This window comes from Paroedura picta, chromosome 3 (assembly GCF_049243985.1).
Source record: "Paroedura picta isolate Pp20150507F chromosome 3, Ppicta_v3.0, whole genome shotgun sequence".
Classification (NCBI taxonomy): Eukaryota; Metazoa; Chordata; class Lepidosauria; order Squamata; family Gekkonidae; genus Paroedura; species Paroedura picta.
Genome location: NC_135371.1, coordinates 174,595,218 through 174,872,157, shown reverse-complemented (window position 1 = coordinate 174,872,157; position 276,940 = coordinate 174,595,218). Strand labels below are relative to the sequence as shown.

Genomic DNA, 276,940 nt, shown 5'->3' with positions numbered 1-276,940 from the left:
TCCGGCCCCTCCCCACGAAAGCAGGAGGAGAAGGCAATTTATGTTTGTCTAAGACAGGGGTAGTCAAACTGCGGCCCTCCAGATGTCCATGGACTACAATTCCCAGGAGCCCCTGCCAGCGAACGCTGGCAGGGGCTCATGGGAATTGTAGTCCATGGACATCTGGAGGGCCGCAGTTTGACTACCCCTGGTCTAAGATATATTTGCAAAGCCCTTTCAATCCCGACGGCGTTTGCACTAGCCTTTCAAAAGAAAAGCCTATGTCGGTTTTAAAAAGCCACGCAATGTTCACACCCAACGTAGGACGCTAGCCCAGCCATAAAACGATCAAACCGAAACACCAAATTAACGGCACAGACAAAGCCAATAAGGCAGTCATACGGAGCTGCAGTGAGGCCAAACGGGACAGAATGCAGGAAATGGGCCAATCAGACAAAGTGACACACACGCATTAAAAGGTCAGGAGAAGACACACCTGGAGGGCTTTTACTTTCTTCGTATCTTGCCTATCTGATTAAATCCTTCCCCCTCTCCTCCTTTTTATCATCACAACAACCCTGTGAGGTAGGTTAGGCTGAGCGGACGGCTTCGGGTCATGCCGTGAGCTTCTGTGGCAGCGTGGGGATTGGCCACTGGAGATGTGGAACTGCCCAGCCAATCACATCTCCCGTGGCCAATCAGGAGCCTTTCTAGACAAAAGCCCCGCCCATTTTCTGAAAACGCCAGGCAGGCATGAGGAAAAGGGGTCTGTCTTTTAGGGGGTCCTGGAAGGCAGTAAAATGTGGAGCCAGTTTTGAAAATTCAGAAGTGAGGTCTGATGGCTGACCCTGGATTCCCTGACCTGCAGGAAGAAGAAGAAGAAGAAGAAGAGTTGTTTCTTATATGCTGCTTTTCCCTACCCGAAGGAGTCTCAAAGGGGCTTGCAGTCGCCTTCCCTTTCCTCTCCCCACAACAGACACCCTGTGGGGTGGGTGAGGCTGAGAGAGCTCTGATATCGCTGCCCGGTCAGAACAGTTCTATCAGTGCTGTGACTAGCCCAAGGTCACCCAGCTGGCTGCATGTGGGGGAGCGCAGAATCGAACCTGGCATGCCAGATTAGAAGTCCGCACTCCTAACCACTCCACCAAACTGGCTCTCTCAGGAAACTGCCCTCCCCTCCAGCCACCCTTTCCCCTCTGCACATGAGAACGAACCCTCCTTCTTAAGAAGCTCCAGAGAGGCATGAAATCCCACCCCCCTGCTGCCAGCCGTGATCGCGTGCCACGACAGATGCAGAGGACCGCTTTCATCTTGCCAGCAGGAAGCCCCGGTGGTGCCCTCTCCCCCCTTCTGCCACCACCCGCTGCTGCACCCTAGAAACTGCCACCACCCACCCTTCTAGGGCAGTTCTGCATTGAGGGGAAGAGCTCTCCTTAGCTTCTCACCCCTACAGTGGGGAAGCTGGGGGCTTGGCAGAAAGTCCCCGGCAGTGACAAGGTCTCGGGGGGCAGTGCCACTCTCCCTTTGCGATCCAAAGAGAGCAAACTCCTCTTGCGGGCACCGTCCCAGTGAACCAGGAACAACACAACTGAAACTGGAGCACCGACAACAAAACACTAGCAAAAAAGCGCAATTTCGGGAGACGAGATCATCAGGTAAGAATCACACCGAGAGAAAGAGACGGGCATCACCACACATCTCCCCCCACCCCCCTTCCTTGTGCATGGAGCTGGAGCCTGCGAATGGGAGGAGAGGGGTAGGTTGCCACTTCCTGGTTGGAAAATACCTGGAGCTTTCGGGGGGGGGGGAAACCTGAGGGTGGCGGGGTTTGGGTCACAATGCCAGATAGTTGCCATGTTCTCCTGGAGAACTGGTCTCCGTTGCCTGGAGGTGAGCTGCAAGAGCCAGAGTCCTCCAGCCACCACCTCAAAGCCACTCCAGAGAGGCTTTGAGGGCCTGGTAGTGGGAGGAAGTCCCTTTCTACAAGGACCCGTCTTTTGTGCTTTCCTGCCTGTCCGCTTCAGAAACCTGAACTACGGCGTGACGCTGAGGAGTCAGCAGGAAGCGAATGCGATCCGCGGGAGAAGGCAAACATGAGCGATGTCTCCTCAGGAGTCGGCAGCGCACGATTAGGCGTGTGCGTGTGTGAATGCACACCCAGGGGGTGAGTCAGGCCCAGATCCAGCAGCAACGGTGGCAGGAAAGGGAGGAGGAGGCGGAGGAGGAGGAGAGCAACCTACGAGGAAAAACCGCTCGCCTCAAAATCAGCGGAAAAAGAGAAGTCGGAGGGGGGGGGGGAGAAGTAAACTCGAAAATGATGTATAATTCACAGCGTAATTCATAAAATGTATAATTTACAAATGCACGCTAGCACAAAAAAGCACCCCTTTAAATAATAATAATGATGATTTCAGAACCACCCACGCCACATTCGGCTTTATTGCAACGGTGCGATTTTCTTGGCAATGCCCCCCTTCAGCCCCGAGGGGGAAAGGGGGAAGGAAAACAACCCAGTATTGCAGCTACGGGGCAGCGAACGGACCGGTCCCCAAGCCACTTCAGCTCTCCTTTGGGTGACGTGGAACGCAAGGGGCCTCCGTGAAGCCACGATGCTGCTGGGGGTCCTTCTCCGGCGCTCCTAAGAAATGCCGCCTGTTTTTCCTCTTCTCGGTCAACAAGGAGAGTTGGACGGATCCTGCAGGCTCTCAAAAGGACAAACAAATTTGTTCTAGATGCAATCCAGCCCGCACTCTCCCTAGCAGCTGAAAGGACTCAATGGAGTCTGTTGTATTTTGGTGACAGGGAAAGACAAGAGTCCCTGGGAAAGGCAAGAACGCCGGGAAAAGCGAAAAGCAGCAGGAAACGAAGAAGAAGTAGCAGCTGTTTTTTCCTACCCTGTTTCCACTACGTGAAGGAGTCTCAAAGCAGTTTACTTCCTCTCCCCACAACAGACATCCTGTGAGGGAGGTAGGGCTGAGAGAGCTCTGAGAGAACTGCTCTGCAAGAACAGCTCTGGGAGAACTGTGATTGGACCAAGGTCACCCTGCTGGCTGCATGTGGAGGAGGAGGCAGGAATCAAAGCGGGCTAGATGCTCTTAACCAATACACCACAAGGGCTCTGACAGACTCCAGCTGCCTTGCTAGGGCGGATAGTCCAACAGGAGAAGGATGGAGCCCGACCAGGAACTTGCAAGACCTGAGTAAGGCTGTTAAAAGGTTGTTTTCGCAGGACATTAATTCAGACGGTTGCTACAAATTGGAATCCCCAGGCCGGAACACAACGCCCTCACCTTTATCGATGATCCATTTGTTTGTCACCATCGACCGTGTGGGCCGGCAACCTTATTGGGGTAGGATATATATCTAAATATAATAATAATAATAATAATAATAATAATAATAATAATAATAATAATGCTGATGATAACAAAATATACTAATACTAATAAAATATATGGAGACGGGAGACAGGGGACGAAGAAGAAGAAGAAGAAGAAGAAGAAGAAGAAGAAGAAGAAGAAGAAGAAGAAGAAGAAGAAGAAGAAGAAGAAGAAGAAGAAGAGTTGGTTCTTAGATGCCGCTTTTCTCTACCTGAAAGAGGCTCAAAGTGGCTTCCAATCGCCTTCCCTTTCCTCTCCCCACAACAGACACCCTGTGAGGTAGGTGAGGCTGAGAGAGCCCTGAGATTACTGAAGAAGAAGAAGAAGAAGAAGAAGAAGAAGAAGAAATTTTTGAAAATATTGCTTGGGCCACCACCAACCACCCCACCAAGAGGTCCTTGTGGTCTTGAAGGTAAGCTGTGGCAGCTACTTTGCGGCTGGCTCCGCCTCCTGCAGCCGCCATTTTGTGCAGCTGCCTTCTGACCGGGCCCGCCATGCTGCGTCAGAATCCCAAAGAGGCCTGCGGGCTCCAAACGGCTGGGAGCCCCTGCCGAGGACGGAGGGGCCCTTTCTTCTCCCCTGGCGCAGATCCGGCCAGAAGGCGATTCCCATTCTGAGGCCCCCGAAGGTAGGGGGCGGATCGGGGCAGGCCCAGCTCTGAGCAAGGTTCAGACTCCGCACAGATTACGCGCTGTTTAAATACAGCTCTTCGGAGCGGGTGGAGGTCCGGATCCGGGGCCTTTGAGGCTGCTTTGCTCTTTACCGACGTTGTGCCATTTGATCCACCGCAAATAGAAATCCGAGGAGGTGGGGAGAGGTGCTGAGAGAGAGGCTAGGAGCGCTGACTGTACACAAGCTCACAATGGGACAGGTTGACAGATATCGTATGAGGATTCCTTCCCCATCGTAATCTGGGTGGGCTGCTAGCGCCCAGTGACGCCTAAGAGGCAGCATAAACACACATCACACATACACACACCCCTGGCAAAAGGCCAGTTCCACAGGTCACAGAATGCACCTGGGACAGAAAGAGGTCATGCCTTTTCTGGAAGGGTCGCCCGCATCCAGGTGAGGCCTGGAGTTCTCCCAGAATTACAACTGATTGCCAAGCTGCAGAAATAAGACCCTAAGAGAGTACAGGCTTCATAAGAACATCAGTCTAGCCCAGCCTCCCATCTCACACAATCGCCAACCCGGTCTTCTGGAAGGTCAGCCAAAGTGCATAGAAGCTGAGGCCTTCATAAGTACATCAGGAGAGCCCTGCTGGATCAGATCAATATTCTATCTAGTCCAGCCTCCTGTCTCACCCAGGGGCCAACCTATGGAGGGCCAGCCACAGGGCAGAGAGGCCGAGGCCTTCCCCTGAGAAGACCCTCACAAGAGCCCTGCTGGGTCAAACCAGTGAAGGTCCACCTAGTCCAGTATCCTGGCCTCACACCAGGGGCCAACTAGTTCTTCTGGAGGACCAACAGTGAGGCACAGGGACAAAGGCCTTCGCCTGGGAAGCATATCAGAAGAACATTAGAAAAGAGGGAGGCCTCGGCCTCCTTAGCCTGTGGCTGGCCCTCCAGAGGCCCTGGTTGCTCACTGTGTGAGATCGGATGCTGGACTAGATGGACTATTGGTCCGATCCAGCAGGGCTCTTCTGAGGTTCTCATGAAGGTATTAGTCGCTTTGCCCCATTGTTGGTTGTCCAGAGGAACTGGTTGGCCACTGTTTGAGATGGGATGCTGGACTAGATGGACCTCCCCTGGTTGGATCCAGCAGGGGTCCCATCTTCTGATGAAGGCCTCGGCCTCTCTGCCCTGTTCTTGATCCTCCAGAGGGACTGGTTGGCCACACCGTGAGACGGGAGGCTGGACTTGACTGAAAGGGTGACACACGGCCACTCCCTTGCAGTTCTCATGCACTTCCTGGGACATGCAAGGGAGCCTGCCATGGGACTCCGTCAGTCCCTCCAAAATCCTCCCGTCCCCCTTGCCTCATCCTAAACCCAAACGGCTCCCTTCGAGCCAGGGCCCTGCAGAGCCAGCCGATTAACAGCAATTATCACAGCAGGCCCCAACCCGGACTTTCTCTCCAGTGCTCGGCTATTCTTTTTAATTAGAAAATGTAATTAAATGGCAGAGGAACCTGGAGAAACAAATTAAATGCAAGGCGCTCATTAGGAGGAGATGCGGCAGAGGAGGGAGGCTGGGGAGGCAGCGCCCTCTGCTGCCCCAGCCCAGAACTGCACCGTCCCAGGGAATTGCCACAAAGAAAGGAAATAAAGAGAAATTTTAAAGAGTAGAAAAACACGGCTTGGTTCCTGGGGGGCGGGGGGGGGAGTGAGGCTGTGGCCTCACCAGGGTTCCCAACCCCCATGCCGTGGCTGAGACCTGTTCCAATGGAGAAAACGAGAGATTTGCAAAGTTGCTTGCAGGGGGGGGGGGGATTCTGCACAGTGCCCATTGATTGGCCCCAAAAGGCCCACAGAGCACCTTCTGCAGAACCGCCCACGAATGTCAGCCTTACACAGGCTTCTCTGCAAAAGGTGACATCTCACAGAAATTTCTTCTGGCCTCCCTCATATTTCCTCATGGGGTTGTGCTGGGTTGGGAAATACCTACAGAATCCCCCTCCCAAGCAGCCCTTTCCTCCAGGGGAACTGATCTCTGCCGTCTGGAGAGGAGCTGGAATTCCAGGGGATCCCCAGGCCCCACCTGGAGGCTGGCATCCCTGACCCTCAGTGGGGTCCAGGGCCACAGAGTCCCCCCTCCCAAGCAGCCCTTTCCTCCAGGGGAACTGATCTCTGCAGTCTGGAGAGGAGCTGGAATTCCAGGGGATCCCCAGGCCCCACCTGGAGGCTGGCATCCCTGACCCTCAGTGGGGTCCAAGGCCCCAGAGTCCCCCCTCCCAAGCAGCCCTTTTCTCCAGGGGAACTGATCTCTGCAGTCTGGAGAGGAGCTGGAATTCCAGGGAATCCCCAGGCCCCACCTGGAGGCTGGCATCCCTGACCCTCAGTGGGGTCCAAGGCCACAGAATCCCCCTCCCAAGCAGCCCTTTTCTCCAGGGGAACTGATCTCTGCAGTCTGGAGAGGAGCTGGAATTCCAGGGGATCTCCAGGCCTCACCTGGAGGCTGGCATCCCTGACCCTCAGTGGGGTCCAAGGCCACAGAGTCCCCCCTCCCAAGCAGCCCTTTCCTCCAGGGGAACTGATCTCTGCAGTCTGGAGAGGAGCTGGAATTCCAGGGGATCCCCAGGCCCCACCTGGAGGCTGGCATCCCTGACCATCCCCAGGAAGGTGGTAACCCTACACCCCAACTTCATCAGGGGTGCTGTTTCCGAGGCACAAGATTCGGCTGCATCTCTGTTTTGACCGGTGAAAAAAGCCAGCCCCAGATTAGCTCCTCCAAGAGACAGAAGGACCTTCTGGAGTACTGACACATTGGCCTGGTGAGTCACGGCGGGATGAGTAAACATGTCATATCGCTTTCTCTGCTCCCTCCCATTTTTAGAACGATAATTATATTTTTCTGTCGAATGCTCGAGGGCGGGAGGGGGGGGAGGGAATCCAGTGGGGAATCAGATGGAGGGGACAAATTGAACTTAAAAATTGTTGCCCCATAAAACTGTCTTTTGTCAAATTACAATGCTAAAAATAAGAACCGGGAGGCAGAAATAATTGTGCGGCTGGGAAAGAAATCAGTCGAAACTGCTCTTTATTTTAACGTGTGACGGAGAGGACGAAGGGGCCTGAAAGTCAATGTCACCTGCAGCCATGCAGAGTGCCACATTCCACAGAGATAATGATGCTCCAAGGAGAAAATATAACTTTAAGCCAGTGAAGAGTAACAGGAGGTATCTTAAAACCAGAAGAAGAAAAAGGAGGAGAAGGAGGGGGAGGAGGGGAGCTGTTTTTTTCTACCCTACGTTTGACTACCTAACGGAGTCCCAAAGCGGTTTCAAAACACCTTTCCCTTCCTCTCCTCCCTGCAGGTTGATGGGGCTGAGAGAGCTCTGAGAGAACTGTGACTGGCCCAAGGTCACCCACCTGGAGAGGAAGGGAATCAAACCCGGTTCTTCAGATTAGAGGCTGCTGCCCTTAACCAACACACCAAGCTGGCTCTCAGTTCCAGAAGGAACTGGCGATTACATCTTTCACTGCAAAAGGAACTTACCTCCAGCCTTATCAAAAACCTTATTTGCAGTCCTAGCTTTGAAACAGTCACCACTCCAGCTGGTACCTACCCATCTCCCCCCGCCAGTCTATCTGTCTGGACCTTCACCCTGGTCTCTCCCTTCACCACCCAGATTGTATTTCTTCCTCTCTTTCCGCATGTGTAGATTTTTAAGCAAGCAAATTAAGATAAAGGAATTCTAGCTCTTGTGATTGTAAAGTTTGTGCCTTTAATGCATTATATCTTATCTTATCTTATCTACCTATGTATGTATGTATGTATGTATGTATGTATGTATGTATGTATGTATGTATGTATGTATGTTTGTATGTATGTATGTATGTATGTATGTATGTATGTATGTATGTATGTTTGTATGTATGTATGTATGTATGTATGTATGTATGTATGTATGTCTGCTGCCCTGCTGGGTCAGCCCTGCTGTATGTATGCATGTATGTGCTGAGCGTCAAAGAATTGAGGCTTTTGAACTCTGGTGCTGGAGAAGACTCTTGCGAGTCCCTTGGACTGCAAGGCGAACAAACCGGTCAGTCCTAGAGGAGATCAGCCCTGACTGCTCTTTAGAAGGCCAGATCCTGAAGATGAAACTCAAATACTTTGGCCACCTCATGAGAAGGAAGGACTCCCTGGAGAAGAGCCTAATGCTGGGAGCGATCGAGGGCAAAAGAAGAAGGGGACGACAGAGAATGAGGCGGCTGGATGGAGTCACTGAAGCAGTCGGTGCAAACTTAAATGGACTCCGGGGAATGGTAGAGGACAGGAAGGCCTGGAGGACATCCAGTTGTCTGTCCATGCGGTCGCGATGGGTCAGACGCAACTTCGCAACTAACAACAACATGAATGAATAAGAAAACAAGAGCATACGAAGAGCCCTGCTAAATCCCTGGGTCCCTCCAGTCCAGCCTCCTGTCTCACACAGACCCCAATCCGTTCTTCTGGAGGTCTAGCAACAGGGCATCCCTGGGCGCTAAGAGCCCACCCGGATTACGATGGGGAAGGAATCCACATACAATATATGTCAACCTGTCCCAAGGTGAGCTTGTGTACAGTCAGCGCTCCTAGCCTCTCTCTCTGCAGCTCACTGTGGCTCTCTAGCTTCACCACGACACAACCTCAGACAACGAAATTGTAGCTCCGTAGCAGGAAGCAAGTCTCTCCTGGAAACTCCTGGCCTGCCTGTTAATCTGAGCAATTTATCACTCAGACTGAAAGAGAGGTCGGAAATTGCCTCCTTGCTTCCTGCTGGAAAATGCTACTCTCCCTCCAGGTAGTATTATTAAAAACACTTCCATGGAGATAGTTGCAAAGCGATCTCAAAGATAGAATTCTTTTTCTCTCTGCAGAGGGGGGTAGAATGCACTGCGTTCAATTCTATGCTGAAGACAGTATCATTACAGGGCCAAGCTACACGGTACAAGAACATAAGACCCTCAGAAGAGCCCTGCTGGGTCAGGCCAGGGAGGGTCCTTGCAGTCCAGCCTCCCGTCTCACCCAGGGGCCAGCCAGTTCCTCTGCAGGGCCAGCCACAGGGCAGAGAGGCCGAGGCCTTCCCCTGAGAAGACCCTCAGAAGAGCCCTGCTGGGTCAGGCCAGGGGGGGTCCCTCCAGTCCAGCCTCCCGTCTCACCCAGGGGCCAGCCAGTTCCTCTGCAGGGCCAGCCACAGGGCAGAGAGGCCGAGGCCTTCCCCTGAGAAGACCCTCAGAAGAGCCCTGCTGGGTCAGGCCAGGGAGGGTCCCTGCAGTCCAGCCTCCCGTCTCACCCAGGGGCCAGCCAGTTCCTCTGCAGGGCCAGCCACAGGGCAGAGAGGCCGAGGCCTTCCCCTGAGAAGACCCTCAGAAGAGCCCTGCTGGGTCAGGCCAGGGAGGGTCCCTCCAGTCCAGCCTCCCGTCTCACCCAGGGGCCAGCCAGTTCCTCTGCAGGGCCAGCCACAGGGCAGAGAGGCCAAGGCCTTCCCCTGAGAAGACCCTCAGAAGAGCCCTGCTGGGTCAGGCCAGGGAGGGTCCCTCCAGTCCAGCCTCCCGTCTCACCCAGGGGCCAGCCAGTTCCTCTGCAGGGCCAGCCACAGGGCAGAGAGGCCGAGGCCTTCCCCTGAGAAGACCCTCAGAAGAGCCCTGCTGGGTCAGGCCAGGGAGGGTCCCTCGTCCAGCCTCCCGTCTCACCCAGGGGCCAGCCAGTTCCTCTGCAGGGCCAGCCACAGGGCAGAGAGGCCGAGGCCTTCCCCTGAGAAGACCCTCAGAAGAGCCCTGCTGGGTCAGGCCAGGGAGGGTCCCTCCAGTCCAGCCTCCCGTCTCACCCAGGGGCCAGCCAGTTCCTCTGCAGGACCAGCCACAGGGCAGAGAGGCCGAGGCCTTCCCCTGAGAAGACCCTCAGAAGAGCCCTGCTGGGTCAGGCCAGGGAGGGTCCCTCCAGTCCAGCCTCCCGTCTCACCCAGGGGCCAGCCAGTTCCTCTGCAGGACCAGCCACAGGACAGAGAGGCCGAGGCCTTCTCCTGAGAAGACCCTCAGAAGAGCCCTGCTGGGTCAGACCAAGGAGGCCTTCTCCTGATAAGAATATTGGAATACCTCTGGAGCCCCTCCCAAGTCCTCTCCTCTCTGGTTCTCACCACCCTTGGTGGGCTCCCTTCCAGGGACTGACCATGCTTATCTTCCAACTTATGGTGACCCCACCAAAAGGTCTTCAAGGCATCAGAGAAGGAGACGTGGCCTGTCCTTGCCTCCCTCTGCAGAGCCTTCCTTGGTGGTCCTCATCCAAGTACTGATCTTGTGGGTTGGCGACTGCCTTCTTCTGCAGAACCTCCCTGGCTGGTCTCCCCTCCAAGCCCAGACCCTGCTTAGCTTCCAACTTCCGGTGACCCCAGCCAGGGGCTTTCAAGGTCAGTAAGAAGCAGAGGTGGTTTGCCATCATGGCCTTCCTCTGCAGAGCCATCCTTGGTGGTCTCCCTTCCCTGTACTGATCTTGCTTAGCTTCCATCATCCACCGTACTGCCTCCTCCCTTTACTCATAAACAAAAGCCTTTTGCTTACAGTTGGGATGAAAAGCATGTGTGTGCATGGACGGGGGGTGGGGGGTGTAGCTTCATTTGATTTTGCATTTCTCCCAGGAAGCCAGCCAGCAACAGAGAACACCTTGAGCTGTATTCTGGTTGGTCTTAAAGGTGCTACAGGACTCTGCTTTTCTTGAGCTGTTCCGTCACTGATGCACAAAGGAGGCGATGTACCCCGGAAAACCCCCTACGGAGACTTCCAGTTGCCTGTGAGATCCACGAAGTTGGTTAGGGAAGCCGCCCCCCCCCCCTCCTTGAGCACGGTTCCTTCCTGTTATGCACCAGGTGCTAACTGGGCGCTCACAGCAATCTCTCAGGGGAAGGCGATCAGGGCCTCATTAATGTAGCCCAACCTGGGCTTAACAGGATTAGTGGCACACATCAGGGTGTGATCGCACATCCGCCCTCCCTGTCTCTCTCTCTCTCTCTCACACACACACACACACAAATACAAACACACACACCATTTACTGTCAGGCAGCTACTCGGGTAGAAGATGCAGAGCCAGACAAAGTGGGCCGGTCTCCGTGAGACGGGCTGACGGTGAGAAAGACGTCCCTTGGAGACCTTCCACTGTGGAGAATACTCTGTAGCTACACCACAGGCTGCTCCAAGGAATTTGGGGGTCTTCATATGTGCGGCCTGGTAAATTCCATGTGAAGCACTATGAGAAGGTTCCCCAATATGCCGCCCACAGGTCAGAGAAGCACAGAATCCTAGAGTGGGGAGGTTCCTCCTGGGTCATCTAGTCCAGCCCCCTGCACTGTGCAGGACACTCACAACCCTCTTGCTCATCCACTGTCACCTGCCACCCCCTTGAGCTTTCACAGAATCATAAAATCACAGAATCCTAGAGTGGGGAGGTTCCTCCTGGCTCATCTAGTCCAGCCCCCTGCACTGTGCAGGACACTCACAACCCTCTTGCTCATCCACTGTCACCTGCCACCCCCTTGAGCTTTCACAGAATCATAAAATCACAGAATCCTAGAGTGGGGAGGTTCCTCCTGGGTCATCTAGTCCAGCCCCCTGCACTGTGCAGGACACTCACAACCCTCTTGCTCATCCACTGTCACCTGCCACCCCCTTGAGCTTTCACAGAATCATAAAATCACAGAATCCTAGAGTGGGGAGGTTCCTCCTGGCTCATCTAGTCCAGCCCCCTGCACTGTGCAGGACACTCACAACCCTCTTGCTCATCCACTGTCACCTGCCACCCCCTTGAGCTTTCACAGAATCATAAAATCACAGAATCATAGAATGGGAAGGGGCCTCCTGGGTCATCTAGTCCAGCCCCCTGCACTGTGCAGGACACTCACAACCCTCTTGCTCATCCACTGTCACCTGCCACCCCCTTGAGCCTTCACAGAATCATAAAATCACAGAATCCTAGAGTGGGGAGGTTCCTCCTGGGTCATCTAGTCCAGCCCCCTGCACTGTGCAGGACACTCACAACCCTCTTGCTCATCCACTGTCACCTGCCACCCCCTTGAGCCTTCACAGAATCATAAAATCACAGAATCCTAGAGTGGGGAGGTTCCTCCTGGCTCATCTAGTCCAGCCCCCTGCACTGTGCAGGACACTCACAACCCTCTTGCTCATCCACTGTCACCTGCCACCCCCTTGAGCTTTCACAGAATCATAAAATCACAGAATCCTAGAGTGGGGAGGTTCCTCCTGGGTCATCTAGTCCAGCCCCCTGCACTGTGCAGGACACTCACAACCCTCTTGCTCATCCACTGTCACCTGCCACCCCCTTGAGCCTTCACAGAATCATAAAATCACAGAATCCTAGAGTGGGGAGGTTCCTCCTGGGTCATCTAGTCCAGCCCCCTGCACTGTGCAGGACACTCACAACCCTCTTGCTCATCCACTGTCACCTGCCACCCCCTTGAGCTTTCACAGAATCATAAAATCACAGAATCATAGAATGGGAAGGGGCCTCCTGGGTCATCTAGTCCAACCCCCTGCACTGTGCAGGACACTCACAACCCTCTTGCTCATCCACTGTCACCTGCCACCCCCTTGAGCTTTCACAGAATCATAAAATCACAGAATCATAGAATTGGAAGGGGCCTCCTGGGTCATCTAGTCCAACCCCCTGCACCATGCAGGACACTCCCAACCCTCTCGCTCATCCACTGTCACCTGCCACCCCCTTGAGCCTTCTCAGAATCAGCCTCTCCGTCAGATGGCTCTCCAGCCTCTGTTTTAAAATCGCCAAAGATGGAGAACCCACCGCCTCCCGAGGAAGCCTATTCCACTGAGGAACCACTCTGACTGTCAGGAACTTCTTCCGGATGTTAAGATGTACCACAGACTTTATTGGAGAAATTCCAGAGATTCCTAGAGAGATGCCCTCCCCCCAGGTGTCCTGCTTCATAAGGAAGAAAGGTGGCTAGTAGATATTTTGTGGCTGGGGAGGAGCTTTCAAGAGTACCCTTCAACAGGTACCAAAGATCCAGATTCGAGGAGCACCTGCTGGGTCAGGCCAGGGAGGGTCCCTCCAGCCCAGCCTCCTGCCCCACACTGTGACAAAATCCAAATATTAGGAGCTATGCCATGCCACATAATGACACTATAGTGGAGAGGCAAACCATTCCCCAAACTGGCTGTTCCATGATTCCAGTTGGACAATGGTCTCCTCGGTGTCCCTGTCATGGACCCCCAGGGTGCTGCGAATGCTGATAAGAGAAGGCATCCCAAATTACAAACACTCAAAAAACGAAGTTCCAGATAAGAGTCACTCCTGAGACATATTTGCCAGTCTGCCAATTTTCCTATCCAGTGATTTCCTTCCAAAGAAGTATTTCAAGCTTTGTTACTAACTGGAATGCAAAAAAACGCCACCCATCATGAGAACAGAGACACAAAGCTGTGAACAGCTGGAATTATCCTAACTAAAAGTGCTGTTACCTTAGTGGGGTTATAATAGGAGGACTCCTGCTCTTCTAGCTAGGCTGAGCCACCTCCTCAGGGTCAGAACCACAGACTGGGTTGCTAGTTGTGTGCTGTCAATTGTTCACAGCTGTGCCTAGTGTGAAACCCACCTTAAAGGCACGGAAGTTAATCTGAGACCTCCATGCAGTTAGAAGAGATCATGAGCCATTTCCAGCCAATATGAAATTAAACTGCACAGCTGACGTCTTCACATTATCCTGTTATTATAATATTATAATTATAATACTATAATGACATCTCTTAGCAACATTTCCAGCACCCGAATGTTACGGAAGAGAAGCACTGAAGGGGAGATGTCCCAATTGAAATCAGGTGATGTACAGTTTGGGGGATGTTTTACATCTCTCTGGCATGGTATAGCTCCTAATATAAAGGAAACTGGATTGTGTCTAACACAGTTGGTGCACTCTGCTTTTGCATTTTGCACAGGGGCCAACCAGTTCCTCTGGAGGTCCAACAACGGGACAGAGAGGCCGAGGCCTTTCCCCTGAAGAACACCAGAAGAGCCCTGCTAGATCAGACCAGGGGTCCATCCAGGCCAGCATCCTGTCTCGCAGGGTGGCCAGCCAGTTCCTCTCGAGAGCCAAGAACAGGGCATGGTGGTTGAGGCCTTCCTAAGACCCTCAGAAGAGCCCTGCTGGGTCAGACCAGTGAAGGTCCATCTAGTCCAGCCTCCTGTCTTCTCACACAGTGGCCAACCAGTTCCTCTCGAGAACCAACACCGGGGCAGAGAGGCGGAGGCCTTCCCCTGATGTCGCCTCTGGGATTCCGAGATTTAGTGCCTCTGTGTGTAGAGCCCGATTGGGTCAATCAGGGAAGTCTCAGGGGATGCAAGACCTGAGCAAGGCCATCGACGACTGGACATTTTGGAAGTTGCTAATGCACAGAGTGGCTATTGGTTGTGAGCAAATTCATAGCTCTTAACTATATGGTACCCTTTCCAAAGGAGGGAGAAAAGATCCTACAAAGGGACGCCTTTTAAAGGCCAACAGGCAAACTAGCTTAACAAAGAGAAATCCCCCCCCCCGCCCCCTTTTAAGCTCAAAAATTCTACTGAACGAAGGATGCCCTTAACACAGGGGGCAAATGGTCTGGCCAAGCTGCCTGCCTTCTTCTTCCTTGCCACTAGGTGTCAGCAAAACTGCATCGGCAGAGACACGCTGACACGGCAATTCCTGGATTCAGGTAAAGATGCACCTTATCTCCATCCTTGCGTCTGTTTAACACCTTTATTAATCTGTATATGTCAATTTGCCGCTCACCCTCTTCTTATCTGGAGGGACTGACCACTTCCGTTTCAGTGGATCTGAAGAAATCATCATCATCATCATCATCATCATTATTAATTTGATTTATGATCTGCTGCTATCAAACAAGTTCTCCAGTGGCAGGTCCCAGCACAGGTGAGCTGATGCCTGGAATAAAGGTTGATTGGTCTTTAAAGGTGCCCCTGCACTCCAACCGCGTTCTCCTGCCATTCCTAGATCCTTTCAGCATCCTGATGCCGGACAGTAGTTTGCAGGCCCTGCAAATTTGTGAGAGTTCAGACAGGGCCCTGATCTCTCCAGGGAGCTCCTTCCCCCAGGTGGGGGCCAGGACGGAGAAGGCTCTGGAACTGGTTGAGGTCTGAGGTGTTGACTGTCCGGAGGAACTGGCTGGCCCCTGGGAGAGACAGGATGCTGGACTAGAAGAACCCTCAACTGATCAGACCCAGCAAGGTCCCTCTAATTGAACTGGGGGCCTTCTGCCTGCCAAACAGAGGCCCTGCCACTGAATCAAAGCCTTCCCTCAGTGGTTACACATGAAGCAGCCTTCAACTGAATGCAAGCAATGGCCCATCAATTGCCCACCCTGACTGGCAGCTGCTTTCCCATCACCTCCTGCTTGTTGCTTCTTAAAGGGAGATGCATTCTAGCAGCTCTTTGCAATATGGCCCACCTGGGACTAAGCATGCATACAAGGTGTGATTCCAAGAACCCGCTCACCTCATCCTCTGCCACGGCCAGGACGCTGCGGCTCTTCCTCATGCCCCCCTCCAGGTTGGCAGCCGTTGGCAGTCCTCCTCCGGCAGAAATTCTCTTTCGAGCTCACCAGCGGCCAGCCATTGGGCCTGCAGGACGGCCAAGCAGAGGGACCGAGGGTGGGAGGGACACGCTGACTCCTGGAGCCTGAAAGACGGAAGAGCAGAGGGGTCAGCAGGCTCCGACACTGTGCATTGTCCCCTCCCCAGCACATGAAGCTGATGTATGGAATCAGACCATCAATCCATCACTGTCAGTATTGTCTTCTCAGATTGGCAGCCACTCAGTGAGGGGACATGGCTCAGTGGCAGAGCCTTTGCTTGGTAGGCAGAAGGTCCCAGGTTCAATCCCCAGCATCTCCAGTTAAAAGGACCAGGCAGGAGGGGATGGGGAAGACCTTGGCCTGAGACCCTGGCTCAGTGGCAGAGCCTCTGCTTGGCAGGCAGAAGGTCCCAGGTTCAATCCCCGGCATCTCCAGTTAGAAGGACCAGGCAGGAGGGGATGAGAAAGACCTTGATCTGGGACCCTGGCTCAGTGGCAGAGCCTCTCCTTGGCAGGCAGAAGGTCCCAGGTTCAATCCCCGGCATCTCCAGTTAGAAGGACCAGGCAGGAGGGGATGGGAAAGACCTTGGCCTGAGACCCTGGCTCAGTGGCAGAGCCTCTGCTTGGCAGGCAGAAGGTCCCAGGTTCAATCCCCAGCATCTCCAGTTAAAAGGACCAGGCAGGAGGGGATGGGGAAGACCTTGGCCTGCCTCTGCTTGGCAGGCAGAAGGTCCCAGGTTCAATCCCTGGCATCTCCAGTTAAAAGGACCAGGCAGGAGGGGATGGGAAAGGCCTTGGCCTGAGACCCTGGCTCAGTGGCAGAGCCTCTGCTTGGCCTGCAGAAGATCCCAGGTTCAATCCCCGGCATCTCCAGTTAAAAGGACCAGGCAGGAGGGGATGGGAAAGGCCTTGGCCTGAGACCCTGGCTCAGTGGCAGAGCCTCTGCTTGGCAGGCAGAAGGTCCCAGGTTCAATCCCCAGCATCTACAGTGAGAAGGACCAGGCAGGAGGGGATGGGAAAGGCCTTGGCCTGAGACCTTGGCTCAGTGGCAGAGCCTCTGCTTGGCCTGCAGAAGATCCCAGGTTCAATCCCCGGCATCTCCAGTTAAAAGGACCAGGCAGGAGGGGATGGGAAAGGCCTTGGCCTGAGACCCTGGCTCAGTGGCAGAGCCTCTGCTTGGCAGGCAGAAGGTCCCAGGTTCAATCCCCGGCATCTCCAGTTAGAAGGACCGGCAGGAGGGGATGGGAAAGACCTTGGCCTGAGACACTGGCTCAGTGACAGAGCCTCTGCTTGGCAGGCAGAAGGTCCCAGGTTCAATCCCCAGCAGCATCTCCAGTGAAAAGGACCAGGCAGGAGGGGATGGGAAAGACCTTGACCTGAGACCCTGGCTCAGTGGCAGAGCCTCTGCTTGGCAGGAAGAAGGTCCCAGGTTCAATCCCCGGCATCTCCAGTTAGAAGGACCAGGCAGGAGGGGATGGGAAAGACCTTGGCCTGAGACCCTGGCTCAGTGGTAGAGCCTCTGCTTGGCAGGCAGAAGGTCCCAGGTTCAATCCCTGAAAGACATCTATAATCCAAGAGTCTATGAGAATCCCACCAGTCAGAGTAGACAATTCTCTCAGTGACAGACCGAAATTCCAATTCAGGACCAGGCTCTTTTCTGCATGGGTTCGTTTCCCTCCCTTTTGTTCTATCGTGTTTCTATCTCTTCCTTTCTATTTATTGCTCTTGGCTGATTGCTCAGAAGTAGGTCAAAGCACAGAGGCAGACATCCAGGTAATAAAGAGGGCCATTTCACTCTCAGACAGACGCGAGAACTCAAACGTTTATGCTGGTCGTGGTCCGGAAAGCCACCTGTGCTGGGAACACAACAAACATAGAGATCGTGGCTGACTGTGACAGTTGCCCAAAAAGGCCATCATCTGAGGAGGGTCAAGAGGAGGCTCTCGGTATTCCCACCAATGTTTACGGGAACTGCTCCCTTAGAGAAACTCAAAATAAATCACTTGCATGTTAAGCTGAAAAGTCTTTTATTAAGGGGAATTAACGGGTACAACTCAACCACAAAATGCCCTGAAAAACCCACACAAGGCTGACTAAGAAAATAAGCGAGGAAAGGAAAGAGTATTTGGGGGAAAGTCACGACAACAAGGGGTCCACGGATTCAGCCGCGAAATGACCAGCTTTCTACGGAAGAAAGGAAGACCACATGCAAGGAGGGGTCCATGTGTGACATCGAGAACACACACACACAAGACAGGGCTGGGTTGCCTATTGATAGAAGACAAAATGCTTCATGAAGCTATGCGGACGTATATGCCCCTAAAACAATGCCATGACAGAGTTCAATGGCGACTGGGGAGGTAGCAGGAGTGGGACTGGAGGTGCTGAGGACCCTCTGAGTACTGGAAGGGAAAGCTACCGAGTTTGAGAAAGGTGTTAAATATTGCTGGGAAAGGGCAAATTAACACAAGGGAGGTGAAACTGAGAGACTATTTCTGGCTGGCGTTTGATTTCCAATGGGACAGACAACGTATTGAGACTATGATCTGGCCGCCCCCTAATTCTGTGTCATTTTCCTCGGTGGTGCACTTAATATTTGAAATGCTATTAAAGGAATGTTGTTTATGACTTTCTATGTCTAGACTGCTCCTCAATGGGGGGAGGGGGAGGAGGAAAAGGAGGGGGAAGGAGAGGGGTTATGCCCCACTTTTAACTGCAGGAAGGAGCCTCAAAGCACCTTATGAATGCAGTCCCTTTTTCTCCCCACAGCACAAACCCTGTGAGATCGGTAGGGCTGAGAGAGCTCCGAGAGAACTGTGACCGGCCCAAGGTCACCCAGGTGGATTCATGTGGAGGAGTGGGGAATCAAATCTCGGTTAGAAGCTGCTACTCTTAACCACTACACCATGCTGGCTCTCAAAGAGGCATCGGTCCGCTAGTAAAGGGCCTGCAGAAAATCACAACAGAAAGCACATATGAAAGTAAAAGAAAGGTCCAACAGAAGAAGAGTGGGTTTTTGTACCCCTCTTTACACGTCCCAAAGGAGTCTCAGAGCAGCTTACAGTATCCTTCCCTTCCTCTCCCCACAACAGACACCCTGTGAGGTAGGTGGGGCCGAGAGAGCTCTGTAAGGACAGCACCATCAGGGCTATGATGAGCCTAAGGTCACCCAGCTGGCTGCATGTGGAGTGGGGAATCGAACCAGGCTTTCTAGGTTAGAAGCTGCTGCTCTTAATCACGACGCTGCACATCCGTGATGCCCACTCGCCAGCGGCCACCCCCTACGGAGTGCTTGCTTGTTTAAGGGTGATGTGCAGAGGAGGAGCAGAAGTCGACTGCAGCGTGTCAAGGAACGGGAGGCAGAGGCCCCAAAAGCCTCCGCAGACAGCTGTGCAGAGCAGACACCTACACAAATGAAGCCAGCAAGGAGGGAGGGAGATGTAAGAAGAGACAAGGTATGCCAAGAGAGCACCAAGCAGAGAGAGCCGGATGCAGAGGAGAGACACACGCATGACGCAGGGTGGTGTGGGGCCATCTGCAGGGACCCACAGCCACACTGCAACCGAAGTGGCGTTCCAGCCACACATTCAACCAGAGTTCGGTTCAGGCTCCCCTCAAACCAGCTCAGTTTACACATATCGCCTAACCCAGCCTTTTCCAACCTTTTGACTGTGGAGGAACTGTGATATCTTTTTCCAGGCTCTAAGGAGCCCTGGAAGTGATGCCAGCTGGCCACACCTCCTTGCCACGCCCCCAGGAAGTGAGGCGTCGCCGGAAGTGACATCACTGCCTGCGCTAACAGGCAGGCTCAAAGAGGGGGAGAGTGGAGTAGGCCTGCAGGCTCCGCCCCCTCCCGCAACCCGTGAGAGAACTCGCTCATGCTCGGAAGAGGCTGGTCCCCTAACTTGTGCCCGAATCCCTTAAGGATGCGACCCCCTCTGGACGTCCCACGGACCCCTGGTTGGGAACCCTCGATCTAACCAGAGCCTGGGTTTATTTTTGTTTAAATGCCTACGAGAGAAGCCGAAGGTAGCTACGAGCCAGGCCGTGCAGGATGGGATGTGAGCATGAGACCGGGGCTGTAAGCCACAGGGCAGGAGAAAAACAACCTTGAAGTGGAAGTCCTCGTCCTTTTGGAAGTGCCCCTGGGCACTTTATGCTGCGATAGGCAAGATCTGTAGCATGCCTGATTCGACAACATTTGAAGAGTGTCCCGCACGGGGCATGAGGAGATGTTTGATCTTTTCCACAGCATATCCTCCTGTGTCCTCATTGGTACACTTCCTGCTCCTTTGAGCACCCTTCTTCCCTGCTTGCCCTCACAGCAGATTGAAGGAATGCAGAACAGTTAGGCAGTTAGTTAGGACTCTCTCTCTCTCTCTCTCTCTCCTTTTTCTGTACAAAGTTGCTTCTCTTCTAAATAGAACAATTTCCTTCTTTTGAACAGCCTGGTGCCCTGTGCCTCTTTGCTTCGTTAAACTCTGCCAACATTTGGGGGATTTTGAGAAAGGGTGGTGGGTGCCACTGTAAACGGGCTCCTGCGAGGGCAGCCACAGAGAGGCACCCAACTCCTCAGGCAGGATAGAACCTTCCCAAGCTGAGCTCAAAACTTTTCTCGCTGGTCAGCTAGCAGGGAGCTAAGGAACATATCCGGTGGTCGTTGTCTTCCCAATTCAAGACCTTTCAGGTTTTTTTCTGAAGAACCAAGAAGCAAGTAGATACCAGGAAGCACACCGGCACGACACCAGGGAGCACCAGATGATACAGGAAGCACGCCGGCACTACTAGAAGCCCTGGGTTCAAATTATGGGAAAGGAGATTCCACTTAAATTTAATTGTTAAGGGTGAGGACTGTTTGCACGTGGAATATGCTGCCTCGGAAGATGGTGGAGGTTTTTAGGAGGAGATTGGATGAGCACCTGTCAGGACGGTGTGATTCTTATATCCCTGAAAGGGGGGGGCTGGACTAGATGGCCCCTGGTGCTATCTTCCAGCTCGCTGTGTGATTCTTTGAGAAATCACACTGCTGTTCTCTCTGCTGCCTCCGTGGTTGAGCACGTGTGGCTCTGCCTTCTGCAGCTGCCGTTGTGTGGGTGCGCCCACCACCCTGAGTCAGAATTTGCAAGGCATAGGCTCGAAAAGGTAGGGGACCCCTCACCTGGAGGACAAGGAATGCAACCTTGAATGTAGTTCAGAAGTGGAATAGGCTGCCTCAGGAGGTGGTGAGCTCCCCCTCACTGGCAGTCTTCAAGCAAAGGTTGGATACACACTTTTCTTGGATGCTTTAGGATGCTTTGGGCTGATCCTGCGTTGAGCAGGGGGTTGGACTAGATGGCCTGTGTAGCCCCTTCCCACTCTATGATTCTGTGATTCTATGATCCTGCGTTGAGCAGGGGGTTGGACTAGATGGCCTGTATGGCCCCTTCTAACTCTATGATTCTAGGATTCTATAACCCCCTCCAAACTTCCCCCTTCTTCTAAGTCCCTTTTAAAAACACAGGGGGAAACAAATCTAAGCAGGAATTGAAATGCAGCACCAGGGACCACGCTGCCCAAGCACTCCCATGCAGCCCCAACTGCAGCCCACTTCTGAGGGTCTCTTTCTGGAGAGTCCGGTCCTTTGGACAAGAAGAAGGAGAAGGAGAAGGAGTAGGAGAAGGACAAGAACAGGAACAAGAACAGGAACAAGAACAAGAGTTGGTTCTTATATGCTGCTTTGCTCTACCCAAAGGAGTCTCAAAGGGGCTTCCATTCGCCTTCCCTTCCTCTCCCTACAACAGACCCCCCGTGAGGGAGGGGAGGCAGAGAGAGCCCTGAGATTACTGAAGAAGAAGAAGAGCTGGTTCTTATATGCCGCTTTTCTCTACACAAAGGAGGCTCAAAGTGGCTTACAGTCGCCTTCCCTTTCCTCTCCCCACAACAGACATCCTGTGAGGTGGGTGAGGCTGAGAGAGCCCTGAGAATCCTGCTCGGTCAGAACAGTTTTATCAGTGCTGTGACTACCCCAAGATCACCCAGCTGGCTGCATGTGGGGAAGAGGGGAATTGAACCCGGCATGCCAGATCAGAGGTCCGCACTCCTGACCACTCCACCAACTGGCTCTATTCCTAGTCAAACCCAGTTCCCGTTCCAGCGGGGCTCAATTATCTCCTGAACCGACATTCTTTCTGCACCGCCTCAATATTGTGAATCCAGCACAAACCTTTTTGCAGCTCTGGGCAGAAACTCTCTCCCAACTGCCCGCCCACTCCCCCGCCTCCAGCTTTCAGGATGCATTTTACAAACTGTTGTATGTAGGTGTTGAATGGATGGAGGGTGGGTGGGTGATCCTGGGCATGTTGTTCGCTGGATGAGCATGACAGGAGTGTGTTGGCTTATCCTTTGCTCTCCGTCTCTCACAGGACTGGTGGATGCAAGGAAAAGGGGGCCGTCAGGGGCTGCTGGCTGTGGTGAATCAAAGCGAGGTCTGCATTCAGAATCCGGAAACACTGCAAGACCCCAAGGCTAGGAGGCGACACAGGGGGGAAGGCCTCGGCCTCTCTGCCCTGTGGCTGGCCCTGCAGAGGGACTGGCTGGCCCCTGGGTGAGACGGGAGGCTGGACTGGAGGGACCCTCCCTGGCCTGACCCAGCAGGGCTCTTCTGAGGGTCTTCTCAGGGGAAGGCCTCGGCCTCTCTGCCCTGTGGCTGGCCCTGCAGAGGAACTGGCTGGCCCCTGGGAGAGACGGGAGGCTGGACTGGAGGGACCCTCCCTGGCCTGACCCAGCAGGGCTCTTCTGAGGGTCTTCTCAGGGGAAGGCCTCGGCCTCTCTGCCCTGTGGCTGGCCCTGCAGAGGAACTGGCTGGCCCCTGGGTGAGACGGGAGGCTGGACTGGAGGGACCCTCCTTGGCCTGACCCAGCAGGGCTCTTCTGAGGGTCTTCTCAGGGGAAGGCCTCGGCCGCTCTGCCCTGTGGCTGGCCCTGCAGAGGAACTGGCTGGCCCCTGGGAGAGACGGGAGGCTGGACTGGAGGGACCCTCCCTGGCCTGACCCATCAGGGCTCTTCTGATGATCTTCTCAGGGGAAGACCTCGGCCTCTCTGCCCTGTGGCTGGCCCTGCAGAGGAACTGGCTGGCCCCTGGGAGAGACGGGAGGCTGGACTGGAGGGACCCTCCCTGGCCTGACCCAGCAGGGCTCTTCTGAGGGTCTTCTCAGGGGAAGGCCTCGGCCGCTCTGCCCTGTGGCTGGCCCTGCAGAGGAACTGGCTGGCCCCTGGGTGAGACGGGAGGCTGGACTGCAGGGACCCTCCCTGGCCTGACCCATCAGGGCTCTTCTGATGATCTTCTCAGGGGAAGACCTCGGCCTCTCTGCCCTGTGGCTGGCCCTGCAGAGGAACTGGCTGGCCCCTGGGAGAGACGGGAGGCTGGACTGGAGGGACCCTCCCTGGCCTGACCCAGCAGGGCTCTTCTGAGGGTCTTCTCCGGGGAAGGCCTCGGCCGCTCTGCCCTGTGGCTGGCCCTGCAGAGGGACTGGCTGGCCCCTGGGTGAGACGGGAGGCTGGACTGGAGGGACCCTCCCTGGCCTGACCCAGCAGGGCTCTTCTGAGGGTCTTCTCAGGGGAAGGCCTCGGCCTCTCTGCCCTGTGGCTGGCCCTGCAGAGGGACTGGCTGGCCCCTGGGTGAGACGGGAGGCTGGACTGGAGGGACCCTCCCTGGCCTGACCCAGCAGGGCTCTTCTGAGGGTCTTCTCAGGGGAAGGCCTCGGCCGCTCTGCCCTGTGGCTGGCCCTGCAGAGGGACTGGCTGGCCCCTGGGTGAGATGGGAGGCTGGACTGGAGGGACCCTCCCTGGCCTGACCCAGCAGGGCTCTTCTGAGGGTCTTCTCAGGGGAAGGCCTCGGCCGCTCTGCCCTGTGGCTGGCCCTGCAGAGGGACTGGCTGGCCCCTGGGTGAGACGGGAGGCTGGACTGGAGGGACCCTCCCTGGCCTGACCCAGCAGGGCTCTTCTGAGGGTCTTCTCAGGGGAAGGCCTCGGCCGCTCTGCCCTGTGGCTGGCCCTGCAGAGGAACTGGCTGGCCCCTGGGGGAGACGGGAGGCTGGACTGGAGGGACCTCCCTGGCCTGACCCAGCAGGGCTCTTCTGAGGGTCTTCTCAGGGGAAGGCCTCGGCCTCTCTGCCCTGTGGCTGGCCCTGCAGAGGGACTGGCTGGCCCCTGGGTGAGACGGGAGGCTGGACTGGAGGGACACTCCCTGGCCTGACCCAGCAGGGCTCTTCTGAGGGTCTTCTCAGGGGAAGGCCTCGGCCTCTCTGCCCTGTGGCTGGCCCTGCAGAGGGACTGGCTGGCCCCTGGGTGAGACGGGAGGCTGGACTGGAGGGGCCCTCCCTGGCCTGACCCAGCAGGGCTCTTCTGAGGGTCTTCACAGGGGAAGGCCTCGGCCGCTCTGCCCTGTGGCTGGCCCTGCAGAGGGACTGGCTGGCCCCTGGGTGAGACGGGAGGCTGGACTGGAGGGACCCTCCCTGGCCTGACCCAGCAGGGCTCTTCTGATGGTCTTCTCAGGGGAAGGCCTCGGCCTCCCTGCCCTGTGGCTGGCCCTGCAGAGGAACAGGTTGACCACAGGATGCTGGACTAGATGAATTCTCCCTGGTCTGATCCAGTGGGGCTCATCTGCTGTTCTTTTCAGCCCTGATTACATGAGCTTCCTGTTCCCACCACAATTTCTTTCTTTAATTATTCACAGATCAATCATTCCCTTTGATGTAGAGTGAGTGAGAGAGAGGAGCACCCCTCTGGGACCCAGGCTCCTTCTCCGCCGCATCATCCCTTCCTTAATCCATGCGGAAATGCTACAGCTTAGACTTGGACAGCACCCAGACAAAGGAAGAGCAGTCCTCTGAACGAAATTTTGGCCTTTTTTAGTGAGTCTGACATGTGCTGTCGAGCTGCAACCAGCCTCTGGCCACCAGCAAGGGGGTCCCAAGGCAAGGCAGGAGCAGAGGTGGGTTTGCCATCGCCTTCCTCCACAGAGCCTTCCTTGGTGGCTTCCCATCCCAGGACTGACCCTGTTTAGCTGGCAAGAGCCAAATGGGCAGAAGGTCCCAGGTTCAATCCCTGGCATCTCCAGTTAGAAGGACCAGGCAGGAGGGGATGGGAAAGACCTTGGCCTGAGACCCTGGCTCAGTGGCAGAGCCTCTGCTTGGCATGCAGAAGGTCCCAGGTTCAATCCCTGGCATCTCCAGTTGAAAGGACCAGGCAGGAGGGGATGGGAAAGACCTTGGCCTGAGACCCTGGCTCAGTGGCAGAGCCTGTGCTTGGCAGGCAGAAGGTCCCAGGTTCAATCCCTGCATCTCCAGTTAGAAGAACCAGGCAGGAGGGGATGGGAAAGACCTTGGCCTGAGACCCTGGCTCAGTGGCAGAGGCTCTGCTTGGCAGGCAGGAGGTCCCAGGTTCAATCCCTGGCATCTCCAGTTAGAAGGACCAGGCAGGAGGGGATGGGAAAGCCACAGGCCTGAGACCCTGGCTCAGTGGCAGAGGCTCTGCTTGGCAGGCAGGAGGTCCCAGGTTCAATCCCTGGCATCTCCAGTTAGAAGGACCAGGCAGGAGGGGATGGGAAAGCCACAGGCCTGAGACCCTGGCTCAGTGGCAGAGGCTCTGCTTGGCAGGCAGGAGGTCCCAGGTTCAATCCTCAGCATCTCCAGTTAGAAGGACCAGGCAGGAGGGGATGGGAAAGCCACAGGCCTGAGACCCTGGCTCAGTGGCAGAGCCTCTGTTTGGCAGGCAGGAGGTCCCAGGTTCAATCCCTGGCATCTCCAGTTAGAAGGACCAGGCAGGAGGGGATGGGAAAGCCACAGGCCTGAGACCCTGGCTCAGTGGCAGAGCCTCTGCTTGGCAGGCAGGAGGTCCCAGGTTCAATCCTCAGCATCTCCAGTTAGAAGGACCAGGCAGGAGGGGATGGGAAAGACCTTGGCCTGAGACCCTGGCTCAGTGGCAGAGCCTCTGCTTGGCAGGCAGGAGGCCCCAGGTTCAATCCCCGGCATCTCCAGTTAAAAGGACCAGGCAGGAGGGGATGGGAAAGCCACAGGCCTGAGACCCTGGCTCAGTGGCAGAGCCTCTGCTTGGCAGGCAGGAGGTCCCAGGTTCAATCCCCGACATCTCCAGTTAGAAGGACCAGGCAGGAGGGGATGGGAAAGATCTTGACCTGAGACCCTGGCTCAGTGGCAGAGCCTCTGCTTGGCCTGCAGAAGGTCCCAGGTTCAATCCCCGGCATCTCCAGTTAAAAGGACCAGGCAGGAGGGGATGGGAAAGCCACAGGCCTGAGACCCTGGCTCAGTGGCAGAGCCTCTGCTTGGCAGGCAGAAGGTCCCAGGTTCAATCCCCAGCATCTCCAGTTAGAAGGACCAGGCAGGAGGGGATGGGAAAGCCACAGGCCTGAGACCCTGTCTCAGTGGCAGAGGCTCTGCTTGGCAGGCAGGAGGCCCCAGGTTCAATCCCCGGCATCTCCAGTTAAAAGGACCAGGCAGGAGGGGATGGGAAAGCCACAGGCCTGAGACCCTGGCTCAGTGGCAGAGCCTCTGCTTGGCAGGCAGGAGGTCCCAGGTTCAATCCCCGACATCTCCAGTTAGAAGGACCAGGCAGGAGGGGATGGGAAAGATCTTGACCTGAGACCCTGGCTCAGTGGCAGAGCCTCTGCTTGGCCTGCAGAAGGTCCCAGGTTCAATCCCCGGCATCTCCAGTTAAAAGGACCAGGCAGGAGGGGATGGGAAAGCCACAGGCCTGAGACCCTGGCTCAGTGGCAGAGCCTCTGCTTGGCAGACAGGAGGTCCCAGGTTCAATCCCCGGCATCTCCAGTTAGAAGGACCAGGCAGGAGGGGATGGGAAAGATCTTGACCTGAGACCCTGGCTCAGTCGCAGAGCCTCTCCTTGGGGGCAGAAGGTCCCAGTTAAATCCTCGGCATCTCCAATTAGAAGGACCAGGCAGGAGGGGATGGGAGAGACCTTGGCCTGAGACCCTAGAGGGCAGCTGCCAGTCTGAGTTGACAATATTGACCTTGCTGGACTCAGGGTTTCTTTGGATGGAAGGACATCCTTCAGAGACAGCATGTTTCAGAGTTCAAGTGGTAATGTAGAAATTAGGTGCAGATCTGGCTTTAAGTATGCAGGATAACGAGGTGCCGAAATGTGGGGTAGAAAATCAACCACGGGGGCGGGGGGGGGGGATTCAGTCTGTGCTTTATTTTTCATTGTTTTCTCAAGCTAACCACAACGAACAGATGTCAAAGCCAAGAGTGTATTCGTCAGGCTTGGCAGAAAATTGGGATGACTCTTCCTCAGCTGACTGTCCCTCGGAATTGGGCAGCGAGAACCCTTTTGGTGTGCTTTTCAAATGTTGCTTCGGCAGCAGCAAACAGAACCATGCAAGAATACATCCTCCCCCCCAAAAAAACAACAACAACAACAACAACTCTTAAGTGATTGATTCGTGTAACGGGCAGCACAGGACAAATCAAAACCCAAGCAAATATTCTTATTTATATATCACCTATCACATAAGAGACGTTTTAATCCGCAATCCAAATGCGGGACCAATTGAGGTTGTCTTGTGCTGAAGCTGATCTTTTGGTCCCTTGAGATCAGAAATGCCTACTCCGACAGGCAGCAGCTCTTCCAGAGCCTCAAGTGGATGTTTTTCAAATCACCTACCACCTGGTCCCTTTCACTGATTGAACCTGGGGCCTTCTGCCTGCCAAGCAAAGACTCTGGAACTGAGCCAGGGTCTCAGGGCAAGGTCTTTCCCATCCCTTCCTGCCGGGTCCTTTTAACTGGAAATGCCAGGGATTGAACCAGGGACCTCCTGCCTGCCAACCAGAGGCTCTGCCACTGAGCCAGGGTCTCAGGCCAAGGTCTTTCCCATCCCCTCCTGCCTGGGCCTTCTAACTGGAGATGCTGCCGGGGATTGAACCTGGGACCTCCTGCCTGCCAAGCAGAGGCTCTGCCACTGAGCCAGGGTCTCAGGCCAAGGTCTATCCTTCCTTCCTCCCTCCCTCCCTCCCTCCCTCCCTCCCTTCCCAGTCTACACCCTATACCTCCTTTTTCTAAGCCAATCCACTTGGTGAAATTCCATTTCATGTCTCTGTGAGTTGATTCTGCCAGCTGCCCCTTCCCTTTTTCAAAACCCCATCCCGCTCAAGTTTGCCAGTCTCTTTATTTGGGGCAGAGTGCTTCAAAGATCTTCCCAGCCCCCGTGCTTTTAGCAAACAACCTTAAAAAAAATCTTACTCTTCATAAATTATTCAGAGGAGTGCAGCACAGTTTGAAGACATCCGGGAATCAGCAAGGGAGACCTGCACGAGGATCTGAGTCAGCTGGACCAACCAGGGTCTGCCACGCTGAGCTTCAGCAGTCGGACAGGATCGGGCCAGCCTGGGTCACCCAGGTCAAGACAAGAGACAAACAGAGGCGGTTCGCCATGGCCTGCCTCTGCAGAGCAACCCTGGCCTTGCTTGGTGGTCTTCCAATCCAAATCCTTACAGCAATCCTATGGAGTCTTCAAGCCCGTTCAGAAGTGGCTAGCCATTGCTGGCCTCTGTGTGACCACCCTGGGCTTCCTTGTGGGTCTCCCATCCAAGTCATAACCAGGGTTGACCCTGCTTAGCTTCCGAGATCGGGCTGGCCTGGCCCAGGGCAGAGGGATATTTCCAGTATTTATTGTTGGAAGACGTAAGATCTGCAGTGTGCATAATTCTGCAGAATATAAAGGGTGTCCTGCAGGGGGCATCAGAGAAGACGTATATTTAGCATAGTTAGATTAGGAACTTCCTGCTGATTTTCAAATTACCTCCTCCTGCATCCTGATTTGGTTCAAGAGGAGACGTCCTGTTTGTTCGAGCACGCTTCCTCCCTGCTTGCCTCCAGAACAGCAGTTGAGCAACTTACAGCTGCAGATAACAGCTGTAGCTCTCTCTCTCTCTCTCTCTCTCTCTCTCTCTCTCTCTCTCTCTCTGTCTCCCCCTTTCTGTACAGAGCTGTTTCTCTCCTGAATAAAAACTATTTTATTCTTTAAGCAGACTGGCCCTTTCCTCCCCCTGCATCTCCAAACTCGGCCAACATTTATATCCCTCCCTTATCTTCTCTGCCTCAAGACAGCTCACAGCGCAGTGATTAGGGGAAAACAAGATAACACAATTGAAAGGGCGCATCTAAAACACGGACGCTCTCTCTGACAGCCGCATGCCGAAAACACAATTTCTCATCTGGCAACAGCTGCCTGTTGAGCACACACTTGGTCGCCATCCCAGGTTCCTGCGCTACGTCATGTTTGGACTGGCCCCGAGGAGAGAGCGCTGCTCCTTGGCCATACAGACAACATCTCCTCCGGCAAACCTCTGGAAAGGATCACCCTGGCGGCTGCCTTGCTATTGTGTTTGCTCTGCAACAGAAAGCTCTCTGGCCGCCCTGGGGGGGAATCTGATTAGCAGGTAACCTTGGCAGACTCTCGGTGAGGAGAAAGCTCAGGGCTTTGTTATTGCAAAGCGGGGAATTGTGCGGCTCCAGGCTAGAAAGCGTGCCATCCCACCAATGGGCCCCGTGTGGAAAAGCCGCTCAGCTGACTCAACAGGGATAAACAGCTGGGAAGGAAAACGTCCAAGGTTAAGCCCTCCACTTCAGATCGGAACTAGAGGGCTGAAATGAAAACAAAAGGGGGGAGGGCATGGCTCAGGGGCAGAGCCTCTGCTTGGCAGGCAGGAGGTCCCAGGTTCAATCCCCGGCATCTCCAGTTAGAAGGACCAGGCAGGAGGGGATGGGAAAGGCCTTGACCTGAGATCCTGGCTCAGGGGCAGAGCCTCTGCTTGGCCTGCAGAAGGTCCCTGGTTCAATCCCCGGCATCTCTAGTGAGAAGGACCAGTCAGGAGGGGATGGGAAAGGCCTTGACCTGAGATCCTGGCTCAGGGGCAGAGCCTCTGCTTGGCCTGCAGAAGGTCCCTGGTTCAATCCCCGGCATCTCTAGTGAGAAGGACCAGTCAGGAGGGGATGGGAAAGACCTTGGCCTGAGACCCTGGCTCAGTGGCAGAGCCTCTGCTTGGCCTGCAGAAGGTCCCAGGTTCAATCCCCAGCATCTCCAGTGAAAAGAACCAGGCAGAGGGGATGGGGAAGACCTTGGCCTGAGATCCTGGCTCAGTGGCAGAGCCTCTGCTTGGCAGGCAGAAGGTCCCAGGTTCAATCCCCGGCATCTCCAGATAGAAGGACCAGGCAAAAGGGGATGGGAAAGACCTTGGCCTGATACCCTGGCTCAGGGGCAGAGCCTCTGCTTGGCAGGCAGAAGGTCCCAGGTTCAATCCCCAGCATCTCCAGTTAAGAGGACCAGGCAGGAGGGGGTGGGAAAGACCTTGGCCTGAGACCCTGGCTCAGTGGCAGAGCCTCTGCTTGGCAGGCAGGAGGTCCCAGGTTCAATCCCCAGCATCTCCAGTTAGAAGGACCAGGCAGGAGGGGATGGGAAAGACCTTGGCCTGAGACCCTGGCTCAGTGGCAGAGCCTCTGCTTGCCAGGCAGGAGGTCCCAGGTTCAATCCCCGGCAACTCCAGGTAAAAGGACCAGGCAGGAGGGGATGGGAAAGACCTTGGCCTGAGACCCTGGCTCAGTGGCAGAGCCTCTGCTTGGCCTGCAGAAGGTCCCAGGTTCAATCCCTGGCATCTCCAGTTAAGAGGACCAGGCAGGAGGGGGTGGGAAAGACCTTGGCCTGAGACCCTGGCTCAGTGGCAGAGCCTCTGCTTGGCAGGCAGGAGGTCCCAGGTTCAATCCCCGGCATCTCCAGTTAGAAGGACCACGCAGGAGGGGATGGGAAAGGCCTTGACCTGAGATCCTGGCTCAGGGGCAGAGCCTCTGCTTGGCCTGCAGAAGGTCCCTGGTTCAATCCCCGGCATCTCCAGTGAGAAGGACCAGGCAGGAGGGGATGGGAAAGACCTTGGCCTGAGACCCTGGCTCAGTGGCAGAGCCTCTGCTTGGCAGGCAGAAGGTCCCAGGTTCAATCCCCGGCATCTCCAGTTAGAAGGACCAGGCAGGAGGGGATGGGAAAGACCTTGGCCTGAGACCCTGGCTCAGTGGCAGAGCCTCTGCTTGGCAGGCAGAAGGTCCCAGGTTCAATCCCCGACATCTCCAGTTAAAAGGACCAGGCAGGAGGGGAGGGGAAAGACCTTGGCCTGAGACCCTGGCTCAGTGGCAGAGCCTCTGCTTGGCAGGCAGAAGGTCCCAGGTTCAATCCCCGGCATCTCCAGTGAGAAGGACCAGGCAGGAGGGGATGGGAAAGACCTTGGCCTGAGACTCTGGCTCAGTGGCAGAGCCTCTGCTGGGCAGGCAGAAGGTCCCAGGTTCAATCCCTGGCATCTCCAGTGAGAAGGACCAGGCAGGAGGGGATGGGAAAGACCTTGGCCTGAGACTCTGGCTCAGTGGCAGAGCCTCTGCTTGGCAGGCAGAAGGTCCCAGGTTCAATCCCCGGCATCTCCAGTGAAAAGGACCAGGCAGGAGGGGATGTGAAAGACCTTGGCCTGAGACCCTGGCTCAGTGGCAGAGCCTCTGCTTGGCAGGCAGAAGGTCCCAGGTTCAATCCCCGGCATCTCCAGTTAAAGGACCAGGCAGACCAATGAGAGGCCTGCAGGATTTTACTTGCCACATAAGGTGTGGGAGAGTTCTCAGGGAATACCAACAGGCTGTGGCAGTTGTGCAGACCTGCTGTATGCCGGGTCCCAAATGCAATTGCGGTGCAGCCCGCCAAACTAATTCCCATCTCTCATGGGAATGCGAGCATTGTGTTTCCCAAGTAGATGTGAAGGAGCTCTTTGGACTCTCCTCTGCAAGTGGACTGGAATCTTAGATATTAGTCTTCAGGGCAGGGGTCGCCAAACTGTGGTTCTCCAGATGTTCATGGACTACATTTCCCATGTGCCCCTGATTTAGGGGGAATTGATCAGCAGAGCTGTGGTGCCTTCTTGGCTACCTATTTTGATGATATTTCCTGCTTGTAACTCCGTCACAATAAAATGATAATAAAGACAGAAATAGTCTGGTGTTTTCTCGGCGGGGGGGGGGGGGGAGGGAGAGGTTCCGTCCAGCTGCAGCCTTTTAGTCTTTTAGTTCTCTATCTGTACCAATAAGGGCCTTAATAGTCAATCGGGGACTTGTGATTGGGTTTAAGAGGGTTTTGGCGATAGATTTACCATCTGTTCCTCGGAAAGGTAATTTTGATGAGGTCTGTTGCCTGGGAGGAGGGCCTGGGAAAGTAGGATGTAGAATGCATGGTGTGTGGGGGGGTAAAGCATCGGAATAGAATTAGGGTGAGGGGAATAGAGATTTGAGCAACCACTTAGTAACAGTCTGGCGTCTGACCCCATCCCCCAAGCTGCCCACTTGGATGTTCCTGGTTTCATCTTGTACTTTATAGAACCCAAAATCATAGAGCTGGAAGGTATCTGCATCTAGTCCAATCCCCTGCACTATGCAGGAACGCACAACTATCTGCCTACCTACAGTTGCCCCAATTTCATGCCCAAGGGGTCCCCACCACCACCAAAAATCTCAAGAATCCAGCCTGGCCTGGAGAAAATTCACCTACCATCCCACAGTGGCAATTACCAATCGCCTGGGTATCTGCAGTCTGGAGAGGAGCTGGAATTCCAGGGGATCCCCAGGCCCCACCTGGAGGCTGGCATCCCTGACCCTCAGTGGGGTCCAGGGACCCAGAGTCCCCCCTCCCAAGTCCGAACTTTAGAGGGGGGATTCTCAGGCCTTGGACCCCACTGAGGGTCAGGGATGCCAGCCTCCAGTTGGGGCCTGGGGATCCCCTGGAATTCCAGCTCCTCTCCAGACTGCAGAGGTCAGTTCCCCTGGAGGAAAGGGCTGCTTGGGAGGGGGGGACTCTGTGGCCTTGGACCCCACTGAGGGTCAGGGATGCCAGCCTCCAGGTGGGGCCTGGGGATCCCCTGGAATTCCAGCTCCTCTCCAGACTGCAGAGATCAGTTCCCCTGGAGGAAAGGGCTGCTTGGGAGGGGGGATTCTGTGGCCTTGGACACCACTGAGGGTCAGGGATGCCAGCCTCCAGGTGGGGCCTGGGGATCCCCTGGAATTCCAGCTCCTCTCCAGATGGCAGAGATCAGTTCCCCTGGAGGAAAGGGCTGCTTGGGAGGGGGGACTCTGTGGCCTTGGACCCCACTGAGGGTCAGGGATGCCAGCCTCCAGGTGGGGCCTGGGGATCCCCTGGAATGCCAGCTCCTCTCCAGACGGCAGAGATCAGTTCCCCTGGAGAAGAGGGCTGCTTGGGAGGGGGGACCTTGGACCCCATTGAGATTCCTGTCCTCCCCAAGCTCCATCCCCCAATCTCCAAGAGCTTCCCAGCCAAACAGATTGCAGGGTGGAAGACTGTTGTGGGTGGATGGCGTAAACAGGAGTCCTTGAGCCTTTTGCAGAGTAGTCTCAGAGTCTCAGAGTCCAGGCCGACCAGAAGGCTCCTCTGGGAACTGCTCGGAATAGAAAGGTTAGGATTCACGGTCCAGGCTGCAGCTTTCCCCAACCTGCACTTAGTGGTGAGAGTCTTTCCCTTTACCACCTGCCTGCAGGCAAGGGAGGACGGAGAAAGAAAGGGGTTGCCCTGGAATTCACACCTGGCCAGCCCCACCGAACCCATCCCTCTAAGTGGCCAAGCAGAAATGCCCCCTGACTGGGAGGGAGGGCAGAATTTGGCCCCCTTTTCATTCCTGGGCGGGAAAGAAAGCAACCGGCCCTCTCGACTCTCAGGCGGCAAAAAATAAGGGCTGCTGTGGCTTGCCAACTCCGGGCTGGGAAACTCACAGCAATTTGGGGAGGACAGTGTATAATATGGAGAGGACCTCAGCAGAGTTTTTCACAACCTAGAGCTGACAACCATACACAGCCAGGGTCTCAGGTCAGGGGCTTTCCCATCCCCTCCTGCCTGGTCCTTCTAACTGGAGATGTCAGGGATTGAACCTGGGACCTTCTGCCTGCCAAGCAGAGGCTCTGCCACTGAGCCAGGGTCTCAGGCCAAGGTCTTCCCCATCCCTCCTGCCTGGTCCTCTTAACTGGAGATGCCGGGGATTGAACCTGGGACCTTCTGCAGGCCAAGCAGAGGCTCTGCCACTGAGCCAGGGTTTCAGGCCAAGGTCTTTCCCATCCCCTCCTGCCTGGTCCTTCTAACTGGAGATGCCGGGGATTGAACTGGGGACCTCCTGCCTGCCCAGCAGAGGCTCTGCCACTGAGCAGTAGCACTCCAGAACCACAACTTCTGAGCTCATGGCTCCTCACAGATCAAGCCAGTGACTCTTTCCCCAGCATCTCCGTGTTCAGGAGATGGACCCCACAGAACATCCAGCATCAAACCTTCCCGTCATGATTTCCAAAGCCCCGAGAGTCCCTGAGCAGTGCCAGGAGAAGAGACGTTCCGTCAGGTCTTGCACAGAAGTCGGATGACATCTTGTTATTTTTAAAAGATGAACCTGATGAGATCAGCGCTTGGCACTCTTCCCGGGGACCGGACTGGACCTCGGCCAGGCTGAGCTCCCCCCCCCCTTCCCTGCCTGCCGAGCGAGGCGGCCGGCCTCAGTGTGACACGTCCCGTTCCAGCAGATTGACAGCAGGTGAGCCAAGCTGGCCTTGGCAAGAAATCGCTCGTTCTGCAGGGATCTTTTGGGCTGCGCCAGCTGCCTCCTCCAACACGCGTGTGACGGGCCTCTTCACTCCCTTGCAATTCCCACACGCCGTGCCACAACAAACAAAACACCACAACCGCACATCTCGCCCTTGGGCAAGCGGAGTCGCTCAGGGGCCTAGGGGCCCTCGCGGGGGAAATGGGCACCTCATCGCCGTCAGGAGCGGGCGCAGAACAAGACGCCTCTTGCTGGCAAGAGATGGAACCGACATGCGGAAATGGCCAAGAGCAGAGGTAGTCAACCTGTGGTCCTCCAGATGTCCATGGACTACAATTCCCATGAGCCCCTGCCAGCAAATGCTGGCAGGACCACAGGTTGACTACCCCTGGCCAAGAGGATCCAAATCCAGAAGTTGAACGTGATGCTTCCAGCTACAGCACCCTCCAGAGCGCCAGGAGGAATGCCTGGCAGTTCAACCTGGACCTTGAGTATGGCAGAATATCTGACTTGGCCTGCAAAAGTGTTGGAACAGACAATGTCTGGTGTACAGAGATTTTTAAAAAAGATAAAACGATAAGAAGACCCTGAAGGGGGCAGCAAGAAGACTGTTAGATAGGTCAGAGAGTTCAGGACCTTTCTCTCCTGTTAAGTGTGCTTTCTTGTCTGTCCCTAGATTGCTACTCTAAGGGCAATGTCCTCCTTCTTCTCAGAAGCTTCTCTCTCTCTCTTCATAGGTCGTCATGTAGACAGATGCCTGTCCCTATCTCTCCTCTGCACTATCACAGTATAAAGGTAAAGGTAAAGGTATCCCCTGTGCAAGCACCAGGTCATGTCTGACCCTTGGGGTGACGCCCTCATGGCAGACTCAATGCGGGGTGGTTTGCCAGTGCCTTCCCCGGTCATTACCGTTTGCCCCCCAGCCGACCTCGGAAGGATGGAAGGCTGAGTCAACCTTGAGCCGGCTGCTGGGATCGAAATCCCAGCCTCATGGGCAGAGATTCAGACAGCATGTCGCTGCTTTACCACTCTGCGCCACAAGAGGCTCTTTTTTTATCACATTATGTCGTGCCATAAATAAATCCTTTTATCTCCTTTATCCTAAAATACAGTGTGTGCATATCTATGACTTATTTATCCTGCTAACAAAAGGTCCCAGGTTTGATCCCCTCAGACCTCTGCCTGAGATCCTGGAGAACTCTGAGCCAGGGTCACAAGTCAAGGTCCTTCTGATCACCTGCTGCCTGGCCCTCTTACCTGGAGAGTGAACTGGGGGACCTTCTGCCTGCCAAGCAGAGGCTCTGCCACTGAGCCAGGGTCTCCGGTCAAGCATCTTTACTGGTCTGACCCAGCAGGGCTCTTCTGATGTCCTTATGAATGCCCTCACCTCCCTGCCCTGTGGTTGCCCCTCCAGAGGAAATGGTTGGCCACCGTGTGAGCCAGAATACTGGATTGTATACTGGAATACCCCTGGATACTGGAGGGGACATGATAGCCCTCTTTAAATATTTGAAAGGTTGTCACTTGGAGGAGGGCAGGATGCTGTTTATGCTGGCTGCAGAGGAGAGGACACGCAGTAATGGGTTTAAACTTCAAGTACAACGATATAGGCTAGATATCAGGAAAAAGTTTTTCACAGTCAGAGTAGTTCAGCAGTGGAATAGGCTGCCTAGGGAGGTGGTGAGCTCCCCCTCACTGGCAGTCTTCAGGCAAAGGTTGGATACACACTTTTCTCGGATGCTTTAGGATGCTTCGGGCTGATCCTGCGTTGAGCAGGGGGTTGGACTAGATGACCTTCATGGCCCCTTCCCACGCTAGGATTCTATGATTGGATGGAGCCTCCCTGGTCTGATCCAGCAGGGCCCTTCTGATGTCCTTTGGTTCCCGTCAGAAACCTCCTCCCGATAAGAGCATCACTCTCTCCCAGCAGCATCATGTCCCCCCCCCCGCCTTTAAAGGGAGAGGCAGCAGCCGGCAGGCCAGCAGAAACCACCCCTCCGCCTCTTCGGCGAGCAGCCGCAGTATCTCCGGCTCCAGCGCACCGCCTTGGAAGGCAGCCAGGCCCGGGGAGTCCCCGAGTGACGCACAAGAGCCGGAGCCAGAGAAAAGCGGCGACCGGGGCAGGGAGGACGGAGATGCCAAGAAGGGAATGCACTTTAGGCGCTTCTCAGGAGTCTGGCTGGGAGAGCTGCAGTGTTCACAGCAACCCACTCACAGCCCGGTTAACGAAGCCGAGATGCAGGGGGCTGGGGTTGCACAGCCTCACCATTGCGTTAGTTTTCAGTTCATTATTTTAAGGCTCCCTTTCTGCCAGGGAGTGAAAGCGGATTGCACGGTGGGAGTCAGGACGACTGACCAATGGGGACAGCCAGTCTTCGGGGCACGCAGACTGCAGCCCTCCGGAACCCCCGGAAAGAACAGAAGTGGAGCAGAAGCATTCACACAACACCTGAAGTGGTGCAGAGATTACGTAACGGGATCTGCCTAACAAGTAGTGGTACGGAGTCCTGTTTGGCTCCAGGGCTTTACCCTTTCTCCGAAACCAGTTTGCAAAACCGTTCTGCAGAGCACGACCCTGGACAGAGAAGCCCACTTGAAAAAAATTCAGTTTGGCAGGAGAAAGTCTGAGTCCAGGGGCAGCTTGGAGACAACTGAAGTTTTATTCATGGTGTAAGCTTTCACTCAGAGCTGTCCCCACCCAATCCCGCCCCCCCCCTCCGGCAACAAAAATCTGGCTTCTTCCGTGAACTTGGTGGGCTAAGAATTCACAGGCTGCCATCAGCCACGTGAGAATAACTGGGTTATTTTTCAACAGTTGGTTTAAAAGAATACGGAGTGTAGGGTAATCGCCAGGCAATTCATTGCCTAAGGCGGGGGGGGGGGGGGCAAATTGTGGCTCTCCAGATGTCTGTGGACTACAATTCCCATGAGCACCTATTTAGATGGAATTCAGGATCATACAATCATAGAATCCTAGAGTTGGAAGGGACCTCCTGGGTCATCTAGTCCAACGCCCTGCACTATGCAGGACACTCACAACCCTCTCACTCGTTCAGTGTGACCTGCCACCCCCTTGAGCCTTCCCAGAATCAGCCTCTCCGTCAGATGGCTCTCCAGCCTCTGCTTAAAAATCTCCAAAGATGGAGAACCCACCACCTCCTGAGCAAGCCTATTCCACTGAGGAACCGCTCTGACTGTCAGGAACTTCTTCCGGAGGTTTAGTGGGAATTTCTTTTGAATTTATTTCCATACATAGTTGTTTCCGTTCCTAATAAAAACCATTTTAGTATTTAAGCAGCCCGGTGCTTCACCCTCTCTGACACTCTGCTAAATCCCCCCCCCCCCGAATACCCGGGCACCAAATGAAATCAGCACTTAAAGCCCTGTAGAAACTATTAGCTTCAGTTAGTTGCATTTTGTCAGAGTCACGCAAAACCCGGGATGTAGGTAAACATTGCAATCCTTCCACGGCGTGAGCCTAACAAGCCAGGATCCCTCGGCTGTGCATTTCAAACAACCCATTTATCTATTTATTTCAGATGTTTCCAGCCGGCTTCCCCACAAAAGGTCCCCGAGGGGGTTAGTAGCAAGATAAGCGGCACAAATCGCAAGCCGAAGAGCAAGATGAGGAAAAGTCCGTGTAAAACCAACAGGCAGGGAATCAGAGGAATAACGGCTACGCTAAGAACCGGAGAGGAGATTTAAAACCAGCAAAAATAGGAGTTTTTTTACACCCGGCTGACTTAAAAACCAACGACTGCCAAAATGCCTGCGGAAACCAAGACAATGGACTGGATCGGGACTAGAACCTCTGGAGGCGGAAGGGAATTCTTGCCTCTCCCTCCACCTCTGGCAGCCAACAAAAGGAGAGCCAGTTTGGTGGAGTGGTTAGGAGTGCGGACTTCTAATCTGGCATGCCAGGTTCGATTCTGCACTCCCCCACATGCAGCCAGCTGGGTGACCTTGGGCTAGTCACAGCACTGATAAAACTGTTCTGACTGAGCAGGAATCTCAGGGCTCTCTCAGCCTCCCCTCCCTCACAGGGTGTCTGTTGTGGGGAGAGGAAAGGGAAGGCGACTGGAAGCCACTTTGAGACTCCTTCTGGGAGAGAAAAGCGGCATATAAGAACCAACTCTTCTTCTTCTTCAGTAATCTCAGGGCTCTCTCAGCCTCCCCTCCCTCACAGGGTGTCTGTTGTGGGGAGAGGAAAGGGAAGGCGAATGGAAGCCGCTTTGAGCCTCCTTCGGGTAGAGAAAAGTGGCATCTAAGAACCAACTCTTCTTCTTCTTCAGTAATCTCAGGGCTCTCTCAGCCTCCCCTCCCTCACAGGGTGTCTGTTGTGGGGAGAGGAAAGGGAAGGCGAATGGAAGCCGCTTTGAGCCTCCTTCGGGTAGAGAAAAGTAGCATCTAAGAACCAACTCTTCTTCTTCTTCAGTAACCTCAGGGCTCTCTCAGCCTCCCCTCCCTCACAGGGTGTCTGTTGTGGGGAGAGGAAAGGGAAGGCGACTGTAAGCCACTTTGAGCCTCCTTTGGGTAGCGAAAAGTGGCATATAAGAACCAACTCTTCTTCTTCTTCTTCTTCTTCTTCTTCTTCTTCTTCTTCTTCTTCTTCTTCTTCTTCTTCTTCTTCTTCTTCTTCTTCTTCTTCTTCTTCTTCTTCTTCTTCTTCTTCTTCTTCTTCTTCTTCTTCTTCTTCTTCTTCTTCTTCTTCTTCTTCTTCTTCTTCTTCTTCTTCTTCTTCTTCTTCTTCTTCTTCTTCTTCTTCTTCTTCTTCTTCTTCTTCTTCTTCTTCTTCTTCTTCTTCTTCTTCTTCTTCTTCTTCTTCTTCTTCTTCTTCTTCTTCTTCTTCTTCTTCTTCTTCTTCTTCTTCTTCTTCTTCTTCTTCTTGTGTCTTAAGCATGGTCAATTCGCCTCTGACTTCTCCGGAGCTGCTCGGAGTCTGCCCTTCTTCCTTCCTTCCCAGCACCTCCCAGAAACACAGCTGAGGCCTTCCCTTCCAGCGCCCCTGGAGAGGTAAACCTACACAGATGTGTTTGCTCGCCATCCCCTCCCCCCTGAGCTTCTCTCGGGCTTTTCCTCCAGCTGTTGAAACTTAGAATTGTAAGCCCAGCCCTGGATCTTGTCAGATCTCAGACACTGAGCACTTGAATGAGAGGCCACCAAGGAGGCCCAGGGTGGCTACGCAGAGGCAGGCAAGGGCAGGCCACCTCTGTCTATCTCTTGCCCTGACCTGGATGGTCCAAGGCAGCCCAACCATGTCAGACCAGGGAAGCTAACCAAGGTCGGCCCTGGTTAATCCTTGGATGGGGGACCACTGAGGAAGTCCAGGGTTGCTACGCAGAGGCAGGCAAGGGAAGACCACCTGTGCTTGTCTCTTCCCTCGAAGCCCCACGAGGGTTCACCCTCTTAGCAACCTGACAACCCTTCCCACCAGCATTGTCGAACAAGGAATTGGCAGTCATACATCTTTAGAGGAGAAGTCTTGGAAGACAGCACGGGCTGTGGAGGGTTCCGGAACTTGGAGCCCCCGGGAAAGAATGCAGATGGGTGGGGCTGGACTGGGTGGCCCTTTGGGGTGTCTTTCAACTCTGTGGGGTTCTGAAAGGGAAGGCCGAGTTTATGGGGCAGATCCTTTCCAAATATCGTCAGGAAATCCCCTTTCACGCACCCCAAAGGAAGAACAACAGGAGCCGGGGAGCTCCTTTTGTTCACGGGAGCCTTCAAGGAGCCCCTGGGCAAGCAGGAGCCAAACGCGAGGGGGAGGGGACATCCCCACTGAAGCCCAACCCGTGAACCTCATTGCCTGTTTTCGACAGGCGGAAATCCGCTTGGGGAAGCTGCAGTTTTGAACTAGAAAGTGACCATCGGGGAGCTGCAGCCCGTCGCAAGCTGCTGCCCCTGTTTCCTCTGACTTGTTCTTCGACCCACCGGGGAGTTTCTGCCGAACGTTTCTTCACAGGGCACAAGAGATCAGAGGCAGCAGCGCCCAAGGCCCCTCTCACCCCCCCACCATCTTGCCTCCTCTCTGGGCCCCACCATTTCCTTCTGCTTTTGAAAAGGTTTTAGCTGCAGCCGCTGCGACCGCAGGGGGCCACAGACCCCCTCCCGGCGTTCCCGGCACTTCCCTTTGCCCACGGCGAGGCTGAAGAGGACGTGACGGAGCATTTACAGATGCCAAACCACGTTCACCGTTCCGAAATGTTCGAAAGAAGCATCCTCTCTCTCCCCCCCCCCTTTATTAGGCTATTTATTTATTCATTCATTCATTCATTCATTCATTCATTTATTTACTTACTTATTTACTTACTTATTTATTTATTATATTTATATGCCGCCCTCCCCGAAGGAAGAAGAAGAAGAAGAAGAGTTGGTTCTTATATGCCGCTTTTCCCTCCCCAAAGGAGGCTCAAAGTGGCTTCCAGTCGCCTTCCCTTTCCTCTCCCCACAACAGACACCCTGTGAGGGAGGGGAGGCCGAGAGAGCCCTGAGATTACTGAAGAAGAAGAAGAGCTGGTTCTTATATGCTGCTTTTCTCTACCCGAAGGAGGCTCAAAGCGGCTTCCAATCACCTTCCCTTCCTCTCCCCACAACAGACACCCTGTGGGGTGGGTGAGGCAGAGAGAGCCCTGATATCACTGCCCGGTCAGAACAGTTTTATCAGTGCTGTGATGAGCCCAAGGTCACCCAGCTGGTTGCATGTGGGGGAGCGCAGAATCGAACCTGGCATGCCAGATTAGAAGTCCGCACTCCTAACCACTACACCAAACTGGCTCAGGGATGCCCAAACTGTGGTTCTCCAGATGCTCATAGACTACAATTACCATGAGCGCCTGTCAGCCAGGCCATGGACATCCGGAGAGCCACACTTCGGCCACTCCGAGGGTATAAACCTGGCAGTAAAGTGATGCTCCACAGCAGTTGTTGGTTTTGAAAAAGAATTATACATGATCAGCGGCACAGAGGTGAAGAGTCTTGGGCTAAGGTCTTGGAGAACCCGAGTTCAAATCCCCGTTTGGGCCACAGAATCTCACTGGGTAACCCTCCTTCCGGCCATGCTCTCTCGGTCTAACTGAAAAGCGGGCAAGGAGAAAGCCACAGGTAGTTGCCTAGCAACACCGCATCAGCAAGCAAGCTCACAATTTCAATGGAGGAGGAGGAGGAGGGAAGAAGAGGAGACGCTGGGGGTTTATATACCCACTTCTCACTACCTGAAGGAGCCCCAGAGCAACTTACAAATAGCTTTCCTTTCCCCACAACAGACACCCTGAGATGTAGGTGGGGCTGAGAGAGCCCTGAGAGAACTGCTCTGCGAGAACAGCTCTAAGAGAACTGTGGTTGGCGCAAGTTCTCCTGGCTGGCTGGCTGCAGCAGTGGAGGGAATCAAACCCAGTTCTCCAGATTAGAAGTCGCTGCTCTTTAGCCACCATACCACACTGACTAGCCCCTGCCCCAAGATTTCACAAGTTGGATAGGAAGCAGAATCACAGAATCCTAGAGTTGGAAGGGGCCATGCAGGCCATCTAGTCCAACCCCCTGCTCAACGCAGGATCAGCCCTGAGCATCCTAAAGCATCCAAGAAAAGTGTGTATCCAACCTTTGCTTGAAGACTTCCAGTGAGGGGGAGCTCACCACCTCCTTAGGCAGCCTATTCCACTGCTGAACTACTCTGACTGTGAAATTTTTTTCCTGATATCTAGCCTATATCGTTGGCTAGATATCAGGAAAAAAAATTTCACAGTCAGAGTAGTTCAGCAGTGGCACAACATTTTTCTAAACCATTTGCCAGGCAGAAACTCACACTCAGCGTCCCTGCGTTTCCTGCATCTCCACGGGTCACAAAGCAGCACCTGTTGAATTGGCACAAAGGGGGCAGACCCTGCCTTGGAGCTGCCTTCTCTCTGGCTTGCCAGTGCTTGTGCCAACATTGGAACCGCCTATCTTGAGGGTCCCCAGCCTTTATGAGCCCCTGGGCACCTTTGGGATTTGGGATTCGGACCTGGGGTGGGCCCAGCCACAAAATGGCTGCCCCAAGAGGCGGAGCCAGCCCCAAAATGGCTGCCCCAGCTTCGCAGTGACGATTCTTGTGGCGTGATGGCAGCCAGTTAAATCTCCAGCGGCTACTCTGAAGGCTTGCTAGGCAAAACCCCACCTGGCCCCACCCACTTTATGGGCATCAGGAAAGGCATCAGCAGACCCTGTGGCGCCCATGGGCACCATGTTGGGGACCCCAGGCCTAATTAAACAGCAACAAGCAGACAAGATTCGGGGCCCGTCGCTGTGCTCAACAACCAAGAATCCTGAAGGAAGAACAGCCCTTGCTGGAAACTGCAGTTTGCACAGACGTCGGGCACGATCCAAGGGAGGCCGATTTCTCCGTGCAAACGACACTTTTATCGCAGAGCCGCCGTCAATCCTGCAAACGGTTCCCACCCCCGGTTTTATTGCCTGTACAGAAGAGCGGCAATAACCGAAGCCCTCCAGCAGACACATTAGAAAAGCCGTCCTTGCTCCAGAGAGGCCTTCTGGGGCTACTTGTCAGGCAGGCAGGCAGGCTGGCGGCAGGCACCCTCTCCTGTAGACTCGGTTTTTGGTGGCGAAGCTGCAAGAACTTGTTTGGAAACTCTTCCTCTTTGCCTGCTGGCCTCGGATGGGGAAAGCAGGGCCGCTGGTCTCTGTCAGGCTGCCAAGGGGAAATGCATCCCTCTTATTGATTTAGATTTAAGCACATCGTGATCTGGGACGATGGACCCATCTGCAGGGCTGATGGAGGTTCCTGGAGGTCAGGGCCAAGTTCCCAGGGAGTCCTCGATTGGAGCTCCGTAGGTAACCCAGAAGGGACATTTCGTGCCCACGCGGAAAACCAGAAGGCGGGCTGGACTTCTCCTACGGCATCCCTTCAGCCTGTGCAGAGACGCAGCAATCTCAATTCAGCCACTAAACTTGTAGATCTGGGAGAGGAGGGGTGCCTCAACCGGGCGCCCAAAGGGTCCCCAACCAGGTGCCCACCGAAACGTTCGGGAGCCCACCAAGTGCTTTAAGAAAGTACCCCCTTTCTCTGCAGTCTGGAGAGGAGCTGGAATTCCAGGGGATCCCCAGGCCCCACCTGGAGGCTGGCATCCCTGACCGTCAGTGGGGTCCAAGGCCACAGAGTCCCCCCTCCCAAGCAGCCCTTTCCTCCAGGGGAACTGATCTCTGCAGTCTGGAGAGGAGCTGGAATTCCAGGGGATCCCCAGGCCCCATCTGGAGGCTGGCATCCCTGACCGTCAGTGGGGTCCAAGGCCACAGAGTCCCCCCTCCCAAGCAGCCCTTTCCTCCAGGGGAACTGATCTCTGCAGTCTGGAGAGGAGCTGGAATTCCAGGGGATCCCCAGGCCCCACCTGGAGGCTGGCATCCCTGACCCTCAGTGGGGTCCAAGGCCACAGAGGCCCCCTCCCAAGCAGCCCTTTTCTCCAGGGGAACTGATCTCTGCAGTCTGGAGAGGAGCTGGAATTCCAGGGGATCCCCAGGCCCCACCTGGAGGCTGGCATCCCTGACCCTCAGTGGGGTCCAAGGCCACAGAGTCCCCCTCCCAAGCAGCCCTTTCCTCCAGGGGAACTGATCTCTGCAGTCTGGAGGGGAGCTGGAATTCCAGGGGATCCCCAGGCCCCACCTGGAGGCTGGCATCCCTGACCCTCCGTGGGGTCCAAGGCCACAGAGTCCCCCCTCCCAAGCAGCCCTTTCCTCCAGGGAAACTGATCTCTGCAGTCTGGAGAGGAGCTGGGATTCCAGGGGATCCCCAGGCCCCACCTGGAGGCTGGCATCCCTGACCCTCAGTGGGGTCCAAGGCCACAGAGTCCCCCCTCCCAAGCAGCCCTCTTCTCCAGGGGAACTGATCTCTGCAGTCTGGATAAGAGCTGGAATTCCAGGGGATCCCCAGGCCCCACCTGGAGGCTGGCATCCCTGACCCTCAGTGGGGTCCAAGGCCACAGAGTCCCCCCTCCCAAGCAGCCCTTTTCTCCAGGGGAACTGATCTCTGCAGTCTGGAGAGGAGCTGGAATTCCAGGGGATCCCCAGGCCCCACCTGGAGGCTGGCATCCCTGACCCTCAGTGGGGTCCAAGGCCACAGAGTCCCCCCTCCCAAGCAGCCCTTTTCTCCAGGGGAACTGAGCTCTGCAGTCTGGAGAGGAGCTGGAATTCCGGGGGATCCCCAGGCCCCACCTGGAGGCTGGCATCCCTGACCCTCAGTGGGGTCCACGGCCTCAGAGTCCCCCCTCCCAAGCAGCCCTTTTCTCCAGGGGAACTGATCTCTGCAGTCTGGAGAGGAGCTGGAATTCCAGGGGGTCCCCAGGCCCCACCTGGAGGCTGGCATCCCTGACCCTCAGTGGGGTCCAAGGCCACAGAGTCTCCCCTCCTGGAAGCTGGCATCCCTGACCCTCAGTGGGCTCCAAGGCCACAGAGTCCCCCCTCCCAAGCAGCCCTTTTCTCCAGGGAACTGATCTCTGCAGTCTGGAGAGGAGCTGGAATTCCAGGGGATCCCCAGGCCCCACCTGGAGGCTGGCATCCCTGACCCTCAGTGGGGTCCAAGGCCACAGAGTCCCCCCTCCCAAGCAGCCCTTTTCTCCAGGGGAACTGAGCTCTGCAGTCTGGAGAGGAGCTGGAATTCCGGGGGATCCCCAGGCCCCACCTGGAGGCTGGCATCCCTGACCCTCAGTGGGGTCCACGGCCTCAGAGTCCCCCCTCCCAAGCAGCCCTTTTCTCCAGGGGAACTGATCTCTGCAGTCTGGAGAGGAGCTGGAATTCCAGGGGATCCCCAGGCCCCACCTGGAGGCTGGCATCCCTGACCCTCAGTGGGGTCCAAGGCCACAGAGTCCCCCCTCCCAAGCAGCCCTTTTCTCCAGGGGAACTGATCTCTGCAGTCTGGAGAGGAGCTGGAATTCCAGGGGATCCCCAGGCCCCACCTGGAGGCTGGCATCCCTGACCCTCAGTGGGGTCCAAGGCCACAGAGTCCCCCCTCCCAAGCAGCCCTTTTCTCCAGGGGAACTGATCTCTGCAGTCTGGAGAGGAGCTGGAATTCCAGGGGATCCCCAGGCCCCACCTGGAGGCTGGCATCCCTGACCCTCAGTGGGGTCCAAGGCCACAGAGTCCCCCCTCCCAAGCAGCCCTTTTCTCCAGGGGAACTGATCTCTGCAGTCTGGAGAGGAGCTGGAATTCCAGGGGATCCCCAGGCCCCACCTGGAGGCTGGCATCCCTGACCCTCAGTGGGGTCCAAGGCCACAGAGTTCCCCCTCCCAAGCAGCCCTTTCCTCCAGGGGAACTGATCTCTGCAGTCTGGAGAGGAGCTGGAATTCCAGGGGATCCCCAGGCCCCACCTGGAGGCTGGCATCCCTGACCCTCAGTGGGGTCCAAGGCCACAGAGGCCCCCTCCCAAGCAGCCCTTTTCTCCAGGGGAACTGATCTCTGCAGTCTGGAGAGGAGCTGGAATTCCGGGGGATCCCAGGCCCCACCTGGAGGCTGGCATCCCTGACCCTCAGGGGGGTCCAAGGCCACAGAGTCCCCCCTCCCAAGCAGCCCTTTTCTCCAGGGGAACTGATCTCTGCAGTCTGGAGAGGAGCTGGAATTCCGGGGGATCCCAGGCCTCACCTGGAGGCTGGCATCCCTGACCCTCAGGGGGGTCCAAGGCCACAGAGTCCCCCCTCCCAAGCAGCCCTTTTCTCCAGGGGAACTGATCTCTGCAGTCTGGAGAGGAGCTGGAATTCCAGGCGATCCCCAGGCCCACCCATCTAATTCCTCTCTTCCTGTGTATTTCTTTTATATTATTTTCTTGTTTTTAAGTAAATATTATATTATTATAGTACAATAAAATATTATTATATTATATTGTTATATTATTATTATTATTACTATTACTGTTTTTTAAGGATGAAAAACCTGCCCAGATCAGATTCAAGCTAATTTATGGATCCTGAATTGAGGTTCCACCAAACAGAACGGGTTGTTTTTGTAATCGGGGACTGGCGGTTTTCGTCTGTTCTCTGTTTCCCAATCCATGCGCTTGCTTCTGGAGAGAGCTATGTGCGTTGAATTTGTAGTGCTTGTCCTTCCGGCAGGAAACTGAAAACAACTGTAACCAGCTATTTATAAAATACACGAGGAGCTCCCGACACAATTGGCTAAGTGTCTGGCTCACCTGCTCCGGCTTCTAAAGTCTTGGGCATTTCATTTGGCAAACCCCAATTAGGCAGCCACGGGCGGGGGAGGGGGAATACTCAACTCTTGCCAAAACAGCTGTGCCACGATGTATTTTGTTTTGCAAAATATATTTCCAGCGTTTCTGCCATCCCACGGGCTGCTAACAAATCCAAGCGGGCCTAGTAAAATCACATTTTAAAACCATTTAAAACCACCCCCTTTCACACATCACCACATCATCAAAACAATTAAAAATAGCTCTTTGCCACTGGAATTTACCATGTAAAAAAGTCAGCTTTGCAAAGACTCTCAAAAGTGCATTGAAAAGGGATTTAAAGTGTATTATTCAATGTGTGGGTGGGGGGGAAATGCTTACATACACCCCGAATGCTGCACTTTCAACCCGCTTTCGATGCACTTTCGAGAGCGTGCATGAGTGGATGTCACATTTTACACAGTACTGTTGTAAAGTGCACTGAAAGGGGATTGAAAGTGCATTATTTCAAATTGCACTGAGAGGGGATTGAAAAGTACATTATTGTAAAGTGCACTGAAAGAGCATTTAAAGTGCATTATTTCATTATTATTTCAAATTGCACTGAGAGGGGATTGAAAAGTACATTATTGTAAAGTGCACTGAAAGGGCATTGAAAGTGCATTATTTCATTATTATTTCAAATTGCACTGAGAGGGGATTGAAAAGTACATTATTGTAAAGTGCACTGAAAGGGCATTGAAAGTGCATTATTTCATTATTATTTCAAATTGCACTGAGAGGGGATTGAAAAGTACATTATTGTAAAGTGCACTGAAAGAGCATTGAAAGTGCATTATTTCATTATAATTTCAAATTGCACTGCGAGGGGATTGAAAAGTACATTATTGCAAAGTGCACTGAAAGAGCATTGAAAGTGCATTATTTCATTATTATTTCAAATTGCACTGAGAGGGGATTGAAAAGTACATTATTGTAAAGTGCACTGAAAGGGCATTTAAAGTGCATTATTTCATTATTATTTCAAATTGCACTGAGAGGGGATTCAAAAGTACATTATTGTAAAGTGCACTGAAAGAGCATTTAAAGTGCATTATTTCATTATAATTTCAAATTGCACTGAGAGGGGATTGAAAAGTACATTATTGTAAAGTGCACTGAAAGGGCATTGAAAGTGAATTATCTCAATATGTGTGCAAGCACCAATGAACCAAGTGTTAAGACACTGGCCACAGGCCCTGTGCATGAGGGAAAGACCGCCTTGAGGCCTATAGGCCTTGGGTTTGGGACCCACGGAAACCTGAGCTCGCTTGCCTAGAAGATTATTCTACGGATCACAAACTTCTTGGTCAGAAAACATAACAATAACAACAGTTGCCCTTGGTGTTTTGCCATGTGCTAGGGTGGTCAAGTGAGCTGTGGCACCGGCAGAAGAGTCAGGGAGGTGGCAGGCAGCGTAACGGCCACTGTGCCCATGCCATTGTGTCCCTCCCGGCACAATCCAAGGAGTGACATCATCGCTCTGCGGCCAACACCCTGGGATTCCACTGCTGTCAGTAGAATCCTAGAGCATCTCCCAATATCATGACATCACTTCTGGGTTCATGCCAGCAGTGACATAACGGTTTAGGCGCACCACAATCGTTTTCTTTATTTTTTTTCTCTGACTGCCCTAACAAGCAGCAGAAGAAGGTCAGGAGTTGCCAGGGGGTCCTCCTGCTAGACTTCCCCAATGTACCGTGCGCAAATGCACTGATCATCCCTAGATGTCCATTTGCAATTTACCCTGTTTGGCAACTGAACAACATTCATCTTAGTCCATGCAACACTAAACCGTGCCTTCCCAACTCACACACAGACAGCAAAACGCACATGAGCAAAATACACATGTGCGCACCCAATGATCATCAAATGTCACCACTTCTTTCCCCAAACGATATTTCCCACGAGTTTTCTAGCCCATACAAACTAAAGAAAGCCCAAGCCGATCCAATGGAGAGACAACTCTCCACAGATTGGCTGTTTGTCAGAAGACCCAAGCCCACAATCATCCAAAATATTTTTGTGTGGATATCCCTAGTTTTGACTGGGCAGGGAAATTTCTTCTCTTACTAGAAGATCAATCCCCTGGTGTTGCCCTGAATGGGTGTCTGATCCTAACTACCCACTCCTTTGGCCAACCTCCCCCAGTTCTCAGTCTGGGAGGCAGCCCGTCACTCAAAGCTCTCTTTTTCTCACAGTATATTACCTTTCATAAACAACACTCGAAAGTGTTTAAAGTGCAGTCTGTCACAATTGTCTTGAATATACAACCCAGCCCCAGAGCCCTGCGGGACAAAACACTTGGTAGGTGCCAGGAACAGTCTTGGTCGGCGCCATGTTGGGAATCCCTGGTCGGAAATCCCCATGGCCACGGAAGTTTGCAGTGTTCACAGTCTAACCTACCTCACAAAGATTGTGACGTGAGGATAAAGTGAAGGGTGGAAGGACGTTCACCTGGGGTGAAAAGTAAGGTAAAGGTAAAGGTAAAGGTATCCCCTGTGCAAGCACCGAGTCATGCCTGACCATTGGGGTGACGCCCTCCAGCGTTTTCATGGCAGACTCAATACGGGGTGGTTTGCCAGTGCCTTCCCCAGTCATGACCGTTTACCCCCCAGCAAGCAAGCTGATTACTCATTTTACCGACCTCGGAAGGATGGAAGGCTGAGTCAACCTTGAGCCGGCTGCTGGGATTGAACTCCCAGCCTCACGGGCAGAGCTTTCAGACTGCATGTCTGCTGCCTTGCCACTTTGCGCCACAAGAGGCTCTGGGGTGAAAAGTATTAATATCCAAATAAGGAATGGGGGGGGGATCTGCCATTTGTCCCATTTTACAGGCATTGTAACAAACTGCAGTTTGTTTCTGAACCAGGGTTGTGACCGAAGACTAGATCAGGACCCTGGTTTTCTCAGCAGGGAACACCCTGCAACAAAGTCCCTCATTTGGACTTCACATACGACACTGGATTTCAAAACAGGAATTCTCCAAACTCATCTGCCTGCACAAGGGAAGGAGAGAGTGGAAAAGAATGTTGCTTTTTTTCTGATTGTCTGAATGCTGCTGACCGTTCTGTACCTGTCATGCCGGTCTTTTCTTTGCGCCAACAACTAGCCAGAATTCTCTGTCCTAGAAGCTCCTCACTTACAGAAAGTCCTACTGGTTTCAATGCAGAAAATAATATATATTTTAAAACGTATTGGTTTGAAATTTGAAAATTTCATCGCTCTCCTGAAAGACTTTTCCCAGGTCTGCATGCCGATTTCTGGGAAAGAAAATACCGGTTGCCAAGATTGTTAGCAGGCTGAAAATGTCTCTCTCTTTTTGTCTTGTAAAGACAAGGAGAAAAATCCTTTTGAGAATTTCAAGAACTGTAAGGGAAAAAAAATTCCGCACCAGATTTTTACGCTGAGCGGTATTTGAAATTAGAGACTCTGCAGTTAACGCCACCTGGACTTTTCCAGACTCCATTAGGCCTCAAGAATTCCGAACTTCCGATGTGTTACAAAACTCCAGGAGTTATTTGAGCTACAAAAGAAAAAGAAAAAAGGAAAAAGAAACGCTCTCCAATATGCAATATTAAGAATGTAGCCTCTGCCTTTCTGGATGAGATTGTCCAGCTTGGCACATATTCTCGCTGGGACTCAACTGGCAGGGTGACAAAACTGTGACATCATCAGATTACACCCCATGACATCATCAAGACCAGCCCTGGGACAGGGGTAGTCAAACTGCGGCCCTCCAGAGGTCCATGGACTACAATTCCCATGAGCCCCTGCCAGCAAATGCTGGCAGGGGCTCGTGGGAATTGTAGTCCATGGACCTCTGGAGGGCCGCAGTTTGACTGCCCCTACATTAAAGCTTTGAGACACTATACAGATTCAACATTAATTAAGGCTTGAGAGAGGAGGACAAAGAAGAAGGTGGATTTTTTATACCCTGCTTTTCACTACCCAAAAGCATCCCAAAGCAGCTTATAAACCTTCCCTTCCTCTCCCCACAAGAGACACCCAGTAAGGGAGGTAGGGCTGAGAGAGCTCTAAGAGAACTGTTTTCAATGCCATTGAGAAGCAGAGGGGTTGTCCATCACCTTTCCACAGCGCCTTCCTTGGTGGTCCCCCTTCCAAATACCTGCTTAGCTTCTCCCAACCTCCCAGAACTCTCTCACCAGGGAAGGGCTTCTGTCCCCGCTATTTAGGATCGTCTTTGGTTAAATTCAACAGCAGCCCTGAGCACCGATTTAAAATTCTGGGTTTCCTGCTTTTAATGCATTTCATTCTCTGTGCTTTTATCGGCTTTGTCAGCCACCTGGAGCTCTGTAGGGGAGAAAGGCGGCTAATAAATCTTTCAAATAAATGCATAAAACAATACTGGGATGAGATCCATCTAGCCCATCTATTTGGGCTCCTACAACCTCAGAGGCACCTAAATAGGCTGGACAATCCATCTACAGACAGCCGACTTTCCCTCTTCCTTGGAAGCAGCCCGGAGCAATTTGACTTTCCCCAGAAACATAGTGCATGCCATGTGGCAATTCCACACCAGAGACTCTAGAGGCACAAGACTCAAGATTTCCTGTAGCATTGGGGGGAAGGCGGGGGGGGGGGAGGACTGCAAAGACCTCCGGACACCATGCAGGGTAGAGATAGAAAACCGCCGGGGACAGGATGGAAAAAGATCCATGAGACTAGACCTCTCCCATTGGGAGAGCAGTTGGATCTGGAAGAAGAAGGAAGAAGGAAGAAGAAGAGTTGGTTCTTATATGCCGCTTTTCTCTACCCGAAGTAGTCTCAAAGGAGCTTCCATTCACCTTCCCTTTCCTCTCCCCACAACAGACACCCTGTGAGGCAGGTGAGGCTGAGAGAGCCCTGAGATTCCTGAAGAAGAGTTGGTTCATATATGCCGCTTTTCTCTGCCTGAAGGAGGCTCAAAGTGGCTTCCAATTGCCTTCCCTTCCTCTCCCCACAACAGACATCCTGTGAGGGAGGTGAGGCTGAGAGAGCTCAGAGAGAACTGCTGTGTAAAAACAGCATGATCAGGATTGTGACTAGCCCAAGGGCACCCAGCTGCCTGCATGTGGAGGAGGAGCAGGGAATCAAACCCGGCTCGCCAGATTAGAAGCCACTGCTCTTAATCACGACACCCCGCTGGCTGGTTTAGGACTATCCGGTTTCCACTATGGGGCAATGGGCACGTGTGTGTGGGAATCCAACAGAGGGTAGCCATGTCGGTCTGGAGTAGAAGACCAAGATTCGAACCCTGTAGCGCTTTAGAGAGCAACAAGACACGACCTGGAATGGTGATCTTGAAGCCCTTCTCTCTTTGCATCTGAAGGCGGGAGGTAGGAGAGGAGAGCCACAAAAGGAGTGAAGAGGCAGAGGTAATTCCGTCTTGCACGGTGCCCCTGCACCCTTCTTTGTAACACCCCTCCCACCTTCACACTTAGATATAAGGACCCAGGGAACTCCTTTCCAGCTGATCTCCAACGAAGGGAGGAAAAGAGCCAGGCTGCAGAGGCCGTTCCGTTTAGCTCTGCACCTCTGCATTCTGGATTCCTTGCCCTGAAGGACCCGGGGATCTCCATCCCAGCTTGCATCTGACAAAGGGAGGGGAAAGGAGCCACGAAAGGAGCCAGGCCACAGAGGCATTCCACCCTGCCCTGTACCTCTGCCTCCCTTGCCCCATACCTCTGCATCCCCCTCTGCCACACCCCTCCCACCTTCAGACGCGAAAGGACTCAAACCCAGCAAGGGGGAGAAAAGCAGGTTCCGTCCTGCAACCTGAATCCCGCAGGCACGAGCACGCTCACGGGCCTGCTTACCGGAAAAAGCTGCAGGAGACTTCCGCGCACGCTGGGTAACGCACTTTAGAGCTGCCCTCTTTAGAATCACAGAGTTGGAAAGGACCCCAAGGGTCATCTAGTCCAACCCCCTGCAGAATGCAAAAACTCACAACTACCTGCCCAGCCAAGTTGACCCCAATTTCATGCACAAGTGATTGTCCCGCCAAAAACCGCCAGGATCCAGCCTGGCCAGCAACACCGGGCAGCCCCTTGAAAGAGCATTCTTCAGCATGTGCACCGAAGATCCTACATTGCCCAGCAGCAGGGCCTGTGGCACAGGTGTGGTACACCCAGGTGATCCCCGGATTGCCCTGCAGCCAGGGACCGGGGGTTGAGAGGGGGCTTGCCGTTGCCTGCCTCTGCGCTGCGACCCTCTGCTCCCTCGGGGGTCGCCCATCCAAAAAGCAGTCAGGGTCGCGCCTCCCGCGCTGCAAACCAGCGGCCTCCCCATGAACACCCCCATAGGGCCGGGATCTCCTGTAGTGCCTGCCTGCTGCTGGGGGGGGGGGGGAAGCATCGCAGCCGAAGCCCCCCAGCGGGAGACACCGCGGGCGGCTCCGGATTCCCCTCGGCCAACCGAGCCAGGACTCCTGCCGCCGGATCTCCCGGGCGGGAGCGCAAGGTTTGGGCGTCCCCGGCTGGCGTGCAGCAGAGGAGGTCCGCCGGGGGGTTGGGAAGCCGGCGTGAGCCCCCCACACCACTGGCCAGGCGGACAAGGGCAGGGCAGGCCAGGCCCCTCCCCAGGCGGGACCCGTCTGCAGCAGGGCATCCCGCAGGCGGAGAGCCGGGCCGGCCCCCGAGGCGCCCTGGCAGCGGAGCTTCCCTTCCGCACGGACCTGGCGCGCCGCTCGCTTCTGCAGCCTGGAGAGCTTCCAGCGACCCACCCGCCGCCTCCCCCGGGGGAGGGCGCCGCACAGGGTGCCCGTCGCCCCGCTCAGCCGGCAGCCGCGGCCTGCCCAACACGGGTCAGAACTAGGGCGGTCGCACCTGCAGGCGTCCTTAGGGATCGGCTCAAGCCGAAGGAGGCGGGGGTGGGGGGGGGGAAAGGAAGGATCATGCTTTCAAAGCGATGCGGGAGATCCCGGCCGGAAGGAACGCCCCTGGCGACGCCGAGCACACGACCGCCAAGAGCACACGTGTCGCGCCCCGCTCGGCAACCCCCGCCAAGGCCCGGTCCACAACACCCCAGACCGCCGTCCCTTCGCCCACCAGGCAGCCGAGGAAGCCACCTCGCCGCCGCGACACGAGCCACGACATGTGCGTGGCGGGGACAGCCCGTCTCGTGTGAATGCCCTGGCAGGCAACGGCCCACGCGTGGAGCGAGGCGTGGACGGACACGCGTCAGGGATCCCCCCAGCCCAAGACACGCTAGAGGCCGAGCTGCGGCATCGCCTCTCACCCCCCCCACACACAGCCTTCCCGCGCTCAAGAATCCGGAGTGTTCCGGAACCGTGGCCGCGTTCCGGAACAGCCCCAGTTGGCAAGCCCCGCGCCGGCCTCGGGCTGCGGCAACGGATCGGGCCCCGCCCGTCCCCGCTCTGCAGCCGCCGCCGCCGCCGCTCTGCAGCAAGCCCCGCTGGCCGGACGCGCCTTACCTGGCTCGGCCCAGCAGCCGGAGCTCCGCGGGATCCCTGGCGCTGCGGCGCCCGCTCCGGCTCCGGCTCCAGCTCCGGCTCCGGCTCCCGCCCGGCGAGCATCGGAGAGGGCCCACGACACGGCGCCCAACCGCCCGCTGCTGCTCTCGCTCGCTGGCTCGGCTCGCCTGGCGTCGTGTGGACGCGGCTCGGTGCAGCTGCACGGCCCCGGGGGGCGCCCGCGGGCTGGCTTGGGGAAGCCCCCCCCCCTTGCGCCCCCTGCCTGGCCCGGCGGGCGAGGCCGGAGGAAGAGGCGCACGGAGCCCGGCGCGGAACGGGGGAAGCGCCTCGCGGGGGCGCGCCCCAGTCTCTGCGCGGAGCGGGGCTTGCCAGCCAAGCGCTCCCGCTGCCGGGGGGAGGGGGGGGAGCGCCCCCAAGTGAGAGGCCACCCCCACTCCCACCCCCACTCCCACCCCCCGCCCGCACGGCCAGGCCGGACAGAGTGCCTCTGAGCATGTCCAAAGGGAAGGGAAGAACCAGCGGATATAGGGAGAGGAATCGGGGTCCCCCCAATGAAAAAAAAATTAGGGGTGCCAACTCTGGTTTAGGGGATGGTAGAAGCTAGAGTTGAGTGCGGGGTAGGGACCTCAGAGATGTGCAAGGCCACAGAGTCCCCCCTCCCAAGCAGCCCTTTCCTCCAGGGGAACTGATCTCTGCAGTCTGGAGAGGAGCTGGAATTCCAGGGCTGGATCCCCAGGCCCCACCTGGAGGCTGGCATCCCTGACCCTCAGGGGGGTCCAAGGCCACAGAGTCCCCCCTCCCAAGCAGCCCTTTCCTCCAGGGGAACTGATCTCTGCAGTCTGGAGAGGAGCTGGAATCTTCCAGGGGAACTGATGTCTGGAGAGAGATTAAAACTCTAGGGTCATCTTCAGGTCCCACCTGGAGTTTGGCAACCATAACTTGTCATGCCTTCATTCACAGAGCCCTTTGTGAAATTCTTTATTCCTTTACGAATTTACACATTAAAGGCAACAAAGAAAAAAAAAACACAATAAGTGCCTTTGTGTAGAATACTCCTACGGTTCTATTCAGATCAGCTGGGTAATCATAGGTTCTGTGAATCAGCCTGGAAGGACAGTCTGGCAGGTGGGCTTGCAGAACGAATCAAAGGCAGGCAGACGAGTGTGGCCTCTTAATGCTTTGAGCTCAGAATGCAGGTTCAGGTAAAAACCCACGTGAGGCTCAATCAGATCAATCCATCAAAGTCAGTATTACCTACTTAGAATGACAGCAGTTCTCCTCATTCCCATGCTCTTTCCTCTCCCCTCCTGCCTGGTCCTTTCAGAGTTTTTCACAACCAAGAGCTGACAACCATACACAGCCAGGGTCTCAGGCCAAGGTCATTCCCATCCTCTCCTGCCTGGTCCTTTTGACTGGAGATGCCGGGGATTGAACCTGGGACCTTCTGCCTGCCAAGCAGAGGCTCTGCCACTGAGCCCGGGTCTCAGGCCAAGGTCTTTCCCTTCCCCTCCTGCCTGGTCCTTTTAGCTGGAGATGCCAGGGATTGAACCTGGGACCTCCTGCCTGCCAAGCAGAGGCTCTGCCACTGAGCCAGGGTCTCAGGCCAAGGTCTTTCCCACCCCCTCCTGCCTGGTCCTTTTCACTGGAGATGCCGGGGATTGAACCTGGGACCTTCTGCCTGCCAAGCAGAGGCTCTGCCACTGAGCCAGGGTCTCAGGCCAAGGTCTTTCCCTTCCCCTCCTGCCTGGTCCTTTTAGCTGGAGATGCCGGGGATTGAACCTGGGACCTTCTGCCTGCCAAGCAGAGGCTCTGCCACTGAGCCAGGGTCTCAGGCCAAGGTCTTTCCCTTCCCCTCCTGCCTGGTCCTTTTAGCTGGAGATGCCGGGGATTGAACCTGGGACCTCCTGCCTGCCAAGCAGAGGCTCTGCCACTGAGCCAGGGTCTCAGGCCAAGGTCTTTCCCTTCCCCTCCTGCCTGGCCCTTTTGACTGGAGATGCCGGGGATTGAACCTGGGACCTTCTGCCTGCCAAGCAGAGGCTCTGCCACTGAGCCAGGGTCTCAGGCCAAGGTCTTTCCCTTCCCCTCCTGCCTGGTCCTTTTAGCTGGAGATGCCGGGGATTGAACCTGGGACCTCCTGCCTGCCAAGCAGAGGCTCTGCCACTGAGCCAGGGTCTCAGGCCAAGGTCTTTCCCTTCCCCTCCTGCCTGGTCCTTTTGACTGGAGATGCCGGGGATTGAACCTGGGACCTTCTGCCTGCCAAGCAGAGGCTCTGCCACTGAGCCAGGGTCTCAGGCCAAGGTCTTCCCCATCCCCTCCTGCCTGGTCCTTCTAACTGCAGATGCCGGGGATTGAACCTGGGACCTTCTGCCTGCCAAGCAGAGGCTCTGCCACTGAGCCAGGGTCTCAGGCCAAGGTCTTTCCCATCCCCTCCTGCCTGGTCCTTCTAACTGGAGATGCTGCCAGGGATTGAACCTGGGACCTCCTGCCTGCCAAGCAAAGGCTCTGCCACTGAACCATGGCCCCTTCCTTTGAGGCATGGATGCACATGCCCTTGACGCTTGGAGCTGATTCTTCAGGGTCAGAAACGTGGCTGTCCTTGCAGAGGTGCTTGGGGAAGATGCTGGCTCCCTCAGGATGACTCACCGGGCCTTTCCCCCATTTTCAGCTTTCATTTAAAAGCCAACCCAAAAACAAGTGCAGCAGGAACCAGGCCTGCCTCCTGGGCAGTAGTGTGAAAAATCATCTTCTTTGCGCCTTTTCCCTCTGCTAAAACGCAGGGGCCTCTTCCCACCCCAACAGCCCAAACCTCTTCTCTCCACCCTTGAGCTGTCTGGCCCCCACCGTCCGCCCTCTTTCCAAGAGCCCTCAAAGGCATACCCCTTCCTGTTCCCCTTTCCTGCAAGATGCTGCCTTTCCCCCCCCCCAGTTAGCCTCACAACAGTCCTGCGGAGTAGGATGGGCTAAAAAACAATGACAGCCCGAGTGCTTCAGGGCAGAATGGAGCCTCGCAGACCCAAGCAGATTACATCCCCTGTTTCCCTTCCTCTCCCCATAACAGACATCCCGTGAGGTAGGTGGGGCTGAGAGAGCTCTGAGAGAACGACTCTGTGAGAACAGCGCTGAGGGAACTGTGACTGGCCCAGGGTCACCCATCTGGCTGCATGTGAAAGAGTGATCTCCAGATTAGATGCTGCCACTCTTAGCCGCTGCCACTCTTAACCGCGGGGTCAATTCTGGATAGGGTATGGACGGGAGACCACCGAGAAAGGTCAGGGTTGCTCTGCAGAGGCTTGCAATGGGCCAACCATCTGCTGATCGTCTCTTGCCCTGACCTGGATGACCCTGACATGCCAGATCTGATCAGTTCCTGGGAGCTGAGCAGGGTGAACCCTGGTTACCCCTTGGATGAATACGTGTCAGGAATGGGTGTTCTTTAAGTCCCTGAAAATGTGGAGGGGCTGGGATAGATGGCCTTGGGTGGTCTCTTCCAGCTCTCTGCATGATCCTGACTCCTCTTCAGTCCTCATTTCCTGCTAAACGTTGTCTTTAACCCATTAATCCTCCTGACCTTGTTTACCTTTTTGCAGCCAACTTTCCTTCCTGGCAGACCTTCAGCTCTCTGTCTTCCGCCTGGCTCTGTTTGGGTTGCAGGCTCCCGTCCTGCGTGGCGACCTTTCCCATCTCCTGGCTTGTCTCTGTCAAGCACTAAGCAGGCTCTGCTGGTGCTGGAGGAGGCGCTGGGTTGGAGCACGGATACGTTTCTACGTGCAGAGATTTCTCGGAGGGGAACTTTGAAACAAGCCGTTTGTCTCCACGGTGCAGCTTGGAAAGGTTATGGGCTTTTTGCGCGGATGACGGCTGAACTGGGTTCAAGCAGGGAGCCGTGTTGGTCTGAAACAGCAGCACAAATTTAGAGTCCCGCAGGGGCACCTTTAAGGCCAGCCAAGTTTCACTCAAGGGATGAGCTTTCGTGTTCACGCACACTTCTACAGGTACAACGCCACAGGGCGGAAGGCATCCGTTCATATTTGCGGCAAAGTGTCAGAGTAAATTAACAGGCAACATGAGAACGGTTAACAGATTCCAGATAAACAGGGGGGGGGGGGGGGGAAACCCCAGCCATTTGGGTTTGTTTGTATGCAGGGGAAACCTTTTGTGCAAAATAAATAGTTACCATCCCAAACCATGATATGAGTCATGTTTACATTACAATCTACTTGTTTAAATCAATCGTTCAAATTAAGAAACACATAAAATAAATAGGTCATCGGCCCTTTCTGAGGGATTGTTAAGAATGTAGGTAGGTTAGTGTATGTAGTGAGATAAGAGGAATCCTGTCTGAACATCCAGAAATTCCTGACCATTAGAGCAGTTCCTCAGTGGAAGAGGCTTCCTCGGGAGGTGGTGGGTTCTCCTTCTTTGGAGGTTTTTAAACCGAGGCTGGAGAGCCATCTGACGGAGAGGCTGATTCTGGGAAGGCTCAAGGGGGTGGCAGGTGACAGTGGATGAGCGAGAGGGTTGGGAGTGTCCTGCACAGTACAGGGGGTTGGACTAGATGAGCCAAGAGGTCCCTTCCAACTCTGTGATTCTATGATTCTAAGAAACCAGTATCTTTCTTAAGTTACAGTACAATCTACTAGGCCAAACCAATTATTCCAAATAAGAGAAATTAAAATACAAAGGACATTTGACTTTTCTGAGAGATTGCTCAGAATGCAGGTTAGCATATTTAGTGAGTTAGAATCATAGAATCAGAGTTGGAAGGGGCCATACCGGCCATCTAGTCCAACCCCCTGCTCAACGCAGGATTAGCCCTAAACATCCTAAAGCAAGTGAGTTAAGTGAGTTAAGAAGACTAGTAACTGGGAGATCCGGGTTCAAATCTCAACATGCCCTGGAAGTTCACTGGGAGACCTTGGGCCAGTCACACTCTCTCTGCCTGACCTACCTCATTGGGTCGTTGAGAGGGATATGATCGGCCTTAGGTCCCCACTGGTGGGAAAGCCGGGATAACTCCCAAAAGCTCCTCCCCTGCCACAAATTCTGTTAGTCTTGTAGTGTGCTGGTCTCAGGTTTCAGCTTGCTGCTGGAGGGAAGCACAAATGAGCTGACAGGAAGGCAGGGAGAATAAATATCCAAAGCAGGGGACAGGCACAATGCAAGGTCAGACAATCCAGTATGTCAATTCATTCAGGCAATCCAAGGGCATTGGCAGAAGGATCAGGCCATAAGTAGCTGCAAAGTTGCATCCATAACTGAGGCCTACTAGCCCCAAGTTATTCTAGGTTGTCCTCATTCTGGGATACCTCACAGGCTTCTGCAGTCAGCAACCGTCTTGCTACCATGGTTTGATGCCTTTTAGACCAGAGCTCTCTTTGCGCTTCCTTAAATGGCTCAGGAAAGCCAAGTGGGCTGACCAGACAGGGAGCTGCAGCTGGAGGCAGGGCAGAAGAATAAGGAGCTTCTGCAACGACTGTGCAGTCTAATTCCTGGTTTGTCTGGGCAGAGCTCTCTGCCTGTTAAACATCAGGCTGGGCTAAGCTCTCCTCCAGCTGAGGCTCATATGAAGCGGGGATCTCCTGGCAAGGCTCTTCCTGCAAGGAGTCCTCACTAACCGGACCTGGGCTCACATCATGAAGGTGCTTTTGGCTCTTTGGTACCCGAAGAGGTGCTCATGTTCTTACTTCCTTTCAATGCTGTGTTGCATTTTACCAAAATCCCGTCAAATAGGAAAGAAACTGTAGCTGCAGAGTACAGTATTGTGAAAGTAGGGAGACATTTTCCAGCCCAAAAATGGAAATAAGCCAGTATTCTTAAGTAGGAAAACCTAATGCCTCTGCTATGACCGTTACGGGTAAACCAGAGCAACGCTGAGGCATGTTCCGCCTTTTATGATAGATGACGTCGTGCCTCTGCTAGGAATTTGGCCTCCTCCTTTGGACGGCTCGCTGAGAACGAGCTGGGTATGGAATGAGGCACAAGGGAACCCCGTCTCACCACCCCCGTCTTAAGCATTCAGGTTCTACGTTGTCTTGAGCTGAGATTACTCCCTCACACCCCCCACCCCCGTAAATAATTTTTATTAAAGATTTTAAAACAGAACAGGAAAGATGTTAGGGGGAAAAAAGACACTGAAAAGACGAAAAGTCATGTAAAGGAAAGGCTTCCGATTTCATCCCTGGTGAAGTTTGGGCACCACAGTGGGAGAGGGATGGAGACCAACTGGAAGGTGTCCAGAGGAGGGTAACAAAGAGGGTGAGACCAAGACGTAGGAGGAATGGTTGGGGGAGCTCGGTCTGTTTAGCCTGGAGAGGAGACGACTGAGAGGGGATCTGAGAACCATCTTCAAGTATTTAAAAGGCTGCCCTGTAGAGGATGGAGCAGAGTTGTTCTCTCTTGCCCCGGAGGGACGGACCAGAACGAATGGGATGAAATTAATTCAAAAGAAATTCTGTCTAAACATCTGGAAGAAGTTCCTGACAGTCAGAGCGGTTCCTCAGTGGAACAGGCTTCCTCAGGAGGTGGTGGGTTCTCCCTCTTTGGAGATTTTTAAACAGAGGCTGGAGAGCCATCTGATGGAGAGGCTGATTCTGTGAAGGCTCAAGGGGGTGGCAGGTGACAGTGGATGAGCGAGAGGGTTGTGAGTGTCCTGCACAGTGCAGGGGGCTGGACTAGAGGACCCATGAGGTCCCTTCCAACTCTATGATTGTATGATTCTATTAATATAAATCAAATGACATATCAGTTCCTTGTGATTAGGACTTCACTCGCTGCCATTGTAAAGCAAGGAGCCCCCCAATTCTCTAGGTCCTCTAACAGAAATTAAATTTCACTTTTTTTTCCTTTTCTTTTTTTTGCATTCCTCTCTGCTTTCTGTTTCTACAAGAAAGAAATGCGTGCCAAGCAGCAAAAGGTCCCAGTTCAATCCCCGGCATCTGCAGCTTCAGGACCAGGTGTTCATGAAGTAAAAGTTGTGAAAAGCTGTTTAAAATATAAACATGGAGAAGGAGAAGGAGAAGGAGAAGGAGAAGGAGGAGGAGGAGGAGGAGGAGGAGAAGGAGAAGGAGAAGGAGAAGGAGAAGGAGAAGGAGAAGGAGAAGGAGAAGGAGAAGGAGAAGGAGAAGGAGAGTTGGTTCTTAGATGCCACTTTTTCCTACCCGAAGGAGTCTCAAAGCTACTTCCAGTCGCCTTCCCTTCCTCTCCCCACAACCTCCTGTGAAGGAGGGGAGGCTGAGAGAGCCCTGATATTACTGAAGAAGAAGAGTTGATTCTTATATGCTGCTTTTCTCTACCGGAAGGAGTCTCAAGGCGGTGAACAGTCGCCTTCCCTTCCTCTCCCCATAACAGACAACCTGTGACGTGGGTGAGGCTGAGAGAGCCCTGATATTCCTGCTCAATCAGAACAGTTTTCTCAGTTCTGTGGCGAGCCCAAGGTCACCCAGCTGGCTGCATGTGGGGGAGTGCAGAATTGAACCCGGCTCACTAGATTAGAAGTCCGCACTCCTAACCACTACACCAAAGTGACTCTTCAGGAGTCCTGAAACCCAGATTTGTCCTGAAACCAACATAGGTTCATTTGCTGAGGAAAGTTCAGAGGGGCATGGAGACACCCCCTGGCTTCTTCGACTCCAGCAGTGGGATAAGGAAAACTGACAACTGCCATGGGATCTCCTTGGCTACCCATGTCCTCTGCAAACCTTCCCTTCCCCTCCCTTTACACTAAATCAAGTTGATGCCCAGCAGGTGGAACTCACAGTAATTGCATTTCTGCTGAAGCTCATAAACACTTTCCTGAAAGCGGGAAGGTAAAGCTGGATCCATTGAACAGGCAAGGGACACAACAGATGAAATGAAGGAAATTAAAACGTTGAGGAGACAGAGAATCCTCTGAGGTTGTCAACAGAGCTCCAACTGGGTGCAGCTGCTGATGAGCCCACAAGAGGAATGAAACATAAGTGCACATGACTGGGCTCTACAATCCCTGAGGGGACACAGATCAATAGCAGAGCATCTTCTTTGCATTTAGGAGGTCCCAGGTTCAATCCCCAGCATCTCCAGTTAGAAGAACCAGGCAGGAGGGGATGGGGAAGACCTTGGCCTGAGACCCTGGCTCAGTGGCAGAGCCTCTGCTTGGCAGGCAGAAGGTCCCAGGTTCAATCCCCGGCATCTCCAGTTAAAGGACCAGGCAGGAGGGGATGGGAAAGACCTTGGCCTGAGACCCTGGCTCAGGGGCAGAGCCTCTGCTTGGCAGGCAGAAGGTCCCAGGTTCAATCCCCGGCATCTCCAGTTAAAGGACCAGGCAGGAGGGAATGGGAAAGACCTTGGCCTGAGACCCTGGCTCAGGGGCAGAGCCTCTGCTTGGCCTGCAAAAGGTCCCAGGTTCAATCCCCGGCAGGATCTCCAGTGAAAAGGACCAGGCAGGAGGGGATGGGAAAGACCTTGGCCTGAGACCCTGGCTCAGTGGCAGAGCCTCTGCTTGGCAGGCAGAAGGTCCCAGGTTCAATCCCCAGCAGCATCTCCAGTTAAAAGGACCAGGCAGGAGGGGATGGGAAAGACCTTGGCCTGAGACCCTGGCTCAGTGGCAGAGCCTCTGCACAGCATACAGAAGGTCCCTGGTTCAATCGACAAAATGTCTACTTAAAAGGACCAAGCAGGAGGGGACTTGCTTCAGACCCCGGAGAGCCACTGTCAGCCTCAGTAGACAACACTGACCTTTGTGTTATTTGGGTTCTTCTTCACCAAACGTAGTACACACTCCCTTGGCTGCCAAATGATTTGAGGTGATGCCACCTTCTCAGGGCCTGGCTCCTTGTGTTTCATTTCCCAGCCTCGGTCTCTTTGAGCCTGGAGGGAACATGAAGTTCTGGAGAAAATGGGCTATTAGCGTCTGTAGCCGAGCGCACGTATTTAATTGTCTTTTAGATGCTGTGGGGCATTTATACTGATGAATTGGGTTCATGAAGTCAGCCTATCGCATTGCCTGGCTGATGTTTGCTCAGTTATGATGTGCCCTGAGGCCACTTGGTTTCCTTTGCTGGTGTGCTGGAGAGCGCCGTCAAGTGACAGCAGAGTGTTTTGAAGGTAAGAGATGTTCGGGGAAACTGTCTTGATCTGCGATGATCTGTGATCTGCTCTTCCGTATGACCACAGCAGCAAGATGCTTCTATGCACCAAGAGCTGAACGTTCGACATTCCCTACAAGAGAGGATCGACGGATGAAGATGAGGGGGCTGGCTAAAGCTACGGCTGAACTTACTGCTTCGATCAGAGGAAAGGCAATATCTCTGTTTATTGCCAACTGGAAACCGGTTATAGATTTTTTGCAGGAAAAGGAGAGAATGGGAATGATCCAATAGTTTGTGGCTTTGATCGTTAAGGCGGGGATTTAGGTAGTAGAAAAAAGGGAGGTTTTTTTGCTTCTGTAAAATGTAAGCAATAAGTTTGCAGCTTTACTGGTATTTGTCATAGAGAAAATTGGAAGCCTTTTCTTTATATTTCTGTATATTTCGTTAAATCTCCTTTTTGGCCCTCTATAAGCTGCTTTGGTGTAGTGGTTTGGTGTAGTAGTGGTTAGGCATGCGGACTTCTAATCTGGGGTGCCGGGTTCGATTCTCCGCTCCCCCACAGGCAGCCAGCTGGGTGACCTTGGGCTCGTCACGGCACTGATAAAACTGTTCTGACCGAGCAGTGATATCAGGGCTCTCTCAGCCTCTCCTCCCTCGCAGGGTGTCTGTTGTGGGGAGAGGAAAGGGAAGGCGACTGGAAACCACTTTGAGACTCCTCCAGGTAGAGAAAAAGTGGCATATAAGAACCAACTCTTCTTCTTTTTCTTTGGGGGTAGTGAAAAATGGTGTGAAAGCTGGCATGATGTTGTGGTTAAGAGCACCGGACTCTAATCTGGAGAACCACATGAAGATGCCTTCAACTGAATCAGATCCTTGATCTATCGTCTAGACCAGTAGCAGCTCTCCAGGGTCACAGGTAGAGATATTTCCCATCCCCTCATTCTTGGAGATGCTGGGGATTGAACCTGGGACCTTCTGCCTGCCCAGAAGAGGCTCTGTCAATGAGCCAGGGTCTCAGGTGTTTCCCATCCCCTCCTGCCTGGTCCTTTCAACTGGAGATGCTGGGGATTGAACCTGGGACCTTCAGTCTGCCAAGCAGAGGCTCTGCCCCTGAGCCAGGGTCTCAGGCCAAGGTCTTCCCCATCCCTTCCTGCCTGGTCCTTCTAACTGGAGATGCTGGGGATTGAACCTGGGACCTTCAGTCTGCCAAGCAGAGGCTCTGCCCCTGAGCCAGGGTCTCAGGCAAAGGTCTTCCCCATCCCCTCCTGCCTGGTCCTTCTAACTGGAGATGCCAGGGATTGAACCTGGGACCTTCAGTCTGCCAAGCAGAGGCTCTGCCCCTGAGCCAGGGTCTCAGGCCAAGGCCTTTCCCATCCCCTCCTGCCTGGTCCTTTTAACTGGAGATGCCGGGGATTGAACCTGGGACCTTCTGCAGGCCAAGCAGAGGCTCTGCCACTGAGCCAGGGTCTCAGGCCAAGGTCTTTCCCATCCCCTCGTGCCTGGTCCTTCTAACTGGAGATGCTGGGGATTGAACCTGGGACCTCCTGCCTGCCAAGCAGAGGCTCTGCCACTGGGCCAGGGTCTCAGGCCAAGGCCTTTCCCATCCTTCACCCCGAGGGGAGGTCATCCCACTTCAAAGTGTGTCCTGACCTCGCCAGTCCCCCCGTCAGTCCATGTCAGGTTCCTCATTTGCACAGCTTTATTGTTTATGGTGATGATGCAGCCGTAACTCTTCAGGGCATGTTCCAAGGCTATTGACTCGTTAAGAAGGCTGATCTTGAGACCCGCTGCTCAGGCAAGGGATGAGTGAACGGGGGGGGGGGGGGGGAGACTGTAATTGAACAAGTCGTCCAAGCAAGGAAATCCAATCTCGGTCCACAGCAAATAAGAGTCCTTCATCAAACGGCCTGCCGCCTAAACCAGCAATCGATAGCACAATTAAGCCATAACAGAGCAAAGTTACGGAGGCTCTTGGCAACGTACGGGCAGCCAGGGGATTGCATCTTGCTAGCCTCTTCACTGAGCTTATTAATTCACACGCATGTCATGTCCAGCCTCACCTTGTTTCTTTCCCTTGCTTACCTGTGCTACAACTTCGCAGCGGAAAACAGCTTGAATTGAATCCAGGAGCAGCAAAAAAAGATGTTCAGGGGATGAGCTTTTGAGAGTCAAAGCTTCCTTCATCAGATACCAGTCAGACTGGAGATCCCTGAGTCCTTATACCCCAGAAGGAAGGCTGGGTCGTGGGTTGCCTTTAAGACCCACAAAGCTTCAGATAAAGTGCTCATGAAAGCTTATGCACAGGAAAGCTTATCCCAGGTTTTCTCAACAAGGGTTTTGTGAAACCTTGAGGCTTCTGTAGTTTTCCTGAACGGGTGGGTGTTAATTAATGTTGCATTTGTTGTAAATACTGAGATCTGGAGTCACTACTGTTACATGGAGTTCCTAGTGTTGTGAGTGTCCTGCATAGTGCAGGGGGTTGGACTAGATGACCCAGGATGTCCCTTCCAACTCTAGGATACCAGGATTCTAAATTCTGTCCCAACATCCGGAAGAAGTTCCTGACAGTCAGAGCGGTTCCTCAGTGGAACAGGCTTCCTCGGGAGGTGGTGGGTTCTCCATCTTTGGAGATTTTTAAGCAGAGGCTGGAGAGCCATCTGACGGAGAGGCTGATTCTGTGAAGGCTCAAGGGGGTGGCAGGTGACAGTGGGTGAGCGATAGGGTGGTGAGTGTCCTGCACAGTGCAGGGGGTTGGACTAGATGACCCAGGAGGTCCCTCCGAACTCTATGATTCTATGATTCTACATCTGTCCTGAGAAAACGAAAGGGCAGTTTATGTGGCTCATGTGGCCCCCCCGGATCATGTGGTCTGCACTGAGAGAGCTGGATTCGAATCCCGGAGTGCCTAAGAGTCCGACAAGAATTTCAGAGTCATGATTTTTCCAAATCAAATCTGACAAAAGGATCTTTGACTCTCAAAAGCTTATAACCCCAAAATCCTGGTCACCTCTGAGGTGCTCCTGGACTTGGCTGCAGAGGAGAGGACACGCAGTAATGGGTTTAAACTTCAAGTACAACGATATAGGCTAGATATCAGGGAAAAGATTTTCACAGTCAGAGTAGTTCAGCAGTGGAATAGGCTGCCTAAGGAGGTGGTGAGCTCCCCCTCACTGGCAGTCTTCAAGCAAAGGCTGGATACACACTTTTCTTGGATGCTTTAGGATGCTTAGGGCTGATCCTGCGTTGAGCAGGGGGTTGGACTAGATGGCCTCTATGGCCCCTTCCAACTCTATGATTCTAGGATTCTATGATTCTATTTCAAGGACAAGTTCTCTAAAACGGGGGACTTAATATTGCCTGGAAAGGAAAGAGCAAGGTACAAGTTTGTCCATGCTACCTGCTGGATCCAGTTGGGAAGTGCCGTTCCAGCTGCTCTCCCCTTCCCACTCGGCAAGGCTTTTAGGCACCCGATCGAATCTTGCTCTCCTTCCCCTTCTGACGTGGGATTGCTTCACCTCACGCCTTGTTCGACAGCTCAGATGGAATAGAAAGGAATCTGCTTCCCCGGAAAGCTCCCCTGTGTGTGTTTTAAAGCCAACGGCCTCCTGAATCCTTCACCGTTGTTTTTCAGTTTGCAGGCTGAGCGGAGAGGAAAACACTCTGAAATCGATGTTATGAACATCCAGACTCTAGTGAATGTCGGACCCATCAGATTCAGCCTAGAATCAGATCATCGTAGAATTGGAGGAGGCCATCAAGGCCATCTAGTCCCACCCCCTACTCAATGCAGGATCAGCCTCAAGCATCCAGGAGAAGGATCTGTCCAGCCGCTGGTTGAAGACGGCCAGTGAGGGGGAGCTCCCCATCTCCTCAGGTAGCCCCTTCCCCTGCTGAACTAGACTCCTAGAATCCCAGAGTGGGAAGGGGCCATGCAGGCCATCCAGTCCCACCCCCTGCCCAGTGCAGGATCAGCCTCAAGCATCCAGGAGAAGGATCTGTCCAGCCGCTGCTTGAAGACGGCCAGTGAGGGGGAGCTCCCCACCTCCTTAGGCAGCCCCTCCCACGGCTGAACTACTCTGACTGTGAATCCCCCTCCCCCCATATATAGCCGGTACCATTTCCCACGTAGTTTAAACCCATTCCTGCAGGTCCCCTCCTCTGCTGCCAGCAGGAACCTTTCCCTGCCCTCCTCCAAGGGACACCCTTTCAGATCCTTCAAGAGAGCCCTCCTGTCCCCTCTCAGCCTCCTCCTCTCCAGGCTGGACATTCCCAGGTCCCTCCGCCTTCCCTCCTAAGGCTCGGTCCCCAGGCACCCCCGGATCATCCCCATCGCTGTCCTTTCCATTTTGTCCACATCCTCTTCGTAGCGAGGCCTCCAGAAACACACACAGCACTCCAGGAGGGCTCGAACCCATGTGGTCTACAACAGGACTATGACCTCTTGCAATTCGGATGTGATGCCACTGTTGATACCGTCCAGGACTGTATTTGCCTTCTTTGCCACCGCACCCCTCTGTCTCCTCCTATTTAGCTGACAGTCCACAGGGACCCTCAAGATCTCGTTCTCGCCTGCTGCTACCCAGACGTGAACCTCCCATCCAATATGCAGGCTTCTGATTTCTGTGACCCAGCTGAGGAACCCTCACATTTCTCCTTATCGCCTTTCGACTGCAGCCTGAACGTGAACCGGATCGACTTGCATCTATGTCAGTATGCCTGTCTCTTTTTTTGTGCAATGTACTTCTTGAGAGATTTGTTTACTGCACCCAGGACCACGCTTCGATGACTGGGCAAAACTCTGCTACGTCAACCGATCAGAATAACATTAAATGATTGGAGAGACAAGGAACAACCTGTCCGGTGCCTGTCCCCTCCCCCCCCCCTTAATCTTAAATCATCCAGTTTTATCGTGGATTTTCATGAAATAAAGACAGGATAAATATTTCGGGCTGAAAGGCCAGGCCTCTCTCAGCAGAGGCAGAAACTGCCCAGAGCTGCAAAGAAATGGGTGGTATAGAAATCTAAATAAATAAATATAAAAAATAAATAAAGGAGGTGTTTCCGTGGCTCGACAGAGTGGCTACTGGAGCAGCATCCTCGTGAGAAGGGAAACAAGCAAAGGCTTCACTCCAAATGGCCAAGCAACCAGAACTGTAGTTCTGACGGCTCTCGGAAAATTCCTTGAGATTTTTGGGGGGAGGGCATTGGGGTGGGATTTGGGATGAGGAGGGAGTTCAACAGGGTATAATGATCCCCTCCAAAATCGTCATCCGCAGCTGTTCTCAACTTTTTTACCATTAGGATTTTACCATTAGGATTTTAGGTTGCTTAGGGCTGATCCTGCGTTGAGCAGGGGGTTGGACCAAACTGGCTCTCAAACTGAGAGCCAGTTTGGTGTAGTGGTTAGGAGTGCGGACTTCTAATCTGGCATGCCGGGTTCGATTCTGCACTCCCCCACATGCAGCCAGCTGGGTGACCTTCGGCTAGTCACAGCACTGATAAAACTGTTCTGACCGAGCAGGAATATCAGGGCTCTCTCAGCCTCACCCACCCCACAGGGAGTCTGTTGTGGGGAGAGGAATGGGAAGGCGACTGTAAGCCGCTTTGAGCCTCCTTCGGGTAGAGAAAAGCAGCATCTAAGAACCAACTCTTCTTCTTCTTCTTCAGTAATATCAGGGCTCTCTCAGCCTCACCCACCTCATAGGGTGTCTGTTGTGGGGAGAGGAATGGGAAGGCGACTGTAAGCCGCTTTGAGCCTCCTTCGGGTAGGGAAAAGCGGCATCTAAGAACCAACTCTTCTTCTTCTTCTTCAGTAATATCAGGGCTCTCTCAGCCTCACCCACCTCATAGGGTGTCTGTTGTGGGGAGAGGAATGGGAAGGCGACTGTAAGCCGCTTTGAGCCTCCTTCGGGTAGGGAAAAGCGGCATATAAGAACCAACTCTTCTTCTTCTTCAGTAATCTCAGGGCTCTCTCAGCCTCACCCACCTCATAGGGTATCTGTTGTGGGGAGAGGAATGGGAAGGCGACTGTAAGCCGCTTTGAGCCTCCTTCGGGTAGGGAAAAGCGGCATATAAGAACCAACTCTTCTTCTTCTTCTAGATGGCTTGTATGGTCCCTTCCAACTCTGATTCTGTGATTCTATGATTAAGAAACCCCTGAAACATTCTTCAGACTTCAAGAAACCCTAGAAGTGGCACAATCATGTAGAATAGGGTTGGGAAGCCGAGCTGTGGACACGTCAACAGAGATTAGGAGAAGTTCCTAGGGCAGGGGTGGGCAAACTGTGACCCCAGGGGCTCATGGGAATTGTAGTCCATAGACCTCTGGAGGGCCACAGTTTGCCCACCCGTGCCCCAGGGCATTGCCCTGCGGGCCCATCATTGGCCATGTTGGGATCATATCACCTGATAAACGTTTAAGGCACTTAAAAAATCTATAGAAAATACATTAGCTTCTCTCTCCTCCTCTGCCTTTTCCGGGTGAGCTCTCTGCTGCTCCTGTGACTGCCATAGACAGCCCTTCTGAGGCTCCAGGTGCTTCTCCTCTCTCTTTCCCCCTGAATCCTGACACTGGTGAGTGACACAGTCAGTCCTCCGATGCGCTCTTCGTTCAGAGAGCAAAACCAGCCAGCCGAGGATGATTGACAATCCAAGTGGAAAGCTTTGCTGAAAGGGATCCCAGCCCCTGCGGGGGTCTTGCTTTGCCACCTTTTCCTGGGCAGCAAATGCCACAGTTCAGCTGCCACTTGCTGGGAGGGGGGGCGGTGCTCAAACCTTGAATTCAGAACGGCCGGAGGTAATATTGTTGGGTGCATCGCAGTTCCATACTCCTTCCTCCCGGTTTGGGGACAGACAGCGGCTGTTTGATCTCAGGTTGTTGACAGACCTTGGCGTCCTTTTGTTTTTCGGCCACCCAGTCGCCCCCGACTGAGGGAGACCCCGGAAGGGGCGCTTTCAAGGCAAGGGATGGACAGCGGTGGTTGTGCCACGACCTGGTTCTGCGTAGCCACTCTGGATTTCACGCAATCTCCAGGGCCGACCCTGCTTAGTTCCCAAAATCTGATGAGATCAGGCTAGCCGGGGCCATCCAGGTCAAGGCAAGAGACGAACAGAGGAGGCTTGCCATGGCCTGCCTCTGTGTAGCAGCCCAGCACTTCCTTGGGGGTCTCCCCTGTAACTAACTGTGGCCAAAGGCTCAGCTCCTGATTACATCAGGCTAGGCTGGGCCATCCTGGTCAAGGTAAGAAAGGAGCAGAAGTGGTTTTCCATGGCCTGCCCCTGCGTAGCAGCCTTGGGCATCCCTGCTGGTCTCCCATCCAAGCTGGCTTTATTTAGTTCCACAGATCTGACGAGATCTGCTGGGCCCGATCTAGGCTTGCCAGGCTCCAGGTGACCCTGCGATATTTCCTGCCATTTCAATTGATGTCAAGAAACCCAAGATCAGTTCCCACTAATTTGCAGGGTGAGCCTGAAGACCTTTCCCTCCCTGGCCCCCGCCCTCTCCAAGCCCCGCCCACAAAATCCCCAGGTATTTCCCAACCACGTGGAGCAGACAACAGAACGTGGCGCATGCGCAGAGCCGGCCAGCAGGGGGCAGAAGCGACACAAACGGAGCCCTCAGTGGGAGGCAGCAGTGACGCATGCGCACAACTGGCCAGCGGGCGGGGGAAGAGACGCGCTCAGCCAGCCAGCGGGAGGCAACAAACGCTGAGCCGGCCAGTGGGCAACTGCTGTGACGCATGCGCAGAGCCGGGCAGCGGGCGGCAGAAGAGATAAGCGAGGAGGCGGCCTGCGGGAGGCAGCTGTAACGCATGCGCACAGCCGGGCAAGGCTGTCCGAGGCGAGACGGACACAGAGCATTAGTGACGCATGCGCACCGCCTGATTGTTGACCGCGGCCCTAGAGCGGGCGACACCGGAAGTGGGCCGGAGCGGAAGCGGAAGGCGCCGGCGGAGGCCGCGAGGCAGAGGTGGAGTCGTCGTCTGAGGCGGCGGCGGTTGCGCCATGGTGGATTACAGCGTCTGGGACCACATCGAGGTGTCCGACGATGAGGACGACACGCACCCCAACATCGACACGCCCAGCCTCTTCCGATGGCGCCACCAGGTGGGCAGGCAGGCAGGCAGGCATCCGCCCGGTGCAGCCGGGCTGCTCCAGCTCTACGGTTGCCGCCCTCCCGCTTTCGGCTGGAGATCTCCCGGGCTCTGATCAACGGGGGTGCTCTGGGGGGTGGGCTCTGGGGCCTTGCACCCGCGGGGTCCCTCCCCTGCGGGGTCCCAGACATTGCCAGCCTGCAGAGGGTGGCTTGGGTGGCTCCAGGGCGGCCTCTGCCTTCTTAAGGCAGGGGTAGTCAAACTGCGGCCCTCCAGATGTCCATGGACTACAATTCCCATGAGCCCCTGCCAGGCTGGCAGGGGCTCATGGGAATTGTAGTCCATGGACATCTGGAGGGCCGCAGTTTGACTACCCCTGTCTTAAGGCTTTCTTTTCAAGCCGCCCTCTGGGATGAGGGAAGGGTTGCCCCTGGCTCTTTTCCGGGCGGACACGGGGGAGAGAGCTGGTGGTTCCCCTGTTGCTGCCCCCTCAGCCACACTTTACTTTGAATGGTTTTAGATTTTCATTTGTCTTCATCATTCAGAGGTTTTGGGAAAGGACTAGGGCTCTGCCAGTGAAGAGCCTGGCTCAGTGGCAAAACCTCCGCTTGGCACGTAGAAGGTCCCAGGTTCAACCTCTGCCAATTGCACTTTAAAACAACCAGGTAGTAGATGGTGTGAAAAACCTCTCTCTGCCTGAGATCCTGCAGAGCCGCTGCTGTATTGAGTAGACAGTACTGAACTTGATCCAGTATGAAGCAGATTCCTATGAGGTGGTTCTTTTATTTATGCTGCCACTGTGTGCTGGCTACTGCCTACCGCTGTCCTCTTTCAGGTTTCTTAGAACTTCATTTCATAGAGTCTGAGATACACGGCTGAAATGAGTACACATTCTCTCCCTCAGTCACGTGCTTCTGGCCTCTGTTGTAAGCTCCAGATTGTTCTGTAAAGTTCTGGAAATGCAGGCAGTGGTCCTCATCCATCTACAATATTAAAAGCAAATTTCAGTGTGGAAAACCGTCTAGTCATATTAGCATTGTTTTGGCGATAGCTGCAGCATGATAGTGTTTATCTTGTTTCAGAGAAGCTGTCTCCTGTGCCTGGGAAATGGAGACTGAGGCGCGGTGATGGAGGGCAGACCCTCCTCTTGCCGAGTTCGACTGTTATGCAAGAGTAAAGCTGGGATTGCAACTTAATGTGTACTAGGCAGGAAGCTGCCCCCAGTCCTGGCTCTTGTACCTGCATGCATTCTCAGTCACATTTGACCTAATTCCTGAGGAAGCTGCCCCTTGGTGTTTGGGCTCCACAGCTTAAATTTGTAGAGGCTGATTGCTATGATTGTGCAATATAATTCCCAGCGTGCAGAGAATATTCATGTAGCCTAGCCTTCTCCTTCCGAGGCAGAGGGCATCTTGACGGGGTGGTACCCACCATTCACTTAGGGAGGCAGATGCATCTTTTCTTCTTTCTTGTTTCCTTGTTTATCTTGGGGTTGCAGCACTGTAGCCTGGTCCTCTCCCTCATCTGCTTAGTTTTATATGTTTAGGGCCGGTTTTCTCTACCAGAGTTTCATGACAGCCCGGGAAGGGTTTCCCGAATGGGAGTTAATACATATTTAAATATACGTTCGAGCCGGGTTCGATTCTGCGCTCCCCCACATGCAGCCAGCTGGGTGACTTTGGGCTAGTCACAGCCTTGATGAAACTGTTCTGACTGAGCAGGAATATCAGGGCTCACCCACCTCACATGGGTGTCTGTTGTGGGGAGGGGAAAGGGGAGGCGACTGTAAACCGCTATGAGCCTCCTTCAGGTAGAGAAAAGTGGCATATAAGAAACAACTCTTCTTCTTAAACATATATAGGGCTTTATGACCATATATGGTCATGTTGACCCTCCTAACATGGCCAAGAATGGGGCTGGAGTGGGTGGGGTGGGGAGGGGAGGGGAGGGGAGGGGGCAGGGTGGGCGTGGACACAGCTTTGCTTCCCAAACATATAGTGTGCCATTTCTGGGGGTTCTTGAAGCCTGAGGAATGTTTCCGGGTGGTCTCAATAGTAAAGAAAAAGTTGAGAAAGGCTGGGTTAGGAACTGTTGTTTTGTATGAAGTACTGTTCAGTGTGCTGCATCTTTCACTTGGTGGTGGAGCCCAGGTGAAACTTTGCCATCTTTGTGAGAGCTAGGTCCATGATGATTTGCACGCAAATGTTTCTTTTTAATGATGGACACCTCCAAACATATGAATGGGACTTGTGTCTCTAAAGAACCAGTCCCGTCTCACAAGTGAGGCTCAGCATGGTGAATAGAGCATCAAGTAAGGATCTGGGGAGAAACAGCCTTGAATCCTCTGCCAGGGTGGAACTGGCTGGCCACTGTATAAGATGAGATGGTGGACTGGAGGGACCCTCCCTACTCTGACCCAGCAGGGCTCTTTTGGGGGTCTTATCAGGGGAAGGCTTCGGCCTCCCTACCCTGTGGCTGGCCCTGCAGAGGAACTGGCTGGCCCCTGGGGGAGACGGGAGACTGGACTGGAGGGACCCTCCCTGGCCTGACCCAGCAGGGCTCTTCTGAGGGTCTTCTCAGGGGAAGGCCTCGGCCTCTCTGCCCTGTGGCTGGCCCTGCAGAGGAACTGGCTGGCCCCTGGGTGAGACGGGAGGCTGGACTGGAGGGACCCTCCCTGGCCTGACCCAGCAGGGCTCTTCTGAGGGTCTTCTCAGGGGAAGGCCTCAGCCTCTCTGCCCTGTGGCTGGCCCTGCAGAGGAACTGGCTGGCCCCTGGGTGAGACGGGAGGCTGGACTGGAGGGACCCTCCCTGGCCTGACCCAGCAGGGCTCTTCTGAGGGTCTTCTCAGGGGAAGGCCTCGGCCTCTCTGCCCTGTGGCTGGCCCTGCAGAGGAACTGGCTGGCCCCTGGGTGAGACGGGAGGCTGGACTGGAGGGACCCTCCCTGGCCTGACCCAGCAGGGCTCTTCTGAGGGTCTTCTCAGGGGAAGGCCTCGGCCTCTCTGCCCTGTGGCTGGCCCTGCAGAGGAACTGGCTGGCCCCTGGGTGAGACGGGAGGCTGGACTGGAGGGACCCTCCCTGGCCTGACCCAGCAGGGCTCTTCTGAGGGTCTTCTCAGGGGAAGGCCTCGGCCTCCCTGCCCTGTGGCTGGCCCTGCAGAGGAACTGGCTGGCCCCTGGGTGAGACGGGAGGCTGGACTGGAGGGACCCTCCCTGGTCTGACCCAGGAGGGCTCTTCTGAGGGTCTTCTCAGGGGAAGGCCTCGGCCTCTCTGCCCTGTGGCTGGCCCTGCAGAGGAACTGGCTGGCCCCTGGGTGAGACGGGAGGCTGGACTGGAGGGACCCTCCCTGGCCTGACCCAGCAGGGCTCTTCTGAGGGTCTTCTCAGGGGAAGGCCTCGGCCTCTCTGCCCTGTGGCTGGCCCTGCAGAGGAACTGGCTGGCCCCTGGGTGAGACGGGAGGCTGGACTGGAGGGACCCTCCCTGGTCTGACCCAGCAGGGCTCTTCTGAGGGTCTTCTCAGGGGAAGGCCTCGGCCTCTCTGCCCTGTGGCTGGCCCTGCAGAGGAACTGGCTGGCCCCTGGGTGAGACGGGAGGCTGGACTGGAGGGACCCTCCCTGGCCTGACCCAGCAGGGCTCTTCTGAGGGTCTTCTCAGGGGAAGGCCTCGGCCTCTCTGCCCTGTGGCTGGCCCTGCAGAGGAACTGGCTGGCCCCTGGGTGAGACGGGAGGCTGGACTGGAGGGACCCTCCCTGGCCTGACCCAGCAGGGCTCTTCTGAGGGTCTTCTCAGGGGAAGGCCTCGGCCTCTCTGCCCTGTGGCTGGCCCTGCAGAGGAACTGGCTGGCCCCTGGTTGAGAGGGGAGGCTGGACTGGAGGGACCCTCCCTGGCCTGACCCAGCAGGGCTCTTCTGAGGGTCTTCTCAGGGGAAGGCCTCGGCCTCTCTGCCCTGTGGCTGGCCCTGCAGAGGAACTGGCTGGCCCCTGGGTGAGACGGGAGGCTGGACTGGAGGGACCCTCCCTGGCCTGACCCAGCAGGGCTCTTCTGAGGGTCTTCTCGTGGGAAGGCCTCGGCCTCTGCCATGTTGTTGGCTGTCCAAAGGAACTTGTCGGCCACTGTGAGAGGATGCTTTGCTGGATAGACTGTAGGTTTGCTCCCATTGAGCTAAGCACAGTTTTAAAAAAAACCCTACAATGTTTCTCATGCTGGCAGAAGACAGACAACCAAGGCCTGGAGACTTTTCAGAAACAATCTATATTTAATATGAGAGTTTGCCAAATCTTACCAAAGGTCTCATGAGCATCAGCACCCTCAGAAGACGCTTCAGCTAAGATCTCTTTTCCCTTTGGGGAGGCATCTGGTGTGTTCAGACAGAGAAGAATCCAGAAGACAACTCCCGTGACAGTAGATGACGCCCGTCTAGAAACTCTTTGGCTTTTTCATTAATGTTTGTTTTTAAAATGTCCAATGAGGGCACCATTTCCTTATGAAAAAGCGTGAGATAATGGATGTTGTTGTCTGTCTTGAGCCAGAGCGATGTAGTGGTCAAAGAGTGGCAGCTTCTAATCCAGAGAACTGGGTTTGATTCCCCATTCCTCCCCATTCAGCCGGCTGGGAGACCTTGGGCAAATCACAGTTTTCTGAGAGCTGTTTTCGCGGAGCAGTTCTCTTAGAGCTCTGACATGGTGTCTGTTGTTGGGAGAGGAAGGGAAAGGTGTTTGCCAGCCGCTTTGAGAGTTTGCCAGCCGCTTTGGGCGGTGAAAAGCAGGGTATAAAAAGTCAGCTCTTCCTCTTCTTGAGATCAGCATGTTGTTTGCCAGCTTCTGCGAACTGATGCCAATGGAAAGAGCGAGGGTGGCGATGCTTCAAGGGCAACATTAGCAACATGCTTAAACCCTGGCTTAAACTATTCATAGCCCATGAGGTTAGAAGACCTCTTTATACATAGGCTGGAGAATTTAGCCTGGGAAGATTAAAGCATAAAATCTTTCTTCTGCTAGTTGCAGGGGTGTCTGACTCAGAAGATGCCTGCTGGGTCAGACCAGGTTCTATCTAGCCCAGCATCCTGTCTCACACAGAGGCCAACCACCTGACCTGGAGAGCTAGCAAGCAGGGCAGAGAGGCCGAGGCCTTCCCTGTTGTTGCCTCCTGGCACTGAGAGTCAGAGGTTGACTGCCTCTGAATGTGGAGGTTCCCTTTAGTCGCCTTGGCTAATAGCCCCTGATAGACCCATCGCCCACAAACCTATCTCTTCCCCTTTTAAAGAGATCTGTGCTTGTGGCCATCCCTGCATCCTCTAGCAGCAAATTCCACATCATCCTGAATTTACTACCCGGCTCCGCAAATTCCACATCATCCTGAATTTACTACCCAAAACATTGGGTTCGGGTTAAAAGCACAGGTTTGGTAACTCCCTTTTGCATCCAAGCTTACGTTTTCTCTGGCCGCTCCCACTGTCAACTTGTCTTAAATCTGTGCATACGACTCCGGGGAATGAATACGGGTCCAGTCCTCCTTTGCAGTGGCTGGGGGAATTTGCTAAATCACAATATCTACCAAGAGGTTGCAAGTCCCTGAGGCCTTTAGTAAAATACTCTCTAAGATTCATTCATTCATTCAATTTCTACGTTGCCCCTCACAATGACGTCTTGGGGTGGTGTGCGTAGACCAGTGGGAACGAGAAGATGCATTCAGATGTTTGCAGTGATCTGAAATGAAAAGCACAATCTTAAACTGTGAATATTAATCAGAGGCAAAAATAACACTTGACAGAAGCCTTAGGCCAGGAACATGTTGGGTGTCAGGGTCGCCTAGTAATAGAACCAGATTGTGGGGACGTCCCTGTTGGCCTTGACCCTGAGCCCCTGGGGTTCATGGGAATGGTAGTCCGTGGACATCTGCAGAGGCACAGTTTGGCCACTTCTGTCTAAGGTAGACCAGGGTCCCTAACATGGTGCTTTCCAAAACCTTTCCCGGGTCCTGCCAAGTGTTTTCAGAAAGTGGGCGTGTTCAGTTGGGGCTTTTATTTATTTATTTATTTATTTATCATACTTCTATACCACCCTCCCCGGAGGCTCAGGGCGGTTTACATTAGAGAACCATACATAAAACAGTCTGTAGAACATGTACATCGATAACCAACAATTGCAACCAAACACAACACAGTATAACAGTAAACAATCGTAATACAAACAGGTCCAGGGCTTGTTGATGGGATTCTGAGGTGGGGGGGGGGAGCAGGGGGTTCTGATTGGTTTTTGGATCAGCTGTGCAGATTTTTAAGATGGCAGCAGCTGGCCACCCCAGCAAGAGGGCGTGGCGGCCATTTTGTGGCTGGCCCTGCCTCCTGCGGCAGCCACTTAAGGACCTGTTCCTACCATGCTGTATCAGAATTCCAGAGGTGTCCGCAGGCTCGAAAAGATTAGGGGCCCCTAAGGTAGCCTGTGCTGACGCAGTGGGAGTGTGGGTGACCATCTGTGTTCGAATGGATGTTTTCCAGGCCCGGATCGAGCGGATGGAACAGTTCGAGAAGGAGAAGGAGGAGGCGAGCAAAGGGTGCCGGGACTGCAAGCGGAAACTAGCCGAGTGCCAGAAGAAGATGAAGGAGCTGGAGCTGTCCCCTGCGGAGGGCTCCAAGAGCGAGCTCCAGCGCTTGCAAGCGGAAGCCCAGCAGCTCAAGAAAGAGGAGAAGAGCTGGGAAGAGAAGGTGGACGATCTCCGGAAGAAGGAGAAGAACATGCCCTGGAACGTGGACACGCTCAGCAAAGACGGCTTCAGTAAGGTGAAGCAGGCTCCTCGCCTTGAGCTGGGCCCTTTTTCTGCTGCGGGAGCCGATGATGCCACTACAGTCTAGGTCAAGCCGGGCAGCCGTGTGAGTCTGTCGTTGGCAGCAGAAAAGAGCCAGAGTCCAGAGTCCTCCAGATGTCCATGGACTACAACTCCCAGGAGCCCCCTGCCAGCATTCGCTGGCAGGGGGCTCCTGGGAATTGTAGTCCATGGACATCTGGAGGGCCGCAGTTTGACTACCCCTGGTCCAGACTCTTGAAGCCTGTCAACACTGGTGGCAAGGCAGGAACATTCAAGAGTCAGGGCGTTTTCTGAAAAGTGAGCCGTGACTCCTGAAAGCTCCTCCCCTGCCACAAATTTGGTCAGTCTTGAAGCCGCTCCTGGACTCTGGCTCTCTTCTGGAGCAGAGTTCCGTGACTAGCATAGCATGGGGGTTTCTGACCCACCTGTAGAATTTGGATTTAGACCTCTGTGGCATTCAGGCACGGGCTTGTTTTGTTTTTGAGTCCTTGATTTGTTATTGATGTCCTTAAAGCGTTTACTAGCCACGTTTCTTCTTTTGGAGCTCAAGGCAGCTTTGAATATAAATACAAAACAGCTGGTGTGAAAATACCTGAAGCCAAATTTAAAAATTCACAATTGAGGTCTCCTTGAATCCCATAGAGCCGTGAACAAAGCCGTCATGTGCTGCCGCCTAGAGGTGAATAAGAGGAGCTGGGCTTTATCCCCCGCTTTTCTCTCCCCGAAGGAATCTCAAAGTGGCTTTCAGTCGCCTTCCCTTCCTCTCCCCACAGCAGACACCCTTGTGAGGGAGGGGAGGTGGAGAGAGCTCTGACAGATCTGCTTGGTGAGAACAGCACTAACAGGGCTGTGACTAACCCAGGGCCACCCAGTGAAAGTGCCAAGTGCATCCCCTGCGGAGGTTGTTCCATAATAGCGGGCCGCCACTGAAAAGGCTCTGCTCGAAACCACACTATCGCTTTTCCTGATGCACAGCAATGAGTTTGAGAAAGTGGGTTAGGCTAGCTGGGCTTTCACCCTGCAAACCTCCAAAGTGGCCGCTGGAGATTTGATTGGCTGTGCAGATCTTTGAGGAGATCTCTTTGGCAGCATCAGCAACCACAGCACAAAGGCCTTCATCCTGTGGCTGAAGGTGAGCCGTGGCAGCCATTTTGTCTCCGCCTCTGACAGCCATTTTGCGGCTGTGCCAATTACTCTGTGTCAGGATTCAAGACACAGAGTAGTGGACTAGATGATTCTGACCCACGCCTCCTTCCGTGTGCCGGCCCTGCGTTCAGCTAGCCCAAGGGTGGCCAAACAGTGGCTCTCCAGAGGTCTATGGACTACAACTCCCATGAGCCCCTGCCAGCTGGCAGGGGCTCATGGGAGTTGTAGTCCATGGACCTCTGGAGAGCCTCCGTTTGGCCACCCCTGGGTAGACCAACAGGCCCAGCGGTGCCCTGACCAGCCCTCTCTCTGCCCTTTCAGAGTGTCTTCAACGTCAAGCCCGAACACCCCGAAGAAGAGTCTGAAGAGCAAAAAGAGAAAAAGCATAAAACGTTCGTGGAGAAATACGAGAAGCAAATCAAACACTTCGGTAAGCAGGAGGCTGAGTTCGCCCGTGTCGTCCCTGGGGGATCAACTCTCCCATTTCAGTCCACAAATTCTTCCCCGACTGCCGTCTCGTGGGACTGTTGGCCACGCTTGCTCGCTTCTGAATCTCAACAAAGGTCAGCGTGGCTCATCTAGACCCAGCTCTGTAGTCTGCATTTTTGTAGGCCAGGCTTTTGCAAGCAGGGCATCATGAAACCCTGGGGTTTCTTGACGGCCCTGGAAGGGTTTCTTAAATGGGCAGGAGTTAATGTGTAATATATTTTTAAAATTTGTTAAATGCTTATCGGCTGATATGACCACGGGTGGTCATCTTGATCTGCCCCCACTTCCAAAATGGCCAATGCTGGGCCTGGAGGGGGTGGGAAGGGGGGGGTCATGTACACAGCTCTGCTTCCCAACCATATTCTGTACCATCATACCACTTTTAGGGTTTCCCGAAGCCTGAAGAATGTTTCAAGGGTAAAATAAAGTGGAGAATGACTTCTGTTCCGCCAGGTCTATGGTTGAGGCTGGGGCTGCTGGGGTACATTGACTGCTCTCCCCCGGGCTTCTTCTTGAACATCGTAGACCTCCTTCTCCTCCACCCACCCTTTTTTAGGAAGGGGGGTCGGAAGGGGATCTTATTATTGTGCCCCCATGTTGTGACATTTTTAAGTCTTTTAATGGGGTTTTAGACACTGTAACCCGCCACGAGCCATTTGGGAGTGGCAGGAAATAAATCGAAATAATAATAATAATAATAATATAGACAGTGTGGCCAAAATATCAGTTTTGCTGAATACCAGAGTTGAGGGCAGGGAGTCTTTCATTGCTTGCTGCAGAAAATGGAGTTTGGGAGGCATTAAACCCAAAAGCAAACTAAACCAATAGGCAAAAGGGGGTAGCTAGAGATGACATGTCGACGTGACCATATATGGTCTTATCATCCAATAAATGTGCAACAAATTTTAAATATATAAATTAATTTATATATATAAATTAATTAACTGCCCCCCCCCTTCAGGAAACCCTTCCAGGACCCTCAGGAAGCCCTGGTGAGAAAGCAAGATGTGCACACTGAATAATGCACTTTCTGCCCACTTCCAGTGCACGTTTGGGATCATTGCAAGTAGACTTTCCTGTTTCACGCAGGGCTGTTTCCGCATTATTATTTTCCTCACTGGTGTGCTTCTGCTTCTTCGGGGTTTCCTTTCCCTTCCCGTAGTCAACTGGATTCTGCACGGCTTTACAACTCGCATAAAAACCTGCTTAAACCTGCAGGTTTTTTAGGCCAGCCATAAAGCGAAGTACCCGTGTATACTCAAGCATAAGCCGATCCGAATTTTAGCCGAGGCCCCTAATTTTACCACAAAAATATGGCATCAAGAATAACGGGGAAATTGGGGACCCCCACTCGAGTACAAGCTTAGGGGGGCTTTTTCAGCATTAAAAAGTCAGCTTATACTCGAGTATATACAGTAATCTCAAATTGGCCACTAGAAGGAGTGAAACTCTTGTGGGACACCCCCCGAAGTAACCGGAGCACACACGGGAGGGAAATAAGAGGGTCGAAAAGCCCACAGTAAAAAAAAAACGTTCCCAAGTGCATTATAATTCAGCATGCGAGTCATAACCCGTTGGAGGTTCTTTCTGGGGCTGGCCACACCGTGTCAAGTCCCCGCTGCCCCGTGTGAAGCCTGATGCCGCCCTCTTCCTGTTCCAAAGGGATGCTGCGCCGCTGGGACGACAGCCAGAAGTACTTGTCTGACAACCCGCATCTCGTGTGCGAAGAGACGGCCAATTACTTAGTCATCTGGTGTATCGATCTGGAAGTGGAGGAGGTGAGTGAGGAAGCGGAGATCAGAGCTGGAAGGGGCCCCGTCGAGCCCGCCCTCCAGCTCAGGGCAGGATCAGCCTCAGGCTTCGGAGATTTGCTGATTGCTGGCCCCCGGCAGGGTTGCACAGCTGATAAAACTGGCTAACGCCGCCCTTGTTTGGCAGAGAGGCCTTTGTTTTAGCAGCAGCTGCTGTGCAAATGGAGGCTCCTCATAAATCCTGCCCGGAACAAGCCGACAGCCTCTGCTTCAGAGCTTTTCCCCTCCTGCCGTTGGAGTTATTTCAGCTGTTGTTGCGCCTGTCTCAGGCAGCTGTAGCTGTAGGGCAGGGGTAGTCAAACTGCGGCCCTCCAGATGTCCATGGACTACAATTCCCAGGAGCCCCCTGCCAGCGGTCGCTGGCAGGGGGCTCCTGGGAATTGTAGTCCATGGACATCTGGAGGGCCGCAGTTTGACTACCCCTGCTGTAGGGTCCTGCTGAGTCAGTCGGTGTCGCCCTGCAGGGAGGAGCTGACTGCGGAGGTGGCCCCCGTGGGATTTATTGACGGACCGCTGGGATGGGTTTCGGCAGCCGGAGCTGGAAGCAGGGAGGGCGGTCAGGAGGGCCAGCGGCAATCTGACCGCTTGTCACAGGACTGAGACAGCTGGTCTCCTCTGCCCACAGTCTCAGGAATGAGAAGCTGAGATGGAGGTGCAGAATGACTGTAGGGGCTCGGGGAGGCATGAATTTTCTAGTAATTAGAAGCGAAGCCATGTCGGGTCAGGACACTGGCCGTCCAGTCCCAACAGCCAGGGGCTATCCAGAGGTCCACCAGCGGGGCCAGAACTCCAGAAGCCCTCTCACTGTGACCCCAAGCATCAAGAATACAGAGCATGGGGTCCTTGTGAGGACCTGGGTGGCTGTGTTTGCTTCCAGACAGATTGGGGTGGAGGGGCACCCATAACCCCCCCACACACACACACAAATTTCCAATTCCCCCTGCCAGGGCTTCACATCTTTAGGGTTAGCCTCACTGGTGACTTGTCCCTGCTTCTGAGCCAGGCGCAGCCAAACCTGTTGCTGAGGAGTCCCGGGACATAACGTTTGCGCGACTCGGGCGGCTCACCTGCCTTTTCTGTCCCCCTCCCCAGAAGCACGCGTTGATGGAGCAGGTGGCCCATCAGACCATCGTGATGCAGTTCATCCTGGAGCTGGCCAAGAGCCTGAAGGTCGACCCCCGGGCTTGTTTCCGGCAGTTCTTCACGAAAATCAAGGTGAGCCTCCAGTTCAGGTGAAGGGAGACGGTCCCTCCCCGCTTGAACGGTGGCCGTGGAACGGGCCGTCAAACTTGATTTCCAGTGACCCCGGAGGGTTTTCAAGGCAAGAGATGACCTGGCCCTTGCCTGCCTCTGCGTAGCGACCCTGGACTTCTGCAGTGGTCTCCCCTCCAAGTCCTAACCAGGGCTCACCCCGCTTATCCTCCAAGATCAGGTGAAGCAAGGCTAGCCTGAGCCATCCAGGTCAACACAAGAGACATCCGGGGGTGGTTGGCCCTTCCCTGCCTCTGCGCAGTGACCCTGGACTTCCGCAGTGGTCTCCCCTCCCAAGTCCTAACCAGGGCCCACCCTGCTTAGCTTCTCATATCTGGTGCAGTCAGGCTAGCCTGGGCCATGGGTGTCAAGGCAAGAGGCAAGCAGAGGTGGTTTGCCTCTGCACAGCAACCCTGGACTTCCTCGGTGGCCTCCCCTCCAAGCACCAACCAAGGGGCAGCACTGCTTAGCTTCTGAGCTCTCTAACTGGGCCAGAATACCTTGTCCCGAATGCGATTGAGGTACAGCCGATCAAACGATTTTCCATCTTTCCTGGGAACGTGAGCATCGTGCTTTCCATGGAGATGTGGCGGAGCTCTTTGGGCTCTCCCCAGCTGTGACGGAGTGGATTGCAAATTTAGATACTTATATTTAGGGGAAATTGCCCAATTGGTCTACATACTATATTCTATATTTCCTGCGTGTCAGTCTGCCGTACAGAAAAGAAACACACACCTCCTTCCAACGTTCTGATCGGTCCAAGGCACGCTTTTTCTGTCCCACTGGAGCCTTCCCACCGAAAGGGCCGGCAAGGGGGGTGGGGCCTTCTGCAGATTGTGAGTCTGGGTGTTGGCTGGCCTCCCTCGTGCTCACGCCCTCCTCTCCTTCCCTCCCTCCCCCTGCCCCCTCCCCAGACCGCCGACCAGCAGTACATGGAGGGCTTCACCGAGGAGCTGGAGGCCTTCAAGGAGCGGGTGCGTGGCCGTGCCAAGGCCCGCGTCGAGAGGGCCCTCAAGGAATACGAAGAGGAGGAGCAGCAGAAGCGGCTTGGGCCGGGCGGCCTGGACCCCGTGGAGGTGTACGAGTCGCTGCCGCCGGTAAGTCCCCACGACAGGCACGCTTGCTTCTTTCCTCTGCCTTCGCAGCCTGCTTTTCGCACTGAGGCTGAAGGTCAGTCGTGCAGGGGGAGGCCTCCAAGCAGCAGCGCTGGTGGGGCTGGAGGCAGGGGTAAATGCCAGCCCTCGAGCTGCAGCCCACTGATGGTGGTGGTCTTCACAGAAGGAGCTTGCCATTGCCCGGGCTTCCTTGGGGGTCTCTCATCTATGCAGGAACCTGGGCATCCAGTTCACCCTCTTGGTGGAACTCTGGTCCCCTGAGGGTGGAGGCAGGAGCAGGATCTATTCAGACAGATGAAGCTTCCTTGCGTTGAGTCAGAGAGAGCTGGAGTCACTCCAGGAGAAGAAGGGAGCAGGGACTCAGGAAAGCGCCTCCCCTCCTACAAAATTTGTTAGTCGTGGACTCTGGCTCTTTGCTGCCTTAAGAAGGGAGCCATGACATCCACAAGCTCCTCCCCTGCCACAGATTTGGTTAGTCCTTCAGCTGCTCCTGGACTCTGGCTCTTTGGTACCTGAAGGAGTGAACCGTGACTCCCGAAATCTCCCCTCCGACCAATTTGGTTAGTCTTCCATGACCTCTTGGACTCTGGCTCTTCGGTACCTGAAGAAGGGAGCCGGGATTCCCGAAATCTCCCCTGCCACTGATTTTGCTTGTCTCTCCGGTGCTTCTGGGCTCTGGCTCCCCTAAGTCTTGGGAGGCGTTTTGTCTTACCCCTGTTCTATGAAGATCCTTAAAGGGAAGGGCCTGAGATTGAACGTGAAGGCACATAATCTGCCTCTGAACAAGCCCCCCATCGTGGTGGGAAGATGGTCCCCACCATGAGGCTCCAAGTGCGATGATCATGCAGCTCTCTCTTTCCCCACACCCCCCCCCCTGCACTCTCTGAGCATTTGGCTTTTTCAACGGGCTTCTCTTCCCTCTCCATTTGGGCGCCCCTGTGTCCAGGCTAGGAATGGGAGACTGGCTTGTGCAGGTAGCAGCTCCACACCTGGCCCTTCTGCCTCGTAGAAATGCTCCTGACTCACTCCGGAGCTCCAGGCTGTGGCCGTTTGGCCTGGCTAGGCGGCCTCCTCGGCTGACTCCCGACGTCTCTCTTTCTGGCAGGAACTCCAGAAGTGCTTTGATGTGAAAGACGTCCAGATGCTGCAGGACACCATTGGCAAAATGGATCCCACCGTGAGTCTCCTTTGGAGGGAATTCTGATTGGGGGCGGTCTCTCTCCTGTGCCTGTAGCAGCTCACGACATTTCTGTGGCCCGCATAGGGTCTGCAGCCATGTCTGCTCTGCCTCAGCTCAGGGAGTCCTCGAGCTTTCTGAGCTGGCAGGCGCCTCTGGGATTTTGACCCCACGTAAGGAGCAGAGCCTTGCATGGCTGCCTCGAAACGCCGGCCCTAGGTGATGTTGTCTGCTACAAATTGGCTGCCGCAGGTTGCCCTCCATCCCATGGCCAAGACCCTTCTGCTGTGCTGGCAGTTGCCAAAGCAATGTTTTTAAAAATTGGCACCACCAGTCAGAACATGGCTGGGCAAAAACCCTACCCGGCCCTGCCCACCCCACTGGGGACCCCTCATTCTATGGCTGGGAAGGTGTCAGGGGGCACCCAGCATCTGCCCGCATCACACTGAGAATTTCTGAATCTACTCTCTGGCGGGTGAGAGGGAGCACCACGGTGCCCACGGGCACCAATTGGGGACCCCCTGCTTGGCGCAGTCCAACTCATTGGCTAGGTATCTCTATAACCTCTCCTCATGCATCCCCATTTGGACTTTGCGCAGACACGTCAGTCTCTAAAATAAGCCTGTGGAAAGGGGGGAATTTTTATTCATACGTGGTGGGATTGCCCAGTAATTATGAAATTCTGGCAGGAAATTTTCATGGAAATTAATAAAACGATAAAAGCGAAGTTTAGAACCTTCAGTCCAGTTGGCTCTCCTCAATTTATTTCTGAATGAAAATGCTCAGTGTAAGAAGAAAACATTGCCGAACTTTTTGATTGTAGCAGCCAGAATGATAATTGCCACTAACTGGGAAAACGCAGACAATATTTCATTAGATAATTGGCGAAAAGAAAATAAGGCAGTTTATGATTTTTGAAAAATTAACAAATAACATTAAAGTAATTCAAGGGGAAGAAAGAGAACGAAGATTTCAATATAATTTGGATTGATTTGGCAAATTACCTAAGGAAGTTTTCAGACTGGGGTAGTCAAACTGCAGCCCTCCAGATGTCCATGGACTAAAATTCCCATGAGCTCCTGTCAGCGTTTGGAATTGTAGTCCATGGGAATTGTAGTCCATGGACATCTGGAGGGCTGCAGTTTGACTACCCCAAGGTATGTGAACTAATATTGTAACTTGAGACTTGAATTAATGATTAATGGATGAACTGTAATAGATGACATGGACATTGTTTAAAGCAGGGGTAGTCAAACTGCGGCCCTCCAGATGTCCATGGACTACAATTCCCAGGAGCCCCTGCCAGCAAATGCTGGCAGGGGCTCCTGGGAATTGTAGTCCATGGACATCTGGAGGGCCGCAGTTTGACTACCCCTGCTTTAAAGGTATCAAAAGACTGACGAAGCACAAAGTTGGGCTGGGGTTTCGTGTTGTTTTTGTCTGTTGATGGTGTGCAATTTAATTTAAAAAAGAGTAAAAGGAGCCCGTTCTTTGCACCCCGTGGCAGGAAGCAAAACATCACATGCAGCGCTGCATCGACTCCGGCCTCTGGGTGCCGAACGCTCGCACGGCAGAAGGCGCGGAGAAGGGGGAGAAAGTGGAAGGGGTCTACGAGGAGCTGAAGAAGGAGAGCGGCGAGGAAGACAAAGGAAGCCCTTGACGGAGCGGCCGGCTGCCCATAAAGCGGTTGGCCCCTGCAGCCTCTTGTCGACCTTGTGTTTTTTTTCCCCCCCCTTTCACTCCAAGCCATTCAGCGATTCTGTGCTTTTACCAATGTAGACACTTCATGGTTTGTGTGAGCCGCTCTCCTGACTGGTGCTCTTGCTCAGCACATCACCACGCCCGCTGCCCCACTGCCGGCACCACCCCCTCTAGCCCTCCTACGTTGTCAGGAAGCCCGTGGAAGGCCTGGATTTCATCGGGGGTGGGTGGGTGGGTGGGAGTGCCGTGTGGGCTCCCGGGGAGGGCTTGGCACGGCACTTCTGCCTACTCTGTCTCACTGTGGAGGTGCCAGTCAGTTGTCATAGTTACCAACGCGCTGTTGCTATCTTTTTTGTTTGATGACCAGTTCGGGCTGTCGAGCAAATAAAAAGATTGAAATAGCTGAAGAGTGGCCTGGGCACCAGCTTGTTCCAGCAAAGGCCACACCGGGGAGTGGGTCTGAATATCGGAGCGTGCTCTGCGAGAGTTCTATGTTCAATCTCTTCTGGGGTCGTGGCCCGGCTGTGGCACCTCTGCTTGGCACACGGAAGATCCCAGATTCAAGCCTCCACGTCTGGATCTGGTGATAGGTGGCGTGAAAGATCTCGATCTCCGACCCCAGAGAGTGGCTGCCAGTTTGAGCAGGCAATACTGGCCTTGATGAACTAGCAGACTGATTCAGGACAAGGGAGCTTCAGGTACGTTGGGAGAGTATGGCTCCGTGGCAGAGCCTCTCCTTGGCAAGCAGAAGGTCCCCGGTTCAATCCCCAGCATCTCCAGTTAGAAGGACCAGGCAGGAGGGGATGGGAAAGACCTTGGCTTGAGACCCTGGCTCAGTGGCAGAGCCTCTGCTGGGCAGGCAGAAGGTCCCAGGTTCAATCCCTGGCATCTCCAGTTAAAAGGACCAGGCAGGAGGGGATGGGAAAGACCTTGGCCTGAGACCCTGGCTCAGTGGCAGAGCCTCTGCTTGGCAGGCAGAAGGTCCCAGGTTCAATCCCCAGCAGCATCTCCAGTTAAAAGGACCAGGCAGGAGGGGATGGGAAAGACCTTGGCCTGAGACCCCGGGCTCAGTGGCAGAGCCTCTGCTTGGCAGGCAGGAAGTCCCAGGTTCAATCCCGGCATCTCCAGTTAGAAGGACCAGGCAGGCGGGCATGGGAAAGACCTTGGCCTGAGACCCTGGCTCAGTGGCAGAGCCTCTGCTTGGCAGGCAGAAGGTCCCAGGTTCAATCCCCGGCATCTCCAGTTAGAAGGACCAGGCAGGCGGGCATGGGAAAGACCTTGGCCTGAGACCCTGGCTCAGTGGCAGAGCCTCTGCTTGGCAGGCAAAAGGTCCCAGGTTCAATCCCCGGCATCTCCAGTTAGAAGGACCAGGCAGGCGGGCATGGGAAAGACCTTGGCCTGAGACCCTGGCTCAGTGGCAGAGCCTCTGCTTGGCAGGCAGAAGGTCCCAGGTTCAATCCCCAGCATCTCCAGTTAGAAGGACCAGGCAGGAGGGGATGGGAAAGGCCTTGGCCTGAGACCCTGGCTCAGTGGCAGAGCCTCTGCTTGGCAGGCAGAAGGTCCCAGGTTCAATCCCTGGCATCTCCAGTTAGAAGGACCAGGCAGGAGGGGATGGGAAAGGCCTTGGCCTGAGACCCTGGCTCAGTGGCAGAGCCTCTGCTTGGCAGGCAAAAGGTCCCAGGTTCAATCCCCAGCACCTCCAGTTAGAAGGACCAGGCAGGAGTGGATGGGGAAGACCTTGGCCTGAAACCCTGGCTCAGTGGCAGAGCCTCTGCTTGGCAGGCAGAAGGTCCCAGGTTCAATCCCGGCATCTCCAGTTAGAAGGACCAGGCAGGAGGGGATGTGAAAGACCTTGGCCTGAGACCCTGGCTCGGTGGCAGAGCCTCTGCTTGGCAGGCAAAAGGTCCCAGGTTCAATCCCCGGCATCTCCAGTTAGAAGGACCAGGCAGGAGTGGATGGGGAAGACCTTGGCCTGAGACCCTGGCTCGGTGGCAGAGCATCTGCTTGGCAGGAAGAAGGTCCCAGGTTCAATCCCCGGCATCTCCAGTTAGAAGGACCAGGCAGGAGGGGATGGGAAAGGCCTTGGCCTGAGACCCTGGCTCGGTGGCAGAGCATCTGCTTGGCAGGAAGAAGGTCCCAGGTTCAATCCCCGGCATCTCCAGTTAGAAGGACCAGGCAGGAGGGGATGGGAAAGGCCTTGGCCTGAGACCCTGGCTCGGTGGCAGAGCATCTGCTTGGCAGGAAGAAGGTCCCAGGTTCAATCCCCGGCATCTCCAGTTAGAAGGACCAGGCAGGAGGGGATGGGAAAGGCCTTGGCCTGAGACCCTGGCTCAGTGGCAGAGCCTCTGCTTGGCAGGCAAAAGGTCCCAGGTTCAATCCCCAGCACCTCCAGTTAGAAGGACCAGGCAGGAGTGGATGGGGAAGACCTTGGCCTGAGACCCTGGCTCAGTGGCAGAGCCTCTGCTTGGCAGGCAGAAGGTCCCAGGTTCAATCCCGGCATCTCCAGTTAGAAGGACCAGGCAGGAGGGATAGGAAAGACCTTGGCCTGAGACCCTGGCTCAGTGGCAGAGCCTCTGCTTGGCAGGCAGAAGGTCTCGGGTTCAATCCCCGGCATCTCCAGTGAAAAGGACCAGGCAGGAGGGGATGGGAGAGACCTTGGCCTGAGACCCTGGCTCAGTGGCAGAGCCTCTGCTTGGCAGGCAGAAGGTCCCAGGTTCAATCCCTGGCATCTCCAGTGAAAAGGACCAGGCAGGAGGGGATGGGAGATACCTTGGCCTGAGACTCTGGCTCAGTGGCAGAGCCTTTGCTTGGCAGGCAGGAGGTCCCAGGTTCAATCCCCGACATCTCCAGTTAGAAGGACCAGGCAGGAGGGGATCGGAAAGACCTTGGCCTGAGACCCTGGAGAGCAGCTACCATTCTGAGCAGACAATACTGACCTTGACAGAGCAAGAGTCTGACTCAGGATAAGGCAGCTGCATGCTGTTTGGTGTGCTGGGCTCAATCTCCCCACAACCATGCAAAAGGGCACTACAAAAATTCAGCTTAGGGAGAGGTTGAGCCTTGATATTAAGAATAAGACGTGGTTCTTATTTCCTTCTTTTCTCTACCCGAAGGAGTCTCAAAGAGGAGAAAAGGGCAGCTTTTGTGTGGAGACTCTGTGGCCTTGCGCCCCACTGAGGGTCAGGGATGCCAGCCTCCAGGTGGGGCCTGGGGATCCCCTGGAATTCCAGCTCCTTTCCAGACTGCTGAGCTCAGTTCCCCTGGAGAAAAGTGCTGCTTGGGAGGGGGGGACTCTGTGGCCTTGGACCCCACTGAGGTCTCTTCTCTCCCCAGGCTCTAAATCTCCAGGCCACCCGGCTCCCATCCCCGTCCAATGCCCGGGGGGTAATTGCCCCCCCCTTGCCTCAGGAGTACAGACTGAGAGAGTCAGAGGTGCAGACTCCTAGTTCCTTTTGAGCCCCCTCTCCTCTCCCCCAGCCATGCCTGCTGCCGTCTTCTGGGCCAAGCCCTTGTTCTCTGGGTCCGTTCCCAGTGTCCTCCCCACGGTTCCCACGCCAGATGCTCTTGGTAGTCATTTTGCTGACACTTCCCCTCCCACGCCGAATGTGTTGCCAGAGACCTCAGGGCACGTCTGACACAGGAGAGAAGAATGCGGAGGAACGACGTGGACAGCTGACGCTCCAAAAAGCCCCTGGTGTTTTTCGTGCTGGTCGGCAGGTTTCTCTGGAAGAGCTAACAGGAAGGTCAGAGGGCCGAAAAATGCATGTTGAACGTTTATTTAGGCAAGGAGGCTCAGTCACACTCTGGCAGAGAGCTCAGCACAACTGGCCTTCTTCCAAAGCCTCCGTTGGAGCCACTGGAGGGGATCGGAGGAGGCTGGGAACCGGGAACCCAGCAGCCCTGGATCCAAGCGGGCCTCTCTCTGACCACCGTGAAACCTGGCGGGAAACTCTTGAGTGTGTCTGCGATCCATGGAAGAGCAGAGAAGAGCCAGAGTCCAGCAGAACCTGAAAGACGAACAAGGTGAGCAGCAGGGAAGAATCTTTTGGGAGTCATGGCTCATTTCTTCATGTACCAAACAGCAAAAGTCCAGAATTTGGGGCAGGGGAGGAGCTTTCAGGAGACCCTGTTCACTTCTTAAGGACCCAAAGTCCAGGATTACCTGGAAGACCAACAAAATTTTGCACAGGGGAGATGCTTTTGGGAGTCCCGGCTCACTTCTTCAGAGACCAAAGAGCCAGAGTCCAGGAGCTCTTTTTATTGAATTTTGTTTGTTATTAAACCAAGCGCTGGATTCTTGTTGGTTAATCCAGCAGAGAATGTAGCTACAGCTGTGTTTGGTCCAAAAGTAAAAGCCCAGGACACTGCTGATGTAATATCTTAATTTGACCCAGCCTTATGACTCAGAAGGATGACGGCTGTCGGGTTCACTAGAATTCTTCAACATTTTATAACCTTTGGCCTGCTTAAGAGTTCTGGGGAACTCAAAATTTTGCACACGGATATGCTTCTTTCAGAGCCTCTTGTGGCACAGAGTGGTAAGGCAGCAGACATGCTGTCTGAAAGCTTTGCCCATGAGGCTGGGAGTTCGATCCCAGCAGCCGGCTCAAGGCTGACTCAGCCTTCCATCCTTCCGAGGTCGGTAAAATGAGTACCCAGCTTGCTTGCTGGGGGGTAAAGGGTCATGACTGGGGAAGGCACTGGCAAACCACCCCGTATTGAGTCTGCCATGAAAACGCTGGAGGGCGTCACCCCAAGGGTCAGACATGACTTGGTGCTTGCACAGGGGACACCTTTACCTTTACGCTTCTTTCGGTTGGGCCTCCTGATGGTGTTCCACGGTTGATGACTGTTTGAATTAGAGCTCTGAAGGCTTGGGGAAAAGAAAAATGCAAGGGATTTTCCTGAAGCCTTTTATTCTATTTTGTAATGGAAAAATTGGAACTTTTGCAGAATACTGAAAAAAAACAAGCAATAAATATATATATATATATATTTTACAATGGAATACTTTTAAAGACAAAGTGGGCATGTTATAGACCTGGGGACCCTGGTCTTTGTAAGACTGCAGGCAACTTTGGAACTCTGAGTAGGATGCCAACCTCCAGGTGGGACCTGGGGATCCCCTGGTTTTACAGCTCATCTCCAGGTGGCAGAGATCAGTTCCCCTGGAGAAGACGGCTGCTTTGGAGGGGGGTTACTATAGGGTAAGGCTAAGGTAAAGGTATCCCCTGTGCTAGCACCGGGTCATGTCTGACCCTTGGGGTGATGCCCTCTAGCGTTTTCATGGCAGACTCAATACGGGGTGGTTTGCCAGTGTCTTCTAGGGTATTATGTACCATTGAGGTCCCTCCTCGTCCCAAAGCCCACCATTCCTGGCTCTGCCCGCCAAAGAGTGTTCCTTTGACAAAAAAGTTTTATTAAATGTTTTGAATACATCTTCAACCTCAAAATGTTTTTCTGCTTCATTCCACTCCCACGGTTTGGCCAGTTTTGGTTGCCGACCTCTTGGTTGGGACCTGGATATCTCCTGGAATCACAGTTAATCTTGTATCTGATGAAGGGACCTTTAACTGTAGAAAGTTTCCAGCCCGAGAATCTTTCGAAAACGTAGATCAGTTCCTGTATAGCCAATGGCTGCTTTGGAGGGTGGACTCCGTGGAATCCCATCCCTATCCCCAAAACTTTAGGAATTGGCCTTCCTAGCCCCGGCTTGTACATAGTGCTATTGCAACTGATTTGATTTTCCTGCGAAGACAAAAAAAAAAATATTTTCTCCATTGCTTTTTAGTCTGCCCACAGCACTATGCTTATTCGCAGTGGCCTCTGTCAGCTCATTTTACCCTGTCAACCTGGCAGAGAGTACAGGGTTGCCAACTCTGCATTAGGGAATTCCTGGAGAATTGGGGAGGAAAACTCAGCAGGGGTGTAGCCCTGGACAGTCCAGCTTCTGAAGCTGTCGTTTTCTTCAGGATTGTTTCAGGTTTTTACCTGTATTGATCTGCTGTAGAACAGCTGGACCGACCAGACTTCTAAAGGAGAAGCTTTTGAGAGTCAAAGCTGCTTTTGTCAGACCTGAGTTCGAGTCCAGGAAGCACCTTAGAGACCAACTAGACTTCAGGATTTGGGGTTCAGCGCCATAGAGTCCACTGTCCAAACTAGTGTTGTGTCTTATAAGAATGCCTCCAGTTTCGTTTCAAAAGTCCTTTATTCCGTAGATAACAACTTCTTAGGATACGACATAAAGACACACCTGAAGCCTGCTGCTTGCCTCTCCACTTTCTCATTCCAAGTATACAATCCTCTGGAGAAAAAAAACAAAAAACACGCACTCTACAGCAGGGGTAGTCAACCTGTGTTCCTCCAGATGTCCATGGACTACAATTCCCATGAGCCCCTGCCAGCATTTGCTAGCAGGGGCTCATGGGAATTGTAGTCCATGGACATCTGGAGGAACACAGGTTGACTACCCCTGCTCTACAGCACAAGCGGCCAGTTTTCGCCACCTGCACGGTCTAAACATCACCCTTCATTCCAGGCCACAACGGGAGGTTGACAACGCCTAGGAAGAGGTAGGGTGGGCGCGACTGAAAGTCCGGCGCAGCCAAGATGCGCGCGCAACCCCTCCCCTTCCTTGCCAGAGCCCATCCCCCTTTCCGGGCTTCCTCTCCGCCCCTAATGACTTGGACCAATGAGAAAGCGGGCATGGGGCACGCGCAGGCCGGGAGCCAATGGGCGCGGGCGTCTCATGGAGCCAATCAGGAGCGGCCTCTCGGTCTGCGGGAGCGGAGGGGTGTCGCGCAGACGGGCTCGGCCGGCGGCGGGGAGAGGCGGCGGGGCTCCTCTTCGTCCACCGCCCGCCCTGCAAGGTAGGCCGCGGGCAGGGGAGGGGGGTGCTGCGAGGGCTACCGGGGCAGGGGAGGAAGTTGAAGGGTTAACCCTATGGATTGGTTGATTGGCTGTCACCGATTGGGGTCGTTTCCCCCCTGGGGGTCCCATTGCTGTCTCCCCTCCTTTTAAGTAATAACAATGATCAACTTTATTTTCATAGCCCTCCCTCCCTGCTTGGCTCAGGGCGGGTAGCAACCTCCTAAACATGCAGTCTTGAAATTGCATCATGAAAACGAAAATTTATGTGTTTTGGTAGATTTTTTAAAGAATTGTGTACAGGAAATGTTGAAAAGTGGCTAAGTGCGCCTGGGTGCTTTTGGCTGATCCTGCATGGAGCGGGGGGTTGGACTAGATGGCCTCAGGGGAGACCTCCAACGCGAGGTTTCTGTCTCATCGTGCCCCCCCTCCCCACACACACACACCTGGTGGAAAGATCTCAGGGGTCCTGAGCTGGGTGGAAGGACAGGGCAGAAGTGTTTTGATCGAAGGTGCATCTAAAATAAAACTATACGTCTGGGTTAAAAATAGCCACCACTAAAAATAAGAACTAAAGAACAACGAAAGGAACCGGGATTCAAAAGCAGCCCATCAGGTTGCAGTTTACAAGAAAAACAGCCGGTGGCAAATTTGTACCGAAAACATTAAAAAAAACCCCTAAAATTGGAGCTTCCATGTTCAGGAGTAGCATGCCTGTCAAATTGCTAGATGCTGAAAGAAAGACCATGGGCCAGCCTCTTTTCTTGCAGGCGACCTACCTCACAGGGTGGTTGTAAGAAATAAAATGGAGAACTGTTGTGCTGTTGTGTTCGAGGAAGGGATTAAAGTGCACCAGATAGAATGACATCAGCTGTTTGGGTTGTCCGGGTAGGGCGGTATATAAATGAATCTCATTGTTTATTGAACGCCCCGTCCAGTCGGTTGTATTGACGTACCCTGAACTCTGCCTTGAGTCGCAGTGAGAAACGGGGGCTATAAATATAAATAACTGAAATATAAATAACTTAAATAAATATTGGGAGAACGCAGCTAGGAAGGCCAGCAAGATAATGGAGTGGAGGTTAGTGGGGGACGTGTAGTGAACGTACCTTACCCAGGATGTGTCTGTGCTGGCCGTGGACACGGAAGTCTCTTTTGCGGAGAAAGGGAGTCTAAAGGCAGAATTATGGAGAGTCCCCCTTAGAAATACAAATTGTTTATAGTAAAATCGTGCCACAGTTTTATCTGCTGCATTCTGCGGAGGGTTAGACTAGATGACCCTGGAGATCCCAATTCTATGATTTTGTCTAAGAGTTCTGGAACGTCGTACGAATCACTGTTTAGCAAAATGCTGAGAAAATACGGGCGGAAAAGAGGAAATTTGAATCGGGAGAGATGGCAGAAGTGGATTAACAGAACTTGAGAACTCCTAACTCTCTTTTCGAGAACTGTTTTGTTACTTTGTCCATTTTAATGGCGTTTTAGCTGGACTTTCTGTAACCCGCCACAAGCCTCTTGAGAGTAGTGGGTAACAAATTAAATAATAATAATAAGAAGAAGAAGAACAACAGTGACTGTAGATTGCCAAAGCGTCACTGTTTCCGCCCCCAACTTAAACATTATTCTCTCTCTATTTCACACATAACCTCCTTAAGAACAAAATAATTGAGGTCCAGCATGGTTTTGAGTTACTGCGTCAGGACTGGGAGGGTCAGCCCTACCCTACCTCACAGGGGTGTTGTGAAGATAAAATGGCAGGGGGGGGATTTACGTTGCTCAGAAACCCTTCAGAGGAGGGTGAGTAGGGCAAATTCCCCAGAGTTCTCTGTGGCTCCACGCCCTCAGTGCTCTCAGAAAGTAGTTGAATATTGTGGTTTTGTTCTAAATACTCTCGGCCAAGTTATATTTATAATTATGCGAGTCTGCTTCCCAACCTGAAGGTCCAGGCAGCAGCAATTATGATTAATTTTTAGTTTAAAAAGCATAAAGATTGACATTGTCTTCCCTGTCGCATACAGTCTTCCCCAGATATGTATAAATGGGCTAGGACAGGGGTAGTCAAACTGCGGCCCTCCAGATGTCCATGGGCTTACAATTCCCAGGAGCCCCTGCCAGCGAATGCTGGCAGGGACTCATGAGAATTGTAGTCCATGGACATCTGGAAGGCCGCAGTTTGACTACCCCTGGGCTAGGATAATAAGCATTTTGGGAGTACGTGAAAAAAAAAACAACCTTTGCCTTTGATACTTTTTGGAATAATTTAGGCGTTTTCTCTCTTGTAAATATCGTTCCTCCGTGGACGGTTCTCTTTTATTAGTAATAGGAATTAATTCCCAAAAGACACAGAACCACACTTGGGGCCAGGGGCACCTGAAAGGCCAACGATGCTTGTTCTTGCACATAAAACCTATCCCCCGGATTAAACTTGATCGGTCTTCAAGGTTCCCCAGGACTCAGACTTTGTCCTGTTGCTTCAGACCCACACAGCGACCCGCCTGAATCTATTCCCAGAGGACAGTAAATAATAGATCTGTGATATTCCCCTCCCCACACAGTGTTTGGCTTTTGGGATTCCTTAAATGCATGTGATAAAAACAAGGCAACATTTTTTTAAATAGTTGCAAGGTTGGCCAAACGGTGGCTCTCCAGATGTCCATGGACTACAATTCCCATGAGCCCATGCCAGCATGGACAATTGACGGGCTCATGGATATTCTAGTGCGTAGACATCTGGAGAGCCACAGTCTGACCACCGCATGGACTTTAGAGTGTAAAATTTGGTAGTCCTTAGCGGGTACCAGCTCTGACTCCCGATTGCTCTGACCAAATTATTTGTCTTTGTTGTTTCCACAAGTTGTAGCTCGCCTTTCTCAAAGACTCAGGGCCGATTTCAAGTCAACATAATAGGGCATTCGATGACCAGCGCATTAGAGTGTGAGCAGTCTTGAAGCGCCAGAAAGAGCTGAAACAGAGCTTAATTAGTGAGCCAGCTTGGCGTAGTGGTTAGGAGTGCGGACTTCTAATTTGGCGACCCAGGTTTGATTCCGCGCTCCCCCCCACGCAGCCGGCTGGGTGACCTTGGGCTCGCCACAGCACTGATAAAGCTGTTCTGACCGAGCAGGAATCTCAGGGCTCTCTCAGCCTCACCCACCTTGCAAGGTGTCTGTTGCGGGGAGACGAAAGGGAAGGCGAATGTAAACCGCTTTGAGACTCTTGGATAGAGAAAAGTGGCATATAAGAACCAACCTTCTTCTTCTTCAGTAATCTCAGGGCTCTCTCAGCCTCACCCACCTCAAAGGGTGTCTGTTGTGGGGAGAGGAATGGGAAGGCGACTTTGTAAGCCGCTTTGAGACTCTTGGATAGAGAAAAGTGGCATATAAGAACCAGCTCTTCTTCTTCTAGTCCCATGACACAGGAAGGGGGGGCAAAAATTGTTTAATAGGGCCCTCCTTACAGTAAGCTACACCCAGCAATGTGGACCACCATCCCTAATCACTTATCCAGGAAACCTTATGAAATCACATTGTATAGTGCGGCCCTATTACCTGCGCAGAAAAGCCCTTGGGACAATCCAGTTTTGCATCGTTTGCACCGTCTGTCGCCTTCCTTGGGCTAGATTCAGGAGAATCGCCATGTTGGTCTGAAGCTACAGAACAAAGTCGGAATCTTTGATGACCAACAAAGTATCATTCTGGGTGTTTAGTGTATGCACATTACTTATTCAGAACAAGCCTGCGTGCGCACCCAAGCTTACACCTCGATTTAAAATTAACCATCTCCAGAGACTTCATTCCGCACACTCGGGAGTCCGCCCCCTTTCCAACTGACTGCGCCAAGGATTGTGTTGTGTGTTTTGGAAATAAGTTGTGGGTGAGTTGGCACAAGACAGGAAGTAATGTTTATGGTTGGCTATTCATTTTCACCTAGGATCATAGATTTGGAAGGGACCTCATGGGTCATCTAGTCCAGCCCCCTGCACCATGAAGGACACTCACCACCCTCTTGCTCCTCCACTGTCACCTGCCACCCCCTTGAGCCTTCACAGAATCGGCCTCTCCGTCAGATGGCTCTCCAGCCTCTGCTTTAAAATCTCCAAAGATGGAGAACCCACCACCTCCTGAGGAAGCCTGTTCCACTGAGGAACCGGTCTAATGGTCAAGAACTTCTTCCGGAGGTTTAGATGGAATTTAGAATAATAGAATCATAGAGCTGGAACTTGGAAGGGCCCTCCTGGGTCATCTAGTCCAACCCCCTGCACTGTGCAGGGCACTCCCAACCCTCTCGCTCACCCACTGTCACCTGCCACCCCCTTGAGCCTTCACAGGATCAACCTCTCCGTCAGATGGCTCTCCAGCCTCTGCTTAAACATTTCCTGATGAAACCTTGAGAAATATCAGCTTCATGTAAGGCATAATGTTGGCAGCTGAACTCCTTCAGGGGATTTTAGAAAGGGCGAACAAGGAGGTTGTCCAGGCCCCTTCCTGTATCTCACTCCTTTGCCTTGTCCTGGATATATTAAAACAATAATGTCAGGAGAAGGTGCTGAACCCTTTGGGGAAGTATATGAATTGGGTTTTACTTTCAAGGGATGTTTCTTTAGCAGCGCCAAAAAGCTTTTAATCCTTCATAAGTCATCCTTGCATAAGAGGAATGTGGGCAATCCACCTGTGTCTGACCTTCACTTTGGGGGCAAGGCGACCCCGAGGGTCAGGGTGGGGCAACGGTCTGACGGCTGCTAACAAGATTTCGGATAAGATCTCTCTCCCCGCCTCCCTTTGGTCCCACTAATTTCTTTTTAGCAGGAAACGAGGACTTCCTGGTCGCAATTACCTCCCCAAGATTAGTGTTGCTTGGGTGTTTTTAATTGCATCATTTTGTCATTCTCCCTGTACTTTAATTATTGAGCTGTTCGAAGCAGGTTTTAAGAACTATTTGCTGCCTTGTGCTCCCGGACTTGGTGGAAAGGCAGCGTGAAAATATTTAAAAGAAATGCTTATAGGAGAGGCAGAGGGGGCTGTTTGGTGGCTGAGGTTTTGCACTCCGTGCTCTGAGCTGGCCACTGCTTCCCAAGGGAGGGAATTCCACGGGTTAAGGACTCTTTGGGTGAAGAAGGACTTCAGTACTACTGCTCATTCATTCCACGGAGGGCCCATGAGCTCTTCTCTTGTTAGTAAGGGAGAGGAATACTGGTTTATCCAAACTTAGTCAAACTGCGGCCCTCCAGATGTCCATGGACTACAATTCCCATGAGCCCCTGCCAGCGAATGCTGGCAGGGGCTCATGGGAATTGTAGTCCATGGACATCTGGGGGGCTGCACTTTGACTACCCCTAGAGCCAGTTGTGAAGCACGGCCCAGGATGCTCCTGCCTTGTTAATAAATGAGCATCACTGTTGCTAGGAGCTGTCTCTTTCGGCTGCATCTTAGCAAGGCTCGGCTGACCGGGTTATGATGAACCGTGCTACCATAATTTTCATGTTGGACTACTGTAATGTGCTCCATGCGGGACTGAGCTTGAAGAAGTCTCAGAAATTCCGTGGAACATAGAACTATGTCAGCTGATCTGGCAGCCTATTTATTGCTGGGCTCAATCCAGTGTGTTGGTTATAACTTTTCAAGCTTTTTGTGGTATGGGCCATGTTTTTATTCCACGAAACCTCTGAATTCTAGAGCCACGAGGCAACATCAGGGGAAGGGCTTGGCCTATTTTCTCTATTGTTGGCCTTCTAGAGGCCGTGAGACAGCATGCTGTATTAGATGGACCCTCCCTGGCCTGACCCAGCAGGGCTCTTCTGAGGGTCTTCTCAGGGGAAGGCCTCGGCCTCTCTGCCCTGTGGCTGGCCCTGCAGAGGAACTGGCTGGCCCCTGGGTGAGACGGGAGGCTGGACTGGAGGGACCCTCCCTGGCCTGACCCAGCAGGGCTCTTCCGAGGGTCTTCTCAGCGGAAGGCCTCGGCCTCTCTGCCCTGTGGCTGGCCCTGCAGAGGAACTGGCTGGCCCCTGGGTGAGACGGGAGGCTGGACTGGAGGGACCCTCCCTGGCCTGACCCAGCAGGGCTCTTCCGAGGGTCTTCTCAGGGGAAGGCCTCGGCCTCTCTGCCCTGTGGCTGGCCCTGCAGAGGAACTGGCTGGCCCCTGGGTGAGACGGGAGGCTGGACTGGAGGGACCCTCCCTGGCCTGACCCAGCAGGGCTCTTCCGAGGGTCTTCTCAGGGGAAGGCCTCGGCCTCTCTGCCCTGTGGCTGGCCCTGCAGAGGAACTGGCTGGCCCCTGGGTGAGACGGGAGGCTGGACTGGAGGGACAACTGGCCTGATCAGCCGGGCTCTTTTGGAGGGTGGGGGCGAATAAGCGATCCGAAGCTACCTTAGTCGGATATGCTTTGACTCTCGATAGCTTATACCCGCAACGTAGTTTAGTTCTAAAGTCCTACTGGGCTCAGATCGAGCTGTTTGGCCGCAGACCGATTCAGCTACCCTGAAACTATCCAGAGACAAGAATCGTACAATCACAGGAGTTGGAAGGGACCCCCAGAATCATCTAGTCCAACCCCGTGCACAATGCAGGACACTCACAACTACCTGCCCACCCACAGCGCCCCCAATTTCATGCCCAGATGATGCCCTCCTACACAGATACCAAACATCTCCCAAATCCAGCCTGGCCTGGAGGAAATTCACCTCCCGTCCCACAGTGAGGATTTGCAGTTCCCTGGTTCTGCAGCTTGCTACATCTTTCTGTACTTTTAATTTTTATTTATTCAGTTTATATACTGCTTGTGGTGCAGAGTGGTAAGGCGGCAGACATGCAGTCTGAAGCTCTGCCCATGAGGCTGGGAGTTCAATCCCAGCAGCCGGCTCAAGGTTGACTCAGCCTTCCATCCTTCCGAGGTCGGTAAAATGAGTCCCCAGCTTGCTGGGGGGTAAACGGTGATGACTGGGGAAGGCACTGGCAAAAAGGGTACAGAGGAGAGCGACAAAGATGATCTGGGGCCAAGGGACCAAGCCCTATGAAGATAGGTTGAGGGACTTGGGAATGTTCAGCCTGGAGAAAAGGAGGTTGAGAGGGGACATGATAGCCCTCTTTAAGTATTTGAAAGGTTGTCACTTGGAGGAGGGCAGGATGCTGTTTCTGTTGGCTGCAGAGGAGAGGACACGCAGTAATGGGTTTAAACTTCAAGTACAACGATATAGGCTAGATATCAGGAAAAGATTTTTCACAGTCAGAGTAGTCCAGCAGTGGAATAGGCTGCCTAAGGAGGTGGTGAGCTCCCCCTCACTGGCAGTCTTCAAGCAAAGGTTGGATACACACTTTTCTTGGATGCTTTAGGATGCTTTGGGCTGATCCTGCGTTGAGCAGGGGGTTGGACTAGATCAGTGGTCCCCAACCTGCGGGCCGCGGCCCGGTGCCGGGCCGCAAAGGCCATGGCACCGGGCCGCGGCTCCCTCTCCCCGCCCCGCCCCCGCAGTAAAAAAACTTCCCAGGCCGCAAGCTTGCGGCCCGGGAAGCTTCTTACTGCGGGAGGCGGGGAGAGGGAATCAGGGCCAGGCCGCGCCTGTGCGGGCCACACCCGCTCGGCCCGATCCGTGGGCGCGGCCCGTGGGCGCGGCCCGATCCGTGGGTGCGGCTCGCGGGCGCGGCTCGGGTGCGGCCCGATCCGCGGGCGCGCCGTGGGCGCGGCCCGCGGGCGCGGCCCAATCCGCGGGCGTGGCCCGCACGGGCGCGGGGCGCGGGGGCGCGGCACGATGCCCTGCCGGTCCCCAGCCTCGGAAAGGTTGGGGACCACTGGACTAGATGGCCTGTCTGGCCCCTTCCAACTCTATGATTCTATGATTCTGTATTGAGTCTGCCATGAAAACGCTGGAGGGCGTCTCCCCAAGGGTCAGACATGACTTGGTGCTTGCACAGGGGATACCTTGACCATGACCTTATACTGTCCCTCACTATGACATCTCGGGGCGGTGCACATAGAGCCAGTAAAGTTAGAAACGTAACATCAAACTGTTTTTATTTTTTTAACAGTGTAAAAAGAGATCAAATCTTACAGTCACTTTTCCGGGTTTTGCCTTTAGAATCCACTGTGCTGTGGCTCTTCTTTCCAGCAACACCTCATTAAGGTCAAAGGCTAATGGCCAGAGCCTTCCCAAAATCCTCGCAGGTAATTAAGTTTAGAGCTTTGAGTGGTTCAGAGCTTTGATCTGCAAGCAGAAGGGGCGAAGAGCTGTCCCCAGCAGATTGTAGCACCATGTTTTAGGGAGTATGCCTACTTGGATTGCCTCTTGGAGGCGGGCCTGTTTGGATTACGGCAATTTGCAGGCCTTGACAGATTCTCTTTGGCTCTAGGTGCCAGCCTAAAACGTTCACGAGCCGGACTCCGGTTCCAGCCTCGGGGGTTCTGTATTTTAATGACTGTGTTGGCGGTCGAGTAACATCCACAGAAATTTCGTACCAGTCTCTTTCTACAAGTGCCAGCATGGTGTGGTGGTTAAGAGCAGTGGAGAGCCGAGTTTGAGTCCCCATATCTCTTTGCCATGAAACCTGCTGGGTGACCTGGGGCCAGTCCCAATTCTCTTAGAGCTCTCTGAGCCCCACCTGCCTCAAAAGGTGCCTGTTGTGGGGAGACGAAGGAGAAAGGCTTCGTAAGCTGCTTTGAGACTCCTTAAGGTAGAGAAAAGCAGAGTATTAAATGTGCGAAAAAAATGATCATTTGCCTCAAAAGCTTTACGCAGAATTCCTGATCCTCCAACGTTTCCCGGGCAAGGGGAAAATGCTGTTCAAGGAAATTACAAAGGTGATCTGACTCCATTGGTAACAAGAGAAATAAATTTTACTTTCAAAAACAGAAGCCCGTCTGGCATGACATTCATGTGGGCACATTTTATTGTGAACAGATTAATTTTGAAAAAAGGTCAACTTGCTGCAGCTCCAATCCCAGGTAAGAGAGAGAACAAAGATACATCAGACAGTTTAAAAAAATTTTTAAAATTTAAAAACTGCGGACAGAAATTCAGCCATAATAAAAGTGACGTCGGCATCCTTATCACTCAGTAAAAATTGGCAAATCAGGTCTCTTGAATGGTTTCTTCGTTTTGGTATAAGAGGTATGATATGCCTTCTCTGTTCAGTGAACAAGGGACAATCCAGTAAGATATGTTGGATGGTGTCAGGAGAACTTGATTCACAGGTGTATCTTGACTGTCTTTGCTTATCCTGCTAATCTGCTTTATGACAATACAGGTATTGTATTAGAAGAGAGATCCTATATAAGATGAGGAACAGAAGGCAAGTCAGGGCCAGAGAGGCTCAATATATTCTAACCCAGGGGTAGTCAAACTGCGGCCCTCCAGATGTCCATGGACTACAATTCCCAGGAGCCCCTGCCAGCATTCGCTGGCAGGGGCTCCTGGGAATTGTAGTCCATGGACATCTGGAGGGTCGCAGTTTGATTACCCCTGGGGCCAAGTGTCCCCAAGTGAGTGAAGATTCTTTTTTCCTCCCTCCATCCTTCAGTTTCCCTCCCTGGAAGGCAATCGGGGGATAGGAGTTATTGTTCGAACACACTTTGGAAATATGCCCAGCTCTACTTCGGCATTTCTTTCTCCAAAGGGCAGGAGAGGCGAGACAAAGAGCATGTGTGTATCCAGGGAATCCCCCCCTTCTCTCTCGACACGCCCTCCAAATGGTCTCTCTCTCTCTTCTGCTTTCTCTGTTCCTCCAAACAGCTCTAAGAAAAATAAGTTGCCAGCTGTGAATCTGGGCTCAGGCTGCCAATTAGTAGATTCAGCAGATGGGGAATTGAAGGCTCCGTGCTCAGAAATACCAGTTTGGGATTCGAGGACTCGTCTCCTCTCTACAAGACGGCGGGGCGGGAAGCTCTGTCGAGCTGCGGCCGACGCATGGAGGCCCTGGAGGGTTTTCAAGGCAAGAAGCCAACCGCAAACCGGCGCTGGCCCCATTTGGCTTCCAAGATCCGACTCGATTGGGCTAGGAGATTCCAGAGAGCCTCTGCCCCAGGCGATCTGCACAGCTGTATTCTGCTTACCCTGCTACTGGTGCGCTTAGATGGGGTCATCTCGGGGCTTGGTCGGAGGTGTCCTCGGCAGGCAGAAGACCATCAGCTCGGTTTGTTTTTAAATCGGTCGGATGATGTCACGGGTCTGCTGAGCCAATTGGCCGCGGTCCTCAGTGGATCGACCGAATCTACGTATTATTCCTTATTTTATCCTGCGGCCTGTGTGTGTAATGGAGCCAGGAGGATGGATCGCCCTTCCAAATGCCAGCCAGGCTTGCCTGGACTACCTGGATCGCGTAGGAACAAACAGCCAACTGAAGCTCAGTCGGAGACAAGAAGAGATCCAGCTGTTAGAGTTGTCTCCGGTAGGGTTGTGCGCTTCGAGCCCGAAGTGGACAGCTCCACGGCACGGGGGGGAAGGGGCAGCGCCAGCGTGCCAGTCGGCACCTTCCCCCTGCGCCACTGGCCACTTTGGTGGTTGAATCTCCAGACCAGGCGGGTGGCCTTCTGGCCTTTCCTGAGCGGGCGTGCAGTCTTACTTAAATGACACAGGGCATAGCTCCGCTTGTGTGATCTTTTGTTGCCCCGCGGCTCCCCAAAAGTCTTCTGTGGCTTAGTCACAGTGGTCTACGTTAACAGGGGTAGTCCTCCAGATGTTCATGGACTACAATTCCCATGAGCCCCTGGCAGGGGTTCATGGGAATTGTAGTCCATGAACATCTGGAGGGCCACAGGTTGACTACCCCTGTACGTTATGGCTCTGTGCAGGTTTGAAGCGCTCAGGGGAACTGAAGCTGGTCCGGGATGTTGTTGGCAGAGATGTGCCGCCGTGATTGTTTTCGCTTCTGTTTTGCAAGAACTGGTTTGACTTCCAGGTGAAATCCGGCTGCGGTTGACCTATATCAAGTCTCCAGGGCCAAGATGATAGAAAGACTCCTTGTCTGCATGAGAACTTGCCCCTAAGGCTCTGTCTCCCCAAACCCTCTGCTCTCCTGATATTGGAAATGAGGGAGAAGAGGCAAAGGTTCCTTGGTTGATCTGCTGCCCCCTGGAATACTGTACCCTGCAAGGGAGTTCCTAAGGCATTCACAGAATCATAGAGTTGGAAGGGGCCACACAGGCCATCTAGTCCAACCCCCTGCTCAACCGCAGGATCAGCCCAATGTACCCTAAAGCATTTTGGTGGAGCAGAAGTGTTTCCAGCCACAGTTCCGACTCCAAACATAAACCTACAATCCACCTAGTCCTGATGGTGATGAATTGTCACAGCTATTTGACTGGCAGATGGTGTTGTGCAATTTGAGAACTGGCCAGGTTCTTTGGAATTGCAGAGGTATTTTTGCAGGGTTCTTGCTAGCCCAGGCAACACTGTCTTCTGGAGTTCTGCTGTTGTTGATTGTTCGATGCCCAGAATGTCCAGGTGCTTCTAGAGATTCCAAGGCACTGCTCCATGGGTTCCAGTGATAACTGGCAAGGTGGTCACCTTTCTTCTGGAGAAAAGGTGGTTGAGAGGGGACATGATAGCCCTCTTTAAGTATTTGAAAGGTTGTCACTTGGAGGAGGGCAGGATGCTGTTTCCGCTGGCTGCAGAGGAGAGGACACGCAGCAATGGGTTTAAACTTCAAGTACAACAATATAGGCTAGATATCAGGAAAAAGTTTTTCACAGTCAGAGTAGTTCAGCAGTGGAATAGGCTGCCTAAGGAGGTGGTGAGCTCCCCCTCACTGGCAGTCTTCAAGCAAAGGTTGGATACACACTTTTCTTGGATGCTTCAGGATGCTTAGGGCTGATCCTGCGTTGAGCAGGGGGTTGGACTAGATGGCCTGTATGGCCCCTTCCAACTCTATGATTCTGTGATTCTATGATCCTGCGTTGAGCAGGGGGTTGGACTAGATGGCCTGTATGGCCCCTTCCAACTCTATGATTCTATGATTCTATGATCCTGCGTTGAGCAGGGGGGTTGGACTAGATGGCCTGTATGGCCCCTTCCAACTCTATGATTCTGTGATTCTCCCAATGGACCTCTAACTCCATTTGTGGATCTTGGTATTTGAGGGTCTTCTTCTGTTCTTTCTTTTCTGTTCTCCTGTCTCCTGGGATTACAGTGCCAATGTTCCAAACCCTGTTATTCTTCAAGTGCTTATCTGTTTGTAATCAGAAGCCTCAAAGCAGTGGTCCCCAACCTGCGGTCTGCGGCCCGGTGACGGGCCGCGAAGGCCAGGGCGCCGGGCCACGGTTCCCCCCCCCCGCCCCCCCCGCAGTTAAAAACTTCCCCAGGCCGCAAGCTTGCGGCCCGGGAAGCTTCTTACTGCGGGAGGGGGTAGAGGGAATCACGGCCGCGCAGCGCATTGCGCAAATGCGGCCAGGCCGCACATGCGTGATGCGCAGCCGAAATTGTACATGCGCAGCAGTTTCGCGCATGCACGTATGCACTGCACTTTTGTGCATGCACGAAAGTGCCGCGCACGCGCGATTTTGGCCGCGCACGTGTGCATGCCCGGCCGCGCTTGCGTGCTGTGCAGGCGGGGCAGTTGCCTCGCCGGTCCCCAGCCGTTAAAAGGTTGGGGATCACTGCCTCAAAGAATCTTTGTTTCCTCCCCCACCATCCTGTCTGGTTTGTGCTCCCCTGAATAAAAAAGTTGAATTGGGGGGCAGGGGGAGAGGATTTGGTGACATGATTTGAAAGTCTTTTCCACGCCCGCATCTTTGTGGTCCTTTGCCAGCGGGCAAGTAGATATATGTCGGTGTCAGGTTATACCCCAGTTCCTTCTGAGCTTGAGGTTTTTTTGCGGGTTTTAACTTTTTTTCTCTTAGAGTTTATGCTGGCTGGTTCTTTGCTGTGCTTTCTGCCAACCTGCTTGGAGCCTGTCATATTGTCTTGGCTATTTTGTTTTTTTTTTTAATTAGAGCTTTACAAAAATTAGAGCTTTAAAAATAAATAAAACGGTAAAATATAACACAAACTACGAAGAGCAAAATAGAAAAGAAAGGACAAGGAAGATAGAAAGTAAAAAAAATATGAATATAAGATAGAAGCTTCTGATTTACAAAGGTGAAATCTAACGTAAACTATAAAGAAAAAATAGTAAATAAAAAGGTAAAATATAACAAACTGCAAAGAGCAAAATAGAAAAGAAAGGACTAGGAAGCTAGAAAATAAAAAAATTAGTATAAGATAGAAACTTCTGATTTACAAAGGTAAAATCTAGCAAACTATAAAGAAAAAATAGTAAAAAGGTAAAATATAACATAAACTACAAAGAGCAAAATAGAAAAGAAAGGCCAAGGAAGCTAGAAAATAAAAAAATTAGTATAAGATAGAAACAAGGTAAAATCTAACATAAAATATAAAGAAAGAAATAGCGAAGAAAAAGGAATAAATATAAGAAAGAGACTTCTGATTTTCTCAGTGGCCAATGTATGTAAAATTACCAACATGATGCTTGCTCTGAAGTTACCAACATGAAAAACCCACTGTTTTCCCTACTTTGATTCCCCCCCTTAGTAATCAAACCCACGAATCATCTGTCCATTCAGATTCTGCTGCTTGTGAGCAAATTAATCTTGGGAGGGAGGGGTGGTGGATGAAACCTGGGATTTGTAATCCAGTGGAAGCCATTCAGATTTGCCTAATATTTGCCCCATCTCCCTTTTTGACTTATTTGGACTGGTGAATGGATGGTTGGGTGGGGTGGGGGCTGCAGGGAGGAAGGAGGGGTGGAAGGGCTTCACTCATTCCTTGGTTTGTCCAGGTCGCCTGGCCCAAATAATACTCTACACCAGGGGTAGTCAAACTGCGGCCCTCCAGATGTCCATGGACTACAATTCCCAGGAGCCCCTGCCAGCATTCGCATTGGCTTCTGGGAATTGCAGTCCGTGGACATCTGGAGGGCCGCAGTTTGACTACCCCTGCTCTACACAGACAATGGGGACTGTAGGTGGTGAGAGAAACACAGTGGAAACCAGTATCCTTGGTTGGATATGAGCCAACAAGGAAAGTGGAATAAAGAGAGGATTAGTCCCTGTAGAGCAGGGGTGGCCAAACTGTGGCTCTTCAGATGTCCATGGACTACAATTCCCATGAGCCCCTGCCAGTAATGGCAGGGGATTGTAGTCTTTGGCCACTCCTGCTGCACAGGTAACAGGCCCTGATCTGGGAAGCTAAGCAGCATCAGTCCCGGTTGGTATTGGGATGGGAGACTACGAATGAAGTGTTGGGTTGCTACGCAGAGGTAGGCAATGGCCAACCGCCTCTGAAACATCTCTTGCCTTCACAACTCTATGGGCTTGCATAAATCCACTGTTGACCGCAAAGGTAAAGGGGAAACAAGTTGTCTTTTGGCTTGAAGGAAGCCAAAACTTTTTTTTTTTAAAGAAACTTCTGCTCGCCTTCCGCTTCTCACTCTGAAAAATCTTCAAGAACTGTAAGAAAATTAGGGGTTTTGCAGACGATTGGTTTCTTGAATCTGAGTGCCAGGAACACAGTGGCAATGAGAACGCTGTTTGCATATCTTTGTGTGCTTGTCTCGTTGATGCATGTTTGGGCTGAAAGGACTTGTTGTTTTCACATTCTTTCCCTTCCCCTGAAAAAGTAGGTAGAGCTTGATGTCTTCTTTTGAAAAAAATAAAGTCTTAGGATTTCTTACTGATTGCGTGTATTAGCCATCTTGGCAAAACCTGGAAGACCCCACCTACGACAGGTGTTTACTGCCTTAGGGATAGTGACTGGTCTCTGTATTCTGTTTAGTAAGAGCAGCATTCTAAATTTCACCCTTTACTACCTGCAGTTCACGGCTGTTACTCTTCTGTCGTTTAGTTTTTTAATCTCCCCTGGGAAAGTTCTAAGTTGAGCTTTCTAGCACTAGGCCAATAGAGCACTGCTCAGTGCATCTCAGTGATGCCGCTGTAGCGCTGAAGTGGTGTATTGGTCTAGCGCTATAGCACTCGACTTAGATCGCTAAGAAAAGTTCGAGGGAAATAGCACAGTGAAACCGACAGGGGGGAAGCACGGGTGTATTGGAAGCGCTGCAGATATTTCAAGCAGCTCGCTACAGCAATTCAGAACTGCGAAGAAGAGGTGAGAATGGAAGGAAGCGGTTTACCTCAAGAATGGCTCAACCCCTGCTTTGCTAAATGGAGGCAAGCAGCTTTGGATGAAAAGCTAATGGAATCCATTAACAGCCGGTTGCTAAAACAGTTGTGTCTAAAATGACACACACACACGCACAGATCCATGGGCAACCTGCTACCAAAACAGATGGTCTGAAAGGGGCCAGCATATTTTGCAGTCCTCTGGACTTTTGTTACCCTCCCCTCAGAGAGCCAGTTTGGTGTAGTGGTTGGGAGTGCGGACTTCTAACCTGCTCCCCCACATGCAGCCAGCTGGGTGACCTTGGGCTCGCCACGGCCCTGATAAAACTGTTTTGACCGAGCAGGAATCTCAGGGCTCTCTCAGCCTCACCCACCCCACAGGGTGTCTGTTGTGGGGAGAGGAAAGGGAAGGCGATTGGAAGCCACTTTGAGACTCCTTTGGGTAGAGAAAAGCGGCATATAAAAACCAACTCTTCTTCTTCTTCAGTAATCTCAGGGCTCTCTCAGCCTCACCCACCTCGTAGGGTGTCTGTTGTGGGGAGAGGAAAGGGAAGGTGACTGGAAGCCACGTTGAGACTCCTTCTGGTAGAGATAAGCGGCATAGAAGAACCAACTCTTCTTCCTCTTCCTCCTCCTCCTCCTCCTCCTCCAATGCCCACCACAAGTTTAGTTTGTGTTTCTGTCCTAAGTCTAGAAACCAGAGCCAACGTCAAAGGCCTCATCCGTTTTGAGTGTGGTTGCAGAGCCGGCTTTGTCAGGCTGCATGGCTTTGTAGATAACTTTGTGTACCGAAGATGTGACTTTCCAGGTTTGCTGTCTTGTGACAGTGGCAGAAACGCCTTGAGGTGCGGGAAGGGGAACCCCCAACAAGCCTTCACCTTTGGCCAGGCATCTTCTCCTGCAAGAGGCAGAGTTGGATTCCTCACACCTCTTTCCCCATCGTGGCGTTTGATTGCTAAAGCTGAAGTGCCTTAACCCCCCTATTGGGACGAACAGACCAACTGACTTGTGTCTCTCTCAGGGACAGAAATTGGTGTACAGCTCAAGCCAGTGAAGGTCCATCAAGTCCAGCATCCTGCCTGACATGGTGGCCAAACAGTTCGTCTGGAGCAGAGAGGCCGAGGCCTTCCCGTAAGGAGACCATCAGAAGAGCTCTTCCCATCTGTTATGCACCAAATGGCTGCATTCCCAGCCCAGCATTTTACTGCTGGTTGACTTTTGTGTAAGGCTGGATGCTGGACTAGATGGACCTTCACTGGTCTGACCCAGCAGGGCTCTCCTGAGGGTCTTCTCAGGGGAAGGCCTCGGCCTCTCTGCCCTGTGGCTGGCCCTGCAGGGGAACTGGCTGGCCCCTGGGTGAGACGGGAGGCTGGACTGGAGGGACCCTCCCTGGCCTGACCCAGCAGAGCTCTTCTGAGGGTCTTCTCAGGGGAAGGCCTCGGCCTCTCTGCCCTGTGGCTGGCCCTGCAGAGGAACTGGCTGGCCCCTGGGTGAGACGGGAGGCTGGACTGGAAGGACCCTCCCTGGCCTGACCCAGCAGGGCTCTTCTGAGGGTCTTCTCAGGGGAAGGCCTCGGCCTTTCTGCCCTGTGGCCGGCCCTGCAGAGGAACTGGCTGGCCCCTGGGTGAGACGGGAGGCTGGACTGGAGGGACCCTCCCTGGCCTGACCCAGCAGGGCTTTTCTGATACTCTTATGAAGGTCTTGGCCTCTCTGCCCTGTTGTTGGCTCTCTAGGGGAACTGGCTGGCCCCTGGGTGAGACGGGAGGCTGGACTGGAGGGACCCTCCCTGGCCTGACCCAGCAGGGCTTTTCTGAGATTCTTTTCAGTGGGATGCCTCGGCCTCTCTGCCCTACAGAGGAACTGGCTGGCCCCTGTATGAGACGGATAGCTGGACTAAAAGGACACTTCCTGGTCTGATCCAGAGGGCAGGGCTCTTCTGATGTTCTTATCAAGGCTTCGGTCTCCATGCCCTGTAGTTGGTCTTCTCGAGGAACTGATTGTCCACTGGGTGAGACTAGATGGACCCTCACTGGTCTGACCCTGCAGGGCTCTTCTGAGGTTCTTATGAAGGTCTCGGTCTCCATGCCCTGTTGTTGGTCTTCCCGAGGAACTGGTTGGCCCCTACGTGAGATGGGACACTAGACTAGATGGGCCCTCCCTGGTTTGACCCAGCAGGCCTCTTCTGATGTTCTTATGAGATGGATTTGACACAACTGACAACCGAACCCTGGGCCAATTTCTTCCAGCCAAGATTTGTGAACTTTGGGTCTTTGTGAAATTTATCTGTTTGGATTTTATTTATTAAAACAATAAATGAATAAATGTATTTTAAATATAAATACAATTTTATTAATTAACTTGCTGTTGTAGGGGCAGAAAAGTTACAGGCATGCTTGGGCGTGCACACACACACCACACACACACACACACACACACACACACACACACAGATTTGTAAGAGGATATCTTGCTAAATCGTATGTTGGGTTCTTGAGAATCTTTTTGTTTCTTTGCTCTTAAGGAAGTGTTTTGTTTCTCCCCCCAGGGACGCCGGGGCGCTGTCAGGATGCCGCTGTGCCACTGCACGGTGAAACACAGCGAGTCGGATATGGAGGGTTGCTGCTTCTCGCCGGCTGGAGGACTGCGGGTGTACCTTCACTGGAAGAGGGAGGAGGACGAGGAGCAGTATCAGGTTTACACTGAGGGGTCGCCGTGTGCAGAAGAGATCTGCATTGACATCGCGCAGAAGATCGGTAAGTGGCCTGCGGGCTCTGACTCTCCCGGTTCTGTCTTGGAGGGAAGATTATTATTTATTTAATTATTTAATTATTTAATTATTTAATTATTTAATCATTTAATTATTTAATTATTTAATTATTTATTTGATTTTTATACCGCCGCTCCCATAGCTGGCTTGGGCCGGTTAACCCGATAAAAGCCTCCATACAATTAAAATCCCCATAAAACGATTAAAAACAATTTGCACATATGACAGAATGGCGGCGAGTTAGTATAGCTGTTTCCCTCTGTATTCTGGGCATCGATCAATACAGATGAAATAATAACTGAAGCAAGAACGTATAAGATGGAATAAAACCGGCTAGAGCAGGGGTAGTCAAACTGCAGCCCTCCAGATGTCCATGGACTACAATTCCCAGGAGCCCCTGCCAGCGAATGCTGGCAGGGGCTCCTGGGAATTGTAGTCCATGGACATCTGGAGGGCCGCAGTTTGACTACCCCTGGGCTAGAGGATGAAATTAGGCCCCTGAACAGTCTAGCACTGCCGTTCAATAAGGCTTTAAGGGGTTGGGGTAATTGAAAACCCCGAGGCTCCCACCCAGCCTCAACCAAATGCCTGGCAGAAGAGCTCCGTTTTGCAGGACCTGTGGAACTGAGAGAGTCCTGACAGGGCCCTCGGCTCTTATGGGGGCTCATTCCACCAGGTAGGGGCCAGGACTGAAAGGGCCCTGGCCCTGGTCAAGGCCAGGCGGGTCTCCCGAGGCCCCGGGACCTTCAGCAGATTCATACCTGCAGGACGAAGTGCTCTGCAGGGGCATGAGGAGGCAGGCGGCCCCGTAGGTAGGCAGGGCCCAAGCTGCATAAAGCCTGGAAGGTCAAGACCAAAACCTTGAGCCTGATCCGGAAGCAAATTGGCAGCCAAAGAAGTTGCAACCGTGCGCGCGTGATTCAAATGGGGCAAGCATGAGGAACGTCCTTCTCAGCCCTCTTCTTGTCCCCTGCAGGGATCACCCCGATCTGCTACAGTCTGTTCGCTCTCTACGACCCGCAAGCCAAGCTGTGGCTCCCTCCCAGCCACGTTTTCAAGATCGCCAGCGGGCTCAAGCTGACCCTGCATTTTCGGATGAGGTGAGTAAGTGATCCTCGGCTCTCCGGGCGTCTTCCCACCTTTCGTAGGCCATTCTGAGTTGTGTCCGCACTTGTTTATTTATTTATGTATTTGCTTACTTATGTACTTATTTATTTTAAGATTTCTATCCTGCCTTTCCCGGTACTAGGTACCCGCTCGAGGCGGCTCACAGTAAGACATTACAACATATCAATGGCTACAGAGTCACCAGCCCCCGTTAAAATACAGCACATCTGACCCAAAAAACGCAATAGAGCAAGATGGTGGGGAAATGCCAAAATACCAACATCCCCCAACTCCATCACCCCAGCCACATTCACATGCCGTTGTTGTCATAGGTCGCGATCTTCTATAGCTGCGTGAGCGCACCGGGCGGGACCCCAAGATCGTAAGTCTGGCCATCCTCTTCCCGGCCTCAAACAGACACCTGGCCCATTGCAGGCCCTGCAAGATTTGAGGGCCCTATCACACATGCTAAAGGATGCCGTTTCATCCAGGGACTGTTTGCAAGTGGAGTTTGCATTGTAGCTCGGCTAGGTCTAATGCCCTAGAACCAGTTTGGTGTAGTGGTTTGGAGTGCAGACCTCTAATTTGGCATGCCGGGTTTGATTCTGCACTCCCCACATGCAGCCAGGTGGGGGACCTTGGGCTAGTCACAGCACTGATAAAACTGTTCTGACTGGGCAGTGATATCAGGGCTCTCTCAGACTCACCCACCCCACAGGGTGTCTGTTGTGGGGAGAAGAAAAGGAAGGCGACTGTAAGCTGCTTTGAGCCTCCTTCGGGTAGAGAAAAGCGACATATAAGAACCAACTCTTCTTCTTCTTCTTCAGTAATCTCAGGGCTCTCTCAGCCTCCCCTCCCTCACAGGGTGTCTGTTGTGGGGAGAGGAAGGGAAGGCGATTGTAAGCCACTTTGAGCCGCCTTCAGGTAGAGAAAAGCGACATATAAGAACCAACTCTTCTTCTTCAGTCATCTCAGAGCTCTCTCAGCCTCCCCTCCCTCACAAGGTGTCTGTTGTGGGGAGAGGAAAGGGAAGGCGACTGTAAGCAATTTTGAGACTCCTTCGGGTAGAGAAAAGCAGGGCATAAGAACCAACTCTTCTTCTTCTTAAGAAATCTCAGGGCTTCTTCTTCCCCCTGAATGCCCCCCCTCCAATGGAAGTGGCCATTTTCTCCTGGGGACCTTATCCCAGCAGGTGCGGTGGCAACCTTAATTTCAGTCCCTCTGGGTTCTGCCTTGTTACCTTCAGGTTAGTTTCCAGCGGTGTTTTTCTAAGCGCACGCAGCCAAGTCGCTTGATCAGCTACCTTCCCTTTGCAGCAGGAGCTGCTTGTGTGGAATTCCATGCCATCCGTGCTGCCAAAAAACCGGAGAAGGGCTTTGATTTCCACCCTGGAACAAAGCCAGGTATAAACGCCTCTCTGTGTCATCTAGACCTCCTGCTTTGGGATCTGTATTTAGATTCTTCTGTTTTGGCTGCACCTTTGTTCAGCATGTTAAATAACAAACCCAACCTGTTGGTTCAAACCTGTTGGCAAGAGTCTTCCTTCTCTTAAAACCGTTTTATTGGAAGATGTTTGGACTGGATCTGAGCAGCTTTTTTGCTGGGGGAAAAGACAGGCGCATTCCCTTTTCTCCACTCAAAAGTGCCGTGCTGGGGGGTCCCAGGAGTTGCCTGGACGAGGGACAGGGGCTGTCATAAGCAGGGGAACTGGATGAGAAAGAGGGAAAAACCTAGAAGGAACCAACCCTTCGTTTTAACCAGAGAGAAAAAACTCCCCTGAGATGACTTGTTCGAGAGGGGTGGCATCAAAATCGAAGAAATGAATAATGAGGCACGTGGAGCTACTGTGTTTTTTGTAATTCTCAGATTAGTTTAATACAGTGGTTCTGAACCTGGGGGTCGGGACCCCTTTGGTGGTTGAATGGCCCTTTCACAGGGGTCGCAGCAGGGCAAGCAGCGTGGCCATCCACACAACAGCCTTGCGGGGTAGATCGAGATAGAGCGTTTGTCTGTCTGGAGCAGCGGAAAAGAGCGAGATCGGCATGGTGGGACAAGAGGCAGGACTGAACTGAGAAACCCTGAACAATGGATCTTCACATCATGGGTCAGGTTCGGTTTATTTTCTGTAAAAGAACCCTTGCATACTTTTATGGTTGGGGGCCACCACAACAGGAGGAAGTGTATTAAAGGGTCATGGCATTAAGAAGGTTGAGAACCACTGGTTTTAATAGTTTATACTTGTAGTCAGTCGCTTATGGTGGCCCACAGCCCATAGAGAGGTAGAAAAAACGTTTATAATAATAATATAAATATAAATTTATTATCTACCTAAAATCTCAGCATACATCATCCGTTCTAATAATTTAAGGCCGCCTTTTTCAACCGTGGAGGAGTCCCTGAAATAATTTTTCAGGCTTGGAGGTGCCCCCGAAGTGAGGACAGTTGGCCACGCCTCCCTGCCACGCCCCCCGGAAGTGATGTGTCATCAGGAGTGGGAACAGGCAGGCTCCAGGAGGACTGAGGGGAGAGAGCCAGGAGGTGGTTTAAGGTGGGAGTAGGTGTGCAGGCCCCGCCCCTTCTCAGGTGCAGAAACCACAAGAGAACTCACTCATGCTCGGGGGTGGGAGCAAAGGAAGCAGTCAGTTCCCTAGCTTATTAAGAGAGGAACGGAAAGGCCGTGGACCCCCTTGGGTCTTCTGCAGACCCCCCCCCCCCGGGTTTCATGGAGTGCTAGTTGGGAATCCCCAGTTTAAGGGTTAGTTTCGGTGGGCGGCTAGGTCAGTCTGCAGGAGAAGAGCTGGATTCAAGTCCAGCAGCACCTGAGAAGCCCACAAGAGCGTCAGAGCATCAGCTTTCAAGCGTCCAACCTGAAGCAACTGAACTCAAATCTAACAGGTTCAAGTGAATCTGTGTAGATTAGACACAGGAAATTAATTTGAGATGAGAGCAGCGGCCCCTAATCCGGACAGCCTGGTCCACGTCCTCCCTATGCATCCAGCTGGTTGAACTCGGGCCAGTCCCAGTTCTCTGAGAGCTCTCTCAGCTCCAACACCCTCACAGGGTGAATAAAACGTGGTCTTGAAGGTCCCCTGCTTTGCCTTGCTGCCAGACTGGCTCATTGTAAGAACCACAGAAGAGCCCTGCTGGATCAGGCCCGTGGTCCATCTATTCCCTCATCCTATCTCATATAGTGGCCAAACAGATCCTCCATCACAGGGCAGAGAGGCCGAGGCCTTCCCCTACTGTAGCCTCCTTCCACTGAGATTCGGAGATTAAGTGCATCTCAAGATTCAGGTTCCGTGTAGTCACCATGGCAGCTAGCCACTGATGGACATCTCCAGAAATTTTCTAATCCCCTTTTCAAAGTGTTCATTCCTGTGACATCACTATTTTCTGTGGGAGCGTATTCCACCTTTTAATCACTCTCTGTGTAAAGTGGTGTTTCCTTTTGTCCTTCTTGAACCTACTGCCCATCAGCTCCTTTGGATGCCCTCGAGTTCGAGTACTTTGGGAGAGGGGGAAAAAGTTCTCTCTTTCGGGTCTTCCCACCCATGCATAATCTTATAAACATTTCTCACGTCCCCCCCCCCCCAAGCTGTCTGTTTTCTAAAGAGAAACCTCCCAGCCTCTTCAACTTTTGCTCCCTGGGAAGGGGCTCCAGCCCCCTCATCGTCTCGGTTTCCTGTACTTTTTCCAGCTCTGCAAGGTCCTCTTTCAGACGGGGAAATTGCTCCCCTTTTTGCTTCATATAGAAGCTGTCAGAACATTTATTAGGAGGACAGAAAAGTCTTCTGAGAAGAGGGTGTTTTACTGAAGGCAGACCTCAGAGCAGAAGTTTCTGCCCACATTTCCCCTGCTGACAGGCCCTGTTCAGCTCAAGATGTCTGTGGTTTCCTGCCTGGTTAAATAAATTGTACTTTGGCACCTATTTGCTTTAGTTTTGTTTGCCTGCGTGCCACGCTTCTCCTTGGTCACTGTCCAGTGGAGGCGAGCAGAACGTACTACGGTCAGGTTTGGTCACTGAGCCGGCATGGTGCGGTGCAGGATCGGAGAGGCTCAGGTTCAAATCCCCACGTGCTGACCCTGGGCCAGGCACATTCTCTCTGTCTGCACTATCTAGCAAGGTTGTCGTTATCAAGATAAAGTGGAGGAAGAGGGTGATGTTGCAGCACAGAGTGGTGTTTCTCTCTCTGTCACTCTAGCTCTATAGCACTCGTCATAGAATCATAGAATCATAGAGTTGGAAGGGGCCATAGAGGCCATCTAGTCCAACCCCCTGCTCAACGCAGGATCAGCCCTAAGCATCCTAAAGCATCCAAGAAAAGTGTGTATCCAACCTTTGCTTGAAGACTGCCAGTGAGGGGGAGCTCACCACCTCCTTAGGCAGCCTATTCCACTGCTGAACGACTCTGACTGAGAAATTTTTTTTCCTGATATCTAGCCTATATCGTTGTACTTGAAGTTTAAACCCATTACTGCGCGTCCTCTCCTCTGCAGCCAACGGGAACAGCATCCTGCCCTCCTCCCAAGTGACAACCTGTTTGCAGACTCCTGTTTGCTGTGCAGTTCCCTTCCCTTCCCCTGACTTCTAAGTGGGGAGAAAGTGGAACGGACCAGCCTAACCCAGCCAGTCTGTTTAATGTTGTGGCTTCTGGTTCGGTTGGGTTCGGCAACCGTCTGAGCCAAAGGGACCTGGAATCTTACGGTTCGCGCCCATCCCTCACATTGAGACATTTCATCTCCGCATCGGAACAGTTTGAGTCAGGGGTTTGCTAATACCGGCTCCTAATCTTGGCCAGCGGCTCCCAGATCTGGGCCAGATTTCTCCCGGCCTGCCTGAAGGAGCAGAGCTCCTCATGAGACGGATTGAGATCACCCATGAAGTGAGGCTGTCCGGGCAGGCCTCTGCTGCAGCTTCGGGTCTACGTTGAGATGATTCATTGGCATTCCTCACCGACTCGCCTTGGAACCAGCCCAGCCCAAAGTCAGTCAAGGGAATCCTGCCGCTGAGCAACGGCTACGGACGTGAAATGCCAGGACGGCTTTCTAGGAGCGGGGGGGGGGGGCTTTTGGGCTGCTGCCCTCCGTTCGCTGAAGGCATGAGCTTCTGCTAGAAGAAGAAGAAGAGAAGAAGAAGAAGAAAAAAAGAAGAGTTGGTTCCTTATATGCTGCTTTTCCCTACCCGAAGGAGGCTCAAAGCGGCTTCCAGTCACCTTCCCTTTCCTCTCCCCACAACAGACACCCTGTGAGGGAGGGGAGGCTGAGAGAGCCCTGAGATTACTGAAGAAGAAGAAGAAGAGTTGGTTCTTATATGCCGCTTTTCTCTACCCGAAGGAGGCTCAAAGCGGCTTCCAGTCACCTTCCCTTTCCTCTCCCCACAACAGACACCCTGTGAGGGACGGGAGGCTGAGAGAGCCCTGAGATTACTGAAGAAGAAGAAGAAGAGTTGGTTCCTTATATGCTGCTTTTCCCTACCCGAAGGAGGCTCAAAGCGGCTTCCAGTCACCTTCCCTTTCCTCTCCCCACAACAGACACCCTGTGAGGGAGGGGAGGCTGAGAGAGCCCTGAGATTACTGAAGAAGAAGAAGAAGAGTTGGTTCTTATATGCCGCTTTTCTCTACCCGAAGGAGGCTTAAAACAGCTTCCAGTCGCCTTCCCTTTCCTCTCCCCACAACAGACACCCTGTGAGGGACGGGAGGCTGAGAGAGCCCTGAGATTACTGAAGAAGAAGAAGAAGAGTTGGTTCTTAGATGCTGCTTTTCTCTACCCGAAGGAGGCTCAAAACGGCTTCCAGTCACCTTCCCTTTCCTCTCCCCACAACAGACATCCTGTGAAGTGGGTGAGGCTGAGAGAGCCCTGAGAGAGCGCTGCTCGGTCAGAACAGTTTTATCAGTGCTGTGAGGAGCCCAAGGTCACCCAGCTGGCTGCATGTGGAGGAGTGCAGAATCGAACCCGGCATGCCAGATTAGAAGTCCGCACTCCTAACCACCACACCAAACTGGCAAGTGGGACCCAAGTGGTCTGGCTGGGCATGGCGGGGGAACTTTGGCTACGCCCCGTAGTTCAGATACAACTCGGCTTGCTTGCTCTGCCACCTTTTCCCTCCCTGTGGCTTTGCTTATCGCTTCTGGAGAGGACAGGCCTTAGAAGCCAGCTGAAGGAACCTGGCTGAATGCAGTGTCATGTCTTGCGTACTCTTCGAGGGCCTTAATAATAGCTAGCTGTGAAATGGCCCTACGTTGAAGCACTCGGATCTCTTCACGTTTATCATTATCTGGCTAGCAGTGTACCTAGAATCATAGAATGATAGATTTGGAAGGGTCCCCCCTGGGTCATCTAGTCCAACCCCCTGCTCTACGCAGGACACCCACAACCCTCTCGCTCACCCACTGTCACCTGCCACCCCCTTGAGCCTTCACAGAATCAGCCTCTCCATCACATGGCTCTCCAGCCTCTCTTTAAAAATCTCCAAGGTTGGAGAACCCACCACTTCCCGAGGAAGCCTGTTCCACTGAGGAACCACTCTAACTGTCAGGGACTTCTTCTGGATGTTTAGATGGAATTTCTTTTGAATTAATTTCATCCCATTCCTTCTGGTCTGTCCCTCTGGGGCAAGAGAGAACAACTCTGCTCCATCCTCTACAGGGCAGCCTTTTCAATACTTGAAGATGGTTATCAGATCCCCTCTCGGTTGTCTCCTCTCCAGGCTAAACAGACCAAACTCCCCCAACCGTGTTTATTACTCTCCACAGTCAGGGAACCCCTCCTCTGGGTAAAAACTCTATTTAACTGTGATTATCTTTGTCGAATCTCAACATACATCATTCCTACTAATACAGTCAAAACGCTAAAGGTTAGGCCAGGGACCCTCAACCTTTCAGAGCCCGGGGGGCTCATTTGGCATTCCGACAGGACACAGTGGTTGCAGCAACAAAATGTCCGCCGTAGGAGGTGGAACCTGCCGCAAGATGCAGCCAAGTTCAGTAAACACCGTATAAATCTTTGTGCTGTGGTGGCAGCTGTTGGGAAAGCAACCCTTTTAGAAACCTGCATGGTAAAAGCCTTACCTGGCCCCACCCGGAAAACACTCGGCAGGTGCTGTGTTGCCTGTGGGCACCATGTTGGGGACCCCTGAGTTTGACTTCGCGTACGTTATACAGCACATTACCTTGGCCTGTGTTTTCAGAGAACAGACACTTAGCCACGAACGCAGCCATTTGGGAGTGGCGGGATATAAATCTCAAAATAAAGAAAGAATAAAAACGAAACCCCTGAAAATAAGATCTGGAGTGTTTTCTGCTCAGAGAAGCGTGCTGGTCCTTTGACCCACCCAGCTGCCTTCACACCTGCCCCTTATTTTAATTGATCTGTGTGCCTCTATAAGGCAGACGAACACAAAAAGGCACAGTGCTTCGGGTCTCCTTTTTAGTCTGTAGGGGAATGATCCTATTAAGAGAGCCGGTTTGGTGTAGTGGTTAGGAGTGCGGACTTCTAATCTGGCGAGCCGGGTTCGATTCTGCACTCCCCCACATGCGACCAGCTGGGTGACCTTGGGCTTGCCATGGCACTGATAAAACTGTTCTGACCAAGCAGTGATACCAGGGCTCTCTCAGCCTCACCCTTCCCACAGGGTGTCTGTTGTGGGGGGAGGAAAGGGAAGGCGACTGGAAGCCTCTTTGAGACTCCTTCGGGTAGGGAAAAGTGGCATATAAGAAGCAACTCTTCTTCTTCTTCTTCAGTAATCTCAGGGCTCTCTCAGCCTCACCCACCTCACAGGGTGTCTGTTGTGGGGAGAGGAAAGGGAAGGCAAATGGAAGCCTCTTTGAGACTCCTTCGGGTAGAGAAAAGCGGCATATAAGAAGCAACTCTTCTTCTTCTTCTTCAGTAATCTCAGGGCTCTCTCAGCCTCACCCACCTCACAGGGTGTCTGTTGTGGGGAGAGGAAAGGGAAGGCAAATGGAAGCCTCTTTGAGACTCCTTCGGGTAGAGAAAAGTGGCATATAAGAAGCAACTCTTCTTCTTCTTCTTCAGTAATCTCAGGGCTCTCTCAGCCTCCCCTCCCTCACAGGGTGTCTGTTGTGGGGAGAGGAAGGGAAGGCGACTGTAAGCCTCTTTGAGACTCCTTCGGGTAGGGAAAAGTGGCATATAAGAAGCAACTCTTCTTCTTCTTCTTCAGTAATCTCAGGGCTCTCTCAGCCTCACCCACCTCACAGGGTGTCTGTTGTGGGGAGAGGAAAGGGAAGGCGACTGTAAGCCTCTTTGAGACTCCTTCGGGTAGGGAAAAGTGGCATATAAGAAGCAACTCTTCTTCTTCTTCTTCAGTAATCTCAGGGCTCTCTCAGCCTCACCCACCTCACAGGGTGCCTGTTGTGGGGAGAGGAAAGGGAAGGCGACTGGAAGCCTCTTTGAGACTCCTTCGGGTAGGGAAAAGTGGCATATAAGAAGCAACTCTTCTTCTTCTTCTTGAGTAATCTCAGGGCTCTCTCAGCCTCACCCACCTCACAGGGTGTCTGTTGTGGGGAGAGGAACGGGAAGGCGAATGGAAGCCCCTTTGAGCCTCCTTCGGGTAGGGAAAAGTGGCATATAAGAACCAACTCTTTTTCTTCTTTCTTCTTTCTTTCTTCTTTCTTCTTCTTTCTTCTTCATGGGGTCTTTTATGGCAGGCTGAAGGCTGGTCACCAAGGTAACTGGATAGTGGGACAGCTTCTCAGATCCTGGGCCAACTGGCTCCCCCAAAATGGTCATCTGTGACAAAAGGTTCATCGCATCTGTCATGCAAAAACCCACAGGGTTAGCAAGGGCAAAACGTGTGGTCGGATGGATGGCTTGTTCTCCCTTTTTGTCCCAAGTGTGGGTTGCAGGATGTGACAGCCAGTGCAAGGGCCCGGTGATACCTTTGAACGGTTCATATTGGTCACGCACCTGCTGACTTACAGAGAGGGGTCTCTAGGGTTGCCAACCTCCAGGTAGGGGCCAAAGATCTCCTGGGATTGTAGCTTCTGTCCAGGAGGCAGAGGTCGCTGACTCGCTTTCTCTTTCCCAGATACTATTTCCGAAACTGGCACGGGATGAACGATAAGGAGCCGGCCGTCTGTCGCAGCGTCCCTCGCCTGAGCGACGTGGAAGACCGGAAGGGGGATCAAGGCAGCGCCCTGCTTGACAAGCCGTCCTTTGAGTACCTCTTTGAGCAAGTACGCACCTCGGCTGGCCCGTTCCGATTTCGCCCGCTGTGTGTCCGGCAGAAGCTCTGGTTGAGAAGGCCGGCTCTAACCACTACACCATGATTCCTCTCCCAGCCATGCTTTCCCGAGGAGACCATGAAGACCCGGCTTCTCCTGGCTTTCTGCAAACTGCCAAACTGAATAATTCAGGAGGGCTTTTTTGGCACAGGTCATAGGGTCGCACTGTACCTACTAGGATGCACAGTTCGTGGCTGTGGTCTACCTCCAGATGTCAAGTGGACTCCGATTCCCATGAGCCCCCGCCAGCATTATGCTGGCGGGGGCTCATGGGAATTGGAGTCCACGGACCTCTGGAGCATCACGGTCTGGCCAGCCTTGTTAGTTCTATCTTGTACGTTTCAGTTTGGTTCCAGGCTTTTAAAACTCACATGCATTGGTTCCTGAATATCCTGCACTCTCCACACAATCCACTGTGAGAATCCCTGTGAGAAAGGCACACCGTAAATAACGCGAATAAACAAACGTGTCATCACAGGTCGGATCCCCCCAGCATGCTTTTTGGTAGTCCAGGGTCCCTAGCTATGTGGCCTGGACCACGGAACTCCCGTGCGTTTTCCGCTGGGGAATGTCCCTTCTTCACGGCTGTTCCGTGTCCCTTTTCTTCCCAGGGGAAACACGACTTCATCCATGACGTGGCCTCTCTGAAGGACCTGCGCAGCGAGCAGGAGATCCACCAGTTCAAGAACGAGAGCCTGGGGATGGCCGTCCTCCATCTCTGCCACATGGCCCTCCGCAGAGGCGTCTCCCTGGAAGAAGTCGCAGAGAGGATCAGGTGACCACTGGTCAGGGCGGAATCTGCGCTCTTAATGCACTTCCCAGCCCTGGGATCGTGGGGTTTCATTGCAGGCCACAAGACATTTAGAAGCAGGGGGGAAAGCCCAGTGTTATTAAAATGTCTGTCTGTCTGTCAGATGGATGGATGGATGGATGGAGGATAGATGGATAAGATAGATAAGATAGATAAGATAGATGGATATTTTGATGTCAACTCACAGCCCAGCTTGGTGTCATGGTTAAGAGCAGCAGCTTCTAGTCTGGCGAGGCAGATCTGATTTCCCGCTCCTCCTCTACATGCAGCCATCTTGGTGACCTTGGGCTCATCACAGCCCTGATAGTCCTGTCAGGGCTCTCTCAGCCCCACCTCCTTCACAGGATACCTTCACAGGATGCCAGGTTCGATTCTGCGCTCCCCCACATGCAACCAGCTGGGTGACCTTGGGCTCGCCACGGCACTGATAAAATTGTTCTGACCGGGCAGTGATATCAGCGCTCTCTCAGCCTCACTCACCCCACAGGGTGTCTGTTGTGGGGAGAGGAAAAGGAAGGCGACTGTAAGCCGCTTTGAGCCACCTTTGGGTAGGGAAAAGCGGCATATAAGAACCAACTCTTCTTCTTCTTCTTCTTCTTGGTGGAGAGGAAGGGAAGAAGAAGGCGATTGGAAGCTGCATTGAGACTCCTTTCGCAGTGAAACGTGCGGTATAAGAAGCAACTTTGCTTCTTCTGTTATTGAATCTCAGGTCACGGTCTTTCCCATCCCCTCCTTCCTGGTCCCATTAATTGGAGATACGGGGGACCTTCTGCATGCCAAGCAGAAGCCATGTCACTGAGCCATTCCATTCCCCTTGGAATAGTTACTATTGAGAGCCATTGTGCACATTGCTGTGGAATCATTGGATTAAAGTTGAACCGCAGACGAGAACTGGGGTGCTGATTGCTGAGCTCCAGCCTTGTTCCCTTTGTGGTTCTTCTCTGTCCCGTTCTGCCATTCATACCGTTTCACGTGTCCGTCCGACCCTCGCAGCTTCAAGGAGTGCATCCCCCGCTCCTTCTGCCGGCAGATCCAGCAGAACAACTACCTGACCCGATTCCGCATGAGGAACATCTTCAAGAAGTTCTTGCAGCGCTTCCAGCGGCACACGATGAGCGTCGGCAAGCTGACCGAGCAAGACATCATGTACAAGTATCTGGTGACCCTGGAGACCCTGGCCCCGAGGTTTGGGAGTGAACTCTTCCCTGTGCTCTCCCTCGAAACAATTTCCGAAGGCGAGAAGGTGCCGCTCTACATCAACGGAGGGCACAGCTCTCTGGAGAATTCCCATGATTCCCAGGACAGCTACCGACCCCCCACCCACGAGGTGAAGATCACGGGCACCGACGGCATTCAGTGGCGGCCCATCTCTGCTGAGGTATGTCCATTGGCTCCTCTCTCTCCTCTCTCCTCCCTCTCTCCAATCTCTCCCCCTCTCGCTTTCTCCCCCTCTCTCTCCTCTCTCTTTCCCTCTCTCCCGTCTCCCTCTCTCTCCACTCTCCCTCCTCCCTCCTCCCTCTCCAATCTCTCCCCCTCTCTCTCTCTCCCCGTCTCCCTCTCTCTCCTCTCTCTCTCCTCTCTCCACTCTCCTCTCTCCCGTCTCCCTCTCTCCTCTCTCCACTCTCCTCTCTCCTGTCTCCCTCTCTCTCCTCTCTCTCTCCCCTCTCTCTCCTCCCTCCCTCTCTCTCCCTCTCTCTCCTCCCTCTCTCCTCTCTCTCTCCCTCTCTCCACTCTCCTCTCTCCCGTCTCCCTCTCCTCTCTCTCTCCCCTCTCTCTCCTCCCTCCCTCTCTCTCCCTCTCTCTCCTCCCTCTCTCCTCTCTCTCTCCCACTCTCCTCTCTCCTGTCTCCCTCTCTCTCCTCTCTCTCTCCCCTCTCTCCCTCTCTCTCCTCCCTCTCTCCTCTCTCTCTCCCTCTCTCCTCTCTCCACTCTCCTCTCTCCCGTCTCCCTCTCTCTCCTCTCTCTCTCCCCTCTCTCCCTCTCTCCCTCTCTCTCCTCCCTCCCTCTCTCTCCCTCTCTCCCCTCTCTCTCCTCTCTCCCTCTCTCTCCTCTCTCCCTCTCTCTCCTCTCTCCACTCTCCTCTCTCCTGTCTCCCTCTCTCTCCACTCTCCTCTCTCATCTCTCTCTCCCCTCTCCCTCTCCTCTCTCCTCCCTCTCTCTCTGCTCTCCTCTCTCCTCTCTCTCTCCTCTCTCCCCCTCTCCCTCTATATTCTCTCCCTCCGTCTGTCCCCCCCCCCCTCTCGTTCATTGTGGGTGCATCTCTGCCTCTCTCTGCTTGGGAACCGGAGCTTTCGGCTTTCTCAGGGGAACTTGGCAGGGCCTGTCGGGTTGCTCCATCGCATCTGGAATCCAATTTGGCTTGATTTATCGCCCGACCTAAGGCTTCAAAGTGGGAATGAGAATTAAAAACCTGGATTTCACAGTGATCAAAACCAAGCAGGGAGGTTGGGCCAAAATTATCCCTTGAAGGGAAAGAGCCCAAGTGGTTATTGGAAAGTTGTCATGGGACATGAGTGGTGCAGCCGTTTTCTATTTTTTAAACCAGTTTTAACACCATGGAAATTGATGTCTCACCGCCGTAGGGGTTTTTAATGGGTGTTTTAATGAGTCAATATTGTGTTTTTATTGGGGATTTTAGTGTGACCCACTGCGAGCCAGCTTGCTGAGAGTGGTGGGATATCAATCACAATGTAACAAAACAAAATAAAGTCCAGAATTGTCGGCTCGAAATAAAAGTCCGTCCAAAGAGATGATGATGTGATAAAGTACTTTAAGAGAGCCAGTTTGGTGTCGTGGTTAGGAGTGTGGACTTCTAATCTGGCATGCCGGGTACGATGCTGCGTTCCCCCACATGCAGCCAACTGGGTGGCCTTGATAAAACTGATAAAAGTGTTCTGATTGAGCAGTTCTCTCGGGGCTCTCTCAGCCTCACCCACCTCACAGGGTGTCTGTTTTGGGGAGAGGAAAGGGAAGGCGACTGGAAGCCCCTTTGGGTAGAGAAAAGCGGCATCTAAGAACCAACTGAGCCTCCGGGGAGGGCGGTATAAAAATATAATAAATAAACAAACAAACAAACAAACAAACAAACTCTTCTTCTTCAGTAATCTCAGGGCTCTCTCAGCCTCCCCTCCCTCACAGGGTGTCAGTTGTGGGGAGAGGAAAGGGAAGGCAATTGGAAGCTGCTTTGAGACCCCTTTGGGTAGAGAAAAGCGGCATATAAGAACCAGTCTGCATAAAATCCCAATAAAACCCCCATTAATACCCCAGACATAAAAACATAGCACAGATCCAACTAATCATTATAACAAAACAAAAAAAAAAGGAAACATGGCGGGGAAGACTAGCTCGAAACCCTACCCATTCCCCCAATAAAAATCTCATAGAGGGGGGTGGGAAGAGGGGTCCAGATGGAACCCGCAAGCCGCCATTCACATCCTCTATCCTGGAAGGGGAGGGTCTTAAAAACCTTCCTTGCCGCACTGGCCCCAACCATAGCCCTGAGCTCCGTTTCGCAGGCCCTGCCAAACGCCGGAGGCTTTGGTATCCAGCCACCCTGTTCTTCCCTCCTCCCCCCTTCATAAAGAACCTTGCCTGGCGTTTCCTGTCTGCATTTGTTGTGTCCTTACACTCTCTCTGGGTGGGGAATAGAGTGGCCGTTCGTGAGTAGGGGGAAGCCATTGGGGAGTGTGCGGCTCTTGATAGTTTCACTAAGATCTCTGTGGGGGCGATGTGTTAACCTCACGTTAACCTAGACAGGAGGGGATCAAGTTCAGGGCTATCTACAAGCCCCGGGGTCCGGCGGTTGGAGTGGACACCTGTGTGAGGCCAAGGTGCCGAGGTTACCTCCCAAAGCAGGGCGAGATGACATGCCCTGAAGGTGGGGCTGAAGGGGAATCCCTCGATCTGTGTGGGTATTGCGAATTAGTCTTCACAGAAAGTATCTCAAGCTTAGTTGTTTCTTTTCAATAAATCACAAGCCCGGGGGAGTCGACTGGGAGCGTGACACCGAGGGCTGCCAGCGGTGGGTTTCCAGAGTGCTTTTTGGCTTAAGGGGAGTTTCCCAGTAAGGAAAGGCCCCTTCTCCCCCCCTTTCTCTTCTGTAATAGTTAATATTTGCATTGGTGCCAGCCACTCGGTTCAGCCCCCTCCCCCAAGGCAGGTCAGACAGCAAACTGAACTTCAGGCGGGCATTTGTAAAGCAGAAGGGCTCCCAGGCTGCTTCTCAAGCTCTAGCGCAGGCCGGCAGGATGTGGGGGGAGGGCTCCCTTCCCTCGAGCGCAGAATTTCCTGTCCTCAAATGCAACCAGCTTCTCTTGCCGCATTAAGAGTCTCAGAGTCTCTTTGCAGCTGGTGGATCCTGATAGGGCAGCGGCCAGGAGTAGCCTCCTGTGGGCTCCGAGCTGATTTCTTGTCGCAAGAGCCGTCTGTGCTTTTCGGCATGAGTGTCCAGTTCTAACAAAGATGCCCTTTTTGCCCTGAGGGGGTAGCCAGGCAGACTCCTCTTCGAACATTCACAGGACTATTTTGGTGCGGTGAACCCGCATGTAAACATTTTCTTGATGTGGTGACCCATTAAGACCCTCAGAAGAGCCCTGCTGGGTCAGGCCAGGGAGGGTCCCTCCGGTCCAGCCTCCCGTCTCACCCAGGGGCCAGCCAGTTCCTCTGCAGGGCCAGCCACACGGCAGAGAGGCCGAGGCCTTCCCCTGAGAAGACCCTCAGAAGAGCCCTGCTGGGTCAGGCCAGGGAGGGTCCCTCCAGTCCAGCCTCCCACCTCACCCAGGGGCCAGCCAGTTCCTCTGCAGGGCCAGCCACAGGGCAGAGAGGCCGAGGCCTTCCCCTGAGAAGACCCTCAGAAGAGCCCTGCTGGGTCAGGCCAGGGAGGGTCCCTCCAGTCCAGCCTCCCGTCTCACCCAGGGGCCAGCCAGTTCCCGAAGCCTTCCCCTGATGCTTTCAGAATTTATTAACTCAAATTTTTATCTTTATATTTACCTTTATTGATGCAATTTTATCTTGTAAACCACCCTGAGTCCACAGAGAGAGGGCAGATAACAAAAGTGACTCGGTGGCTAAAAAGGCAAATAGAATTTTGGGCTGTATCAAACGGAGTATCGTGTCCAGATCATGAGACGTGATGTTACCGCTTTACTCTGCTCTGGTTCGGCCTCCCTTGGAGTCCTGTGTTCAGTTTTGGGCACCCCAGTTGAAGAGGGATGTAGACAAACTGGAGCGTGTCCAGAGGAGGGCAACAAAGAGGGTGAGGGTTTTGGAGACCAAGATGTATGAGGAAAGGTTGGGGGAGCTTGGTCTGTTTAGCCTGGAGAGGAGACGACCGAGAGGGGATCTGAGAACCATCCAAGTATTTAAAAGGCTTCCATGTAGAGGATGGAGCAGACCCCAGGGGCACGGACCAGAACCAATGGGATGAAATTAATTCAAAAGAAATTCCGTCTTAACATCCGGAAGAAGAAGTCTCTGACAGTCAGAGCAGTTTCTCAGTGGAACAGGCTTCCTCGGGAGGTGGTGGAGATTATTCTTTGGAGATTATTAAGCAGAGGCTGGAGAGCCATCTGACGGACAGGCTGATTCTGTGAAGGCTCAAGGGGGTGGCAGGTGACAGTGGGTGAGCAAGAGGGTTGTGAGTGTCCACAGTGCAGGGGGTTGGACTAGATGACCCAGGAGGTCCCTTCCAACTCTATGATTCCAGTTATAAAAATAAAATAAATCTAGTACCCAAGGCCTTCTTCTGAGGCTTCCTTCTGGCTCGGGGATTCAGAGGCTTAGATTCATCTGCTTGGCAGCCTCGGTGTTGTAACTAACCTTCTGGCAGGTCAGAAGGGAGGTCCACGTTTAACCATTCCCCAGCGTAGCTATCATGAGTTGCGTACAGGCTGATGGGTTCAGCTGCGGCCCCTTTTCTCTTGACCCTGCAGCGAGTGGAAATCCATCCGCATCGGGGCTATCTGGGGAGGAAGACCAAGAATAAGGACCACAGACCCAATTGGCCCTACCAGCCAGTGGAAAAATGTGAACCCAAGTGGGCACACTTCTGTGACTTCCAGGAGATCACACACATCGTCATCAAGGGGAGTAAAGTCAGCATCCACCGTCAAGACAATAAGTGCCTGGTAAGTCGGAGACAAGTCCAGCCTCCCGTCTCACCCAGGGGCCAGCCAGGCCGAGGCCTTCCCCCGATGTTGCCTCCTGGCTCTGGGATGCAGAGGCTTACTGCCTCTGGATGTGGAGGTTCCCCTCAGTGACCATGGTGGTTCTAATGTCCCCTAATGTCTCTGCAATGATTTTTCTCTCTCTAGGATTTGTCTCTTCAGTCCCACGAGGCTGCTCTGTCCTTGGTGTCCCTGGTAGATGGTTACTTCAGACTGACCGCTGACTCCAGCCACTACCTGTGCCACGAAGTCGCTCCGCCCCGGCTGGTGATGAGCATCCTGAATGGCATCCACGGCCCGATGCAGTAAGCAGCCCCTCCTTCTGTTGCTCAAAACAGGTCCCCGCGTGAGGCCCTAAGGCTCAGAGCGTCCACTGGTTCAGAGCCACCTTGGTGGATTGGTTAGGAGTGTGGACTTCTAATCTGGTGAGCTGGGTTTGTTTCCTGCTCCTCCTCCTCCACATGCAGCCAGCTGGGTGACCTTGGGCTAGTCACAGCCCCGATGGCACTGTTCTGACCAAGCAGGAATCTCAGGGCTCTCTCAGCCTCCCCTCCCTCACAGGGTGTCTGTTGTGGGGAGAGAAAAGGGAAGGTGATTGGAAGCCCCTTTGAGACTCCTTCGGGTAGAGAAAAGCGGCACATAAGAACCAACTCTTCTTCCTCAGTAATCTCAGGGCTCTCTCAGCCTGCCCTCCCTCACAGGGTGTCTGTTGTGAGGAGGAAAGGGAAGGCGACTGGAAGTCGCTTTGCATGTTGGGTTGAACATGTGGCACCGTGGCCATTGAATTTATCTGGGTCAATCTGTGGGCTAGTTTACATATATTTGTTAGGTGATATGGCCATAGATGGTCATGCTGACCCCCCTAACGCTCCCGAAATGGCCAATGCTGGGCCTGGAGGAGGTGGGAAAGGGAGGGGCGTGTCCACAGCTCTGCTTCCCAACCATATTCTGCACATTTGCACCACTTCTGGGCTTTCTCGAAGCCTGAAGGATTTTTCCGGTAAAAAAGTTAGGAAAGGCTATGCAGAGGCCTTCGATTAATTAACTCTGTGGAGCATCTGGGCAGGCAAGTTGCTCCTGGTCAGAGAATGCCCCTACTTACCCACCGTTAATACATGTTCAGAAATAGATTTATCTCTGGCTGGGCGGGGACCTGATAGGTATCATTTCGACTCCAAAGCGCTCTTTTCTGAGATCTCACTGGTGTGTGGTTTGGGAGGCGACAGGGTGACCATTGGTAGCAACGCATGGCCAGACTATTAGAAACAGCAACTCACGGATCTCTCCGTGTTCCTCTCTGAAATGCTTTCTGTTCCTGCCGCCTTAGGGAGGAGTTTATCTTGGCCAAGCTGAAGAGGGAGGAGCAGGAGGACGGACTGTATGCCCTCCGCTGGAGCGTGCTGGACTTCAACCGGATGATCTTGTCCGTGGTGAGGAGAGGCCAGGTGTGTTCCAGGAAAAGCGGCAGCGGCCTTTTAAAAGAAACGTTCTCCAGTCAGCTTCAGTTCTGGTGGTGGTTGGGACCAGGCTTCCTAGCCCAGGGGTAGTCAAACTGCGGCCCTCCAGATGTCCATGGACTACAATTCCCAGGAGCCCCTGCCAGCGAACTGCGGCCCTCCAGATGTCCATGGACTACAATTCCCATGAGCCCCTGCCAGCGAACTGCGGCCCTCCAGATGTCCATGGACTACAATTCCCATGAGCCCCTGCCAGCGAATGCTGGCAGGGGCTCCTGGGAATTGTAGTCCATGGACATCTGGAGGGCTGCAGTTTGACTACCCCTGTCCTAGCCCTAGGCATATCAGTCCGGACCACCCTTGACATTCTTGCCTAATCAGAGTCAGCCCCAGTTTGTATTTGGGTGGGAGACCCCCAAAGAAGCCCAGGGGTGCTCCGCAGAGGCAGGCAATGGCAAACCACTGCCTCTGCCAGTCTCTTCACAGCCCTGATAGTGCTGTTCTCACAGAGCAGTCCTGTCAGAGCTCTCTCAACCCCATCTACCTCTCAGGGTGTCTGTTGTGGGGGGAGGAAGGCGATTGGAAACCGCTTTGAGACTCCCTGGGGTAATGAACAATGGGGTAGAAAAGCCGAATCTTCTTGCCTTGACCGGGAAGGCCTCCTCTCCCTCCTTCTCCTCAAAACGGCTGATGAACCTGGGTCTTTTCAAAAGAGTCTGGGTGGGGGGATCGGTATGGCCGAGGCTTATAAAATTACGCACAGGGTACAGAGTGGAGACAAAGAGAACTATTTCCCCCTCTCCCAGAATATTAGAACTTGACGGCAACCAATTAAGTTGATGGGCAGTAGATTCCGGATAGACAGGAGGAAAGACTAGCTGACCCAGCGAAGAATTAAAACATGGAATTTGCTGCCCGAGGACTCGGTGATGGCCACAGGCGTAGCTGGCTTTAAAAGGGGGATTAGACAGGTTCATGGAGGAGAGGACTGCCAGTGGTGACTAAATGGAACCCCCACATTCAGAGGCAGTCAAACCCTCTGAATCCCAGATCCAGGAGGCAGCATCAGGGGCCTCAGCCTCTGTGCCTTGCTGGTAAAACCTCCAGAGGAACTGAATAGCCACTGCATGAGACGGGAGGCTGGACTAGAAGGACCACTGGCCTGATCCAGCAAGTGTCTTCTAATGGTTTTGAAACATCAGCCTGTCTCCCTTGATATTATGCAACCTAACCAAAGTCCCATCATCCGTGCTAGGCCGGATTGCACTATCTTCCTCGACCAAGTTCACTCTGCATAATAACAGAAGGCCGTGTGGGAGGCCGTGCAGGACTGAGATTCCCATGTCTGCAGCCTTTCCATGCTCCACCAACTGCAGTGGTTGCCAGTTGGATTCCGGATCAGGCTAAAGGTTTTGGTAATTACCTTCAAGGGCATACGCGGTCAGGGCCCAGTGTACCTGAGGGACCGCCTCCCTGCCTATGCCCCTCAAAGAGCTCTACGCTGTGCCACCACCAACCGGCTAATGGTCCCTGGCCCTAAAGAAGCCCGCCTGGCCTCAACCAGGGCCAGAGCCTTCTCTGTCCTGGCCCCCACCTGGTGGAAGGAGCTCCCGGAGGAGATCAGGGCCCTGAAGGAGCTAAAACAAGTTCCGCAGGGCCTGCAAAAAGGAGCTCTTCCGCCAGGCATTTGGTGGAGACCAGGCGTAACCAGCAACATCTGCAGGGCCCCTGCTCCCACCCTCCCTTCCAGAAATCCATCAATGCGTTCTGGACCTGTTTGCCCCATTGCACTATTTGCACTCTTCACTGTTACAATTATAATTAATTAGTATCAGTGTTACGGTTATTTATATGCTATGGATTGTTTCATGTTCTTGGATGCTTTAGGATGCTTTGGGCTGATCCTGTGTTGAGCAGGGGGTTGGACTAGATGGCCTGTATGGCCCCTTCCAACTCTATGATTCTATGATCCTGCATAGAGCAGGGGGTTGGACTAGATGGCCTGTGTGGCCCCTTCCAACTCTATGATTCTATGATCCTGCATAGAGCAGGGGGTTGGACTAGATGGCCTGTGTGGCCCCTTCCAATTCTAGGATTCTATGATCCTGTGTTGAGCAGGGGGTTGGACTAGATGGCCTGTGTGGCCCCTTCCAACTCTATGATTCTATGATCCTGCATAGAGCAGGGGGTTGGACTAGATGGCCTGTGTGGCCCCTTCCAACTCTATGATTCTATGATCCTGCGTTGAGCAGGGGGTTGGACTAGATGGCCTGTGTGGCCCCTTCCAACTCTATGATTCTGTGATTCTATGTATTGTTTATATGTTTTATGTAAACCACCCTGAGCCTCCGGGGAGCCTGGTATCTAAATTTAATAAACAAATAAATAAATAAAATGCCCATCAGCTTTACCCTGATTCCGCCTTCTGAAGCTTAAGAAAATATTTTCTGGCTCGGATCACACTGAGTCACGGCTGGAGGAACCTCACCTGTGCTTAAGCAGGATGGAGGGACCGGCCAGCCCACTCATGTCTGTTCTCCTTCCTCCAAAGTGTGCAGGCCAGGGAAGAAGACGGGTGCTTTGGTGTGGGGCTGCCTAGCAGTGGCCCGGATTGGTCGATATCCTTCCCTCATTCTTCCTTCTTTGCTCGTTTGCTCCAGAACGGCCGGATCCAGGATGCCGCAAACTACAGACAGTTCCGGATCCAGAGGAAAGGGAATTCCTTTGTGCTGGAAGGCTGGGAGCAGAAGTTTTCCAGCGTCCAGGAGCTGATGGCCGCTCTTAAGGGCTGCACGCTGCATGCCGGAAATGAGTCCTTTTTGTTAAAGAGGTGTTGTCTACCAAAGCCAGGAGGTACAGAATAGGCCACGTAAAAAGACTTAGTCTTGCTTTCGGGGGCATATAGGCCAACCATAGGGATTCTCTTATAGCAAGCGGGGGTACGCACAGTATAGCGGGTGTCCCCAATGTCAGTGGTCCCCAACCTTTTTATCACTGGGGACCGGTCAACACTTGACAATTTTACTGAGGCCCGGGGGAGGGTAGTCTTTTGCCAAGGGAGGTCGCTGCCGCCTGAACCCCTGATCCACTGGCTTTCCCGCCGCCCACTGGGGGGCGCTGCCAGCAGCAGCTGCGCAGTGCCACGCTGAGGGGGAGCCCTAGCCATGGCGGCTGCTGGAGAGCACCAAAGTTGAGCCAGCGGCAGAGTGGCAGGGCAGCCCTTGAGGCTGCAGCCGGGGAGGAGGGCGAGGAGGAGCCACGGACCGGTACCGGTCCCCGGACTGGGGGTTGGGGACCACTGCCCAACGTGATGCTCATGGGTACCACGGTGCCCACCAAGACCTTCCTTTGCACCCGTCAAGTATTGCACATTTTTTCTTATGGATAAACATATGGAATTATATGGATAAATAAATGTATGTGTGACAAGGTGTACAGAGAACATTCTGGAGCAGGGATGCTCTGTCTTCTTGGTGCTTGGGGGGAGGGGGGCAGCTGTGGGAGGACCTATGCCAGTGGTTCTCAACCTTCCTAATGCCCTGACCCTTTAATACAGAAATTTGACCAGTGGCGTGAAGATCCCTTGTTCGTGATTGTATATAAATTGGGTTTTTCCCGGGGCTTCTCAATTCAGCTCTGCCTCTTGTCCCACCAGGCCGATCTCACTCTTTTCTGCTGCTCCAGACAGACAAGCGCTCTCTCTCGATCTACCCTGCAAGGCTGTTGTGTGGATGGCGCCCCCCCCCAGCCAAGCTGCTTGCCCTGCCGTGACCCCTGTGAAAGGGTCGTTTGACCCCCAAAAGGCTCCCGACCCCCAGGTTGAGAACCACTGGCTTATGGAGTTGAAGCTCTGCTGGTGGACCTCCCGATGGCCCATGGGACACAGAGTGTTTGACTGGAGGGGTCGTTGGCCTGATCCAACATGGCTACTCTCATAGTCTTAGTTTTAAGGGTTTTATTTTTTTTTTGTTTGTTTTGACAAATCTCAATCTCCGCTTCCTTCCGCAGAAGTCTCAGACTTGCTGATCACGCGGAAAGTGAAAGACAGCAGCAGGCAGATCCTGAACCTGACCCAGCTGAGCTTCCACCAGATCCGGAAGGACGAGATCACCCAGGTCAGCTCGCTTTATGCCCTTTGGGGCTGTCAGGGAAGTGTTAGGTAAGCCGGATGTAGCTTAGGAAGGACCCAGCCTTCTCCTTCTGCGTAAGGAGCTCTGTGTCCTCGCCTAACTCTCAGAGAAGGACACCCAGTGATTTAGGAGGTGCTGACATGGCAAGTTTGGGCTGAATTCTTTGCTTTATTTATTTGCATTTATTTCGTGATTTATATACTGCCCTTCAGAGACATACGGTGTTGGGGTGGTTTACACAGACTAAAAACTCAAGAAAACCAATGAAATCCACATATATATAAAATAAAATTAAGAATTTTTAAAACCACAAATTAATCGCTGTTTGCATCAGCCACAATTACCGCGTCTGTAGCCAGTGAGATGTCGGCTATTAGGATCCCCCCTTGATGCCTTTTAGATCTGGCCCCTCGCTTCCAGCAGAAGGAGGCTTGGCCCTCTGGCTGAATTGGGGAGGGGGGGGGAGGAGAGGGATACTAGTAAGGATCAGTATAGGTTGCCATCTATCTATTGGTGTAAGAGGTGTTTTTTTTAAGAGCCTCTTGTGGCGCAGAGTGGTAAGGCAGCAGACATGTTGTCTGAAGCTATGCCCATGAGATCCTTTTGCCCCATGGTGGTTAGTGGGTGAAGTCAGTTCTTTGTATTTCACCGCTTCTGGACATTTTGTATATTGTGGGGCATTTTATGGGGCTGTCTGTTTTTAAGGGGAGTTTTAGTGGGGTTTTTAGGTATTAGAGCCTCTTGTGGCGCAGAGTGGTAAGGCAGCAGACATGCAGTCTGAAGCTCTGCCCGTGAGGCTGGGAGTTCGATCCCAGCAGCCGGCTCAAGATCGACTCAGCCTTCCATCCATCCGAGGTTGGTAAAATGAGTACCCAGCTTGCTGGGGGGTAAACTGTAATGACTGGGGAAGGCACTGGCAAACCACCCCGTATTGAGTCTGTCATGAAAATGCTGGAGGGCGTCACCCCAAGGGTCAGACATGACCCGGTGCTTGCACAGGGGATACCTTTACCGTAAGAGGTGTTTTAGGGGATTTTATTGTATTTTTACTGTTTTATCCTGGGTAAGCCACCATGAAATTACTGGAAAGAGCAGCGGCATAAAAATCAATCAATCAGTAATTGATAGGAGGAGTCAGAGGAGAGAGGCGGGGGAAGAGGGGCCAGGTGAGAGGCCCAGAATTTTGCTGTAGCTGTTATCTAGCTAGCCTTTCAGCCGTTGTCCAAGAATTCTTCTGCTGACACAGTGTGGGTTTTTCATTTCCTGCAGAGAGCCCATCTGGGGCAAGGGACACGCACCAACATCTATGACGGAGTGCTGCGTGTGTGCGGCGGGGCCGGGGGCGACGATGAGGCAGAATATTTCTCCACGGAGCAGAACAACAACAGCCGGGAGATGCGGGTGGTGCTCAAGATGCTGGATCCCAGCCACAGGGACATTGCACTGGTGAGCAAAAGCAGTGGGGTAGCCAGAGAGCAGAGCATGCCCTCTGCTTGCCTGCAGAGTGGGTGAGCTTCCTTCAGATTCTGGATTTAGGGCGGCAGCTTCCTTTGACTGGGGTGCATCTGTGGCTCAGTTGTAGAGCACCTGTTCCACTTGCAGAAGGTCCCTGGTTCAATCCCCGGCATCTCCAGTGAAAAAGACCAGGCAGGAGGGGATGGGAAAAGACCTTGGCCTGAGACCCTGGCTCAGTGGCAGAGCCTCTGCTTGGCAGGCAGAAGCTCCCTGGTTCAATCCCAGGCCTCTCCAGTTAAAACGACCAGCCAGAAGCAGATGGGGAAGACCTTGACCTGAGACTGTGGCTCTGTGGGCCAATAGCAGTCAGCCAATATCAGTCCCACTCATGTGTCTCAGCTGTACCTTTTGAGCAGTGACAGCCCGCCCTCTGTTATCCACAGGCATTCTTCGAGACTGCCAGCCTCATGAGCCAGGTCTCCCACATCCACTTGGCGTTTGTGCATGGAGTTTGCGTACGGGGCTCAGAGAGTAAGTATGTCCCACTCCCCACCCCACCCCGGTCTGCCTTCTGCAGGCCTTTTCTCCCTGCCTTGCTCCTGGCTCTTCAAGACACAACAGTCTGGTCTTCTGTTGTGGCCTCCTGTGGTGCGGCATCCAATCCATCCACCTCCGGACCTGATGCAAAGGTCTCTCTTCACCTTTGGATTCTCACTTTCTGTTTCACTTTTTCCCCTTCATCACCCGCAGACATAATGGTGGAGGAGTACATTGAGCACGGCCCGCTGGACGTCTTCTTGCGCAAGAACAAGGGGCGAGTAACGGTTGGCTGGAAGTTTACCGTCGCTGCGCAGTTGGCGAGTGCCCTGAGTTACTTGGTAGGTGTCTTCGGGCAGCTCAAAGCACATATGGACCCTCCCACATTTTTCAACCTTTCTGACCATGGAGTAAACCGTGGTCAGGCTTCGAGTAACCCCAGAAGCGATGCCAGCTGGCCATGCCTCCCTGCCACGTCCCCAGAAGTCACGTGTTTATGGTATACGTGGCATCATAAAATCCAGTGCTTCTTAAATAGGAAGCTAGTTTTGTTTTTGTGCATGCAGTAACTTGGCTGAGCCAATCAAGGAAGCATTCCTCTCAGCTGTCCTAAAGCCCACCTGCAAAGCAGCAATTCTCCTCCCAGGAAATGACCTGTGTGATTTGGAGATCACTTGTAACTTTGGGAGATCTCACAGCACCCCCCAGGAGGGGAGTGGCTTTTGTGTTTTACCACCCAGAGATTGAGAATCCCTGCAAGGGGGGGAATGGGAGGAGCCAGTGGGGGCGGGGGGAGTGCAGCAGGTCCAGCTCTTCCCTTCCATTCTTCTATTGTGTGTGGAGAAAAGCCACCAGAGTCCAGACCAATGAGCAGAAAGCCACTCTGTCCTCCTGACTTCTCCCCGGCTTAGTTAATTTATAACTAAATTAACTCGGACCTTCTGCATGCCCCACTGGAGTAACCCCCTCGGGGCTCTGGAGTAACCCTAGAGTTACTAATAACCCTGGTTGAGAATGACCAATCTAACAAAATGGCTGACAACAAAAAAAAAATGACCATTAATGATCCTGATCGTACAAGTCAGTGGTCAAGCAAATATTGTTATAGAATGGCTCCTTCGATTACAGTGCTACAGTAATTTCTTCGAAATTGATCACAACTCGAAAGATCTTCACTGTTTGACTGAAGGTGACCTGTGGCTGGCTCCGTCTCCAGTGTCTGCCATTTTGTGGCTGGCTCCTCCTACTTTGGCAGCAATTTCATGGCTGGCTCCACCTCCTGTGGCTGCCATTTTGTGGCTGGCTCCGCCCCCTGTGGCAGCAATTTCACAGCTGGCTCCACCTTCCGCGGCCGCCATTTTGTGGCCGCGCCCACCTTGCTGTGTCAGAATTTTAAAGGTGCCAAGCAGGCTCAGAGAGACCGGGGACTCCCGACATCACGGGGAAACAGATCCACAATGGAACACTTTTCTGAGTTGGAGGCAGAGTATTAACATGCTCTCCTCCTCCCAGTTCCTGCTGCTGAAGGGAAACATTTCCATTGGAGGGGGCTTCAGAACTGGTTCGGTCTGTGCCAGCGTCAGAGTTTCAGAGATCTTTCACGAGACTCTTTTCTCTCACAGGAGAACAAAAACCTGGTGCACGGCAACGTCTGCGCCAAGAACATCCTCTTGGCGCGGAAAGGCCTGGAAGACGGCTTGATGCCTTTCATTAAGCTCAGTGACCCTGGAGTCAGCTTCACTGTCCTCTCCCGAGAAGGTACGCCCTCGCCTGCCCTTAATTTCCTGCTGAGGAAAGCGGTGGCAGCCACAAGCCCAGATTACTTTAAGAGGGGATCGGATAAGCATCGGGATTTGAGGATCATCAGTGGCTCTAAGATTCATGCACAGGGTATCGAGAGGCGGGGAGTCTCTGTCTTCTTGCTGCAGGGGGGGGGGGCAAGAGTGGGAGGGCTCCTGGAGTTTGGGCCCAGTTGGGGGCCTCCTGATAGCCCCTGGGTTATGGTCACTGTCACCTGCCACCCCCCCTTGAACCTTCACAGAATCAGCCTCTCCATCAGATGGCTCTCCAGCCTCTGTTTAGAAATCTCCAAAGACGAAGAACCCACCACCTCCCGACGAAGCCTGTTCCCCTGAGGAACTGCTCTGACTGTCAGGAACTTCTTCCGGATGTTTAGATGGAATTTCTTTTGCATTAATTTCATCCCATTCGTTCTGGTCTGTCCCTCCGGGGCAAGAGAGAACAACTCTGCTCCATCTTCTACATGGCAGCCTTTTAAATACTTGAAGATGGTTATCAGATCCCATCTCAGTTGTCTCCTCTCCAGGCTAAACAGACCAAGCTCCCCCAATCTTTCCTCATACCTCAAACCCCTCACCCTCTTTGTTGCCATCCTCTGGACACCCTGTAGTTTGTCTACATCCCTCTTCAACTGGGGTGCCCAAAACTGAACACAGGACTCCAAGGGAAGCCGAACCAGAGCAGAGTAAAGCGGTACCATCACCTCCCGTGATCTGGACACGATACTCCGTTTGATACAGCCCAAAATCCCATTTGCCTCTTTAGCCACCGAGTCACACTGCTGACTCCTGCACAGCACACGGAACCAAAGCAGGGGCTTGTTCTACTCTCATTGCTGACACCTTTTGGTGGAATTCTTTTTTAAAAAACTGACTTGTTGCTTTGAGCAGAGCTTCCTTTGTGTTTTTTGTTAGGGACGCCTACCCACCTTGCACATGTTCAGTACCGGTTACCGTTCACTTTCATTTTGGAGACATTAATCTTTGGTTTCCCTCCCCCTCCCCCTCCCCCTCTCCCAGAGCGAGTTGACCGGATTCCGTGGATCGCTCCCGAGTGCGTCAAGGACACCGGCAACCTCAGCACGGCCGCCGACAAGTGGAGCTTCGGGACCACGTTGCTGGAGATCTGCTTTGATGCGGACGTGCCCCTGAAAGAACGCACGCCCTCCGAGGTAGTGGCTGCCTGCCTCGTCTCGCCGGTTCCACGCGTGCTCTTTGGGGGTATCCCTGAAGCATTTAGGCCGATCCTCAGGGGGAGGGGGCAGAAGGGAGGAGAGAGAAAGACTGAGTAAGAATAATCCCTGAAGAAGATCAGCCAAGAAGCAGGTCTACATCTAGAGCAGGGGTGGCCAAATTGTGTTTCTTCAGATGTCCATGGACTACAATTCCCCTGAGCCCCTGCCAGCATGCCACATTCCTGTCTGACACCCTCTTGTTTGTTTGTTTGTTTGTTTATAATTGGTAAAGGTAAAGGTATCCCCTGTGCAAGCACCGAGTCATGTCTGACCCTTGGGGTGACGCCCTCCAGCGTTTTCATGGCAGACTCAATACGGGGTGGTTTGCCAGTGCCGTCCCCAGTCATTACCGTTTACCCCCCAACAGCAAACTGGGTACTCATTTTACCGACCTCGGAAGGATGGAAGGCTGAGTCAACCTTGAGCCGGCTGCTGGGATCGAACTCCCAGCCTCATGGGCAGAGCTTTCAGACTGCATGTCTGCTGCCTTACCATCTGCGCCACAAGAGGCTCTACAACAGGGGTAGTCAAACTGCGGCCCTCCAGATTTCCATGGACTACAGTTCCCAGGAGTCCCTGCCAGCTTTTGCTGGCAGGGGCTCCTGGGAATTGTAGTACATGGACATCTGGAGGGCCGCAGTTTGACTACCCCTGCTCTACAACATACCTAAAAAACCCACTAAAATTCCCCTTAAAAACAGACAGCCCCATAAAATGCCCCACAATATACAAAATGTCCAGAAGCTGTGAAATACGAAGAACTGACCTCACCCACTAACCACCGTGGGGCAAAAGGATCTCTTCCCAGGATCCTTCAGCTGGGCAGTCTCACGTCTAGCTTTTCTAGCTTCATCCCAGGCTTGAGACCACCCTGCCTCCGGACCGCCGAGAAGGAACATTTACGGTAAACGAAACAAATCCCCCATTCTCCCCGCAGAAAGAGCGTTTCTACGAGAAGAAGCACCCCCTCCCGGAGCCGTCCTTCAGAGAGCTCGCCACCTTGATCAGCCAGTGCCTCAACTACAGTCCGGAGGAGCGGCCTTCTTTCCGAACCATCCTGCGAGACCTCACCCAGCTGCAGCCAAACAGTAAGGCTGGCAGCAGCATTCCTGAAAGCATTGAGGCCTTGTAGATCATAGAATCATAGAATCATAGAGTTGGAAGTTGCCATACAGGCCATCTAGTCCAACCCCCTGCTCAACGCAGGATCAGCCCAAAGCATCCTAAAGCATCTGAGAATAGTCTGTATCCAACCTTTGCTTGAAGACTGCCAATGAGGGGGAGCTCACCACCTCCTTAGGCAGCCTATTCCACTGCTGAACTACTCTGACTGTGAAAAACTTTTTCCTGATATCTAGCCTATATCGTTGTACTTGAAGTTTAAACCCATTACTGCGTGTCCTCTCCTCTGCAGCCAGCAGAAACAGCATCCTGCCCTCCTCCAAGTGACAACCTTTCAAATACTTAAACAGGGCTTTCATGTTCTTCACTTTCGTTGTATTTAATATTTTTCTACAGCCTGCACTTATGCGAATCAGGACCCACGTCCTTATTTCTTTCGGGTTTTTTTTTAAGGGTTTCTTGATTCCATATATTTTTGGGATCAACCCGTGGACGCTGCCGTTTGCGTCCTCTCCCTTCTTCACGATCCGCACCTGCCGTGCCACCTCTGAGCTCTTTCTCTCCTGTTTCAGATCTCCTCGACATCACCTCAGTTAACCCCGAGTGTCCCGTGTCCGACCCAACCGTCTTTCAGAAGCGGTACTTGAAGAAGATCCGAGATCTGGGAGAGGTAAAGAAAGCTCTTTGGTTTCCCGTTTTGTCAGTGATACGACTTCGAGGGACCCTTTTTTGCCTCTGTGGGCGCCTTCGGAATTTTTACGCAGCGAGGTAGCCGCCACAGGAGGCAGAGCCAACGGCAAAATGGCTGCCACAGAAGGTGGAGCCATCCTTAAAATGGCTGCCACAGCTTGCCTGAAGTCATATTGGGAAGATCCTTGCGCTGTGATGTCAGCTGCTGTCCCGATATGACTTGTTTAAGAGGGGTGGTGTAAAAGTCGAATGAATGAATGAATGAATGAATGAATGAATGAATGAATGAATGAATGAATGAATGAATGAATGAATGAATGAATGAATGAATGAATGAATGAATGAATGAATGAATGACATTTTAAAAATCTGCACTGCCAGTGAATTCTGCAGTGGCCCATCACAAACCTTGCTGGACAAATGTGCCCATGAATCACACTCATTTTCTAAAACCACTGAGCAAGCGCCAGAAAGGAGGTTGGCAGGTGTCATGATGCTCATGGGCATCGTGTTGGGGACCTCTGGTCTGAGAATCAGCCCCTGGGCTGTACACTGAGAGCGTGACCTCCTTCTCCGATTAATTGCTCGTGGCAACAAACTGGCTTTGTTCCCTCGCCCGCTTTGCTAGGGCCACTTCGGCAAGGTGAGCCTGTACTGCTACGATCCCACCAACGACGGCACGGGCGAGATGGTGGCCGTGAAGTCCTTGAAGTCGGGCTGCAGCCAGCAGCTCTTGGCCAGCTGGAAAAAGGAGATTGAGATCCTGAAGACCCTCTACCATGAAAACATCGTCAAATACAAGGGATGCTGCAGCGAGCAAGGTACGGACCCTCTGACCTTGGGGCCCCAGGGCTGACGGAGGGAGGAAGAAGGGCCTGATCCTGCCTCTCCTCCATGCTTCCTTTCCCCCTCATTCTACCCACGCAAGAAAATAACTGAGGATTCTATACCTCCGCATCCCTCTCTGGCACTGCCTCCCTGTCTGTCTCTGTCTCCCTTTCTGCTCTCCCTCTGCGTCCCTCTCTAGCTCCACCTCCCTTTCTGGCTGCATTTCCCTCTCTGTCTCCTTTTCTGGCTCTGGCTCTGCCTCCACCTCCCTTTCTAGCTCTGCCTCTCTTTCTGGCTTTGCCTCCTTCTCTGGCTCTGCCTCCCTTTCTGGCTGCATCTCCCTCTGCCTCCCTCTCTAGTTCTGCCTCCTTGTATAGCTGCACCTCCCTCTCTGTCTCCCTTCCTCGCTCAGCCTCTTTTTTTGGCTCCCTTTTGAGCTCTGGCTCTTCTCCCTCACTGCCTCCATCTCCCTTTCTGATACAGTCACGGCCTCCCGGTCTATATCTGTCTTCCTTTCTAGCTCCACCTCCCTCTGACTCCATCTCCGCCTGGCTATCTGCCTCCTTCTCTGCACGGTGCTTTAGGTCTCTTTTAGAGGGGCAGGAAGGTCAGACCGAAGAGTTCCAACCCCCACATCTGACTCTCCATTTACAGGGGAAAAGGTCGTGCAGCTCATCATGGAGTACGTGCCTCTGGGGAGCCTCCGGGATTACCTTCCGAAGCACCACGTCGGCCTGGCCCACATCCTCCTCTTTGCCCAGCAGATCTGCGAGGTGCGGAATTCACATGCCGAAAAAATTCCCATTCCCTGTGGTGGGAATAGAGGAAGCTACGGGGGGGGGGGGGAGAGAGGGACTGGGGCAGGCTGGTTTTCCTCTTCCCTTATTTGGGGAAGGAATTCTTCAACCCAGAGGCTGGGAACCTCTCAAGCCCCTCAGCGGCTGGGCCTTCGAGCCTCCTCCACCAAGGAAACTGGGCGCTCACCCTGCGTTTGCTTTCGGCAGGGCATGGCTTACCTCCACTCCCTCCGCTACATCCACCGGGACCTGGCGGCCAGGAATGTGCTCCTGGAGAACGAGAACGTGGTCAAGATCGGGGACTTTGGGCTGGCCAAGGCCATCCCGGAAGGGCACGAGTACTACCGGGTGTGCGAAGATGGAGACAGCCCCGTCTTCTGGTAGGGACACCCTCGCCGGACGTCTGGGCACCCGAGGGGGTCAGGGTGGGAAAGGGCTTGTCCGCTCACAGCTGTCTTAATGACGATCCAGTGGGGGTTTTGTCAGTGCCTGCCTCGGCGTAGCAGCCCTGGACAGCCCCTGTGGCCTCCCGTCCAATCACTAACCAAGGCTTCGCTATGGAGATCTGATCTGATTGGGCTATCCTGGGTCATTCCGGTGGGGGCAGGAGGCAGACACGGGTGGTTTTGACAGTGCCTGCCTCGGTATAGCAACCCTAAACTGTGTTTGGGGTCTCCCATTCAAGTACCAGCCAGGGCAGGCTCCACTGGAGCTTTCCAGAAGGGCCTCCTGGATGCTGTTAACAAACACGGCTAGACAAATTCAGTGGCTACTATCTGGGGCTACTGAAGGGAACCTCCATGTTCGGAGGCAGTCGGCCTCTCTATCCCAATGCCATGAGCAACTTCAGGGGAAGGCCTTGGCTTCTGTTGCTCTGTGGTTGGACGGCCCTGTGGTTGGATGGCCGTGGAGCTGGTTGGCCGCTGTCTGAGATGGCGGAACTAGGTGGAACCTCCCTGGCCTGACCCAGCAGGGCTCTTCTGAGTGTCTTCTCAGGGGAAGGCCTCGGCCTCTCTGCCCTGTGGCTGGCCCTGCAGAGGAACTGGCTGGCCCCTGGGTGAGACGGGAGGCTGGACTGGAGGGACCCTCCCTGGCCTGACCCAGCAGGGCTCTTCTGAGGGTCTTCTCAGGGGAAGGCCTCGGCCCCCCTGCCCTATGGCTGGCCCTGCAGAGGAACTGGCTGGCCCCTGGGTGAGACGGTAGGCTGGACTGGAGGGACCCCCCCTGGCCTGACCCAGCAGGGCTCTTCTGAGGGTCTTCTCAGGGGAAGGCCTCGGCCTCTCTAGCCTGTGGCTGGCCCTGCAGAGGAACTGGCTGGCCCCTGGGTGAGACGGGAGGCTGGACTGGAGGGACCCTCCCTGGCCTGACCCAGCAGGGCTCTTCCGAGGGTCTTCTCAGGGGAAGGCCTCGGCCTCTCTGCCCTGTGGCTGGCCCTGCAGAGGAACTGGCTGGCCCCTGGGTGAGACGGTAGGCTGGACTGGAGGGACCCCCCCTGGCCTGACCCAGCAGGGCTCTTCTGAGGGTCTTCTCAAGGGAAGACCTCGGCCTCTCTGCCCTGTGGCTGGCCCTGCAGAGGAACTGGCTGGCCCCTGGGTGAGACGGGAGGCTGGACTGGAGGGACCCTCCCTGGCCTGACCCAGCAGGGCTCTTCCGAGGGTCTTGTCAGGGGAAGGCCTCGGCCTCTCTGCCCTGTGGCTTGCCCTGCAGAGGAACTGGCTGGCCCCTGGGGGAGACGGGAGGCTGGACTGGAGGGACCCTCCCTGGCCTGACCCAGCAGGGCTCTTCCGAGGGTCTTCTCAGGGGAAGGCCTCGGCCTCTGCCCTGGTTTTGGCCCTGGGTGAGGAAGGATGCTGGAATAGATGTGCCCCTAGTCAGATCCAGCTGGGCTCCTCTGATCATCTTAGGTGGACCTTTCCTTCCATTCAGAAAGTCCTTTGACCTCGTACTCAGCACTTCCTCGTCCGTGTTTCTTTTGTGCCACAGGTATGCCATGGAGTGCCTGAAGGAGTGCAAGTTTTACTACGCCTCCGATGTCTGGTCTTTCGGGGTGACTTTATACGAGCTCTTGACACACTGTGATCCTAGCCAAAGCCCCCCAACGGTGAGTCCCACAACTGGGGATATCAGTGGGTGAGAACGCTGCAATGGCTAAGACACGAGCCTCTGCTGGGCAGGCAGGAGGTCCCAGGTTCAATCCCCGGCATCTCCAGTTAAAAGGACCAGGCAGGAGGGGATGGGGAAGACCTTGGCCTGAGACCCTGGCTCAGTGGCAGAGCCTCTGCTTGGCAGGCAGGAGGTCCCAGGTTCAATCCCTGGCATCTCCAGTTAGAAGGACCAGGCAGGAGGGGATGGGAAAGACCTTGGCCTGAGACCCTGGCTCAGTGGCAGAGCCTCTGCTTGGCAGGCAGGAGGTCCCAGGTTCAATCCCTGGCATCTCCAGTTAGAAGGACCAGGCAGGAGGGGATGGGAAAGACCCATCCCGTCAGTAGCACAAGGAATTCTGACCTATCTATACATCTGGAGCCCTTCTTTTTTGGAAGGCCAGGGCTCCCTGGTGCATGATCTGCATTCACTAATTGTTGGTTTCTCCCCCCCCCCCCCCCCGGTTGCTTCAGAAATTCATCGAGATGATTGGCGTAACTCAGGGTCAGATGACCGTGCTGCGGCTGATAGAACTGCTGGACAGGGGGAGGCGGCTGCCCACCCCCAAGGACTGTCCCTCTGAGGTGAGTCCCAGAATGTCGCGCCAGAGGCTGGCGAAGGTCTTAAGAATGGCCGGGGCTCTTCGGAAGGCCAGAGCATCCCTGGGAATGCCGTTGCCTCTTCAGCTTCTGTAGTCCAGCTAGGGGCTTAAAAATCAGGGCTGGTCCGGAGAAAGGAGCCCTCTGGACAGGGACGAATTCCAGTCGGCCGCTCTGGAGGGGAAACGTAGATGTTCCGCCCGGGCTTTCGACAGATTCCATTTCAGCACAACCACCTTGTGTGCCTCCCTCTCGCTCTTTCGCCCCCTCCTGCCCTGCGCTCCCCGTTCACCCGTGCCTCTTCCCCCCCCAGATCTACCGCCTGATGAAGAACTGTTGGGAATCAGAAGCCGCCTTCCGCCCGGCCTTCGCCAACCTGGTGCCCGTCCTCAAGGCCTTCCACGAGAAGTACCGGGCCCAGGCCCCCTCGGTCTTCAGCGTCTGTTGAGACCCCTCCCCCGGAGCCTACGCTCTCGTTTGCACTCGGCCCCAGAGCCCCGGATGCTGCTTTGGCGCGATCGGCCTGCCTCGGGGATGCCGCCGTCTGGCGCTTGGCCTCCGGAACTCACGTCAAGCACCCCAGCCTTGGCGGAGGCGGCCCGGTCCCCATCCCACCAGATGTGATTCAGCCTGAGCCCACCCGTTTGCTCCTCTGCTCCCTACGAAGGCGGAGGGCGGGTGGCGGAACAGCGCCGTCCGACGGAACGCTTGCCGGAGAAGACGCACTGCAAGCGTTATGGACGCCAGCGGGCGAGCGGACTGCGCTCTGCCTTCACGGACTTCTGGGCCCGTCGGTCAGTCTGGCATGGACGAAGTGACCGGCTCGGGCCAAAAAGACGCTTGAGTCCCACCGCGTTAGGAAGTCAAGGCGGCCAAGGTCCCGCGCGGTGGGAAAAGGCCGCATAGGAATTGATGTGAGCTGCATAGACAACTTAGGGCTATTTGTACTTACAGACAGCGGGGGACACCGTCCGGCTGTTTCCGGTTCCCTGCAGCTCCTTTCTAAGGAAACGGGGGGGGGGGATGTCAGTCCCCTCCCCGAGACCTCCCGTTAATCTACGTTCACAGCTATTGCTTCGAATACCCAAAGATATGTGAACTTGCCCCTCTTCCCCATTTCCCGAGTGTTTTGACAACGGCTGGAGGGCCTGGATTCCTTACAGGCCGCTCTTCTCTTTGTGCAGCATGCAGGAAGATTCCAAGGGAGCACCTGTACAGAAGGTCTGCTGGGAAAGATTGGTTTGTCTTTACGGAGGGGCCCTTGGGGGCGCTTCCCCAGAACGGATTTCGCCTGACGGCTTCGAGGCGACTGCTGAGAGCAGCTCCTCGTCGCCTGTGACCGTTCTCGGGGCTCTGTTGGATGCCCAGCTTGTTTGGAACTGCTGAATCTTTCAGGGTCTTTCCTTGCCTGTCGTCCGACCAGAAAATGTGAATTTGAAGGAGGGACGGAGTGGGTGGGGCGGAGGCCGGAAGGAAACGCCGAGCCTGTATATTGCACCGCAACCCCATGGGGAGCAAACTTGAGTCGCAGCCGTGGCCCTTCTGTGGTACCCTGGGGAGCCCAGCTGCCGCTTATACCTCAGAGGAAGGGACCTCCTGCCATTCGGCCTTAACTGTTAGCCACTTGCCTTTTTTGCGTTGGAAACCCCGAGGATTTTTGCTTTCTCTAACCAACATTCTGGTTCCCGGTTTCACCTCGGCGTATGTCACGTCCTGTTTTCACGGCTTCATCTCAGACCCCGCCAGAAATCGCGGAAGCCACAAGACGTCCACGTCGGACGGCGTGCTGCAGAGCTGCTTAATTGCTGCAGAGAGAGCCAGTTTGGTGTAGTGGTTAGGAGTGCGGACTTCTAATCTGGCATGCCAGGTTCGATTCTGCGCTCCCCCACATGCAGCCAGCTGGGTGACCTTGGGCTCGCCACAGCACTGATAAAGCTGTTCTGACTGAGCAGGAATATCAGTGCTCTCTCAGCCTCACCCACCCCACAGGGTGTCCGTTGTGGGGAGAGGAAAGGGAAGGCGACTGTAAGCCGCTTTGAGCCTCCTTCGGGTAGGGAAAAGCAGCATATAAGAACCAACTCTTCTTCTTCTTAACGTCCATGCCCTTCAGTGCTGCCCTGCCCTGCCCCTCGCCCGCCTACATTCCCAGGGGCACGTGGTTCCCTCCTGACTTAGGGGGGTTTGTCGGATCGGATTCTTGAGGACCTGGTCCCATACCGGATGCGGGCGGGGAGGGGACGCCTCTGTCGACAGACTTGTCACTCTGGTGCCTCATCCCACCAAGAGGGGCCTTGAGAGAGTCCAAATGCCCTCGATTCCCTCCTTGGTGGCTCACAGCACTTGTTTTGCCGAAAACACAGAAAAGGCCAGGGCTTGGTGGGCCAGAATGTTTTCATTAATCTAGCTGGAGTGGGGAATGGCCCGTGCGCACCCCTCAGTCCAGGAGCCTTTCCCATCATTCCAGAGCTCCACAGGATAGAAGCAACCTCTGTCTTACTCATGAGTAGCCACCCCCACCACCTCCCAGTGGAAGGGAGGGAGCCTCCTGCATTTACCACCAGATATTCTAGGACTTTGAACCATCCGGGCCGAGGGATCTCCTTGTCGACGTGCGTCTTTGAGCCCCGTCGTACAGCAGGCATTGTTCATGCGTCTTAAAATAGCTACGGCTGGGCGTTCAGTTCCTTAGCCGCTCTGTTAACGTTTGACCATCGGCAAAGAAGTGGAGAACAGATTCGGAGGCCTATCTGTGAGCGCGGTGCGGGTTTCAGAGGGTGCGGACCCCTGCGAGACCCCCTCCCCCCACGGCTGATTCAAGCCCCGTGCACGGCCTTCAGCGGCGTGACATATCCTGCCCCTGTCTTTTTGTCATGAAAATGGGAGGGGGGGGTTGCGACTCTCTAGTCCAGGGGTAGGCAAACTGCGGCCCTCCAGATGTCCATGGACTACAATTCCCAGGAGCCCCTGCCAGCATTCGCTGGCAGGGGCTCCTGGGAATTGTAGTCCATGGACATCTGGAGGGCCGCAGTTTGCCTACCCCTGCTCCAGTCCGGGGAGGACCCCTTTTGCCCAAGATGGATTTGCAGAAGATTCAAGTCCTTGTTGCTGCAGAAGCTACAACCACAACGCTTGGTTAAGCTGGTGCCGCTGGCCTTAAAAACCTTTCCTACGCCCACTCTGGCCCCCTTAAAAGAAGTTTCTTTCCTGTTAACGTAGCTGCGTTGCACGAGCTTGGCTCTGGGGCTGTGTAGCCCTGCAGCCCCCTCCTCCGCTGGCCTTTTGGCCCCCAAAGCATTTAGCGGCATTGTGCCTTTTCTTTCGGGAGTTGCGACAGAAGGAACGCCGGAGACAAGGGCTGCCCCCTCCGCAGAAGCAGGAGCAAACTTCACCCCGCTTGTTTGGGGCGTGGGTGCGCGTAGACATGCACACCCGTGCGCAGGCATGCGCCACAAGAGGGGATTCTGCACCCGGAGCCGTTTCTGCACTGTGAAGGTCCTCTCAAGTACTCCGAGGCCTAGCCCCAGCTAGAGCCGCCAGCCACTGTAACCCGGTTGCGATCTGTACGTTTTCCTTCAAGTAAACTTGGAACTGTTAACGTTTCTCGGGTCCGTCGGTCGTTACAGTCAAAACTGGGGTGGGGGGTGGGATTGGGAGGGACGATACTGACCTTGATGCACTAAGGGTCTGATTCAGTAGGAAGGGAATTTCACTCGAGGACCGTGGCTTTGTGGGAGAACATCTGCCTGGCAGGTGGGAGGTCCCAGGTCCAATCCCCGGCATTTCCGGTTAGAAAGGATTGGCTAGAAGGGGATGGGAAAGAGCCACTGAGTGGACCAGGAGCAGTCAACCTGCGGCCCTCCGGATGTCCATTGACTACAATTCCCATGAGCCCCTGCCAGGCTAGACAGGATTGGCTAGAAGGGAACGAAAGGGCCACTGAGCCACTGCCAGTCTGAGTAGACCAGGGACAGTCAACCTGCGGCCCTCCAGATGTCCATGGACTACAATTCCCATGAGCCCCTGCCAGCTGGCAGGGGCTCATGGGAATTGTAGTCCATGGACATCTGGAGGGCCGCAGGTCGAAGATCACCTAGAGAGCTTCCATGGCGGTGTGGAGATTTGAGCTGGGTTATCCCAGATCCTAGGCGTAGTGATCCCAGACCTTGATCCTGTGGACACCTTTGGCGCTTCAGAGAGAGGCTGGTGGGCGCAGAAAATGCCTGCCAAATCCTGGGAAGCCTGTCCGTCACCCCACGGCAAGAGCTCAGGGGGGGAAATTGACAGCCAACTTCAACGTCACAAAATTTCAGGCAGAAGATCTGCTTCATGGGATCCCTTTCAGCAGCTCAGCCAATCACAAGCCTTGCTAGGGAACGGCCCCACCCGGCCCAGCCCACGTTCTAAAATCACTTAATCGGCATCTAAAGCAGCATTGATGGGTGTCGTGGTGTCCCCATGCTGGTGCAATCACACTAACCACGACACCCCACTGGTGTATTTACAGGCATTATTTATTTGTTTATTGTATTTATATACTGCCCTCCCCGAAGGCTCAGGGCGGTTTACACGAAACACCAAAATAGTACAGGTAACATAATTCTGGTAACAGTAAGGTGGTAACAATAACATAAACATAACAACAATTAAAGGATGGTGAAACTGCAAAGAGTTATGCAAATAGAAGTTATGTAAGCTGGGAAGCAGAGGTGGCCAGTCTGTGGCTCTCTAGCTGTCCACGGACTACAATTCCCACGAGCCTTTGCCAGCTGGCATGGGCTCATGGGAATTGTGGTCCACCATCTGATGACCCACAGTCTGGCTACCCCTGCTGGTGAGGAACGGAAGTAGAGCAAGGCTGCACACACCCTAGCATGGTTACGAGCCCTCAGTGGCCAAGGTCCAGGATAGTTGATATAGTTTTCTCCTTCCAAAGAGTATCTGCCACGAACTGCAAACTATTAACCAGCAGTGTTGATAAAGGAGGGGAAATCGAGGTTGCACTTTGCACCTCTCCAAGAGCACAGCCAAGTTAATAATCCAACCAGTGTGGTTTAGCTGTAATTGAGAGAAATATTTGGGGTCAGCCTTTCAAATTACAAAATTATGCACGGGGTTACCAATACTGTTTTCCCCTCAAAATCCTAGCTGTTCTGATTGCATGCACACCTTCCCACCCATTTCTGGGGCCTCCAAAATTCTCTCTTCTGAATGCCTGGGATGTTTGCTGGTCATGGTGGGCAGGTGTGGCCTGAGGTCCAAATCCAAACCTGCTTCATAGGTCCCTCCTCCCAAGCAGCCCTTTTCTCCAGGGGAACTGATCTCTGCAGTCGAGAGGAGCTGGAATTCCAGGGGATCCCCAGGCCCCACCTGGAGGCTGGCATCCCTGACCCTCAGTGGGGTCCAAGGCCACAGAGTCCCCCCTCCCAAGCAGCCCTTTCCTCCAGGGGAACTGATCTCTGCAGTCTGGAGAGGAGCTGGAATTCCAGGGGATCCCCAGGCCCCACCTGGAGGCTGGCATCCCTGACCCTCAGTGGGGTCCAAGGCCACAGAGTCCCCCCTCCCAAGCAGCCCTTTCCTCCAGGGAAACTGAGCTCTGCAGTCTGGAGAGGAGCTGGAATTCCAGGGGATCCCCAGGCCCCACCTGGAGGCTGGCATCCCTCACCCTCAGTGGGGTCCAAGGCCACAGAGTCCCCCCTCCCAAGCAGCCCTTTCCTCCAGGGGAACTGAGCTCTGCAGTCTGGAGAGGAGCTGGAATTGCAGGGGATCCCAGGCCCCACCGGGAGGCTGGCATCCCTGACCCTCAGTGGGATCCAAGGCCACAGAGTCCCCCCCTCCCAAGCAGCCCTTTTCTCCAGGGGAACTGATCTCTGCAGTCTGGAGAGGAGCTGGAATTCCGGGGGATCCCCAGGCCCCACCTGGAGGCTGGCATCCTTGACCCTCAGTGGGGTCCAAGGCCACAGAGTCCCCCCTCCCAAGCAGCCCTTTTCTCCAGGGGAACTGAGCTCTGCTGTCTGGAGAGGAGCTGGAATTCTGGGGGATCCCCAGGCCCCACCTGGAGGCTGGCATCCCTAACCCTCAGTGAGGTCCAAGGCCACAGAGTCCCTCCTCCCAAACAGCCCTTTACTCCAGGGGAACTGAGCTCTGCAGTCTGGAGAGGAGCTGGAATTCCAGGGGATCCCCAGGCCCCACCTGGAGGCTGGCATCCCTGACCCTCAGTGGGGTCCAAGGCCACAGAGTCCCCCTCCCAAGCAGCCCTTTCCTCCAGGGGAACTGAGCTCTGCAGTCTGGAGAGGAGCTGGAATTCCAGGGGATCCCCAGGCCCCACCTGGAGGCTGGCATCCCTGACCCTCAGTGGGGTCCAAGGCCACAGAGTCCCCCCTCCCAAGCAGCCCTTTTCTCCAGGGGAACTGATCTCTGCAGTCTGGAGAGGAGCTGGAATTCCAGGGGATCCCCAGGCCCCACCTGGAGGCTGGCATCCCTGACCCTCAGTGGGGTCCAAGGCCACAGAGTCCCCCTCCCAAGCAGCCCTTTTCTCCAGGGGAACTGAGCTCTGCAGTCTGGAGAGGAGCTGGAATTCCAGGGGATCCCCAGGCCCCACCTGGAGGCTGGCATCCCTGACCCTCAGTGGGGTCCAAGGCCACAGAGTCCCCCCTCCCAAGCAGCCCTTTTCTCCAGGGGAACTGATCTCTGCAGTCTGGAGAGGAGCTGGAATTCCAGGGGATCCCCAGGCCCCACCTGGAGGCTGGCATCCCTGACCCTCAGTGGGGTCCAAGGCCACAGAGTCCCCCTCCCAAGCAGCCCTTTTCTCCAGGGGAACTGAGCTCTGCAGTCTGGAGAGGAGCTGGAATTCCAGGGGATCCCCAGGCCCCCCCTGGAGGCTGGCATCCCTGACCCTCAGAGGGGTCCAAGGCCACAGAGTCCCCCCTCCCAAGCAGCCCTTTTCTCCAGGGGAACTGAGCTCTGCAGTCTGGAGAGGAGCTGGAATTCCAGGGGATCCGCAGGCCCCACCTGGAGGCTGGCATCCCTGACCCTCAGTGGGGTCCAAGGCCACAGAGTCCCCCCTCCCAAGCAGCCCTTTTCTCCAGGGGAACTGATCTCTGCAGTCTGGAGAGGATGGAATTCCGGGGGATCCCCAGGCCCCCCCTGGAGGCTGGCATCCCTGACCCTCAGTGGGGTCCAAGGCCACAGAGGCCCCCCTCCCAAGCAGCCCTTTTCTCCAGGGGAACTGAGCTCTGCAGTCTGGAGAGGAGCTGGAATTCCAGGCCCCACCTGGAGGCTGGCATCCCTGACCCTCAGTGGGGTCCAAGGCCACAGAGTCCCCCCTCCCAAGCAGCCCTTTCCTCCAGGGGAACTGATCTCTGCAGTCTGGAGAGGAGCTGGAATTCCAGGCCCCACCTGGAGGCTGGCATCCCTGACCCTCAGTGGGGTCCAAGGCCACAGAGTCCCCCCTCCCAAGCAGCCCTTTTCTCCAGGGGAACTGATCTCTGCAGTCTGGAGAGGAGCTGGAATTCCAGGCCCCACCTGGAGGCTGGCATCCCTGACCCTCAGTGGGGTCCAAGGCCACAGAGTCCCCCTCCCAAGCAGCCCTTTCCTCCAGGGGAACTGATCTCTGCAGTCTGGAGAGGAGCTGGAATTCCAGGCCCCACCTGGAGGCTGGCATCCCTGACCCTCAGTGGGGTCCAAGGCCACAGAGTCCCCCCTCCCAAGCAGCCCTTTTCTCCAGGGGAACTGATCTCTGCAGTCTGGAGAGGAGCTGGAATTCCAGGCCCCACCTGGAGGCTGGCATCCCTGACCCTCAGTGGGGTCCAAGGCCACAGAGTCCCCCTCCCAAGCAGCCCTTTTCTCCAGGGGAACTGAGCTCTGCAGTCTGGAGAGGAGCTGGAATTCCAGGCCCCACCTGGAGGCTGGCATCCCTGACCCTCAGTGGGGTCCAAGGCCACTCCACCAAGCCGCCTTTTCTCTAGAGCAGGGGTAGTCAACCTGGGGTCCTCCAGATGTCGATGGACTACCATTCCCATGAGCCCCTGCCAGCGAATGCTGGCGGGGGCTCATGGGAATTGTAGTCCATCGACATCTGGAGGACCCCAGGTTGACTACCCCTGCTCTAGAGGTCTCTGCAGTCTGATGTGGATCTTTAGAATCTCCCGCTCCCTCCTGGAGGTTGGCACCCGCTGCTCTCCCTTCCAGCCCGGCCGGTGTCCCCGCCCCCTTTCCCCATTGGCCGCCCTCCAGTGAGGAGGCGGGCCTGCGTCCCCGCGCGGGCCAACCGTCTTCCCTTGGGCCCCGCGGCCGCTCCGTCTTCCTCCCGCGCTGCTCTCGGTGGTTCTGCGCCCGCAGAGGGGGGAGGCGGTGGCGGCGGCGGCGTCCAAGATGGCGGCGTCGGGGGCGGCGGCGGCGGCTGCCGGTTCTCTGCCGAGCCCGGAGTGCGGGTCTGGCCCGGCGCCCGAGGAGGAGCTGCCCGCGCTGGAGGCGGCGGAGATCCGGGGCCGCCTCGAGAGGAGCGCAAGGCAGTTCCGCAACCGGCGCAAGGTCCTCATCCGCGGGCTGCCCACCGACGTCGCCAACCAGGTGAGGGGTGGGGGCGCTGCGGGCCTCGCCCCGCCCGAGGTGTCGCCAACTCCCGCCCGGGAGACTTGGGGGGGGTTCTCCGGCGCTGCGGGGGGGGGGGTCCCGGGAGGGCGGAGCCTGCTGAGTCGAGCCCTGCGGGAGGAAAACGTGGCCTCCTCTGCAGGGGGAGCGCTGCAAGGAGGAAGGAGCCAGAGCCCCGGGGCGACTTCAGGAGGAAGGATGTGCGGCCGGGGAGGGGCTTTCGGGTGTCACAGCTTATTTCATATAGATCAGGGGTAGTCAACCTGTGGTCCTCCAGATGTCCATGGACTACAATTCCCATGAGCCCCCGCCAGCAAATGCTGGCGGGGGCTCATGGGAATTGTAGTCCATGGACATCTGGAGGACCACAGGTTGACTATCTCTGGTCTAAAACCTGGCTTTCATGTCCTTAAAAGTAGTAATGTAACGAATGCTGGCAGTGGCTCATGGGAATTGTAGTCCATGGACATCTGGAGGACCACAGGTTGACTACCCCTGGTCTAAAACCTGGGTTTCATGTCCTTAAAATTAGTAATGTAGCGAACGCTGGCAGGGGCTCATGGGAATTGTAGTCCATGGACATCTGCAGGACCACAGGTTGACTCCCCCTGGTCTAAAACCTGGGTTTCATGTCCTTAAAATTAGTAATGTGGCGAACGCTGGCAGGGGCTCATGGGAATTGTAGTCCATGGACATCTGGAGGACCACAGGTTGACTCCCCAAGATTGATGGCTGACTTAGGTGGCCTGCAGCAGCAGAAAAGAGGCAGAGTCCAGAAACACCTGAAGGACTTTACAGAATTTGTGGCAGGAGAGGAACTCTTGGGAGGCAAGGCTCATTTCTTCAGGTCCCAAAGAGGCAGAGCCCAGGAGCACCTGAAAGACTGACAGAATTGGTGGCAGGGTCCAGGAGCACCTGGAAGGCTAGAGAAATCTGTGGCAGCTTTTGGGAGTCGCAGCTCAGTCCTTTGGGTCCCAAAGAGTCCAGAAGCACCTGAAAGGTTAATGAAAAGCTTGGCCCAGGAGGAGCTTTTGGGAGTCCCGGCTCACTCCTTCACTACCAAAGGGCCAAAGCTCAGGAGCACCTTTGAAACGAATGACATTTGAGGCTGGGGAGGAACTTTCGGGAGTCACGGCTCACCTCTTCAGGTCCCAAGCAGCAAAAGTCCAGCAGGACCTGAAAGTCTAACCCAATTTGGGACAGAGGAGGAGCTTTTTGGAGTCCTGGCTCCCTTCTTCAGGTCCCAAAGAGCCAGAGTCTCGGAGCACCTGAAAGACTCGCACAATTGGGGACAGGGAAGGAGCTTTTGGAAGTCCCAGCTCCTTCAGGTAGATTAAGATTGTGGGCCAATTTAGTTGGTCTGTAGCAGCAGAAAAGAATCAGAATCCAGGAACCCCTGAAATGATTTATGGCAAGGGAGGAGTTTTCAGGAGTCCCAGTTTCCTTCTTCCCATCCCAAAATGCTGGAATTGAGGACACGAAAGAGTAACCAAGTTTGGGGTTGGGGAGGAGTTTTCGGGAGTCCTGGCTCACTTCTTAAGGTACCAAAGAGCCAGAGTCCAGGAACACCTGACAGACCAGCTCAATTTTTTTATTTTGTGGGGGAGGGGGATCCGAGCTTCCTTCATCAGATACACAGAGGAATGGACTTCTGAGTCCTTACGATCCCAGTCAGAAGATGGGTGGAGTGTTCTAAAGAATGCTTTTAAAGGGTTCATAGGTGCAGTGGCTTGCTAGAGTACAGAAAAGGGCTCAGGGGCAGGAAATTAGCATCTGCAGTGCCGTTGCAGCCCAAAGTGGCCAGTGCTGCGAGCTCTGCACCTGCATGTGTGTGTCAGCTGGTACGTTGTCCCTGGCGCCACACCTCCTACGCCACTTCGGCACCTGAAGCACACAACCCTACAGGCAAGCCGGGTTTGATTCCCTGCTTCTCCACCTGCAGCCAGCTGGGTGACCTTGGGCTTGTCACAGCCCTGGTAGTGCTGTTTATGGGGAGAGGAAAGGGAAGGTGATTGTCAGCCACGTTGAGACTCCTGGTAGAGAAAAGCAGCCTATAAAAAACCCAATTCTTCCATTTCCTCCCTTGGTTTTGGGCAGGTGTGGCTAACTTCCCACTCGAGGCGTTGCATCCCAGCCCTCTGGAGATGGTTATGTGTGGAGTTGGGCCCAAAGTGGTGGCATCAGACGGCCTCATCTGTCCCTTTCCGCAAGGGGCTGAGGCGTGCTCCTTGCTCCGTTTAGGCCTTCCAGCTGTCCTGTGAGGCTGAGGGCGTGGCGCAAAATCAGAGAGCCAGCTTCCTGCACGGCAGAGTGGAGCTTGGAACCAGTTCCGTGTCCCGTGCTCTTCACTACCGTGTGTGCCACGCTGGCGTTTAGCATAAAGGCTTAATTGGGACCATTTGTCAGGGTTTTTTTTTAGCCTCAAGGCAACTTTGTGAAGGACGTGAAGTGTGGCTCCACCTGGGCTCACGTGCGCCTGTCACGACGAAACCAAAGCACCCAACTAGCAGCTGCATCCGGTTGTGACCTGCAAAGGGCGTCGGGAAACCTGTGGTGGGTTCCCAAAGGCTTGGAAGGTTAAGGAAATAGGGCTTATTCCAATATGAGGTGGGGGAGATCGCAGCGCTTACCTGCATGGGCTTTGTTAGTTGTTAGGTGCGAAGTCGTGTCCGACCCATCGTGACCCCATGGACAATGATCCTCCAGGCCTTCCTGTCCTCTACCATTCCCCGGAGTCCGTTTAAGTTTGCCCCGACTGCTTCAGTGACTCCATCCAGCCACCTCATTCTCTGTCGTCCCCTTCTTCTTTTGCCCTCGATCGCTCCCAGCATTAGGCTCTTCTCCAGGGAGTCCTTCTCATGAGGTGGCCAAAGTATTTGAGTTTAGCGTCCCCTTTAAACTGGCCTGCAACTTGGGAATGGTCCGTGGCCTCCATTTGCGCCGTCTGAATGAGGTGGGATAGTAGATTATTGGTGTTTTTGACCACTAGGAAATGCGGCGGTATATAAATCAAATAATAAATAAATACAATTCCCAGCATCTCCAGTGAAAAGGATGAGGTTGTAGGGCAGGAGTGGCCAAACTGTGGCTATCTAGATGAGCAAGGACTACCATTACCATGAGCCACTGCCAGCAAGGTCATGCACTTTAACTTTAACCCACCTGACAGGGGTGTTGTGCAGTGTATGGGGGAAATTTACTATATTTCTCCAGGGTCTCAGTCAGAGGTCTTTCACGTTGCCTCAAGAGCGGTGACCTCTAATCTGGAGACTTGAGTCTGATTGCCCACTCTTCCTCCACATGCAGCTAGCTGGGTGACCTTGGGCCAGTCCCAGTTCTCTGAGAGCTCTCTCAGCCCAGTCGACCTGACAGGTAGGTGTAGTTAAGAGCTTGGTGTGGCTAAAAGTAAGGTAAAGGTAAAGGTGTCCCCTGTGCAAGCACCGAGTCATGCCTGACCCTTGGGGTGACGCCCTCCAGCGTTTTCATGGCAGACTCAATACGGGGTGGTTTGCCAGTGCCTTCCCCAGTCATTACCGTTTACCCCCCAGCAAGCAAGCTGGGTCCTCATTTTACCAACATCGGAAGGATGGAAGGCTGAGTCAACCTTGAGCCGGCTGCTGGGATCGAACTCCCAGCCTCATGGGCAAAGCTTTCAGACGGCTGCCTTACCACTCTGCGCCACAAGACGCTCTTGTGGCTAAAAGTGGTGGCATCTAATTTAGAGAACCGGGTGTGATTCTGAGCTTTTGAAAATCAAAGCTCAATTTATCAGATTGCTGGTCGCTAACTGATTCTGGCCTTGAAACCAACCATAGATCATGCGGTCCTTTAAATATGGATGCCCTCCATCAACCTGAGACCCTGGCTCAGTGGCAGAGCCTCTGCTTGGCAGGCAGGAGGTCCCAGGTTCAATCCCCGGCATCTCCAGTTGAAAGGACCAGGCAGGAGGGGATGGGAAAGACCTTGGCCTGAGACCCTGGCTCAGTGGCAGAGCCTCTGCTTGGCAGGCAGAAGGTCCCAGGTTCAATCCCCAGTGGCATCTCCAGTTAGAAGGACCAGGCAGGAGGGGATGGGAAAGACCTTGGCCTGAGACCCTGGCTCAGTGGCAGAGCCTCTGCTTGGCAGGCAGGAGGTCCCAGGTTCAATCTCTGGCAGCATCTCCAGTTAAGAGTACCAGGCTTTACTCTGCTCGGGTTCAGCCTCACTTGGAGTCCTGTGTTCAGTTTGGGGCACCCCAGTTCAAGAGGGATGTAGACAAACTGGAACGTGTCCAGAGGAGGGCAACAAAGATGGTGAAGGGTTTGGAGACCAAGATGTATGAGGAAAGGTTGGGGGAGCTCGGTCTGTTTAGCCTGGAGAGGAGACGAATGAGAAGGGATCTGAGAACCATCTTCAAGTATTTGAAAGGCTGCCATATAGAGGATGGAGAAGCATTGTTCTCTCTTGCCCTGGAGGGATGGACCAGAACCAATGGGATGAAATTAATGCAAAGGAAATTCCTAAACACTCGGAAGAAGTTCCTGACAGAGTGGTTTCTGAGTGGAATAGGCTTCCTTGGGAGGTGGTGGGTTCTCCATCTTTGGAGATTTCTAAACAGAGGCTGGAGAGGCTGATTCTGGGAAGGCTCAAGGGGGTGGCAGGTGACAGTGGATGAGCGAGAGGGTTGTGAGTGTCCTGCATAGTGCAGGGGGTTGGACTAGATGACCCAGGAGGTCCCTTCCAGCTCTATGATTCTAAGAACTCTTTCCAGGTTTCAAGTGTCAACTTGGTGGCTGCAGGCGTAGCTTCTGCCTGGTGAAGAATCTGAATTCCAGAGCTGTTGTTGGCACTCAATACGGCAGCCAGCTAAGCCCTGGGGCATCTTGTAAACTCAGCGACATATTATGTATTCATGCCTCTTGGGGTTTGCTCCATCTTTGGGGCACCTTGCCAGACTCCTGCTGTAAATTTTGAAGGTGTGGTGCTGATAACAACTCTCCGTCATGAGCAACAAACTAATAAATCTCTCTCTGACAAAGTCCGTCCTGGAAAGGGGATGGCTGTTCCATTTCAGAGCCACCAAAGAATCACCTTGTTTGCTTAGTCCAGTTCAAAAATTAATAGGAAGAGAGAGGGGAGGAGGATTAGATGGGAGAACAGAGGCCGAGCTGATGCTGTTTGAACCAAAGTCAGGCTATTTACGTTTTCTACCCTGTTGAAGGAAGTAATAAGCACCAGAGCGAAGCTTAAATTTGGGCTGCTGGGTCAGGCCAGGGAGAGTCCATCCAGTCCAGCCTCCCGTCTCACCCGGGGGCCAGCCAGTTCCTCTGCAGGGCCAGCCACAGGGTAAGAGAGGCCGAGGCCTTCCTCTGAGAAGACCCTCAGAAGAGCCCTGCTGGGTCAGGCCAGGGAGGGTCCCTCCAGTCCAGCCTCCTGTCTCACCCAGGGGCCAGCCAGTCCCTCTGCAGGGCCAGCCACAGGGTAAGAGAGGCCGAGGCCTTCCTCTGAGAAGACCCTCAGAAGAGCCCTGCTGGGTCAGGCCAGGGAGGGTCCCTCCAGTCCAGCCTCCCCTCTCACCCAGGGGCCAGCCAGTCCCTCTGCAGGGCCAGCCACAGGGTAAGAGAGGCCGAGGCCTTCCTCTGAGAAGACCCTCAGAAGAGCCCTGCTGGGTCAGGCCAGGGAGGGTCCCTCCAGTCCAGCCTCCTGTCTCACCCAGGGGCCAGCCAGTCCCTCTGCAGGGCCAGCCACAGGGTAAGAGAGGCCGAGGCCTTCCTCTGAGAAGACCCTCAGAAGAGCCCTGCTGGGTCAGGCCAGGGAGGGTCCCTCCAGTCCAGCCTCCTGTCTCACCCAGGGGCCAGCCAGTTCCTCTGCAGGGCCAGCCACAGGGCAGGGAGGCCGAGGCCTTCCCCTGAGAAGACCCTCAGAAGAGCCCTGCTGGGTCAGGCCAGGGAGGGTCCCTCCAGTCCAGCCTCCCGTCTCACCCAGGGGCCAGCCAGTTCCTCTGCAGGGCCAGCCACAGGGTAGAGAGGCCGAGGCCTTCCCCTGAGAAGACCCTCTGAAGAGCCCTGCTGGGTCAGGCCAGGGAGGGTCCCTCCAGTCCAGCCTCCCGTCTCACCCAGGGGCCAGCCAGTTCCTCTGCAGGGCCAGCCACAGGGCAGAGAGGCCGAGGCCTTCCCCTGAGAAGACCCTCAGAAGAGCCCTGCTGGGTCAGGCCAGGGAGAGTCCATCCAGTCCAGCCTCCCGTCTCCCCCAGGGGCCAGCCAGTTCCTCTGCAGGGCCAGCCACAGGGCAGAGACGCCGAGGCCTTCCTCTGAGAAGACCCTCAGAAGAGCCCTGCTGGGTCAGGCCAGGGAGGGTCCCTCCAGTCCAGCCTCCCGTCTCACCCAGGGGCCAGCCAGTTCCTCTGCAGGGCCAGCCACAGGGCAGAGAGGCCGAGGCCTTCCCCCGAGAAGACCCTCAGAAGAGCCCTGCTGGGTCAGGCCAGGGAGGGTCCCTCCAGTCCAGCCTCCCGTCTCACCCAGGGGCCAGCCAGTTCCTCTGCAGGGCCAGCCACAGGGCAGAGAGGCCGAGGCCTTCCCCTGAGAAGACCCTCAGAAGAGCCCTGCTGGGTCAGGCCAGGGAGGGTCCCTCCAGTCCAGCCTCCCGTCTCCCCCAGGGGCCAGCCAGTTCCTCTGCAGGGCCAGCCACAGGGCAGAGAGGCCGAGGCCTTCCCCTGAGAAGACCCTCAGAAGAGCCCTGCTGGGTCAGGCCGGGGAGGGTCCCTCCAGTCCAGCCTCCCGTCTCCCCCAGGGGCCAGCCAGTTCCTCTGCAGGGCCAGCCACAGGGCAGGGAGGCCGAGGCCTTCCCCTGAGAAGACCCTCAGAAGAGCCCTGCTGGGTCAGGCCAGGGAGGGTCCCTCCAGTCCAGCCTCCCGTCTCCCCCAGGGGCCAGCCAGTTCCTCTGCAGGGCCAGCCACAGGGCAGAGAGGCCGAGGCCTTCCCCCGAGAAGACCCTCGGAAGTGCCCTGCTGGGTCAGGCCAGGGAGGGTCCCTCCAGTCCAGCCTCCCGTCTCCCCCAGGGGCCAGCCAGTTCCTCTGCAGGGCCAGCCACAGGGCAGAGGGGCCATTGCTAAACTTGGCAGGCATGGTGGGTCGCATTTTGGGGACTCCACCCCTAGAGAGACTTCAGAATAAATGTTCATGAATTCAGCCTTCAACGACCTCTTTTGGCTCAGAAGATGGGCTTCCTCGGTGTCGAGTTTACTCCTCACCCAAAGTTTGGCTCTGCAGATAAAACGGCAGGGAGTGTTTTCGTCCAGCAGTTCAGTTCCCCCGTCCTGGCTTTCAGAAGCATTGTTTTCATTTCAAGCTCTGTGTAGTTTTTCTTCCTCCTCTGTGGGAGGGAACTTCCTTTCTTCTGTTTCACAAACTCCGGCTTCGCGTTTCGTGCTAACAATGCTCTTCTTGTTGCCCCGTGGACATCGTGTTCGTCTGGTGGAATGCCGTAGGGAAACTGCCCAGCGTGCGGCCAGGACGCTGCAGTCTGGCTGCGCATGATGTCCCTGCCCAGCTGTCCCTTTTTGCTCCTCCGGAGCAGAGGCAGCAGGCCATCGAGGGGGGCCACAGGGTCCTCATCTGGGGATTGGCTGAGAGGGCATGGCACACTCTTGATGCTTTCTTGTGCTTATTAGGAGAGAGGGTTCAGCCGTCGGGAGCCAGTGAACCACACAGAACATTAAGCCCCCCTGATTTCACAGGTCTAGCCTGATTTCATTAGACCAGGGGTAGTCAAACTGCGGCCCTCCAGATGTCCATGGACTACAATTCCCAGGAGCCCCTGCCAGCATTCGCTGGCAGGGGCTCCTGGGAATTGTAGTCCATGGACATCTGGAGGGCCGCAGTTTGACTACCCCTGCATTAGACTATGCCAGCCTCTCTCAACATTTTCACCACCGCCGCAAGAAACACAAAACGGGGATCCGAACGGCCATTCTCAGAAACGAATTGTTTAGAGAATCGCCATGTCCGTCGACCCAAAAGGGCGCTGGAACTTTGTGGGGAATCCTCCCTCTTTCTGTCCCGTTGCCTAGCAGTGAGCCAGCACCCCCCCCCCCTCCCAGGTAACCGCTTGGCCCTGTGACCCACCCTCATTGTTTAGGTGGGGTCATTTGACTTCGGAGCTCGTTCCATTGTGATTCTTTAGCAGCAGGCGAGTTTCCAGAAATGCGCTTAGCTTGATAACCCCCCTGCTTTTTTCAAGAGCCTCCCGTTCCTGGGTCGGCTAACATCACACCGGAGAACTACAGAGGCAGCATTTGGAGACGGGTATTTCGAGACCCAGGCCAGAGAAGAGTATAATATTCTTATCTGGCTACAGGTAGAGCCCCGTAGCACCTTCGAGACACATCAGAGTTTTGGGGTATAAACATTTGCGTGTCCAACGTGCCATCCGCAGATCTGTTGATCTTGCCACAGGTGCCGATTTCCTGCTCTTGAGCATCTCTCCTCTGTTATAAAACTGATGGCCATTTGCATTGGACCTCTGCATCTGGGCTCCTTTCTTTGCAGCACCCCTCCCGCCTTCGTGCTGGAGGTCTATGGACTTAGGGATCTGTCCCATTTGTATCCGACGAAGAGAGTTTAACCTCTCAAAAGCTCCCACCTTGAAATCTTCTGGAATCAAATCTAGCGTTTTGACTGGTTGGCCACTGTGTGAGGCAGGATGCCGGACTACATGGACCTCTGGTCCTCTTCTGATGTTCTCAGGAAGGCCTCCAGAGGAACTGGCTGGCCCCTGTGTGCCATGGGATGCTGGCCTAGGTGGACCCTCCCTGGTCTGACCCAGCAGGACTCTCCTGAGGGTCTTGAGAATGAATCCTCCTCCTAGTTCTTAGTCGCAGGAGTTGGGACAGGAGCTGCCATTTAAGTTCAACTTTTTTTCTCTCCCCCTCCCCTTGATTTTCTCAGGAAGTTCATGATTTGCTGAGCGACTACGAGCTGAAGTACTGTTTTGTGGACAAGTACAAGGGAACCGGTGAGTAAAACACGTGGCCGTTTTCTGGGCTACTGGGTGGCGTGTGGGCTTGGCTTAATTTCACAGGCGCAATGAGCAGTTGTGCAGAATCTCAGCTTTCCTTTCAGGGTTGAGGTTGAAGGGCATTGGAGACGGTTTGCTGTTCTCTGCCTGTGACATTTACGTCAGCCTGCCCTGCATTGCCCAAACTCACCCAATCCAGTTCTGTTCCCTTCTTGACTTTAGCTGGGTGGCCCAGGCTAGCCTCATCTCATCAGCTGTCAGCAGCTAAACAGGGTCAACCCTGATTAGTACTTGGAGGCCCCCCTTGGAGGTTGCTTTGGGGAGGTAGGCAATGGGAGGCCACCTCTCCTTGTCCCTCTTCTGACCTCGGTAGCCGAGGCAGGTCTGTTCTCCAGCATTGTTGGGGGGGGGGGTTGGACTAGATGACCCTGGAGATCCCTTCCGACTATGATTCTAGGTCTCAGAAGGTAAGCAGGGTTCTCCCCGGTTGGTCCTTGGATGGGAGACCACCAAGGAAGCGCAGGGTCGCTGTGCAGAAGCAGGCCAGGGCAAAACAGCTCTGTTCATCTCTAATCTGACCTGGGTAACTCAGTTTAGTTTGTGGGCTGATTCATGCCCATCCCTAGAAACCGCCAAGGAGGTCCAGGGGCAGGCGTCGGCCAGCTGCCTTGGCCAGGACATCTTGATCTCATCAGGTCTTGGAAGCTAAGCAGGGTCGGCCTTCGTTAGTACTCGGAGGGGAGGGTGCCCAAGAAGTCCTGGGTCGCTCCGCAGAGGCAGGAGATGGCAAACCACCTCTGAACAGTTCTGGTCTTGGAAGCCGCACAGTGCCGTGACTCTCCAGGAGTCGGCTGCAGCGGGGTGACTCTTTGCACTGCTGCCAGCGTGCTTGCTTGTCATTTCAGTCTTTCCGCTCTGAGCTGGTGGGGGTTGCTCATCGCACACGTGGGGGGAACCTTGTGGCAGGAGCTAGAAAGTTAGGCCGTGAAGCACACGGAGTCTTAAGGGTCCTGACTTACACAACACGGGAGCTTTTGTTGGGTCCTGTGCAGTGCAGGTGGAGCTGTGCCATGTGACTGGTATTCATTCATTCATTCATTCATTCATTCATTCATTCATTCATGCCCGGCCTTTCGACCCTGCTAGGATTCAGAGCGGCTTTTAAGGCCTCCTTCCCCTTTTCTCCACTTTATCCCAACAAATTCTTCTAGGCCAGGCAGAGAGTTAGGGATGGCCCCATGCCCTTCCCCCCCCCCCCAGCGTGCTTCCATGGGAGAAGTGGGGGATTCAACCCCAGGTCATCCAGGGTCCTTTGTCCACAGTTCTGCCCACACTGGCTGTCATCATCCACACAGGCAGGAGGCGATGGGAAAGACGTCTGCCCGAGAGCCTGGAAAGTCTGCTATGAGTTTGAGCAGATTATACCTTTTTCTCTCCCTCCTTTCCTTCCTTAAATGCACGCCCTTCCTTTCTATCCCCATCAGGGTCACCAGACGCAACGAAGAGATTCAAAAACATACATAAAAGCACATTTTAAAGCCCTAGACTAGGGGTAGTCAACCTGTGGTCCTCCAGATGTCCATGGACTACAATTCCCAGGAGCCCCTGCCAGCGAATGCTGGCAGGGGCTCATGGGAATTGTAGTCCATTGACATCTGGAGGACCACAGGTTGACTACCCCTGCCCTAGACAACAGCACATCGTTACGACAGATGGAAGCAGGTTAAGGTGCACATCTAATGCTGTCGAAAGTACTTGCATAGAAACAGCCGCTAATGTTCCTCCTCACCCACCTCTGCTTCCCGCTCCTCTTGCAGCCTTCGTCACCTTGCTGAACGGGGAGCAGGCGGAATCGGCCATCCAGAAATTCCACCTGAGCCAGCTGCGGGACAAGGAGATCACGGTGCAGCTGCAGCCGACGGACGCCCTGCTGTGCATCGCCAACCTCCCCCAGCTCTACACGCAGCAGCAGTTCGAGGACCTGGTGCGGCCCTTTGGGAACCTGGAGCGCTGCTTCCTGGTCTACAGCGAGGCGACGGGACACTCCAAGGGTTATGGCTTTGTGGAGTACATGAAAAAGGATTCGGCCGCCCGGGCCAAATCCGACCTGCTGGGCAAGCAGCTGGGGACGCGGACTCTCTACGTCCACTGGACAGACGTCAACCAGCTGACCTCAGATCTCCTCCATTCCAAGTGCTTGTGCGTGGACAAACTGCCCCACAGTTACGGCGACATCGAAGAGCTGCGGCAGGCCTTCTCCGCCGTCTGCCCTCCGGTGTTCTGTCAGGTGAGCGCCCTTCGCACGCTCGTGGAGAGGACCAGCGTTCTGCGGGGATTGCACCTTCTTCCAAATTCCTTTCCCTGGATGCTTGTTAAGCGGCCGGAGTCGCTGCCACCCTCTCTGGAATTGCAAGGCAGCTTCCCTTGCCGTGTGCCGTCCGGATTAATCCCACAAATAGTATCCCGAGCGCCTTATGCAGAAAGGGAGCCTAGACCCGGGATTCCCATGGGCACCGTGACACCCACCAGCACCTTTCCTCATTCCTGTCAAGTGTTTCTAGAAGTTGGTGGGGCTGGCTGGGGGTTTTGCCCAGCGAGGTTTCTTGATTTGATGGATCAGATGTTTAATAACATTGCCTCGGCTGGAGCGTAGCCGTTGTCAGTTCTGTGGCAAAAGAGAGAGCCTTCGGGGAGGGTGGTATATAAATATAATAATAAATAAATGAATAAAATGCCTCGAACTAACCAATTTTGATCCACCTTTCCAGGGCTGGGAGATTTGCCTGTGAAGGGTTAAATAGCTGGCAGCCATTTCACCCGTCCCTTTCGCTTCTGCCTGTCAGCTGTTAGGTTGAAATGGCTGGCAGCGAAACCGACTGGTGAAATGGCTCGCAGCCCTTTAAGCCTAACAAGTCAGCTGCAGACCTGTGCTGCTCCACTGTTGTGCTTAAATGACTGAACAGCCGAACTGGACCAAACAGCAATTCGACAAATATTCGGGGAAGGCGTCTTCCCCAAACTGGGCCAAGTTGGTGCTGAATTTTGGCTCGTGAAACAGGCCATACCCATTCCTGCTGGCCATACCCATTCCCATACCCAACAGGCCATACCCATTCCCACAATCCCGTGTGGTTATTTAGGTTATCGATAGTCCATTCTTCTTGCCGAGACCAAGGTGGGTTACATCTCACAAATCAAGCCCAATTGACCGGGTGGGCTGTCCAAAGAGCAGAGCAGTCGGATTGGGGCTGCAGACATCACAAAACAAAGTGGAGGTCTCAAACCCAGCTGAAACAAAACATGAGCTTTAAAACATGATAATGTGAAGTGAGGTAGAAGCTGCCTGCCCAGCCACAGAGTTACAGTGGTATACAGTACAAAATTTTAGTCCAGTGGCACCTTTTAAGACCAGTAAAGTTTTATTCTAGGTGTGAGCTTTTGTGTACATTAATTAATTAACTAGCACTTGTATGCCGCCCTCCCCTGAGGCTCAGAGCTGTTCACGTGGAACGTAAAGAACAAGACATCAAGCTCAGTTTTTGTGTCACATAGAAATATAAGAATGGGAATAATAATAATAAAAAAGAAGATAACAGTTTAAGCAGAATAACAATCAAACCGGTCCATGGTTCAGTTCTGGTGCATGGATTCCTGGAAGGGAGGGAGCAGGGGCCCAGTGGTCGTTGCTGGTTCCAGTCAATGCCTGGCGGAAGAGCTCCCTTTGGCAGGCCCTGCGGAACTGCTTTAGCCCCATCAGGGCCTTGATCTCTTCCGGGAGCTCCTTCCACCTGGTGGGGGCCAGGACAGAGACGGCTGTGGCACTGCTTGAGGCCTCCTTTCGGGCCAGGGATCACTAGCCAGTTGGAGGTGGCAAAGCTCTTTGAGGGGTGTAGGCAGAAAGGCGGTCCCTCAGGGACGCTGGGCCCTGACCGCATATGACCTTGAAGGTGATCACCAGAACTTTAACCTGATCCTCATGAAGCTCACACCTAGAATAAAACGTGGTTGTTCTTAAAGGTGCCTTTGGACTCAAGTTTTGTAGTGATCGTGATACTGTAGTATAGGCCACAGAGGATGCCCCTTGACCAGGGGTAGTCAAACTGCGGCCCTCCAGATGTCCATGGACTACAGTTCCCAGGAGCCCCTGCCAGCGAATGCTGGCAGGGGCTCCTGGGAATTGTAGTCTATGGACATCTGGAGGGCCGCAGTTTGACTACCCCTGGGTTAGATGGTGCGCTGCATTGTAGCCAAGGACCAGTCATGCTACAATGCTAGTCCAGGCCGACCAACTGGGACTTTGGCCACAAGAGAGTGATTGCCGCATCCGTCCTTCTACGTTCAGCCTCTGCCTTTCTGCCTTTCCCTCTAGCTGGCTTGCGGCCAGGACGGGCAGCTGAAAGGCTTTGCCGTCGTGGAATACGAGTCGGCGGAGATAGCGGAGATGGTGCAGCAGGCCACCAACGGCATGGCGCTGGCCGGGAACCACGTCAGGGTGTCCTTCTGCGCCCCCGGCCCTCCCGGGCGCAGCATGCTGGCCGCTCTGATAGCAGCCCAGGCAACGGTAAGAACCCGCCTGCTCACGGGTTTTTAGAATCATAGAATCATAGAGTTGGAGGGGGCCATAGAGGCCATCTAGTCCAACCCCCTGCTCACGCAGGATCATAGAATCATAGAATCATAGAGTTGGAAGGGGCCATAGAGGCCATCTAGTCCACCCCCCTGCTCAACGCAGGATCAGCCCAGAGCATCCTAAAGCATCCCAGAAAAGTGTGTATCCAACCTTTGCTTGAAGACTGCCAGTGAGGGGGAGCTCACCACCTCCTTAGGCAGCCTATTTTTGAAGCAAGGAGGTGCATGAATCCAAACCAAATATTTGGGACGGAAACTCCATGTCGTTCCCGACAACACTCAGGCCGGTTGAAAACCTCTCTGGCCGCTGCGTCACCATAGATTTTGGACGGCAACCAGAAACGGCACGCTCCCCAAAGTTCTGACCGTGCGCCCACGCGCACCTCCTTTCGGCATGGCTTTGCTGAGACCGCACGGCCGCCGGGTGTAGCGCAGGGATCGGTGTCCTTTTGCTGCCTCACTGCCTCTTTGCTTCCTCCAAGGCCCTCAACCGGGGGAAAGGGCTTCTGCCGGAGCCCAACCTTCTTCAGATCCTGAACAGCTTGGGGAACTCGACGTCCATCCAGCTCCTGCTCAACCCCCTTCTTCACGGTACCCTGGGAGGAAAGCAAGGTAAGGAGGGATTCCGGGACCTCGGTGCCCAAGGGGGTGCCCACAGGCACCTACTGACGCTGTCCCTGGTCCCTGCTGAGCGGCATTAGAACGTGGGTGGGGCTACATGGGGCTCTCACCCAGCAAGACTTCCAGTTAGACTTCTGACAGATGCCACCTTTGCCGTGTATGGAGGCCACGTTCCGAGCCTTCGAACGCCCTCCCCTTCCCCATCGCTCTGGCTAATCCTCCCTGGAATTCTGAGAAACTCTGGTTTTACCTGAGCGACGTGCAGGGGGAAAAATGCCTGTTAACGTAGGCCGTGGAAGCTGCCTTGGCTTCCAAAACACCAAAGAAAACAGTAGAAAGGGCGGAGGGGAAGCCGTTGGAGAGATGAGACCCCCCAGCATGCTTTCAGCGGTCCAGGTCTCGACCCACAGCTCAGGGAAGACTGCCTTGGAGCGTTTCCCGAGGGGAGGGGCGGGAGAGAGGCTTTCTCAGCCTGTGGTGTCTTTCTGCAGGGATCCTGGGAGCTCCTCCGTCGGTGCCTCTCCTCACCAACCCGGCCCTCTCCACGGCTCTCCTCCAGCTGGCGCTCCAGAGCCAGAGCCAAGCACAGCAGGTGAGCTGCTCTTCCGCCCAGAACGTTTTTGTGTGCTGTCTGCCATCCCGAGATGCCTTCTGGTTCACAAGTGTGGGGATGGGCACCCTAGATGGCCCAGGAGGTCCCTTCCAACTCTATGATTCTATGCTGCTGGGCACAGGTCTTCCTAACTGCTTTAATCCAATCTGAGCCCCGCTTATCACTCAGTTACTTCTGCGCCTTGGCCCTAACTAGCCCTTCCTGGCACCTGACTCCCCCTCTATCTAGAAGAAGAAGAAGAGTTGGTTCTTATATGCTGCTTTTCTCTACTCAAAGGAGTCTCAAAGCGGCTTCCATTCGCCTTCCCTTTCCTCTCCCCACAACAGACACCCTGTGAGGGAGGGGAGGCTGAGAGAGCCCTGAGATTACTGAAGAAGAAGAGTTGGTTCTTAGATGCCGCTTTTCTCTCCCCGAAGGAGGCTCAAAGCAGCTTACAGTCACCTTCCCTTTCCTCTCCCCACAACAGACACCCTGTGGGGTGGGTGAGGCTGAGACAGCCCTGATATTCCTCCTCAGTCAGAACAGTTTTATCAGTGCTGTGACTGGCCCAAGGTCACCCAGCTGGCTGCATGTGGGGGAGCGTGAAATCCGCACTCCTAACCACGACACCGAACTGGCTCTTTACATGTCATGGTTGTGGAAATCGGTTCCAATATTTCGGAAGAAGTGTTAGGTCTTCAAGGTGCCCCTGGACTCAGTCTGCTTCTGACCAACCCAGGAGAATAAATCAGAGATGGCTCCTCCCTTCGCTGCCCTGCAGACGCCTGTCCCACCGGGAGACTTGGCTGCCCCCTCCCAGCGTTTCCGGTGCTTCTGCATGACCTTTGCCCTTTGGCCTGCTCTCCTTCCTCTCCCTCCCAGCTCCCGGTGACCCTTTTTCTGCTCTTTCTCTCTCCCTCTTTGCTTACTGCTCCAGAAGGCTTTGCTTGGGAACTTGCTCTTAGTGCAGAACCAGGTCTGGACGCAACTCCTGCAGAACAAGGAGAACCAGGCCGTGTTCCATGTGAGTGGCGGGACCTGCCCGGCCCGCTGGCGGTAGTCTTGCTGTGCGTGTGTGCGTGTCCGTCTGTGTGGCATGCGCATCCCATGCAGGGGCCCCGCAATGGTCCTTCAGGCTCGAGTTGCGCGGGGAGGATGTGCCACCTGGGCCAGCGTCCTACATCTTCAGTTTCTCTGCACTCAATCACCTGAATTGGATATAGTAGGGTGTGTGTGTGTGTGTGTGTGGTGGAATCCTGCTTGGTTTGTGCTGTAGCTGATGCAGCCGCTATCTTGGGTCACACATGGAGCTGCCTTATTCTGAGTCGGACCCTCAGGGTCAGTATTGCCTGCTCAGACTGGCAGCGGCTTTCCTGGTTCTCAGGTGGAGGTCTCCCAGATCGACCACTTCCTGGTCCTTTTAGCTAGAGAATCTGGGACCTTCAGGCCAAGGTCTTTCCCATCCCCTCCTGCCTGGTCCTTCTAACTGGAGATGCCAGGGATTGAATGAGGGGCCTTCTGCAGGCCCAGCATAGTCTCTGCCACTGAACCAGGGTCTCAGGCCAAGGTCTTTCCCATTCTTAGCAGCCCCTCCTGAAGATCTCCTCTTCAGGTAGCCTCTGCTGCAGAGTTGAGCCACATCAGAGAAGGCCGAAACTCTGGGCAATCCCTCCAATGGGAGAGGGTGGCTACCTTGTCCCATAGCTGCTGCCCAGGGGCTGTATAAACAGTGACAGTCCTCCAGGAAGGCGGGTCCTTTTTTGCAAAGAGCTTTAAAGGTCACCCCCAACACCTTGGCTGGCCCAGCATTACCCACCTTCATGCATTCTGCATCAGAGGGGGTTCACTCAAGTGGCAGTATTTGACTAGGAATCTTCCCAGCCTCTGAGAGTGCTGCCCCCCCCCCCCCCCCCCCCCCCCGTTCTCCCTGTCCCTTGCATACCTGTGTGGTCTCACTACAGTCATTCACATTTCTGCTTTGCACCTAACTTCTCTGGTAGCGATTCGTTCCACGGCACGCCCAAAGGACAGGGGTCCCCAACCTTGCACCTGTGGGCCCCACGGTGCCTGTTGCCATCTTTTTCAGCACCTTCTCGGAGTTTTTGGGAAGTGGGTGGGGCAGCTGCCCAACACAGCGTGGCCAGGCAGAATATAATTGGTGTTGGTTCAGTGACAGCTGCCCCTCTCTCTCTCTCTCTCTCTCTCTCTCTCTCTCTCTCTCTCTCTCTCTCTCTCTCTCTCTCTCTCTCTCTCTCTCTCAATGTCAAGCATTAAAGGAGGTAAAACAATGAAAATTGTAAAGTGTGTACGATTCAGAGAGTGCTGGTGTAGGCTTAATGGCAGGGGTTGCACTATTCCAGGGGGAGGGCTCTTTTGGCTCCCATGGGAGGAAGCCACAAATTTGTTCAATTATCCCCCTTCCCCTCTCTGTGTGTGGCTCCATCTCCCGTGGCAGCAATTTCGGACGCGTGGCTCTGTCTCCCGTGGCAGCCACTTTGTGGCCGCACTCACCTCTCCGTCTCACAATTTTGAAGGTGTGAAGAAAAGGTTGGGGACCCTCCTGCTCTGGGATTCTGCCTCGTTTCCTCATCAGTTTGTACTTTCACCATTCCGTCCCGCTTTTTTATCCTCCGTATCTTTTGCCTCAGTCACTGAAACCATATGCTTGTTTCCAGAAACCAGGGATTTTGGGAGAGTCTCCTCTGGGCTCCTTGCAGCACAGCGCCCTGGGGTTGCCGAATACGCCGGCTTCTCAGGCAGGAAACCAGCTGCTGGGTGAGATGCCTTCAGGTAAGCTCTCTGCGGCGCTGGGTCACATGGCAGGTGGATGGAAGAACTCTGTGGACAGTCTCCCCCTCCCCCCAGGACCTGGAAAGGCTGCAGGCAGCTGTTAGGGAACTCACCAGCAGGGGCAGCTCTCACGCAGCAGGGATCTGCAGCCTCCGAGCCTCGGAGGGAAGTGGAAGGAGGAGGGGGTGGTCAGGGGTGGGGGACGGAAGGTGATTGGCTGGCCGCTGGACAGGCAGGCAAGCCGGTTGGAGGAAGAGGCACTCAGGGGCGGGACAGTTGCCCTGAGTAGGTGTAAACCTTGAGACATGTTCTTCCTCCGACTATGAGACACGCTCCTCCTTACCGGAAATTATGTGGGTCAGATTATATTTCTAAAGCAAAGCCTGCTTTAAAAGCGAGCTGGGAGCTGGCAGCAGCCTCCTACCCCCTTTTGGAAATCACAACTCGCTTCTTCAGTGTTCAGTCCTTAACTGGAAGGAGCTGTAGCTCATTGCGTAATCAGTGAGTTGGCAACCAGAATCCGTGCTTCCCAGAAGCACGCCCTATAGAAAGAATCCTGCTGCGACACGCCCTAGTGAAGGACCCATAGGGACAGGGCTCTCGGTTTGTGGTCCTTTCCCGTTCTGCAGCAGAGGGTGCTCAAGGTCACTGGGATCCCGAGAAGAAATAGAGCTCACTGAGAAAGATGCATTGGGGGGGGGGGACCTCCTCTGCAGCCTGGGCAGCTGCCCCATGTTCCTCAAAATGTCTCCACCTAGAAGGCGGCTCTCCCCTTGGTCCTTGTTGCTCTTTCTCTCCAGGTGGCTCTTTGCCTGCAGACATGGCCCCCGGGCCCGTCAAGTCCCCCATCTTGCCTTCGGGGAACCTGCCCCTGCCTTCTTTTCTGGGACCGCTGGGAATGGAGAGGGACAACCCGGTCATGGGAGCACAACCCGCTCAGCTGACTCCTCCCGGCCTGCAAGGCCTCACGACCTCCATCTTGGGCTCTGTGATCAGTGGGCTTCAGAAACCAAAGCAGGCCGACAGCGGGCCTCCCTCCTCGGGGGTAAGTCGGCTGGCTGGCTGTCATTAGTGTGAGATTGCCAGGGAGGAAGCTGAAACCAGGGGTCCCCGGCCTTTTAGAGCCTGGGGGCACCTTTGGAATTCTGACCAAGGTTGGCACAGCCACAAAATGGCCGCTGCAGGAGGCGGAGCCAGATAAACAATGGCTGCCCCAGCCAACCTTCAGTTACTCCGTGAACATCCCTTGTGCTGTGGTGGCATGTGCTGCGGAAGGAAGTTGAAAAGCCCATCTGCACAGCCAATCGGCAGTCTTGCTGGGCCTTACTTGGCTCCACCCACATCCAGGAAAGACTTTAGCCGACAGGGCTGGACAAAAGGTGGCTCTCCAGCTGTCTACGAACTACAATTCCCAGGAGCCCCTGCCAGCAGCATGCTGCTCATGGGAAATGAAGTCCGGACATCTTGGAGAGTTACCCTTTGGCCACCCCATTAGCTGGCGCCTTTGGGCAACCCGTTTGGGGTCCCCTCCTATGAGCGCTCACAAGGGGAGTCGGGACTTTGTGTCTCTCAGCAGAAGAACAGGAGTTAATGTTCACGGTTCCTTCTCTCACAGGTGTCTTTGCTAGGAGAACCACCCAAGGACTTCAAGATTCCACTCAACCCATACTTAAACCTACAGAGCCTTCTGCCCGCAAGCCAGCTTGGTGGTGAGGAAACTGGGGTGGGGTGGGGAGGAGCAGTCATAGGCACAAAAGCAAGAAAGGTGGGACTGGCCACTGTGCTTGAAAGGCCACAAAGCCATGAAACTGCTGTACATTGAATATAAGACCCTGAGCCCAACAAGGCAAGGATCTTCTACTCTGACTGGCAGCAGCTCTCCAGCATCTCAGGCAGAGAAAGGTCTTTCCCATCAACCCCTGCCTTGTCCTTCTAACTAAGATGCCGGGATTGAACCGGGGACCTTCTGCCTGAACCGGTCAGAGGCACAGATTCCCTGTATCCCAGGGTTGTAGGCAACATCAGGGGAAGGTCTCGGCCTTCCCTAGAGAATCTTATTAAATTTATTCCCCAGGGCTTGTGGCTAAATGAATTGACTACCCCTTATGGCAGGGGTAGTCAACCTGTGGTCCTCCAGATGTTCATGGACTACAATTCCCATGAGCAAACGCTGGCAGGGTCTCATGAGAATTGTAGTCCATAAACATCTGGAGGACCACAGGTTGACTACCCCTGCCTTATGGGGTCATACACTCTGGCCAACAGCCGAGCTGGGCATCTCCTCCCTGTCTCGACTCTGTTGCCAGCCAGCGTTGACACAGGCAGAGTCCAAAGCAAGGCATGCCCCGTTTCAGTGCTGGCGATTCCTAGAGGAGGCCATTGTTCCCACCTGCCTGCTTTCCGGGGGCTGGTGTGCTTGGGGAGCAAACCTCGCCCGCCTCCCCGTCCTCCCCTCACAAACCTGTCTCTGCAGGTGGAGCCAACAAGGCCTTCAGCCTGAAGACCGGTGTCCTTGGCAACGCATCCAATCCCAGGATCCCACAGGCCTCCCTGCCTGACGCCGTGGTTCCCACCTCTGGGATGGTGGGGGACACCTGCGTCTTTGACTATCAGCACGTGAGTCTTGGTACTACCTTTGGGGCTGCATGTACTTAAGTGGCCACCCTCCAGGTAGGACCTGGAGTTCTCCAGGAATTTCAACGCATCTCAGGTTAACAGAGATCTGCCTCCCCTCCAAGGAAATGGGCACGTTTGAGGGTGGGCACTTTGGTAATTATTACTTGCCCTACCAGGACTCTGCCTCCCCCCCCTCCATCTTCAGGGATTTTTCTAACCAGGAGCTGGCAACCCTAACATCCCCAGGTATAGAGCACTAAAGTTAAGTTGCATTTATCCTGGTCACCTCATCTGCAAACAGAGGAGTTACTTGCTACTTTCCTGTAGGAATACGTTTCTGGTTCTTCAAATTATGGGGATGTGGGGGGGGGCACTTGTTGTTTACTCAGTTGAGACGTTTATGAGGCAGCTTTCCTGATTGTGGATCTCACTGCAGCTTGCAACAGATCAGATCCATAAAATAAAACCCTTAAAAAATCTTAAAACTCCAAATTTGAACAGGACTGTCTGTAAACCTCACCACGTGCAATTCTCAGTAATGTCATCTTGAGCTGCTTCCTGCAGATTGAAAGGGAGGGGCCAGGAGCACCTCCCTGGGGAGGCTGTTCTGTCATCATGGGGCTGCCATTGAAGAGGCCCTCTGTTGTGTACCCACGAAACGAGCTTTTGATTCCTAAATGTGAGGGTTTGGGGATGAGAGATTGTCGGCCCCTGAAAGACCCTTCTGGTCCTCCCCCTTGGGGAAAGCAGCGGGCTTATGGAGAGCTGTTCTACACCATGCCTTCTTCACTCCGCCGTCTTCTTCGGGGACTGTCATGGCCACCGCCCTCTTAGCCTCCCCTCCAGGAACATGCCAGAGATGAGGGCTAGCCCCTTCTGTTCTGTGCTTCCTGCTAGCCTGGGGTTCCTGCTAAAACATGCTTGTGTGTGTGTGTGTGGTGGGCTTTGAAGCGCCTGGTGTGAATTCTGCTTTTCTTTCAGATGTCTCCGACGGCCAACTTTGAGCGGAACAGCCTGGGGGCTCCGCTGCCTCCGTTCTATTCCGGATCCCCAACTTCCTACTTCACCAGCGGCCTTCAAGCAGGGCTCCGGCAGAGCCACCTGAACAAAGTAAGGGGGCGGGCTGTTCGGTCAAGGTCCCAAGGTACCGGTCACCCAATCGCCGCCACTCCAATCCCATCCGTGCGCAAATTCTTGGCTTGACGCCTGGGAAAGACCTCAGGGCTGAAGGTTTTTCATAACTGGGGGCACCTCCCAAAAGACCCCCCCCTTTCATGTACCCACCAGGCAAGCATCTGTGATAGAGTCAAGAGGGGACGGACCCTCAGATTGGCCTTCAGCTCTGGCGGCGTAAGCCGTCGCCTGTGGTCCGCAGAGTGGGCTGCGTGTCTGGGGACCCTTGGTGTGGGATGCGGTGCTGACCGTGCCTTTGCCTCCTCCCCCTCCTCCAGGCAGTTGGCATGCCCCCTGTGGGCTCAGGAGACAGTCTGCTGGGCTTCGGACCAAGCGGCCACTCACCCAGCACCCACCCAAAGGTGAGATGCTAAGCCGGGGGCCGGGTAGGTCAGGGGGGGGCACATCCCCAACACGGCCGCTGCAGGGAGGCAGAGCCGTCCCTCAAGAAATCACCTGCTGAAGAGCTGTGTGCTGCAGTGCCCCACCTTCTCTAACCGCTTGGCGGGTACCAGGAAAGGTCTCTGCAGGCACCATGGCGCCCATAGGTTGGGGACCCCTGTGCTAAGGCAGTCGGTCGATGGTGCTCCCCTCCCGGCCGCCTTGTGCCTCCTGCTGCACGGCCCTTAACGCCGCCTCTTCCCTTCCCTTGGTTGGTTTGCAGACCCCCGTTGGCGGCCAGAAGCGCGCCTTTTCTCACCTGCTGCCGTCCCCGGAGCCTAGCCCCGAAGGCAGCTACGTCGGCCAGCACTCTCAGGGCCTCGGGGGACACTACGCAGACTCCTACCTGAAGCGGAAGAGGATATTTTAATCCACGCCTTTTTGCTACTGAAGCACTCGCCTCTCCTCTCCACCACCCTCCCTTGTCCCGATTCAGGTGTATAAATTTTGTACAGATGTGGGTTTTTTTAAATGTTTTGCTTTAGATTTGTTTGTTGTTTTTTAAACCTGCTTGAGACAGACTGGACTTCTAGACTCGGGGGCAGACACAGCCACCTCCGTGGGCTTTCCGGAAGACAGGGGCTTGTGGAGCTGGTGCCTCTCTTCCCAGGCCAGGGTGTTTGCGCGCTGACGGCCCTCTCCAGACAACACACCCCGGCTCCTGCCGGTGCTCATCCATCGGCAGGAGCAAAACGAACCTCGGAGCATCGCCCTGACTCAGTGCCCTCCCCACACGTGATTTTGTTCGCTGTCGCTGGGGGTTGTGTGTACCTTGGCAGCCAGGCCCGCGGCCTCCTCAGGAGACACATTCCCCATCTGAGGACTGATTCCAGCACAGAACATACCTGGATTAGGCTGCTGCCTTGAGAGGTTGCAGTGGTGATCGGAGAGAGGGCTGCTAAGAGCTTGGATCGGTTGGCACCCTACAGCACTTAATCCCCGTAGCAAATTCGGCTCCAGGGTTTTGGGGGGGGAGGGGGGAGAGGCTTGTTCTTGCCACCTCCCCACAGTCTGAGTTTTATTTTGTCTTAAACCTTAACCGTTGTTTTGTTTCCCTTTTTTTTTTTTTTTTTGTAATCATGGATTTGTAAACTACCCTTTTTAATTTTTATTGCTTCTTGGTTGTTTTTGGTTTGTTTGTTTGTGTTTTTTTAAATAGTTTAGGACTGTAAGATCTTGGTAAGTTTCCATGTAAACTTTCAGTTGGATAATCTGTGTGCGTTTCCCTCCCCAAAAGCAGTTTCTGCCCTCCTAGAAACGGCTTCTTTTCTTCCAGACCAATTCCTCCTTTGGGTGCAAATAATATATATTTTTTTTTCCTGCGTGCGTGTTCTTTTCTAGTTGGACAAAATGTCTTAAGCGCAGAGCCCTGCGGTCTTGAGATGAGTCAGCCCACCCAACCTCCACAGCTGAGACAATCTTTCGCCCCTGCTAGAGTGACTTTTGCGCATCCAGGTTTTGGGGGGTGGGAGCGACGTCTCTGCGACAGCAGGAAGATCCTGGGATTTCCAGAGAGCATCCAGCTTTGGTGCTCTTTGCCGAGGTTTTAGCAGAACTTGCATAAGCTGTTGCACCAAGCAGTTTGGGCCACTGACCCTTCTCAAGAAAGGTGCATCTTTCCTCTCCAGGCGGGTTGCAGGAAGACAGACGGACAAAGCACACCACCCTCCTAGGCCGGTTCTGGTGCAAGCTAGGCCCAGGATCGGCCCTGGACAGCGGCGGGTCACTCCGAATCTGCTTGTCCCTGTAACCTGCTGAGGGTCGAGAGGCAAGGCGCACTCGCCCTATTGCTGATTTCTCAGCAGCACCAACGTGCCTGGCCGTTTCTTCCGAGACGAAGCCCAGGAGCGTGGCCTTCTCCTCCCCAGGGGGATTTTCGGTTCTGCCCAGAGAGGATATAGTTTATTCTGTTTTATAAACATGCTGCGATTGTTTCTACGGTAGATACTGGCTGGTTTGCTGTATTTGTCGGAGGGTTTGCAATCCCTTGGCAGCTGGACTCCAACTTTCCAAAGTAAAGCTATATTTATATCAAAACTCTCCTGCGTATGCTCTTTTTTTGGCCTCCCCGAACAAGCCTGTGGGCAAGCAATGGATGCAAACATCAGTATGGCTTCGTGGTTAAGAGCTGTGGCCTCTAATCTGAAGAACCAGGTCCCCCCCGTCCTCCTCCTCCGCCTCCACATGCAGCCACCTGGGTGACCCTGTGCCAGTCCCAGTTCCCTCCGAGCTCTTTCAGCCCCACCTTCCTCAGGGTGCCTATTATTCAGAGAGGAAGGGAGATATAAGTCGCTTTGAGACTCCTTTGGGTAATGAAAATTGGGGTGTATAAGCCCGCTCTTCTTGAGGAAAAGGTTAATTGTTTTTCCATTTCTCTTACTTACATTTACCCGAGAATTTCTCAACCCAGAGCAACCAACCCCAGGAGTCCAAGCATCCCTGGCCAAGGGCCTGCTCTTCCCCTGCAGGATTTCTCTGCCTGACCATTGCCCTAACCCAAGAGACACAGATGGATTAAATTGACCATCTCCAGGTTGGGAAATTGCTGGAGAGTTGGGATGGGATCCAAAGGAGGGCAGGGCTCGGGGAGAATCCTTGGCAGGGCCGCAGCCTCGCCTCTCCTAAGCAGCCATTTCCTCCAGGGGAACTGAGCGGTGTAGCCTGGGCAGGATTTGTTATTCTGGGAGATTAACCCACAGAATTCCCTGCCACAGGAAGTGGTGGTGGCTACAAGCACTGACAGCTTCAAGGGGGAATTGAACAGCAGGTGCATCAGTGGCTCTCGACCGCCAGGAACACTCAGGGATGGCCAAACTGCAGCTCCCCAGATGTCCGTGGACTACAATTCCCATGAGCCCCACAGGGGCTCATGGGAATTGTAATCCATGGACATCTGAGGAGCCGCAGTTTGGCCACCCCACTGGTGCTTGGGGGGCCACAATGGGAGGGCTCCTAGAGTTCTGGCCTTGCTGGTGGAGCTCCTGATGGCCCCTGGGTTTGGGTCTGACCCAACGTGGCTTCTGTCATGTTCTTGTGAAATCTCCAGCCCTTCTCTGGAGGCTGGCAACCACTGCGCCTCAGCTCCGGCCTACAGAGAAAGCGGGTGCTCTGGAGGGCGGCAGGGGCGTCCCTGTCCTCCCCAGGCTCCACTTCCGCACCTCCCGGAGTTTCCCGCCCTGGAGGTGGCAAGCTGTGGGTCAGTGGGCGAGCCCGCCTCCCGTTCCTTCCCCAGAGGCTCTGATTGGCTGCCGGGCCGGAGCGTTCCAGGGGGCGTGGCGTGGCGTGTGTTTCCGCCCACCGTCCCTCCTCGTCTCCCTGGCGACGGCGGCGCCCTCTGACCCCGCGCGCGGTCACGTGGCGGCTGTCATGGCGGCCTCCTGGGCGGCGGGCCGGGGCGCCGGGGTCCCCCAGCGGGGCGGGCTGCTGGGCGCGGCCGGGAGGCTCCTGCTGCGGCTGGGCCCGGCGAGACGGCGCTGCGTCCCCTCTGCGGGTAAGAGGACGGGAAGGGCGCGGAGGGGGAGCTCGGGCGGGAGGGTGCCAGCCTCCAGGCGCGCCCGGGGGATCCCCCGGAATTCCAGCTTATCTCCAGGCGGCAGACTGGAGGGGGGGGCTCCATGGCATTGCACTCCACAGAGGGCCTTGTCCTCCCCAGGCTTCCTCCCCAAATATCCAGGCGTCTCCCAGCCTGGATCTGGCAACCCCAGGAAGCTGCCTCGCAGTGAGGTCCATCAAGGTCAGATCTCAAGGTCAGGTGGAAGCCATCACCCTGGTCCTGCCTGGTCCTTTGGGACTGGAGATGGGGGCACTGAGCCGAGGACCCCCATCATGCAGGGCAAGGGCTCTGCCTTTCAGCCACAGCCCTCCACTTCTGTTCTTCCGTCCTCCACCAGTGGCCAGGGGGGGACCCAGCAGTCCAAGGAAGAGACTGTTTTTATTGATTTCTTTATGCCCTGATATTCGGCATTTCCTCCTGGTTCACAGCAGCTTACAGTAATAGTTAGGAGCATTTTCTCTTAAAGCCAGCAATAAAATAGCAAAACCCAAAGAGCTTAGGATCAGTGTCTGGAGGATATGGGTTCAAATCCCCCCTTGTGCCATAAAAAGTGCCCTGGTGCCCTGATTAAGCATGCTTTCTCAGTCTGACCTACCTCACAGCGTTGTTGTGAGAATAGAGGAGGAGAGAATTATGTCAGCAACTTTGGATCCCCATTGGGGAGAGAGGCAGGGTGCCAATGAATTTAATGAATTTGTTTGTTTGCTACATTTGCATGCCAACCTCCCTTTGTAGCTTGCAAAGTTATGGTTTGTCGTACACAGAATATACAACACAAGAAAACAATGAATTTGTAATGCTTTGAACATAGTACAGAAAATATCAACAATTTCAGCTTCTAACAATTCTGAACTTAACTGCTATTTCACAATTCATAATGGCCCGTGTTGGCCGGTATCATGACACCCACAGGCACCCTGTTGGGGAACCCCATGGCATGAATCCCAACGTCATTGGAGCACTCAAACTGGAGAAATGTTAATGCTGCAATATTTCTTTCTCTCCCCCCACAGGAACTTACCAGGCAAAAGAGGAGAACTGTAAGGCAGAAATGTGAGTACCACAATTCCCCCACCCCAGCCATCAAACAACTCCTAAGTTGACTTTGCGGGAGGCAGAGATGTGAAGGCGAGAAAGAGACCCAGAAAAATTGAGAAAGGAAAATCAAGGGGGTCTTGCCTCCCTGACAATTCCCTCCCTCCCCCCAATTTTGCTTTTTAAGGGAAGTTTTTGTTTTGGTTATTGTGGGTGCTTGCAGAATGCTTCCTGGGAGCTATTTAAGAGACTCTGCAATTTTAAGCATGGGAGTTTCGTGGTTCTGTTTGTCATGCAAAAGATTCCCTGTCAAATCCTTGACGTTTCCAGTTAAAGGGACCAGGCAGGAAGTGATGGGGAAAACCTCTGCTTGAGACAGGAGAGATGACATTGATGGACCAAGTGGTATCGTGGTTAAGAACGGTGGATTCTAATCTGGAGAACCGGCTTGTTTCCACCCCTAATAACACAGAGTACCCAAGCACACTCCTTGTGCGGGCCGATTGTCATCAAAATAAGGGCAGTGTGGGTGATTTCCCCACCACCATGGGCTTCCCATCTACCTGCTCCATTACAATCCTCCATTCCCAGCCCCAGCCCTCTTACCAGTTTGGGTTTGATGAGGTTGGTGCTGCAGCCACAGTCCAAGCACACCTGTATGTCTAACTGTGCTCCGTTGTCCTCATTTATCAAGTGCGCCTGAAGTAGCATGGGAGGGGGAAGATGCCACGTGGAGGCGCCAGGCTCCCCTCTAGAACGACCTGCCAAGGGGCACCTCTCCTGGCAGGTCTTCCTCGTTTGCCAGTTTGCCCCCCTCCCCCTGCTAGGGGTCCTGTGCTAGCGATTGTGGACTCCTCCGCCGTGGGCACGAGCAGAGCCCTGGACTTAGGTCCCGAGACCATTTTGCGGGGTGTTTGGTGGGGTGCCTGGAAAGACGTCACACAACCACCACACCTTAGAGACACCCAAGATTTTCTGGGTCTGAGCTTTTGGGAGTCAAATATTTACTGACAGATACAAGCTAGATTTCTGAGGCATAAGGATTTGGGGATCTCCATTCCCGCTTGTATCTGACGAAGGGAGCTTGGACACGCAAAAGCTCCTATTCAGAAAATCTTGAGGTCTCTAAGGTGTGATAGGACTTGAATTTTGCTGGATGGGTGGATGGATTAGAGATCTCTCTTAATTCCGGCTGCTTCTTTTTCTGCCTCAGAGTGAACGTGGTGTTTGTCGACCGATCGGGCCAAAGGATCAAAGTGCAAGGCAGAGTTGGGGATGATGTGCTACGCTTGGCTCAGAAGAACGGCATTGAATTGGAAGGTATGTCCGGGAACAAGGAGGAGAGCCTCCTGGTTCATGATTCCTAGGGCAGCCCACCTCCAGGTGGGGCCTGGGGATACCCCAGAATTCCAGCTCCTCTCCAGACTGCAGGGATCACTTCCCCTGGAGAAAAGGGCTGCTTGGGAGGGGGGACTCTGTGGCCTTGGACCCCACGGAGGGTGAGGGATGCCAGCCTCCAGGTGGGGCCTGGGGATCTCCCATAATCAGAGCTCCTCTCCAGACTGCAGAGATCAGTTCCCCTGGAGGAAAGGGCTGCTTGGGAGGGGGGACTCTGTGGCCTTGGACCCCACTGAGGGTCAGGGATGCCAGCCTCCAGGTGGGGTCTGGGGATCCCCTGGAATTCCAGCTCCTCTCCAGACTGCAGAGATCAGTTCCCCTGGAGGAAAGGGCTGCTTGGGAGGGGGACTCTGTGGCCTTGGAACCCACTGAGGGTCAGGGATGCCAGCCTCCAGGTGGGGCCTGGGGATCCAGCCCTGGAATTCCAGCTCCTCTCCAGACTGCACAGATCAGTTCCCCTGGAGGAAAGGGCTGCTTGGGAGGGGGGACTCTGTGGCCTTGGACCCCACTGAGGGTCAGGGATGCCAGCCTCCAGGTGGGGCCTGGGGATCCCCTGGAATTCCAGCTCCTCTCCAGACTGCAGAGCTCAGTTCCCCTGGAGGAAAGGGCTGCTTGGGAGGGGGGACTCTGTGGCCTTGGACCCCACTGAGGGTCAGGGATGCCAGCCTCCAGGTGGGGCCTGGGGATCCCCTGGAATTCCAGCTCCTCTCCAGACTGCAGAGATCAGTTCCCCTGGAGGAAAGGGCTGCTTGGGAGGGGGGACTCTGTGGCCTTGGACCCCACTGAGGGTCAGGGATGCCAGCCTCCAGGTGGGGCCTGGGGATCCCCCGGAATTCCAGCTCCTCTCCAGATTGCAGAGCTCAATTCCCCTGGAGGAAAGGGCTGCTTGGGAGGGGGGACTCTGTGGCCTTGGACCCCACTGAGGGTCAGGGATGCCAGCCTCCAGGTGGGGCCTGGGGATCCCCTGGAATTCCAGCTCCTCTCCAGACTGCAGAGATCAGTTCCCCTGGAGGAAAGGGCTGCTTGGGAGGGGGGACTCTGTGGCCTTGGACCCCACTGAGGGTCAGGGATGCCAGCCTCCAGGTGGGGCCTGGGGATCCCCTGGAATTCCAGCTCCTCTCCAGACTGCAGAAATCAGTTCCCCGGGAGGAAAGGGCTGCTTGGGAGGGGGACTCTAAAGGGGGGTCATCCTCTCTCTCTGCAGCATTTCTCCCCTCCATGTTCTTTGTTTCTCCCCTCCTTGCTCTTGTTGGACTTGTGCTTAAAACCGATGTGTGTACCGTTACTTTTGCTCACTTAGCCTTTCTTGCTTGCGTTCCCAGGAGCCTGCGAAGCTTCTCTGGCCTGCTCTACCTGCCACGTCTATGTGAGCCACCAATTTGTGGACAAGCTTCCCACCCCGGATGAACGGTAGGGCTCCAGGTTCAGTCTTATAGATTTGGAGGGTAGCCATGTCAACAAGATTCATCTTGAGCATCATCTTAAGAGACGAACAAGACTGGGGGCGGGGATCAAGTAGCACCTTCATCATATACAAACAGGAATGGAGATCTGGGTCCTTCTATCCCTCTCTGCAGGTGGGAGGGCTGTTGCAAAGAAGAGAGGCAGGATGTAGAGGTGCAATGTGTGCCTTAAGCATTAACCAGGGTCAGCCTTTCTTAGCTTCCAAGGACTGGCAAGATCAAGTTAGCCTGGGTCGTCCAGGTTAGGGGAAGAGTTGTTCAGAGGAGGTTTTCCATTGTCAAGCTCTGCGTAGCAGCCCTGGACATCTTCCTTGGTGGACTGTCACCCGAGTACTCACCAGGGCTCTGATGAGATTAGGCCCGCCTGGGCCATCCGTTGTACAGTGCAGTTATGCAGAAGCTGTATTATTGGAAACCCGTCCAGAATCATCAGGTGTTTCTGTTGGTCCTAACAAACTGATCGCGATATTTACTGTGACCTCCTTTGTATGCCCCCAAAGTGGCTTACACCCCCCTCCTCTATTTTTGCTGTATTACTTACCCTGTGAGGTAAGTTATGCTGAGGGTGTGTGACTATCCCAAGGTCGCCCCGCAAGCTTTCATAGGGTGAGCGGGGATCCCAAGCACTAGTCCAACACTGTCAGCCGGGGGTTGCCAAACTTTTTGGAGCCTGCAGGCACCATTGGAATTCTGGCACAGGACGGTGGGCACAGTTACAAAATGGCTGTCATGGGAGGCGGAGCCAACCACAAGATGGCTGCTGCAGGAGGACCACCAACTTTATTTACTTTATTCGTTTATTTTGACATTTATATGCTGCCCTTCCCTAAGAGCTTGGGGCAGCTCACAGCATCATTAGCTGAAACAATAATAAATGTACATGTAAAGCAATAAGAGAACTCATTGCCTTCTCCCCAGTAGGTGGGAGGGGGAGGAAAGTGCAGTCTTTTGCCATTTGTGTAGGGAGGCCAGCAATTCTGGTGGTGTTTGTAGGCCTTGGCTACAGGCCCTTTGGAACAGCTTTGTCTTGCAGGCCCGGTGGAACTGCTTCAAGTCCTGCAGGGCCCTGATCCTGCTCGGGAGAGCGTTCCACCAGGCCGGGGCCAGGGCTGAGAAGGCCTTGGTACTCACTGAGACCCATCTGAATTCTCTTGAGGCCGGGGACCTATAGCAAATTTCGTGTGCTCGGTTGTACGTTTTTTTGCGGGGGCATGGTAGAGAGGGTGGTCCCACCTTGTCAAGAAGTCCCAAGTTATGCATCATACAATTTGACACATCAGGGAGGCCCTCTTTTCAATCTGCACAGCCCTGATGGGCAAAAGCCCCACGTTGTTCCCGCTTTCTAAAAGCCAAGAAAAGGGGTTGGCAGATGCCCTGTCGCCCACGGACCCCGCATTGGGGACCCCTGCTTTTAACCCTCACACTACACTGGCTCACACAGCTACTGGCTCACACAGAGAACCTGTGTTGGTTGCTTGCTCCCTCTGCTTGCGGGGCTGGAGGGCTGACAATCAACGCTCACAGTGCAGCCAGTGAGATGGGGGTGGGGGGTCTGCTCCGGCTCCCGTCACCTTCTTGCCCCTCTGCTCCTAGGGAGGAAGACATGCTGGACATGGCCCCCCTGCTCCAGGAGAACTCTCGGCTGGGCTGCCAGATCATCCTGTGCAAAGAACTGGAAGGCGCGGAGTTCACCCTGCCCAAAATCACGAGGAACTTCTACGTGGACGGGCACGTCCCCAAGCCGCACTGAGGTCTCTCGAGCCAAGAGCTGGACTGTCAATGTGCCAGAGCAGGACTGACCTGCATCGTCTCAGGAGGCTTCCGAGCCGGCGAGATTTTGAAAATGAAAAAATGCATCTAGTGCTCTGGGAGCAAAGAAGATGGCGCTGAAGGAAGAACCAAGGGACCGCCACGTGGAGCTAGGGGCACGCTTCCTGGGACTGCCGGTCTTCCACCAACCACAGCTGGGGGAGGTGAGGTCTCCTTCCTGGCCCCGAAACCATGCTGGAAGAGAATCTCCCACGCCTGTCGGCTCTCCCCAAGCCCCCGCAGGCAACTGCAGGGGCCCTCAGGAAAGAGAAGCTGCTCCGACGGCATTCTTGTGACTTTTTAAGTAATATAATTTCACCCGGCACCATAAATGCGGTGGGCGTCTGCAGGGGGAGTCTGGAGTGACCATTTCACAAGCACTTTAGTTGTATTTGTTCTGGAGCCTGCCGGTTTTTCCCCTGCCCTCCCTGTTATTCAAAGGGTGCTTTTTAAACATTTGAGTTTTTCTGTGTTTCATCTGTTTGCAGAAAATGCCTTGGATGTATCGGTGCCTGCGGTCACTCTTACCTCCCAAAGAAGAAATGGGAAGGGGGGCAGGACTTGGGAAACCCCCCCCCCCTTTACACACATATTTTTCTGAATAACACAATACCAGACCCCCCCCCCCCACGTACACCCTTTGTTGGGGATGGGGGAAGAATCTTTAAAAGAGAAGATCTCATTCAAATTATTATTGTTTTAATGAAAATACTTCCTGTTAAGTGAGAGCCCCACCACCACCCCACCCCCAATCATTTTGTTGGATTTTTTTTTTAAGTTTTAAAGGGGCGGATCCGATATGGATATATCTGGGAGTGTTCTTGCCACTCTGGACATGTTTGTGAATGTCATTCTAGTCCTCGAACGCAGATCTTGTTGGCAAAACACAGCTCAGTGTGGGTGGAAAGAACCAAAGTTACAATAAACAGTTCCGTTATGTTAAAAAGCGCTGGACTCAGGGTTCTGTTAACAATTGGTTATTGCATTTGTTTAAAACATTCACTAGCTGCCTTTCTTCCCTGCAGAGCTCAAGGCAGAGTACAAATATAGATAGAACACACAGAATACTTTTAAGAATATAATCTCCAAGTTTAAGATAATTACTGAGGACTGCTAGTCATCATAACCAAACCTAAATAAAACAGACTTCAGCTGCACCCTAAAGATCAAAAATGTGGGGGCCAGGCATGCCTCCCCGGGGTGGTTCGTTCCATAATTGTGAGGCTACCTCCAAAAAGACCATCTCTGCTGTCTTCACCAAAGTAGCTTCTTGGAAAGATTAAGAGAGCATAAATGTGGCTGTCAAACTCCATTTATACAAGGAATCCCCACGCGCCATCTCCTTATGTCTCAGGGGTGTTTTAGGGGCCTTCCCGCTGTACTATCCAGCATATCTGAAGAGGTGTTCCAGGTTTGAAGAAATCCCAGGAAATTATATGAAATGATCCAGGTTTGCTTACAAGGAGATTTTTAATCAAGCATGAGACTTACAGAAAAAGGATAAGTTTCTGTCAATCGGGGCTTGAGTGTGCACACACGCGGCAAAGCTTGCCAAAATCTGAGATCACATGCACAACTAAAACTAGAAGTCTTCTACCTTAAATTCTGGCTACCAGCCAAATAATCATTAATGAAGCTCTTCCAGATGCTTGGGTGAGCCAGTTCATTTTGCACCTGGGCCCAAGCTTTGAAGATGAGCTCTGCTAAAAAAAAAACATGAGAGAAGGTTCTCCAGAGCAGCCAACCCACCCACCCACCCAGGAATCAGGGCAACTAAGCACCAGTGGGTAACAAAGATGGAGTCACAAAGGCTGTGTTGGAGGTCTCTGCCCTGCGACAACCATGGATTGTCACCAAATGCATGCGCTCTCTTGTGCTCAAGCAGTTTGGCTTTCTTCCTTGGCCCAGGTGGGTCACAGCCCCGTTGCCTTGTGATTGAACAGGTTGAAGGATAGCCCCCGGCACTCATGTTGTTGCACTGTGGCCTCGCCCAAATCTGTCCAGATTGGCTGAATACACTGGGATGTTTTAGTTTGGAGAAGAGACTACTCGGGGGGACATGATAGAGGCTTATAAAAATTAGGCATGGTGTGGAGAGTTCACAAGGATTTTTTTTTTCTCCCTCCTAAACGTCTGGAACTCAAGGGCACCCAATGAATCTCATGGGCAGTAGGTTTAGGATGGAAAAAAAGGAAACACCACTTTACACAGAGTGATTAAAATGTAGAATTTGCTGCCAGAGGATGTGGTGATGGCCACAGGAATAGATAGCTTGAAAAGGGGATTGGATAGATTCATGGAGGAGAAGTCTGTCGGTGGCTACTAGCCATGTTGGCTGAGAACCTCCACATTCAGAGGCAGTCAGTCTGAATCCCAGGGCCAAGAGGCAACATCAGGGGAAGGCTGATCAGGGGAAGCCCTTCATCACCCCCAACATCAGGGGAAGCCCTTCGTACTGTATTTTTGGCCCTTCAGAGGAGCCAGTTGGCCACTGGGTGAGACAGGATGCTGGACCAGATGGACTGTAGGTCTAATCCAGTAGGGTTCTTTTAATCACTGGTGGTATTTATTATGTTTAAAACTATTTGCTGCCTTTCTCCCTTGCCCGAACCCACTGCAGAGCAGCTGGCAACACTAAATAAATTCACCCTTATGTTTTTCCTGACCCTCTTGGCATCCATTTCTTCAAACACCATGTTTTGGAGGGGAAGACAAACAGGACTGAACATGCCAAGGTAGCCTATCCTACAAATACAGTCAGATAGGCAATTTTGCATTCACTCCTGGGTATATGTAACAAAAAATTGGGACTGGGGCCCACCCCAGTCACCCCTACTGCAGTTTCAAAGGCCTATTGTGAGGCTAGAAAACAATTTTCTGTGTCTTAGTTGAAACTACCCCGTTTCTGCCTGGTATTAAAGATCTAGATCAGGGGTAGTCAAACTGCGGCCCTCCAGATGTCCATGGACTACAATTCCCAGGAGCCCCTGCCAGCATTCGCCGCAGTTTGACTACCCCTGATCTAGATTCTCAGTGTGGCTTTCGTCCATGCCCTCGTTGCTGGTTCCTCAGAGCATGTACAGAGTTCCTTGCAGTACCAGGATGTTGTCCTTAACCTGGATACAGCCTCCTGGTCTACACTGGACACAAGTCAAAATCCCATATGACCAGATAGAGTACCTTTATTGGCATCAGCACCAGTGTCCAGATATTTATGGTTTCCAATGAGTAGCCGTGTTGGTCTGAAGCAGCACAGAAAAATCAGAGTCCAGGAGCACCTTTAAGACCAACAAAGATTTATTCAAGGCGTGAGCTTTCGAGTGCAGGCACTCTTCCTCAAACTATGAACTGACCGTCATAACAATAGGAATATATAAGCAAAAGTTAATCCTGTTACATCAGTAAACCAAATATTTATGGTTCATGGGACTGGACCTAAGCCAGCCTTCCATGTAAAGGTGACGGGCTGGTTCCTCCAATCCCATGCCAAGCCCCATCTCTGATGTCAGAAGCTAGTTGCCAATCAGAGCCGTCTAAAATATAGCCCCACCTCCATCAAGTGCCTGGAAAAGGCTCTGAACTTCCATGACAAATCTGGATCATCCTTTGGCCAAAGGGTTTGGCAAAACAGCCCAATGCAGAGTGGATGTGAACAGCTCCTGCTGCTGTAAACCTCCAGGGGTCCAAGATGCCAGATGCTTGAGAGGAGAGGGGGGCTCTCCCACCCTAGTCGGGTTTTGCATTTTCCATCACAGCTAAATAAAGCAAAAAAACAGTTCCTCCCATCATCTCCACAGGCAAAGAGGCAGGCCCCTCCAGTTTTGGCTGAAACAAAGTAAATGGTTTATTGAAACATTAAAAGACTAAAAGGAAACAATGGGGGGAAATGAGACAAACTTAATATATTTTACCCATCTCATCCTGCGTTTGGACAACCAGTCCAATGCCACTGGGAAGTTCGCCAGAAGGGATGGTCTCCACGTCCTGCTGCTGGCCCTGCAGAGGAACTGGTTGGCCACAGTATGAGGTAGGATGCTGCACCAGGTCTGATTCCTGGTCTGATTCAGCAGGGCTCTTCTTGTGTTGTTATCAGGGGAAGGCCTCGGCCTCTCTGCCCTCCAGAGAACTTGCTATCTACTGTGTGAGGCAGGAGGCTGGACTGGAGGGACCTTCACTGGTCTGACCCAGCAGGGCTCTTCTGAGGATCCCAGAGAGCTTCTTGTTGTTGCAGACTCTTTACTGAAAGAGAACGGTTTCTTCCTTGCCTGCTTTGGGCAGATGACGGATGGATGGATAGGAAAAGCTGCAGTGTTCTTTCACCGATCTCCGGACTGCACTGGTGTGTTTGCTGTAAGCCACCAAGGTGGGCAGGCTGCCCAGGTGTAGAACAGACTCTAAAGAGCACTCCTCAGGCTCATGTTCCAGCTAGACCTACCTAGCTTGCAGGGTCGTTGTGTAACTGGTAAGAAGAATTGGTTCTTAGAGGCCGCTTTTCTCTACCCAAAGGAGTCTCAAAGCAGCTTCCAGTCGCCTTCCCTTTCCTCTCCCCACAACAGACACCCTGTGAGGGAGGGGAGGCTGAGGGAGCCCTGAGATTACTGAAGGAGAAGAAGGAGAGCTGGTTCTTATATTCTGCTTCCTCCCAGCAGGGATCCAAAGCAGCTTCCGCATCCTTCCCCTCTCCTCACAATAACCCTGAAAGGTGCAGAAGGCTAAGCAGGTGAACCTGCCCAGAGTCACCCACAACCATGGAAGCCAGCTCTGGGCTGAGAAAGACCCCAGTATCTGAGGGATGGGGAGGGAGCCCCCAATGCCCCAGGCACGACCTGGGAGCTGGCAACCCAACCCCTGCCAGCGCGGGGATTCGAACCCGGGGCCCGAAGATCCCAGGCTGGCAAACCACCTTCTTGCACCTGGCCCGCAGGTGCGGCCCGTTAAGCGCCCAGCCGGGATATCTGCGGGAGGGAAGGGGAGGGGCGGGCCCCGGGTTCGGCCATGGCGGGGGAGCTCTTCGTGGACGGGCAGCCGCCGGACTTCTCGGTCCTGCCGGAGCTGCTGTGTCCGCCCTGCCTGGAAGGCGAGCCCGGCCCGGGCGGAGCCACAGCAGGCGGCCCGCGGGGCTCCAGGTGAGCTCCTGCCGCTTCTCCAGCCTTGCAGACCCGCGGCGGATCGAGACCCGGGGGGGTGGCAGGACGCCAGGTTGCAGCTGGGCGCGTTTTTTGCACCCCGAGCCCGGCTCTTTGCAGCGGCAGCCAAAGCGCAGGGGCCCGGGAGGCTCGCTGCTCTGGACCGTTGCCAACCTCCAGGTCGTGGCTGGCGCGCTTCCTGAATTGCATCCTAGCGCCAGGCTGTGCTCCGCCGGAGAACAGGGCAGCATGCCGGGGGGCGACAGGCAACAGATCCCACGGAGGTCCCTGCCTGCAAAACTCCAGGCATTGCCCCCCCTGGAGTTGGCTTCTGAGTCTGGCCCACTGGGGCCCAAGCGCGCTTCGCACGGAGGATCCCGGGGTGGCCACGCGCGCAAGGAGGCACGAGCCGCCTCTCAAGCGCGCACCTGTCCGGGATCTGGCGCCAGAGGCTCGCGGGCGGCGCGTGGCCCGAGGGACGGGCGCTTCTCATTGGCTGAGGGCGTGGGCGGGGAGGCGGGCTGCGCGCGCCTCGTGCCTGAGGGAAGGGGGGGCGAGGGGCTGGCTGGGGCGGGGGAGGCGCAGAAACAGGTTCGGGGCCCCCAAAAGCCCCCAGGCCGCCTTTTAACTTTTTTTTTTCTTTTTTGGTTCTTCTTAGAAGTGAGTGAGTTGCTTTTGGCCTCCCATGCCTCAGAAATTACACAGCCTCCCCAAAATGTGTAATTTCTGAGGCATGGCTTCCTATTGCCAGTGGGGCAAACTGGGGTGTCTGGCCAGTTGCCAGCCTCCAGGGAACACCCTGGGAGCTGGAATTAGAGGTGCTCTCCAGAGTCTCTGATTGTAGGGTGGACTCTGGGGCATGGTAGCCCTCTAGGAGGTGGCAGCGGCAGTGATCCCCTGGGTTGATCTCCAGGTGGCAGAGATCTGTTCCCCTGGTGGAAAAGGCTGCTTTGGAGGGTGGAGTTTAGATCTCACTTGGGTTGCCAACCTACAGATGATGGTTGGGATCTACAACCTACAGCTGATCTCCCAGTGGCAGAGATCAGTTACCCTGGAGCAGGGGTGGCCAAACTGTGGTTCTCCAGGTGTCCATGGACTACAATTCCCATGAACCCCAGGGGGCTCATGGGAATGGTAATCCATGGACATCTGGAGAATCACAGTTTGGCCACCCCTGCCCCGGAGGAAATGGCCACTCTGGAAGGTGGACTCTATCTGTTTGATGACCCTTCCCATACCCCGCCCTCCTCTGGCTCCTCCCTCAACATCTCCTGGTATTCTCTCACCTGGAGCTGGCAACCCTTCCTGCAAAGTTTGGCTGCTTTGGAGGGTGGGCTGTATCTGAGGTCCCTCCCTGAACACCCCCCTCCCAAATCTCCAGGGATTTCCCAACCTGGAATTGGTCACCTTAGCATCCAAAGCAGACTCCTCAGTGTAGCTCTCATAGCCAGTGTGTTGGTTCCTGACACTTTTCCTGGTTCCTTCAAACTTTTTTTTTGAAAAGTGGGTGTGGTCTTGCGGGGGTACTGACTGGACATCTGATGTTGCTTCAGTGGGGGTGGCCAACACAGGGTTGGTTTAATTTTCTTCCAGCCATTATTTTCAGTCTATTTGTAAATTATCTCTCTTCTCCCCTGCACCCGAGCTTCCTCCATGTGAGGCTCCACCTCCTTCAGCGGCCATTTTGTTGCTTGGTTCCTCCTCATGTGGCAGCCATTTTGCATCCCGCTCCCTATGTGAGAATTCCAAGGGTGCCCTCAAGTTCAAGGAAGCTGGGCACCCCTGATCTGGAGGAATGCAGGTCAGGGGAACCCTATTTTCCCACCTCCCTTGTGGGATGAATGAAATGCAAGAGAAGGTTTTCCTCAACACACATAGTGTGAAAATAATTATAGAAGAGTGCAACATTAGAATTTTATTTAGAGGAGTTTTCTACACCTCTCTAGGGAGAGGCTCCCAAAATAAAAATAATAAACAAAACATCAAAAGATATGAACTAAAATCTAGCCTCCAGAACCCAATGATTGCTCCTACATACTGTAGACCAGGGGTAGTCAAACTGTGGCCCTCCAGATGTCCATGGACTACAATTCCCAGAAGCCCCTGCCAGCATTCGCTGGCAGGGGCTTCTGGGAATTGTAGTCCATGGACATCTGGAGGGCCGCAGTTTGACTACCCCTGCTGTAGACATATGCAACATGTTCTAGATTACTTTTTTGTTTAAATAGGAATACTTTTAGAAACAATGTGCTCAGTGATATAATAATATCCATCTGTGCTGGCAGATGTGTCTTTTGGTTTTGACAGATGTTGTCAAACTAATACAAGTTTGTTTGTTTATTAGATAATCCGTTTTCTGCTTTCAGCTCTTATTCTTCCCCTACCTTTCAGGTGACCAAAATTAAGATACATCTATGGGAACATAGGGCACTGTTGTCTGCGACTCATCCTCAAATATTCTAAATTTGCAGTTTTCTTTATAGTAAAGGAAATGATTCCATATAAATGGTAAACAGGACAGTTTTCCATGATGTATTTTATAGGGCTAAATCAGTAAAAGAAGACTAGGTTTGGTAGGAAAGTAGGCATGGCATGTATTTCACCTCGCCCAATTTCCATTTTAAGAAGTGTATGTGTATCAAGAGGGAAGTTTTGGCAAGTGTTTCCTCAGGGAAGGCATCCTAGACCAGTGGTTCCCAACCTTCCTCATTCCGCGACCCTTTAATCCAGTTCCTCATGTCGTGGTGACCCCCAACCATAAAATTATGCAAAGGTTCTTTCACAGAAATTAAACTGAAACTGACCCATTGGTCATGATTGTATATAAATTGGTGTTTTTCTGGGATTTCTCAGTTCAGTTCTGCCTCTTGTCCCACCATGCCGATCTCACTCTTTTCTGCTCTATCTCGATCTACCCCGCAAGGCTGTTGTGTGGATGGTGCCCCCCTGGCCAAGCTGCTTGGCCCGCCACGACCCTGTGAAAGGGTCATTTGACCCCCAAAGGGGTCCCGACCCCAAGGTTGAGAACCACTGTCCTAGACGAATTATCCCATAGGAGCATGAATAAAAGCAATTGAGAGGAACCTGCAGGGAGGGGGGAGATACACTGGCACCATTTTGAAGAATTTCACAGGGGGCTCCTGTGGGTGGATGTGAGATCTCTCCCCTCCCCAACGTCATCCATAGATGCCCTTCTTGTTTGTAGAAACCTGTAAGGGGCTGTTTGCAGTCGGCCCCGCCTCTTATGGCCTCCATTTTGTGTTCGGGTGCGCCACTTGTGGCAGCCATTTTGGTGGCTGCACCCACCACCCAGTTGTCAGAGTTCCAGAGCGCCCTGCAGGGTCCAAAAGGATGGAGACCCCTGAAATAGTCTCTTCCCTCCAGAAGCTGAACAGGGGAGAGAGTAGAGCAGGACATCACGGGCGATTTTGCTCCTTCCTTCCTTGCTTGCTGGCTCTTTCTCTTCCCTGCAGATGTGAGCCGTTTAGCGGCATGGCTTGCTGCCTCCAGATCCCAAGCCGCCTCAGCCTCGTCCCGGAAACTGACCTGCTCTTCTCCCACCTGGACCCGACTGCCGGCAACCCGGAAAGATTTCAGCAGCAGGCCGGCTTGACCGCACACCCCACGTGCGACATCGGGGTGCCCCAGGACAACGGCTTCTTCCCATCTTTAGCCCCATTTGGCTCCTTGGACACTCTGAGCCTCATCAGCCTGCACTGTTCAAGCCTCATCCCGAAGCCCCTCGATTGGGCCGAGTCTGCAGAAGGCAAAGGGGCTTCCCACGAGTGGACCTCCGGCGCCCTCTTCTCAGAGCCTCAGGCGAACGCCCCTGCGGAGGAGCCTGGAGCGGTGCTTCTTCAGGAGACCGGCCTTCCGGGCAGGCCAGAGTCGCAGGAGGGTGTGAGGAAAGTGCCCCGCAAGCAGGGCAGGCCCAGGAGGAGCTGTGAACATCTGGACCCGGACTTCAAAGGGGTCACATTCCAGATGCAGCTGTGCCTCCAGCACAGCAGTTCAGAGGGCTGCGGGCTCCTCGTGAGCCACCAGTACAGCAGGTAACGAGGCCGGGGGGCTCTTCTTGGTGTCGGTGGCAGAACCGTACTGGTCAAGGCGGCCCCCATCCGAGCAAAACTTTTTCCGTGTGTGTCCACACCTGGGATCCCCAGGGTGATGACCCTGGGAACCGTGACTCTGGCATCCTTTCTGGCACCTGGCAAGTGGTTTTAGAAAGTGGGTGGGCTGGCTTTTACCCAGCAGGCCACCTTCAAGCAAAGGTTGGATACACACTTTTCTTGGATGCTTTAGGATGCTTAGGGCTGATCCTGCGTTGAGCAGGGGGTTGGACTAGATGGCCTGTATGGCCCCTTCCAACTCTATGATTCTACATTGAGCAGGGGGTTGGACTAGATGGCCTGTATGGCCCCTTCCCACTCTATGATTCTATGATTCTATGATCCTGCGTTGAGCAGGGGGTTGGACTAGATGGCCTGTATGGCCCTTCCAACTCTATGATTCTATGATTCTAGTTCAGCAGTGGAATAGGCTGCCTAAGGAGGTGGTGAGCTCCCCCTCCCTGGCAGTCTTCAAGCAAAGGGTGGAGACACACTTTTCTTGGATGCTTTAGGATGCTTAGGGCTAATCCTGCGTTGAGCAGGGGGTTGGACTAGATGGCCTCTATGGCCCCTTCCCACTCTTATGATTCTGTGATTCTATGATCCTGCGTTGAGCAGGGGGTTGGACTAGATGGCCTGTGTAGCCCCTTCCCACTCTATGATTCTATGATTCTGTGATTCTATGATCCTGTGTTGAGCAGGGGGTTGGACTAGATGGCCTGTATGGCCCCTTCCAACTCTTATGATTCTGTGATTCTATGATCCTGCGTTGAGCAGGGGGTTGGACTAGATGGCCTGTGTAGCCCCTTCCCACTCTATGATTCTATGATTCTGTGATTCTATGATCCTGCGTTGAGCAGGGGGTTGGACTAGATGGCCTGTATGGCCCCTTCCCACTCTATGATTCTGCATTGAGCAGGGGGTTGGACTAGATGGCCTCTATGGCCCCTTCCCACTCTATGATTCTAGGTCTCTTTGGCTTTGCAGATTTAAAAAACCTTGCTTTCAAGAGGTGGTTGCCCATTGCTTCTCTGGGAGCCAGCTGCTGTGGTGGTGAAGAGCAGCAGCCTCTAATCTGGAGAACTGGTTTGATTCCCCACTCCTCCTCCACATGCCGCCTGCTGGGTGAGCCAGGGCCAGCCGTCTTTCCTGCAGAGCATTTTCTGCTAGAGCTCTCTCAGCCCCACCAACCTCATGGGGTGCCTGTTGCGAGGAGAGGTAGGGGAAGGTGTTTTGCAAGCCACTTGGAGACTCCTTCCATTAGTAAAAAGTGGGGTACAGAAAGCCAGCCCTTTTCCTTTCCCCCTCTTCTTCATTCTGGACATTGGCCCTGGACTGCCTTGGTGGTCTCCCATCCAAGAACTAACCAGAGCAAGGGTGCCAGCTTGTGGTTATGAAGTTCCTGGAGATTTGGGGGGGGGGGTGAAGCCTGGGGAGGGAGGTGTTGGGGAAGTGACTTCAGCCCATCCTCCCAAGCAGCCCTTTCCTCCAGGGGAACTGATCCCTGTCGTTTGGAAAGGAGCTGTAATTGCAGGTCGTCTCCTGTTCCCACTTGGAGGTTGGCAACCACAAACCAGGGCTGCTCCTGCTTAGGTGCTAAGTACTGTTGAGATAGAGCCTCTTGTGGCGCAGAGTGGTAAGACAGCAGACATGCAGTCTGAAAATGCTGCCCATGAGGCTGGGAGTTCGATCCCAGCAGCCGGCTCAAGGTTGACTCAGCCTTCCATCCTTCCGAGGTCGGTAAAATGAGTACCCAGTTTGCTGGGGGGTAAACGGTCATGACTGGGGAAGGCACTGGCAAACCACCCCGTATTGAGTCTGCCATGAAAACGCTGGAGGGCGTCACCCCAAGGGTCAGACATGACTTGGTGCTTGCACAGGGGATACCTTTACCTTTACTGTTGAGATTAGGCTAACCTGGCACATCCAAGTCAGGGCTGGAGGTGTGCTTTGCACTGCCTTATTCTGCATAGCAACCCTGGATTTCCATGGTGGTCTCCCATCCCAGTACTAACCAGGGCTGACTTAGCTTTTGCCTTTCAATGAGATCAAGCTAACCCGGGTCAGGTCTTTAAATAGTTGTGCCATTCCCCCTCCCCCCCCTTCAAACTATATTATTATTTTTATTATCATTTAATGTTGATATCGCCCTCCCAGTGGACCAGCTCCAGTCTCTGAAACGTCTCATTCACGTAAGATCATACAAAATGTTTGTTAATTCAGTTAATAGCAATTAAAATTAGCTTATAGCAGCAAGTGATTTGGGTACCGGATCTTAGTACCAACGGGGAGCGTCAGAAGTCCCAATTTTTGACAGTGCTTCTGGAACTAGAGTGTAATCCACGGGTGTCATCCTAGAAGGGAGGTTCCGGTTGATGTCAAGAGGTTTTGTTAACAATTGCCCCAGCTCGGTGTAGTGGTTAGGAGTGCGGACTTAATCTCGCAAGCCGAGTTTGAATCTGCATTCTCCCACATGCAGCCAGCTGGGTGACCTTGGGCTCCCCACAGGCACTGATAAAGCTGTTCTGACTGAGCAGGAATCTCAGGGCTCCCTCAGCCTCACCCACCTCGCAGGGTGTCTGTTGTGGGGAGAGGAAAGGGTAGGCGAATGGAAGCTGCTTTGAGCTTCCTTCGGGTAGAGAAAAGTGGCATATAAGAGCCAACTCTTCTTCTTCTTCTTCTTCTTCTTCTTCTTCTTCTTCTTCTTCTTCTTCTTCTTCTTCTTCTTCTTCTTCTTCTTCTTCTTCTTCTTCTCCTCCTCCTTCTCCTCCTCCTCCTCCTCCTCCTCCTCCTCCTCCTCCTTCTCCTTCTCCTTCTCCTCCTCCTCCTCCTCCTCCTCCTCCTCCTCCTCCTCCTTCTTCTTCTTCTTCTTCTGTAAAATAATAAAAATAGTGATCCATAAAGGTGGTTGAGGGAAGCAAGGCTTCTTTGCGACCCTGAGAATCAGGGCAGGGCGTAAAGATGGTGGCAGCTAGTTTGGAAATCAGACCCGTAAAGCATCTCTGAAATACTATCCTTCTAATCCGTGTCCAGCGAGAAGCTAAAGAAAAGGACTCCGGTGTCCTTAACCAGAGAAGAATGCAACGCTGCTTGTTCCAAGGAGAAGGAAGGCGCTCTCTCTACCCACCGTACGTCATGTTGCTTTGGGTGGTCAATATAGGTGCTGTTTTCCAAGCACAAAGTAGCATGAGTGGTGATCTTTTAAGAGCATGGATGGCAAATGGGACCCTGGGTTTTTCCGAAATGGGGCTTTGGAGATCGATTGGCAGAGCAGAAGGTATCCTGACCTTCTACCTGATATGCTGAGTTCAGCATGACCGCACTCCCTGACATTTTGCGGTTGGCTTTGCGTCCTGCAAGAACCATTTTTGGGATTGGCTCCACCTCCAGTGGCAGCCATTTTGGGGTTGGCGCTGCTTCTGGCGGCAGCCATTTTGTATTTGCATCCACCCCCCCTGTGTCTGAATTCCAAAGGTGCCCACAGGCCTTGAAAGGTGGGGGATCCCTTTTTGTAATGACCCAAGACTTTTCAGTTGGTCTTCCATCCAAACATGGAGCAGGCCTGATCCTGCTTAGCTTCTGAGACCCGATGGGATTGGATTGGCCGGGGCGTCAAAACAGCATGGCATAATCCAGTTGGGTGGCATCTACAGGTGAGGCGGAGAAAACTTGCTTGTGTGTCATCTTGGAGGTCTTTTGCTTGCCATAACGCAGGGGTGGCCAAACTGTGGCTCTCCAGATGTCCGTGGACTACAATTCCCACGAGCCCCAAGACACCCATGTGGAAATATAGCATCTTAAGGCTTCCTCAGGTGTTGACCAGGATCTGTGGCCATTTGGTATAGCAAATACTGTGAGGAAAGGAGAAGGTATGCTGCTTTCCGTCCCAGGGCTTTTCAATTAGATTTATGCATTAAATTGTGTTTGCCGTAAGAAAAACCATTTCAGTTGGCTAGATTTCACAGAGTTCCGCTGCGCTGTCTGTTCCCAGCGCGGCGGAACTCTGTGAAATCTAGCCGATGGCATCTTCCCAAGCTAAATTGTGAAGTATTTCCCATTGATCTCTTTGGGACTTCATTCTAATTAGGACTGAATGAGCTGATTGTGTGACCTACATTTGTGGCCTAGAAATGTGTCGGCTCAGGCAAAAACAATCCCTGATGGGCACATAGACCCAAATGATGATGATTTATGGATCGCTTCTTTCCCCCGTGAATAAGCTCTTATTTTAAATTGATTTCAAGGGTAAACTCCATAGAGCTTTTTCCCCACTGAGCCAGATATGGTTAAAGAGCGGCAGCCTCTAATCTGGAGAACTGGGCTTGACTCCCCACTCATCCTCCACATGGAGCCAGCTGGGTAACCTTGGGCCAGTCACAGTTCTCTTAGAGCTCTCTCATTCTCACCTACCTCACAGGGTGCCTGTTGTGGGGAGAGGAAGGGTGGGCGATTGTAAGCCACTTTGGACCTCCTTTGCATGGTGAAAAGTGGGATATATAAACAATTCTCCTCTTACTCCTCCTCCTCGTCCTCATCTCTGGAGTGCATGGGGTATGTGCCATTGAGGATGTGCAGATTTAACTTCTACACACTAACCCACCCACAGTTTTTGGTCCTGAGCTTAGGGTGTAGGACTACCAGACGCCATTCTGTCTTGTATCAACCAGGAGTGGCCAAACTGTGGCTCTCCAGATGTCCATGGACTGGCCGGAGCCACCCTGGTGTAAACTGTGATTCAGAAAGCTCCTAGGCCTATTCTGCACACAATAGAGAATACACATTCAATGCACTTTAGAAGCAGATTTTCCTGCTCCGCACAGGAAAACCCAGCTGCCAAAGCACATTGAAAGTTATCCTTTGTGTGCAGAATGGGCCCTATTCCAGGCCTTCCTGCCAGCATGCGATCTTCCTGCAGCTTCCCTGGTTCCTTCCATGTTCATGATGTTCTTGCAAATGCAACCTTTCAGTTTGTGTTATCAGAAGGGGAGAACCCCACGGGAAGAAAGAGGGGGAGAGAAACAGGATGGGCCATTGGCCTGATCCAAGATGGCTTCTCTTACGTCCTTATGATCTCAAGTTTTATTGTTTTATTTTCTGTATATGTAACTAAAGCAAATGTCAGGAAAAGAAAGGTAAAACCCTGACCTGGGTGTCCCTGGCGGGCCTTACCTTGACGGAACTCAGAAGCCAAGCAGGTCTGGCCCTGGTTTGCACTTGGATGGGAGACCCCAAGGAAGTTTGGGGCCATAAGTCAGCTGTGACTTGACTGCAAACTCCCCCCCCCCATCCCCAGTGTTACAGATATACTGTACAATTTCAGTGTTTTGCCTTCTAAAAGAAATCAAAGGCAGGTCCCTCTCTCAGAAATTCCTCCTCAGAGAAATACATGGCTAAGTATAAGTATTATTTATATGTTCAGGAGGGCAGTTGTGTAGGTCTGAAGCAGCAGGACAGAATTTGAATCCAGGGGCACCTTTAAGACCCACAAAGTCTTAATCAAGGTATAAGTTTTTCCATTTGCAGAGTGACTCTGCAAAGACCCTCCCCTCCTGCTGCTGACCCACTCTGCCCCCATGCTGTGGGTCATGACTAGGGCGGGGGCGGAAGTTTGCAGTGACGTGGGAAGCCAGCCTTCCGCTGGGTGCCTCCGCTTGTGCTGCTGAGGATCCAAGCCGATGGACTTGAGAAGCTCGGACGTATTAATTTTTTAAAAACCAAATCAAGCCCACCTTTTTCCTCTTTAAGGGAGTAAATGCTGTGCCTCTTGCAAGACCAGAAAGACCCCGCAGTGGAGAGATGCTGAAGACGGGACCCCTCTCTGTAACGCTTGCGGAATTAGGTACTGTTTTCACCACCTAATATCCTGCGTGATTTTGAACCAGGGTTTGTCCCGAGGTAATCTTGAAGTTTCTGCCGCCTGTTTAATCAGTAGATTTCTGTAGATTAGCCACTATCAGTCTTGAAGTTATCTCTGTCTATTTAACGGAGGATGGTGTAGCTCAGGGATAGTCAGACTGGGGCCCTCCAGATGTCCGTGGACTACAATTCCCATGAGCCCCTGACAGCTGGCAGGGGCTCATGGGAATTGTAGTCCATGGACATCTGGAGGGCCCCAGTCTGACTACCCCTGGTGTACATTATCCGATAAAATTATGGACGTCTGTTTAACCAGGGGATGTCAGAGATCACCCTTCCTCAATCTTTTTACCATTGAGAACCCCCTGAAACATTCTTTAGGCTTCGAGAAATCCCGGAAGTGATGTCAGCAGGCCACGCCTCCAGAATTCACATGTCAGCAGAAGTGACATCACACAGACACTTCCTCTGTGAGTGACTGCCATTTCCGGCTCTGCAAGAAGAAAAAAGAGAAAGCTTTTTTAAAAATCTACCTTTATCTGGGCAGGTTGACACACTCCCTTTTAAAGTGGCCATTTAAGGGCCTGGAGGGGGATGGGAAGAGGACGGCCCCCAGCCATTTAAACGTCTCATTTCCAGGGGGTGTGACAGGGAGGCGTGGCCAGTTGACATCACTTCCTGGCACCTTGAAGCTTGGAAACTCTTTCAGCAGTATCTCCACAGCCAAAAGGTGGCCAAAGGCTGGTATAGGTGAAGGAACGCTGCAAGGAGGATGACCAGTGATAACCTCAACTTTGGGTCCTTGTTTTTTTCCTCTCCTTTTCAGGTACAAAAAATACCGAATCCGGTGTTTTCAGTGCTGGAATATTCCAAAGCACGGAGGGAAGCCATGTTCTCATTGCTCCAGTTGTGGAGACAAATTCCACCTGGCGGCCGCCCAGCAGAAATCTGGAAAAGGTACCAGGCGTTCGGGGCGGAAGAGGGGGAAATGCCTGTTGCAATTGCAGAACAGCCTTTTGCCTATTCTCATATAAAATTAGTTTATATTAGCTGCACCATAGAAGTAGTCAGGGCAGTAGCTGTACTGCAGCATAAATCTCATGGCTACTCAAAAGGAAGCCTATGGAATGGAGCTTGGGGCTGAGAACTCTCCGGTAAAGATCCAGACTCCCGAATGCAGCGTTTCTCAACTCTTTTACCATTAAGAAGCCCCTGAAACATCCTTCAGGCTTCGAGAAACCCCAAAAGTGGCACGATTGTGCAGAAGATGGGTGGGAAGCAAAGCTGTGGACACGCCCACCCGGAGCCCCTCCCCTTCTCACCCCCTCCAGGCCCATCATTGGCCATTTTGAGAGGGGGAGGTAGTTCTACATGTCCATATATGGTCATATAGTCCAAGAAATGTTTAACACATTTTTAAAAATATGCACAATTAATTAACTCCCTCCTCTTCACAACACCCTGGTTGAAAAAGCCTGCCCTAATGGAATAATTTGTTTTTTTATTGTGGAGGAATAAATATCAAACAAGTTGAAGCAAGTTGGGATATGATTCAAACAGCATCAGTCTCTCAACCACCTGCGCTTCTGGCCAGCTTTAAAAACCAGGCAATGTTGCCTATCTAAGGAGTTCCTTTTTCTTTTGTAGATGTGGAAACTTAAGGCTTTCCAGTAAGATTGGATTCCAAAAGAACTCTTAGGAAATCTGGATGAAATGCATGAAGGGTCTGGATGGACAGCAAGAAGACAAATGTTCGAGATGCCCATGAAGAGCCTGTAGGGATATGAAATTTTGCTTGGTTCTGTTTGTTCGGTACTTGCTCCACTATTTCCTGTGGTTTGTTTTTTTTCTTTTTCATGTTTTGTGTGCCTGTTTCAAAGGAGGAAAGAGAAGGAGTTGGTGTTGTTTCAGGAAAGGGTTTCTCACATTTCTGCCTTCTAGCAATAACTGGAAGTGGTCATAAGAGGGTGGAATTGCAGCCTTCCCTGGAAAGCCAAGAGAAGATCTGGGCAGAAATCATCTGTCAAAGTTCTTTGACTTCTAGGTGTAAGGTCTCTCTCTATCTGTGTGTCTGTCTCTTTTTTTCTCTCTCTCTCTCTCTCAACCCCAATCCCCACCCATAATCCATCTAAAAAGACATAGCAAAGTCCAAAATTAGCATTCATATTGTACGCTCTGGGGGACTGTGATCATTTAACAGATGCAGGTAGGGATTGTCCAGCAGAAATAGCATTCACGCTACCTCTTCCAATACAGGACGACTTTCAACAGCTCAGGAATTTTTTCCAAAAAGGAATAATTTCCTCTTAATGAAGCACTTTGCTGACCCAGTGGCCTTGCCTGTCCCTTGCCCTAGATAACCAAGACGAAGCATGTAACCTCCGCGCTGTGAAATATTTCTATATACGCTTGTCAAAGAGTTTGTTGGAGGGTAGACAACCAACGTGCAGGTAGTTTTCAACGAACGAATGAATCTTGGATGCCCTTTTCTGTATGTTGCTGTCCACTTCTGATTGTTGCTGTCGAGACAGTATGGATTTCCTTTTAACTGTATTTATTTGTGCATTCAGTATTTATGTTGGCAAAATGTGACGGTTTTTGCAATAGCCAAACAGCCAGACAAAAAAGCCAAGGTGTGCCATTTACAGGTATGAATAACTTGACTTGTTCTTTTCGGTGCATGCACTAAATCCGCATTTTGTTCAAAAGTAATAACAGGCAGGCTTCCTGGTGAATGGCTTAACTTGCCTCTACATCTCTGAACAAGTCTCAATGCTTCTGCAATAAATATTCAGAATTATCGCTGCATATGGAGGAACTGGGTAACCCATAATTTCTTTGAAGGTGGGGCGGGGCTGGGGGGGGGAGCTTGTGATGTAGCTCTGCTTGGAACTGCCACCGTGCCGCCTAGATTAATCCTGGATATGTGTGAGCTTGCAGGAGAAAGCCTAGAAGTTTCCGTTCCTAGTTCTCAGGCGTGTACAGAAATTCTTGGAATGCCAAGATGTGCATTTCCCAGTGCTATCTCCCTCTAGTGGCAGGCTCTGGAAATGCACGAGAGGGGAGGTTGCCAACTCCTGGCTGGGAAATTCCTGGAGAATTGAGGGTGGAGCTTGGGGAGAGGAGCAGAGTACAGTCCCATAGAATTCACCCACCAAAGCGGATATCTCTTTTTTAAAGCAGAGGCTGGAGAGCCATCTGACGGAGAGGCTGATTCTGTGAAGGCTCAAGGGGGTGGCAGGTGACAGTGGGTGAGCATCAGGGTTGGGAGTGTCCTGCACAGTGCAGGGGGTTGGACTAGATGGCCCAGGAGCTCCCTTCCAACTCTGATTCTCTGTAGTCTGGAGATCAGTTATAATTCTGCAAGATTTTCCAGACTCCAGGTGGAGGTTGGCAACTGTCTTCAGAGAAGGGACTATGTAGAACACACAAGGACAAATTCACACTGCCTTTTTTCAGGTGTGCATGACAAATGTGTTTTTTTAGGAATGTGTCTAATAACCCCCAGGGGCTCATGGGAATTGTAGTTCTGGAGGACCACAGGTTGACTACCCCTGCTTTACACAATGCAAGAACAAGACTTCATCCAGATGTCTTGGGAGCCCAAACATTCACTGACAGGTTTCCTTATTCTATTCCCGATTCTGTACCCAGTTCTAAAAGGCTCTGGCTTCTTCTTCTGCTCCAAGTTGCCTGAAAGTCAAAGCAATTGGACGGGTTTGGCCATTAAAAAAAAAAAAAAAAACCTTTCATTAGATCACGCTGAGGAAATTCTTTCCGTCTGTGTGGTGCTTGGTTTCCCTGACGGGCTCAAGCAGAGGAAAATGAAGAACAGGCATCATTATAAAAAAACCATTCGGTGGCTAAAATGACCCCTGTGCAAGTAAAGTGCTGATACCAAGTTTTCTTTAAAAGCAATTTAGAAAATTCTTCCTGTAGTTGAGGAAGCGATATCCTTGCTCTGTGATTTCTTTAACGTATCAAAAAAAATTTTTTTTATACAGAGACATTTCTTACAGAGTTTCATAGCCAGAAATCAATAATTCCGTCCCCCCAAGGTTCAATAAACCACCATCTTTGAACGTTTGGAATGGGTCCAATTCCTATTAGAAATGAGCTTTTGTTAATTAACACACGCCACCCATTAACGATCCCCCGTCATTAAAGAAAAATGAGGCTCGAATTCTGTACAAAGCATATGAAATCAAAGCAGAGTCCTCGGGGTTCAGATCTAATGAAAAAGAAAGCTGTAATTTTTAAACATACCCCAGACTAGCCGGATCGTGTCGGATCCTGGAAGCTAAGCAGGGACCAGCCCTGGTCCCTCCTGGAATGGGATCCTACCAAGGAAATCTGGAAATTGCTACGTGGAAGCAGGTAATGACAAACTGCCTGTTGCCAGAAACCCTGTGGCAACTTTCCATCACCAGTTTAAAATATTAAGTTGGTTAAGTTTACTGTGCTTGTGTTTTCCTAACTTCAGGGCGTTCCATCCCGGCGTTCTTGCTAATTTGCTGAGAAGCTGTGGCCCTGATCCATGGGGGAAAGGCACAGCGCAGGGCCCCTGGATAAACCAGTCCTGAGAACTTGGCTGGTGGTGCTCTGGGGGTGTGTGTGAAATTCTGCTGTGTAACAGCTCAAAAACCAGCTGAATCTGGGTTCCTAGCTCTCTCCTGCATTCGTTTTATCTTTTTGAAGGGAAGGAGTCATAAACTTAACATGAACGTCTATGTATCGAAAAATTAAGTGTCTAGTACTACAGAACGGGGGAGGCCTGCTAAATGTTCAGCAAAGATGACCCTGGAAGAATCTCTCCTTGCAATTTCAGAAAACGTCCCCTGCACAAAACTGAGCAATAAGGAATGGCTGCACAGTGTGGGTGGTGGAGGGGCCATCTTCAAGAGGTGGAAGGGGGAAATCCGATGGAATTGTTATGCTTTTCAATTCCATTTCATTCTCGGACGAAATGGACATGAATGCGAAAGCTCACATCTGCTTTAGGATGCTTAGGGCTGATCCTGCGTTGAGCAGGCGGTTGGACTAGATGGCCTGTATGGCCCCTTCCAACTCTGGCCTGTATGGCCCCTTCCAACTCTGAAACTTTGCTGGCCTTAAAGGTGCCATTGGATTCAGAATTTGTTCTGCTTTTGAATGATGTTCAGATTGGAGCAAAGCAAGGGGAGAACCCCCCAGGATAGCACTCAAGGAACACGGAGAAACAGCAAGGAGACAGCAAATTGAGCACTAGAGAGAGGAAAGTCCATGTAGAGCTAGAAATAAACCCAGTGCACATGCACAGGGAAAGCGGGGTGAGGAACAGAGTGCCCCTCCCCCTGGATGGGAATGCACAGTAAAACCAGTGGAAAACACCAGTGCATAAAAGCCCAGAAATAACCGATGTAATAAAAGGTAGTAAAAGCTGAAGTTGATCCTTCTCTACCCCATCTGTATGTGCCAGGAAATATGTTAGTGGCCCCCACGAGCACCATGTTGGGGACCCCTGGATTGCGGGGGATGGAGGGGCGATATAGAATCGTAGAGTTGGAAGGGGCCACACAGGCCATCTAGTCCAACCCCCTGCTCAACGCAGGATCAGCCCCAAGCATCCTAAAGCAGGGGTAGTCAACCTGTGGTCCTCCAGATGCCCATGGACTACAATTCCCATGAGCCCCTGCCAGCGTTTGCTGGCAGGGGCTCATGGGAATTGTAGTCCATGAGCATCTGGAGGACCACAGGTTGACTACCCCTGTCCTAAAGCACTCATTCCGACATATACATTCCCTTTGTTTCTGGATCACTCTTCCGCATCCCCGCCAGGAGTGAATTTGCTGCCAGGTAAGATTGTCAACGAGGAGGATACCTTTCCAAGTGTGAAGCATCTGCTAATTGTGCAAAATTTATGCGCTACCTCGGCGTGGTGGACTGCTGGGGGGGCACGGGAAAACAGGCACAGCAGTCGGTGCTGGAGAGCACTCTTGCTGCAGGCGAACTCCTAGCAAAATTGGCACACCATTGAGCACAAAGCGAGCATAAGGAATTTCCTCTCTAGACCACATCAAGGGCCTGTGGGCCTGACGTTCTCTTCCCAGTCCAGGCCCTTAAAAGGCCTTTAAAAAGCTCCCAAGCAAGCCAGGAAAAGCTCCATCTGTTTGTCTGGCAACTGGTATTTCTCTAGTACGACTAATAGAGACATTCTTTGTGAATCTGACTCATGTGATATGTTACCTTTTTGGAGGTTTTCAAGCAGAGGCTAGATGGCCGTCTCAAAGCGTTCCGCAGGGTCGGCAAAACGAGGCGCTTCCGCCAGGTATATGGTTTTATGTCTTTTAATGGGGTTCTAATGGGGATTTTAAGACACTGTAACCCGCCACGAGCCGTAAGGGAGTGGCGGGAAATAAATCTAATAATAATAATAACAACAACAATGCTGGTTGTGATGATTTAACCAAGGAAAAAAGAATCTATCCAATGGCTTAATCAAAATTTAAGAGTCTCTGTTATCTCTTTATTATTATAATTTCCACCTGGACTCTGCCAAAACGGCCTCTAGGTTATTTTTCCGTTTTCAGTCCTTTCGTCAGTGGTAAAAATGCGTCCTCCACAAAGTGGTATTAATAAATTCAATATAGTCGCTCAGTGTGATCTGTCATATTGTTGATCTACTTGAAATATAATTAGGCGAAAAACGCTGTCATGGTGTGGAGAGTCAAGGCGGTAAGCTCTTAATAAAGCGCTAACAGAAACTCTTACATTTTGACGAAGCCACTGGACAGATTCTGTTTTCCTTTGTTGTGTTTCTGGGATCGTCCACTTTCTTCTTGCAGCACACGGTTGTGATGACTGAGGCAGGTGTATATGTGACCGGGGGCCTGTTTCCAAAACGGCTGATGGAAAACATCGCCCAATTGCCACGGACTTTCGGGATCCTCGTAGGTTTTCCAACGCAAAGGTGGTCTGCCATTGCCTGCCTCTGGGCAGCATCCCAGGACTTCTTTGGTGGTCTCCAGCCCAAGTACTAATCAGAGACAACCCCACGCATCTACTGAGATCTGAAGATCGGGCTAACCTAAGCCATTCAGGCCAGGAGAGGAGACCAGCAGAGGCGATTGCTTTCCTCTGCGTTGCAACCGTAGGCTTCCTTGTTGATTTCCCATCCAAGCATTACTCTCCAGGGAAATACTATTTAATCACAGAGAGTGATTAAAAGGTGGATTTCGCTGACAGAGGATGTAGGGATGGCCAAAGGAACACGCAGCTAGAAAAGGGGATTAGGCAGATTCATGGAGAAGTCTTTCAATGGCCACCAGCCTCAGTAACTGAATGGAACCTCCACATTCAGAGGCACTAATCCTCTGAATCCCAGAGCCAAAAGGCAACATCAAGGGATAGCCTCGGCCTCTCTGCCCTGTTGCTGTCACTCCAGAGGAAGTGGTGGCCCCTGCATGAGACAGGATGCTGGGCTAGATGGACCTTCACTGGGTTGATCCAGCGGGCCTCTTCTGATGCTCCTTGATTAGCTTCTGAGATCTGATGAGGTTGGGCTAGCCTGGGACATCCAGGTCAGAGAAAACGAAGCCCTCCAAAAGCAGGCTTTGACACAGCACATATGCCTCTTACGTTCCTTCTACACCTTTCACCTAGGACGCTTAAGGAAGCATACAGTAGGTTTCCTGTATAGTTTTCAGAAGAAGAGGAGTTGTTTTTTGTGCTTCGCTTTTCACTACCCAAAGGAGTCTTAAAGCGGCTTCCTTTCCTGACAGTCTGAGGTAGGCGAGGCTGAGAGAGCTCTGAGAGAACTGCTCTGCGAAACCAGCACCACCAGGGCTGTGACAAGCCCAAGGACTGTCACCCAGCTGGCTGCATGTGGAGGAGCGGGGGAATCTAGTCCGGTTTGCCAAATTAGAAGCCGCCGCTCTTAACCACGACGCCGAGCTGGTTGTTGTTGTGTAAGGTGGATTGGTTGTGCAAGTCCCATTCGCAGGGGCAAGACTTACGCAAAACTCTCTCAAGCCAACCTAGACTGTGGCATGTTTGTGAATGTATAACTTCAGAAGTGGAAATAGTGGTCCAAATCTGAATCTCGGTTAAGAACGTAAGAGAAGCCATGTTGGATGAGGCCAATGGCCCACCTGGTCTAACATAGCATTACACAGTTTCCCAAACCCATGTTTCATCAGGAGCCAGAACTTCAGAATCTTTTCTACTGTCCGCTGTCCGTCCGTCCGTCCCCCCCAGCCCCAAGAAGACAGAACTTCACTGCCCTGGGCATAGAACATAAGAGGGGCCCTGCTGGGTCAGGCCAGTGGCCCCCGCAGTCCAACACTCTGCGTCACACAGTGGCCAAAACCCAGTTGTCGATTTTGCTCATTTGATGAAGGAAAACCCCAAGGCAAACTCATGTGTTATGATGGCTGGATCGGACGCCGATGTTGCATTGCCAGGCCTGGCCGTGTGTGCCATAAAGCATAACGCCAGGTACCAGGTATGTAAACTTTGCAGGGCCCACCAACCAGATTCTCCCACTTCAGGGAAATGAGAACCTAGTTTCGTGTAATTCACTCATCAGTCGGGCTGAACAAGCGGCCCTTAATCCAGAGGAAGTGTCCTTCCACAGCATCTGAGCCCCATTTTACCAGCCTAGCTTTCTAGATAGGGCACCAATTACATTTTTTCATTGTCCTTAAGGTTCCTCCATCCTTATTTTTGTACCATCTTCATCTTGGTTCATCCCCAATATCACCTTAGAGACCAAGAATCCGGGGCATTATCTTTTGAGAGTTCGGACCTTCCTTTGTCAGATATCTTCATTTTGTTCTTGAAAATATGTTCCGCTACATAGGTTGACCCAAGTTGGCAACACCCCCTCTTTTGCGGGGGGAAGGTACTGATCCACCACTCCATTCCAGAACGAAGGTGCTTAGCCTGAATCTGTCGTAATTAAAACCAAGTGCAAAGGGGTATAAATCAATCCCAAGTGGGGAACGGGCTGTGGTTGGCATTTATCAAAAGGGTTTCGTAGTTCCACATTCCCCGCTGCAGAACCAAAGGAGAGCTTGGACAAAAAGGGGACAAAGAAAAACAGCTCTCATCTGGAAAAGTGCCATGGGAAACTGGTGACTGTAGAATCACCATAAATCGGAAGCGACTGGACGGCGTTTAACACACAAAAAAGTCTGGTTAGCCAACCATCACCGGCCATGTAAACTGGGCCTCTGTCCTGAGAACGCTCAGTGCGTTACTGAGCAGATTGCTGGATGGTTCGTTCCACAGTGAAGTGGAGATGTCCAGGATGTGGTACAGGCCCTTTCCTGCCTTCGAGAGGACAGCAAGACTGGCAAAGTTGAATAGCCGGGGCTCTCCCCTCTGCTGCTCTGTCTCCGCGTGGCGTCCCTCCTCTCTGGTTCAGGTCCTCGTCAGCTGTATGCCGTAGATGTCTCCGTCGCAGGCCCGCTCGCGGTTTAGACAGGTGGCTTCGGTGGAGTTCTCCGCGTCGCGGACGTTGTACTCGCCTTTCTTACAGGCCGTCGATTTGAGGTAGTAGATCACCCCTGCCATTCCGCCCAGGACCAACATGGCGGCCCCAGCAATGGCGACGACAAGGATAATATACAGCCAGGGTTCTGCAAAACAGAAGTTACGTTTTAGGTTCACGATGGGCTGTCACAGGGGTTAGTGGCTCCGGTTTAGGAAATACCTGGAGATTTGGGGGGTGGAGCCTGAGGAGGCGGGGTTTAGGGAGACGTTAGTGGGGTACAGTGGCTTAGAGCCCGCCTCTCAAAGCTGCCATTTTCTCTCCAGGGGAATAGATTTCGGTAGTCGGCAAAGTTGACTTTTAGGGCCTCACCCTTAGAGAAATGGCCCAGTTTGTAACTTCCTCTGGGACCCAATACAAGTTAAAGATACGAACACTATGATGCCTGTGATTAGGAGAACTGATACTTTCTGTCCCTGCAAAGATAAGAACCAGGGTCAGGCCAGCGGTCCATTTAGCACAGCCTCCAGTCTCACACAGGGGCCAACCAGCTCCTCTTGGCACAGAGGCTGAGGCCTTCAGAAGAATCTCAGAAGAGCCCTGCCTGCTGGGTCAGACCAGGGAGGGTCCATCTAGCCCAGCCTCCTGCCTTCTCACCCAGGGGCCAGCCAGTTCCTCTGCAGGGCCAGCCACAGGGCAGGGAGGCCGAGGCCTTCCCCTGAGAAGACCCTCAGAAGAGCCCTGCTGGGTCAGGCCAGGGAGGGTCCCTCCAGTCCAGCCTCTCGTCTCACCCAGGGGCCAGCCAGTTCCTCTGCAGGGCCAGCCACAGGGCAGAGAGGCCGAGTCCTTCCCCTGAGAAGACCCTCAGAAGAGCCCTGCTGGGTCAGGCCAGGGAGGGTCCCTCCAGTCCAGCCTCCCGTCTCACCCAGGGGCCAGCCAGTTCCTCTGCAGGGCCAGCCACAGGGCAGAGAGGCCGAGGCCTTCCCCTGAGAAGACCCTCAGAAGAGCCCTGCTGGGTCAGGCCAGGGAGGGTCCCTCCAGTCCAGCCTCCCGTCTCACCCAGGGGTCAGCCAGTTCCTCTGCAGGGCCAGCCACAGGGCAGAGAGGCCAAGGCCTTCCCTTGAGAAGACCCTCAGAAGAGCCCTGCTGGGTCAGACCAGGGAAGGTCCATCTAGTTCCTCTGAAGGGCCAACAAGGCCTAGAAGCCAAGACTTTCCATCAGAAAAGCCCTATGAGATCAGACTAGCCAAGCCGTTCCTCTGGATGGCCAACAAGAGGGCACAGATGCCAAGGTCTTCACTTGATGTTTGTTCTGAACTCTGGGCTTTACAGGTTTAGTGCCTCTGAATGTGGAGTTTCCCTTCAGGCATCATGACTTGTAACCATTGGTAGACTTATCCTCCACAAATCTATTTAGGATGCCAAAAAACCTCATGCCTGCCCAGATGGGTCTCCCATCCAAGTTCCGATCCTGGTTACTTTCGGATGAGATAGGGCTATACCCTGCTGCCTTCCCTCTCTAATACCTAATTTGGACCTCAGAAAAGGCCTGGGGATGGACTTATGTGATCTTTCTACCTGCTGTGTCCATCTCGCTCTTGGCTGGCCCATTTCTTTGCCAGCGGTCAGTCTGTGATTAGGGAAATTGATAGTTTCTCAGTTACAGCCAGCTGTCTGCTCTCCATCTTTGCATCTTTGCATCTACAACCAAACTGCTCTTCCGCTTGCAGCCTTACCTTCCACCTGGATTTCCATCTGGCTCAGGTGCTGTCCGTGTCTATTGCTGGCCGTACACTCGTAGATCCCGCTGTTCTGTCCACCTGCCCCGGTTATGGTCACCGTGTTGTTGTAGCCAGCGTAGTGGAGGTTGGAGGCCGGAGGCACCCTCCAGGTGTAGATGACAGCTGGGGAACCGTCAGCATGGCAGGTGATGTTGAAGCTCGTCCCTCTCCGGATGGGCAAAGACGTGCTGATGGCCAGAAGGGAAATTGTGGGCCTGTCTGGAAGCAATAAGAAAAAGAAGAATTGGGTTTTATACGCTGCTTTTCTCTACCACAGGGAATCTCAAAACGGCTTACAATCTTCTTCCCTTCCTCTCCCTACAACAGACACCCTTTGAGGTCTCCCATCCAAGCATTAACCAAGGTCAACCCTACTTAGCCTCCCGAATCTGACCAGATCTAGCCTGGGTTGTCCAGGTTCTCCATGATGTCAGGGTGGCCTGACCAGCAAGCCACAGGGTGAGGTGGTTCCTAACCTCAGTCCACCAACCATGCTTTAGGATGCTTAGGGCTGATCCTGCGTTGAGCAGGGGGTTGGACTAGATGGCCTGTATGGCCCCTTCCAACTCTATGATTCTATGATTCTGACCACCTGCACTTAGGTAATTGTAGACTCTAGATTTCATTGAGACTTAAAATCTGAAGCATGGGCTGGATGTTCAGCCAGCTTCTTCCATCCGCCCACCGTCTCCACACACGTGTCGTAACCTCCCATGCATGTTTACTCAGAAGTAAGCCCTGCTGTGTCCAGTAGGGCCTATTAAACTATGAAGCCTGGCTCTGCTGTGCCTTCGCTCCCCTCTATCTTGTCTCCAAGACCGCTGACTAACGTTGTGGAGAAGGCACATGGGAGGAAGTATGATTGCCACCTTCTGATACCTAAAAGGGATGCAGTGCAGAGATGGATGACAGGACTTGACCTAATGGTTCTAGCATGCATTCAAGGTAGCTTTGACGAAATCTGAGGAGGAACTATCTGATGTTGAGGTGTGTTGGACACTGGAATGATCCAGTTCTCTGATTCAATGAAGAGATTGTGTCTGAGCTTGGATCTTGGGCCCCTTTCTCGCATGCCCAGGGAAATGCAACCAGTTGACTCACATTCCACCTGCACCATCACCGTCCACCTGTCTGTCCCATGTCCATTAGTCGCCTTACAGTGATAAACCCCTGAGTCGTTCCTGCTGGCGTTCTGCTCTTGGTGCACCTCCTCAGCGGTTCCTTCCTTGAAGCAGAGGACCAGGGGGGTGGGAGTCCCGTTGGCTGCGCAGGCCAAGTATTGTAGGGTCCCCTCCAACCAGGTCTGGTTACTGGGACAGCTGGACTCATCCATTTTAGGCTTGGCTGAAACAGAGAGATTGAACTTGGGTAGGAAGATATTCCATAAAGGGGATGTGTGGCCAACACTAATCCACACATCTCGTAAGAACACAGGAGCAGGAAAGGTGCTCTGTGGGATCAGACTAGCCTCTCATCTCACATAGGGGCCACCAGTTCCTCTGCAGGGCCAACAATGGGGCAGAGAGGCCCAGGCCTTCCTCTGAGATGATCATCAGAAGAGCCCTGCTGGGCCATACTAGTAAAGGTCTCATGCTGTCTCAAACAGAGGCCAACTATTTGCTCTGCAGGGGCCAACAGAGCACAGAAACCTCCTGACTAAGATTCAGAGGCTGACTGCCTCTGGATGTGGAGGTTCCCTTTAGACGCCATGGCTTGTAACCTTTGAAATGGCCATTCAGCATTTCCCACACATGCTCCATTTGACTAGCTGACAAAGAGGCAGGGAACCAGGAAATATATCACATAATCTTTAGTAGACCAATGGATGCCCACCTTTTCTGGCACCTGATAAGTGTTTTTTGGAAGTGTGGGGGGGGTCAGGTGACATTTTGCCCTAGCATGGCTTCCGATTGGCCACTGGAGATCTGACTGACTGTACAGAATTTTTAAAACAGTGCTTTGTCAGCAGCCTCTCATAAGGATCTTCACTACATGATTGAAGGGAAGCCATGGCAGCCATTTTGTGGCTGGTTCTGCCTCCTGCGGCAGCCATTTTGTGGCTGGTTCTGCGTCCTGTGGCTGCCACTTGGTAGCCATTTTGTCCCTTGTTCTGCCTCCTGTGGCAGCCATTTGGCAGCCATTTTGTCCCTTGTTCTGCCTCCTGTGGCAGCCACTTGGTAGCCATTTTGTCCCTTGTTCTGCCTCCTGTGGCAGCCACTTGGTAGCCATTTTGTCCCTTGTTCTGCCTCCTGTGGCAGCCATTTGGCAGCCATTTTGTCCCTTGTTCTGCCTCCTGTGGCAGCCGTTTGGCAGCCATTTTGTCATTCATTCTGCTTCCTGTGGCAGCCATTTTGTGACTGTGCCCACCACACCGTCTCAGAATTCCAAAGGTACCTACAGGATCAAAAAATATTAGGGAACTCTTCCAATACTGCCCCAACAGCACAGTGGGTCAGGGTCAACAGATTTTTCAGCACCATTGTTGCAACTTTATTTATGATTTATTTGTACCCAATACTCACTTTCAACCACCACCGTGACTGACTTGGCCGCTGTCCCATGCTGGTTTGTAGCATTACACCAGAAGGTCCCACTGCGGACAGGGATCTCTTCTCCTTGGCTAAGCTGATATGATTTGCCATCCTGGGTGCATACAACCGTGGGTGGTGGTACCCCTTCGGCACTGCAGGCAAAAACGGGCAGTGCCCCTTCCACCAAGGTCCAGTTACTGGGACAGCTGGATTCATCCATTTCCGGCTCATCTGCAACGTCAAAACGATTGGGTGACTTTTTACGAGGAGGTAGGTTTCTGCCTTCACCTGAATATCCCAGGTTAGCCCAGTCTTGGAAGCTAAGCAGGGTCGGCCAGGGTTAATACTTGGGTAGGGGAGCGCCAGGGAAGTCCTGGGTTGTCACGCAGAGACAGGCAATGGCAGATAACATCCCAAAGACGCTGGCCTCCCTTTTTGAGAGCCCGCCCACCTCCACCAATCAGGACACTAAACAACGCCAATAGTCAAGAAAGGTTAGGTAGGCAGTTTTCGTTGTTTTAATGATTTTATTTGATATGGGCAGGCTATGCAAATAAATTTAGTATTGTTATTAATGACCTCTGTTCATCTCTTGTCTTGACCTGGATGGCCCAGACTAGCCTGATCTTGCTAGATCTTGGAAGCTAAGCAGGGTCGGTCCTGGTTAGCATGTGGATGGGAGACCACCAAGGATGTCGAGGGTTGCTGCGCAGAGACAGGCAACAGCAAACGCCCTCTGTTCATGCCCTGTCTTGACCTGCATGGCCCAGGCTAGCCTGACCTCATCAGATCTCAGAAGGTAAGTAGAGTCAGCCCTGGTTAGTCCTTGGATGGGAGACGGCCAAGGAAGACCAGGGTTGCTACGCAGAGGCAGGCAAGGGCAAACCACCTTCTTGACTACCGCAGTTGCTGTACAGGGACACGTGGAAGGAGGTATTCTTCAGATACAGCATTGCGGCAACATCAAACAAAAAAAATCATGTGGTTTGTTACAGCCAATAAAATTAGAACAATGTTGTGAGCGGGGGTGGGGAGAAGGGGAGGTTGTGAAGACAAAAAAAGGCGGTGGAAATGACAAAAAAGGAGAAAAGAATGCAAATGTATTTGTGTTTTGTGCACATGAATCTATGTGTGTATCTGAATGTTTTTGTAGCCACTCCCAGCACAGCTGCAGGGCCAGCTCCCACTTACATTCCACTTGGATGCTCACATCCCTTGCAACAGAGCCGTGTGCGTTTGTGGCTGTGCAGCGATAGTTGCCAGCATGTTCTCTGGTGACACGCTGGGGAACCCCGAGGCGGTAAACGACGCCATCTTTCACACACTCCACCGTAGGTTCTGGGCTGCCCCGTGCGGAGCAGAGGAAAGTTTGCTCTGTCCCTCCCGTCCAAGTCCAATTATTGGGGCAGCTGGGTCCGTCCATTTCAGGCGCGTCTGGAAGATGGAAAAGAAGCCCATTTCTACAGTGGAAATGTCGTACGATGACAATTAACCGAAGCTGCTCTCGAGTCTGGGCGGCAAAGCAAAAAACACACTTTTATTATCTCAATTGAAAACAGATGGGACTCTCGTGGACAAAGAAAACAGTTCTCTGGACTTGGGAAAAACTCAAGTGGGAAAAACTGGTGGGAGTTGGGTGGGTTCCCTTCTGCCCTATGGGTGTGCACAGGGCATCCCGGAGAGGCACAGTTTTTGAAGGTCCTGTGCCAGGGGCCCCCTCCTCTGTTTGCCATAGTCCCCCCCCCATACTCTCTTGCCCACCTGCCCGTGTTCTCCTCCTGCCTTGTTAAAACCTCTTCCTGGGTACTTTCTGCACCGGGCTTTTTATCCTCTGTCAGACCAAATAAGAAAAACACCTCTGCACATTATTCAATTCCTATTTTGTTATTGAGCGCTTTAAATTTTCCCTCTGCAACATCTATGATAGATCATTGGTGACACTACCTTTTCTCCGGGTTATCCAGGAGTGGATATAATTCACTACATCTAAGAGAAGCGCTCCCAAAACCTCAGTTTTGCAAGTGTAGATGTCTGCGCTTTCCCGAATTAACTTATTTTCTCTTCTCTGTGCTTCTAACACTGATGTCCAGTGGTAGTCTGTCACTGATTGGTCAGAGCATCAATTCAAGGACTTCAGGAAAACTGGTTCCCACTTGCCATTCCCTCGCAGGATTTATTTTCGCCCTCAATTTGGGATCCTTTTTAAAGTGACTGCGCTCCAAAAGCCCACCGTTCTATGAGCCCCCTGTGTGCCTGAACACAAAAGCTTATCCCCAGAATCCAACTTGGTTGGTCTTCAGACCAATATGGTGACCCACCTGAAACTGTACTATCACAATGTGAGATGCCTCAAGCCCCATTCTTGGGGAAGGGTGGGATACAGATCTAATAAAATAATAATAATAATAATAAAAAAGATCTCCAGGAATTCCCCAGCCTGGAGCTGCCAACCAGAGCCCATGGACACCCTGTGCATAATGTGCACGCTGTGCCTACACTCCACCATGATGGTGATGGTCTTGCTGCTTGATCCATGGGCATTAGTAGCATTGCAGTGGTAGACTCCAGCGTGGCTCTGGGTTGCTTCTTGTGGTTCCCCAACCTGGTATGCCACACTATCTTTCAAGCAGGAGACCTCGGGGGCGGGCATCCCGTCTGCTTGGCAACGGAGGGTCTGCAGGGTGCTTTCCACCCAGATCTGGCTGCTCGGGCAGCGGGATTCATCCAGTTGAGGCCCATCTGCAAAAGAGAGGTTTTGCTGTCATTGGAGAAGAATGCGACGCTAAATGTCTCTGGTTTCTCCATGGTCATCCTCCTCCAGAAAAACGTTTCAATACAAACACACATACAAATACAAATCTGCCTTCCGCTGAATGAGGAACCTGGAATATTGTCTGTTCAAACTTGGCCAAGCATAGGTCTTTCCCATCCCCTCCTGCCTGGTCCTTTTAACTGCATGCCAAGCAGAGGCTCTGCCACTGAGCCAGGGTCTCAGGCCAAGGTCTTTCCCATCCCCTCCTGCCTGGTCCTTTTAACTGGAGATGCCTGGGATTGAACTTGGGACCTACTGCCTGCCAAGCAGAGACTCTGCCACTGAGCCAGGGTCTCAGGGCAAGGCCTTTCCCATCCCCTCCTGCCTAGTCCTTCTAACTGGAGATGCCGGGGATTGAATCCGGGACCTCCTGCCTGCCAAGCAGAGGCTCTGCCACTGAGCCAGGGTCTGAGGCCAAGGTCTTTCCCATCTCCTCCTGCCTGGTCCTTCTAACTGGAGATGCCTGGGATTGAACCTGGGACCTTCTGCCTGCCAAGCAGAGGCTCTGCCACTGAGCCAGGGTCTCAGGCCAAGGTCTTTCCCATCCCCTCCTGCCTGGTCCTTCTAACTGGAGATGCCGGGAATTGAACCAGGGACCTTCTGCCTGCCAAGCACAGGCTCTGCCACTGAGCCAGGGTCTCAGGCCAAGGTCTTTCCCATCCCCTCCTGCCTGGTCCTTTTAACTGGAGATGCCGGGGATTGAACCTGGGACCTTCTGCCTGCCAAGCAGAGGCTCTGCCACTGAGCCAGGGTCTCAGGCCAAGGTCCTTCCCATCCCCTCCTGCCTGGTCCTTCTAACTGGAGATGCCGGGGATTGAACCTGGGACCTTCTGCCTGCCAAGCAGGGGCTCTGCCACTGAGCCAGGGTCTCAGGCCAAGGTCTTTCCCATCCCCTCCTGCCTGGTCCTTTTAACTGGAGATGCCGGGGATTGAATCTGGGACCTTCTGCATGCCAGGTAAAGTCTCTGCTACTGAGCTACCGCTCTCGAGTTGTCTTAGCTCTCTCCTGGAATAACTGATTCTGTTAACTAACCAAGAATTCTTCACTTGTACACTCATATGCATACCACAGGAGCATCACTTACATTCCACATGGATTGTGACCACGCGGTTGTTGGAGCCGACCTCACTTGTAGCCGTGCAGTTATAGATGCCCCCATGGTCCTGAGTGATCCGCTCTTCCTTGTCTATGGCGTGTACGATGCTGTCTTTTGTGCAGGTCACAGAGGGCAGGGGGTTCCCCTTGGCCGTGCAATGGAGACTTTGGCGCGACCCTTCGACCCATGTGAGGTCACTGGGACATGTGGACTCATCCATGTTGGGCACATCTGCAAGGCGCAGAGGGGAAGACACGCGTGGGTTGGGGCTCTTCTCTCTTGGGGTAGAAAATAAAGGGGGGAGGAGGTTTAATGTTGGAGGAGGCTGGGGGTGTTGTCGGGATAGGATTGCCAACCTCCAGTTGATACCTGGAGATCTGGGATTACACCTGATCTACAGGTGACCAAGATTCATTCCCGGGAGGAAAGGACTTCTTTACGAAGCTGGTTTCTGTGGCAATATACCCAGCTGAGCTCCTCCCCTTCCTGGATTCCTCCCGCAAAATCTCCAGGTATCTCCCAACCAAAAGCTGGCAAACCTGTGTCAGGTAGATTAATAGGTTGCCACCCTCCAGGTGAGAAACAAATGTGCCGAGAAGCTGACTGTGTCCGTGATGGATTATAAAGTAGAAGCATAGTTTTTTTAATTCAGATTAGTACATAAAGCCAAAACGTGGACGGGTTAAAAGACCCGTTTTCACAGCTTCCCTCAGTGGCTTCATAAAGATAACGACAAGGTTTACATTCAATTTGATGCTGATTTGCAAGATACCGTCAACCTATATCGAATCAGAAAAGGGCCAACAGGCAGAAAATTACTTGCAGAAAAGTAATTTGGGGGACTGATGGCTAAGGCTACAAGGGTGTCTGGCCCTCCAAAATAGGCCTTTCCTCTGGGGGAACTGATCTTTGTTACCTATAGACCAGGGGTAGTCAAACTGCGGCCCTCCAGATGTCCATGGACTACAATTCCCAGAAGCCCCTGCCAGCGAATGCTGGCAGGGGGCTCCTGGGAATTGTAGTCCATGGACATCTGGAGGGCCGCAGTTTGACTACCCCTGCTATAGACAGTCTCCTGGTGGGGCTCAGAGATCTCCCAGAATTACAACTGATCTCCAGAGATCTGTTCCTCTAGAAGAAACAGCAGGTTTGGAGAGTGGGACATATGGGCCCTGATCCCCATTGGGCTCCTTCCCAGTTTGGTGTAGTGGTTAGGAGTGCGGACTTCTAATCTGGCATGCCGGGTTCGATTCTGCACTCCCCCACATGCAACCAGCTGGGTGACCTTGGGCTCGCCAGGGCACTGATAAAACTGTTCTGACCGGGCAGTGATATCAGGGCTCTCTCAGCCTCACCCACCCCACAGGGTGTCTGTTGTGGGGAGAGGAAAGGGAAGGCAACTGGAAGCTGCTTTGAGCCTCCTTCGGGTAGGGAAAAGCGGCATATAAGAACCAACCCTTCTTCTTCTTCAGTAATCTCAGGGCTCACTCAGCCTCCCCTCCCTCACAGGGTGTCTGTTGTGGGGAGAGGAAAGGGAAGGCGACTATAAGCCGCTTTGAGCCTCCTTCGGGTAGGGAAAAGCGGCATATAAGAACCAACTCTTCTTCTTCTTCCCCTCCTTAAACTCAGCCTCCTGCAAGGCCTATCTGCCAGTCTCCAGGAATTCCCCATGGCTGACAGGCAACCCGGTCTGGAGGTCCGTTGTAATTGTGGGCCCCACCGAGAGGTTGGCATCCATAACTGGTAAAGACGTGCCTTCACCCCTATTTGAATGACCCCCGCCCAAACTATCATCGGAAGGGGAGCTCCGCACTTACAGAAGACAGTCAGGTTGGCGGAAGTGCGCTTAGTGATGGTCTTTCCGCCGATGTCCAGTTCCGCCTCGCACACAAATTCCACCCCATCATCTTCCTCCTGGGCTGTCAGATTGAGCTGCAGAGGGAGCTGCTCTCCAGATGTCAGGACTCTTCCGGAAGAGTTTTTAATCAGGAGAGAAACGTTTAGTAGCGGGGGAACTGGAGCATCACAGGTAACAATCACAGGATGATTTGCCAAGGCATGCGAGGGATGGATTTCCAAGGAGGGATCAGGAAAACCTGCAGGGGGCAAGAAGAAACGGGTTATTACTTCTGTACCTCAAAATTTACTCCGGGAGGAGCGATCCCTGTGGTCCTGAAATCTGTTGGACTTCCGGGAAATCTCCAGGCCTTCCCTTGAGATTACAAAGAAGATGACTTGTCAGACTTGCGGGAAGCAAAGAATCCAGGAAGCTGATGAAAGGGCTAGACAAGTCAAGTCAATAGACAAAGTCCTCTTTTATTCAAAAATAAAGTATTCCAGAATGCAGGCTGCTTATTAAGCATTATCAAACATATTTTCTTCAGTTGCAAACTGTAAGAGGGACATAGTGAATATCAATTTTAAGTGTAATGATTTCAAAGATCCACAGGGGAAATAAAGTAAAATAAAAGGTATTCCAGGTACTTACTCCACTAGAAATATTACAGAGAGATTTTTCAATTAAATTTGATGTTCATTATGCCCCTCATACTGTTTGCCACTGAAGAAAATAAGTTTGAAAGCGTTTAATAACCAGCCTGCATTCTGGCATGCTTTATCTTTTGGAATAACCAAAGGGTTTATTGACTTTACTTGGGTTGTCCATTTGTCAGCTTCCCTGGAGGTTGGCAACCCTCCCCTCATCGCTCGTAGATGACAAAGATCATCAGCTACAGTAGATCAGCTACAGTATTCTGGAAGCCCCCAGTTTTAGGGTTGCCAGACCCTCCAGCTGCTGACTAATGGGGGATTTACTAGTAGAAAGAAGAAGGCCTAAGCCACACTGGTGTTGAACAGGAAGTGACATCATCACGCCAACATCCTCCGGGCGACACTCTGGTCTTTTGGCCAAACTCTATGGCAGAAGCCATTTTTGACCAGAGCTTTTGCCTGGGTACCAGAGTGTCTCCTTAAATTTGTTGGCATGATGATGTCACTTCCTGTGCTATGCTGACAATGTGGCCTTGGCCACTTTCTTTCTACTGGTTAGCCCGCAACCCAGTTCCCCACCGGAGACCAGAAGGGACCCGGCCATACTCCCTAGCTTACTTACTATAAACATTCACGGGTTCTGCTACCCATCTGCTCACTGGCCCCAGGGACACTGTGCAGTTCAGCCATTCTTCACCCACGTTGGAGGCGGACAGCTTCGCTCGGGCCGTGGCCACGTCCCCAGACACCGTGACACTGGAGTTCAGTCCCGTCCCTACGAAGGTGAGGTCAAACCGGGCCTCGTCGGCCGGGAAAATCCCAACCACGTCACACGTCACAGATGCCTCTTCCTCGGCCTCGAGGTGGCGTGGGGCTTGGAGCCGGGGACCCACCGGGAAATCTGTCAAGGAAGACACGACATCACAGTCTGAGCACAGAGATCCTAAAAGTGCTGTTTTGGGCAAACCAAGGCACAAGAGATTCAGACCTGCCGATTCAGACTCTGTTCCCTCAGAGCCAGAGGAGGGACGTTCTCCACAAGGGAGAAAGACCGCTCATAAATTGTGAACCGTCGCACGACGGTTTCCAAGAGCGGCGGTCAATTGAATAAATAATAATAAATACTTGAAATAAATTCCCCTGGTGACTCTGTGCTCCAGTGCCCAATGAGACCCTCCCCAAACCCTGCCCTCAAAGCCCACCGCCAGATTTCCAGGGATTTCTCAGCCTGGAGGTGGCACCCGTAGAACACTGGACACTCCTGTGCCCACTAATAATGTGCAGCCATGTGCAGCAACGGACGGAACATGGTGCAATTATGTGATTACGCCTGCCCTTTCTTGGCTCCTGCGGTGCTGTTCTCCTTTCGGGGGCTGACTTTAATAGACTGAACAAGGGAGTTGTACGTTTCTTCCCGCCAAATGGCCTGGGGCGTTTTTGGAAGGGCGACGGATTGTCCTTGTCAATCTCACGTCTCCTTTCCTCCCTGGTCTCCTCAAGATCTGCAGCATGTTCCGAAGGCCCAGGTGTGACGGGGGGCGATCGGGCTCCTGGCCCCGCAGTGAAGGCGGGTGAGTCAGCCGGCCGCCCCAGCTTCATGGCAGCAGCAGGCCAGGCTCAGAGAGGGGGGAAAGACCGAGGGACGCAGGAGGCACCTCCATCATGCCGCTATTAATAGGCTCCTGCTTAATGGGATTATAATCACTGGATGTTTCCTGTCTGCCCACTGGCAGCAGGATGCCGCTCTCGGGCACAGAAAGGGGCAGCGGGGAACGGGGGCGGATGGGTGGATGGATTGCTCCAAGGATGGGGCTCTTATGCCGTCCGGCTCGTGACAGCGGCTGGGAGAAGCAGCAAGACGGAAGGCGGAGGAACGGCAGTGCAGAAATAGTCTGCCCCGGCCGCAGAATGGGTGGCCAGTCTCCTGGAATTCCAGCTCCTTGGACCCCACTGAGGGTCTGGGATGCCAGCCTCCAGGTGGGCCCTGGGGATCCCCTGGAATTCCAGCTCCTCTCCAGACTGCAGAGATCCGTTCCCCTGGAGGAAAGGGCTGCTTGGGAGGGGGACTCTGTGGCCTTGGACCTCACTGAGAGTCAGGGATGCCAGCCTCCAGATGGGGCCTAGGGATCCCCCGGAATTCCAGCTCCTCTCCAGACTGCAGAGATCAGTTCCCCTGGAGGAAAGGGCTGCTTGGGAGGGGGGACTCTGTGGCCTTGGACCCCACTGAGGGTCAGGGATGCCAGCCTCCAGGTGGGGCCTGGGGATCCCCTGGAATTCCAGCTCCTCTCCAGACTGCAGAGATCAGTTCCCCTGGAGAAAAGGGCTGCGTGGGAGGGGGGACTCTGTGGCCTTGGACCCCACTGAGGGTCAGGGATGCCATCCTCCAGGTGGGCCCTGGGGATCCCCTGGAATTCCAGCTCCTCTCCAGACTGCAGAGATCAGTTCCCCTGCTTGGGAGGGGGGGGGGGGCTCTGTGGCCTTGGACCCCACTGAGGGACATTGATGCCAACCTCCAGGTGGGGCCTGGGGATGACCTGGAATTGCATCTCATCTGCAGTCTGCTTCTCGCTCACCTTGAAAAACCCTTTGCTGGAGCTGCCATAAATCAAAAGCTACACCAAGAAAAAAACAGGCAGTTCTGAATAAACATACCAACAGGAAAAAGAGAGCACCTATCCCAGGCTATCAAAATCTGTATACAGTATAATATTTATACAAATCACATTAATGATAGTGAACCCAACATCAAAATGTTCCTTCGCTAGTGTTGCAGATTGTTTGCAAGAGTGTAGCGCTTTTCGGACGGTGAATCCACTTTCCCCGATTTCCCTAGAAGTGCTACAATGAATCGCTTTTCGCGGAACTGTTGCAGGAGTGTTGCAGATTGTGTGCGACGTCTTGCGGAACTGCAAATTAGTAGCGTTTACAATTTGAAAGCCTTCTGCTACATTAAATTCGTGCGGAATCACCCTCTATTTTAATGATGAATGAAGCAACCAAAACGGACGCCAGATTGGTTCTGCTTTCAATTTTGAATTTTCATCCGTGGTGATTTCCTCCCATGATTGTGCAGATTATCCTTGCAAATTTCCAATATTCCAATATTTGTCCTATTCTAAATTTCTGGTAATCACGTCTTTTTACTCTATATCCAGCTCAAAGTTGTAGCGTGAACTCTGTTCATATAACAACAGCCTGAGAACAGCACAAATCTAGTCGGGTTTGGTTGCTTCATTAATCATTGAAAAAGAGAGAAGACACCTTTCGATGTTTGATTCAATAAATCAAAAGCTAAGCAGGGTCTGTATCTGGAAGGGAAACCACCAAGGAGGGCCGTGATAGACCACCTTTGCTGCTTCCTTGAAACAAAAGCCCCTTGAAAGCATCACCAGAAGCAGTTAGCTAAGCAGGGTTGGTAGTCTCATGGGAGACCACCATGGAGGGCCATGCCGAGGAAAGCATTGGCAACTCCCCCCCCCACCTGCTTCCCCCTTGCCTGGAAAGCCCCTTGTTGGGATCAGCTCCACTGCAACTTGGTGGCTGTTTATACACCCGTGAAGAGCCCCCCTCCCGGAATGAAGGGACAGACCTCTGTACAACAGAACCACATGGCTCCACTGCAGTGCCTTTCCTCCATCCTGAATGCATGATACACAGATATGGCACTTTCTGGAGCTACCCCCTAAGGTTGCCAACCTCCAGGTGGCATTTGGTGACCTCCTGGAATGGCGATGGATCTGCAGTTTACAGAGTTCTTCTCCCCAGGAGGAAATGGCCCATTCAGAAGGTGAATTGCACGGCATTCTACCCATTTCAGAGGCAGAAAAACTAAGGCCAAACAACAGCTGAAGAAACATTAGTGGAAAACCTTTCCTTCCTAGACCATCTCAGACAATTAGCAGAAATATTTTTAGTGGACGTCTTGGTGCTCTTTCTGTTGGCAAAGGATCAGACGCAAACTCACCCACAACATTCAGCGTTTGATTGACAGAGATCTTTTCGGAGAGAGGCCCTTCTGGCCTCAGATCCAGGGCTGCCCGGCAGCTAATTTCCTCCCCACGTTCAATCCGTCGAGCAGTTACCGTGTGGCCCACCTCAACATCGCCGGCTTCCGGGGAAGAGTGCTCCTCAAAGGTCTGTGTGTGCACATTCTTCCCCCCTTTGAGGAAGGTCACGGAGAGGTTTCGGATGGGGGCAACATTAGAAACACGGCAGGTCAAGGTGTAGTTCTCCCCCGCCTCCACCACGGGCACCGGATCCAGTTCAACAAGCTCTGGAAGACCTGGAAAAGACAAGGCCAATTGAGGTGGGACTCCACAGGATGAGGCAGAAGTTAGACACAAGGACATGGAGGGCCAAGGCATCTAGAGTGTGGAAGTGACAGCCCCTGCAGAGAGGCCCTGGCTCAGTGGCAGAGCCTCTGCTTGGCAGGCAGGAGGTCCCAGGTTCAATCCCTGGCATCTCCAGTTGAAAGGACCAGGCAGGAGGGGATGGGAAAGACCTTGGCCTAACCCCAGGAATAAGCTGCTTTCAAAGGGGCTTAGAAAGATTCATGGAGCATAAAGCTATGAATGGCTACCAGCCGTGATGACTGAGGAGAACCTCCACATTCAGGGGCACTGAGACTCTAAATTGCAGAGCCTGGGGACAACATCAGGGGAAGGCCTTGGCCTCTGTGCCCAGCTGCTTGGCCCTCCAGAGGGATTGGCTGATCCCTGTGTGAAATGGGATGCTGGATTAGATGGACCACTGCTCTGATCTAGCAGGGCTCTTCCTGTGTACATGCAGTGGGCCAGGGCATAGATTTAGCCTAGTTTCAGGTCATTGACTCTGCAGTCCTTCTCTGGCCATCCGTTGTGACCCCCCAAAAATCCCTAGACCTCACCTGAAGGTTGTCAACCCTACCAGAGCCCCTTGCAGCCGGGAAAGGACGCAGAAAGAGCAAACGTGAGCTCCCCACCCACTTACGGTACACCGTGAGGTTTGCCGGCACGGCTTTGGTCTCCCCACCGCAGCGGAAGGAGCACTCCAGGGCGGGCGCCCACTCCGTGACGTTAACCAGCTGGAAAGCGGCCCAGTTGCTCCCATTGTCTCTCCTCTCCCCGATGAGCGACGTCGCCAGGCCGCCCCTGGCATCGGCCTCCGGGCAGCTGGTGCTGCAGTTGAGCCAAAAAGAGCCTCCGTGCTCCACCACGGCTTCTCCGGGCCAGACCCACACGTCGAACAGGGGCTGGGCCACTCCTGCAATAACAGAGCCACATTCAAAAAGACATTCGGCTCAGGGGCTGGCCAAAGAGGTCCCTGGAAAACAGTGAGGTTTGGGCCTGGAGCTAGAGAAGATGCGACAGCCAGGGGCGAAAATGCTAGACGTCACATTCCAGCCTTGCTCTGTTCTTCCAGGGTTCGTAATGGACATTCCTGAGGTCCCTGGATTAGAAGGGAAATTGCAGGTTTCTGCTTCTTGCTGGGGCCCTGCTATGGAGAGCCTGCTTTTGTAAGATCTCAGAAGCTAAGCAGGGTCGGCCCTGGTTGGTACTTGGGTGGGAGACCAGGGTTGCTGAGCAGAGGCAGGCCTGGGCAAACCAGCTGTGTTTGTCTCTTGACATGCCGAGGCTAGCCTGGTCTCATCAGATCTGTGAAGCAAAGTAGGTTAGTCCTGGTTAGCCCTCAGGTGGGAGAGCCATAAGGAAGCTCAGGGTTGCCTTGCAGAGGCCGACAATGACCAAGTGCCTCTTCATGTTTCTTGCCTTGAAAACCTCTGTCTTGTTGGCACTTTACACACAATACAACAAGTATCTCTGACCTGGATGGGCCGGGCTTGCCTGATCCTGGAAGCTAAGCAGGGTCAGCCCTGGACCACCCTGCGACAGGAGACCACCAAGGAAGCCCAGGGTTGTCACGCAGAGGCAGGAAACAGCAAACCACCGCCGTTAACGTCTTGCCCTCTCCGGGATGCTCCGGGATATCCCGTTCCCATCGGATCTCGGAAGTTAATCTGGGTCAGCCCCAGTTGGTCCTTGGATGGGAAAATCCCATAAGGGGGCTGGGGCCGGTCTGCAGAGGCAGGCAGTGGCTAGCCACCTCTGCACAGCTTTTCCCCTCAAAAGACTCAACCAGGCCACCCCCAGTCAGCCTCAGCCTGACGGTGCTTCCTGCCGCCCAGATCTTGACATGCCCAAGCTAAGCCCAGGAGGACTCCTGCCCCCTTGAGCCCGGCTGGGAAAGGAATCCAGGCCGGGGCTCTCCCAGCCAGCCTTCCCTGCTGCTCTAACCACTCGCTCCTTCTCCCCCAGGAAAGTCAGCGACCGGCATCAGCCCTTCTTTCTTTTCAAGAACAAGCTTTCCTCTCTCGATGAAGGCTTGGAGGAGCAAAAGGTCCCCCGCCCCCCTGCTAGGAAAAATGACAAGCAGTCTGTTCCCAGACACGTGCAGAGATGCCTGTGCAGTCCGGTGGAATCTCTCTGTCTCTCTCTCTGTGTCTCTCTTTCTCTCTCCCCATCTCAGGCAGGCACCCAGATGGCACAGCGCTGTCCTTGTTCTCTTCCACCCAGCTGCATCCGTCTAGCGGCTCCCGTTTGGAACCGGGGACAGCAAGCTCCCTCCCTCCATCCCCCCTTTGCAAGCTCCCTCTGCACCCCCCTCGCCGTCTACAGGGGGAGAGAGAGCAGAAGGGGGCCGGAGACCACCGGACCACTTACCCGCCAGCGGCAGCAGGAAGCACCAAGGAAAGGGGAGGCAGGATTTCTGGAGCTTCATGGCTGAGCCCAGAAAGAGGGAGAGAAAGAGAAAGAGAGAGAGAGAGAGAGAGAGAGAGAGAGCGCAAGGGGGAGGAAAGGAGGAGAGATTAGCCGGGGAGCGGAGGGGAGGGGAAATGGGGCTCCGGATTGGCTTCGCGTTGGTAACTTGGTCGCTAAGGAAGAGGGAGGAAGCAGAGGTGGCTGGAAAGCGGCAGAGCAGCGAGGCAGGTGCTGGGTGCCTCTCTTCCCACCCCCTTCTCCAGTCACCCACCCGGAGCAGAGACTGGGCCTTGTGCCACAGATGGAGTGGTCCATCCATCCCTGCATCCCACTCCCAGCTGCGGTTGGCCCCTGGTTCCTCGGGAGCGGGCGTCCCCAAAAGCATCGGGCGTGGCAAGGAACGGTTGTCCCCTCTCCTCTCGTGAGGAGAACCGGCCTTCAGACCCCCTGGACACAGCAGAGGCGGACGGCTTGGGTGTTTCCCCTTTGGATGTGAGTGGGGCGGCACAGGGGGGAAAATTCGGGATGGTGATGGAGGAGTCAGACAACCAGTTCGCCCAAAGGGAATGTGAGGTCCAGGCTGGGCTGCTGGGCAACCGGAAGCGATGGAATTCGAGTCAGGTCTTCTGTTGGCCAAGGCACGGGTGGCCAGGCAGAGGCAAGCCAAGCCAAGCCACCTCTGTTTGCCTCTGCCCTGGCCCAGGATAGGTGATCTCATCAGAGCTCGGAAGCTCAGCTGGGTCCGCCCTGGTTCGTAGTTGGATGGGAGACTGAGGTTGCTACGCAGAGGCAGGCCAGGGCAAAATACTCGCTAATCTTCTCTTGCCTTGAAAATCCTACAGCAGGGGTAGTCAACCTGTGGTCCTCCAGATGTCCATGGGCTACAATTCCCATGAGCCCCTGCCAGCATTTGCTGGCAGGGGCTCATGGGAATTGTAGCCCATGAACATCTGGAGGACCACAGGTTGACTACCCCTGCCCTGCAGGACCATCGTTAGTCAGCTGTGACTTGAGGGCTCTATCTGCCACTGACTTGCAGCTGTGACTTGAGGGCTCTATCTGCCACTGACTTGCAGCTTGAGGGCTCTCTGCCACTGACGAAGCCCCTGCCCCCAAGGAGACTGCAGCTTAAACGCTGGGACTAGAAGGCCAGCAAGGAAACTCTGTTCACTTGGGACAATGAACAGTTCGACTCTCCACACGTTTGCCACGTGGGTGGCTAATTATTTAAGTCTTCCAAAACCATAGGTTTCCAAATAGATGTTCGGATCCCTATCTTTGAGTCAACATCTGGAGCAGAGGTCCAGCAGTGGCTCTTTGCCACAAGGTACAGATCAGACAGCTTGGTGGAGTGGTTAGGAGTGCGGACTTCTAATCTGGTGAGCCAGGTTTGATTCCCTGCTCCCCTACATGCAGCCGGCTGGGTGACCTTAGGCTCAACACAGCACTGATAAGGCTGTTCTGACCGAGCAGTGATATCAGGGCTCTCTCAACCACACCCACCTCACAGGGTGTCTGTTATGTGTTTGTATATGTATAATGTTTATATCTGAATGAAATTTTTATTGGGTGACATGACCATATCAACCCACTCACGCCTCCCACAATGGCCAATTAGGGGCCTGGAGGGGGTGGGGAGGGGCCCCAAGTAGCCGTGTCCACAGCTGTGCTTCTCAACCATCTTCTGCACGATCGCGTCACTTCTGGGCTTTCTCAAAGCCCGAAGAGTGTTTCAGGGGATTCTCAGCGGTACCAAAGTTGAGAAAGGCCGGTACAGATTTAACACTCCATCCGGGGAAAGGATGCTTTGCCTTCTTGGTGCTTGGGGGGCTACAGTGGGAGATCTTCTGGAGGTCTGGCCCCTCTGGTGGACCTCCTGATGACCCCTGGGTTTTGTCCACTATGGGACACAGAGAGTTGGGTGGGCCATTGGCTTGATCCAACATGGCTCTTCTTCTGTTCTTATGCTCTGTTTTCGTGGTGCTGGGGAGGGGGGCAACAGTGGGAGGGCTTCTGGAGTTCTGGCCTCATTGGTGGTCCTCCCCTGGACCAGGGTTAGTCAAACTGCGGCCCTCCAGATGTCCGTGGACTACAATTCCCATTCGCTGGCAGGGGCTCATGGGAATTGTAGTCCATGGACATCTGGAGGGCCGCAGTTTGACTAACCCTGCCCTGGACTTTGGCCACTGCGGGACACAGAGTGTTGTACTGGATGGTCCATTGGCCTGATCCAACACGGCTTCTTGTATGTTCTTTTCATCCTCACCACTTTGATGGACTTTGGGGCTCAGCTATTTCGTTGCATTTTGGTCTGGAAAACACACGTGCCATCTTTCTCTCCAACAAACGCTCTTGGTGGCACCTCAAAACTGAAAGACAGACCATGGATGGTCATTTTCCAGTAAGCTGCCCGCAGTGCAACACCGGGACAGTCAGCAGAGAAAATATTCACAGAGGCGCATCCGTAAGCAAACTCCAGAAAAAACCATGCCACAGCAGAGAGTCAGCTATTTCCATCCCTCGCTCGAAACAGAAGGGAAGGAAGATCTCCCAGAGGGTGGTGGGCGAAGGTAAACACACACCAGCTTGGGGAAGTCATGTGGAGAGGCCTACGAAAACACCAAGCTGCGGGGCTGAGGTCATCGTAGCGACAGATGGAGCTCCCTCCCTCTCCTCAGGACCAAAACGAGGCGCAGAGTTGGACTCGGACCGCCTCTCCGACCCCACGCCCAAAGAGCTGCTTCTGCAGAAGGGAGGTCTCTGGCAAGGCTTCTGGGAGCAAAACCTCAGGTTGTCTTCTTGGCCTCCCTTTGCCATCAGCAGCCGTGAAGCAACCGAGGTTGGCAACCCTAGACCAGGGATGTAATCACACTTCCACAGAGGCCTTACTGGAATGAACAGGAGCACAAGCGCCAGGCTGTAGTCTCGCACCAGTCCTTGAGATTTGATCTGATCCTTCAAGAGTTATGTTCCTAAAGTAGGTTTGGGCAGGAGAACTCCCTAGCAGACGGAGTGGGCCTTTGGAGATGCTGGTTCTCTCTGCCAAAATACCTTGACGTGTGCAGGCAAGAGAGGAGCTGTGAATGAACATGAACTGAAGAACCCAAAATGGTCAAAATAAGGGACATGAATCTAAGCTCCCGCAGGGTAGAACACAATCTTAAAATTTCGGACCAATATTTGTCAAAGTTTAAAACCCAAGGCTTGTAGCCAGGCTCAATGAAAGCTGGTCGTCCAAACACACCAAGCAATGCCTCCACTGGCCAGCCTGCTCCCCAGTACACCCCCCTTCTCTCAGTCCCAGGCTATTGTCCCCCACAGGGTTGCCAGCCTCCAGTTCGAGCCTGGGGATCCCCCGGGACTACAGCTGATGCCAGGAAAGGGCTGCTTGGGAGGGGGGACTCTGTGGCCTTGGACCCCACTGAGGGTCAGGGATGCCAACCTCCAGGTGGGGCCTGGGGATCCCCCAGAATTCCAGCTCCTCTCCAGACGGCAGAGATCAGTTCCCCTGGAGGAAAGGGCTGCTTGGGAGGGGGGACTCTGTGGCCTTGGACCCCACGGAGGGTCAGGGATGCCAGCCTCCAGGTGGGGCCTGGGGATCCCCTGGAATTCCAGCTCCTCTCCAGACTGCAGAGATCAGTTCCCCTGGAGGAAAGGGCTGCTTGGGAGGGGGACTCTGTGGCCTTGGACCCCACTGAGGGTCAGGGATGCCAGCCTCCAGGTGGGGCCTGGGGATCCCCTGGAATTCCAGCTCCTCTCCAGACTGCAGAGATCAGTTCCCCTGGAGGAAAGGGCTGCTTGGGAGGGGGGACTCTGTGGCCTTGGACCCCACTGAGGGTCAGGGATGCCAGCCTCCAGGTGGGGCCTGGGGATCCAGCCCTGGAATTCCAGCTCCTCTCCAGACTGCAGAGATCAGTTCCCCTGGAGGAAAGGGCTGCTTGGGAGGGGGTCTCTGTGGCCTTGGACCCCACTGAGGGTCAGGGATGCCAGCCTCCAGGTGGGGCCTGGGGATCCCCTGGAATTCCAGCTCCTCTCCAGACTGCAGAGATCAGTTCCCCTGGAGGAAAGGGCCGCTTGGGAGGGGGACTCTGTGGCCTTGGACCCCACTGAGGGTCAGGGATGCCAGCCTCCAGGTGGGGCCTGGGGATCCCCTGGAATTCCAGCTCCTCTCCAGACTGCAGAGATCAGTTCCCCTGGAGAAAAGGGCTGCTTGGGAGGGGGGACTCTGTGGCCTTGGACCCCACTGAGGGTCAGGGATGCCAGCCTCCAGGTGGGGCCTGGGGATCCCCTGGAATTCCAGCTCCTCTCCAGACTGCAGAGATCAGTTCCCCTGGAGAAAAGGGCTGCTTGGGAGGGGGGACTCTGTGGCCTTGGACCCCACGGAGGGTCAGGGATGCCAGCCTCCAGGTGGGGCCTGGGAATCCCCCGGAATTCCAGCTCCTCTCCAGACTGCAGAGATCAGTTCCCCTGGAGAAAAGGGCTGCTTGGGAGGGGGGACTCTGTGGCCTTGGACCCCACGGAGGGTCAGGGATGCCAGCCTCCAGGTGGGGCCTGGGAATCCCCCGGAATTCCAGCTCCTCTCCAGACTGCAGAGATCAGCTCCCCTGGAGAAAAGGGCTGCTTGGGAGGGGGTAGACCATGCAGAAATCCTCCTCAGGCTCCACCCCCAAATCTCCAGGAGTTTTCCAACCTGGCTCTGGCTCCCCTTATAGAATCACAGAATCATAGAGTGGGAAGGGGCCATGCAGGCCATCTAGTCCCACCCCCTGCTCAACGCAGGATCATAGAATCATAGAATCATAGAGTTGGAAGGGGCCACACAGGCCATCTAGTCCGACCCCCTGCTCAACGCAGGATCAACCCAAAGCATCCTGAAGCATCCAAGAAAAGGGTGCATCCAACCTTTGCTTGAAGACTGCCAGTGAGGGGGAGCTCACCACCTCCTTAGGCAGCCTATTCCACTGCTGAACTACTCTGACTGTGATCAATTTTTTTCCTGATATCTAGCATATGTCGCTGGTGACCAGACAGGTCCAGGCTTCCCCCCCTGCCCTGTTTTTTGTCCTGTCGCAGTTTTCCGAGGGAGCCGTTTCGGGGGCTCTGTGTGGGCCTGTCGCTCTCTGTCCCTTGCTGGGCGGTGGAGGTGAAGGAGGCCTGGCATTCCTTCAGAGCAGCGTGACTCATGCGCACCATGGCACATGTGCTCTGTGACTCAAGCAGCCAGCGAGAGAAACGGCCACCGTGAGGAAGAAATTACGGGGTTGTGTGCAGCCGCCTCCACCATCTTGTGGTTTTCAGAAAGGATTATTTGTTCCCTGCCCTCCCCCCTCGGACTCTCCTCCTGGCTTCCTTTCAGCGGCCCCTTTCTGCCCTTCTCCAAGCAGCCCTGCGATGACCGCTGACCTCCATGCTGCAGAGATCAGAGATTCTGGAGGAAATGGCTGCTTTCGATTTCCTGGCTGGGGAGAGCTGCCGGAGGTGGCACGCCCATCGGTCAATAGACCTGGTCAGAGAAAGGACTCCAGAAATACGACTCCACTGGGAAGGAACATAAAAGGGGAAACAATACTGGGTCGTTGAGAGCCAGCTTGGTGTCGTGGTTAAGAACGCCGGTTTATAATCTGGCAAGCCGGGTTTGATTCCCCGCTCCTCCGCATGCAGCCAGCTGAGCGACCTTGGGCCAATCACAGTCCTGATCCTGCTGTTCTCACAGAGCAGCCCTGTCAGAACTCTCTCAGCCCCACCTACCTCCCAGGGTGCCTGTTGTAGGGAGAGGAAGGCAAGGCAATCGTGAGCCCCTTGGAGGCTTGTTCTGGTAGAGAACAGAAGGGTCTAAAAACCAACTCAACTTCCTATTCATTAGCCACGGAGCCAGGTGTCGATGTGACAGAGCGGAGACCGCCTTTTCCTTTCGTTGTGCAAATTAGTTGTGCAGCCGGTGGCAACCAGGAGATTCTCTTGAGTGAGGGAGTGATGTCTCTTTCTCATGCTCAAAGCTTTCTGGGTCGACCACTCCTGCCGTGACCACAGTGGTTTACGGTGAACCCGAACTAAAATGGAGGATTGAGGCCACCCTCCCGTTTGGAAAAGCTCCCAGCATATCTGGGTCATGTCAGAGGCCCCACCGAGAGGCTTAAACCACACCAGGGACCCCCACAAACCTATCAGGGTGGGCTGAGACATCCTGCCCATGCTTTAAAACAGGGGTAGTCAACCTGTGGTCCTCCAGATGTCCATGGACTACAATTCCCATGAGCCCCTGCCAGCAAACGCTGGCAGGGGCTCATGGGAATTGTAGTCCATGGACATCTGGAGGACCACAGGTTGACTACCCCTGCTTTAAAAGGCTCCTCGGTGTAATGGCCCTTCCACGGAGGAAGGAACAAGCATGGATCCTTGTATCCTAATACTGCAGAGGCAGGTTTTTCCTCCGCTGCTGTGTTAAGTGCCTAGACTCACTTCCCACTCTGTGTCCCCGTGCCTGACGTTCAGCTGTGACATGCTGCGCATGGATTTTTCATGCTTGATACCCACACCAAAGCGCTTTCCCCGCAGGCGTTTCGGTAATGGACGGAAACCCAGATTCCTTGTCCTTTAAATTTGAATTAGGGGAAGACCCACAGGGTGAGCAGTCCCCAGAAGCACTTTGATGAACATTGCTTGCAGCCGTGGTTACCGGAGGATGGGAGGGAGGGGACATTTCCCCCCTTCGCGGTGCAGTCCTGAATGGCCACACATTCCCCATTATGAGGCTTCCCAATCTCCAGGTGGTAGCTGGAGATCAGCTGTTACAACTGATTTACACCTGAACCAAGGGAGGGCAGGGATTTGTCCCCCTCCCAAGCAGCCCTTTCCTACAGGGGAACTGATCTCTGCAGTCTGGAGAGGAGCTGGAATTCCAGGGGATCCCCAGGACCCACCTGGAGGCTGGCATCCCTGACCCTCAGTGGGGTCCAAGGCCACAGAGTCCCCCCTCCCAAGCAGCCCTTTTCTCCAGGGGAACTGATCTCTGCAGTCTGGAGAGGAGCTGGAATTCCAGGGGATCCCCAGGCCCCACCTGGAGGCTGGCATCCCTGACCCTCAGTGGGGTCCAGGGCCACAGAGTCCCCCCTCCCAAGCAGCCCTTTTCTCCAGGGGAACTGATCTCTGCAGTCTGGAGAGGAGCTGGAATTCCAGGGGATCCCCAGGCCCCACCTGGAGGCTGGCATCCCTGACCCTCAGTGGGGTCCAAGGCCACAGAGTCCCCCCTCCCAAGCAGCCCTTTCCTCCAGGGGAACTGATCTCTGCAGTCTGGAGAGGAGCTGGAATTCCGGGGGATCCCCAGGCCCCACCTGGAGGCTGGCATCCCTGACCCTCAGTGGGGTCCAGGGCCACAGAGTCCCCCCTCCCAAGCAGCCCTTTCTTCCAGGGGAACTGATCTCTGCAGTCTGGAGAGGAGCTGGAATTCCAGGGGATCCCCAGGCCCCACCTGGAGGCTGGCATCCCTGACCCTCAGTGGGGTCCAAGGCCACAGAGTCCCCCCTCCCAAGCAGCCCTTTCTTCCAGGGGAACTGATCTCTGCAGTCTGGAGAGGAGCTGGAATTCCGGGGGATCCCCAGGCCCCACCTGGAGGCTGGCATCCCTGACCCTCAGTGGGGTCCAAGGCCACAGAGTCCCCCTCCCAAGCAGCCCTTTCCTCCAGGGGAACTGATCTCTGCAGTCTGGAGAGGAGCTGGAATTCCAGGGGATCCCCAGGCCCCATCTGGAGGAATTCCAACCCCCTTGCTTCTCTCTTGTCTTGAAAGTTCCTTCTTGGGGTGGCCAGAGGATGTAACATTTATTAGTATACTTCTCATAATTAAATCTCTTAACACACACTTCTGTTGCCCGAGTCATTGCACGAAATCTTTTCACGAGTCCTTGTGTGAAGCTCTTCCCAACTCCTTGTGTCTTGGTTTGTTCTCCTGTTTCCTGGCATAGCCAAGATAAATGCTTGTTGCCATCAGCAGCATAGCCAGCAGCGCTGTCGACACAATGGCCAGGTAAAATCCTATATAGCCTGCAAGGGAGGAGGGAGGAAACAGAAGCGGAGAAATATGGCTGTTAAAATCTCTTCCGTTTCCACACGGGGGGCTGCGCTGGTCTGCAGGAGAACAGCTATAAGAATTCTGCACCTGATAAATATAGTGTAATACTTAGACTCATTCCGCATCAGGATCTATGTGGCAAATTGGTTGTGGGATGAAAAAACGCCATTTTAAATAGTGGAATTTGTCGTTATGCATACCTGGCTTTGTAGTGGAATCCAGTTGCATTTCTATCATTTCCCACAGGTTTCCAGTCTCTGCAAAAATCGCTAGCCAGGAAGCGATATTACCGAGCTCGTCCCGCCCCTGGCCATCAAGCAGCCAATGGGCGGCCGTTATCATGCTCCCAAACAGCCCCTTTCCCTTTAAGGAAGGTTCGTTTTTTTAAAAAAAACACACACGTTGCAACGAATCTGCGTTTATTCGTTGCAACGGAGAGATCCATCTAGGTAGCAGGTGGTGTTTGAGCTGCCGTTTCATCGTTGCTACGCTCCCCCTGAGTGAAAAAAAAAAATACCGCCCCCCCCGGCACGGGCACGATTTTCGGCCGAAAATACAGTAAAAAATAAAGGGAAAATAAACCAGCAAACAGGGATGTGTGTTGTTTCGTGCTTAGTGACTTAAAACAGCTCTGCAGCCAGGGAAGCCTCGCTGGGTAAATGAAGGCTCGCCTGTGCGTTTATCTCAGCTCACTCAGAAAAAAAAAATGGCGATCGCTTCGCCGGAAGATCAGAGGAGAGAGCCAGGGGGAGGGACTTTGCAGAAACCGCAACAATGGTAATGCACAGAACTTTCCCGCTAGTGTTGCTGATTGGTTGCAAGAGTGTAGCGCTTTCCGGAGGGTGAATCCACTTTGTGGAATTTCCCTGAAAGGGCTACAACGAAGCGCTTTTTGCAGATCGGTTTCAGGAGTGTTGCAGATTGTCAACGACATTGTGCATAATGGCAAAACTGTAGCGATTTCAATTTGTAACCATTGTGCTATTTTGGACAAGTGTGGAATGGCCCTTACTTTAGGTAGTCATATTCTGGTCACTCTGCATGATGTTGCCAACGTCCAGGGTCCAGGCAGCAAATGGCTGGCTACATCCACCATTTTAAAGGGCTAGCTGGGGAATCTCGTAAAGTGGATTCCCCAGCCTAAAAAGCACGAGCTACAGGAGAGCAACCAGCAGGCAACCAGCAAAAGAAATGTATGGAGTCGAAGAAGCGCTATCTCCGCCTCCAAGGTCCTACCCCCTGCAAAACTGGCACAGCCTGCTCCAGTCTTTCACTATCCTTTTGGTCTTGGAGATACCCCTGAAGTATTTTCCCGGCTTTGCGGTACCAGGAAGTGATGTCATCTGGCCACGCCTCCCCTCCATGCCCCCAGAAGTGAAAGGAGCCTTGGGAAACAAAGGTTTAACTGGCTGGGGGCCCTCCCCTTCCCACCCCCTCCAGGCTCATCATTGGCCACTTTGGGAGGGGGCGGGTCAGCCTTTCCAAATAAGGACAGATTTTTTAAATTAAAAACCCTTTTTTCCCTGCAGGGTGGGAAGGCCCTCCTCAGTTGCCATTTTGAAAACCCCCACGCCATGGTACCTCGCTACCTTGGTTGGGGAACCCTGCTCTATTTGCAAGGAATTGGCGGTGAACTCACCCATAATATTCAGTGTTTGGCTGAAGGAGGCCTTTTCGAAGCCAGGCCGTTGGGGCCCCAGATTCAGCACCGCACGGCAGCTGATCTCCTCCTCAAAGACGGGCTTCCGAGCGGCTACCGTGTGGTTCACAACAACATTGTCAGCTACCGGGGCAGAGTGATCCTCAAAAGTGTACGTGTGCAGTTCCTCCCCACCCTTGAAGAAGGTCACGGAGAGGTTTCGGATGGGGGCAACATTGGATACCCGGCAGGTTAAGGTGTAGTTCTCTCCCACCTCCACCACCGGCACCGGATCCAGCTCGACGAGCTCTGGAAGACCTGGGAAAAGACAGGAAGGCCAAGTGAGGTGGGACTCCACAGGATGAGGCCGAAGTTACACACAAAGACACGGAGGGCCAAGGCATCCAGGTGGTTGAGAGAAAGCCTTCTGACCAGACACGGACCAACCTTTCTGGAAAGGGTGTGCGAAAATGAGACAGGCACGGAATTCAGGTCTACAGGAGGTGGAGAGTTGTCATAGAATCATAGAGTTCTAAGGGACCTCCAGGGCCATCTAGACCAACCCCCTGCTGAATGCAGGAAACTCACACATACATGCCCACCCAGAGTGACCCCAACTCCATGCCCAGTTGATGCCCCCCCCTAAACAAAACAGAATCCATGGCCAATCTGGCCTGAAATAAATTTATCTCCAGCGATCTCCAGTATTACAATGTATCTCCAGCCAACAGAGATCAGTTCCCGTGGGGGAAAAGGGCTGCTTTGGAGGGGGGACTCTGGCACTTTACCCTGCTTAGCTCCTGCCCCTCCCCAAGCCCCGCCTTCCTCAGGCTCCGCCTCCAAATTCTCTAGGACAGAGATTCTCCACCTTCCTAATGCCCTTTAATCCAGTTCCTCCTGTTGTGGGGACCCCCAACCATAAAACAAAGTGGTCTTTCACAGAAATTAAACCGAAACTGACCCATGGCGTGAAGATCACTTGTACATGATTTTATATAAACTGTTTTTTCCCCCGGGGTTTCTCAGTTCAGTTCTGCCTCTTGTCCCACCATGCCGATCTCGCTCTTTTTCACTGCTCCAGACGGATGAACGCTCTATCTCGATCTACCCTGCAAGGCTGTTGTGTGGATGGCATCCCCTGGTCAAGCTGCTTGTCCTGCCGCGACCCCTGTGAAAAGGGTGTTCGACCCCCAAAGGGGTCCCGACCCCCAGGTGGAGAACCACTGGACTAGGAATTTACCAACGCAGAGCTGGCAATCCTCACTTGCACTGTACAAAAAGCTTCACAAAGTTACTTGGATAAATTATTAGGGACTGTTATTCTGCTGTGCATAACTTGCTGTAAGTAGATAAGAATATAAGAACATAAGAGAAGCCATTTTGGATCAGGCCAGTGGCACCTCCAGTCCAGTGCTCTTTGTGACACAGTGGCCAAAGCCCAGGAGCCATCAAGAGGTCCCACAGTGGGTCCAGAACTCCAGAAGCCCTCCCACTGTGGCCCCCCAAGCACCAAGAGGACAGAGTATTCCTGCCCCAGACATAAGAGAGAAGAGCTGGAGAAGAACTTGTCTTTTGTGCCTCACTTTTCACTACCTGAAAGAGTCCCAAAGTGGCTTACAACTGCTTTCCCTTCCTCTCCCTGTAACAGACCCACTGTGAGGTAGGTGGGGCTGAGAGAGCTCTGAGAAAACTGGGAGTGACCCAAGATCTCCAGTTGGCTGCATGTGGAGGAGGAGTGGGGAATCGAACCTGGGTTCTTCGGATTATAGGCCACTGCTGCTAGCCGCTGCCGGCACCACTGCCCTGGACATAAGATCATATGGATCAGGCTGTTGGCCCCTCCAGCCCAACACTCTGGGTCACACAGTGGCCAAAACCCAGGGGCCATCAGGCGGTCCACCAGCAGGGCCAGAACTCCAGAAGCCCTCTCACTCTTGCCCCCCCCCAAGCACCCAGGAGACAGAGCATCCCTGCCCCAGACACAAGAACACGAGAGAAGCCATGCTGGATCAGACCAATGCCCCCCCCCCCCAGTCCAACCCTCTGTGCCACACAGCGGCCAAAAGGGGAGGAAAGCCCACTGCATCCAAAGGAAATTCAAAACGAGTCCAAAGCAAGGTATGTCTCCTAATGCAGAAATGGTCTGTGTCTCTCAGCCAGAAACGTAGAACAAAGAGTCCGGGGGCACCTTGAAGACCAACCAAGTTTCGCTCAAGCGATGAGCTTTCATGTTCATTTACATTTCCCCGAATACAACGTCGTGGAATTGAAGTCATCTGTTCCTACTTGTAGGCAAAGTGTGAGAGTAAATTTACACGCAGTATAATGAAAATGGGTGACAAATTCCAGAGATAAACAGGGGGGAAAACAGAGCAATTTGGATTTGTTTGTATTCCCTTGAGATTGACTCGCAGGGGAAAGGCCTTGGGTTCAACCCAGGGGTCTACATAGGAAGGTAACGAGAAAATATATGACCAATTGTTGAGAGCAGTTAGCTGAGACCCTTCCCCGACAAGAGGAAAGAGGTGTAGTTAGATACATATCCGTGTCTCTAAGTTTCCCTTTCAGATCATAGAATCATAGAATCATAGAGTTGGAAGGGGCCATACAGGCCATCTAGTCCAACCCCCTGCTCAACGCAGGATCAGCCCAAAGCATCCTAAAGCATCCAAGAAAAGTGTGTATCCAACCTTTTCTTGAAGACTGCCAGTGAGGGGGAGCTCACCACCTCATTAGGCAGCCTATTCCACTGCTGAACTAAAAATGTTAACTCCAACATAAACATTTATCTCTTTAATCAGGTTGTGAAACTGCACTGAGTTAATTACTTCGCCAAAGTGAATACAAACGGATCCAAATTGCTGGGTTTTCTGACTTATCTCTGCAATCTGTGAACCGTTATGCGGTATGTTCATTTACTCACATTTTGCCTGTAAGTATGAACTGATTGGAGATAAAAAAACAAGAGGCAAATCTCTGCTGAGAGAAGTTTAGGCTTCTGGAGCTTCTGCTGAGAAATGTTAGGGCTTCCCCTTTAAGGCAAATCAGGGCTTCCCCTTTAAGCCTGGAAACCAGGAACTGACGCCCTGGCCAATCAGGGCTTCTCTAGCACGGAGTTCAGGAACAAATTCAAAACAGGCAGAGCTCTGCATGCTTTCTCATGTTTCTCAATCTGATTCTTCAAATATTGAGAGTTAGATCCATTCCAGGATATTGTAGGATAAAGGTAGGGTCACTCCAGATCAATCATGCATGTTGTAGAAGGAAACTTTAAATCGGACAAAATCAAAATGGAAATTGCATTCAGTGGAGATGTCAGGGACTGAATCGACCTGGGATTGGAATAAAAGCTCCATGCAGATTCAGCCTTGGATGATGAAAAAATCAGACAAGAGGAGAATTCATTTGTTTGAACTCTGGTGTTAGAGAAGGCTACGGTGGGTTCCCTGGACAGCAAAAGTCACAAACAAGGAAATACTACGGTGCATGAAGCCTGATCTGTCACTGGGAGGCAAAATCACGAAACTCCGGCTTGTTTACTTTGGCCATATCCTGCGATCCAACTCAGTGGAGAAAGCAATTATGCCTGGATTGGTCAGTGGGAAAAGGAAACCAGGCCGGCAAAGAACATGGTGGTTGGACATGATGAAAATGGACACCAGCCAGAACATTGCACGGCTGAGGGAGACGGTGCAGGATGGGGGATTGGGGCGACAGCTGTGCCATGGGAGCTCCAAGACTCAGAAACAACCGAATGGCTGACAACAACTAGAACATGAACTGACGGCTTCCATTCCATGACATCGTATCCGAGGAAGTGGACACGAAAGCTCATCTGCAAGCCCAACAGAACCCAGAGCGGTCATAACTTCACGGACGCTCCCTGCAGGGGACTTACGGTAAACAGTGAAAGGCACCCGAAGGGGCCGCATGTCTCTGCTGCCAGGACAGTCGAAGAAGCACAAAGGAGCTACGAACCAGCTGCTGATGTTGAGAAGCCGGAAAGCTCTCCACGTGGGTCCCTCTCCTACAACCTCCGTCTCCAGGTTAGTCTCCAGGTTAGCAGAGATCGGACGCTGGCAGGTGGTGGAGCAGTTGACTACTACGGAGCTCCCAAATTCAACCACAGTTCTTTCTGGCTGGGCACGCACAAAAGGTTGCTCTTGGGCCCCTGAAAGCACAAAACACGCACAAAACGCTCACGCCAGTTGGGTTTTCCAACAAACGTAACCGCCAAACAGGGAATGCTTCCCTTTGCACACCCAAAAATTCATTCAGTAAAAATATCTCCCATCAAAGGGAACCTTAAATGGTGAGATGGTGGGGGGGGGACAGAATAAAGAGGGGTGGGATTGCTTAGAGGCCATCCTCTGAAGCAGCCAGGGGTTGGTCTAGGCAGGGGTGGCCAAACTGGCTCTTCAGATGTTCGTGGACTTCAATTCCCATGAACCCCTACCAGCACAGGTAATTGGCAGGGGTTTATGGAAGTTGTAGTACACGGAGATCTGGTTTGACCACTCCCGTGTCTAGAAATCAATCAATTAATCAATCAAATAAACAAACAAACAAACAAACAAAAACAGCACTCCTGAAAGCACATACAGACGCCTCTTGAGTTCTCTAGCAAACAGAGGTAAAGGTAAAGGTATCCCCTCTGCAAGCACCAAGTCATGTCTGACCCTTGGGATGACGCCCTCCAGCGTTTTCTTGGCAGACTCAATACGGGGTTGTTTGCCAGTGCCTTCCCCAGTCATGACCGTTTACCCCCCAGCAAGCTGGGTGCTCATTTTACCGACCTCGGAAGGATGGAAGGCTGAGTCAACCTTGAGCCGGCTGCTGGGATCGAACTCCCAGCCTCATGGGCAAAGCTTTCAGACGGCTGCCTTACCACTCTGCGCCACAAGAGGCTCTAGCAAACAGAATTGACTTACAAAAAATACTTCGAAATTTGGGTCCAGGGGTACCTTTAAGAGCAACAAAATTTTAGTCAAGGTGTGTGTGAGCATGCACACTTCAAAAGACCCAATGAAATGGGAATCCCAAGTCCACATATATAAAGGTGAATTACCACACAACAGAATGAAGATGCCTTTCTTGCCATTTCATTGAGTCTGAGGAAGCTTAGAAGCTCACACACCAGAATAAATCTTCGTTGCTCTTCAAGGGGCTCAAATTTCGTTTTGTTGTGCTGTGGTGTTTCTAAATTCTGTGTTTTCGTTCTGTGATACCATCCGGAAGAAGTTCCTGACAGTCAGAGCGGTTCCTCAGTGGAACAGGCTTCCTCGGGAGGTGGTGGGTTCTCCATCTTTGGAGATTTTTAGGCAGAGGCTGGAGAGCCATCAGACGGAAGGGCTGATCCTGTGAAGGTTCATGGGGGTGGCAGGTGACTGTGGAGGAGTGAGAGGGTTGGATGCTCTGAGTTCTGCAGAGTGCAGGGGATTGGACTAGATGACCCAGGAGGTCCCTTCCAACTCTATGATTCTATGATCCTGTTATTCTATAATCTATATGATGTTAAGTGATCAGCAAAAACGTTTTGTTCCCTTTAAGAGACGGCAAGATCCGTTCCCAGTTCTGAGATGCCGGTCTCTGTCTGCTGTGATAATAGTTTGAAAGACTCGCAGGAGAGAGACGGGGAGGGGGAGATAAGAGGCCTGTTCCAAAACGGAGAGCTGCTGAGCCAGCAACAGAGGCCGGTCTTCTTGCCCCTGTTTGCTCCGTCAGTCCAGAAAGTGAGCAGTGGGGATCCCTGTTTGCGTTGAGGACACTTACGTGGAAGTGCTGAGAAAGTGACGGCGGACCAGAGAAAACCCATGCAGAACTGCCACGGCCACATGCCTGGAAAGCAAAGAAGAGGAAAACTGTCCTGCATTCACAAGCACTGCGGTGGAAAACCATAGCCCTGCTAGGCTGGACAGCCTCCAGGTGGTACCTAGAGAGGAGATCTCCTGGGATTACAACTGATCTGGGGACAGAGGTGGAGAAAACGGCTGCTTCGGAAGAGCATTGCACCTCAGTGAAGTCACTCCCTCCCCCTCATCTCCCCCTCCAGGCTCCACCTCCACAAGTCCCAGGTATTTCCCCACCTGGAGTTGGCAACCCGGGTTCCTGCCCATGGATTCTGTTCGCACAGGGAGGCCCCTCTGGGCTGCTGCATCGACCAAAGAAACATTTCTGGCGGGTTCCCGGCTACCTTAGGAGAACGGGACGCAAGTTCCAGTTCTGCAAGCTCAGGATATTTCTTTATTTATACTTATATGATGCTTTGTTAATGAGATTTATTGACTGCCCCCTCGCTGAAAGAGGTGCTCGGGGCGGTTTGCAGCCGTATTTATCACTAAAACCAACTCTCGATAAAATGTAATGGAATACATTAAAATATTAAAAGCTTATAAATCCTAATCCTTGTCGAGCAGCTCATCGGTTTGAAGGTGCGCAGGTGTTATCTCTCCGCTCTGCCTTCCCCTGGGAACGGCTCTTTGAGCCTTCCTCTCCCTCCCTCCCTCCCTCCCTTTGTCCTCTCTCTTTCCATGGCCTCCCATGCAAACATGTATTTATTTATGTATTTATGCATGTATGCATAAAAGGTAAAGGTCAAGGTATCCCCTGTGCAAGCACCGAGTCATGTCTGACCCTTGGGGAGACGCCCTCCAGCGTTTTCATGGCAGACTCAATACGGGGTGGTTTGCCAGTGCCTTCCCCAGTCATTACTGTTTTACCCCCCAGCATGCAAGCTGGGTACTCATTTTACCGACCTCGGAAGGATGGAAGGCTGAGTCGACCTTGAGCCGGCTGCTGGGATCGAACTCCCAGCCTCATGGGCAGAGCTTTCAGACTGCATGTCTGCTGCCTTACCACTCTGCACCACAGGAGGCTCACATGTATGCATGTATGTAGGTATATTTATTTATTTATACTTGTATGTATCAACCGCCACTCCTGGACTTAACCAGCTTGTGGCGATTTACATGTCTCCGCAGGTCTCTCCTGCAGATGCAATGCTCTCATGCGCCCCTCCCCACACATGATGCATCACAATCTGGCCATTTGTGATACGGAAAGGACTCTTTAGATTCGGTTTCTGTCTCCTCTTTTTACTACAGCCTGAATGTAAACAGGATTTACTTCAATAAATTTTTAAAAATTTGCCTTTTGTATTATACTTCCGGGAAGATTTCTTTACTGCACGCAGAGACACGTTTTTACGACTGGGCATAACTGTGCTACGTTAACCAAATATCCCGATAATCCTACTTTACAGGACTGTTGTTTTGAGGGTAATCCAGAGAGGGGGAAACAATGCTGTAAGGCAGGGGTAGTCAACCTGTGGTCCCCCAGATGTCCATGGACTACAATTCCCATGAGCCCCTGACAGTGTTTGCTGGCAGGGGCTCATGGGAATTGTGGTCCATGGACATCTGGAGGACCACAGGTTGACTACCCCTGCTGTAAGGTGCTTTGGTTCCCCTCACTGAGGGGAAAAGTGGGCTGTAAATAAAAATAAACAGACTGGAGCCCAGTCTAGTGGTCTTTCTCACCTTGTGAAATGGCTTTTTTGGGGAGATGAAGGGGTATGGTCCTTCGAAGTCTTGAGAAGGAACTGTAAAATCATTAGATGTGCCAGGGTTTTTAATGAGGTTTGAGCTATAGGCTTCTGGGGGCAGGTGTTAATGGGGTTACAGCTAGCCATCAGCTTTGGGGGAACAGCTTACCAATAAATAGAACCATATTTGATCTTGTAAGTTTTATCATTCCACTTCTCTTTTCTTATTGAACCTGGCATTTCTCCTTAAAACTCACTTCCATCCCTTGCCACAGATGAAATAACTGACAAGGGGGTCTTCCAACCAGAACACTTAACAGATGTTACCACTGAAGAGGAATGTCCTGGCGCGTAACCAACAATCCAAATCCTACGCCACTCTTGTTCAATTTGTATCCTTCTCTTTCCTCTGAGAAACGTGTACAATGGAGCGATTGATTTGATTTATTTCATTCCTACCCTCCCTTTCTCTCCAGTGGGAGCTGAAAGCTGCTTACAACATTGTCTTCTCCTCCCTTTCTCCCTCTTAACAACCCTGTGGTGCAGGCTAGGCTGCAAGCGTGTGACTGGACCAGGGTCACCCAGCCAGCTTTGATGGCACGGCTGAAATTGGAATCCGGGTCTCCCACTAACTACTGTCCCATTCTCTCCACACATGCTCTTACCTGCAGCAATGACGGGAAAGACCAGATGGAGACGAAGCCCTCGAGCACCAAAAACGTTGGAGCTGCCCCCCTGCAAAGAGCCACAGAGAACCGCCAATGGAAACGTCGTCTCCTGGAAGTTACGGTAAAAATGCAGCCAACGTCGTCTCTCTGCTGTGTGCAGATAAGCAGACGGGCATGCCAGCCAACCCTTGGGAGGGGTTCATCGACTCACTGCCCGTGCATTTATTTAGACTTCATTTGCCACGTGGCATGTGTATCACATACCCCGGAGACCCTAAGATTGCCTGCCTGCCCGGCATGAGATTTTTGGAGGCGGGCTGACATTGCCTGCCCCCCATGTCACAACTCTGGGGTTCCTTTGGGGTCAGCCTTTCAAGGGCTAGCCAGGGCTGACCCCACAGCTTCTGAGACCAGACAGGATCCGGCCTGCCCGGAGGATCCAGGTCAGGTATTCTGCCAGTGAAAATGACGGCAAGCTCAGGGAGGAAGAGAAGTGGCTCAGAAATGTTTTAAATTAAGCGATAAATGGTACATAATTCTACAGTAAGGGCCTTTTCGCACAGGGATCTTTGTTGCAAATTGTTTGCGGAATGAAAAATCGCCATTTAAAATAGTGGAATTCGTCGTTATGCATACCTGCCTTTGTAGTGGAATCAGTTGCGTTTTTTAGCGTTTCCCACAGGCTTCCGGTCTCGGCAGAAATCGCTAGAAAGGAAGCGCTATTGCCAAGCTCGTCCCGCCCCTGGCCGTCAAGCAGCCAATGGGCAGCCGTTAGCATGCTCCCAAACAGCCCCTTTCCCTTTAAGAAAGGTTTAAAAAAAAAAAAAACGACCCATAGCAATGAATCTAGGTAGATTCGTTGCTACGGAGAGACCCATCCAGCTGCCTAATGTGAGCTGTCGTTTGATCGTATGATCGTTTGCACGCTGCCTCGAGTGATAAAAAAAAAATCCCCCCCCCCTCACGGGCACGATTTTCGGCTGAATTTATTTGTAAAAAATAAAGGGACTATTTCAGCAAACGGGCTTTTCAGTGGTTTGTGCTTAGTGACTAAAGGTGAAGGACTGAAGCCAGGGAAGCCTCTAAACAGAAAGAGGCTCACCGGTGCGTTTATCCCCGCTCGCTCGGAGAAAAAAAAATGGCGATCGCTTCGCCGGAAGTTTGGAGGAGAGAGCCAGGGGGAGGGACTTTGAAGAACCAGCAACAATGGTAACGCACAGGTCTTTAGCGCTACTGTTGCAGATTGGTTGCAGGAGTGTATCGCTATCCGGAGGGTGAATCCACTTTTCTGGATTCCCCTGAAAGCGCCACAACGAAGCGCTTTTTGCTGATTGGTTTCAGGATTGTTGCAGATTGTCTACGACGTCGTGGGTTATGGCAAATTAGTAGCGTTTCCAAATAGCAACCATTCTGCTACTTTGAAGCCGTGCGAAATGGCCCTAAATGTAGTGCTTGGTTCAAGAAGAATGAAAATAATTTCTTTACTAATTCTGTGAAGGGTTGTATATGACCCCCTTGTCTTTCCTGTATCCCTTTTCTGTTTCTGTTATATTTCTTTTTTGTAAAAATATAACCTGTAGCCCATGAGAATACAAACTGGAGATACCAGGGATTGAACCTGGGATCTCCTGCATGTCAAGCAGAGGCTCTGCCACTGAGCCAAGGCCTCAGGCCAAGGTCTTTCCCATCCCCTCCTGCCTGGTCCTTTTAACTGGAGATGCTGGGGATTGAACCTGGGACCTCCTGCCTGCCAAGCAGAGGCTCTGCCACTGAGCCAGGGTCTCAGGCCAAGGTCTTTCCCCTCCCCTCCTGCCTGGTCCTTCTAACTGGAGATGCTGGGGATTGAACCTGGGACCTCCTGCCTCCCAAGCAGAGGCTCTGCCACTGAGCCAGGGTCTCAGGTCAAGGTCTTTCCCATCCCCTCCTGCCTGGTCCTTTTAACTGGAGATGCCGGGGATTGAACCTGGGACCTTCTGCCTGCCCAGCAGAGGCTCTGCCACAGAGCCAGGGTCTCAGGCCAAGGTCTTTCCCATCCCCTCCTGCCTGGTCCTTCTAACTGGAGATGCCGGGGATTGAACCTGGGACCTTCTGCCTGCCAAGCAGAGGCTCTGCCACTGAGCCAGGGTCTCAGGCCAAGGTCTTTCCCATCCCCTCCCTCCTGGTCCTTTCAACGGGAGATGCCAGGGATTGAACCTGGGACCTTCTGCCTGCCAATCAGGGGCTCTGCCACTGAGCCAGGGTCTCAGGCCAAGGTCTTTCCCATCCCCTCCTGCCTGGTCCTTCCAACTGGAGATGCCGGGGATTGAACCTGGGGCCTTCTGCCTGCCAAGCAGAGGCTCTGAGCCAGGGTCTCAGGCCAAGGTCTTTCCCATCCCCTCCTCCCTGGTCCTTTTAAACTGCTGATGCCGGGGATTGTACCAGGCACCATGTAGGGTCCCCTGATCAGTCAACGGTCCCTGCTCATCATGGGCAAGTGTCCCCCTGTCCCTGTTCCAACAAGGATCCGTCTTTGGGGGGCCCCTCCTTCCACCCAGGTCCAAATGAAAAGACTCCGCTTTCCAGTGGCCAATACAAAAAGGGACAATGTGGAAGAAGGACGATGACCATGTTGGCCATCCCGTTATGCCTGACTCTTAGCTCATCCACCGCCATGTTTTCTGATCTCGCCCCGCTCCTTTCATGTTCTGTCCAGTGTCCGTTTTGATCGTGTCTAACCACTGTATTCTGTGTCGGCCTGGCTTCCTTTGACCACTGACCAGATGAGGAAGGTTAAGGAAAGACCAGGCAAACTACCTTGTGAAAATTTTGCCGGTAAAATCCTATGCAACATCTCTTGTTGATCCCTAGGTGGCGCCAAAACACAGCTGCTAAGCAGGGAGGCTACACTCAATATGCCAGCAAATTTGGAAAACTCAACAATGGCCACAGGATTGGAAAAGGTCAGTTTACATTCCAATCCCAAAGAAGGGCAATGCCAAAGAATGTTCAAACTACCGCACCATTGCACTAATTTCTCATGCTAGCAAAGTTATGCTCAAAATCCTACAAGCTAGGCTCCAGCAATATGTGGACCGAGAACTTCCAGAAGTACAGGCAGGATTTCGAAGAGGCAGAGGAACTAGAGATCAAATTGCCAACATACGCTGGATCATGGAGAAAGCTAGGGAGTACCAGAAGAACGTCTACTTCTGCTTCATTGACTATGCTAAAGCCTTTGATTGTGTGGAGCACAACAAATTGTGGCAAGTTCTTAAAGAGATGGGAATACCAGAGCATCTTATTTGTCTCTTGAGAAATTTATATGCAGGTCAAGAAGCAACAGTGAGAACTGAACATGGGATCACAGACTGGTTCAAAATTGAGAAAGGAGTTCGGCAAGGCTGTATACTGTCGCCTTGCCTATTTAACTTGTATGCAGAGCACATCATGAGAAATGCGGGATTAGAGGAGTCACAAATTGGGATCAAGATTGCAGGGAGAAATATCAACAACCTCAGATACGCAGATGATACCACTCTAATGGCAGAAAGTGAAGAGGAACTAAAGAGCCTGTTGATGCGGGTGAAGGAGGAGAGTGCAAAAGTTGGCTTGAAACTCAACATCAAGAAAACAAAGATCATGGCATCCGGCCCTCTCAATTCCTGGCAAATAGATGGGGAAGAAATGGAGATAGTGACAGATTTTATTTTCCTGGGCTCCAAGATCACTGCAGATGGGGACTGCAGCAAAGAAATTAAAAGACGTTTGCTCCTGGGGAGGAAAGCTATGGCAAATCTAGACAGCATCCTTAAAAGCAGAGACATCACCCTGCCAACAAAAGTGTGTTTAGTCAAGGCTATGGTATTCCCAGTTGCAATGTATGGCTGTGAAAGTTGGACCATAAGGAAGGCCGAGCGTCAAAGAATTGAGGCTTTTGAACTCTGGTGCTGGAGAAGACTCTTGCGAGTCCCTTGGACTGCAAGGCGAACAAACCGGTCAGTCCTAGAGGAGATCAACCCTGACTGCTCTTTAGAAGTCCAGATCCTGAAGATGAAACTCAAATACTTTGGCCCCCTCATGAGAAGGAAGGACTCCCTGGAGAAGAGCCTGATGCTGGGAGCGATCGAGGGCAAAAGAAGAAGGGGACGACAGAGAACGAGGTGGCTGGATGGAGTCACTGAAGCAGTAGGTGCAAACTTAAATGGACTCCGGGGAATGGTAGAGGGCAGGAAGGCCTGGAGGATCATTGTCCAGGGGGTCGCGATGGGTCGGACACGACTTCGCACATAACAACAACAAAGCAGGGAGGAAGGGAAGGCAACTTTTGAACACAAGACCACCATGGGGCAGTATTTAACCCCTTCACCACTGGATTTTACTGTGTGAAAAGCAAAATCCACTTGCAAATGGTTGCTGAATGAAAATAAACAGCATTATTTAGCGTTGCTTTCTCATGCTCAGGTGTCTAAAACGACGTGACCTTTGTTTACTTGGGGTTTCCTCACTTTTTGACAGCCTAACGGCCGCATTTCCAAAACCTCTGCGCCAAAGGAGAGCATTACACTTACTGAGCATTACACCTAAGAGTCTAATTGTAGCTAACCAGGAGATTTATGGATGTCCCCCCTCCCAAGCAGCCCTTTTCTTCAGGAGAACTGATCTCCGCAGCCTGGAGAAAAGTTCAGCATGGGTGGCCTTGTTAGCCTGCCTGTAGCAAAGAAGGAACAGGCTTCCTCGGGAGGTGGTGCATTCTCCATCTTTGGAAATTTTTAAGCAGAGGCTGGAGAGCCCTCTGACGGAGAGGCTGATTCTGTGAAGGTTCAATGGGGTGGCAGGTGACAGGGGATGAGCGATAGGGTTGGGAGTGTCCTGCACAGTGCAGGGGTTGGACTAGATGACCCAGGAGGCCCCTTCTAACTCTAGGATTCTATGATTCTAGTATCCCCTTAAATATTAACAGAATTTGTGGGAGGGGAAGAGGTTTCTGAGGAAGGGAGCCGTGACTGTTAGCCTTTCAGATGTTCCTGGACTCTGCCTCTTTTCCACTGCTGGAAATTCTGAAGGATCCCCGAATCCCACTGGAGCCTCCCTCCTTGGAGGTGTACATTCAGGTTATCACACCATTATACACGATTATATCCACGAGATTGCTGGCCATTGCTCTTTGCCTGACATTCTTGGGGATATGAGTCACCGATCATTCTGCTAACACTTGGCTTCCCGGTACCAGGCAGGGACTGTTGACTGCAGCAGACAGGATTCACTGTATACGTTCCGTATTATTTATTTCCCTTTTTTTAAAAAAAAGAAAAATCCCCTGTACTTAATCCATTACAGCCAAAGCCGATGACATGAAACAGAATCAAGGCGTCCCTTCCGTCCCTTTCTGCGTGTGCAATAAACACAAGAAGAATGTAACCTACACAATCCGAATGCAATGAGGTGCCGAATTTTGGAAAGAAACTCTGCCACCTCAGGGGAGAATTAAAATAAAAGTCGAACGTGCTTAAATTCGTCTCAGATCGTCGGTTGTTCTTTGGATAGTCGCCACCCCCAACACGCTCTCGATTACTTTAACTTCAGGTGCGAACCCTCTGCATGGTCATAACATTTGTGGCGGGATCAAGCCCTTCCCAAAATCCCAGCGACCATTCAAGCCAACTGCATGAGAGCTCCCTTTCTGCCCCAACACCCCAGGTCCATTTCACACATTACACAGCAGCAAACCTGGGTTTGCAGGAACTCAGGGAGCCGAGCCCGTCCTAAGGGGGAGCATGGAGGTATCAGCATGACTTGCATGCTTACATAAATTTGTTGTGTTCTAACTTTAGATGCACACGTGAAATGCCTCTGTACGAAGTAGCCCTGAGGGCATTCTCCCATTTGTCTGGTTCTGATTTGGCCACATCAGAGCTGACTCACTATAAACATTGCATTTCACCTGCATGAGCAGGGGAGGAAACCGAAAGCACACCCCTGAAGTGGGTGGTGACTCCCAGGGGAGACTTTTAAGGCCCGGATGGAGACCCCTCCTAGGCTTTTCAAGGGAAGAGACAACACAGAGGGGGGTCCGGCCACTGCCTGCCTCTGCGTAGCAACCTGGGACTTCCTTGGGGGTCTCCTTCCAAGGTCGAACCAGGGATGACTCAGCTTAGCTTCTGAGAGCTAAAAGGGGGAGCAGGGGCAAATTTGGGGTCGCCCTGCATAATGTGTGAAGCATTGGTCATTGGCTCAGTGGCGCTCTTTATTAATAAATACAAAACCTTTACAAAAATATAAAATAAGCTTTGTCAGTGTTAACCGATGGGAAAGTCTTACATTCTATGTCGGGGAGGGGGGTGGGGGAAAGGGACACAGAATTACACTGCAAAGGATTCCCAAAACGTAGCCGGTAGAGAAGTGGATCTCTCTTTTAAAAGGTGCAAACCATGTGGCGTGGGTAAGTCCAGTGCATGACGGCCGTTCCTTTTCCTTTTCCTTTTCCCTTTTCCTTTTTTCCTTTTCCTTTCCAGTTCATCATCCCTTTAGCCTAGAAATTATGTCCGGATATTCAGCTGGACAGTCACAAACGCAGCCCGTAGCAGGATTTTTAAACAAGGCCATGCTGAACTCATGTACGTGGAGAAGTCACGTTGTTCAACCTTCCTGGCTCTGTTATGTGCAGAATTCGGAGGAACCTGGATGTGACTTTGGACACCAACCAGAGGCTGACAGCTACATGAGACACGAGCATGTCAGCAACAGAAAACTTTCCCGGGGTGAAAGCTGCAATCGCACTGTTGCCTCCATGTGAGCCCCGCAAGTCTAGCGGGGCACGTCACGTTGCAAAGGCCAAGAGCTCTGGTCCGAATCCTCCGATGTTTCAAAAACAGCCCTCTAGTCACTGTGGCTCTGCCGTCCGTCTCCGTTCAAAGCCAGCCTCCTACGAATGTTTCCCCTCTCGGACAGCTGCACGCAGCGGGGCATCTGCTCCTGGCAGTCTGGTATACCGAGAACGTGGCCTTTTGATTGCCACAAGGTTTGGGGAGAGCTCTCGGAACAGGACGCTTAAGTTCTGAAGAAAAGGACATCCGGCGTGAGCCGGAACCTTCAGCTTCTGCCTCTTGTAGTAAACGTTCCCATTTCCCCCTCTCAAAGTGCAAAATCCATCTCTCCCCATCCGGTGATCCTCAAGGCCCAGCATGGGGAGACGGTTTCCCCATTTTCTCCCTGCAATGAGGTGGGATGACGGACCCCCGAGATCTTTCTGCCGTGGGGCCGGGCCTTCTTTCCAGTTCCCAGAAGCCCTCTGCTCGCCTAGACGCTGTCGGTCTGTACTTTGCCGTTCAGGCATTTTTGCTCTGAGGGAGTCCCTTGTGCTTTTCTCTGTTCCAGGCGGTACTTCCGGATCTTGTGGGCTTTGTAGTGCATATAATAACCCACACCAACTATCGTGCCGAGAACCACCGCACCAAGAATCAGCAAGCCGATGAGAAGGCCTGGGATCTCGTAAACTGAAAAAAAGGACGAAAACACAAATGAAACACATTTTAGACTTGGACATGGGTGGATCCCACATTTGTGATTGCACAGTTGTGGCTGGGCAAAACGGATTTGTTGCAACCATTTTTATGCCCGCTCTCCATCTGATCGGGGTCCCCCCCTCCCCCGGGCAGCACGTGGTCAGGAGCATTAAAACCTTTGAACAATTGAAAGCATTTTAATTTTAGATTATAAAACAATTGCCAAAAAACACTTCAGCGAGACCAGAACCAGGGAGGAGGGCCCAAAATCGTTCTTGGGGAGGTGTGCCGAAATGAAATGGGTAAGGCACCAATCAAGGGAGACAAAGAAATCTCCCTCAGGAGGGAGCCCCAAAGTTTTGGGGCCATGACCGAGAAGGGCCTGCTGTGGGCCACCACCCGTCTGGGTTTTAAGACTACAAAGAACAACAAGAAAAATTCAGGGAGATGCTTTCTCGGGGGGAGGTCGTGATGTGGGGTACAGCCTTCAGCTCTCCTGCCCATACCCTGGTATTGGTCTCTCCCCCCCCCCCCGCCCACCCACCCACACAGTTCAATGTGTGTGTTAACTGTTTAACACACAGTTAAGGTTGGATACACACTTTTCTTGGATGCTTTAGGATGCTTTGGGCTGATCCTGCGTTGAGCAGGGGGTTGGACTAGATGGCCTGTATGGCCCCTTCCCACTCTATGATTCTATGAGTCTAGTTCAGCAGTGGAATAGGCTGCCTAAGGAGGTGGTGAGCTCCCCCTCACTGGCGGTCTTCAAGCAAAGGTTGGATACACACTTTTCTTGGATGCTTTAGGATGCTTAGGGCTGATCCTGCGTTGAGCAGGGGGTTGGACTAGATGGCCTCTATGGCTCCTTCCAACTCTATGGCTCTATGATTCTATGATTCTAATGCTAGTCATCCCTCCATCTCTGGAACCAGCCTTTGGATGCTTTGTATTTTTTAAAAAGTCATGGCACTATGATGTCTTGAGACAGCGGTCGTCCACCCTCTCAGGCCTAGCTTCTGAACCATGTGACAGGAAGAGGAGGGGTCCGATTTAAAACCTCACCAGTTGCCGGGGCAATCCAGGTCAAGGCAAGAGAAGAGAGGCGGCTTGCCCTTGCCTGCCTCTGCGTAGCAACCCTGGACTTTCAGCCAAGTACTAGCCAGGGCTGACCCTGCTTAGCTTCCGAGGTCTGATGAAATTAGGCCACCCAGGTTAAGCCCAGAGGGTTGTGGGTGTCCTGCATAGTGCAGGGGGTTGGACTAGATGACCCAGGAGGTCCCTTCCAACTCTAGGATTCTAGGATTCTATGATCAGAGCGGGTTTTGCCCTTGCCTGCCTCTGCGTAGCAACCCTGGGCTTCCTTGAAGGTCTCCCCTCCAAGCTCTTGCCGGGAGCAACCCCGTTGCAGCCTCCCCGGAAGAACCTTTATCAACTTTGGACAAGTGAGGCGAACGATTGTTTCTTAGGGCAAAGAGGCCGACTCACCTTCCACGTGGACGGTCACAAAGGCAGTGACGGAGCCGTGCGCGTTGAACGCACTGCAGTTGTAGGTGCCTCCGTGGTCGGCAGTGATGAGCTGGGGCACCAGGAGAGGGTAAAGGACCCCATCTTTGCTGCAGGTGACATTCGGGGAGGGGTTTCCCCTGAACGAACAGTTCAAAACTTCCTGACTGCCCGCTTTCCAAGTCAGGTTCCTGGGGCAGGTGGAATCACTCACTTGGGGCCCGTCTGGAACAAAGAAGGACACGAGGTTCGTTTCTTGAGCCATTCAGGGGTGGAAATGCATAAACCGGATGCTTGGGGTGCAATGCAGAACCTGAAACTGTCATGCATATGATCCTGAAACAGCCTCTGAGGTATAACCCACAATAGGGGACCCCAAACTTTTCAAGCGTGCAGGCACCTTTTGGAATTCAGGAAAAGGACAATTTGCCCAGCTCTAAAATGGCTGCCCCAAGAGGCGGAGCCAGGGACAAAATGGCTGCTCTCGGAAGGCCTCAATATGCCAGAGAGTGAATCATAGAATACAAACAGGCTTTGGTAGTTGTGGAGACCTGTTGGGGCAAACATGGGGCAAAATACCAGGTCACGAATGCAATTGCGATGCAGCCCTGCAAACAATCCCAGGAACGTGAGCATTGTGCTTTCTGGGGAGATGTGATGGAGCTCTTTGTACTCTCCCCAGCTGTGACTGAGTGGATTGAAAACTTAGATATATTTGTCTGTAGGTCACTCAATTGGTCTGCATAACTTGCAGTACCTACTTGGCTACATGTATTATTATGTGCTTCTTGCATAGTGCAAGCCGGGGTTGGACTAGATGACCCATGAGGTCCCTTCCAACTCTATGATTGTTATGTGTAACCCTGCCATGCAGTCAATAAATAAATATCTAAAGATCAGGCCGGACAAAACGTTTGCTCCCGAAAGGAGATTCAGGCCGGCACGGATGTACACAGAAGGGAATTCATTGCAACCGCAGAATCTTAGCCACAAGACAAAGATCCTGCACGGATTTCCTACTCACAGTAGACAGTGAGATCGGCAGACATCTTCCTTACGAACAGCCTGCCGTCTACCTCCACCTCCACTTCACACGTGAATTCCTGTCCATCGTCCTCTTCTGCAGCCGTCACCCCAGCCCGGAGGGGGAGGCCGTCTCCGGACTTTAGGACTTGCTTGCTGTTTCGGATCACTGACGAAAAGGTCTGGGGCTGGGTCTTTTCAGGATGGGAATCCAGACAAACAATGTCCACAGAGTTGTTGACGAGAGCCTCTTGGGGGCTGATGGTCAGGACCAAATCAGGTAAACCTGGGAGGTGGCAGGACACAACGCATGGTTAAAATCTCCTTCTGCTCAACGATGGCTTTCTGGGTAGCAGAGGTCCCCAACACGGCGCTGGGGATGATCGCCTCTGGATTAATTCTGCTCAGAATGAAGTCTGGACAGTAGAATAAAGAGACTTTTTACTTCCCCTGCCTTCATTATGCATTATAGTTCAGCAGTGGAATAGGCTGCCTAAGGAGGTGGTGAGCTCCCCCTCACTGGCAGTCTTCAAGCAAAGGTTGGATACACACTTTTCTTGGATGCTTTAGGATGCTTAGGGCTGATCCTGCATTGAGCAGGGGGTGGACTAGATGGCCTGTATGGCCCCTTCCAACTCTGTGATTCTAGGATTCTATGATTCTATGCTTCTAAAGATACAGGTTTGTCTCTGGGCCACACAATTTGTTGTCTCTTTTGCTTTATTATACTGTTTTCGTCTCTTCCTACAGCACTTCTGTATGGCAGGAAGGAGGAGCATGCGGGGGGGGGGGGAAGGCCACTACAGAGCAGCATCTGTTTGCCAAGGGCCCAGATCCTTCATTGTACCAAAGGGAGAGACAAGCAAAGGGAGTCTCTCCAACTCACAGGGAGGGCTGGGAGGATCTGGTGGAACGCACATGCCATCCACGACATGTTTTGGAAAGGGCGCTAGAGATTCGGGCCACAGTGGGGCCCTCAGGGGCATGGCACAGCACCACCAAGTGAGATTGCTTGCCACATCAGACCTATCCTTATGTAAACCGCCCTGAGCCATAGGGAAAGGCGGTATAAAAATCTAATAAATTAAACAATGATAAAGAATGTTTTTAAACAATGTCCTTTCTTGAGTTTACTTTTAGTTTATTAGAAACTATTATTAGAAATAAACTAAAAGTAAATTCAAGAAAGGACATTGTTTTAAAACATTATTATTGTGTAATGCCATAAGGATCAGTCTTTTCTTTTCTTGTTCTGCGTTATCTGAGACTGTCCTGTGTTTGTCCTATTGTCAAGTCTTGTACGCAGGTCAACAAAAAATATATATTATTTGGGTTTCTGCTTTCCCAAATAATGGTAATCTCACTGCGGCAAGCTTTCGGAGGGAGCTGTGTTGGAGAGCCAGATTCAAATCTAGGAGCGCCTTTGAGATGGACAAGGTTTTCAAGATTTGGAGAATCAATGCCCTCTTCGTCAGAGCTAGATTGGGGTCCTGAATCGCCTTAAACACCCACAAAATGGATATAAGGACTCAAGAGATCGCCGTTCCTGCTTGTATCTGACAAAGGGGGCTCGGAGTCTTGAAAGGCCATACCCCGTAATATCCCGTGGGTCTCTAAGGCCCTACTGGATTCAAATCCAGCTGTCGGAAGCCTGAGATTTATTGCTATTGAAGTTCGGAAACACTCGGAGAGATTTACACATGTCAACAATGACCAAGATACTCACTATATACATTTACTGTGTCTTCCGCCGTTTTGGTCACAGGCCCCAGAGACACTGTGCATTTGAGGGGGTGAATTCCTGCTCCCGAGGGTGAGATCTGTGCCTCAGCCCTTGCCGTATCCCCAGACACAGTCACATCGGAGGTCAGCCTCTCGCCTGCGAAGGTCAGTTCAAATCGGGCCTCCTCGGCTGGAAAAACCCCCGTCACTTCACAGGTCACCGTCTGGGAGGTGTTCACTTCCACGTAGTGCAAACGACTGAGCTGGGGATCCGATGGAAAAACTGTCACAACGACAAAAGAAACAACAAAAGAGGTATTAGAAGAGTGGCCGACGGAATAACAACGGAATCCAGAGAGTACTTTGGCTTCATGTTCCGAGCAAATATTACCGCAGGTGTATTACAAGAAAACCTGCATGCAGAGGGCCAAGCTAGCCTGATTGCATGAGATTCTGGAAGCTCAGCAGGGCTAGACCTGCGTTGGACTTGGATGGGAAGCCCAGGGTGTCTACGCAGACCCAGGCAATGGCAAAGCACCTGTGAATGCCTCGTTGCTTTGACTTGGTGCCCGATCTCTTCAGATCATAGAAGCTAAACCAGGTAAGCCCTGGAGACCACCACAGGTGTGCTGCAGAGGCCAGCAACAAAGGAGAAAAGAATCCGTCCAACGGCTTAATCAAAATTTAAGAGTCTCTGTTATCTTTGGGCTGATCCTGCGTTGAGCAGGGGGTTGGACTAGATGGCCTGTATGGCCCCTTCTCACTCGAGGATTCTATGATTTTATTATGATAATTTCCACCTGGACTCCGCCAAAATGGAGTCCAGGTGGACTCAAGAGCTTACAGCCTTGACTCTCCACACCATGAGAACGTTTTTCGCCTAATTATATTTCAAGGAGATTAACAATATGAGCACATTGAGTGAATATACTGAATTTATTAATACCACACGGTGGGGGACTCATTTTTGCCACTGATGAAAGGATTGAAAACGGAGAAGCAATCTAGAGACCATTTTGGCAGAGTCCAGGTGGAAATTATTATAATAATAAAGAGATAACAGAGACTCTTAAATTTGGATTAAGCCACTGGACAGATTCTTTTTTCCTTTGTTGTGTTTTTGGGATCGTCCACTTTCTTCTTGCAACAGGGGCCAGCAACGGCAGAACACCTGTTTGTTTCTTGACCTGGAAACCCCACGGGGTCACCGTAATTGGGCTGGGGCTCCATGGCCAAAATAATTAATAAGGATTATGAGAAGTGGAAGGAACACCACTTTTACAGAGTGGAAGGTTGCTAGGCAGTGAGTGGCAACCAGCAGGAGGGTAGCGGGGTGGGGCCAGCGTCCCAGGCGAAAAATCAAGAAGAAAAACAAGGCTTCGCCTACTTCCAGGAAGTTCTGACCATAGAGTTGCCAGATATTCCTAGAGCTACCTGGACCGGATGAGGGCAGGTCTAGGAATCGCCAGAAACTCTATTGCATTCTAGGGGGTATTCTGCATGGAGCCAAATAAAAGTTTAAAAAACAACCAGTTTAGACCACTTTATTATACTACAATCGTTGTTCTGCATTAAATATAGTCTGTTGAAAAACTACGTTGCAATGCTCTCTGCATGGAACAATTCATAGCCCTGCCCCCTGTAGTTTTGCCAACTCCGCTTTGTTCTCTAATGCAGTCACTAATCTGCATAACTAAGGAGCTTGTCTGCATGACTAATAGAGCGTCTCAGACAGGCACAACTGCCCTTCTCCTCTTTGGTTGGAGTTTCCACCTGCCCAAGCAAGGGTGTATTAGTGGTCAAGAGCTACAATGACTGTTATTCTATAGATTAAGGTGGGCAGCTGTGACAGTCTGAAGCAGCAAGACAAAGTTTGAGTCCAGGGGCACCGTGAAGACCCACAAAATTTTATTCTGGATAGAAGCTTTCGTTTGCATGCACATGTCTTCAGATACATTGGAACGGACTTTCCCAAGTCTCGCGTCTATCCCCTCTATCTATTTGCAATGGCCGAGGACATCTTGTTTCACTGTGGGACAAATTAGAGTCCACTGACACCTTTAAGAGCTAACCAACTTTTATTCAAGGGATGAGCGTTCGGGTGCATGCTCAGATACAATGTCGTGGAATGGAAATAATCCATTCATACTTATAGGCAAAGTGTGAGAGTAAATTAACATGGAGCATAGTGAAAATCGGTAAGAGATTCCCAAGATAAATAGGAAAAAACTAGCAATTTGGGTTGGTTTGTATTCCCTTGAGACTGAATTGCAGGGGAAACATTTGGTGCGAAGTAAAGGTGTCCGCATTAAAAGAATAATGAACAAATACAAAACCAATTGCGCTCGAATCTATATTTTTCACTGTATTTGAAGAAGCACAAAATCATAGAATCATAAGAGTTGGAAGGGACCTCCTGGGTCATCCAGTCCAACCCCCTGCACTATGCAGGACACTCCCAACCCTATCGCTCCTCCACTGTCACCTGCCACCCCCTTGAGCCTTCACAGAATCAGTCTCTCCATCAGATGGCTCTCCAGCCTCTGTTTAGAAATCTCCAAAGATGGAGAACCCACCACCTCCCGAGGAAGCCTGTTCCACTGAGGAACTGCTCTGACTGTCAGGAACTTCTTCCGGAGGTTGAGACGGAATTTAGAATCATAGAATCATAGAATTCTAGAATTGGAAGGGACCTCTTGGGTCATCTAGTCCAACCCCCTGCACTATGCAGGACACTCACGACCCTCTCACTTATACCCAGAAGAAAACTTTGTTGGTCTTAAAGGTGCCCCTGCACTCAAACATTATTCCCCCATTTCTATCGGCCCCGTGAACCCACGACTTTATTTCACCCAGTCGGGCAGAAATCCTTCTGCTGTTTTTGTTCCTAAAGAACGGGATGCCAACTCACCGACGGCCTTCAGCATTTGGTTGCCAGAGGACTCTTCGATGAAAGGCCCATCCGGCCGCAGATCCAGGGCCGCACGACAGCTAATCGCCTCCCCGTGGTCCCACCGCCTGGCAGTGACCGTGTGGTTCACCGTACGGTTGTCAGCTTCACGCGCGGCATGCCTCTCAAAGGTCTCCGTGTACAGCCTCTCGCCCCCTTTGAGGAAGCTCACGGAGAGGTTCCGGATGGGGGCGACGTTGGAAACCCGGCAGGTCAAGGTGTAGTTCTGCCCCGCCTCCATCACGGGCACCGGATCCAGCTCGACGAGCGTAGGAACGCCTGCAAGAGTGCACAGAAGAGATTCATCTTCAGTAGCTAGTAGTAGTAATGGGGAAGAGAAGGGGAAGGGAACGGACTTTCTGCTTCTCTTTTCGGTGACAGCTAAGGAGATAATAAGCCACAGTGGGGCAGCGGCTAAGGGCTGGGCACGGCTTTAGGAGACACAGGTGCGAATCCCAACCCCACCATGGGCGACCAGGGGCCAGTCACACCCTCTCCGGCCAGCCTCCCTTGCAGGGTTGTTGTGAGGAGAAAACATGTTTCGACCACACTTTTTCTCAAGCTTCCGGAGGGGAACGGACAAAGCCCCCGAGTCCTTGCTCAGGGGTGGAAGGTTGGCAAGCCCATTATGAACTGGACCCAGTTCTGCCCTCTGCTTCTTGGGTGGATCTTTTTGGAAAGAGCGTGTGTTTTGACACCCAAATTTGGCCCTCCAAGTTCCCCTGTCACTTTTAAACCTCTAGATCAGGGGTAGTCAACCTGTAGTCCTCCAGATGTTCATGGACTACATTTCCCATGAGCCCCTGCCAGCATTCGCTGGCAGGGGCTCATGGGAATTGTAGTCCATGGATATCTGGAGGACCACAGGTTGACTACCCCTGCTCTAGATCAACCCTCCCCCCCCCTTTTGAGCCTATGGGTGATTTCAGGATTGTGACACAGCCCAGCGGAATTAGCCACCAAATGGTTGCTATAAAATGACGGTTGCAGGAGGCGGAGCCAGCCCCAAAATGGCTGCCGGAGGAGGTGGAGCCAGCCCCAAAATGGTTGCCGCAACTTACTTCCTTGTGCTGTGCTGGCAGATGCTAAGAAAGCAATTTTCTTTTTTTTATATCTGCATGCTCAAGGAGATGCTTGCTGGTCAAAAGGCCACATTCACATTCTAAAAGCACAGAAAAGTTGACGCCAGGCACCCTGGTCCCAACAGGCACCCCGTTGGGGACCCCTGCTCTAGACACCCCAGTGACTTCACAGCTTCAAAAGTCCCCAGTTTCTTCAAATCCCCTTTCCCTAAAACGCCCTTCTCTTCCTGAACCATCGGAGCCTCGGACCGGCGACTCAAGCCATGGAACAATTCTTGGATGGTGTCAAAAGTGTCCCAGTTGGCACCCACCCAATAGAAAGCCCCAAGCCCTTAAGGGGAGGGTCCTGATGTTTTGCAGAGCTTTCCCCCTCTCGCTACAAGGTCCGCAGAACCTGGGGAGGCCGTTCAGCAACCAGACTTACGATAAACCGTCAAGTTCACCCGATGGGGCTTCATGTTGGGGTCGCTGCGGCAGTCAAAGTAGCACGAAGGGACCGGATCCCAGTAGCTGACGTTGAGGAGGCGGAAAGTCTTCCAGTTGCGTCCCTCTCCTACGAGTTGCTTGTCCAGATGGGTCTCCAGGCCCCCGCTGACCGCGTTCCGGCAATTGGTGCTGCAGTTGAGGGTTAAGGGTCGCCCAAATTCCACCACAGGATTCTCTGGCTGGACACTCACAACGGACTGCTCTGGACCGTCTGAAAGCACAAACACACGTCCCGTGAGACCCCCAAAAACCAGCTCCGACCTCTTGGCTACTTGAATAAATCTTTGTTGGTCTTTGTCGGACTGCATTTTCGTTGTGCTGCTTCAGACCAACAGGGCGACCCACTTGAATCTTTTAAAAAGTGCGTTAGTTATTTACTGCAAAAAAGAAACTAGCACTTTGAAGACCAACGAAGTTAACTTCTGGCCATAAGCTAGCATGGTCCTGCGTGTAGCCAGCCCAAAACTTAATTGGTCTTAGAAATGTCCCTGGACTCAAACTTTGTTCTTTTCCTTTAGACCCACGGTAGTCAAACTGCGGCCCTCCAGAGGTCCATGGACTACAATTCCCATGAGCCCCTGCCAGCAGGCAGGGGGCTCATGGGAATTGTAGTCCATGGACATCTGGAGGGCCGCAGTTTGACTACCCCTGCTTTAGACCCACACAATGAAAAGGCTCTTTTTCATGAATATAGAAAGAACGCTGGAGACAAGAGAGTTGCCCCACTGCAAAGGAAGGGCTATCGCAGGGCGATCCAGACAAAAGTGATTTATCCACCCCATAATGCGGTAGGGGTGCGGTAGGGCACCCTCTCCCACATTTTCAGTTCCACACCCCCTTTCCCTCTGACGTTTGTACTGAGAAAATAAATCATTCTTAGCAAAAGTTTTTTCAAGACAGAGAAAGTCTCAGCATCTACCTGCGGTATGTTTATGTTTATGAAATTAGGAATAAGGCAATTAAACAGAAGGCAGACGTATCTGAGGAGGCCGCCTGCTGGATCTCTGTATGAATTCCTGCTCGTGCCTCCTTAAACTATAGACCAAGCCCTATGAAGATAGGTTGAGGGACTTGGGAATGTTCAGCCTGGAGAAAAGGAGGTTGAAAGGGGACATGATAGCCCTCTTTAAGTATTTGAAAGGTTGTCACTTGGAGGAGGGCAGGGTGCTGTTTCTGCTGGCTGCAGAGGAGAGGACACGCAGTAATGGGTTTAAACTTCAAGTACAACGATATAGGCTAGATATCAGGAAAAAAATTTCACAGTCAGAGTAGTTCAGCAGTGGAATAGGCTGCCTAAGGAGGTGGTGAGCTCCCCCTCACTGGAAGTCTTCAAGCAAAGGTTGGATACACACTTTTCTTGGATGCTTTAGGATGCTCTGGGCTGATCCTGCGTTGAGCAGGGGGTTGGACTAGATGGACTCTATGGCCCCTTCCAACTCTATGATTCTATGATTCTAAACTAAGTCTCTGTGAGGCTAGAGAAAAAGTCTGCCTTTTTTCCCTGCAAGTTCACTGTGGATTGTTCACTCATCACAGAAGCATAGGAGGCTCTCTGTTGCCACTCTGTATGAATCACTGTTCTTGTCTGGTCTCCTGAAAATCAGCTGGTTTGGGGGTGGGTGGGGGAAATTCTGCCTGCAGTAACCATGTTTGGGTCATTTGCTCACCACAGGGACCTGGGAGAAAGTTTCATGTCACTTGGAGCTGGCAGGAGTGGCCCTCCAGAGGTCCATGGACTACAATTCCCATGAGTCCCCACCAGCTGGCAGGAACTCATGGGAATTCTAGTCCACGGGCATCTGGAGAGCCGCAGTTTGGCCACCCCGATTTAGAACATGTAAACCGCCCCAAAACAGGTAACCAAGACGGGCGGTACATAAACAATCAATCAGTCAATCAAATCCCACAGCTAGCAAAAAGATCTGCACCAATCCTGCGATTGCAATCTAGAGAATGTGGCTTCCAATCGCCTTCCCTTCCTCTCCCCACAACAGACACCCTGTGAGGTAGGAGAGGCCGAGAGAGCCCTGAGATTACAACTCGGTCAGCACAGCTCTAAGAGGACTGTGACTGGCTGCATGTGGAGGAGCAGGGAATCAAACCCAGCTCGCCAGATTAGAAGTCAGCTAACCACTACACCAAACTGGCTCTCTTACATATTGGTACTTAGGGGGGCTGTTCAATCAGCTTGCATAAACCTTGTATCTGTTTGGGTACGCATTTTATATTGCTATATGCGTCCTGGGTGTCACTCTGCCACGTGATATATATATTCCTCTAACAAACATCCTTTAGAAACAAACCAAAAAACCCTTCCCTTTGCATTATGCCCAAAATGAAACTCTTCTGGTCTTAAAAGTGCCCCTGGATTTAAACTTAGTTCTAATTTTTTTGTCGTAGTTAGTTGTGTTTTTAGTCTTCAAGGTGCTCTTGGACTCTATTTTTGTTTAGGAACAATCCTTCCGTGCGCATTAAAAAACAATTCACCCTTAAAAGGGAACTTTAACCTGTAGTAACGTTCCTCTACCAGAATCTCAGGGTTTAAGATTCCCTTTTATGGATGTATTTTTTAATGCAAACGGAAGTATTCTTTCAATTTCTAAAGGACGGCTCTATTTTTGTTGTGTTACTTCGGACCAACAGGGCGACCCACTTGAATCGAAACAATGTTTGTTGCAGTTATTTATTACAAAAAAAACCTAGCACAGAGTTTGAATTTTAAGACCAACAAAGTTAACTTCTGCCCATAAGCTATCATGGTCCTGCGTGTCCCCAAACCTAATTGGTCTTAGAAATGTCCCTGGACTCAAACTTTGTTATTTTCCTTTAGACCCACGGTAGTCAAACTGTGGCCCTCCAGATGTCCACGGACTACAATTCCCATGAGCCCCTGCCAGCAGGCAGGGGCTCATGGGAATTGTAGTCCGTGGACATCTGGAGGGCCGCAGTTTGACTACCCCTGCTTTAGACCCACACATTGACCTACCTGCATGGAACAAAAAAATACACTCTGAACTGATTTTTTTACGCTAGCCGTAAGGGGATATCGGATTGTGAAATTCGGGTGGAGGAACGTTTAGAAAGAGATTCAAGTGGGCAGCCGTGTTGGTTTGAAGTAGCACAACAAAATTGGAGCCCGACTGGAAAAAGGAGGAAAGGGTGAAGAACGGGGGGGGGGGGGGAATCTGCTCGAGACGGGTTTGAAATCAGAGTTCTGCGGGGAAGCTCTTGTTGCGTCTCTTTGCAGGTCTCTAAGAACGCAACCCTAAATGCCATTTCCTGGAATCAAACCCCAGGCGAACAGACAGGAACTGGTGGCAGAACGGATCCGGTTATGAGAACTGCGGAAGATTCCCAAGAATTCTCTGCCACACCTTCACTTAGCGGAAAACAGAAAACACGCTCTTTTCCAGGATTCCCTCGCTGTCTCTCCCCGATTCCACGAAAAGAATCACGGCTTGAAAAAACGCCTGCTTGGATTTATTTAGCTATCTGGGCTAAAGTTTGGGTTTGTTTGTTTAAGTTTAGGGCTCAACAGAGGAAGCTACAGCCTTCCGTTGGCAAGACTTCCGTCCAGGGTACGCCTGATTGACACAAGCAGTTCTGTTGGAGGAAAGAGCCAGAGTCCAGGGCCCATTCTGCACACAAAGGATAATGCACTTTCAATGTGCTTTGGCAGCTGGATTTACCCATGCAGAACAGGAAAATCTACTTCAAAAGTGCATTGAAAGCGCATTATCTATTGTGTGCAGAATAGACCCTGGAACATCTGAAAGACTGACAAAATTTTGGGGAGAAGCTGTTAGGAGTCCCTGCGCCCTTCTTCAGGTCCAAAAGAGGCAGAGTCCAGGAGCACCTGGAAGACCAACACGACTGAGGGCAGGGGCGGAGTTTTCGGGAGTCCTGGCTGACTTCTTCGGATAGAATCAGAGTCCAGTAGCACCTTTAAGACCAACAAAGATTTATTCAAGGTGTGAGCTTTCGAGTGCAAGCACTCGAAAGCTCACGCCTTGAATAAATCTTTGTTGGTCTTAAAGGTGCTACTGTGATTTTTATTGTGCTACTTCAGATCAACACGGCTACCCATTTTGGGAGGTCTGTAGCTATTTTATGGCACAACAAGATAGCCTGAGCACTCCCTCGGGGCCACAGTGGCTCAGCTGAAAGACAAGAAGGCCACAAAGAGCTGAAAAGTCCCAGTGAGGGGGACAGACTCCCCCAAGAAGCTCGGGCCAAGAGAGCCAGTTTGGTGTCGTGGTTAGGAGTGCGGACTTCTAATCTGGCATGCCGGGTTTGATTCTGCACTCTCCCACATGCATCCATGTAAGCCACTTTGAGCCTCCTTCGGGGAGAGAAAAGCGGCATATAAGAACCAACTCTTCTTCTTCTTCTTCTTCTTCTTCTTTAAAAATAGTTCCAGAGGCCACTGCTTCATCGGAAGTGGCCTGACAGCCCCCGACACCAGCACATGACTGCCACAGGCCACAGCTTCCCCTGCCACGTGAGAAAGGAGTCCAACCCCCAAACGTGCAGCCGAGTGGCTTAAAAGGGTCACCCCAAGGTCGCCTGAACTGGAAGTGCTCGTCCCAGACCGCCTCTCTGGCTCCAGCAGGGTGTGGCTTCCGCACAGGCAGACGGCAGTAAAGGATCGCAGGTCCCACGCCCCATGCAGGGACTCTCCAGGGTTTCGGGCAGGGGCCTTTCCCAGTCCTGCCACCTGATCGCTTTGTGTGAGGCGTGGAAGCTGAACTCGGGATCCACCCCCCCCCCTCCTTGCAAACATATGCTTTGCCTAGAACAAAGTTTGAGTCCGTGGGCCTCTGTAAGACCAAGAAAGTGGAATTCCAGCTACGTGTTTTAGTGTGAAAGCCCCCTTCTGCCAAGAAGAATTGGGTTTTGTACCCTGCTTTTCACTGCCCGAAGGAGTCTCAAAGCGGCTTCCAGTCGCCTTCCCTTTCCTCTCCCCACAACAGACACCCTGCGAGGGAGGGGAGGCTGAGAGAGCCCTGAGATTACTGAAGAAGAAGAAGAAATGTTGCTACTTATTTGCCACTTTTCTGTACCCGAAGGAGTCTCAAAGTGGCTTACAGTCACCTTCCCTTTCCTCTCCCCACAACAGACACCCTGTGAGGGAGGGGAGGCTGAGAGAGCCCTGAGATTACTGAAGAAGAAGAAGAAGGAGAAGAAGGAGTTGGATCTTATATGCCACTTTCCTCTATCCGAAGGAGTCTCAAAGCGTCTCACAATCACCTTCCCTTTCTTCTCCCCACATCAGACACCCTGTGAGGTAGGGGAGGCTGAGAGAGCTCTGTGAGAACTGCTCTGTGAGAACAGCAAATTCAGGGCTGTGAGCAACCCAAGGTCACCCAGCTGGCTGCACATGGGGGAGGAGCAGGGAATCGAGCCCCGCTGTCAGCAAGTGGCAAAGGAGGCAGAGGGGGCACTACCAGGAATTCAATTTTTTTTCACAGTAAAAAGGAAAAGAGACTCTCTTTCTCCTTTTGCTGAGAGGGAGTAGAAAATGTGGCACAAGCTTACACTGGATCAAGCGCCCCCTGAATGATTCCTACCACGCCTGCACAACAAAAGGACACCCAACCATGTGCAGAGTGCATTTCCCCCACTGCTAAAGGGCACTAGAAGATTCTGTGCATAAATAGCTTTCTTTCTTATTGAGCTTGAGGCAAATATCAAATGCCACTCTGTGATTCAGAAACATTATTCTGAGTCCTCCCAAAACATGTTTCTGCATCACAGAAGTTCTTTGGAACTTCTGCTGATTCTGTGAAGGCTCAAGGGGGTGGCAGGAAGATGAGCGAGAGGGTCGTGAGTGTCCTGCATAGTGCAGGGGGTTGGACTGGATGACCGATGAGGTCCCTTCCAACTCTAGGATTCTGTGATTCTATGATTCTGGAAGCCACCTAGAGCTCTGTAAACACAGAGTGGGCTTAAAATGCCTTCCATTGCCAGAGGATGGAGTGATGGCCACAAGAATAACAAGCCTGAAAAGGGGATTAGATAGATTTGTGGAGAATAAGTCTATAAAGCAGGGGTAGTCAAACTGCAGCCCTCCAGATGTCCATGGACTACAATTCCCAGAAGCCCCTGCCAACAAATGCTGGCAGGGGCTTCTGGGAATTGTAGTCCATGGACATCTGGAGGGCCGCAGTTTGACTACCCCTGCAAGGGCTACTAGACACAATGACTGAGGGGAACCTCCACATTCAGAGGCAGTCAACCTCTGCATCCCTGAGCCAGGAGGCAACATCAGGGGAAGGCCTCAGCCTCTCTGCCCTGCTGTTGGTCCTCCAGAGGAACTGGTTGGCCCCTGGGTGAGACGGGAGGCTGGACCTTCACTGGTCAGATCCAGATGGGCTCTTCTGACGTTCTTCCATTTGATTTATTCGTAAAGGCCGGGAGCCTCTGTCGGTTGAACAATTCCAGATTTGCAGCAAGAGGCTCACACCAGGAGTTGAGGCAACCGATCGACTCCCAAGCTCATGTTCCAGCGACAGATTCCCAGCTCCGGAGAGTCTGCAGTTCTGCACGGCGGGCTCAGCTCCACCCAAACTCTTGCTTGGAAGAAAACCTCGCCAGCGTCTCCAGCTGCTTCATCTCGGCGTCCCTTCTGGACTCAGCGGGCGTTCAAAGCATCTCCTCCCAGCCGTTGCGGACCATTGCAGCCAAACAAAGAGGAGTCCAGCCATGTCTCTTCCAGCAGAAGACTCTGCGGGCGACATCCGAGGATGCCCATGGTGGGTGGCCGGCTGGCCGGGCTTTCAGCAGGTGTCCGTAGTGGGCATCGCTCCACAAGAATCACAGCCGGGCAGCCTTTAAGGTTGCCGCACGACAGCTGGTCAGTTTTGGCTGCCTTCTTAATCCAGTTGGAATATTTGCACCGGGGTTGGGATGAAACCCAAGAATGCAAGAGATTGCTGGGGCAGGCCCCGGGGGGGGGGGGGAATCTGAAGGGGGTTGGGCAAAGGACAGAGGAGTTTCGGGATCTGTCTCCCTCCCTGTGCTCGGGCTGCCAACCTCCAGGCGAGGCCTGGAGAGCTCCCAATCTCAACTGTTCTCCAGATCAGAGTCCAGCAGCACCGTTAAGACCAACAAAGATTGATTCAAGGTGGGAGCTTTCGAGTGCAAGCACTCGAAAGCTCACACCTTGAATCAATCTTTGTTGGTCTTAACGGGGCTGCTGGACTCTGATTCTGTAGTTCTACTTCAGACCAACAGGGCGACCCACTTGAATCTGTTCTCCAGTTGGCAGAGATCGGCTCCCTGACAGCCAAGGTTGCCAACTCGCGACTGGGGAAAAGCCTAGAGATTGGGGTGAAGTGGATCAGAAGCCTCGACAGCATACAATGCCAACAAAGACACCCTCCCCTCTCCCCGTCCCAAGCAGCCCTTTTCTCCGGGGGGATCTGATCTCCGGGGCCAGCAGCCCGGCCGCAACAGCAGGCGATCTCCCGGCGCTCTCACCCTGGCTCCAGACGCGTCCCGACCGGGATCTGGCACCCCGCGCCCTTACCTTGCGCCGCCGCCGCCCAGGCGAGGAGGAGGAGGCCGAGGAGCGTTGGCTGCATGCTGCCCGAGGCCAGGCGAGGTGCGCGGCTGCCGGCGGAGAAAGCGGAGCGAGGCCGTCGGGTGTCCAAGCAGCAGACGAGGAGCGCGTCTCACTCCGGCGCCGCTCCTCTTATAGTGCGCGCCCAGTTCCGGGAAGCCCCGGCGCCGATCTCGCACCCACGCCCAGCCCGGGAAAGCCCCGCCGGCCGCGGGGAAAGTTCCAGCCCCCGACCCCCCCCCCAGCCAGCCCCCCGGGCAGCCCACCCCCCCTCCCCGGCCCCCGCCTCCAAGGCGGAGAGGGAGGAGCGCTCTGGCAGAAGGCGGCGGGGTGGGGAGGGCTGCCACATCCAGGCGGGGTATTCCGGGAGATTTGGGGGTGGGCCAGGCAACTCCGTGGGGTACAGTGCCTCGGAGACGCCACACCCAGTCCAAAGTAGCCATTTCATCCAGGGGAACTGATCTATGAGATTCTGGGGGATCTCCAGGTCCCCCCTGGAGGTTGGTAGCACTGAACGTCTGGGATCCACTGCCACAGAGCAGCCCTTTTCTCCAGGGGAGCGGATCTCGGCAGTCTGGAGAGGAGCTGGAATGCCAGGAGTGGGACTAGATGACCTTTATGGCCCCTTTCCACTCTAGGATTCTAGGAGTCAGCCGTGGAATGGGCTGTCTGGGGGGGGGGATCTCCCCCCTCACTGGCTGTCTTCAAGCAGAGCGGCTGGACAGATCCTTGTCCTGGATGCCGGAGGCTGATCCTGCACTGAGCAGGGGGTGGACTAGATGGCCTTTATGGCCCCTTCCCACTCTAGGATTCTAGGAGTCTAGTTCAGCAGTGGAAGGGGCTGCCTAAGGAGGTGGTGAGCTCCCCCTCACTGGTGGTCTTCAAGCAGAGGCTGGACAGATCCTTCTCCTGGATGCTGGAGGAGATCCTGCACTGAGCAGGGGGCTGGACTAGATGGCCTGGATCTCCCTTTCCAAGTCTTAAGATTCTAAGTATGTATTTTTAACGTGCTGTCGACTGCCTCAAGCCCTATGGGAGATTTAAGCACTGAATAACAATAGTAGCAGTAGTCATAATATTTTCAAAGGAAGCCGTGGGAGAAGTGCCAGGGCACACTGGAGATAAATGAATGCCAAGAACAGCCCATCAGTTGCACGGGCTACATCGGAAGTCATGACAGCACAGGGGAGAAAGTTGCAGAGGAAACATGAAATGGCTGTTCACTGTGAGGCTCTGGCCTGCTTTTAATCCTTTTTTGTGGCTTGACCTCGTTCCAAGTGACAACTCGGTATTAAATGTGACAGCGTTCGCAGCGTAGACTGGAAGCTGGCAGGGGATCATGGTAATTGTAGTCCATGAACATCTGGAGGGCCGCAGTTTGGCCATCCCTGCCTACGACATTGTACCTTGCTGTGGTCCTTCCCCATCCTTTCCCAGTTTCTACCCTCAGATCTCTAGGAATCCCCCCTCCCAGGGGCTGGAAACTCCAAACACCCTCTCCTTTGTGCATTGCAGGTGGAAATCTTGCCGCAAGACTGTCCACACTGGACTTTCTCTCCTCGGCATTTTGAAGGCATTCTAAAGGGTTGGAAAAATCACAATTATGCTGCTGTCAAAAATGAAGAACAAGAGGAAAAGGCTTTTATTAGGGGTTTTGTGGTTTATTTGAGTGATGGCGCATTTAGCATGGGAACATGTGTTGGCGTAGTTCACAACTACGTGTAGCTTTGATGGCCCCTCAGAAAAGCCCTGTAGGTGCAAATTGCATTGGGGAAGCTTTGTGCATTTTGAGAGGATGCAAGGTGATACACAGTGGGAGGGGGGAAACATCAACTTTATGTCTTGATTTACTAGGGGCCAAGCCTGTTGCATCCAGGAATACAACGGGTGCTAGACTGGAGGTGGGTGGGTGGAAGAACTCTGCGGACGGCCTCTCCCTCTTCACTGGACCTGGAAAGGCTGCAGGCACCAGCACTCACCAGCAGGGGCAACTCTCACGTGACAGGGATCTGCAGCCTCCGAGCCTCGGAGGGAAGTGGAAGGAGGAGTGGGTAGTTAGGGGTGGGGGACGGAAGGTGATTGGCCGGCCGCTGGACAGACAGGCAAGCCGGTTGGAGGAGGAGACACTCAGGGGCGGGACAGCACTGAGTGGCACTTAAGCCGTGAGATCAGCTGCTCCTCCAAGCCCTTACCAGAAATATATTATGTGGCACAGATGTATTTATTCATGGGGTCTGAACTTGCTGAGGCTGAATGGGGGGGGGGGATCTCAGGGTCGTTGTGCATAGCCCCATTAATGTGTCAGCCAAGGGTGCTGCTACCGCAGTGAAAAGGGGAAACTATGCTGCTTGACGGGGCTGTGAAATAACCCCAAAGAAGGTCAGATGTCTTGGAGGATAGATAGACCACGTCTATATCAGAATAACTATGGGCTGACATGGAAGAGGATTTAGCTGACGGAGCTAAAGCAGTTCCACAGGGCCTGCAAAAGGGAGCTCTTTCGCCAGGCATGTGGTGACCAGACGTAACCAACAACATCTGCAGGGCCCCAATCCCTCCCTCCCAGAAATCCATCCATGCGTTCTACCCCTGGACCTGTTTGTACTGTTAGAACTACCATTGTTACAATTAACAGTGTTAATAGTATTACTGTTATGGATTGTTTCTTGCAGGGGTAGTCAAACTGCGGCCCTCCAGATGTCCATGGACTACAATACCCAGAAGCCCCTGCCTGGCAGGGGCTTCTGGGAATTGTAGTCCATGGACATCTGGAGGGCCGCAGTTTGACTACCCCTGGTTTATAGGTTTTATGTAAGCCCCCCTGAGCCTGCGAGGAGGGCAGTATATAAATAAACAATAAAGAAACAAAAACAATAAACAAACAAATAAATAAATGAACAGACTTACAGAGAAGGTCCAAGTTAATTTTTTTTCCTTTTCTGCGAGAATGACGACAGTTAAGATGCACATCTTGCCAAGATTAATTTGTTTGTTTCAAATGCTTCCAATAAAACTGAAAGACAAATATCTCATAGGCAGGCCAAGCCAAGCTAATAAGTTCATTTGCAAGAAGAACAGGATTGCTGGATTGCTTTTAAAGTGTGCCCGGAGGACAAGAGGAGAGGTTGTGAAATCTCAAGCTACTCCATTCCAAAGGCATGCCAAATCTCAAGCTCTATTATCATGCAGCAGGATTCGTGTGGATTCAAAAGCCAATGCAGAGAGGTCTAAAATGAGAATAATTGAGAATGATTTCTGGTTTCCACAACTTATGATGGCCTATTGACAAGAAATCGGAACCAAAAGATCTTCAACTGTCGAAAAGGGCAAACTCTACGGTGGTGTTATTAGGAAATTGAATGAGAATAAAACTTAGGATATGAAGAAGAAGAAGAAGAAGAAGAAGAAGAAGAAGAAGAAGAAGAAAAAGAAGAAGAAGAAGAAGAGTTGGTTCTTATATGCCGCTTTTCTCTACCCAAAGGAGTCTCCAAGTGGCTTCCAATCACCTTCCCTTTCCTCTCCCCACAACAGACACCCTGTGGGGTGGGTGAGGCTGAGAGAGCCCTGAGATTACTGAAGAAGAGTTGGTTCTTATATGCCGCTTTTCTCTACCCGAAGGAGGCTCAAAGCGGCTTACAGTGGCCTTCCCTTTCCTCTCCCCACAACAGGCACCCTGTGAGGGAGGGGGAAGCTGAGAGAGCCCTGAGATTACTGAAGAAGAGTTGGTTCTTATATGCCGCTTTTCTCTACCCGAAGGAGGCTCAAAGCGGCTTACAGTGGCCTTCCCACAGGGAGGGGAGGCTGAGAGAGCTCTGAGATTCCTGCTCGGTCAGAACAGCTTTATCCATGCTGTGGCGAGCCCAAGGTCACCCAGTTGGCTGCATGTGGGGGAGCGCAGAATCAGATTAGAAGTCCACACTCCTAACCACTACACCAAGCTGGCTTTCTCAAATATCACCCATGCAAGGGGTTTTCCTTCCCATTGTCAAAATGAGTTTTGATTTTAATCTTCGATTTAATCTTCTCTGGTTTCAGTAATCTTTCTCTTTGCTTTTCTTGGTGGAGTCATTCAGTGCCCCTTTTTCTTCTTCGGCTTGCTTAACCTCCAGACCTTTTCCCCCTAATTTTCTGGATAAGAAAAGACAATCGACATCGTTTCTGCGCGTCCCAAGTGATACGTTATCATGATCTTCCAGGTTTAATGACCCGTTTCTTCTCATTCTTCTTGAGAAGAAGAGAGCCAGCGTGGTGCCATGGTTAAGAACGGCAGCCTCTAATCTGGAGAACTGGGTTTGATTCTGCACTCCTCCTCCACATGCAGACAGCTGAGTGACCCTGGGCCAGGCACAGTTCTCTTCGAGTTCTTTCTGCCTCACCCACCTCACAGGAAGCTTGTTGTGGGGAGAGGAAGGGAAGGGGACTGTAAGCTGTTTGGAGACTCCTTTGAGCAGTCAAAAATAGGAAACATAAAGAGAGCTCTTCTTCTCATTCTAATTCTTCATAGAATCATAGAATGTTAGAAGGGAAGGGACCTCCTGGTTCATCTAGTCCAACCCCCCTTCTTCTCCATGTTGCTGTTGCTGTTTGCTTACAAAATTTATTTCCTACCTTTCTATGTGGTCCACAAAGCTGGCCGACATTTGAAACAAGCGTAATAAAAATGCAACAGGAAAAGCGATTACAAATGAGAGCTAAACAAACCTACATGAAATGCAAGAGAAGACATTAAAGCAATAAGGGAGGAAGGACCCGGATAAGACCCAAAAGGCTTAACAAATATCCCTTGGGAGGGAGTTCCATACTTCCGGTGCCCCTCTGGGCGAGTCACAGTTCTCTCAGAGCTGTTCTCACAGAGCAGTTCTCATAGAGCTCTCTCAGCCCCACCTGCATCACAGGGTGTCAGTGGTGGGGAGAGGAAGGAGAAGATGTTTGTAAGCTGATTTGGAACGCCTTCGGGTAGTGGAAAGTGGGGTGTAAAAACCAGCTCTCCTGCAGCAAGAGTAAGTCCTGCAGCGTCCGAGTGAGAGGTGGAACATGGAAAGGGTGATGTTTTTATAACACTCCTGTTGAACGTTCACAGTCTCTGTTTCCTGACTTGCAGGTCATGTGCGCTGAGAGGAAATGCAGCAGGAACTAGAAGCCGAGTGGTTTGGCGCGTTCCACCTCAAGGCCAGAGTAGTGGAAGAACCACTTCATACCCGGATGGAAAACAACAATAGTTATGTCATGCAGGTAAGTGGGTAGGCAGGTCACGGAAAGTGGACAACAAGAGCACAAGGCTGCCAGGGGGCCTCAGGCCACTGGGGGGGGGGCAAATGGGGGGCAGAATTGCCAGATCTAGGCTGAGAAACTCTGAGAAGTTTTTAGGGGGGAGATCCTGGGGAGGACAGAGACATCAGTGGGAGTCTGGAGAGGAGCTGGAATTCCAGGGGATCCCCAGAACCCACCTGGAGGATGGCATCCCTGGCCCTCAGTGGGGTCCAAGGCCACAGAGTCCCCCCTCCCAAGCAGCCCTTTCCTCCAGGGGAACTGATCTCTGCAGTCTGGAGAGCAGCTGGAATTCCAGGGGATCCCCAGGCCCCACCTGGAGGCTGGCATCCCTGACCCTCAGTGGGGTCCAAGGTCACAGAGTCCCCCTCCCAAGCAGCCCCTTCCTCCAGGGGAACTGATCTCTGCAGTCTGGAGAGGAGCTGGAATTCCAGGGGATCCCCAGGCCCCACCTGGAGGCTGGCATCCCTGACCCTCAGTGGGGTCCAAGGCCACAGAGTCCCCCCTCCCAAGCAGCCATTTCCTCCAGGGGAACTGATCTCTGCAGTCTGGAGAGGAGCTGGAATTCCGGGGGATCCCCAGGCCCCACCTGGAGGCTGGCATCCCTGATCCTCAGTGGGGTCCAAGGCCACAGAGTCCCCCTCCCAAGCAGCCCCTTCCTCCAGGGGAACTGATCTCTGCAGTCTGGAGAGGAGCTGGGATTCCAGGGGATCCCCAGGCCCCACCTGGAGGCTGGCATCCCTGACCCTCAGTGGGGTCCAAGGCCACAGAGTCCCCCCCCCCTCCCAAGCAGCCCTTTCCTCCAGGGGAACTGATCTCTGCAGTCTGGAGAGGAGCTGGAATTCCAGGGGATCCCCAGGCCCCACCTGGAGGCTGGCATCCCTGACCCTCAGTGGGGTCCAAGGCCACAGAGTCCCCCCTCCCAAGCAGCCCTTTTCTCCGGGGGAACTGATCTCTGCAGTCTGGAGAGGAGCTGGAATTCCAGGGGATCCCCAGGCCCCACCTGGAGGCTGGCATCCCTGACCCTCAGTGGGGTCCAAGGCCACAGAGTCCCCCCTCCCAAGCAGCCCTTTTCTCCAGGGGAACTGATCTCTGCAGTCTGGAGAGGAGCTGGAATTCCAGGGGATCCCCAGGCCCCACCTGGAGGCTGGCATCCCTGACCCTCAGTGGGGTCCAAGGCCACAGAATCCCCCCTCCCAAGCAGCTCCCAAGCAGGAAGTCCCATGGTCACTACACAGAAGTAGGTAAGGACAAACCCCCTCTGAAGGTCTCTTGCCTCCGAAACTGAACAGGGGCTCCATAAATCCACTGGGTCTTGCAGCCCTTTCCCCCCTGGCTCTCCCACCCTTTCTACCCTGGCTCTTCCACTCAGCACAAGGACTCCCTGAAGTTCCCAGAGCGTGAACCAGTGACTTTCCACCCCATGCTCCCAACAGAGGGTGAAGAGGTGATGACGGTGACTCATGGCCCAGCCTGCGATGACTCAGTTCAGGGGATCAATGCACACCGCTTGGGCCCATCTTCGGACGAAATGCCAAGGTTATATTTTTCTTCTCCTTCGTCTTCCATTCTGCGTCTTTCCAGAAGGACAGCCGTAATCCCTTCCCACGCTCGCTGCCTGGCAAGACCGTAGAACAAAGGCCTGCGCGTCTTAGGGCAGATTTCCCGAGCTGTAAGCCCTTAATCTTGCTTCTGGGTTCTGCGCCCGCCTTACGCACTACTCTGTTGCCTGTGGTGTATTCCTTTTGCAGCGACAGTTTTTAGATATGCACTTTTCTAAATCAGAGTGGAACGGCGCTTGTGACGTCCAAAGCTGGGAGGGGTACCTTGTATCTCGCCGAAGACCCTGCCCTCCCAGGTGCCACCCCCAAACCCCGTGAGCTTCTCACCCTGATTCAGTTTCCACTCCTCCCACCCCCCACCAGTGGCCGGAGATACCAACTGCAGTGGTTGCCAGTTGAATTCCAGTTCAGGCTAAAGGTTCTGGTAAGGCCATACGCAGTCAGGGCCCAGAGGACCTGAGAGACCACCTCCCTGCCTATGCCCTCCAAAGAGCTCTATGCTCCGCCACCCCCCAACTGGCTAATGGCGCCTGGCCCTAAAGAAGTCCGCCTGGTCTCGACCAGGGCCGGAGCCTTCTCTGTCCTGGAACCACCTGGTGGAAGGAGCTCCCGGAGGAGATCAGGGCCCTGACGGAGCTTAAACAGTTCCGCAGGGCCTGCAAAAAGGAGCTCTTCCGCCAGGCATTTGGTGGAGACCAGGCGTAACCAGCAACATCTGCAGGGCCCCAATCCCTCCCTTCCAGAAATCCATCAATGCGTTCTGCTCTGGACCTGTTTGCATCGTTATTCTCTGTGGTTCTGTTATAGCTTAATGTTAATGTTACTGTTATTGTGGAAAGCTGAGTTCCATGTACTGTTTTCTGCGTTTTATGTAAACCGCCCTGAGCCTCAGGAGAGGGCGGTATATAAATATAAATAAATAAAATAAATAAGCCCCATCTGGAAACCAGTGATAATTCCAGGATATCTCCAGCCTCCGACAGGGGGTTGGCAGCCCTACCTGCAGCACCTGTTGCTTTGGGACTTTTTGGGTCTCGTCCGGAGGCCACAGAGACTGCAAGGGAAGGAAAAGATGGCACTAAGGTGGTGTCTACACTACAGAACACACCCCTGTCTGGTCTCTTGTTGGGCTGTTGTCAGATATTTCACAACTTCTGTTGCCGATAGACCTAGAAACCCTGACTCAGCTGGCTTAGGAGAAAGACTCATTGATCCGTCTGGAGGGGTTGCTACATCTTCTTTCGTTGCACAGTCTTCTGGAACGTGGATCAAAGTTCAGGAGAACAACCCGACAATCTGGCTGTTCTACATTAAAAAAA

The 276,940-nt window shown here is 53.1% G+C and overlaps 10 protein-coding genes across 17 annotated transcripts in view; 6 read left to right on the top strand and 4 right to left on the bottom strand.

The window, feature by feature from the left end:
- PDE4A (phosphodiesterase 4A) overlaps nt 1-54,160 on the bottom strand; it is a 310,971-nt gene extending 256,811 nt beyond the window's left edge. The window contains exons 1-2 of one of the 2 annotated variants that reach the window (XM_077329784.1): nt 53,861-54,160; nt 15,527-15,709 (exon numbers count right to left, since the gene is read on the bottom strand). In XM_077329784.1, coding sequence (XP_077185899.1) covers nt 15,527-15,568 — 42 coding nt within the window. In that variant the 5' untranslated portion in view covers nt 15,569-15,709; nt 53,861-54,160. Of the gene's footprint in view, nt 1-13,496; nt 13,554-15,526; nt 15,710-53,860 lie in introns of those variants that run through there. The other variant, XM_077329786.1, reaches the window with a different exon arrangement.
- A 16,566-nt stretch (nt 54,161-70,726) lies between these two features.
- On the top strand, nt 70,727-86,916 carry CDC37 (cell division cycle 37, HSP90 cochaperone). The gene is made up of 8 exons (XM_077329782.1): nt 70,727-71,031; nt 77,512-77,793; nt 79,287-79,395; nt 81,117-81,232; nt 82,358-82,480; nt 83,431-83,613; nt 84,737-84,808; nt 86,316-86,916. Exons 1-8 carry the CDS (start codon nt 70,930-70,932, stop codon nt 86,466-86,468), a joined length of 1,140 nt encoding a protein of 379 aa, XP_077185897.1. The 5' UTR covers nt 70,727-70,929; the 3' UTR covers nt 86,469-86,916.
- Nucleotides 86,917-89,220: 2,304 nt separating this feature from the next.
- TYK2 (tyrosine kinase 2) lies at nt 89,221-148,294 on the top strand. 2 transcript variants are annotated; one of them, XM_077329781.1, is made up of 24 exons: nt 89,221-90,532; nt 111,018-111,225; nt 112,216-112,339; nt 121,390-121,537; nt 122,197-122,360; nt 123,390-123,774; nt 128,326-128,520; nt 128,707-128,864; nt 129,887-130,004; nt 132,677-132,869; nt 134,025-134,131; nt 135,416-135,592; nt 136,045-136,132; nt 136,352-136,479; nt 137,761-137,896; nt 138,958-139,109; nt 140,110-140,260; nt 140,867-140,964; nt 141,613-141,805; nt 142,467-142,585; nt 142,817-142,989; nt 144,593-144,710; nt 145,225-145,335; nt 145,664-148,294. In XM_077329781.1, exons 2-24 carry the CDS (start codon nt 111,039-111,041, stop codon nt 145,796-145,798), a joined length of 3,558 nt encoding a protein of 1,185 aa, XP_077185896.1. In that variant the 5' UTR covers nt 89,221-90,532; nt 111,018-111,038; the 3' UTR covers nt 145,799-148,294. The 2 variants fall into 2 exon arrangements, with proteins under 2 accessions (XP_077185896.1, XP_077185895.1); XM_077329780.1 differs by lacking the exon at nt 89,221-90,532 and adding an exon at nt 93,273-93,378.
- Nucleotides 148,295-153,671: 5,377 nt separating this feature from the next.
- RAVER1 (ribonucleoprotein, PTB binding 1) lies at nt 153,672-177,832 on the top strand. Of its 3 annotated transcripts, none has more exons than XM_077329776.1 (14): nt 153,672-153,918; nt 162,864-162,930; nt 164,751-165,220; nt 167,303-167,494; nt 168,045-168,174; nt 168,675-168,775; nt 169,716-169,799; nt 171,451-171,565; nt 172,366-172,610; nt 173,181-173,274; nt 174,039-174,181; nt 175,163-175,291; nt 175,633-175,716; nt 176,019-177,832. In XM_077329776.1, the coding sequence occupies exons 1-14, from the start codon at nt 153,721-153,723 to the stop codon at nt 176,163-176,165; spliced, it is 2,199 nt and encodes a 732-aa protein (XP_077185891.1). In that variant the 5' UTR covers nt 153,672-153,720; the 3' UTR covers nt 176,166-177,832. The 3 variants fall into 3 exon arrangements, with proteins under 3 accessions (XP_077185891.1, XP_077185893.1, XP_077185892.1); XM_077329778.1 differs by having other exon boundaries at nt 153,673-153,918; nt 169,713-169,799; XM_077329777.1 differs by lacking the exon at nt 169,716-169,799 and having other exon boundaries at nt 153,673-153,918.
- Nucleotides 177,833-179,120: 1,288 nt separating this feature from the next.
- On the top strand, nt 179,121-185,999 carry FDX2 (ferredoxin 2). The gene is made up of 5 exons (XM_077329775.1): nt 179,121-179,285; nt 180,362-180,401; nt 181,597-181,703; nt 183,104-183,191; nt 184,838-185,999. The coding sequence occupies exons 1-5, from the start codon at nt 179,162-179,164 to the stop codon at nt 184,992-184,994; spliced, it is 516 nt and encodes a 171-aa protein (XP_077185890.1). The 5' UTR covers nt 179,121-179,161; the 3' UTR covers nt 184,995-185,999.
- A 4,029-nt stretch (nt 186,000-190,028) lies between these two features.
- On the top strand, nt 190,029-202,946 carry ZGLP1 (zinc finger GATA like protein 1). Of its 2 annotated transcripts, none has more exons than XM_077329770.1 (6): nt 190,029-190,179; nt 193,653-194,231; nt 197,322-197,416; nt 200,034-200,127; nt 200,971-201,101; nt 201,792-202,946. In XM_077329770.1, the coding sequence occupies exons 1-6, from the start codon at nt 190,049-190,051 to the stop codon at nt 201,803-201,805; spliced, it is 1,044 nt and encodes a 347-aa protein (XP_077185885.1). In that variant the 5' UTR covers nt 190,029-190,048; the 3' UTR covers nt 201,806-202,946. The 2 variants fall into 2 exon arrangements, with proteins under 2 accessions (XP_077185885.1, XP_077185887.1); XM_077329772.1 differs by lacking the exon at nt 190,029-190,179 and adding an exon at nt 190,737-190,839.
- A 2,919-nt stretch (nt 202,947-205,865) lies between these two features.
- Nucleotides 205,866-227,308, bottom strand: ICAM5 (intercellular adhesion molecule 5). Of its 3 annotated transcripts, none has more exons than XM_077329767.1 (12): nt 227,026-227,305; nt 225,296-225,568; nt 224,292-224,609; nt 220,950-221,228; nt 219,655-219,933; nt 217,826-218,068; nt 216,380-216,667; nt 215,120-215,362; nt 213,920-214,159; nt 212,499-212,741; nt 211,353-211,616; nt 205,866-209,764 (listed from the first exon to the last, which is right to left on the bottom strand). In XM_077329767.1, exons 1-12 carry the CDS (start codon nt 227,081-227,083, stop codon nt 209,547-209,549), a joined length of 2,946 nt encoding a protein of 981 aa, XP_077185882.1. In that variant the 5' UTR covers nt 227,084-227,305; the 3' UTR covers nt 205,866-209,546. The 3 variants fall into 3 exon arrangements, 2 of the variants coding, with proteins under 2 accessions (XP_077185882.1, XP_077185883.1); XM_077329768.1 differs by having other exon boundaries at nt 205,867-209,764; nt 216,425-216,667; nt 227,026-227,303; XR_013229683.1 differs by having other exon boundaries at nt 209,598-209,764; nt 211,353-211,612; nt 227,026-227,308.
- LOC143833680 (uncharacterized) lies at nt 227,244-250,454 on the top strand. Its single transcript, XM_077329774.1, has 4 exons — nt 227,244-227,556; nt 244,984-245,101; nt 247,828-247,919; nt 250,297-250,454. The coding sequence occupies exons 1-3, from the start codon at nt 227,366-227,368 to the stop codon at nt 247,849-247,851; spliced, it is 333 nt and encodes a 110-aa protein (XP_077185889.1). The 5' UTR covers nt 227,244-227,365; the 3' UTR covers nt 247,852-247,919; nt 250,297-250,454.
- Nucleotides 234,841-245,118, bottom strand: ICAM4 (intercellular adhesion molecule 4 (Landsteiner-Wiener blood group)). Its single transcript, XM_077329773.1, has 5 exons — nt 244,978-245,118; nt 242,542-242,607; nt 240,668-240,940; nt 236,770-237,087; nt 234,841-235,102 (listed from the first exon to the last, which is right to left on the bottom strand). The coding sequence occupies exons 2-5, from the start codon at nt 242,603-242,605 to the stop codon at nt 234,954-234,956; spliced, it is 804 nt and encodes a 267-aa protein (XP_077185888.1). The 5' UTR covers nt 242,606-242,607; nt 244,978-245,118; the 3' UTR covers nt 234,841-234,953.
- A 736-nt stretch (nt 250,455-251,190) lies between the features above and the next one.
- On the bottom strand, nt 251,191-268,959 carry ICAM1 (intercellular adhesion molecule 1). The gene is made up of 7 exons (XM_077329769.1): nt 268,759-268,959; nt 261,166-261,438; nt 259,621-259,938; nt 256,714-256,992; nt 254,989-255,273; nt 253,947-254,189; nt 251,191-252,452 (listed from the first exon to the last, which is right to left on the bottom strand). Exons 1-7 carry the CDS (start codon nt 268,811-268,813, stop codon nt 252,256-252,258), a joined length of 1,650 nt encoding a protein of 549 aa, XP_077185884.1. The 5' UTR covers nt 268,814-268,959; the 3' UTR covers nt 251,191-252,255.
- Between the last annotated feature and the right edge of the window lie 7,981 nt (nt 268,960-276,940).

What these genes read in the sequence shown, in the direction of transcription:
- CDC37 (XM_077329782.1), top strand. Translation starts at nt 70,930, where the DNA reads ATGGTGGATTACAGCGTCTGGGACCACATCGAGGTGTCCGACGATGAG. An exon ending in GCAAAGACGGCTTCAGTAAG is followed by an intron (nt 77,794 to 79,286) that starts GTGAAGCAGGCT and finishes CTGCCCTTTCAG; the next exon opens with AGTGTCTTCAACGTCAAGCC. An exon ending in TGTACGAGTCGCTGCCGCCG is followed by an intron (nt 83,614 to 84,736) that starts GTAAGTCCCCAC and finishes TCTTTCTGGCAG; the next exon opens with GAACTCCAGAAGTGCTTTGA.
- TYK2 (XM_077329781.1), top strand. Translation starts at nt 111,039, where the DNA reads ATGCCGCTGTGCCACTGCACGGTGAAACACAGCGAGTCGGATATGGAG. An exon ending in GGCGGCCCATCTCTGCTGAG is followed by an intron (nt 123,775 to 128,325) that starts GTATGTCCATTG and finishes TTGACCCTGCAG; the next exon opens with CGAGTGGAAATCCATCCGCA. An exon ending in GGAAGGACGAGATCACCCAG is followed by an intron (nt 134,132 to 135,415) that starts GTCAGCTCGCTT and finishes CATTTCCTGCAG; the next exon opens with AGAGCCCATCTGGGGCAAGG.
- RAVER1 (XM_077329778.1), top strand. Translation starts at nt 153,721, where the DNA reads ATGGCGGCGTCGGGGGCGGCGGCGGCGGCTGCCGGTTCTCTGCCGAGC. An exon ending in GCCAGAGCCAAGCACAGCAG is followed by an intron (nt 168,776 to 169,712) that starts GTGAGCTGCTCT and finishes TTACTGCTCCAG; the next exon opens with AAGGCTTTGCTTGGGAACTT. An exon ending in GCTGGGTGAGATGCCTTCAG is followed by an intron (nt 171,566 to 172,365) that starts GTAAGCTCTCTG and finishes CTTTCTCTCCAG; the next exon opens with GTGGCTCTTTGCCTGCAGAC.
- FDX2 (XM_077329775.1), top strand. Translation starts at nt 179,162, where the DNA reads ATGGCGGCCTCCTGGGCGGCGGGCCGGGGCGCCGGGGTCCCCCAGCGG. An exon ending in GAACGGCATTGAATTGGAAG is followed by an intron (nt 181,704 to 183,103) that starts GTATGTCCGGGA and finishes TTGCGTTCCCAG; the next exon opens with GAGCCTGCGAAGCTTCTCTG. An exon ending in CTTCCCACCCCGGATGAACG is followed by an intron (nt 183,192 to 184,837) that starts GTAGGGCTCCAG and finishes CTCTGCTCCTAG; the next exon opens with GGAGGAAGACATGCTGGACA.
- ZGLP1 (XM_077329770.1), top strand. Translation starts at nt 190,049, where the DNA reads ATGGCGGGGGAGCTCTTCGTGGACGGGCAGCCGCCGGACTTCTCGGTC. An exon ending in GGCGGCCCGCGGGGCTCCAG is followed by an intron (nt 190,180 to 193,652) that starts GTGAGCTCCTGC and finishes TCTTCCCTGCAG; the next exon opens with ATGTGAGCCGTTTAGCGGCA. An exon ending in AGGCGCTCTCTCTACCCACC is followed by an intron (nt 197,417 to 200,033) that starts GTACGTCATGTT and finishes TTCCTCTTTAAG; the next exon opens with GGAGTAAATGCTGTGCCTCT.
- ICAM5 (XM_077329767.1), bottom strand. Translation starts at nt 227,083, where the DNA reads ATGAAGCTCCAGAAATCCTGCCTCCCCTTTCCTTGGTGCTTCCTGCTG. An exon ending in CTTCCTGCTGCCGCTGGCGG is followed by an intron (nt 225,569 to 227,025) that starts GTAAGTGGTCCG and finishes CTGTTATTGCAG; the next exon opens with GAGTGGCCCAGCCCCTGTTC. An exon ending in CGCCAACCTGACTGTCTTCT is followed by an intron (nt 218,069 to 219,654) that starts GTAAGTGCGGAG and finishes TGCGCCTTGCAG; the next exon opens with ATGTGCCCAACATGGATGAG.
- LOC143833680 (XM_077329774.1), top strand. Translation starts at nt 227,366, where the DNA reads ATGGAGTGGTCCATCCATCCCTGCATCCCACTCCCAGCTGCGGTTGGC. An exon ending in TGGGTGTTTCCCCTTTGGAT is followed by an intron (nt 227,557 to 244,983) that starts GTGAGTGGGGCG and finishes TCTTACCTGCAG; the next exon opens with CAATGACGGGAAAGACCAGA. An exon ending in GTCGTCTCCTGGAAGTTACG is followed by an intron (nt 245,102 to 247,827) that starts GTAAAAATGCAG and finishes GTTGATCCCTAG; the next exon opens with GTGGCGCCAAAACACAGCTG.
- ICAM4 (XM_077329773.1), bottom strand. Translation starts at nt 242,605, where the DNA reads ATGTGGCCGTGGCAGTTCTGCATGGGTTTTCTCTGGTCCGCCGTCACT. An exon ending in CACTTTCTCAGCACTTCCAC is followed by an intron (nt 240,941 to 242,541) that starts GTAAGTGTCCTC and finishes TTGTGCTTTCAG; the next exon opens with GGGCCCAAGAGCAACCTTTT. An exon ending in CCAAACACTGAATATTATGG is followed by an intron (nt 235,103 to 236,769) that starts GTGAGTTCACCG and finishes CCTCCCTTGCAG; the next exon opens with GCTATATAGGATTTTACCTG.
- ICAM1 (XM_077329769.1), bottom strand. Translation starts at nt 268,813, where the DNA reads ATGCAGCCAACGCTCCTCGGCCTCCTCCTCCTCGCCTGGGCGGCGGCG. An exon ending in GGTGAACTTGACGGTTTATC is followed by an intron (nt 259,939 to 261,165) that starts GTAAGTCTGGTT and finishes GCACTCTTGCAG; the next exon opens with GCGTTCCTACGCTCGTCGAG. An exon ending in TGTGACCGTCCACGTGGAAG is followed by an intron (nt 252,453 to 253,946) that starts GTGAGTCGGCCT and finishes CCTTTTTTTCAG; the next exon opens with TTTACGAGATCCCAGGCCTT.